Source organism: Mytilus galloprovincialis, chromosome 4 (genome assembly GCF_965363235.1).
Source record: "Mytilus galloprovincialis chromosome 4, xbMytGall1.hap1.1, whole genome shotgun sequence".
Classification (NCBI taxonomy): Eukaryota; Metazoa; Mollusca; class Bivalvia; order Mytilida; family Mytilidae; genus Mytilus; species Mytilus galloprovincialis.
The window spans coordinates 11,710,343-11,953,744 of NC_134841.1; the positions used below are offsets into that span (position 1 = coordinate 11,710,343).

The 243,402-nt window shown below is 32.3% G+C and overlaps 6 protein-coding genes across 12 annotated transcripts; 3 read left to right on the forward strand and 3 right to left on the reverse strand.

Moving 5' to 3' along the window:
• Positions 1-67,488: 67,488 nt before the first annotated feature.
• On the reverse strand, positions 67,489-125,093 carry LOC143071357 (ubiquitin-like modifier-activating enzyme 6). Of its 5 annotated transcripts, XM_076245603.1 has the most exons (36): positions 125,000-125,093; positions 120,150-120,202; positions 119,211-119,305; positions 118,889-118,917; positions 118,320-118,414; positions 116,438-116,549; positions 114,397-114,477; positions 113,576-113,698; positions 112,467-112,596; positions 111,606-111,718; positions 110,927-110,989; positions 109,310-109,386; positions 108,607-108,820; positions 108,239-108,306; positions 107,060-107,138; positions 104,382-104,453; positions 103,132-103,209; positions 102,834-102,882; positions 102,154-102,183; positions 101,284-101,389; positions 99,301-99,406; positions 85,340-85,429; positions 84,412-84,492; positions 83,854-83,982; positions 83,303-83,354; positions 82,573-82,636; positions 78,899-78,968; positions 75,919-75,990; positions 75,420-75,543; positions 74,693-74,722; positions 73,106-73,155; positions 72,282-72,395; positions 71,547-71,677; positions 70,585-70,672; positions 70,209-70,303; positions 67,489-69,747 (listed from the first exon to the last, which is right to left on the reverse strand). In XM_076245603.1, the coding sequence occupies exons 2-36, from the start codon at positions 120,185-120,187 to the stop codon at positions 69,627-69,629; spliced, it is 3,069 nt and encodes a 1,022-aa protein (XP_076101718.1). In that variant the 5' UTR covers positions 120,188-120,202; positions 125,000-125,093; the 3' UTR covers positions 67,489-69,626. The 5 variants fall into 5 exon arrangements, with proteins under 5 accessions (XP_076101718.1, XP_076101717.1, XP_076101721.1 ...); XM_076245602.1 differs by lacking the exon at positions 74,693-74,722 and having other exon boundaries at positions 67,491-69,747; positions 73,106-73,185; XM_076245606.1 differs by lacking the exons at positions 67,489-69,747; positions 70,209-70,303; positions 70,585-70,672; ... (2 more) ...; positions 73,106-73,155; positions 74,693-74,722 and adding an exon at positions 74,016-74,086.
• Positions 125,094-125,996: 903 nt separating this feature from the next.
• Positions 125,997-147,491, forward strand: LOC143071358 (uncharacterized). Of its 2 annotated transcripts, XM_076245607.1 has the most exons (9): positions 125,997-126,104; positions 132,855-132,900; positions 134,483-134,556; positions 135,492-135,542; positions 136,901-138,214; positions 138,870-138,905; positions 142,622-142,825; positions 143,377-143,478; positions 145,450-147,491. In XM_076245607.1, the coding sequence occupies exons 2-9, from the start codon at positions 132,864-132,866 to the stop codon at positions 145,573-145,575; spliced, it is 1,944 nt and encodes a 647-aa protein (XP_076101722.1). In that variant the 5' UTR covers positions 125,997-126,104; positions 132,855-132,863; the 3' UTR covers positions 145,576-147,491. The 2 variants fall into 2 exon arrangements, with proteins under 2 accessions (XP_076101722.1, XP_076101723.1); XM_076245608.1 differs by lacking the exon at positions 138,870-138,905.
• A 4,407-nt stretch (positions 147,492-151,898) lies between these two features.
• Positions 151,899-190,337, reverse strand: LOC143071359 (chitin synthase chs-2-like). Its single transcript, XM_076245610.1, has 28 exons — positions 190,179-190,337; positions 189,123-189,188; positions 185,905-186,241; positions 185,548-185,695; positions 182,443-182,545; positions 181,540-181,657; positions 178,565-178,636; positions 177,442-177,580; positions 176,861-177,080; positions 176,125-176,286; positions 172,083-172,201; positions 169,655-169,718; positions 169,249-169,304; positions 168,843-168,992; positions 166,676-166,787; positions 164,615-164,953; positions 164,070-164,128; positions 163,547-163,724; positions 162,580-162,729; positions 160,327-161,630; positions 159,632-159,868; positions 158,628-158,707; positions 158,194-158,296; positions 157,633-157,786; positions 156,777-156,983; positions 156,417-156,552; positions 154,987-155,187; positions 151,899-154,525 (listed from the first exon to the last, which is right to left on the reverse strand). The coding sequence occupies exons 1-28, from the start codon at positions 190,302-190,304 to the stop codon at positions 152,574-152,576; spliced, it is 7,092 nt and encodes a 2,363-aa protein (XP_076101725.1). The 5' UTR covers positions 190,305-190,337; the 3' UTR covers positions 151,899-152,573.
• Positions 190,338-198,796: 8,459 nt separating this feature from the next.
• On the forward strand, positions 198,797-207,932 carry LOC143071360 (ileal sodium/bile acid cotransporter-like). Its single transcript, XM_076245611.1, has 4 exons — positions 198,797-198,843; positions 199,465-199,872; positions 200,579-200,783; positions 207,483-207,932. Exons 2-4 carry the CDS (start codon positions 199,493-199,495, stop codon positions 207,918-207,920), a joined length of 1,023 nt encoding a protein of 340 aa, XP_076101726.1. The 5' UTR covers positions 198,797-198,843; positions 199,465-199,492; the 3' UTR covers positions 207,921-207,932.
• A 3,907-nt stretch (positions 207,933-211,839) lies between these two features.
• Positions 211,840-217,647, forward strand: LOC143071362 (purine nucleoside phosphorylase LACC1-like). 2 transcript variants are annotated; one of them, XM_076245613.1, is made up of 2 exons: positions 211,840-211,972; positions 216,286-217,647. In XM_076245613.1, exon 2 carries the CDS (start codon positions 216,305-216,307, stop codon positions 217,454-217,456), a length of 1,152 nt encoding a protein of 383 aa, XP_076101728.1. In that variant the 5' UTR covers positions 211,840-211,972; positions 216,286-216,304; the 3' UTR covers positions 217,457-217,647. The 2 variants fall into 2 exon arrangements, with proteins under 2 accessions (XP_076101728.1, XP_076101729.1); XM_076245614.1 differs by lacking the exon at positions 211,840-211,972 and adding an exon at positions 212,212-212,234.
• A 14-nt stretch (positions 217,648-217,661) lies between these two features.
• On the reverse strand, positions 217,662-223,787 carry LOC143071361 (uncharacterized). Its single transcript, XM_076245612.1, has 4 exons — positions 223,648-223,787; positions 219,257-219,862; positions 218,742-218,898; positions 217,662-217,982 (listed from the first exon to the last, which is right to left on the reverse strand). Exons 1-4 carry the CDS (start codon positions 223,778-223,780, stop codon positions 217,673-217,675), a joined length of 1,206 nt encoding a protein of 401 aa, XP_076101727.1. The 5' UTR covers positions 223,781-223,787; the 3' UTR covers positions 217,662-217,672.
• Between the last annotated feature and the right edge of the window lie 19,615 nt (positions 223,788-243,402).

Genomic DNA, 243,402 nt, shown 5'->3' on the forward strand with positions numbered 1-243,402 from the left:
CTCGTAGTGTGTGCTCCATGTTTAAGTTACAGATTGTTGTCTTATTCAGAACAAAAGTTGTATAGTGTCAGTTAAGTAACCACTTTTTGTGTTTAATGTCGAATAGCTGTGCATCCCGTATTTCTATATAATCAGTATGTTACTTAAAAAATATAATAACTTAACCCCTTCCTTGTATAGTTTTGTTTTATTCTTTGTATGTTTATCTTGGCATTACTTTTTTCTAAGATTATTACAAAAAATATTAGCTATTACAAGATCTGTGGAATAATCATATCAAAAACAGTTATACAACACAGTACCATATGGCTAAGGTTTTTATACGTGAAAAAGTATATTTAAGCGTGAAGGGATATCAAAAAGATTTGTTGTGGCTGAGCATATATATTATCTGTATTTATAGATCATATCATGAATATTCAGAGTTCACCTTTTTATTTTTCAACTGAATGGAGATCGCCATATGGGACGACTGCCTGTACATTTTTATGTCTAGTGACCTATATTTGACTCAACCAAACCGTTTCAGACATACTTCATTTTAAGACCTATTTAGTACAAATATCATAGTTAGGTATATTCCAATGGTAATAGACTCAACATCAAAGAATGTCGTCAATTTTACACATTTAATTCAAGCAATACATTCCATTTACATTCTGAATTATAATAAGACATCAAATATTGAATTAGTAACTAAACTGTATTTATAAAATCACAAATGTAGTTTAAGATTTAAAATTTTACACTAAATATAAGACTTTTCCAATCTTAACTGCTGTTTTTAAAAGCAAAATAGGAATATTTATTCGCCTATCGAGATCGGTGTATAGAATTTTCCAATACATTGAATGCGTCTCCGTCATATACTTTATAGAAGCAGCCCGGGAGTAAAAGCATATTCAAATACCATTAGATCGGAATTAAATGACTCGGAAATAGGAAATGTGTGAATGATGCTTCTATTTTGCGCAATGAAGTAATTTGCTAAAGTAACATGTTGATTCTGATGTATTTACTCTTCATTTGCTCTAAAACACATTTGTTTTCATTCTCTTTCCAGGGAAGACATTAAATACGGATTAACCAAACGAACCTACTACATAAGAATCTATATCAATTCCAATAGCATAAATACTTCGTCCAAAATCATTTTTCAAATGTCTATTTGATTAAGAATAAGGGTTGTCAAAGAAATCTAATACTATATTTGATCGTTTTAGTAATTTGATTTTAAGAGACACTAATTTCTTTTGAAATGCGTCAGACTGTTTTCAGCGGCCTAGGTAGTTTTCTGAGTCGAACTTTAGTTGATGAGAAGTTAAAAAAGAAACAATCTGCAACATAGAATATGTATCCACAGAATGCACAATTTTCCACAAGACAGCCTGTAATATAAGCTATTTTAAGAAATAAAAAGGGATTAGTGGTTAAAACCTCTTAAAATGGTGCCAGTCGGCTTTAAATTTAGAAATGTTACTTGTATAATTAGCATACATGGCTAAGCAAACTACGTGTGAATGCATAAGTGTGTCTTTTACCAAAACCACCACTATTTATTTATATCACAACGCAGACAAATTCATTTGTTTTGTATCTTTTATACATAGAATGCTCTTTATTTCTAGTTTTTTGATATTCCTATTTAAAAAAATTTTTTTTTTAGTTTGTGTTAATTATGGGTTTGAAATGTTGATGTCCAATTATTGGAACTAAGTTTCGATAAAAGTATTGGATTTGATGTTGCTCAGTCTAGGTTTCTATGTTGTGTTTTGTGTACTTTTATTTGTCTTTTGGTCTTTTGTCTTTTTAGCCATGGCGTTGTTAGTTTATTTTCGACTTATGAGATTGAATGTCCCTTTGGTATCTTTCATCAGTCTTTGAAATTTTAGAATTTTCAACATTTACATTACTTATTAAAAAAAATTGCACAGACAAAAGTCATGATCAACGCTTTTAATTACATACATCATAATAAGTCTGTAACTTTTGCAAAAACATATCATATAATGATCAGTTCCTATATCATTGCTTGGCATAACATTTGATTTTTCTTCAGGAGTCTGGTATGTGTTCATTTTCACTAAACTAGTACACATTTTTGTTTAGGAGCCAGTTGAAGCCTGCCTGCGGGTGCGAGATTTTATCGCCGTGTTGAAAATCAATTGATGGCTTTCGGCTGTTTTTACTCTTTAGTCGGGTTGTTGTCTATTTGACTCATTTCCCATTTCCATTCTTAATTCTATTTAATAATTTTTCACAGCTTGCCACGATGATTGTGACATATGGTATGTGAGACCATACTCAAACATCTAGAGGTCTCTTTAATTATAGTACATACGTATTGTAAACATGGTTTAATTGACGCAATTCCACATCTTTTATTTTTCATCAGACTCTTGAAAAATAACTGTGCGTATGTGTTACTATGTATGCGAGTTTCAGTGTGTGTAAAGGGGGTGTGCGGAAAACTGGATCCTACCATATTTTGTAATAAAGCTGGTTTTTTTTCAAAACGTCATTTGTGATATATATACAGTCGAACCTCGTTGTGTCGAAATCGAAGGGACCAGACGAAAATATTCGACTCATCCGAGGTTCGACTCATCAGCACTAGGCTATGATTTTGATCATGGGCTGATAATGGGTCTGATATGAAAGATGACATGTTTTTTTTTTTTTTATCATTTACTTCATCAGAAGACATACAGGCAAAAACTATTTTTAAAACTTTGGAAACATGCTTTTGTTGTAAATTTTTTTTTTTATATATAATATATTTTCCTGATTCCTAATTTGTTTTTTTAATCCAACTTTGTTATGTCCTAAACAAACGTACCAGTGAGGTATATTTTCCGGAATTTGTCTAATGACGTCGTAATGTCATATGATAACGTTACAGCAAAACATGCGATAATAACTGGAAGCAGTTGATATGAAACGGAAGCAGTTGATATAAACCGGAAGCAGTTGATAACAAAAGTCAAATCACACGGCTAAGGCAATCTTCTTATATAATGAATAAATATATGTAAAAATAAATTTTATCATGGGGTACAATTATGCCATTATTTTCTATAAGTATATGATAAATTTATTTATCGCCAATTTGTACTTTTTCCTTTTTATCTTACTACCCAATATCTTAAACATCACTACAAGTCTTGATGCCTAAAAATATTAGACATTGTTATGTATCTATGCAGCAACGTCGCGGACTCAAGTCTATCCGATGCGATTCATTCATACAACTGCAAAACTGTCCCAACGTTTTGTACGCAAAAAGTTGTTGTACTAACTATTTCATTTTACTTCATAATGTCAACATAAAAAAAAACCAGTTATGACAAATTGTCGATAAACAGTATAATGGCATTTCTGACATTTTTATACTGACTTCATCAGCTCGCATATCAGCTGGTCCTAGCGGGTTCGCTTGATATTCTTCCTGATAAAGTCAGTATCATAAACAAGAATGTGTCCCAAGTACACGGATGCCCCACTCTCACTATCATTTTCTATGTTCAGTGGACCGTGAAATTGGGGTAAAAACTCTGATTTGGCATTACAAGTAGAAAGATCATATCATAGGGAACATGTGTACTAAGTTTCAGGTTGATTGGACTTCAACTTTATCAAAAACTACCTTGACCAAAAACTTTAACCTGAAGAAGGAAGAACGGACGGACGGACGAACGAACGAACGGACCCACAGACCAGAAAACATAATGTCCCTCTACTATCGTAGGTGGGGCATACAACTGCCACTATTCTATATATGTATGCAGTTTATATGAACAACATTAGATATCTCGTGTGATCTCTGAAGTTTTATTGAAGTATAGTTAGTAGGATCATGTCATATCTGAAGCTTAGATATGACGTGACTCTGTACTTATGCATCCCGTTATTTTGTTATAGTTCTATGCTAAATTTCTGGATTCTTGTCCAAATAGATTTGCTAATATGTTTGGTCTACATGCCATTTTGTGCTTCTTTGTTACATATTTGTGTGGATTTTTAGTGATTAAGTTTATAAAACAATGTTGACTGCTGTATTTTTGACATTTTTTACCTATTATATATGTTTGTTTTGTTCACGCATCGTTGTCAATATAATGGAATTTGATGCGACTGTCATACAAGTGAGATGTTTAGCTAAATATAAAACCAGATTCAATTCACCATTTTCTACATGAAAAATTCTTGTACCAAGTCAGGAATATGATAGTTCCTATTCGTTTGATGTGTTTGAGCTTTTGAATTTGCCATTTGATTATGGACTTTCCGTTTTGAATTTTCCTTGAAGTTCAGTATTTTTGTGAATTTTGAAGCTTTCATAATGATATTTGGTCTTATGTGATATCTAAATTTTCTATGATTATAGTTGGTCGCATCAAGTAATTTTTTAAGCTTCTTATATCATTCATAGTTAGTCACATCATATGATATCTGATTTTTTTTTATATTAAAACTTGTCTTATCATGACTGTGAGTATTACGCTTCGTCGTATCTTGTGATATTTGAAGCTTCTATGATCATAACTGTAAATATCATGTGTTTTCTTAAGTTTCTTTTATCAAACTGGTCGTATCTTGACACTGATAAATGATGCTTTTGTGATCATATTGGTCATATCAATTATTATCTTAAGCTTCTATAGGCATAGCATGTCGTATACATGATATCTGAGGCATTCTATGATCATAGTTGGTTTAATCATGTGATACATTGTATCTGAATCTGAAAAGCTTTTTATTATTCGGTTTCAAGCTTAAAGCATTAAGGTGAATCCAGAAAAACCTTCCGGAATTCATAAAATGTTGTTTTTTCTATGATTATAGCTGGTTAAGGGTGTTCGCGGGTCTAAATCATTTATATAGGATTTCTCTATATTTTTCTATAAATGAACTTTATCTTATAGTTAATAGAAAATTAAAATAAAAAAGTGGGGTCACCGTTCATTTGCGCTCACAATCTGCCTTCGAAAGAAGCATACATTTTTGTAAAGGTGGTTGAAGTAATAGGAGAAATATAGGTAATATCGAAATAAAAAAAGAAATTTATTACAGAAATCGCTCAAATTTTACAAAAATTTAGTTTAAGTACAGCTTATATGAAAATTATATTAAAAAATATATATGTCACCGATGAGTTAAAAAAGATATTTCAATTTTAAAGCCAAAAAAGGGCATTTTTCCACCAAAGGGAGATAATTTGGAACTTTTTCAATGATGTACATATTTTATATGTTATCTGGGGCCACCACGAATTGATTGTTTTGAATGATTTTTGTACCATATGATAAAGTAACAACTACAAAAGGTAATAAATAAAATTTGTAGTGAAAAACAAATGTTTAATTTTTTCTGAAATTTTTATACCCTCGAGCCTCCTTAAATCTTCTTTGATCAAATTTGGTCGTTTCATTTGATATCGGTAATTTCTTTGATTGTAGTTGGTCACGTCTGGTCGTGACATTTTTTTTTCTCGTACCATGCAGGCCTTCAATGGACCTCTCAAAAAGGTGTTTAAAGGAGTCTTCAAAGTACAGAAAGCGTTGACACTACTGCGTATTCAAACATCCTGCTGAGTCGAACGGTCGTCTCTATGTATATTCAATTACATTAGTATATTGCTTTTTTTATAATCATGTTTCTATAACAAAGTTAAACAATGGTATTCAATAACCTGCTATTTCTAACTTATATATGCAGGCTCCTTTTGATACAATTTCAACTACTACTAACTAGTTCAGAGCACATGGCGTTGAATGTTATGTGGATTTAAAACGAGTGATTTGAATTGTATGCTGCTTTCTAACTTACCATTATCAATTATGTACGTAAAAAATAAATAAAGCAAAACACTTTTTAAGTAAGTTGCATCAAATTTAGAATGTACGTTACATAATTTGTATGTATTTTAATTACACAAATTGATGGGGGAGTGTAAGGCAATGGTCGCTACATGCTTATTTGTAAGTCTCTAATCTGTAATATGTTCCAGTGATATTGCCTTCCTTTGTTTTTTTCATTTGTGTTGTTTATGCTCGCCATTTTAATGCTGAATCCGAATTCTACGAATTATTACATGGCCCAAATGTGATTTAATTTTGAATTGCTATAGGCCTTTTGAGACCTCAGGATAACCGAGACTTTGAAGCCTCGATAAGGAATTTTCTTTTTAAAATGCAGTTGTTATCCATTCGTTTGGTGTGTTTTGGCTTTTGCATTTTCGTTTTGAATTTTCCTTGAAGTTCTGGGTTCTTGTTATTTTACTTTGATGTAGACATAAGATTAAAAGTGGTTAGTTTCCCTTAACAAATTACATGAAACGCACATATGGCGTATCAAATTATAAGCCTGGTACCTTTGGTAACTATTTAGAATAGAAACATGTCATTCATAATACGTTCTGCTACCGTTTTGTCAAAAAGGATCAATTGTAAAGCAGTAGCTCAGTTAAAACGATTACATATATAGACCAATATTAAAGTCATATCTAGATAACAACCAATCCGACTCACTTTAATGAAACACCTGACAGTGTTTAGTTAGGATATCGTCCTTTTGAACCACCTGAGTAAATTTGAGAAATTTTTCCTGACGTACGTACAATTATTTTACTGTAAATAAAGTAACTTCAGCGACATCTGATAGTTTTGAGTGAATTAATAGTTATCAAAGGTACCAGGATTATAATTTAGTACCCCAGACGCGCGTTTCGTCTACATAAGACTCATCAGTGACGCTCATATCAAAATATTTATAAAGCCAAACAAGTACAAAGTTGAAGAGCATTGAGGATCCGAAACAATGGAGTTATGTATCATAGAGTTATTTACACCTAATTAAATGTCTATTTAATTTCCGGATTCATGAATTGCTGTTTTATAGCAAAACATTGAAAAGTTTAAAAAGGTGATTTGTGAAATTTCTTATTATACTGCTAATATTGAAGTTCATTATATGTCAACAGTAAAGAAGTGTTTGTATATAATATTTAACAATACAAGATACAATTTAATTTCAAACCATAAGAAAGTTCTTATGAGATATTTCACAGATTAGATTATAATTCCACTAAGGTAATTATTGTTATTTTCTACGTTTGCAGTTTTAATTTCTTTTCGTAATACAATGTCTGATTCGTCTTAATGGAAATTGGTTGTCACCCCACGATACCATATCCGTCAAGTACGCCGCTAATCAAAATATGCATGAAAAGACATCTGATCAATTTGTTGTGAATGAATAATAAAAAGGTAGTTCAGGATATTATTTCTCAAATTCTGTCAATATTTGCAATGTTCGGAAACATTTTATTAGCAATTAACACAGTAGGAAATACGTTTCTATTGTGCTATATATATTGATATCCAAATCTTAAAACTGTGGTGAAGGAATATTCGATCTTTCACGAATGAGTGGCATTGATTGAAACAAGAAAAACGACTTTGAAAATTTCACTTTTCATGCAAATGAGACTATGTTTAATTGTTTTGTCGATTCTAAAGGGAAACAATTGGTTCATGAGAAACGCGGGAAGTCTTACAAACTAGTACTGTTTTTCTTATTCATCTATCAAAATATGTTAATTGCGTCGATATGGCATTCTAACAAAAAGTTCAAGTTGACAGATTAATTCTTTGTTTTAAGTATATGAAAAATTGACCAGAAATGTAGTGAATAATTATACATCAGCAAGAGAGCAAACTTGAAGGCGTTTGTTTTGTAAAATCGTTTCTGATTGGTTTAAAAGTACGGAGACGATCATAATGTTAACCTTCTAAATTCAAACCAGTTACAAAACAAGGTATTCAACGAAATATATTCGTGGCCTATATCACGAAGAAAGGTCATTTATCCGACATAATTTGCAGATATTCAGACCAGATTACATGATAAAAAACATAAAACAAGACTTGAAAGAAGACATGATATTATCAGCTGGTATAAACTACAAGAAAAAATTTGATTTAAATATAGTATTTTGGGGCTTATGCTTTTGACCCGAGCGTTTCCGATGTAGATTATTCCAGAGAGACGTATCCAAAATATGTATGGATTGTTGTGCCTATTTTGCTGTCCTCTAGTAAACACGGTTAATTTAAGTGATTTAAAAAATACTTGCCATTGTTTTCTCTGTCATTTACAAAATACATGTATGAAGGCAACAATAGTATACCGCTGTTCAAAAGTCATAAATCGATTGAGGGAACACAAATTTGAGTTACAAACTTAAACCGAGGGAACTATAAGAGGAAAACAACGAAATAATAGACACACTCAAATGCAACAAAAAAACAAACGACATACAACACACACAGAAACGAATATAATCAGTTTTATTTCTAAACGAAATTGCATGTGATCTGAACCTAAAAAATTTAACTTATGACGATATTAATGATTATTGGTGTCATATAAAAGATGACTTTTGATCCGGAAGTGAGCCTTTTGTTGATGCAAAACTGTAATCATTTACTTTCAAAGGAGTAAATCATAATATTTTGCTTTCAGTTTGAATTTAAAAAAAAGGTCATTTTAAGAAATCTGTTAAACAGTTTGGTCTGTTAAATCTATTTATCGTCTGCGGGCCCCATCCAGTGAACACATGGATAAAAATAACATTTACATCGATTTCGGTTTATACGCGACACCTGATGCGTGCGAATGAATAACCATTACTTTTAATGGTGTGTTGTTACTGTACATCGGTTATACGACAAAACTACACATTTTGTCATTTCATAATCACGGTACAGTTTAGTTTATTTAATTACCCAAATTCTTGCTATATTTCTCATGTAACTTCTACATATCATATAAAACATACCTTTATTTTAATTGAGCTATATTACGACAGTTATTAAAATATGTTTTGATGATACGTTGAACAATAAAAGTCTGGAAAATTTTGTTAAACCATTCAAAGCACCAAATCCCTTTCTGACCTGCCAATAAACAGTCTTATATCACGATCAGATTGAATAACACAGCACCAGTTCTTAAATAATTTGCAATTCATGCATAAAACAACATTGTGAAACATGCAATGCCATAACCTTGTGTCATTATCTCGTTTGGCCAACATTGACCTGACTTTTTGAGTTCGATGTCAAAACAACTTTTTTGTCAATCGCAATTATCATGGTGGGACGAGGTGATTTGCATATGATTAATAAGTTTGACATACGGAATATTTCTAAAAATCATAAACAAGTCATTCCCTACTTTTGTGACGATCACAAATGTAAGCCTTATTTAATAGAAAGATGTGAATCCAACATTCCATATATAATTGTGTACAATTTGGAGTTTAGTATGGTGTTCATTATCACTGAACCAGTATATATTTGTTTAGGGGTCAGCTGAAGGACGCCTCCGGGTGCGAGAATTTCTCGTTGCATTGAAGACCTGTTGGTGACCTTCTGCTGTTGTTTTTTATTTGGTCGGGTTGTTGTCTCTTTGGCACATTCCCCATTTCCATTTTCAATTTTATAAAACATCTGCAAGTATTTCTATACTTGTCTTCACTATAAACCGTTTGTTAAAACTAAAGAAAATATTCATATATTCAAAAAAAAAGTGTCAATTTTTACAGCTTGGACAATGAAACAATATTCATACATTTTTTGACCATTTAACCAAATAAGTATACTTCTATTAATAACACAAATTGATAATACAAATGGAAAAAAAGAAAGACAGAAGAAAGAAAGAAAGAAAGAAAGAAATAAGATGGCAATGATCGAAAGGGGAAAGAACAATGACAGCAACTAACACAATAGATTTGTTTTTTATAGAAATGTAAGATTATGTAGGTATCAATAATTGCAATCAAACATATGAATATATAGCACCAATGGGATGTATAAAAAAACGTCTGAGATTTGGTTTAATACAATATAAAATATAAAGCTACCTTTGATATGGATGATGGTTGCTGTCAATTTGACAGTTGAAGCTCGCAGTCATTGACAAAGCATTATGTTGAACAATCACAGTTATCGTTTACTGATTATATCCACTGTTTGTTTTATATCTTGAACTGTTAATATACTATTATGGAATTTTGTTTTACGTTTCTTTGGAATTTCAAACAAAAACAAAGAACATGATCTTTCTTCACTGTACTGTATATCTAAATATCGTATGTGTTTATACACACTATGTTACATTGCTGGATCTTCTAAGTGTTTACTTAACCTCTTCCCAAACTAGTAATATCAATGTTATCAGTAACCAAAGTCTGTCATCAGAGTTATTGTTGAACTACCTACTCAAGGAATGATGTAATTCAGATGTGGAAACTAACACATTACACCAATCTGTTAGGGAAGATATAATCTTAGTCTCCTTCCTCTTGCAATACTATCAAATCATTGGATTGTTACACTTAACACAATCATTTCATCAATCTTAACTTAGAAAGAAATTGAAGTTATCGAGGTGCTTGATTTACAACATATTTTTTATATTTTGAGAAAGTGTTTTTCAATAAACAATGGTGTTTCTCGTGGAAATAAACTGTCCTCCTCTTCTTGCTGACTAGTTTCTCTATTCACATGAGGCAGACTTCATACTGGAGTACCTATAGTTGTTAATGTCTGTGTCATTTTGGTCTCTTGTGGACAGTTGTCTCATTGGCAATCATACCACATGGGTTTTTTTTATATTTACATTGAGAATGAAAAGAAGCTAGCACTATCATTTAATTTCACGTTCTGCTTTAATTATAATGTCATCTTCACAAAACAAAACTCAACATAAAGTGACCTGGTGGAACGCATCTATTACATCGAGCTTGAATAAATGATATAAATAATGCAGTGCAGTCGGCCTTTTATCTGGAGACTTCGATCTAATAATTGACAATACAGGTCGTTTGAAAACAAAACTTTCCAGCAAGAGAGATGATTTTTGCGGCCCAATTACGAATTTTCCTTTTCTTTGCAAAAACATTCCAGTCGCGCTTATCTCAACGAATATTTTAACATTGCCATATACACAGGAGGTTTGGCTAGCCATAATACTAGGTTCAACCCACTATGTTTTATATTAATGTCCTGTTCAAAGACACGAATATGGCAGTTGTTATAAAAATAGTCATATGTGTGTTGAAGTTTGAGTTTTTAGCAGTTCTGTGTTTCTAGTTTCCCTTGTTTTCCTCTTATTGTTTATATGTGTCGCTCGTCTTTGGTTTGTGACCCGGATTTGTTTTTGTTTAATCGATTTATGACTATTTAACAGCGGTATACTACTGTTGCCTTTATTTATAGAAGACATCAGGAGTTTTTCATAGAAATGTTCCAATTGTCGTTACCACAAGCACGTCCTCTTTTACTCCAACTTGAGTTACACATTTTGTTTAGGATCTGCCTTTACTTGTCGGCGCACCTGAGATTAACCACAGAGTGAATATTTGTGGGCGCCGCTTCCGAAGACGCGTCATCAGTGTCTGAGCAGACAGTTGATTATCCAGGGGTATGTCAAAGAACGTCTCGTCCTTTTTCTAAAAAAGTTCATCGGAAATTAAGAAAACCTTGTTGATAAATATTCCATATCAACTTCACAAATAACACAAGATTGTCTTGATGTATAGATTCTGAGTACTGACGTTGTTTATCATCTTAACAACGTGTTATATTGTTCTTTCATTTATCTTTGTTCTATTATTAATATTACTTTTACTTTTGGATTGTTTTCTGTGATATCCATTTAACGTGGCTCGGTACTTATACATCCCGTCAATGTGTTTGTATTATCTTTCATTTGATGGTGTGTTTTGTATATGCGACTTTTTGTGTTTCTTTGGTTCTTATTACGTGACTCGAGCTCTGTACTTTAATAGATCCTGTCAGTATGTTATTGTTCTATAATATGTCATTATGTAATATTTGTATTATAAATTCGAAAATACGTTGAACCACAAACGTCAAAATTATTAGTGGAATGAACCATTTGTGGATTCTTATAAATTCTATAGAACTTTTGGACTATTTTAAATCTTGGTCTATTTCTGAAATTAATTCTTACATACTTTTGATTTTTTAACCCTGTATGCTGACATTGCTCATGTGAAATTTAATGATTGTTTGTATAAACATTGAACGACAAAAATATGTGACGTATAAAATTGTCTGACGTCAGACACGCTAAGCAATTGTTTCTTTTAAAATTGTAACACGATGATGACTGATGTACCCATATTTTGACTATTTTATTTATTATGTCGTTTAGTTCTCGCATCACTGTAAATATAACACAATTTGTTGAGACTGTCATACAAAGTGAGAGGTTTAGCGCTATAAAACCAGGTTTAATCCACCATTTTCTACATTTGAAAATGCCTGTACCAAGTCAGGAATATGACATTTGTTGTCCGTTAGATTTTGCCATGATTAGGGACTTTACGATTTGATTTTCCTCTGAGTTCAGTATTTTTGTGATTTTACTTTTTATTAAAGATACAATTGCGACTAGTGTTCAAAGGGATAAATTAAAGAACACGAACAAAATGATAAAAATCATATTAAAGTTAGTTTTGGGTTTATATATCTCTGGGTATCACAAATATAACATAAAGGCAACAGAAGTATATTTCAAAAGCCAGAAATTGATTTAGCGATAACAAATCCGGGTAGAAATCAAAACCGAGGAAACACATCAATTATTAGAGGAACAATAGAAACACTAGAAACACTTAACGGCTTCAAACGCCAACATAAGAAACGGACTATTTAATAACAAACGTCACATTCGAGACTTGGAACAGGATATTTTAAGACAAAATGGTGGATTGAACCTGGTTTGATGATTAGCCAAACCTCCCGTTAGTATAGCAATGTTAACAAAACAACGCTAAACTGACAACATAACGTGACAGGAATACAGTTCAATAAAACTCAATGATACTCGGGACAGAGATGTACTTAAATAAATAATATAATAATATAGTACATTACAACATGTAGATACCAGACTACACCTTTCATAAATTTACGACAGTACACTATGAGTGGCCGTTCGTGTCATTGGCGGTATGAACACACCGTATGAAATTTTCAACGCGTTGGTTTTTACTATCAACGCGTTGGTTTTTACTTTCAACGCTTTGGTTTTTACTTTCAACGCGTTGTTTTTTTCTTTCAACCTCGCACACCATAATAGAATAATAAAGTTTGCGTCATTTGAATGTATCAATGCCACAAAAAGTGACGTCACATTCATATTTCATAAAATAGACTATATAATATGGATTAAGGTTTTAATGCTGTTATTTTCTGTATTTTCTAACCAGTACAAGAATTTGATATAGAATTATATTTGTAAGAGTGTAATTATTTGTATTTGTCTTTCAAATCAAGACTGTGTAAAACAAATCAATCATGTGTATATAGCAATGGATAGTTACTTTAAACTTGCAATCATGTATACGAACTAGACCTACTTGATCAACTGAAAACAAATACTATATGCAATAATACAACTTCACTTCACATAGGAGAATTTACGTGTATGGTTGAATTGCATTCCGTGGTTTGAGATGAGAAAAATAGAACAAAAATAATTCGTCCAGTTTGATTCCATTAGGAAAAACCATAAAAAATACTCCAAGGCAAATTCATAAAGGGGAAGTCAAATAAAATACAAAATCTGCTGCCATGGAAGCTAATCGTGAGAAACATCAAGGTAGCAACTAAATAGAGGATGCATATATACATGCATGTACACAATGCAGAAAAATCTTATACCTAGTACCTTTGATAACTATTATATCAATTGGCTGACATCTACTTCAGGTGTTTTGCTCGATAGATAAATTTTCGAAAAATTTCATTTTGAGTTCTATTTCAATCTTGGGTCAATTTATTAGTAAAGGAAACCAAATGAAAGATGCACAACTGTATAAACTTAAATAAAAGAAGTAACATTAGCTGAAATAGGTAATTTTGAATGAGATGTTTTATCGTATGTTTAAAAAAATAATTATGTCACAAAATATATTTATATAACATTATATGTACCTGAAAAAAAAAGATAGTTTTCAACTACTTTAACACATAAATAAAATGTCATTTCTTTTGTATCTTAAACAATTGCATGAAACATACACATATTATTTTAATATTGTGTCGCTGAAGTACTGTTCAAACAAAATTTCAACAAATTATGTCTGTTGAAATTCATTTACATCTTTTGTACACTTGGTGGTTGAGACTGTATCATGATATGGACCCTTTAACTTCCAATGTTGCTCCTTGCATTGTTTGTAACATTGCGGATGTTGTGTCGTTGAAAATTTCCGTAGATCTACTTTTTTTCTGTGATTAATTGATTAACTTTGTAATTAGAAAATAACTGGATATTCACCTAACGCGCATTTACCTCAGTATAAGATAAGATAAATACGTTTATTGCAATAAGCACAATTATGCTATATCACATTTAAATAACAACATTATCATGTGTTAGCAACATGACATTTATATTAATACATAGGTATACAAATGCAGAGAACATAATTAACAATATGAACATTTTGTTAATGAAAAAGACAAGTAGATGCATATTAAAACTACGTTAATATGAAGGTTCTGAGTTTCCAACTTTCACGCAAAACATAGTAAGAGCGAACTATGTACTTTAATAAGTGTGAATAATTAGAGGTTCATTATTTAAACTATAACATGTAATAGGATCAAACTCTAATTATGTAGATAAACATCATCCAACTTATAGATCGATTTAGGCAGATGAAAGTTGTTGACATGAAATAGATATAATTATATACTTAAGTAATGGCAAATATGTTTGCGTCATAAACGTCATCAAAGCGTATATAAAAAAAGACGCATATTATATTTGATGATTATCTTGGTGATGTATGTAAAAGCGAACACTGTAGTTAATGTTACAGCAAGTCAGAGACAGAAATTTTTGAATATCGGATTTTCTTCATATTTTGTAACTTCGATACAAACAGTTAACAAACTTGAAAAAATTTATGGTATCAGCTTTTGTTAGTTGTTATTCCACCGATTCACAATAATAGCAATTTCTTATCATGCTTTGGGTTGTAATCTTAGTTATCTGTGTTGTGCTTTGTTGCATTCATATTATGGCAATAATAATCTTAGCGAAGACTAAAAAGCTATCGAAAAATAAGTTTGTGCGCTTGGCATTGTTTCTAAGCATAAGTGATGGAACCATGATGTTTGAACGAATACTTCTTGAATTCCTTATACAAATGTGTACACACTTTGACGAAGACATATTTCAACACTTTTGTGGACTAATGGTACATTTAATGGCGGGAACAATTGTGTTTTCATTGATGCAAACATTTTTAATCTGTTTAGAAAGATTAAATGCCACCTTTGCAAACCCGAACAAACTTTTGACAGTTATGACTAATAATATTTCCATTTGGATATGCTTTTTACTTGCGCATTTATGTCCAATATTAGTATTTGTTTTTTCCGAAGTGACTGCGGATGATCAATATAAACACAACGGATGTCATCCCAAATTCACTATGCAAAACACCACTTACTTGTTGTTTGATGTTCCGAATGGTATTTTAGTTTGTCTTATTACCATTTGCTATGTTAGGGTAATAGTAAGAATGAAGAAACATCTAAACCATCTGATTTCTGTTCCTACATTATCAGAAACACAGATCAAACAAAGAAGAAAGGCCATATTGAAAATGCGCAGGAATGTGATTACTCTGAGCATCATTATCGTGTTGACAATCTGTGGAATTTTACCCCGAACTATTTATGGACTGTACTCCCAAAGTATTAGAGAGCCATCGACCTATATAATAGATATAACAAACTCTCTTCTTCTACTTAATCCATTGTTTGATCCTTTTGTGTACGTTTTCAGAATACATGGATTTCGAAATCGACTCAAATGCAAATGCAAATGCTTCAAATCAAATAAGATTGGACACCATGCTACTGAAACTGCAAACCAGAATTAAATCAAAATTCAAGTACTCGACAATGATGGTAATATGTAACACGTCAAATGTGACAAAATACACTCATAAAATCTACTAAATTGGTGAGGTATGGATAAGGCACATAGAAAACTTTCGAGTTCGATGCATTTCCGTCAAAAACTTTGGTTTTCGTGAATGTCATTCGTGCGTTTATGAGCGTCGTCACTTCCATTCCAATATTGAGCGAGTGGTTAGAAAACTATAATGCTATACTGTATGAATTATTCGGCAAATTGAATTTCGCATAATTGACGATCAGCACTGCTGTCATTAGGCAATTGTGATTAAGTACCTACAGAACAAGGAGTATTTCTTGTTTATCCTGCACAATGACGATCACTAAGACGCTTGATGAACGTTAATAGTGCAGGAATACAGGCTATCCCCTCTATCTGGTAAATGACGACATAAATGCGCGCATAATGGACGAGACTTTTCCGGCGAAAGACAAACTCGAGAGTGGTCTATTGTAACTCTACATTTTGTGTATTTTTGTTAATGAATGAAAGATTAAAGAAAATGTATGCACAAACTGTCTGTCTTATATTGAAGTTGTACTTTTGATCACATTACAGAGCTTATGATCTTTTAAGATATTTTAAGAGCATCTTCCTTAATGCACAAGCTTTTAATGTCAATGTTTGTTTTACAAAGGAAATGTTATAAAAGCTATATTTTAGTATATTCTATAAGTACAAAGAAATAATACGTTCTTCGTCTTCTTTCGTTTGCTCTTTAATGAAATAAAACCTCAACAGGATGTCTAACATCGCTTGAATTATTATTGTATGTACCTCATTGAAAACAACTAGTAGTCTCTTGTCAGTGGCGTATTTAGGGTGGTGTAGATTTCGTACGCCTCCTTTTTTTATCTGAAATAATCATTCTTTTGAGCAGGGATAAAATCGCTTCGCTAAGTACGACGTAATTTTCACCGTTACTGGCAATTACACCATATTTTCTCGACCACTAGATGGTTTATTTTGTTATATTGTATTCCTTTCTTAGTAGGATACGATAATCGTGTATGATTATTTTCAACTTCGTGATGTATTTGGCCTATAACTTTTTGATTTGCGCGTACCTGATGGGTCTCCAAGGAAAATTGAAAACGGAAAGCCCTAATCAAATGGTAAAATCAAAAGCTCAAACACATCACACAAATGGTTAACAACTGTCATATTTTTGACTTGGTACAGACATTTTCTTATGTAGAAAATGGTTTAGTAAAACCTAATTTTATAGCTAGCTAAACTTCTCACTTGTATGACAGTCGAATCAATTACACGTCTTTTTTCGTAGTTTCTATTTCTTTGAAAAGAGGGGAAAGCACTCATGTAATATACAAAGGGTTGTTGGCGGAATTTTAGAAATGCATGTTAAGGATTACAAATTGTGAAAATATAATAATATTACCAAGTTTTGCAGCTTGTATATAGTTCTTTTCGAACCTCTGATTACACAGTCACGTACTATTCATGTTTTGTTTATTTTATTTCGACGCTTCTTGCAAGAATCTACGTCAATGGTCGTCATTTAAGTATTATAAGAAAACACGATTCCTATAGCAACATAGTTGATACTTTGAGTAAAATTTGGTAAAACTGTTTTCAAACAGCGGTATACTACTGTTGCCTTTATTTAGGAATTTTGGTCCGAAGTGATCTCCAACGTCGCATTTTATTTGGATTTTAAAACTTTTTATTCGAGCGTCACTGATGAGACTTTTAAAGGTGAAACAAGAGTCTGGTGCAATCCGGATATCTATGATTAGTTTATTTTTAATATTTGCGAGCATATCTAATACAACGTAGAAATTATTCTACTTTATAGACACAAATAGAGATAAGATAACAAGTCAAATGTTATTAAAGATTAAAAAAAACCATAACAAATGAATAATTTTATAGTATTGTTATTCTATTGTTAACTTAACAAAATGTATTAGTATGAAATTCAAAACAGTGGATGATTTTGATTGGTCAATCAATGGCCACAGCTACACTGTTTTGAATTTTATACTATAAGTCAATGAATTTAATCAGCTGATTTATCCCTTGAAAGTCAGTGGAGTGAAATAGGATACGTCAAGAGAAGCTTGGATTCATGCTAGTTTTTGTATTAAGCAATAGTTGATGAATAAGACTATAATATTATAAAAAAAAAAAAATATTTTACTTTTAATTGTGTTTTTTTTTCTATGAGATCGGAATCATACATTATATTCTTTTTCGTTACTTCCTAAATGAAAGAAAACTTTTTTTTTATATATATAAGACCGTTGGTTTTCCCGTTTGAATGGTTTTACACTAGTAATTTTGGGGCCCTTTATAGATTGTTATTTGATGTGAGCCAAGGCTCTGTGTTGAAGGCCGTACTTAAACCTATAATGGTTAACTTTTATAAATTGTTATTTGGATGGAGAGTTGTCTCATTGGCACTCACACCACATCTTCCTATATCTATTATTGCAAATTTTAATAGGGCACTTTCCAAATCATACAACTTCGTTAATACTATAGCTACATGTATAAAGCCAAAGGTCGAAACATGATCGTACTAGACTCAATGTCAAAAAAAAAAAGATCGAAAGTTTATGGAATAATTTTTTTTTAACAATTATCATATTTCCAAACTATGTGTTCTCATCTTTTTATACATGTATTTGCGTTAAAAAGATCATATGGTTGATAGCTGACATTAGCAACAAGAATATATAAATGTTTTCCAACTTTGTAAGCAAACATTTTTTTTTAAAGAAAAGATAAAATATTGGCTAGAAATATATTTTCACATATTTTGTCATGACAGTGTATCGTCCATGTTTTATTATCAATATTGTCAAATCGATATACTCATAAAAACTCAACTGTCTAGGAATATGACGGTTGTTATTAAATAGTTCGTTTCTATGTATGCTGGTTTTCATTTTTGTTGCTTTTCAGTTTTCCTCTTATAGTTTTAATCTGTTTCTCTCGGTTTTAGTTTGTTATCTATATTTGTTTTCTCTCAATCGAATTATAAATTTTGAACACTGGAATACTACTAGTGCCTTTATTTTTCCAACTTGGGTAAAACATGACGTATGCGAGTAGAGTCTATAGATAACATATATTAATTGATATACCAATCGAGCGTAACTGATGAGTCGGATGTAGACGAAACGTACGTCTAGCGAACACAATTAAAATCCTTGATGAGTTTTAACTTATATTGGGTTTCATGAAGCCGTAGTTGTCCTAAATACCGATTTCATGTAGTTAATTGTATTATAAGTTTGACTATTCTGCAATTCCATAAATTTGGACAAGACAATAAGCTGGGGTCACACATTCACGATTTGTAATGCCGTCCTTCACAGGACCATTCCGATTAAAATTTGTCAAAAGTCTGACAAGATCCTGTGAATCGTGGATGGAAATTCAAACTGCAATTAAAATTTGTAAAAAAATATTTAATCACGACAACAATCAGATATTGTTCAGGAAGCGTCGATTAATAACGGGACTGTTCCGGAACGGTTTCGGCAAAAACGGTTCGCAATCGACAAGATCTGAATGCAATCTGGACTCCATCGGCAGAAAAAACAGCAACGAAAAATTTCTCCAGATTATTCCCGTTCCACAGGACACCGTCCAGAATATACAGAACATTGTTAGGATTTTGATCTGATACAGCAGAATCTGTCACGACATAGTCACGCTTGTAATCCGACTAGACAAAATCGGCTGAGTTTCCCCGAATGTCACGGGACGCACCTAACTGTGGGGGTGCTTCGCAGAACTTACCGGACCATTCCCGACCCGTAGGAATCTGTTAAGAACTTAAACGACTTTGTGAACCCCGCATAAGATAGTGTTTTTAAAATACCCTAGACTTACTACGCGACTTTGCATTGTGTTTCTGCACGTTCCCATATTTGAACAAATGTGTAAAATGTTGGCCATACAACAGGGGATATCATTTGACAGTTATGTTTCCACCTGTCCTAAGTCAGGAATCTGAAGTACAGTAGTTGTCGTTTGTTTATGTAATTTATACGTGTTTCTCGTTTCTCGTTTTTTATATAGATTAGACCGTTGGTTTTCCCGTTTGAATGGTTGTACACTAGTAATTTTGGGGCCCTTTATAGCGTGTTGTTCGTTGTGAGCCAAGGCTCCGTGTTGAAGGCCGTACATTGACCTATAATGGTTTACTTTTATAGATTGTTATTTGGATTGAGAGTTGTCTCATTGGCACTCACACCACATCTTCCTAAATCTATGTGTTCTGTATACGTTTAATGAACACGGAAACGTGTGGACGATTCTCGCTGTTTGTATAAACGCCCTCGTGTAAAACAATAGACTATTATCCACATGTTAGATCATTATCCACATAAACGACTAGTAGTTAATGAATACCTTTTTAATAGCAATATACTATTAACAGGTGCGTGGTAACGGCTAATCACTTCATTTACCTGTTTCAGTGTGCAATAATTGTTTAACACTTATGTAATGAAGTTCAAATTGGTATTTTTCTATTTACTTACTTGACTTAGTTTCGTGAAACAGAATATGAACAAAACATGTGATTTCTTTTAGCTGTGTTATTCCATTGTAGGTTTTTGACATTTTTCTTTTGATAAATTGGAGAACAATCATATGTGTAACCAACTGCTAACAATATGCAGCTGCCTAATCTTTTGTTTCGTCCTTGTGTGTTCAAATAAGATTGCACGAACTTCGGAACCGATTAAAATTTAAATACATGTATTTGAATTAAAATGATATGAGGAGCTTTCAATGTTGAAACGCCTAACCAACCGGCAAGTCAGCACAAATGAAATATAAAAACAAGATATTGACAATGAGAGCTGTATAGCACAAGTGCAACAATGACAACAGTTATTTTCTATGCTTTCTTCATTAAAAATGTAGAGCTGCAGAACGTCTTTGTATCTAGGTGTTATATAAACTTCTTATAAATAAAGGCAACAGTAGTATACCGCAGTCTAATATTTGTAGTAATAAATTGATTACGCTCAAATCCGGGCTACAAGCTTAAACCGAGGAAAACACATCAACTATATTAAAGAGGAAAACGGAATAACAAAAATATTGAACTGCAACACAAACAAACGTCAACATACAGACAAACTGACTTAATGATAATAACTACCGTATTCCTCACTTGGGACATAATATGATAAAAAAAAAGTTGATTGCATCTGTTTTAATGGCTAGCCAAATCTACCGCTGATACGGCAATGTTACAGAAATCTAATTACACAATGTTACAGAAATATAATAACACTGCTGGTGAAACGTAAATCACTAATGTCCGAATATAAATTAAAGAATTTTCAAGAAAAATCTCATTGATTCAAAGTCCATCTTAGGTCAATTGGGCTTTAATTTTTATGTACCCCGTTGGTCATATAGCTCTTCATTGGTTTTAAACGTATAAATTGTTGGTTTCCAAATATTTAGCTTCGAGGGTAACTGATAAAGGTATAATCCAGAAAAGAACATCGGACACTTACAATTTATAAAGTGTTATATTTACTTCTTTTCGATACCTCTGCTAATGTGCTTTTAGTCTTCGGGTAACAGTGATCTCGGTAATTAGTGCTTCGTATTGACATCATTTATAACAAACATGTCCAAATTGTGAGTTTATGAATTTAAAAAATATAAAAACATATAAGGATTCCAATTCCTTCAGTCAATGTTGACTTTGATTTGATTTGGATATTATTTGTATTACTATTTTTTCATGAAATATACCCCTCTTTGTTCGTTTCGATATCTTTATATCCTTCGTTTAAAAAAAATACATTCTTGGTGAAGGAAAGCCCTTCAGAAGAATTACATTTCTTATAATTCATTAATTATATTATTTGTAGTCATGCAGCTCTTCAACGGTTCTGTTCTTCATTTAGTTTTGAACGTTTCTGATGTAGAATATCGATTCGGACGAATGAAGTTTATACGCATCTATCCCATCGAACTAGAGATAAAGGATACTACAGATACAGTTAAGTCGGTCTCATATCTTGACTTACATCTAGAAATTGACAATGAGGGTCGGTTGAAAACAAAACTTTACGACAAAAGAGATGATTTCAGCTTTCCAATTGTGAACTTTACATTTCAAAGTAGCAACATTCCAGCAGCACCTGCATACAGGGTAAATAGTCCCCAATTGATACGATATTCCCGTGCTTGCATTTCCTATCATAATTTTCTTGGTAGAGGGTTGCTGCTCACAAGGAAGCTATTAAACCAAGAGTTCCAAATGGTGAAGTTGAAATCATCCCTTCGTAAAATTTACGGACGCCATCACGAGTTGGTTGACTGTTATGGAATAACCGTTTCACAAATGATATCGGATATATTTCTCGCCTCGTAACTACAATCCCCTTCCCTTTCATGAATTTGATCTACCGAATTAGACTATTTACCGGATTTGTTATTACATAAGCAACACGACGGGTGTCACATGTTGAGCAGGATCGGCTAACCCTTCCGGAGCACCTGAGATCACCCCTAGTTTTTGGTGGGGTTCGTGTTGCTTATTCTGTAGTTTTCTATGTTGTGTCGTTTGTACTATTGTTTGTCTGTTTGTATTTTTCATTTTTAGTCATGGCGTTGTCAGTTTATTGTCGATTTATGAGATTGTCCCTCTGGTATCTTTCGTCCCTGTTGTTTTCATTTTTTAATAAAATAAATACATCCTCTATTGTTAAAAAAAATTAATTAATTAATGTATATCTATATTTAAACTGTCGTGTCTCTCATTGTACATTTAATTTCATGAGATGATTGGACTATTTTCTCAACTTGTGGTTTTTTGTTATAGGTCAGAATTTCAAATCATGTTAAACGTCATAGAACTATTCTATAATTACAATTATGATAATTAAAAGATGATTTATCAATTTGCGCATTACAACAAGTTTAACATAATAAAAGTTTGATCTAATATGCGCGTCATACAGCAGTCGATACTGTTACATGTGCAATTGTTTGATATGTGCGTGATTAGCACAAAAAAGGTGTCAACTGTTATCCTCATTTTAATAGGTGTTTGCTTTGTAAATAAATCCAAAACATCAGAATATATTCTCTACATACACAGACACGATTCTTAACTAGTGATAGCATATATAGCGTATTGTTATACTAAGGGATTGTGGGTTGCTCAGTCTTTTGTTGTCTATTTAGATTTTTGTGAACTATTGTTTGTCTATTCATCTATGTTTCTTTCCTTTCTGAAAAAAAAATATCAAGGGCCTGGAGTAATCACTTGTCCGTCCGACCGTTTGTGGGGTAATAAAACCCGATGGTTTCCGGACAATCATATGGATATTCCTTTCCTCACTTGATTAGAATGAATCTTATACAGATTGATGATTAAATGAGGATGTTTAATGAGCAAAGAACAAACCTAAACCTTGAAATTGAGACGACAGTAACCTATGATGTACAGCGTTATACATCAGAATTTAGAGTAGATTGATATTTCAAATCTGATATACAGATGCATTTTAGGTTTGAGTTACTGTCTGGCATGCGTCCGTCGTCATTGACCTTACTTATGGTTCAATCAGTGTTAAATAAAATACAAATTTCTTCATTGTTGAATTACCGTCTTTATGTAAATGTATTCCTGTAGCTCATGCATTTTTATTATGTATCTCCAGTTGGGACTAATATACAGGGCCTCCTATAAAATCAGGATTTTCTTGAGAGAGAGTTATGACTAAGAAGTAAACCATTGCAATAAGGGTTTGTAATTATAAAATTGCTGTTATCCCGTGAAAATTAAACGAATTCTGAAATAATTCCCTTACGTTGTAATCAATTTCAAGTTTTTTCTTACTGTCGAAGGAAATACAATACGATACCTTCCAAAGAAAAAAATTATCTTTTTGAAAAATTGTACATATGATTTTGACTATACAAATTTATAAGGGTTCCGCGGAACCCAGTGTCTCGCCTACTTTTCCGGTTAATCATACGCTCAACAAAAATGAGGGAAAAAAATTATTAAAATATTCCACTCAATATTATCTTTTGTTTGGAAGAAGCTTCTGTCCACATTTGGTAACAATCCAGGATAGTTAATGAATCTAATAATATTTTTTTTAAACTTTAACTGGAGACTGTATGTAATGCTTACTGCAAGAAAAACTAAGTCCATTTATAGGTTAAATACGGATAAACAAGCACAAAATTTTTTCTTGATACTAGCCTTTGATCATAAACAAGCTTCTGTCCAAGTTTGGTAGAAATCCAGATTAGTTTAAGAAAGTTTAAAAAAAAAAAAAAAAAAAAAAAAGTTATTTGAAAAACTTTAACCACAGAGTGAATATTTGTTGGCGCCGCCTCCGAAGGCGCGTCATCAGTGTCTGAGCAGAAAGTTTATGAACCAGGGGTTTGTCAAAGAACGTCTCGTCCTTTTTCTAAAAAAAGTTCAGCGGAAAATACCAAAACTTTGTTGATAAATATTCCGTATCAACTTCACAAATAATACATGATTGTCTTGATGTATAGATTCTGAGTATTGACGTTGTTTATCATCTTAACAACGTGTTATATTGTTCATTCATTTGTCTTTGTTCTATTATTAATATTACTTTTACTTTTGGATTGTTTTCTGTGATATCCATTTAACGTGGCTCGGTACTTATACATCCCGTCAATGTGTTTGTTTTATCTTTCATTTGCTGGTGTGTTTTGTATATGCGACTTTTTGTGTTTCTTTGATTCTTATTACGTGACTCTGTACTTTAATAGATCCTGTCAGTATGTTATTGTTCTATAATATGTCATTATGTAATATTTCTATTATAAATTAGAAAATACGTTGAACCACAAACGTCAAAATTATTTAATCACGTAGTGAAATGGTTTTCTGTTATAGGTCAGAATTTCAAATCATGTTAAACGTCATAGAACTATTCTATAATTACAATTATGATAATTAAAAGATGATTTATCAATTTGCGCATTACAACAAGTTTAACATAATAAAAGTTTGATCTAATATGCGCGTCATACAGCAGTCGATACTGTTACATGTGCAATTGTTTGATATGTGCGTGATTAGCACAAAAAAGGTGTCAACTGTTATCCTCATTTTAATAGATGTTTGCTTTGTAAATAAATCCAAAACATCAGAATATATTCTCTACATACACAGACACGATTCTTAACTAGTGATAGCATATATAGCATATATAGCGTATTGTTATACTAAGGGATTGTGGGTTGCTCAGTCTTTTGTTGTCTATTTAGATTTTTGTGAACTATTGTTTGTCTATTCATCTATGTTTCTTTCCTTTCTGAAAAAAAAAATATCAAGGGCCTGGAGTAATCACTTGTCCGTCCGACCGTTTGTGGGGTAATAAAACCCGATGGTTTCCGGACAATCATATGGATATTCCTTTCCTCACTTGATTAGAATGAATCTTATACAGATTGATGATTAAATGAGGATGTTTAATGAGCAAAGAACAAACCTAAACCTTGAAATCGAGACGACAGTAACCTATGGTGTACAGCGTTATACATCAGAATTTAGAGTAGATTGATATTTCAAATCTGATATACAGATGCATTTTAGGTTTGAGTTACTGTCTGGCATGCTTCCGTCGTCATTGACCTTACTTATGGTTCAATCAGTGTTAAATAAAATACAAATTTCTTCATTGTTGAATTACCGTCTTTATGTAAATGTATTCCTGTAGCTCATGCATTTTTATTATGTATCTCCAGTTGGGACTAATATACAGGGCCTCCTATAAAATCAGGATTTTCTTGAGAGAGAGTTATGACTAAGAAGTAAACCATTGCAATAAGGGTTCGTAATTATAAAATTGCTGTTATCCCGTGAAAATTAAACGAATTCTGAAATAATTCCCTTACGTTGTAATCAATTTCAAGTTTTTTCTTACTGTCGAAGGAAATACAATACGATACCTTCCAAAGAAAAAAGTTATCTTTTTGAAAAATTGTACATATGATTTTGACTATACAAATTTATAAGGGTTCCGCGGAACCCAGTGTCTCGCCTACTTTTCCGGTTAATCATACGCTCAACAAAAATGAGGGAAAAAAATTATTAAAATATTCCACTCAATATTATCTTTTGTTTGGAAGAAGCTTCTGTCCACATTTGGTAACAATCCAGGATAGTTAATGAATCTAATAATATTTTTTTTAAACTTTAACTGGAGACTGTATGTAATGCTTACTGCAAGAAAAACTAAGTCCATTTATAGGTTAAATACGGATAAACAAGCACAAATTGTTTCTTGATACTAGCCTTTGATCATAAACAAGCTTCTGTCCAAGTTTGGTAGAAATCCAGATTAGTTTAAGAAAGTTTAAAAAAAAAAAAAAAAAAAAAAAGTTATTTGAAAAACTTTAACCACAGAGTGAATATTTGTTGGCGCCGCCTCCGAAGGCGCGTCATCAGTGTCTGAGCAGAAAGTTGATGAACCAGGGGTTTGTCAAAGAACGTCTCGTCCTTTTTCTAAAAAAAGTTCAGCGGAAAATACCAAAACTTTGTTGATAAATATTCCGTATCAACTTCACAAATAATACATGATTGTCTTGATGTATAGATTCTGAGTATTGACGTTGTTTATCATCTTAACAACGTGTTATATTGTTCATTCATTTGTCTTTGTTCTATTATTAATATTACTTTTACTTTTGGATTGTTTTCTGTGATATCCATTTAACGTGGCTCGGTACTTATACATCCCGTCAATGTGTTTGTTTTATCTTTCATTTGCTGGTGTGTTTTGTATATGCGACTTTTTGTGTTTCTTTGATTCTTATTACGTGACTCTGTACTTTAATAGATCCTGTCAGTATGTTATTGTTCTATAATATGTCATTATGTAATATTTCTATTATAAATTAGAAAATACGTTGAACCACAAACGTCAAAATTATTTAATCACGTAGTGAAATGGTTTTCTGTTATAGGTCAGAATTTCAAATCATGTTAAACGTCATAGAACTATTCTATAATTACAATTATGATAATTAAAAGATGATTTATCAATTTGCGCATTACAACAAGTTTAACATAATAAAAGTTTGATCTAATATGCGCGTCATACAGCAGTCGATACTGTTACATGTGCAATTGTTTGATATGTGCGTGATTAGCACAAAAAAGGTGTCAACTGTTATCCTCATTTTAATAGATGTTTGCTTTGTAAATAAATCCAAAACATCAGAATATATTCTCTACATACACAGACACGATTCTTAACTAGTGATAGCATATATAGCATATATAGCGTATTGTTATACTAAGGGATTGTGGGTTGCTCAGTCTTTTGTTGTCTATTTAGATTTTTGTGAACTATTGTTTGTCTATTCATCTATGTTTCTTTCCTTTCTGAAAAAAAAAATATCAAGGGCCTGGAGTAATCACTTGTCCGTCCGACCGTTTGTGGGGTAATAAAACCCGATGGTTTCCGGACAATCATATGGATATTCCTTTCCTCACTTGATTAGAATGAATCTTATACAGATTGATGATTAAATGAGGATGTTTAATGAGCAAAGAACAAACCTAAACCTTGAAATCGAGACGACAGTAACCTATGGTGTACAGCGTTATACATCAGAATTTAGAGTAGATTGATATTTCAAATCTGATATACAGATGCATTTTAGGTTTGAGTTACTGTCTGGCATGCTTCCGTCGTCATTGACCTTACTTATGGTTCAATCAGTGTTAAATAAAATACAAATTTCTTCATTGTTGAATTACCGTCTTTATGTAAATGTATTCCTGTAGCTCATGCATTTTTATTATGTATCTCCAGTTGGGACTAATATACAGGGCCTCCTATAAAATCAGGATTTTCTTGAGAGAGAGTTATGACTAAGAAGTAAACCATTGCAATAAGGGTTCGTAATTATAAAATTGCTGTTATCCCGTGAAAATTAAACGAATTCTGAAATAATTCCCTTACGTTGTAATCAATTTCAAGTTTTTTCTTACTGTCGAAGGAAATACAATACGATACCTTCCAAAGAAAAAAGTTATCTTTTTGAAAAATTGTACATATGATTTTGACTATACAAATTTATAAGGGTTCCGCGGAACCCAGTGTCTCGCCTACTTTTCCGGTTAATCATACGCTCAACAAAAATGAGGGAAAAAAATTATTAAAATATTCCACTCAATATTATCTTTTGTTTGGAAGAAGCTTCTGTCCACATTTGGTAACAATCCAGGATAGTTAATGAATCTAATAATATTTTTTTTAAACTTTAACTGGAGACTGTATGTAATGCTTACTGCAAGAAAAACTAAGTCCATTTATAGGTTAAATACGGATAAACAAGCACAAATTGTTTCTTGATACTAGCCTTTGATCATAAACAAGCTTCTGTCCAAGTTTGGTAGAAATCCAGATTAGTTTAAGAAAGTTTAAAAAAAAAAAAAAAAAAAAAAAGTTATTTGAAAAACTTTAACCACAGAGTGAATATTTGTTGGCGCCGCCTCCGAAGGCGCGTCATCAGTGTCTGAGCAGAAAGTTGATGAACCAGGGGTTTGTCAAAGAACGTCTCGTCCTTTTTCTAAAAAAAGTTCAGCGGAAAATACCAAAACTTTGTTGATAAATATTCCGTATCAACTTCACAAATAATACATGATTGTCTTGATGTATAGATTCTGAGTATTGACGTTGTTTATCATCTTAACAACGTGTTATATTGTTCATTCATTTGTCTTTGTTCTATTATTAATATTACTTTTACTTTTGGATTGTTTTCTGTGATATCCATTTAACGTGGCTCGGTACTTATACATCCCGTCAATGTGTTTGTATTATCTTTCATTTGCTGGTGTGTTTTTTATATGCGACTTTTTGTGTTTCTTTGATTCTTATTACGTGACTCTGTACTTTAATAGATCCTGTCAGTATGTTATTGTTCTATAATATGTCATTATGTAATATTTGTATTATAAATTAGAAAATACGTTGAACCACAAACGTCAAAATTATTTAATCACGTAGTGAAATGAACCATTTGTGGATTCTTATAAATTCTATAGAACTTTGGGACTATTTTAAATCTCGGTCTATTTCTGAAATTAATTCTTACATACTTTTGATTTTTTAACCCTGTATGCTTACATTGCACATGTGACATTTTAAGATTGTGTGTATAAACATTGAACGACAAAATATGTGACGTATAAAATTTTCTGACGTCAGACACGCTAAGCAATTGTTTCTTTTAAAATTGTAACACGATGATGACTGCTGTACCCATATTTTGACTATTTTATTTTTTATGTCGTTTAGTTTACGCATCACTGTAAGTATAACGGAATTTGATGAGACTGTCATACAAAGTGAGAGGTTTAGCGCTATAAAACCAGGTTTAATCCACCAATTTCTACATTTGAAAATGCCTGTACCAAGTCAGGAATATGACATTTGTTGTCCATTAGTATTTGATTTTGTTTTGTCATTTGAATTTTGCCATGATTAAGGACTTCACGATTTGATTTTCCTCTGAGTTCAGTTTTTTTGTGATTTTATTTTTTATTAAAGATACAATTGCGACTACAGTGTTCAAAGGGATAAATTAAAGAACACGAACAAAATGATAAAAATCATATTAAAGTTGGTTTTCGGTTTATATATCTCTGGGTATCACAAATATAACATAAAGGCAACAGTAGTATATTTCAAAAGCCATAATCGATTAAGCGATAACAAATCCGGGTTACAAACCAAAACCGAGGAAACACATCAATTATTAGAGGAACAATAGAAACACTAGAAACACTAGAAACACTAAACGGTTTCAAACGTCAACATAAGAAACGGACTATTTAATAACAAATGTCACATTCGAGACTTGGTACAGGATATTGTAAGACAAAATGGTGGATTGAACATGGTTTGATGGTTAGCCAAACCTCCCGTTAGTATGGCAATGTTAACAAAACAACGCTAAACTGACAACAAAACGTGACAGGAATACAGATCAATAAAACGCAAGGATACTCGGGACAGAGATATACTTAAATAAATAATATAATAATATAGTACATTACAACATGTAGATATCAGACTGCACCTTTCATAAATTTACGACAGTACACTATGAGTGGCCGTTCATTGTCATTGGCGGTATGAACACACCGTATGAAATTTTCAACGCGTTGGTTTTTACTATCAACGCGTTGTTTTTTACTTTCAACGCGTTTGTTTTTACTTTCAACGCGTTGGTTTTTTCATTCAACCCCGCACACGATATAAGAATAATAAACTTTGCGTCATTCGAATGTATCAATGCCACAAAGAGTGACGTCACATTCATATTTCATAAAATAGACTAAATAATAAGGATTAAGGTTTTAATGCTGTTATTTTATGTATTTTCTAACCATTACAAGAATTTGATATAGAATTCTATTTGTAAGATTGTAATTATTTATATTTGTCTTCCCAATCAAGACTGTGTAAAACAAATAAATCATGTTTATATAGCAATGTATAGTTACTTTAAACTTGCAATCATGTATACGAACTAGACCTACTTGATCAACTGAAAACAAATACTATATGCAATAATACAACTTCACTTCACATAGGAGAATTTACGTGTGTGGCTGAATTGCATTCCGTGGTTTGAGATGAGGAAAACAGAACAAAAATAATTCATCCAGTTTGATTCCATTAGGAAAAAACATAAACAAATACTCCAAGGCAAATTCATAAAGGGGAAGTCAATTAAAATACAAAATCTGCTGCCATGGAAGCTAATCGTGAGAAACATCAAGGTAGCAACTAAAATAAGGAATGCATATATACATGCATGCACACAATGCAAAAAAATCTTATACCTGGTACCTTTGATAACTATTTTATCAATTGGCTGACATCTACTTCAGGTGCTTTGCTCGATAGATAAATTTTCAAAAAATTTCAGTTTGAGTTCTATTTCAATCTTGGGTCATTTTATTAGTAAAGGAAATCAAATGAAAGATGCACAACTGTATAAACTTAAATAAAAGAAGTTACATAAGCTGAAATATATAATTTTGTATGAGATGTTTTATCGTATGTTTTAAAAATAATTATGTCACAAAATATATTTATATAACATTATATGTACCTGAAAAAAAAAGATTTTAAATAATTAAAATATGTCTTGAATTTTGATAGTTTTCAACTACTTTGACACATAAATAAAATGTCATTTCTTTTGTATCTTAAACAATTACATGAAAGATACACATATTGTGCAAAAGATTTTATTTAATATTGTGTCGCTGAAGTACTGTTCAAACAAAATTTCAACACATAATGTCTGTTGAAATTCATTTACAACTTTTCTACACTTGGTGGTTGAGACTGTATCATGGTATGGACCCTTTAACTTCCAATGTTGCTCCTTTCATTGCCTGTAACATTGCGGATGTTGTGTCGTTGAAAATTTCCGTAGATCTACTTTTTTTCTGTGATTAATTGATTAACTTTGTAATTAGTTATTCACCTAACGCGCATTTACCTCAGTATGTGCGAACTATGTACGAAGTAAGTGTGAATAATTAGAGGTCCATTATATAAACTATAACATGTAATAGGATCAAACTCTAATTATGTAGATAAACATCATCCAACTTATAGATTGATTTAGGCAGATGAAAGTTGTTGACATGAAATAGATATAATTATATACATAAGTAATGGCAAATATGTTTGCGTCATAAACGTCATCAAAGCGTATATAAAAAAAGACACATATTATATTTAATGATTATCTTGGTGATGCATGTAAAAGCGAACACTGTGGTTAATGTTACAGTAAGTCAGAGACAGTAATTTTTGAATATCGGATTTTCTTCATATTTTGTAACTTCGATACAAACAGTTAACAAACTTGAAAAAAGTTATTGTATCGACTTTTGTTTGTTGTTATTCCACCGATTCACAATAATAGCAATTTCTTATCATGCTTTGGGTTGTAATCTTAGTTATCTGTGTTGTGCTTTGTTGCATTCATATTTTGGCAATAACAATCTTAGCTAAGACTAAAAAGCTATCCAAAAATAAGTTTGTGCGCATGGCATTGTTTCTAAGCATAAATGATGGAACCATGATGTTTGAACGAATACTTATTGAATTCCTTATACAAATGTCTATAATCTTTGACGAAGACATATTTCAACACTTTTGTGGACTAATGATACATTTAGTGGCGGGAACAATTGTGTTTTCATTGATGCAAACATTTTTAATCTGTTTAGAAAGATTAAATGCCACCTTTGCAAATCCGAACAAACTTTTGACATTTATGACTAATAACATTTTCATTTGGATATGCTTTTTACTTGCGCATTTATGTCCAATATTAGTATTTGTTTTTTCCGAAGTGACTGCGGATGATCAACATAAACACAACGGATGTTATCCCCAATTCACAATGCAAAACACCACTTACTTGTTTTTTGATGTTCCGAATGGAATTTTAGTTTGTCTTATTACCATTTGCTATGTTAGGGTAATAGTAAGAATGAAGAAACATCTAAACCATCTGATTTCTGTTCCTACATTATCAGAAACACAGATCAAACAAAGAAGAAATAACATATTGAAAATGCGCAAGAATGTGATTACTCTGAGCATGATTATCGTGTTGACAGTTTGTGGAATTGTACCCCGAACTATTTATGGACTATACTCCCAAAGTATTAGAGAGCCATCGACCTCTATAATAGATATAACAAACTCTCTTCTTCTGCTTAATCCATTGTTTGATCCTTTTGTGTACGTTTTCAGAATACAGGGATTTCGAAATCGACTCAAATGCACATGGTTCAAATCAAATAAGATTGGACAACATGCTACTGAAACTGCAAACCAGAATAATATCAAAATTCAAGTACTCGACAACGATGGTAATAAGTAACACGTCAAATGTGACAAAATACACTCATAAAATCTACTACATTGGTGAGGTATGGATAAGGCACATACATTTTAATAGACAACTTTCGAGTTCGATGCATTTCCGTCAAAAACTTTGGTTTTAGTGAACGTCATTCGTGCGTTTAAGAGTGTCGTCACTTCCGTTCCAATGTTGAGCGAGTGGTTAGAAAACTATAATGCTATATTGTACGAATTTTTCGGCAAATTGAATTTCTCATAATTAATAATCAGCACTGCTGTCATTAGGCAATTGTGAGTAAGTACCTACAGAACAAGGATTATTTCTAGTTTATCCTGCACAACGACGATCACTAAGACGCTTGATGAACGTTAATAGTGCAGGAATACAAGCTATCCACTCTATCTGGTAAATGACGTCATACAGGCGCGCATAACGGACGAGCCTTTTCCGGCGATAGACAAACTTGAAAATGGTCTATTGTTACTCTACATTTTGTGTATCTTTGTTAATGAATGAAAGATTAAAGAAAATGTATGCAGAAACTGTCTGTCTTATATTGAAGTTATACTTTTGACCACATTACAGAGCTAATGATCTTTTACGACAATCTAAGATCATCTTTCTTAATGCACCAGCTTTCAATGTCAATGTTTGTTTTACAAAGGAAACGTTGTGAAAGCTATATTTTAGTATATTCCATACGTACAAAGAAATAATACGTTCTTCGTCTTCTTTCTTTTGCTCTTTATAGAAATTGAACCTTAACAGGATTTTTAATGTCGGTTGAATTGTTATTGTTCGATCCTTCATAAGGACTCATTGAAAAAAAACTAGAAGTCCTTTGTCAGTGGCATATTTAAGGTGGTGTAGATTTCGTACGTCTTCTTTTTTATCTGAAATAATCCTTCTTTAGTGGGAGGATAAAATCGATTCGCTAAGTACGACGTAGTTTTCACCAGTACAGGCAATTACACCATTTTTCCTCGACCACTAGATCTTTTACTTTGTTATGTTGTATTCCTTCCCTAGTAGGATATGATAATCGTGTATGATTATTTTCAACTTCGTAATGTATTTAGCCTGTAACTTTTTGATTTGCGCGTACCTGATGGGTCTCCAAGGAAAATTGAAAACGGAAAGCCCTAATCAAATGGTACAATCAAAAGCTCTTACACACCAAACAAATGGTTAACAACTGTCATATTTTTTACTTGGTACAGACATTTTCTTATGTAGAAAATGGGAAATAGTTCGTTTCTATGTATGCTGGCTTTCTTTTGTGTTGCTTTTCAGTTTTCCTCTTATAGTTAATGTGTTTCCCTCGGTTTTAGTTTGTTACCCATATTTGTTTTCTCTCAATCGAATTATGAATTTTGAACACTGGAATACTACGAGTGCCTTTATTTGTCCCTCTTGGGTAAAATATGACGTATGCGAGTAGAGTCTATAGATAACATTTATTAATTGATATACCAATCGAGCGTAACTGATGAGTCGGATTTAGACGAAACGTGCGTCTAGCGAACACAATTAAAATCCTTGATGAGTTTTAACTTATATTGGGTTTCATGTAGCCGTAGTTGTCCTAAATACCGATTTCATGTAGTTAATTGTGTTATAAGTTTGACTATTCTGCAATTCCATAGATTTGGACAAGACAATAAAGCTGGTGTCACACATTCACGATTTGTAATGCCGTCCTTCACAGCACCATTCCCGATTAAAATTTGCCAAAAGTCTGACAAGATACTGTGAATCGAAAATGGAAATTCAAACTTTAATTAAAATTTGTAAAAAAATATTTTATCACGACAACAATCAGATATTGTTCAGAAAGCGTCGATATTCAACCGTTTCCAAGCGATAATCCCGTTCTCAATCCGATTCTAATCCGATTTATATCTTTCGCATGGTAAAATTCGACCGAGTCTGTCACGACTGTGTCCCGATTCTACCAAATGTAATTTGACAGAGATCAGACAGTGACCAGACAGTGAACCGACGCTGACGAAAGTTATTTTTTTTGAAAACGGTCGGCATATTCGGGATGATCAGGTACTGTCGAAACGCAATCGTTTCACCCTCGTTTCACCCCGCTCTATCGCATTGCAAACGGCTTTGTCTGATCATTGACGATTTTTTTTTATTAATAACGGGACTGTTCCGGAACGGTTTCGGCAAAAACGGTTCGCAATCGACAAGATATGAATGCAATCTGGACTCCATCGGCAGAAAAACAGCAATTTCTCTAGATTATTCCCGTTCCACATGACGCCGTCCGGAATAAACAGACCATAATGATTGTTAGGATTTTGATCTGATACAGCAGAATCTGTCACGACATAATCACGCTTGTAATAAGACTAGTAAAAATTGGCTGAGTTTCCCCGAATTTCACGGGACGCACCTAACTGTGGTAGTAAGTTTGGGGGCCTTTATAGCTTGTTGTTCGGTGTGAGCCAAGGCTCCGTGTTGAAGGCCGTACATTGACCTATAATGGTTTACTTTTATAGATTGTTATTTGGATGGAGAGTTGTCTCATTGGCACTCACACCACATCTTCCTATATCTATGTGTTCTGTATACGTTTGGTGGACACGGAAACGTGTAGACGATTCTCGCTGGTTGTATAAATGCCCTCATGTAAAACAATAGGCTATTATCCACATGTTAGATCATTATCCACATAAACGACTAGTAGTTGATGAATACCTTTTTAATAGCAATATACTAGTAACACGTGCGTGGTTACGGCTAATCACTTCATTACCTGTTTCAGTGTGCAATAATTGTTTTACACTGATTTAATGAAGTTCAAATTGGTATTTTTCTATTTACTTACTTGACTTAGTTTCGTGAAACAGAATATGAACAAAACATGTGATTTCTTTTAGCTGTGTTATTCCATTGTAGGTTTTGGGCATTTTTCTTTTGATAAATTGGAGAACAATCATATGTGTAACCAACAGCTAACAATATGCAGCTGCCTAATCTTTTGTTTCGTCCTTGTGTGTTCAAATAAGATTACTCGAACTTCGAAACCGATTAAAATTTATGTATTTGAATACATGTATTTGAAATGAAATAATATTAGGAGCTTTCAATGTTGAAACGCCTAACCAACCGGCCAGTCAGCACAAATGAAATACAAAAACAAGATATTGACAACGAGAGCTGTATAGCACAAGTGCAACAATGACAACAGTTATTTTTACTATGCTTTCTTCATTAAAAATAATGAGCTGCAGAACGTCTTTGTATCTAGGTGTTATATAAACTTCTTATAAATAAAGGCAACAGTGGTATACCGCAGTCTAATATTTGTAGTCATAAATTGATTACGCTCAAATCCGGGTTACAAGCTTAAACCGAGGAAAACACATCAACTACATTAAAGAGGAAAACGGAATAACAAAAACACTGAACTGCAACACAAACAAACGCCAACATACAGAGAAACTGACTTAAACATGTACCGTATTCCTCACTTGGGACATGATATCATACAAAAAAAGTTGATTGCATCTGGTTTTATGGCTAGCCAAATCTACCGCTGATACGGTATGTTACAGAAATTTAATTACACATTGTTACAGAAATATTATAACAATGCTGGTGAAACGTAAATCACTAATGTCCGAATATAAATTTAAGAATTTTCAAGAAAAATCTCATTGATTCAAAGTTCATCTTAGGTCAATTGGGCTTTTATTTTTATATACCTGTTGGTCATATAGCTATTCATTGGTTTTAAACGTGTCAATTGTTGGTTTCCTAATATTTAGCTTCGAGGTAACTGATGAAGGTATATTCCAGAAAAGAACATCGGACAATTACAATTTATCAAGTGTTATATTTACTTTTTTAAAGTATTTTGTTCGATACCTCTGCTAATGTGCTTTTAGTCTTCGTGTAACAGTGATCTCAGTAATTAGTGCTTCGTATTGACATCATTTATAACAAACATGTCCAAATTGTGAGTTGATGAATTTAAAAACAATGATTCCAATTCCCTCAGTCAATATTGACATTGATTTGATTTGTATATTATTTGTATTACTATTTTTTTCATCAAATATACCCTCTTTGTTCGTTTCGATATCTTTATATCCTTCGTTTTAACAAAAATACATTCTTGGTACAGGAAAGCCCTTCAGAAGCATTAAATTTCTTATAATTCATTGATTATATTATTTGTAGTCATGCAGCTCTTCAACGGTTCGGTTCTTCATTTAGTTTTGAACGTTTCTGATGTAGAATACCGATTCGGACGAATGAAGTTTATACGCATTTATCCCATCGAACTTGAGATAAAGGATACTACAGATACAGTTAAGTCGGTCTCATATCTTGACTTACATTTAGAAATTGACAATGAGGGTCGGTTGAAAACAAAACTTTACGACAAAAGAGATGATTTCAGCTTTCCAATTGTGAACTTTCCATTTCTAAGTAGCAACATTTCAGCAGCACCTGCATACGGGATATATAGTTCCCAATGGATACGATATTCCCGTGCTTGCATTTCCTATCATAATTTTCTTGATAGAGGGTTGCTGCTCACGAGGAAGCTATTAAACCAAGAGTTCCAAATGGTGAAGATGAAATCATCCCTTCGTAAATTTTACGGACGCCATTACGAGTTGGTTTCCCGTTATGGAATAACCGTTTCACAAATGATATCGGATATGTTCCTTATATCGTAACTACAATCCCCTACCCTTTCATATACCGAATTAGACTATTTACCGGATTTGTTATTACATAAGCAACACGACGGGTGCCACATGTGGAGCAGGATCTGCTTACCCTTCCGGAGCACCTGAGATCACCCCTAGTTTTTGGTGGGGTTCGTGTTGCTTATTCTTTAGTTTTCTATGTTGTGTCGTGTGTACTATTGTTTGTCTGTTTGCATTTTTCATTTTTAGTCATGTCGTTGTCAGTTTATTTTCGATTTATGAGTTTGATTGTACCTCTGGTATCTTTTGTCCCTGTTGTTTTCATTTTTTTATAAAATAAATACATCCCTTATTGTTAAAAAAAATATTTATTAATGTATATCTATATTTGAACTGTCTTGTCTCTCACTGTACATTTAGTTGTTTGAGATGATTATTTTCTCAACTTGTGGTTTTCTGTTACAGATCAGAATTTCAAATCATGTTAAACGTCATAGAACTATTCTATAATTACAATTATGATAATTAAAAGATGATTTATCAATTTGCGCATTACCACAAGTTTAACATAATAAGAGTTTGGTCTAATATACACGTCATACAGCAGTCGATACTGTTACATGTGCAATTGTTTGATATGTACGTGATTAGCACAAAAAAGGTGTCAACTATTATCCTCATTTTAATAGGTGTTTGCTTTGTAAATAAATCCAAAACATCAGAATATATTCTCTACATACACAGACACGATTTAATTAGTGATAGCATACATAGCTAATTGTTATACTAAGGGATTGTGGGTTGATCAGTCTTTTGTTGTCTATTTAGATTTTTGTGAACTATTGTTTGTCTCTTCATTTATGTTTCTTTCCTTTCTGAAAAAAATATCAAGGGCATGGAGTAATCACTTGTCCATCCGACCGTTTGTGGGTAATAAAATCCGAGGGTTTCCGGCCAATGATATGGATATTCCGTCCCTGACTTGATTGGAATGAATCTTATACAGATTATTGATTAAATTAAGATGTGTAATGAACAGAGAACAAACAGAAACCTTGAAATCGAGACGACAGTAACATATGGTGTACAGCGTTATATATCAGAATTTAGAGTAGATTGATATTTCAAATCTGATATACAGATACATTTTAGGCTTGAGTTACTGTCTGGCATGCGTTCGTCGTCATTGACCATACTTATGGTTCAATCAGTGTTCAACAAAATACAAATTTCTCCATTGTTGAATTACCGTCGTTATGTAAATGTATATGCATTTTTATTATATATCGCCAGTTGGAACTAATTTACAAGGCCTTCTATAAAATCAGGATTTTCTTGAGATAGAGTTATGACTAAGAAGTACACCATTGTAATAAGGGTTTGTAATGGTAAAATTGCTGTTATCCCGTGAAAATTAAACGAATCCTGAAATAATTCTCTTACGTTGTAATCAATTTGAAGTTTTTTCTTACTGGCGAAGGAAATAAAACACGATACCTTCCATAGAAAAAAGTTACATTTTTGAAAAATTGTACAGATGAATTTGACTATACAAATTCATAAGGGTTCCGCGGAACCCAGTGTCTCGTCTACTTTTGAGGTTATTCGTAGGCTCAACAAAAATTAGGGAAACAATTATTGAAATATTCCACTCAATATTATCTTTTGTTTGTAAGAAGCTTCTGTCCAGATTTGGTAAAAATCCAGGATAGTAAATGAATCTAATAATTTTTTTAAAAACTTTAACTGCAGACTGTATGTAATGTTAACTGGAAGAAAAACTAAGTCCATTTATAGGTTAAATACTGATAAACAAGTTCAGAATTTTAACAAAATTTCCATACTAGCTTTTGATCATAAACAAGCTCTTGTCCAAGTTTGGTAGAAATCGAGATTAGTTTAAGAAAGTTATTTGAAAAAGTTTAACCACAGAGTGAATATTTGTGGCCGCCGCCGCCGAAGACGCGTCATCAGTGTCTGAGCAGAAAGTTGATGAACCAGGGGTATGTCAAAAAAAAAAGTAAAAACTCAAAAATACTGAACTCCGAGGAAAATTCAAAAAGGAAAATCAAAAATCAAAAGGCAAAATCAAAAGTCCAAACACATCAAACGAATGGATAACAACTGTCATATTCCTGACTTGGTACAGGCATTTTCGAATGTAGAAAATGGTGGATTGAACCTGGTTTTATAGCTAGCTAAACCTCTCACTTGTATGACGTCTCGTCCTTTTTCTAATAAAAGTTCATCGGAAGTTACCAAGACCTTGTTAATAAATATTCCGTATCAATTTCACAAATAATACAAAATGTCTTGATGTATAGATTCTGAGTACTGACGTTGTTTATCATCTTAACAACGTGTTATATTGTTGTTTCATTTGTCTTTCTTCTATTATTAATAATTTGTTTTACTTTTGGATTATTTTCTGTGATATCCATTTAACGTGGCTCGGTACTTATACATCCCGTCAATGTGTTTGTATTATGTTTCATTTGCTGGTGTGTTTTGTATATGCGACTTTTTGTGTTTCTTTTGTTCTTATTACGTGACTCTGTACTTTAATAGATCCTGTCAGTATGTTATTGTTCTATAATATGTCATTATGTAATATTTTTATTATAAATTAGAAAATACGTTGAACCATAAACGTCAAAATTATCTAATCCCGTAGTGGAATGAACCATTTGTGAATTCTTATAAATTCTATAGAACTATTGGACTATTTTAAATCTCGGTCTATTTCTGAAATTAACTCTTGCATACTTTTGATTTTTAACCCTGTATGCTTACATTGCCCATGTGAAATTTTAAGATTGTTTGTATAAACATTGAACGACAAAAATATGTGACGTATAAAATTTTCTGACGTCAGACACGCTAAGCAATTGTTTCTTTTAAAATTGTAACACGATGATGACTACTGTACCCATAGTTTGACTATTTTATTTATAATGTCGTTTAGTTCACGCATCACTATAAATATAACGGAATTTGATGAGACTGTCATACAAAGTGAGAGGTTTAGCACTATCAAACCAGGTTTAATCCACCATTTTCTACATTTGAAAATGCCTGTACCAAGTCAGGAATATGACATTTGTTGTCCATTAGTTTTTGATGTGTTTTGTCATTTGAATTTTGCCATGATTAGGGACTTTTCGATTTAATTTTCCTCTGAGTTCAGTATTTTAGTGATTTTACTTTTTATTAAAGATACAATTGCGACTACAGTGTTCAAAGGGATAAATTAAAGAACACGAACAAAATCATAAAAATCATATTAAAGTTAGTTTTGGGTTTATATATCTCTGGATATTACAAATATAACATAAAGGCAACAGTAGTATATTTCAAAAGCCATAAATCGATTAAGCGATAAAAAAAATCCGGGTTACAAACCAAAACCGAGGAAACACATCAATTATTAGAGGAACAATTGCTCAGGGGTAAAATATTTGTCATGAATTATTTCTTAATTAACTATACTATATATGTGTGCAGTTTGTTATGAATCCAACTTCAAACGTAAATTATTGTACAGATTATGTTGACCAAAATTAAATCTAACAAATGACGGCGGTGATTAATTTTTGTTTCCATAACACATAAATATAATAGAAAAGACGTCAACACATTTGACAAAATCCGATGAGTATTACAAATATAACATTAAACATTTAAACTAAATACATGAATTTGGGATAGACAAGTACCGTAACACGTCTTATAGTAATGCGAATTCACACTCAGCAAAACAGTCACAATCGGGAATAAGTCACGTTTGGTAATTAAAAGATTAGACGACATAATGACAAACCACAATCTACCATGTGGTAAAAATGTCCTCATATGCTTTTCAGATGGTTTTTGGTAAAAATGAAAGTGGCCGCATCCTTGTTCATCCTCAACCTTTATATATGTTATGTAATATCATAAAATACAACTTACATTTCAATATTAAGGATGAACACGAATGTCGCCACTTTCGTTTTACACGAAAACCGTCTAAAATTTAACTAAAATGCTAGAATTATGAGGATTTCAGTAATTTAGCATGACTTAATGGTGCTAGTACCGGATATATGTGCATTGTATTGTCAAAAACAGCCCATATTTATGTAACAGAAGCATTCTCTTTTCTCTTATTTTTTAGTGTAAATTGACATTGCGATAAGACGTGACACGGTACTTGTCTATCCCAAATTCATGTATTTGGTTTTGATGTTATATTTGTTATTCTCGTGGGATTTTGTCTAATGCTTGGTCCGTTTCTGTGTGTGTTAGTTACATTGTAGTGTTGTGTCATTGTTCTCCTCTTATATTTATACGTTTCCTTCAGTTTTAGTTTGTAACCCCGATTTTGTTTTTTGTCCATGGATTTATGAGTTTGAACAGCGGTATACTACTGTTGCCTTTATTTAGGTAGATTTTTCATATTTGAGCTTGAATCGGATCGTTTTTAATGACTAAATCTTTTAAAATCTTTCACATAAACTAATTAATTCAAATAAAATAGACACTTAAGTGTTTAAAAAGTGGTCAAAATCTTTCGTCAGATGAACCTGAAAGTTGAGGCCAAAATCGGTCCTTACCGGACCTACTCCTTTACGACAGTACACTTTGAGTGGCCGTTCGTGTCATTAGCGGTATGAACACACCGTATTAAATTTTCAACGCGTTGGGTTTTACTATCAACGCGTTGGTTTTTACTTTCAATGCGTTGGTTTTTACTTTCATCGTGTTGGTTTTTACTTTCAACCCCGCACACCATAATAGAATAATAAACTTTGCGTCATTCGAATGTATCAATGCCACAAAAAGTGACGTCACATTCATATTTCACAAAAAAAAAAGACTAAATAATATGGATTAAGGTTTTAATGCGGTTATTTTATGTATTTTCTAACCATTAAAAGAATTTGATATAGAATTATATTTGTAAGAGTGTAATTATTTGTTTTTGTCTTCCAACTCAATACTGTGTAAAACAAATGAATCATGTGTATATAGCAATGTATAGTTACTTTGAACTTGCATATACGAACTAGGCCTACTTGATCGACTGGAAACAAATAATATATGCAATAATACAACTTCACTTCACAGAGGAGAATTTACGTGTGTGGCTGAATTGCATTCCGTGGTTTGAGATGAGGAAAACAAAACAAAAATAATTCGTCCAGTTTGATTCCATTAGGAAAAACCATAAAAAAAAAACTCCAAGGCAAATTCATAAAGGGGAAGTTAATTAAAATACAAAATCTGCTGCCATGGAAGCTAATCGTGAGAAACATCAAGGTAGAAACTAAATAAAGGATGCATATATACATGCATGTACACAATGCAGAAAAATCTTATACCTGGTACCTTTGATAACTATTATCTCAATTGCTGACATCTACTTCAGGTGCTTTGCTCGATAGATAAATTTTCAAAAAATTTCAGTTTGAGTTCTATTTCAACCTTGGGTCATTTTATTAGTAAAGGAAATCAAATGTAAGATGCACAACTGTGTAAACTTAAATAAAAGAAGTTACATTAGCTGAAATAGGTAATTTTGTATGAGATGTTTTATCGTATGTTTTAAAAATAATTATGTCACAAAATATATTTATATAACATTATATGTACCTGAAAAAAGGATTTTAAATAATTAAAAAATGTTTTCAATTTTGATAGTTTTCAACTACTTTAACACATGAATAAAGTGTCATTTTTGGTATCGTTAACAATTGCACGAAACATACACATATTGTGCAAAAGATTTTATTTAATATTGTGTCACTGAAGTACTGTTCAAACAAAATTACAACAAATAATGTCTGTTGAAATTCATTTACAACTTTTCTACACTTTGGGGTTTAGACTGTATCATGGCATGGACCCTTTAACTTCCAATGTTGCTCCTTGCATTGTTTGTAACATTGCAGATGTTGTGCCTTTGAAAATTTCCGTAGATACTTTTTTTCTGTGATTAATTGATTAACTTTGTAATTAGAAAATGACTGGATATTCACGTAACGCGCATTTACCTCAGTATGTGCTAACTATGTACGAAGTAAGTGTGAATAATTAGAGGTCCATTTAATTAAAATATATCATATGCTATAGAGACAAAACCTAATTATATAGATATATATATGATACCAACTTCAAAATCGATAAAAGCAGATGGAAGTTGCCGTCATGAAACAGATAAAATTGAGAATGGAAATGGGGAATGTGCCAAAGAGACAACAACCCGACCATAGAAAAAAAAACAACAGCAGAGGGTCACCAACAGGTCTTCAATGTAGCGAGAAATTCCCGCACCCGGAGGCGTCCTTCAACTGGCCCCTAAACAAATATATGCTAGTTCAGTGATAATGAACGCCATACTAATTTCCAAATTGTACACAAGAAACTAAAATTAAAAATACAAGACTAACAAAGGCCAGAGGCTCCTGACTTGGGACAGGCGCAAAAATGCGGCGGGGTTAAACATGTTTGTGAGATATCAACCCTTCCACTATACCTCTAGCCAATGTAGAAAAGTAAACGCATAACAATATGTACATTAAAATTCAGTTCAAGAGAAGTCCGAGTCTGATGTCAGAAGATGTAACCAAAGAAAATAAACAAAATGACAATAATACATAAATAACAACAGACTACTAGCAGTTAACTGACATGCCAGCTCCAGGCTTCAATTAAACCGACTGAAAGATTATGATTTCATCATATGAACATCAGGCACAATCCTTCCCGTGAGGGGTTTAGTATCATACCATCATAACATATATGAGAAGAACATAACCCGTGTCATGCCAACAACTGGTTTTTGAATAAATGTGTTTAGTTCCGATGCAAAGACCCTATAAGTGAATCAATATTAACGCCAAAATATGCAATCTTTAATGACCTGACAACAACAGTTTCGTAACTATATCCCTTCTTAATAAGTCTATTCAAAGGTTTTGTTAGTTTTTGAGGTGAATACTGACACCTTTGTGCTTTATAAAGAATAATAAAAAATTGGATGTGAAATACCTGAACGTATAAGAAGTCTGCATGTTGAGCTATATTTACGAATGATGTCCTTATACCGATGATAAAATTTAGTAAATGTTTTGTCTAGTTTGTGATATCGAAAACCCTGGTGTAATAATTTTTCAGTAATACATAAATTTCTCTCGTTAAAATCTAAAACATTGTTACATACACGAGCGAATCGTACAAGTTGAGATATATAAACACCGTAAGATGGTGACAAGGGAACGTCACCATCTAAAAATGGATAATTAACGATAGGAAATGAAAAATCATCTCTTTTATCATAAATGTTAGTATTCAGCTTTCCGTTAATGATATAGATATCAAGATCGAGGAAAGGGCAGTGGTCATTGTTAGTATTAGCTTTATTTAAAGTAAGTTCAACAGGATGAATTTCTTTAATATACATACTGAAGTCGTCATTATTGAGAGCCAAAATGTCATCCAAATATCTAAAAGTATTATTAAATTTGTTTATCAGATGTTGTTTCGATGGGTCTTTGCTTATTTTTGTCATAAATATATATATACTAGTATATGCAACTCGTCAAACATCAACCCAACAATGTTAGATCTGTAAATTTGCTTTCGCAAATTTTTTATTCTTCCCTCGCCGGGATTCGAACCCATGCTACTGAGATATCGTGACACCAAATCGCATGCCCTTTAACCGTCCCGCTAGACCACACGACCACCTGGGCTTCATAAAAATGAAGCTTTCGGTGGCCGGGTGTTACCTTTCCACGTCAGTTTTAAGATAGCGTCGTACTACAGTACATGATATATATGGTATGGAGATGTTATTTTTACAGATCAGCTAAATTATCTATAGTAAAGGATCCTACAAATAAATGTAAGATACAGTCACAGAAAATAATTATATTTATAAGTACGTCTGGGCCAGTGAAAACTTTACAACAGATTTATCCATCGGATCACCAGCAGTAATGGTGATACATGGCTGTATACATTATGTATATACAACTCGTCTAAACATCAACCCAACAATCGTAGATCTGTAAATTTGCCTTCGCAAATGTTTTGTTCTTCCCTCGCCGGGATTCAAACCCATGCTACTGAGATATCGTGACACCAAATCGCCTGCACTGTAGCCGTCCCGCTAGACAATACGACCACCTGGGCTTCATAAAAATGAAGCTTTCGGTGGCTGGGTGTTACCTTTCCACGTCAGTTTTAATCTAACGTCGTACTACAGTACAATTTATATGGCATGAAGATGTTATTGTTACAGATCAGCTAAATTATCTATAGTAAAGGATCCTACAAATTAATGTAAGATACAGTCATAGAAAATAATTAAATTTATAAGTACGTCTGAGCCAGTGACAACTCTACAACAGAATTATTCATCGGATCACCAACAGTGATGGTGATATATGGCTGTGTACATTATGTATATACAACTCGTTTAAACATCAACTCAACAATGTTAGACTAATGGTACATTTAATGGCGGGAACAATTGTGTTTTCACTGATGCAAACATTTCTAACCTGTTTCGAAAGATTAAATGCCACCTTTGCAATTCCGAACAAATTTTTAACAATAATTACTAATAACATTCCCATTGGCGTATGCTTTTTACTTGCGCATTTATGTTCAACATCAGTATTTGTATTTTCCGAAGTGACTGCGGATGATCAACATCAACACAACGGATGTCATCCCCAATTCACTATGCAAAACACCACTAACTTGTTGTTTGATGTTCCGAATTGAATTATTAATGTATGTTAAAAAAAAACATCATCATAAGCTTGTCTGACATGGGTCTGACTCCCTCAGTTCTAAAGGCTGCTTAATGAAGACTCCAATATGACAAACAAGTTCAGGGATGGGGTTTAGAATGTGTTCTAGTTTATTGAATGCATCAAGTATAGTGACAGTGCAGTATATACTTTAAGTACTAGTACTGCTTAAGTCCACACTACGGACCATCTTCACCTTGTTTTACGGTATTGATGATTCTTTCAAAGTAGTGTTGAAGATCCTCCCGCAAATATCAAGATGGAGAGCAGGAACAAAAACTTTGATCATTTGTATTTTTTCTATGCATTGACTTTGTGTGCGATTAGGTCATTTTAATAACATGTACTCCATATTCCTTTATTTTCTGTTAAAGGGTCTCAACACGACTTAATGCATTAACCCTTCAATGTCAAAGGTCATATAAGGCAATACCTTGTGTGTTTTTTTTTTAATTATTTGATACCGGGAAATAGGTGACCTTAGTTTAATTCAGCCCATGTCAGCTATCTATTTTTATTTACAAAAACAAAAACTGTTTTGTATTCTTTGATATTATCAATTATACATGCAGAAAGGGCCATTTTTTGTGTCCAGTAGCATCGTATATTCTTAAAATATTTTCTCGCACGATGTCTGGACATCAGTGGACATGCAACATTGCAAAACCACGTTTACAAATGAAAATCAACACTCAGACTATAGTCATAAAGTTGGACAACAAATAAACCCGGGACACAGAATTACAAACAATAGACCATCAACTCTGAAAACTAAAAGGTAAATAGAAACATGGATAACTAAAAACATGCATGGGCGACACCAGAGAGTGAAGAGAACTTGCTTCTTGCAAGATACTTTCCGTGAAAACCATTTGATATGAAGACAATCTTTTGTTTCATATTTTTTGTTGTAGAAATTTCTAACATGAGGCATTGCCTCAATTGCCTCATTTGCCTCAATATAGTTACGGCCCTGGTTGGGATACAATGTTTTTGTTTTGTGGTCTCGTGACCACACAATACAATTTTTTTTTATATATTGCATAAATAATGAAGAGGGAGATATACTGAAATTTAATGACATCTTTACAGTTACTTCATATATTTTTGTTCCAACGAAAACAATTAAATTAAATGTAAAACCGTCCACACAGGACTTAGGTAAGTATGTGTTATGCGTATGGTTCAATAAATGGACTTTATAGTTACAAGAAACCCGTTTCATATTACTTTAAATTCAAAGTATGAAAATATGAACAAAGTCACGTATTATACCATACGTTAACGTCAAAGTTACCCAGACTGTACATGACTTTTATAGAGGTTTCTTTAAAAGATCTGCCATTTATGATAAACACTTTGAATATTCAAAATAAAAGGTGTCATATTTTGAAGTTATGATATAAATTCAAATTAATTATAATTACATTAGATGTATGTTTCATTATGATACTTTATTCTGATTGGCTTACTGCACATCACGTGTTATTCCGTAAGCAATTGCATTGCTCAATAAAACTTTTCAGTCATGTGGTCCCACAATAAAGTGCACAGGTAAATTAAATAAAACAATAATAAAATTCGTGTTTTCATAATCATTGCTTAAAAAATGTAATTATAAGTATTGAATGATTCTTTTTGTAACTTCATAGGGTTGTAAAAGCGTTGACCGTGCGCACATTTTTAGTATGAAGCGCTTCCGTTATACAATTAAATTTTTGCATAGGAATTAAACTTTTTTCGTTTGTGTTTCTACTTCATTTTTTTAGTTTATGACCTCTCAAATATTCTCCACTTGTAGTAGATAATGAAATGCTGTTACACGTATATACATGGATAAGATTCACTAAAGGAAAATTCGAGAAATTTCTGTACTTGATAAGTAACTTTTATTTTGATGCATCAAAAAATGTTATATATAATTATATTTGTATCGAATATATTTGTCTTCCCCAATTTTGCACTCACCAAAATCAGCTGCAGTTTGTACACGTGTCGGTATTGCACTTTTAATATCATATCCATCTTATGTTGAATATTTCAACACGCTTAAAAAGTCAAGTTATCAATATATTAAAAAAACATACAACTTCGGTTGATTACTTCCGGTATAGTGAAAATAGGAAATGCTTATGTCATTTTAAGTCTGTTACTGGCTGTTTTCAAAATAGAAACTCAATCATTTGAAAAAACTTCAAAAGAAAATCTCAGATTATTTCACGTTTTAACCCCCCAGACAAACAAAATACCATTAGATAATTTTCTCATTTTAATTAGGCATCCAATTTACATTTGATCAATTTAGTTATTTCGTATTTAAATTTAATCAATCACTTTTTTCGTTGCACACAGAATGGAATCAATTAAAGTCTGATCATCGTTTGCAAATGACATTTAATTGCTGTAATAATATTGAGATTAGTAGACATCTTAATGGAAGTCAGCTGTAATCACATGACCAAGCTTCCGCTCCAAATAAAGGCAATCAAAATATACTTGAAAAGGCATAGGAAGATATCATTGTAAATAAACACACGGAAGATCCCGTAACGCCTGATTGTTCAACTGTCTGTCAATATTTGTGTTGTTTAGAACAATTTTATTGTTCTCCTAACTCATTTGTGTTGATTGATAGCGGAAATACTGAAACAATGCTGATTTATGTTACCGATTGGAAATACAAGATTTATTGGCATTGATTTGAAATTAAGAAAGCGTTAATTTGAAAAGTAAAAACGTTGACATGACGAGAACAGAAATGGATATTGTGGCAAAAATAGTTAGTTGTTATTCCATTAAAACACCAGCAATACAGGAAATGGGTAATTTTGTTTAAAGAAATTAAGTGAAGGTTACTGTTTTAATGGATTGAAAAATAACATGATTTCAAACAATTTATTTAAATTTAACATTAATTTAACGGTTTTATAATTAATGTAAATCGCACGTTAAAAATATATATAAACATTTAAAACCGCAAGCAATGCTTCAGAGGCTGATAAGTCCCATTAAATTCGGGAAAATAAAATTTAATTGGTTTCTCTTATTTTTTTCTTCCGCAGTTTGGGTCATTTAAACCTTATTCTAATACACATTGCTGTTGTATCAAAAGCCTTCGCTCATGCCATCCATGTTATTTTAATGTATAAAAATCCTGGTTATGATTGTCTGTTATTACCAAAACTCCGTTTATAAACTTGCGATTAAACATATACATGATACTTTTAGGTTTATTAAACGAGACGGGGGAACCATTAAGCTACAAACAAGATGAGAAGAAGGCAAACAGCATCATGACCCAAATGAAGAACATTAAACAACTAAAGGGCCAACACAAGATAACACTAAAAGAAATAAGCTACCAGAACCAATTTGTGTGCTATTTAATGCGCATTTTACATATTATGCTGTAACGGAAGACGGGATGAATGTTGATAACTTACTAAGCAACGAAAGCGTATTACTTTATTGAACTTATAGGTCGAAAATTATTTGAGAATACAAAGAATAATCTGTTAAAACAGGGATATGTCTCGCTTTAAAATTGAGAAAAAGACAATTTGATGGACAGCATCATTGTTTGTTTAAGTAAAATTGCTGGATTATGATCTTTTGTGCAGCACCTATGAATGGACAAGCAACTAAACTGTACTGATAGAAATATATATGAATTGATAGTGATGCAACTTCATACAGATTAGAATTGATCTATTACAAGTATACCCTGTCAAACGAAGTCAGGTAGAAAACTTAACATTAAAAAGTGCTTAATAATCCAAAGACACGGAATCCTGTCTTAGGGGCCAGGGTCAGGGCATCAGAATAGTCATTATAATGATATGGTGTGATAGCAATGTGACTTCAAACAAAATATTGATCTATCACAATTAGATCATATCATATCAAACGAAGTTTAAAAAAAAACTTGACATTGAAAATTGCTTATGAATATAGTGCAAAAATAAAAAAATAAAAAAAGATAGTAATTCAACTTCGAATCATATATTAATGATCTATTACAAGAAGTTCCTATCAAACTAACTCAAGCAGAAAAATTAGCATTGATAATTGCTAGTTAATTCAATGATGCAGGGGCAGGACAGGGACAGAACCCCGAAATAGTGGTCAAACTGATATGTCCTGATAGTAATACATCTTTATTTTAAGTATCAACGATCAATCATAATTAGTTCATATCAAACTAAAATAAGCAGAAAAGGTAACAAGTGTTGACACCAGTGCCGTCGCCGTCGCAGGAAAGAGAAGACCTAATATGTCTCGGTTTTCGCAACTTTCGTCTCAGGCGGGACAAACACTGACCATTGAGAATCTTGTGGTTTGAAATTTATAGCCGTACAATTTTAAAAGAACAAAAAAAAAAAAACAGAAGATAAAACATAGAACAAACAGGGCAGACCATTTTTTCTTTAAAACTTTAATTAATACTTTATATATTGTTTGTTCAGAAGTGCTTTATAGATGTACCTTCTTTATGAACTTGCAAACCCAAATATTTAAAAGTCATTCGAAGCACAGATAGAACAATATTTCCAGCAGCGGTTTGAACCCAAAGATATAAGATATTAAAATAGCACTATAAAAATGTTATTCGTCGAAAGCTTATTCTGGATTTACCTTCATCTAGAACGACCAAGCAAACTACTTGAAACCTAAGTGTATATATGTATGGAAACACACAAAAGGCTATCCTATATGACCAAAAGGGACATAGCATATATATTAAGCAACTTACCCATGGTTAACTTTGCTTGAGAGAGTTTAAAGCTTGGTTTCATAATAATTCCTAAAATTAGTAACGAATAATTTTAGAGATGTATGTTATAATACATGTCACTACCGGCTAAAAACTGACAACTTAACTGATTAAACCCTTGGAGACTAATAGTCCATTTGCAACGGTTTCGACCTTTTGTTATAACGGAGATGAAAACACCTTTATAAATTTTAAAAGTTCGAAACGTTTTCCTGGATTTATGTTAACAAGGAATGCTCAAAACTAAGTATTTATAAGATGAGGATATATAAATTTTAAAACACGTGTTGAAAATTATGACCAAGGGATAGACTATTTCGCTTACAGTGATGCTTTCACCAAGAGTTCATGACAGTCAATGCAGGACTACCAAACGGACATGTTTCAGATATCCATGGATATTTTAAGCTTGACGGTATCGTCATCCTGTCTTATAAAAAATGCGACTTGCAACAATAATTTCAATCGCAAAGAATAACACGACGGGTTAAACTAAACCCGTCCATTCCATAATTTAAGTTTAACTCATGTTGCTAAATCTAAAGTTTTGTTGACCCTTGTTTGCATGTATTGTTTCTTATCTGTAGTCCATGGTTGTTTTACCTTCTTCAAAGTGAAAAAAAAAATGACAGCTTGATATTAACGTATGGTTGTTCACAACACAATTCAACATAATTCATCTCACTTTTGATACTACTAATTTAAAATATCACATAAATACTATCCAACAAAGAATCTATGACCCGGCTTATCAAATTATGAATTGCTCTATCAATAAATGTGAAAAATTAATTTTTTTTTGTCATACTAAAATAATTAGAAAAAGGCCCCCATATATTGATATATGTAAACTCAAAACTGATCGATTAGTTTTCAGTAAATTTAAACCAAGTGCCCATTCCCTAGCAATTAAAAGAGGGCGTTATACCAACATTGAAAGAAGTAAACGTATTTGCTTATCCTGTAACAGACAAGAAATTGAGGATGAATACCATTTCTTTTCAATCTATCCATACTATAAATCATTGAAGGATAACTATATACAAAATATTAATAAAAATCTTAATTTCAATTTTATTAAATTGCAGTCCGCTATAACACTGAAGCATTTGACTGCACTTTTAAATAGCAGTGAACCAGTCATAGTAAAAATCACTATAAAGTATATTAATGATTTTTTTTATTGATAACATCTGTATAGCTTGTATTTCTTTTAATATGCAACATAATTTTTGTTTGTGTTCTTTTTTAATTGTTCATGAACATTAATAATGTGATAACTGTTGATATTTATATTCTTTTTCTTCTTCGCTGTGAATACCACTGTCACTCTAATATAACTATAATCAATTCCACTATAGTCAATTTATTGTCTTAATTTTGTATGCCATAACCATTTAATGTAAATGTGTTTGTTATAATAACTATAGTCTATTGTCTATTGTCTATTGTCTATTAAAAGGTAAAAGCTTCGGTTTGTTGCATGAAATCGGCAAAATAACCTAATACAAACAAATGATTTCTTTTATTTGATTTTAAAACATCGGCCAGGAAAAGCGCAACCCCAGTATAATGATAATTAATTTAAGTATCCAGCCTGCAAACGATGAATAATCATCACCAGCTAACGCACAACTATGCCAGGTTCCAGACTGAATCCAAACTTCGTCTCCTACTGTTAAATTAATAACTGCAAAGCTTGTAGCAACAACATAATCTGTGTGATCATAAGCAATTTTCAACAACTCTGAATTCATTAAATTGTGATCTTTGTTAGGTGTCGTTCAGATAAAACACATGTTCCGGTGACAGGGATATAAAATATACCATCGAATTAATACTATGGCTGGCCGTTATTTGTAATAACACGGTCGAAAAGGATGGTGTTAATATATTTCCAACGCTTGACAAATCTTTAGATACATGAGCTTTCAACGATACTCTTGAGTGTTCATGAATCAGCAGAACCCAAAACAAACGAGTCTGACCTCTAGTTTAAATGACAAACTTGTTCTGTAAACTTATTAATTTTCTGCATCGAATTTAACATGTGAAAAAGGAAAACATTTTTCCTTTACAAAACTATCAAATAAAGATTCACCCGTCACTGACACTGAAGAGTTTGTTTAACCAAAACAAAAAACAAAATTTGATATTACGGTTATTGTAAGGCCGACAAACAATGAACTCGGCTTGTTTGTCCTCTACAATGTGTATGCAGTATAAATTGTTTGTCGACCGCGTCTGAATATAGCTATGAGGACAAGTAAATCTCGTAATATACTAACAATATTTGGGACGGGGTTATAAACATCAGGAACTCTTTCAGAATAAGGACGAAAGATACCAGAGCGACAGTCAATCTCATAGATTGTAAATAAACTGACAACACAATGGCTAAAAATAACAAAACAAATAGACAAATGATAGTACAGAAGACACAACGTAGAAAACTAAAGACTACGCAGATCCTGCTCTACATGCGGCACAAATCCGGGGAATAGTCTAATTAAGTAGGTCATATTCTTGAGAGGGGAAGGGTATTGTAGTTACTCCATAAGGAACATATTCGATATCATCTGTGAAACGGTTAGTCCATAACGGTCAACCAACTTGTTATGGCGTCCGTAGAATTTACGACGGGAACTCTTGGTTTGATAGCTTCCTTGTGAGCAGCAACCCTCTATCAAGGAAATCATGATAGGAAATACAAACCTGGGAATATCGTATCAATTGGTAGATATATCCCCGTAAACAGGCGCTGCTGGAATGTTGCTACATAGAAATTGAAAGTTCACAAATGGGAAGCTGAAATCATCTCTTTTGTCGTAAAGTTTTGTTTTCAACCGATCCTCATTGTCAATTTCTAGATGTAAGTCAAGATATGAGGCCGACTTATTATAGTTGGTAATTAATTGTATCTGTAGTATCCTTTATTTCTAGTTCTATAGGATAAATTCGTTTAACATAGTCACCAAATTTTGTATTATTTAGTGAGAGAACATCATCTATATAGCGAAACGTGAATTAAAAGATATTGCTTATCTATCTTCCTAAGACGGTCCTGTATGAACTCAGCCTCATAATAATAAATTAACAAGTCTGCAAGAAGAGGGACACAATTGGTTCCCATTAAAATTCCGACAGTCTGTAGAAAAACACGTCCTCCAAACGTAACAAATATATTGGCAATCAAAAAATCAAGCATCTTGATAATGCCAGTTTTAGAGAATATTTTGTTTGAATCAGAGTAATTATTTACAAAGTAGGATTTATCCCTCCCCAATACAAGATACTTGTATTTACGATCGCTATTCTTTTTTATTAAAACAACGTAAAATTTACCAACTATAATAATTTGTCTTGTAGTTTGGAATGGGGAATACTTGTGTAAAGTGTAGAAAAGTCAAATGTTCATTACTGTCGCAAGATGAGGGAGTCTTAGATTGTATGAACTCTAATAGACCTTCGGAATTTTTTAGAACCCATATCTGATTCACGACACCTCAAGAATAGGCAGTTTCACAGTAACTTTGGAGCCGGGCTTTAATTGCTGATAAATAGATGTTAGTAATTTAAAAAGAGGTTTCGTGGAGCAATATACCGTTGTTTGTAAGGACACATTTGTAGTTTAGGTATCCAATGCAGTGATGGAAGATCCAGTCCTTCATCTTTGGTTAAACTTCCGAAGGAACAAAGAACAGACCTATGATTATCCAGGATTTCCTCTTTGGTAAGTTTCGTAAGAGAATATCTTGAGTTTCCAAGTGAATTATCAGAATAGATTAACCATCATTCAAAAGAGGAATCAGAGTAATAACATAATCTCATACATGTATCTTTGACTCATTTGTTTACTACTTCTTCCTAGGCGTCGATACTTTGCTAGTATTTTAACTTTCTATTTCATAGCGTAATAACTGACAACACAACCTGATACAATCTATGTGTATTGCATTTAAACGATATCCCTCTTAAACATATCAAACACGTATTTTATGAGTCGTAACATATAATTTTAAAAGCCCTACCAAATGATGCTGGTATGTTCTAGGTACAGTGACTTCACCAATATAGAAAACAATTGTTTCATAATTAAAAAAAAATGTTTATTTTTATTTAAGAGTAACGGGAAATTATATAGTTTTTTTTTATTGAAGTTGAAAAAAAGTTATACCGAAATACCATTCAAAGTATCCAGCCTGCAAAAGATGTTAAATTGTCACCAGCTACCGCACCATTTTGCCAAACCCCAGACCGAATCCAAATTCTATCTCCCACTGCTAAATTGAGGACTGCAAAACTAGTAGCAACAGCAAAATCGGGAAGGTTATCAGCATCGGACGCAGCATACGATACAGAAACACCATTTTTCATCAACTCAGTACGCATAAAGGTTTTACCCCTGTTTAGTTGCCGTCCAGATGAAACAATAAGTTCCAGTAGCCGGGGTACGAAATATACCTTCCAGTGGGTTATACGCATGTCCATTGTTCGTAATCACACGGTCAAAATGTATGGTTTGATAAATTCCAACTCCTAACATATCGCTAGACAATTGAGCCGTAAATGATACGTTTGAATGTCCTCGAGTCGTATAATCCAACACAAATCATGTCTGACCTGAAAAATTAATGTACAGCGCTATCATTTTGTTGATCATAGTATGGTATGGAAGATGTATGATCGATGGAAAATGAGCAATTGTATCACTTTTTTTCCAGTGTAACCATGTTTTTTTTTTTCGAGTTGGAGTTTATATGATTCAAAAGGTAAAGAAACTAAAACGACGAGAAACCGAAGTTGACGGTAATTTAGGTGGTAATACGTTATTATACACCACACGTTTTATGAAGTTATACAAGTTGAACATTTTATTGGAATGATGTTTTCGAAATAAAGCCATTAAAAAACACTACACCAACGTACTAATGTACAGATCAAAGAATATGCATTCATAGACTCAACAAATCTTCAAATTTACAAACATTTTGTTTTTAGAAATACTTGCATTTCGATGTTTTGCGCGGTTATGGTAATTTATACTCACAGGAACTTGGTATTTCATTAGAAAAAGTGAAAATTGATGAACATTATAAATGTATGTCTAAAGGATTTCAATAAATATGCGTTCACTAAACAATAATGATGAAATAAAAAAAAAAGTCAGTTTTCAAAGTCCCGAATGACTTATTCTATAATCTTATTTTTTAAAAGACTGACCGGTTTTCAAACAAACACGGAAAATATGACTGTAGTGCTAGAAAAAAAAACGAAAAATGTAAACATGTATCGATGCCGCTATAACACTAGACCCATTTGTTCTTCGTGGGCCGTAATATGAATATGAGTTTAACTAACAAATGTTATAACACAGGATGTTGTTCTATAGCAAAGGTATTTATAGTAATATGATTGAGCCAAAACGAAAAAGTATGTAGGAACTTTACTCACGATTTTGCAACAACAGCGCGTTTTCTAAAAATTCTATCCTCTTTAGATCCTCCAGTCTCTGTTGCTGAAACTCATTCACGACTTTATCAATGCGATGAAGCTCCCTCGCGACATTTTCAAAGCGGTGAAGTTTATTGTCCTCAACAGGGATTACCGACAATGAATATTTGGATAGAAACAAAAATGAAATGAGAGTAGCAATGGAAAACATTATTGTGTCTAATGTCTGCGTTTTGTGTATTCAAGATAAGAAGTACTTTACATGTCAGTTGTAGATATATACCAAGGTCTGATACAACGATCGCAGATCTTCATGCAACATTACACGCTTTCTGAATTTCTTTGATTTGACATATTTTTCTTCAAACAAAATATTTGAAGTCAAGAAAAATTCTAACATCAATTTCAACCCTTTTCTTTTCAATGATAAACAAAATAAAAAGCAGGACTCATAATGCCAATAACCTCCAAATATTATGCAGAAAGAAAGAAACCAACAAATATAAATACAAAACAAAACAACCATAAGAAAGATCTAAAAAAAAAACGGAACAAAAATCACAACCAAAAGAACAAAAATCAAAACAAGAAGAAATATAAAAAAACCACACAAGATCACATAACAACAAATATGTCTTTGTTGATTGGTTAAGTAATTCAACTTCATATCATATATCAATGATCTGTCGCAAAAAGTTCCTGTCGATATCGCACTAACGTAAGCAGAAAACTTGACATTGAAAACTGCTAACTAATTGAAAGATGCTGGACCATGATATAGGAATAGGGCCTCATAATCAATCATATTAGTTAAATTTTTTTTACAAATGAGAAAATTGGTGAAATTACAAGGGCACATACGTCTTTTCTTTTTTTTATAAAAAGCATTATGAAATATTTATGACTGAGTGATATTAAGATTCCTCTAAATGACGTTACTGATATACGTCGGTAAGACAAAAAACGGACTCCAAAAACCAAATGACAACCAGATGTCAACATAGTTACGGTTAAGTTAAATAAATTATATGAACCACATTTACAGTATACGAATACCTTTTCCACGGACACAGTTGTGGCAGATGATTTATCCAGATTTTCCTGTTTTTGGATGATACTCACGATGTTGTAATGACAATTCATTTTCTAGCTATTCTATCCTCCTCACATCCTCTAGTTTCAGTTTCTGATATACATATATACATAAACGGCATGTTCAAGACGTTGAAGCTTACTGTCTTCCACAGCAACAGACAATGAATTTTGGAAAAGAACTAACAAAATGAAATTGATAAAGGAATTCATCGTTGTGTCTGATTTGTGCGTCTTATCTATTCGCGATGAGAAGCACTGCCGTTATTAGTGTCAGTTGTAGACTGATATATGGCGTATACTAGTAACTCATGTGAATTCGTTCATACTTGAGAATCTCAGACTACATTCGGCTGTTGATTATTTTTTTAAAACTCACGACCATTATGTCTTGAAACCGAATAAAGGTCATTACAAAAGTGTCAATCAAGTTAAAAATGTAAGAAACGCCAAGTAGCCCCTCCAACAAAAACTGCAAAACAAACTAACTAAAACAAGTGCACACATCTTTTCTTTAATTATGGAATACATCTTCAAATATAAAGGTGTATTCAACAAATATCATACAACCTGAACATAAGAAATGATTCTTATAAAAAAAGGTTATTGTCAGATGAGTCCTGCCAGAAGGTAATGTAAATTTAACCATCAGCTTATAGTTTCTACGAAAAAGACATTGCATGAAAACTTAGAAAAAATGAACAACGAAACTGACGTCAATGTTATATATGAACTCTGTTATATGGATATTTACACAATACAATTCATCCATACAATACATGCAGTTGACCTACCAATTTACATACCATAAAATAATAACATGCAGAAAAATAGTTGGCTTGTTGCTTATAGTATCTAAAATTGGCTTAAACTAATTTTTGATTACCTGTGTACATTATTCTATTTGGCTGCAAGGTCATCGTGAACTTTCTGAAATTATTTAACTTCCCCAGCGGTATACTACTGTTGCCTTTATTTATTCACCCCTTATTTTTTTTGATTGTGTATTTACATATGGTGACATACATCAAATTCATTAGTTCGGTGTTTGTTTACTTGTGTCAATATGTCTTTTGTTTGAGTAAAGATATTTCAACTGACATTTTATAGTGTGTCTTTCTATGTTGTTATGTTACACGTCTGTTTCGAGTAAGGGTGAAGGTTGGTACCTACTAAAAGGTTTAAACCCGCTGCATTTATTTGTACCCGTCCTAAGTCTTGAACCTGATGTTCAGTAGTTGTCGAGTGTTGATGTGGTTCATAAGTGTTTCTCGTTTCTCGTTTTTCATTTAGATAAAACCGTTGGTTTTGCTGTTTGAATGGTTTCACACTAGTATTTTGTGGATCTCTTTATAGCTTGCTGTTTGGTGTGAGCCAGGGCTCCGTGTTGTATATTGAACTATAATGGGTTTTTTTCTTTTACAAATTGTTACTTATTATTACTCGTCTCATTGGCACTCATATTACATATTCTTTTATCTTTTAACCACAAACACATAACCTTGATCACTGATCCTTGAAATGATGTCACCGTCAGGTCCCATTATTAATTTCTAGTGAGAGAGTTACGTGACAAAAACTAGGCATCAAATAAAAGCAGCCGCTGACAAATGACAGACTGAAATTCAAGCTTCAAAATATTGAGGTGCTCGGTTAATATTTTTAGTAAGAGGTTTAATTCTTATTTTCTCAGAGTGGTTTATATTTTGCGTGACTCAGTTCCATAAACACGCAAGAACAATATGAAGTGATTTTAATCAAGTAACCAGCCTGCAAAAGATGACAAATCGTCACCAGCTACCTGACCACTATGCCAAGTACCAGACTGAATCCAAACTTCATCTCCTACTGCTAAATTAATAACTGCAAAATTTGTGGCAACAGCATAATCTATGTGATCCATAGCATCGGACGCAGATCGCGAAACTCGAACTCCATTTTTTACCAACTCCGTACTCATGTAGCTCTGGTCTCTGTTAGTGGTCGTCCAGATGAAAACATAAGTTCCAGTCACAGGGGTACGAAATATACCATCCAGTGAATTGTACGCATGACCGTTGTTAGTTATCACGTGATCAAAATGAATGGTATGGTAATTCCCTACTCTTAACATATCTTTCGATAAGTGGGCCGTAAATGATACTCTTGAATATCCTTGAAAGGATCGTGTCTGACCTGGAAGACAAATGAAACAAGATAATGTGAGCTGAATGTTTGTTACATTTGGTTAAATGAGAATACGTTAACAGCCTTAATGATTAAAGATTCATCCGTCTCTAACACAGTTGAATATATATGTTTTCTCAGAAAAGAACAAATGCAACTCGCGAACGGATAATGTTAAACCCACAAACAATTGAATTACATTTAACCCCGTTCATAGCATAGTGTATACGTATTAATGGATTGCATCTAGTGGTTCTAAAACCACAAGTGTTAAGATTGGACAACACTTGAGGATCACGGTATGTCCTGATATTACCCCATTCAATCGAACGGATTCATATATAGCCATTAGCATGCGTTTATGTCAGAATACATAAAGTCACATTTATATCAGTACCCATAAAATATTTGATCATTACTCAAGGCATACAATGAGTTTTGCCATTGACTGATTCTACTCTCATAAATATCCATCCGATTTTCGTTGGACGGATTCGGAAACAGTTGTAAATATAATAAGAGAAATTGCAAGTGGATATTCTTATACTCTGTTCTTTAAAAGCATCGTGTTCTGTTGTCTCTTTCCGGCTACTGATTTCTGACCTATCATTTATGATTAGGGAAGGACCAATTAACTTCAAATGGGGTTATGATTTTTTCCTAAAAAGAAAATTCTGATCCCCAATGTGATAAAAAAAAATATTGTGGTCAAGCACGACAAAAAAAATGTTTTGAATCCAGATTTTCCTCATAGTGTTCATCTTTCTGACTCCGACAGAAAAACATAATCTCCCCCTTTTTTTTTTAGGTTAAATGGTTGCTCTTATACTTACGATTATGTAACGACAGTTCATTTTCAAGCGATTTTATCCTCTTCAGATCTTCCTGTCTCTGTTGTTGGTACTGTTGTTGGAACTCCTTCACTACATTTTCAACACGCTGAAGCTTATTGTCTTCCAAGGTAGCAGACAATGAATTTTTAATCAGAAAACAAATTAAAACGAGCGTAATGGAATTCATGATTAAGACTGATGTCTACCTCTTGTCTGTACAAGATAAGAATGGTCACGAGTTGGTTCTAGATATATATTTATTTCCTGTCTGGTCGTCTAACTAGATCACAGTTATGCATCTAATGTGGTGTTCTCACAGTTTCAATTATTGCTCTTGTTTGAGATCAGACATCGATAAGACTGACCCGAAAAGTGAAAAAGTTGGATTACTATCCTTAGTGATCCTAAATGTCCTATCATTGTCTGAACGCAGTCGTATACGTTAATCACAGATTCCTACGCCCTGGAAATGGTATGGAGAGCAAGGCCAAGCTCCACCGACAGATAGGTGCGCCCCGTAATGCAGCGTTCACATAGTGCCGATTATGACTCCCGTTTGACATCAGACAGCGCTAAGACATGAAAGTGACAACTATCCTCAACGATCTGGAAGATCATGTCACTGTCTGAACGCAGTCGTATGCCTTCGTAATAGATTAGAACGGATTGGAGAGGTCGGCCAAGCACCCCCGACAGTCAAGTCCATCCCGTAACATTCAGGGAAACTAAATTCATTTTGTCTTTTCGGATCGCAATCGTGACTATGTCGTAACTGATTTTGCTGTATGGGATTAAAATCGTAATAATGTCCTGTTTCTGGACGGTTTCCCGTGGAACTGACATGATCTGGAGAAAAAAGTTATTGCTGTATTTTGGCGATTGAATCCAGATTGCATCCAGATCTTGCCGAATCAGTCCCGTTATTGATACGAAATTCGGCAATAATAACCATGTCAGAGTCCCGTAAAAAGCTGTTTGTAATGCGATACAATACATGTGTTCCTGGTTGTTTTTGTTTTCTTTTTTGGCCATTTAAAGTAAATTTTGACTTGCAAGTTTGGTATAAATCGTCTCTCTTTAAATAATTAAGACAAAATCTTTTATCAAAAATATCTCATTACTTGAAAGATCCGTCTGTACCTCTTTTACCTACACCAAACCAATTGAAACTGAAATTTTCAATTAATACAAAGACGTGTTGCAGGATCTCAATACCTGTTTACCTGTACTGTCACTCCCTCCTATGTCAGTAGAACCACCAATCCTAGAATCGGTGTAATATCCCTCACACGGTTAAAATCCTCTGGATTATGTTTAAAAGATAAAACTTTTAAAACTATAAAAGAGATATTAATTATCTCCTCTGGGGGATTTGACCCTATCACCATTATTTACACTGTTCTGATATATACTAAAAGCTAGTCGTCCATCATTCAAATATAAAAGTTGCTTCTTTCATATTAAAACGGTAAAATGTAAATACACTACATACAAAAAATGTTCTATATTTTGGTACATGTCCCTTCTTTTCAGCTCGGTATTTCACGCTTTTGATTACTGTTCGAATAGTATTGCCCGTTGCTGGAATAGTTTGACACAAACCTCTCGATAATGTTTCTATTCTATTCTGTGCATTCTCATTTAAAAATCTAAACTTTGAGCAGTCGATAACTAGCTGACACAAATGTTCGTCATTGGTTACTAATTCTTGAATAAGATCCTGATCCTCTAGGTTTTCTGTCAATACCTCGCTTATCATATGTAGAAAGTCATCTCTAATATACTGTAGCTTAGAGCACTTTACTATGAAGTGAAGTATATCTTCATTTTCCTCTGCACATAGCTGGCAAATAGGCAACACATGTCCATTGCTTAATTTAGGTCGGTGATATTGCAGGTATATTGTCGAATTGAAGTCTTAACCTCGTGATTGTACCTTGGCTAGCTCCAAATTCATATATAATCCAGCAGTCCACGTTATCATTGTCGACCTGGTCATTGCAAATAACTCTTCTCTTCCAAATGTGTTATCCAAAGGCGCGATATATTGTGAGACTTTAATTTGAAGCACAACTTTAAAATATTGATGGATTCAGTCGACAATTATGCAAGATAATAGTCTAAATGTGAAAGAAGGATTTTTTTCTTTTTTTTAATATGTTGTTTTTCCCGCAGATAAAGCTCTAAACAACATAGTTTTTGTGTGTAAATCAAATTAAATAAACTTCTTGAAAAGGAAATAGGTATTGGCAATTAATTTGGAAAAACATCATACACTCCCCACGAGACACTACAGTCTTTGTCACAACGAACTCACGACACATCTACGCAGCGCCACGACAAGAAATTTGATCAAAGCGTGGGTCATCTGTAATTATCGTACGACAGTCGCACCATATTTTGACCATCGTGGTGCTGTCGTTTGTCGTGGAAAGAAAATTGATCATGCACCTTTTTTGCTCTACGATTTTTTATCGTGTCAATGTCTTTTGGCTGTCGTGAGAGTGTCTTACTACAATCGTGCGTCTGTCGTGCGATAAAAACATTGTCGTGGGTACGAACATAAACTATTTTAAGATTTTAAGAAAAAAACAATCGTATGACTGTCCTACAACAATCTCACGACTGTCGCAATACATTCGTGATACAGTCAAACGAATGTTTCACAAATACCAAATTTCGTACGATGCTCACACAACATTATTGTCTGTCGTACGACAGTGGTACGTTCCTCGTGCAACATATTTTCGTTTTATTTAGAAGAATACAATTCGGCGGGGATGAATGTTTGAAAAAACATACCGTCTGCCGTTTTAAGAGGATGGCTATTCCACCAGAACGATTATGTTTGGCCCTGCTGAAAATGCGCCTTGTCGGACTCCAACAAGAGCAAAATATCAGCCATTTTTTTTTTTCGGGGGCATCCTGGTTTAAATTCGCTGGACAATTAAAATATAAACTAATAAGAAAAAAACGTCATTTACTTACATGGACCGAACTTATAATGACACTGAACTATATTGAAAGCTGCTGCACGACCGACCCACGACAATACAATTACCCAATTTTTTCTGTCGTGAAGCCATCGTGGAACTATCGTTGACATGTCGTAGCTGATGTGACCACTCGAAATATTTTTTTGACATTTTTTACGACAATGCCACGACAACTATTTTATAGATCTTCCACAACAAAAAATCGTACGATCTGTCGTGACTGGGGCTTAAGGGTTAAAATGGGTTAAAACCTGAGTTATCACAGTTCTGTTCTACGTTTCTTTTTAATTTCAACCAAAGATGTGGAACTGGGTCTGCCTTCACTGTAATAGATACCTAAATTCATGTCATTTGTGATATTGCCAGGTTTTCCAAGAGCTTTACTAAACTTCTTTCTAACAATTACTAACATCAATTTTATAAGCAATCAAAGCTGGGCTTCAAAGTTATTTTGAAACTATCTACTACAGAGGCATTGTGAATCAGTTGTGAATACTTAAAAATTTGAAAAACCTTTTAAGAGTACATACAATCTATAAGAATCTCATTTCTATTGTGATAGTATTCAAACACAAGTATTCCTCATTCTAAACTAACAGACAAATTGATAGAAATGGTTTTGCTTTGTTTCATAAAAAAATGGCCATTGTAGATACAAAATTAAAAAGTTGAATTGGTTTGTGATTGCATTGTTAAGACCAGGCTTATGACGGGACTGAGGCTAAATTTTCCAACCGTACTACACTCTATGCCTATGATGTTCCCCTATTTCATCTCATCTCATTGTCTTTTCTTTTTCATACATTTTATATTCATCCACAATCCTGTTCACCCTTTTTAGTCTTTTTAGGCTGTGGAGTATAAAACACAAATAGTCAGTTATAAGACTTTAAAAATAAAAAAACAAACAACATGACATATTTGTGTGTATTTCAAATTCAATTTCTTTTCTTAAGATCATCTTTAAAAACTATGATAAGCACTAATAAATAATAATAACCAGTGAATATATTATGCAGCTGACATTCTATATTTCTAGTACAAAAAAAGATTCATTTACATTTATGCTAGATGGTTTTCAAAATGCACATTTATTCCAGACAAAAATTAAATAACTATAATTTGTATTGTATATGGTACTGTGGATTTGTTTATTTTTGGGGATACTATTTTAGGGAATTGAGGTAAAATTGTGTTATTATGGATATTTGATTTTGTGCCTTATACAAAAGTCTGGATCTGCATACAAGCCTAGAGAAAATTTATATTTTGTTGTTCACCTAAATTTGTGGTTTACATATACCGATGTAAATTGGTATTCAATAAATAAGAAAAAATGCACAGTAAATTTATGTCATTGATGAGTCAAACAATATTGTCAGTTGAAACCAAACAAGTTTATTTACAGGTGAATAAGACCTGTAAAAGTTTATGGTATTTTATCTGACAAAGTTTTAGCGCATTTTATTGGAGTTAGGACTAATTATGGTTACAAACTTAACAAACATCAGGGGTTGAAGTCATAAAACTTTGCTCAGTTCTCGGAGCACAAAAATCATGCTCGAAACATGAAATCTAGCATTTTGATTGGTTGATTTTCGAGTACAAGTACAAAAAACTGACTCGAAAGTTTTATGACCGCAAGGCCTGTTGGTGATCGTTAGTGCCTAATTATTGTATAAATAAACTTACTCTTTTATTACCAGGGACAATTACAAGAATTGTTAAGCTAATATTGAAGAATGACATTTTTGCAAATTGGAACAAACACTTAAATCTGTACTACATTCTTAAAATGAAGAATATGAAACTTCAGTATAAATTTTTATACAATAGGCAGACAGCCTATTGTAGAAATACAATGAAATCAACTTTAACAGACTGTATAATATGAAATGTTTGGAATTTCGTGCGCTTGATTTAAGAGTAAACTGAAATAATAAAATATTATGTAAAATACAAGTAAAATAAAATCTGAAAATGCCAATAAATCTTTATCTCTTCCTTTGTCCACACTTATGCTGACTAGTAAGGTTTAAATAGCCTGTACTACAGATGGTAAGACCTGCAAACAGGAGTTAAATCAAAGCCTTAAAGGCTGTAAAAGCAATTGCTGCCATGTTAATGTTTGGGGACTTTTATTTTTCATCCACATATATACAAGAATTAAACCTGACATGAGTGTTGTCTAGTTAAAAGTAAGAAGGTTTTAACTTTATATAAATAAAAGACTTTAGCAGAAAGTCATTTTTAATATGTTTTATATTTCACAAGGAGACAGCACGTTTACCAGGCTAAAGTTGGGGTCAAATATACATGTGCTGAAACATATAACTCAAAAAGAAATCATCATGGATTATCCCCTGGTAGTGTTTGTAACTGGGCAATAATTTCCTTTATTGACTTAATTTTAACAATTTTCATTATTAATTTATATTTAACCATTAACACAAATGATTAAGTTAAAACATTTCAACTTTCCAGACGCAAATGTTAAAAAACGGGAAAGAAATAAAATATCTTACAAGACATAAACATGTAAAGAATAAATGTATATTTCAGCTTAATAAAAATATTTTCATAATGTTACTTTGTCATCATTTTTAAAACTAAGTTCCAAACATTATTGCTCAGTTGATATGTGTCCTTCTGATGCGGTACGAGCACAGGCACTTGTTTCTATCCATAGGAAGGTCGATTATCCATATAAATAGTTTTATATGGATAGTCGACCTTCCTATGGATAGAAACAAGTGCATGTGGGTACGAGATAACTACAATTCTCATGCAATCCCGAAAAGGGGGGTCATCACAGACAAACATGACATTAAATCGTTATCACTGAACTAGTATATATATTGTATAGGGGCCAGCTGAAGGACGCCTCCGGGTGCGGGAATTTTTCGCTGCATTGAAGACCTGTTGGTGACCTTAATTCTGCTGTTGTATGTTTTTCTATGGTCGGGTTGTTGTCTCTTTGACAAATTCCCCATTTCCATTCTCAATTTTATTATATGAACAAGAACAAACAGCTCTACGTTGCTTTGATATTTATCAATTTTTAGGAAACATTGCGAAAAATGATCTTCAATATTTCGAAAACATGTGAAATAAAATTGCTAACACGGTGGACCGTCGAGTGTCAACAAACGTAGTAGACTTGTTCCCTGAAAAGACGAGGATAATGGTTTCATCTGACATTTGTTATGCAAACCCAGTTTTGATCATGATATTTAAAAAGACTTTTTTCAATCTATGTATTAATAAACTAGAAAATTCCAAATTGTAAATATCTCTTCATCTGGACCGACTTGGCATCTACTACGTTTGGACGGGTCCATTTCATTATTAAGGTGATCGATAAATATTACGGAGTTTTGACAGAAAAGGAAAACGAACTTATTGTTATGTGTTTTCAACAAGGGTTTCGTTCCGCTAAATTATTTGCGCAAATAAAGTTTGTCTATTTTTAGATTACAGGTAATAATTTGACACTACGCATTAACCTGTGTAGTGATTTTGATTTTACGATAAATGTATGAATGAACGATAATTTTATGAATGAACAAGAGCACCTGACCTCTTAAAGAAACACAAATTAAACATAAAAAAACGTATTTATTACGAGATAATTCAGTTAAATTTTCAATACTAAATCGACAACTGAAATGAATCCATATTTTGTTGAAACTTCGTACGAACGGCGGAAAACGGAATCGCATTTATAAAAATGTACTTTTTTTCACTCGGACTTCTATGTTATTTGATAGTCAAACGGTTGACCCTTTAAATACAAAAATACATCTACAAGAACATATTCTGAAACTTCTTAAATCCACTAACTTTTTTTTTAAGTTTCAAGCTATGTATTGCATTAGAAAACATACATAGGTGTTTAAGAATGACTGACCAGGAGCCTGTTTAACAAAATACTATGGCTTGATCTGGGCGGAGTCTCTGATCTGGGTCACAAAGATGGCCATACGCGACGGCATAAAAGCAATTGCTTTAAAAACAAAAGCTTTTACATGTAGTAGCATAATAAATTACTATAGCAACAAAAGACGATGCTTATGTAAATTGCTCCTATTTTGACATTGATTTTTTTGTCATCTACATTCATTAACAGGAACTGATTTAGTTATATATCCCAATGCAAGGAGCATACAAAATCAGAAAATCTTTCATCGCAAGATTTCTTTTAGCTTTTTTCAGATATATGATATATTGTATAAAATTCTTCAATCCATATAATGGTGTTAAGCAAACCACAATGATGCACTCTTTACAGTTAAAATATTAAAGCATGCAATCCAGGAGTTTAAATGCCTTGCTTGCCAACTTTGTTTGGTTATTTGCTCATACATTGTAATTAGGATTGACACCTTATTTCAATGGGTAGGTGAAGTATAACAGTCGGTTAACTATACACAATGGTTTATTGGTCAATGAATATTAAACTTGTTTCTAATATAATATCCATTGTCCAATCAACTCTTTTTTATATAGTAAACAAACGATTACTCCGCCTCTCCATTGAATTTAGGTGTCAATCTTAATTACAATGCACGAGTAAACAACCAAACAAAGTTGGCAAGCAAGGCATTTAAATTCTTGGATTGCATGCTTTAATATTTTAACTGTAAAAGTATTGCATTTACAGTCTTTTGAAGATATTCAACTACAACTAGATTCAATTAGCTGTTAGATTTTTTTGAAAGTTGAAGGAAAATTAGCAATACCTCTTCTAGCACTGTAATGTGTATATCATACTGATATTTGAAATGCTTATCTAACAGTGTAAATAATAATAAATAGCCAAATTATGGCATCATAAACGTGAAGATATATATACATATATATAAATGATTGATAATTAATGCTTGTTCAGTAACAGATGTTTTACAAATCAAAAATATTTAAAAAAACAACAAAAAAAAAACATTTCTTTCCTTTCCTGTCTTCAAAACTGTTTGTTTCTTACAAATGATTCAACTTACAATGCTAGTTTTTATTTGGCATTTTTTTTTTAAATTATGTGAAATTTCTTAATTGGAGCTATTATTTTATGAATTTTATACAAATTATTTCAACATGAAACTGATAATCAACAAAAGAAAACTATAATACTCCTGGAAACCTATCAACAAATGTTTCAAGAAATCAAGGGGTGAAAATCTGAGAAATAATTGTTTATAATAAGTAAAATAATGCCATATTTTGAATGAAAAAAATATTAAAATTTATAGTCCAACTTCAAGCGTTAGCCAGAAATCTTAGGCAATTCCCTTTTAAAGAAGTTTAGTTAGAAAATGGTGTGTGATAGTTTTGAAAAAACCTTTATGTATAAAAGCAAATTTCTATGAAATGAATTTAGATATTGAATAATTAGGATAGATTTTGGGGAATTATGTTTAACCATTTAACTTTTTGGTTGTTTAGGAATCAAAGAATCCATTTGCAGCTTCCTTAATCAATTTCATTGATTTCAGATGCTGAAAATTTGTTTACTACAAATGTACATACTTTGGGTGTACAACGATTAAAATAACGCAACTTAAATAATCATTGCCAATTTATAAATAAACCAGGCATTTTTTCTCAAGACATTCATTATACTAAGAAGAACATTTACTCTGTCATAAATAACAGCCATCCAAGCACTCATATAACAATGAAATAATTAGGGAACTACAAACTTTGCATCCATCAAATATTCTTAAAAAATAGCAAAAATTGTACATTTCACATCTTTCGTAAATGTAGATAAAAACATTCATACAATAAGGCAATAAAAGCCTGTTCACAAACAGACAGAAATACTCATACAATAAAAGTACTGTCACAATGAAAGACCATTGGTATATTTATCACAATCCAAAGTAATATCTAATGGGTGGACCTTCTATATCCTCTTCATTATCACCCTGTAGACATACAACCAGATCAGCATACTTCTGACCAGGGTGAGGCTTCAGTAACTTCTCCATGCTACAAACAAAATTTAGGCTTTTAATAATTGTTTTTTTAGTTCTGGGAAATATTGTATGAATTTTGTTTCTTTATTACAAGAAAACAGACGATATATTCAATTACAAAATATATACTGTAAGTTCTAAGAAAATTCATATGAGTTTGAAAAGCATTTATTGAACAGTTCATATACTATTTCACAGAAATAACATAAACTGCTATTTTCTAATCTATCAAGACCCATACCTCCTGTATGGCTAAAGTGATTATTTCAAATGTAGCATTTGACCTCTATTTTGTCATGACTAGTAACAACATATCAAAATTGCCAAAAAAAAAAAGATGATTGAACAGTTCATAAGATTTGACATACCCCTTGGCAGCCACACTCTTATGAAAATAAGGTCATGTTGTATCATAGCCCATACTAGTTTTGTTCTCTTTATAAATACAGCTTAGGCCATTGGCATTATACATACGTCTGATTTAGCCGTTTAGAATGTCCTGGCATAAATGGTACATACACCATTTTTACACCATGCCCAACCATTGTTGCTTCAAATCCATATACATCCTGAAATTTAACCAAAAAAAATATAAAGGAGTGTGTTCATAATTTTCAACATTACTTCATTCTTCCACGGAGGTATGGTGGTGACAAAAAAATACATCATGATATAGAAATACAGCATTTGAGATAAGCAATTTTTCTATCAACATGATCAATGAAATTAGGTAAATGTTTAACAGGTCAGGTCACTGAATTCACATAATTTCTTTTAAGGCAAAAAATAAAAAATTTGTGAAATAAATTTCAAATCATAAAAAAATCTGAAGGATTTATTATTAATTTACCTTGAAGTGTTGTAAGAATTGTTGTAACACAAATGTCTTGTTGCCTTTAACTTCCCATTTGTCCCACATTGTAACTGTTAGACCCTCTCTGAAAAAGTAAATCTTTTATAAACAAGGAAGATTTATTGGTATATAAAACAAATCTTTAATGATGTTGTGGAAAACAGCAAAATAAACAATGCAAGAAAAGCATACTGATAATCTAAAAAAATAAAATTAATCAATATTCACTATCTGGACAAACTGTATATATAGTTCTGTTCAAATCAAGTGTAAATAAACATCTTTTTCTCTGACTGTTTGTGACATCTTTACACTAAATCCATTGGATATTGGATGTGTGCTGATTGATAATTTAATCTCAGATACATAGTTTTTTTATTAGTGGTTATTGGCTTTGAACTGGCTGTCAGTAACTGCAAGTACTCTCAGATCAGTACTAAGTGCCTTTTCGTTTTTGAGATGTACAAGTACCTGTCCATGTCTTTTATTTGTATCTATCTATTGATCTCATTATTATTTCTGCTTTGATGTATCTGAGACCTTTTTCACAATATGTTTTTAATAGAAACCTTTTATAAGCCATAAACATTTGAGTTCATCCTTCTTTCAATTTTAATCATGAGAAATATTTTGTGAAAGAACCACTGTAGTTTGTATAATTTAAATTCACAACAACATTCATGACATTAGCAAATCCTTTTTTTATGTTTTTTTTGTTTTCAGCATATACAAAATCTTTGTAGAAATTTGAATGTCCAGTATACATCATTGTGAAATTATGTAGTTGTTATGGTAAGATGACATATTTCTACAGACTTTTTTAAATCAATATTTAGGTTCATTAAAAGGTGTGTAAATAGTTGATTAATTTCTCTAATTTCCACCAATTGTTTTTAATGCAAAAGTATTTGTTTTATGACTCCTCCTCCATTTGATTCAAAGTAATGTCTTTATCTTACTTAAGTACTGTCTTTTCTACTGGTCCTGGTTCTGATAACAGTAACACTGGTAATGCCAGATTCAGGAAACAGTTTTTATAAACCTCTATAGGTTGTTTCATATCAAGCACTTTCAGTAATTCCACAGACACCTATTAAATATCAAAACAGAGTTTTTATCTTATAAATATATTTTTTGTGTTCTTGACAGAACCTAATATTATATTAATACATATACTATTTTTTTGTCTATGTTCAAAAAATAAAGACTTCAAGTCAACAAAACTCACTGAGGTTGTCACTTAATTTTTTATTGTTTTTGTCCTTCGTTGATATTGATAAAATTTAAATGATGGTTAATCTTGCAGTTTGATTAGAAAGCAGGATAGTGTAATTCAGACTTAGTCCCCTTGGTAAGGACTGATTTATTGATTGTTTTATCTTAACTTCTAGTGGCAAATACATAATTGTTTGGTTCATAATGGACCACCAAGCAACTGATGTTGTACGATAACTAAACACTGAAAATGTGACAACCTATCTATAGCTATTGTAGTGATTTAAGAGTTTTCATAATCCAAAATATAGTTTGTGCTTATTTTGGCTGCAAACCTAGTTTATAAAGATAGAAATGAGCTTTATGTCAGAAGTTGGAGGTTATCATTGTTACTGCCTTTCCAGTGTCTTTTTAACTACTGTTAAATGCTATATCAGTAAATGTTCCAAAGCACACTTGTATATATAAATATATCTCACCAGACCAGCTACAGCAGCCGTGGTAGTAGCTATTGCAGGAACAATCCTACCAGCTATTCTCTTTACTTTTAATCTGTCTGAACATTCTATACCATACATACTGGCTCGTAAATTCTGTAATTAATCATTGTATAGCCTTGTAAAACTTGTGTAAATTGTTAAGTTAACTTGTTTTTCATTATTTACAGCATTTTGTGATACACAAAGCTGTCTTATATAAGGGGTGTAACAATCTATAAAATATACACACCTTCACTGGTTTTCTTGCAATTCACCAAAATATTTCGCAAGTTAAACTGGGTACTACAGGTGAATCCATTTTTTTTTTTTTTTTTACAAAAAATCCCTAAAAAGGAACAAAAACCTGGAAGGAATTTTATCAGCCTCCTTGATGTTGCCACCATGTTGTTGAGGGTCTTTTAACAATCCAAATCGACTCTTCACAATATATCAACAGCTTGTGTATTTTTAACTAAAAAATACTTATATTAGGTAATGTTTTGAACATGTGTACAGCAGAATGCATTGAGTGTGTAGGTCAAATTTATCTCTTTGGTAAGGTTTCTTGCAAGCTAAACCGTGAAGTCATTATTAGGTTAGGTAAACTACCCTCTTTTAAGAGTAGACTAGTCGATCAGATAACTACTCTATCTGTCCTTAGGACTAGACTTCTCTGAAAGGAGGGTAGAACACCAACCAGTAACCTAATAACGACTTCACGGTTCAGCTAACAAGCAACTTAACCAAGATGCTACATTTCCTCCACACTCAATGCATTCTGCTGTTATAAGGACTATCTCTATTGAATAACCCTTGCCACTTACAGCTGCTGCAGTGATAAAGTCTATGTGTCCATTGGTATCATCATCCTTCTCAAAATCTGCTACTGCCATCACTGATGTTACTGGAATACAGAAAATATATATACAAAGTCAGCTACCTTCATCACTGATGTTACTGGAATACAGAAAATATACATACAAAGTCAGCTACCTTCATCACTGATGTTACTGGAATACAGAAAATATACATACAAAGTCAGCTACCTTCATCACTGATGTTACTGGAATACATAAAATATACATACAAAGTCAGCTACCTTCATCACTGATGTTACTGGAATACAGAAAATATACATACAAAGTCAGCTACCTTCATCACTGATGTTACTGGAATACATAAAATATACATACAAAGTCAGCTACTGCCATCACTGATGTTAATGGAATACATAAAATATACATACAAAGTCAGCTACCTTCATCACTGATGTTACTGGAATACAGAAAATATACATACAAAGTCAGCTACCTTCATCACTGATGTTACTGGAATACAGAAAATATACATACAAAGTCAGCTCCCTTCATCACTGATGTTACTGGAATACAGAAAATATACATACAAAGTCAGCTACCTTCATCACTGATGTTACTGGAATACAGAAAATATACATACAAAGTCTGCTACCTTCATCACTGACGTTACTGGAATACAGAAAATATACATACAAAGTCAGCTACCTTCATCACTGATGTTACTGGAATACATAAAATATACATACAAAGTCAGCTACCTTCATCACTGATGTTACTGGAATAAATCAAATATACATACAAAGTCAGCTACCTTCATCACTGATGTTACTGGAATACAGAAAATATACATACAAAGTCAGCTACCTTCATCACTGATGTTACTGGAATACAGAAAATATATATACAAAGTCAGCTACCTTCATCACTGATGTTACTGGAATACAGAAAATATACATACAAAGTCTGCTACCTTCATCACTGATGTTACTGGAATACAGAAAATATACATACAAAGTCAGCTACCTTCATCACTGATGTTACTGGAATACATAAAATATACATACAAAGTCAGCTACCTTCATCACTGATGTTACTGGAATAAATCAAATATACATACAAAGTCAGCTACCTTCATCACTGACGTTACTGGAATACAGAAAATATACATACAAAGTCAGCTACCTTCATCACTGATGTTACTGGAATACATAAAATATACATACAAAGTCAGCTACCTTCATCACTGATGTTACTGGAATAAATCAAATATACATACAAAGTCAGCTACCTTCATCACTGATGTTACTGGAATACAGAAAATATACATACAAAGTCAGCTACCTTCATCACTGATGTTACTGGAATACAGAAAATATATATACAAAGTCAGCTACCTTCATCACTGATGTTACTGGAATACAGAAAATATACATACAAAGTCAGCTACCTTCATCACTGATGTTACTGGAATACAGAAAATATACATACAAAGTCAGCTACCTTCATCACTGATGTTACTGGAATACATAAAATATACATACAAAGTCAGCTACTGCCATCACTGATGTTACTGGATTACAGAAAATATATATACAAAGTCAGCTACCTTCATCACTGATGTTACTGGAATACAGAAAATATACATACAAAGTCAGCTACCTTCATCACTGATGTTACTGGAATACAGAAAATATATATACAGTTGGAATTGTCTCAATTCAAAGTTTTCAAACATAAATGTAACAATGTGTGATGCTTCAGCAAAAGACAAAATATCTTCTATTTATTAACCTTTAATTTTATTATCTAACTACCTGCATCTAATTTTACACCAATATCATGCTAAAGGAAGTATGTTTTCTTTTATTTGCACATAAATTTATTCAATGTCACCTTCAACATAGAACTCTAAAATGTCCAGAGTTCGAAAATATTTCAATAAATCTACCAAAACTGTTGACATTTTCAATGATCTTCCATTAATGTTAAAAACAATTCTCTGCATATTAAATAATTCTTGCAACAACTCTTCAAGGGCCTACTGCAAGTGAAGGCTAAATTTCTTTTTATATCCAACATAGTTTATGCTCATTTCAAGTAGCAGTCCACATGTCTGACCCTTCAGTCTGGTCAGTCCATCTTGTAGAACCTATATTTTTTTATTATTATTTGTTCTTTGTTTCTTGTTCTGAATATGCATGAAATAATTGTAACTGAATGTAAAGCAAGCAACAATCAATCAATTTTATCAATTATATAATATTCATAAAAACCTAATAATTGAATAATATCATTTCTCTGCAACATAAATAATATGAACCTTCATTAGGACTTTTTGATTGGTTGATGACACGTTGTATTCTATTGGCTGCATCTTGGTACTCATCCCCATCAGCTGGGCCTTCGTCCAATGGTTTAGATGCTGATTCATCTGTGACTATTCTCTGAAATCAGGTTCAAAAAGTACTTTATGCAACTATGAATACATGTAACTATTCAATTTTCTGAAAGGATTAACTCAAATCTATGACAATTGCTTTAATTTTCTACTTATTAACACCTAACTAAACCCTCAGTTTTTGGTTGGGTCGTGTTGCTTAGTCTTTATTTTTCTATTTTTTGGTCTTGTGTACTATTATTTGTCTGTTTGTCTTTATTCTTTTTTAGCCATGGAGTTGTCAGTTTATTTTCCATCTATGAGTTTGAATGTCCCTCTGGTATATTTCACACCTCTTTTACAAATACTTTTATGAATTTTCAATCATACCAGAACTATTTGTTCGTTTATCCTACTAGAGGCTATTGCTATTTAGACTAACCTTAGAAGATGGACGAAATGAAGGAACTACTACTGAGTGCAGAATCTTTATAACTGCTTCTGTTGATGTATCCTAAAATAAAGTTTGTATAAAATAACAATCTTTCAACAATGATTTTGCTTTTAACAAAACTCATTTTTTATACTATAAAATCAGAAATTATTGCGATGCTTTTATAATTACCAAATTGACACAAGGTTATAATTGCTATAATTTTAACTCGCATTTTAAAATGACTTTCTTTTATGAATTAAACAGGAAATTTCATAATATTACAAAAATAAACCAGGTGCTCCGCAGGGCGCAGCTTTATACGACCGCAGAGGTCGAACCCTGAACAGTTGGGGCAAGTATGGACAAAACATTCTAGCGTGATACAGCTCTGAATTTGGATTGTGATCAAATTTTTGACATTACATGGTTTTTTTTTTACACAAAACAAATGTCAAGATTTTACAAATTTTACAATTAAAGATTTCTTCTTCAAACTTTTTAAATCTAAAATTAAATAGTTGACACAGCATAGGTTTCTGACACAGAATGAATGTGGTCTAATGAACTTAAAAGTTTGTTTTTGCCTTTTAGCAATTCACTATGCTGTTGAATATTAATCCTCTCAAAAAAATGTTTGAAGAAATTTTCTTTTTATTTATGAAATCTGAAATGAGAAAAATTTAACCCCCCCCCTTTTTTCACATCCCCGTTTCCCTTTTTCCAAAACTGATATCAATTCAAATTTCTAATGGAGTTTGCAACAATAACTACTCTTTTAAATACATCATAAAATATTAAAATGTAAAATAAAGTGCTTGTTATCACTGAATGGTAAAGATTGGTTGGTAGTAAAAGTGAATATACATTGTTTATTGTATAAAACAATAAAAAAAACTTCATCAGCAACATTTTATATCGGCAAATTTCCAATGAAGTTATTTACATAAAGTTATTGGCAAATAAAAATAGAAAATGACATCATAGTCATGTCTGGCAAATGTCCAACATACATTATCTAAAAACATTTTAGATAAGATAAGGAAATAAGATGTAAAAAAACTGCTTGTTATCACTGAATGGTAAAGATTATTTTAATTTATCATTAAGTTGGTAGTAAAAAGTGAATATACATTGTATATTGTATATAACAAAGATTTAAGTTGATTCTGGACAAAGAAAGATAACTCCAATTAAAAAAAAATCTTGCTATTGCACAATATTTTGCAATTAGATATTTCTTGCTTACTATTCTGGACAAAGAACGATAACTCTAATTAAAAAAAAAATTTGCTATTTCACAATATTGTGCAATTAGATATTTCTTGCCATTGCGCAATACTGTGCAATTGAAAAGACTTGCTATTGCACAATACTTAATATAATAATTTTAGATCCTGATTTGGACCAACTTGAAAACTGGGCCCATAATAAAAAATCGAAGTACATTTTTGGATTCAGCATATCAAAGAACCCCAAGATTTCAATTTTTGTTAAAATCAGACTAAGTTTAATTTTGGACCCTTTGGACTTTAGTGTAGACCAATTTGAAAACAGGACCAAAAATGAAGAATCTACATACACAGTTAGATTTGGTATATCAAAGAACCCCATTTATTCAATTTTTGATGAAATCAAACAAAGTTTAATTTTGGACCCCGATTTGGACCAACTTGAAAACTGGGCCAATAATGAAGAATCTAAGTACATTTTTAGATTCAGCATATCAAAGAACCTAACTGATTCATTTTTTGTCAAAATCAAACTAAGTTTAATTTTGGACCCTTTGGACCTTAATGTAGACCAATTTGAAAACGAGACCAAAAGTTAAGAATCTACATACACAGTCATGACAGTTAGATTCGGCATATCAAAGAACCCCAATTATTCAATTTTGATGAAATCAAACAAAGTTTAATTTTGGACCCTTTGGGCCCCTTATTCTGTTGGGACCAAAACTCCCAAAATCAATACCAACCTTCCTTTTATGGTCATAAACCTAACATTATGGCGCGAAAACCAAGAAAAATGCTTATTTGGGTCCCTTTTTGGCCCCTAATTCCTAAACTGTTGGGACCTAAACTCCCAAAATCAATACCAACCTTCCTTTTGTAGTCATTAACATTGTGTTTAAATTTCATTGATTTCTATTTACTTAAACTAAAGTTATTGTGCGAAAACCAAGAATAATGCTTATTTGGGCCCTTTTTTGGCCCCTAATTCCTAAACTGTTGAAACCAAAACTCCCAAAATCAATCCCAACCGTTCTGTTGTGGTCATAAACCTTGTGTCAAAATTTCATAGATTTCTATTAACTTAAACTAAAGTTATAGTGCGAAAACCAAGAAAATGCTTATTTGGGCCCTTTTTGGCCCCTAATTCCTAAAATGTTGGGACCAAAACTCCCAAAATCAATACCAACCTTCCTTTTGTGGTCATAAACCTTGTGTTAAAATTTCATAGATTTCCATTCACTTTTACTAAAGTTAGAGTGCGAAAACTAAAAGTATTCGGACGACGACGACGCCGACGACGCCAACGTGATAGCAATATACGACGAAAAATTTTTCAAATTTTGCGGTCGTATAAAAATTGCATTTTCGTGTTAAATGACAAAATAGCAATATTAAATGCACGCAATAATTTCTTAATTTACAGTAGTTAAATAAAAAAATTACAATTAAATGTTCTACTAAGTTTTACATAAAAAACCAGGATTTTTTTAAAAACTGGATTAAACTGTTTTGTCACTTATATGAGAAACTGATGAAAGGGAGAAGATAATGACATTGGTAAGATTATATGACCTTAACATTTAAATACAGGGTCTATATAATCATGAATTTATTATAATTTCAGTTAATGCTTATGACTGCCACAAACTTGAATTGTTCTAAATAAATAAAAATAATAATTTGATTCAGTTAAAATCATTATAATCACCAGTAAGCCATCACGATTCAGTACTAAAACAGTATAATGTTTTTACCTGTGATGACTGAGCAATGTTTGCAGCATGGCCATAAAGTCTGGCTGTACTGATCACAAATGACATATGACTGAAAAAAATACAATTTCAATACAATGATATCCTACAATAGAGCTATTCAATGTTATATAAAAATCAACTAGAGGCTCTAAAGAGCCTGTGTCGCTCACCTTGGTCTATGTGAATACTAAACAAAGGACACAGATGGATTCAAGACAAAATTGTGGTTTGGTGATGGTGATGTGTTTGTAGATCTTACTTTACTGAACATTCTTGCTGCTTACAATTATCTCTATCTATAATGAACTTGACCCAGTAGTTACAGTGGAAAATGTTAGTAAAATTTTACAAATTTTGTGAAAATTGTTAAAAAAAAATGACTATATAAAGGGCAATAACTCCTTAGGGGTCAATTGACCATTTTGGTCATGTTGACTTCTTTTTAGGTCTTACTTTTCTGTACATTATTGCTGTTTACAGTTTATCTCTATCTATAATAATATTCAAGATAATAACCAAAAACAGCAAAATTTCCTTAAAATTACCAATTCAGGGGCAGCAACCCAACAACAGGTTGTCTGATTCATTTGAAAATTTCAGGGAAGATAGATCTTGACCTGATAAAATTTTTCACCCATGTCAGATTTGCTCTAAATGCTTTGGTTTTTGAGTTATAAGCCAAAAACTGCATTTTACCCCTATGTTCTATTTTTAGGCGTGGTGGCCATCTTGGACAGTTGGCTGGGTCACCGGACACATTTTTTAAACTAGATACCCCAATGATGATTGTGGCCAAGTCTGGATTAATTTAGCCCAGTAGATTCAGAGGAGAAGATTTTTGTAAAAGATTACTAAGATTTACAAAAAATGGTTAAAAATTGACTATAAAGGGCAATAACTCCTAAATTGGTCAACTGACCATTTTGGTCTTGTTGACTTATTTGTAAATCTTACTTTGCTGAACATTATTGCTGTTTACAGTTTATCTCTATCTATAATAATATTCAAGATAATAACCAAAAACAGCAAAATTTCCTTAAAATTACATATTCAGGGGCAGCAACCCAACAACGGGTTGTCTGATTCATCTGACAATTTCAGGGCAGATAGATCTTGACCTGATAAACAATTTAACCTCTGTCAGATTTGCTCTAAATGCTTTGGTTTTTGAGTTATAAGCCAAAAACTGCATTTTACCCCCTATGTTCTATTTTTAGCCATGGCGGCCATCTTCGTTGGTAGGCGGGGTCACGCCACACAATTTTTAAACTAAATATCCCAATGATGATTGTGGCCAAGTTTGGTTTAATTTGGCCCTGCAGTTTCAGAGGAGAAGATTTTTCTAAAAGATGACCAAGATTTACGAAAAATGGTTAAAAATTGACTATAAAGGGCAATAACTCCTAAAGGGGTCAATTGACCATTTCGGTCATGTTGACTTTTTTGTAAATCTTACTTTGCTGAACTTTATTGCTGTTTACAGTTTATCTTTATCTATAATAATATTCAAGATAATAACCAAAAACAGCAAAATTTCTTTAAAATTACATATTCAGGGGCAGCAACCCAACAACGGGTTGTCTGATTCATCTGAAAATTTCAGGACAGATAGATCTTGACCTGATAAACAATTTTACCCCTATGTCAGATTTGCTCTAAATGCTTTGGTTTTTGAGTTATAAGCCAAAAACTGCATTTTACCCCTATGTTCTATTTTTAGCCATGGCGGCCATCTTGGTTGGTAGGCGGGGTCACACCACACATTTTTTAAACTAGATACCCCAATGATGATTGTGGCCAAGTTTGGTTTAATTTGGCCCAGCAGTTTCAGAGGAGAAGATTTTTGTAAAAGTTAACGACGACGACGGACGACGACGCCGGACGCCGGACGCAAAGTGATGGGAAAAGCTCACTTGGCCCTTCGGGCCAGGTGAGCTAAAAAGGAAGGTACATGTTAAATTGGTTGTAGAAGTTGTAGTGTATGCAATAAACTTGCATTACTAAATTCTTGACGTCCAATGTTTTTTTATGTTAAACATTATCAATGCATTAAAATTCTAATTCAATATAAAAACAAGAATGTGTCAATAGTACATGGATGCCCAACTCACACAATCATTTTCTATGTTCTGTGGATCGTGAATATGGAGTCATAACTATTATTTGGCTTTGAAATTAAAAGATTCTATCATAGGAAGCATGTGTACTAAGTTTTCAGGTTGATTGGACTTGAACTTCATCAAAAACTAACCTTGACCAAAAGTTTTAACCTGAAGCAGGACAGACATACGGACTAACAAATGAACAGAGTCACAGACTGAAAAACATAATGCCCCGCCCCAAGGTGGAGCATAGTGAGATATGGTATGATTAAAACCGCTGAGACAAAAATTCATCCGAGACCATTAGACAAGGATGTTAACAACAGCACTGTACCTTCAAGACAGTATTACAGGATTATTTTTTGAAATAAGAAAGATAACTCTGCTTTGTCTATGTACAAATTATATCTTTTATGTCGCTTAATACGTACAATGTACTATAATCATATGTCAATTCTACTAAATAATGTATAACATATATTGTAATGTGGCTTGTGTGTTTTTGTTTTATAATATTTTCATGGAAATTAACATTTCTTTTTGTTCATTGGTTCATTTCAAAATTAGAATTCATAAAATCTTTAAGACTAAAAATATCTTGGTAATTTTCCTACATGTATATATCACACTACTTCGTTTAAGACTAAAAATGTTTTCTTCTGTAACTTGTCCTGAATGCCTTTTATTTGGAATAAGTTTTTTCTTAATATTTTGGACCTTAGAGAGATGTTCATGCTGATAATTTGATACATCACTCATGTTCCCCTATTTGATTATGTTATCATTTCATGATTTTTTTAATATTTTATTTTTTCCAAGAAACATACGCAAGGGAGATAACTGATTAAACTTGCACATTAAAATTGCCAATATCTTGTAATACAACTTAAATATAACGTAACGGTACCCAAATTGCACCGAGTACCCAAATTGCACCTATTTAGCAAAACTAGCAGCGAAAATCTTACAAAATTTCATAGACACTAAACAATTTGTATTTTTTTGATTTGATACTAAGCACATCTTTTAACATAGGTAAAACTATTTAGACATGCAAAAAACGTTCACAGTATTTATCAACAGATGAAGTATTTACTGAAAAAGCAAAATGTACTGAAACGTCGCCATGCGACGTCATCAAAACGTCATATTTTTAAAATGGGCAAGTACAACATGTTACAAGTATCCATTTATAAAATAATGAAGAGTAAGCATGGACTAATATCCAATTGTTCAAAATATTTGAAGAAATTAAACAAAAACTCTGTTCTTATACTTTTGACGATGTGAATTTAAGCATGGATGCAATTTGGGTACTCCTCATTTCAGAATCATTGATGGTTTGGAGGTCAGTTTAGACCAATTTATCTATGATTCCATATGGAATAAAAATCAAATTGGTGTACCTTTAAAATAATGAAGGATACGGCTACAAAATAAACACAGAATGGACATTTTTGTCTTTATCATAAAAAAACGTAGATGAAAAAACTGTCAAAATAGGTGCAATTTGGGTACAGTCACTTTAGGTATAAGAGCCTTACTTTATATTGTTGTAAAGGCAGTACTCACTTTTCATTGGCTACATCAAATTCCTGTGGCACAGGAGGTCTCTTTGGGGACTGCCAAAACAGTGCTGAAATAACACAAACAAAAATTAATGTAAGCAGCCAATACCTTTCATGCTGCCATTTTTTCAACAAAAAAAAGTTTGATTTGAAAGTTACTTATCCTTGGCTAAAAATGGCTAGGTTGTAATTTTAAAATTTCTCTATATAAGTAAAAAGAAACAGAAATCCTACAAGCTCTTGGGATATATCATGTAAAGCAGTTAATTTGCCTAAAAAGAGGGTACTCTACATGGATAACACTACTGAAAAACTGAAATTTCTGAAACAAAAAACCCTCTAAAAAACAATTAGTGCTAAAAAAAAGCTGCACATTTTCAATTTTTATATATGCTTGACCAATTCTTATTGATTTTGACCAACACTTATCACAATGCTTGATCAATGTTGATAAAGTTAAACCTCAACTTATCTCTTTTGATTAGTTTATATAAAAAAAAAATCTATTTTTCCTCTCAGGGCAAAAACACAAGTACAATCGTAATAATCTATTAACAAATATCTTCCTATTGGTAGTGTAAAATTACTGCTGTTCAACACAGCTAGTTCACTGTGATAACTTATCATAAAGCTTCATATTTAATTTGAACGTGATAATTAACAATTTGAATAAGTATGAAACCTGATTATTGATACATATATATGTCTCTTCTACAACTGATAGATTTACTTACATCCATCACTCTGTTTGGTGTCTAAAGGAAAATGATGAAGTAATTGCTTTGCCTGTAGAAATAAATTAAAAGTGATCACATTTTGCAATTGATTAAAAAATCAATAAAACTAGCAGTTTTTTTCTTATACATGTATAATAACAAAAAATATCTTTCTGACATGAAAGTCATACAGCTTAATTTTTAAAAGTTGATTGTTGAAAACATTTATGATGATTGAAACTGCTGATTCAGCTTAAAGTTGGAAGTTGCTTTTTTCAAATTCAATCTTCCTAAGATTATATAAATATGACCAATTGTTACTTGGTTGTGTAACTTTCACAGCAATAAACCTTATCGCTATTTGTCCGCCATTACTGGATATCACACAGGTTCCCGTAAATTTTTGACGTCACAAAACAAAATATCTGACGCCACAATGGAAAAGTGATTGTTGTATGCGTCAAAAGTTCAAGTGGCCGGGTCAGCCGGGATTAGCGATAAGGTGTATTAAAACAGACTCCCCTTTTTTTGCCAATTTAATAGAATTTGTTGTTACAAGTGTAACTTACCCGATGATTAAAATATTTTTCAAACTTAAGCCTCCCTAACTTGATACAATCTGACCAAGCTGCAGATCTATTGTGTAATATTTTACTGACTTGAACTCCACCATCTATACTTGATCCATCTAATAATTTCTGTAATATGCAAGAAAATGTTGACCAACTTTTAAAACAATCAACATTTTAACCATTCATGTAACTTTGGTTCCAAGGATATACCTTGAATTCCCATGCAGATAAAAATCATATTTCACTTGTGAAATAAATCCTTTTTTTTTCAATATTCTAATTCTTGGATTTTTTATTCTTTATTTGTAGAACATCTAAAAAGTCAATAAATTATGTAACATTCTATCTGTCATCATACTTATATTGTTTTAGATGGTTTATCGGCTTAATTACTTCCTATCTGTTACACAGTATATGATTTTTTTTCACTCTGGATTCTAATTCTTTACAGTATTTTTTTTTATATGCCCTTATAAACTCTTGTATACAAAGTGTTATGTTGTATTTCACTATATTAGAAATATTTTTTCCATGTGAAACTTATATAATATTTACCTCTATCACATCTTGTGCGTCTTTATTTTTGGACCAGAATTTGTTAAACATACTGGGTTTCTGTACAAATGAACTCTCAAACTGTAATATATTAAATCATTATCAATGAAGAATTATACTTTGTGTAATTGTTTGTTGCACCAGTGTAACATTAGACATCAGATGCTCATTAGATTGAAGATTGTATGTAATATTTAATTGTTTATAAAGGAGCATTACTCATAGACACTTGTCTAATAGAAAAAAGGATGCATTTAAAAATATGGTAAATACATCTAAAAATTGATATTATCAGTAGAGGATTAACTCTGGCAAAGTTATATCTTTTAACTTCTGAAAAGGACACACAGGTTTGTTAAAGCATTAATAATTGTCATTATTGTATAGCAATATAATATTTCCCACAGAAAGAAAACCAAAAGTTGGCGTGCAATAAATTTCAATATTGCACTAGTGCAATAAATCTTCAAAATTCATGACATCATCAACGATTTTTTTTTAGTTTAAACCAATTTTTACTATCAAATATTATAGTGCTATACAGTAAAAGGGTTATTGCATGAATATTGGGGAATATGGCCTCCTAGAACATATATTGCAGTCGCAAGCTCGTGCAATATAAAATTCTACTCTGGACAATATTCCCCAATATTCATGCAATAAACCTATATTATGTTCATTAGTATTAAACAATTACAGGCAAATTTTCTTCAACCCATCAATTTTGCTTATTTTTGAATCCTAAGGGCATAATTCCTGAACTCATTCAAATAGATATAGGAAGATGTGGTATAAGTGCCAATGAGACAACTCTCCATCCATGTCACAATTTATAAAAGTAAACCATTATAGTCAAGGTACTGTCTTCAACACAGAGGCATATTTGAGTTATCAATCAAAAGCACCAATTGTTTTTATAGTAACCTACCTTATCTCTAGCCCACTGTATACAATGTTCAATAGTTGCTGGAAAAGACTTCAGTGTACAATAAGGTACATCTTCATCTACTGGATCTCTCTGTTTCAATAAAATAATGTTAAATCATCATACTACAAAATCAACATTCTGTATATGCCTGTCTCAAGTCAAGAGCCTGTTATTCAGTAGTTGTCGTTTATTGTTGTGTAACATATTTGTTTTTATTTAAGGCGAAGTGTACGTAATTAAACTACACAATGGATTTTTTTAAAATTTTACATGTAGATTCTGCTTGTAAAAATAAATCGGAAAATAAAATAAAAAAAGGGGGTAACCGTTTTCGTTTTTGAGATACGAGCTGTTGAAGTTAACAGTATCATACACCAAAATTACAAAGGATATATAGGAAAAATCGTGAAATTCGGCAGGAATTGTTACATTTCAAAGATTTTCTATTATATTAGACAATCGATTTTTTTTTAAATTTATGAGACGATTCTAAAATGTCTGAGGAATCGATTGGTGCAAAGAAAGTCCTTAGCAACCGTGCTACTTTTCAAGCTATACACTGTTAAAGTTGAATCTTGAGTGTGAAAAAACAAAAAACAACGACAACGTTATTGACGTCGCAGCAACAGTTACGACGCTTCATATAGTTCTATACTTGTATGAAATATATACCGTTTTGTTGGAGTTCATGTTGCTCGGTCTTTAGTTCTTTATGTTACGTTTTGTGTATTATTGTATTGTATTTGTCTATTATATTCAGGTGCGTGCGGAGATCGCCAAGCTAGAAAACGGTTGACATTTTTCCATTATAAACTAGAACTATTTTCTACCTTAATTGGTGCCTTATTTTTGTTAAAATCTAAACACTGCGACGTGTTTTCAAAATCTTTGTTCCCATAAAACTTCATTTTATCAAGGTCTCTTCTCAGAATATCAGCCATCTGTCTGGCACAGGATAACAAATCAATATTTAAGTAAATTTAAGTTTTGTGGTAATTCTTAGTACATTTGGGTAAATTAATCATATATTTGTGCCGCATAAGCATCTCTATAATTCAACACATCCCTGAGCCACGACATTATATATTTTATGCATCACATGCGCTTCTTTTTATCACAATCCAGACTGGCTAGTAACCGTTGTATAACTTTACACGTCTGAAGACGAATATTTGAGTGAAACATTTTTGTATGATTTTTATTTCTGGAAATCAATCTGAAATCTACAACAGTCCTTTTCCGAAAGTTGGGCTGGACCTTTACTTTTATGTGCATTCGGGATTTACACAAATTGTAACCCGAATAATTCAGTCGTATTATTCAGCTGATGTACGCATGCTACATTTCTCGTGTGGGAGAAAATCGGACATGGAAAGGGCTTGAATTATTCGAGTTACTCAAATTGAAACTCGGGAATATATTTCTAGCTGTTCGGAATTCGCGGAAACAAATGATTTTTTTCGGCATTACGGTATTGAATCAATATGAGTCAGGGGCGTAGCTAGGTATTCAGTCAACTGTGTACACATGACATTCGATAATTATAGAGTTTTGACAACTTCACCGGCTTTCATCTACAGATAACATTGTTTATTAATTTATTTTTAATAAAACAAAAAAATGTGAAAAAATTATGTGTAGGCACGTGCCTAAAGTGCCTAACGGCAGCTACGCCCCTGTCCAGAGATACAAATTATTTCTTTTAACAAATTCGAATACCAGTCAGTTTATAGGACTTCAGTTTGAAATAGGGGCGGCAATCTATTCATTTTATCCAATCAATTGGGGGAGGGGTCAACATTGATAGTCAAAAAGCCTTGAAATATTCGATAAAAAACGTTGAATATAAATTATATGAACTCCAAAGTCTCATATTATAAGACTAGCAAACCACAGGCTTCTCAATTCTTGTATGATCATGAACTAGGTGAAAACCTAGAGCTGACCGAGTGCGAGATCCTCATGGATAATCATCGAGGTCGTTAAACACCCCTTGCAGTAAACTTGGGTTAAATTTTTAAAAAAAATCGAAATGTAATAGTCTGAACACATTTCACCTCTCATTCCACTAAATATAATATTAAATTGCAGTTACAAGTTTCACAAAACTTCCCTGACCTCTTTTCTTTAACCATAATAGAGGGAGGAGGGAAGGAGGGATCCAGATCCCGAAATCCCGGGCTTAAAAACACAAAATCCCGAGGTCCCGAATTTACAAAAATTTAAATCCCGACTACCCGAAATTCGGAAATAGAATTCCCGGATCCCGAAAAGGTCAATCCCGAAACCCCGAGCTTAAAATTCACCCGATCCCGGAGTTCCGATAAAGGTCCTAACCCCCCCCCCTGTAATTCTATATTCTATTCATTCATAATCTTGAATTGAGACTTGATACTTCAAAATTACATTCTCTAATTTTGAATGATGCACACAGGCACAATAAAAGAAAACAGATTTCGCTATATCTCTCTTCGAAATTGGAATTTGTGAAAGAAGAAATAAATGACATGTTATATTTTATCTTACATGTGTACTTTCAATTTCAATATGGTTCTAAATTTAGATTTAGTTTTCCCATAAATTGCGGACGGAATAGAAGACACCTGTTTATTTTCTGCACATGCATGTAGAAAAAGTTGAAAACTGGGAGTTGAATGACATAATTTTTACTTATTTTAAGATAAATATTAGAGTGAGACAACTTTTAAGTTACTGAGTAATTTTAGGGCCTAATTTGTTTATTTTTTGTTTGTTTTCCGTCTTTGTTCTTTCTAATGGTAAGTTTTGCACTAGTGGTCAAATTATTCTCTTGGTATAGTCTGATTTCTTATATGAATATAAATCATGTCGTTAAATTTTCAATTACACAAAATACGAACTTTTCAACGTCTTTTTAATTAAACAATTAAATCCACACGTCTTTCATTAATTATTTGTAACAGGCTATCATAAAACTTTACGTTGAGTACTGTGTTTTTCGTTCAAGACTACGGTTTTTTTAAAACGATATTGTTGGGTCAATTCAGGTTTCATTTTAATTAATTTGATATCAATAGAAGAAAAATTGTTACATGTTTATTTGTTTATTTGTTTATAATTTTGTTGTGAGGCGTTTTTTTCTTTCTGTTGATATCATAAACACGAAATGCCTTCTCCTACGCTTCTAAAACAAAAACAAAACCAGTGTTTTTAAGTCAGGCTCCACACAGAACAACGTACAGAATGCTGTGATTTCTAATTGGAGTTATTTAGATAATTTCTATGAGGTTTAAGACAGCACAGGCGTGCTTGTTGGATTCATTATAGACCGCAGAAAGTAGTTTCTCTTTCGTGTGTCCTTTCTTGGAGTAAGGGAGATAACTTGCGTAACTAACGACGAACGTTTTTAATCCCGTATTCCGCTAGAGGCGTGCAATTACGTACACTTCGCCTTAACCATTCTGTACATAAATTAGGGTGTTAAGTTCACTAGTAGCACGATTTCAGTCTGAAACGGTCATTTTGGTCTGATCACATCTTGATTGACTGAATTTACTGCTAGAAAAATTCGTCAAGATATTTAAGATCGTTTAGTCGCCGTTCAGATCGATAGCCTCATCAGGTAAATCAGTTCGTTAAGACATGTCAAGACGGAAAAGACTGAATCGTCTAGCGGGTTGTTTGGACCCGTTAAGACCGTGTCAGACCAAAACAGACCATGGATACAAAATTACGTTCAAAATGTTCAGACCCTGTTTAGATCCGTTCAGTATACCGGTTTGATAACACGAGTTGCGCCCCTTCTACTCGATAATGCATTTTAGATTAATATGTATATATGTTTTTTAATATTAGGATTTGTTTGAAGTATATTTTGATTAATTAAAAAAAAAAAAAAAAATCTTCTGTTGATTCTTTATTTCTTTTCTTGTTTTGTCGAGGAACTAATAAATTATTCGTCTATATATGTTGTTTATTTTTTTAATAAATGTTAGTTTATATAAATATATATTGGTAATTAAATGCAAGGTCGTATGTTAATTGTATACACACCAGAATGTATGCCATAAACCTTAAAATGTTGTGAAGACCGGTGAAAATATTTTTCGTATTTGAAGATTAGTAACGGAAAATCCTTAACGTAACCTAAAAAAGTTAAGGATGCATGTTTAATTTTTTTAGTGCGATTTACTCTATTTAAGTTGGAAAAAAATATTCCCGACATCCGGAAATTCGAAAAAAGACTTCTCGGATCCCGAAACCCGATCATCATACTGCATTCATTCAGTCTCTGTCGGGACGGTGTTAAAGTATCACCGTATAGAAATTTTCATTCAAACAATGTATCCTTATAATATTTATTTTCTAATCCATATGATAGGTATATTGTACTTAGTATATATATACATATGGCGTTAATTCAAACAAAATCTGTTTTAGTTAAAATGGTCGGGTTCGATGGCACGTGCTAGTAATCAACCGGGTCAACAGGTAACAAAATCAATGATCCGTAACGTAAGAAAGTACATGCCTATTATATATATTACAATTACTCCCATCATCATTCTTAATAGAAAGGTGCCGTAGGGCTAAATGTTAATAAAGAATTAATGCATTTGTGTATACACGTATTAGTGATGTCTGGTCGTCAGTTTTTAATATACATGCTTATGTTTTCAAGTTTTTATATTGAACAAAAAACATCAACTGTTCGGAAACCGTTTGTCAGTGTATGTAAAGTGCGGATCCTAAAATATCATTTTTACTGTATATGCCATAAATGTCTAATGTAGAATGATAAATAAACAAACGAACTTTTTTTAATTTTTGAAGAAAATGAAGAAAATTAGTTAAAATGTATATGTTCAGAAATACAAAATACTAATAAAACAAAGTTAGAGATGCGAGCGGGGTTTTATCGCGCCTAAAGCCATCCAGCTGTGAAATATATACCAAAATAGGTGAATATTCATGACATTTCACGAACAGATCGTGCAGGTGCTTTATAACTAACAGGTGAGATGTTGTTGCAGTAAAAAATATTCATTTTAATACAATTATTAAAGTTGTATAACGTAGAATATTATTTGTCTTTCAGTTTCTTCATATTTAACTAAATTCCACTATGATGATTTCGTAATGCTAGTCATGTTTACTGTCGAATAATGATACTATTCTTTCATTTTCACTGTGGAGCGAATCATTAGTATTGTATATGCGGTGCATTTTCACTGTATAATTAATTTTTTTTCTATTACAGCTCATTTCTTTAAGCATGTAGAGCAAGACTTTAGTTGATTTGCTTGCTTTTTTTAGTGGATAATCATTATGATAACACCCAATTTAATTCAAATATTAAAAATACAGATTAAACAGCCTATTCATATTGTTTAAAAATGTCAATCTTATTTACAAAGTTTATATAAACAATTATACAAACAAAGCAAGCAAGCCAACCAAAGTTTTGCTTTACATGCATTAGGAAATTAGCTGTAAAGCCTTAATTTAGCCGACTTGCTCAAACAATAGATAAAGTAAGAGAAAGATTTGATAAAATTTAACTTACGGAGGAAAGTTTGGTTTTAAAACACTCTCATAAAAGAAATAAAGAAGAAAAGGGAGAAAAAAAAAAAGAAGAATAGAGAAAAGAAGAAAGAAAAAGAGAGAGAATATACTATAAGCTGTTTTGCTTTCGAATAAAGATTATTATTATTATTATAAATTCAATAGAAATAACATTTATTTCAAATGTATTCCATTTAGTTTCTTATAAAGCGTATAGGGATCTTTATCCTTATTTTTTTATCCATTTCCATGACACTTCACCACTAATTACGTACATTTTGATATAGATTGAACCTTTGTTTTCCCGTTTAAATGGTTTTACACTGGAGCCGTTTATAACTTGCTGTTCGGTGTGAGCCAAGACTCCATGTTGAAGACCATATTTTGACGTATAATGGTCTACTTTTATAAATTGTGACTCGGATGGAGAGTTGTCTCATTGTCACATACGACATCTATATATGGCTCAAAAACGAAACGAGACGGGATAAAAAGGGATAAAAAAAATCTACGCTACTTTTTTAATATATTTATGATGGGCTTAATATGAGTCAAAATAGAGTAAAATAGTGGGTCGCATTTGGGTATAAGCGTCACGCCGGACTGCCGATTTTTTGCAAGCGTGACAGGTGAAAGTCAAATGAATGTGTAGTAAAAAACGGGAAATGAAGTCTAGCGGTACTCGGATAATTACAAAATATTAGAACTGCATAGTATAAGCGGGATACGGGAATATATATACTATAAGTTGTAGTGTGATTGATTGTTGGTTGTTTAAAGTCCAGTGGCAAATATTTCATGCATTTTCAGGACCAGCTGTAAGTTAAAGACATATATGGAACTCACCGGTGTATTTTTCACGTGTTAAAATAGATAAAAGAATAATTAATTTCTAAAATATCGAAACATAAAGGAGGCAAGGCGCATGGCTTACCCGCACTTATCAGTTCTTTTCTCTGTTTTGTCTTTAAAAAATAATGCTAATTTTTGTTATATGTTTATATAATTTACGATAACTGCGGTGTGTACGTGCTGTCAGACGAAAGATAAATGTGTGCCCTTTGATATTCGTCACCAATTTGTCAATTTTTACATAGATGACAAACACGGTTTTCTCTCAGTACATTTTGCCATCTTCTTGTTTCAATAGGCAATTTGTTATTGGTCGTTCGAAATCGGCAAAGAACAACGGCGTCTTTAAAGTTCAAAATGTTAAAATATTCCTCAAATTCCCAGTTTTTCTTAAAAATTTTGTAGTTAATATCTTTTGGCGAATTTGAATTCATGAATTTGAATTCTGAAGAAACTGGTCTAACAGTCTTTGCTTTATTACAGTTTTTAACAAATCTTTATCTATAAAATTTTGTAGAGAATGAAGGATGCAAGTCCAAGCTTTGAATTAAAATGGTCATTAAATAGACACACAAATAAAAGAACAAGTGTAAGTGTTGGAATGACATATACAATATATCACAATGTGCATTGTCGAAGAAGTTAAATTTGATTTTACTTTGGTAACTGGACAAAATTGAAGAGAGGCAGCCCAATCTTTTCTCCTTTTTATTACGAGTACAAATAAACTGTTCTTAGTTATTTCGTAAAGCATTTCCTTAAAATAATAAAATCGCGCGTGATCTAACAAATACTCACATTGCAGTGTACTATACTGCTTTCGATACAAATTATATCAAATTATAGAGCAGTCTAACGGCTCCAACTCAAAATTTGAACCCTTCTATGTTGGGGGTTGGGTCTACCATTTAGTTTGAAAGCTCCAATCATACAAGCTGTTTCACTCTTTTTATCGGTGCATTACGTTTGCGCGCATTACCATTACATTTGCGCGCAAAAATCATTACGTTTGCGCGCAGCTTTCGATTACAGTTGCGCGCATTTTTTTGACAGGTAAACTCGGGTAAAATACAGGTAATAATACTTATTTATTTATAATTTGTTGAATTATTTACAAGTATAAGTACTCATTACGTTAGTCTTAGTCCCCTTCTCACCAACGATGAGTTGGAAGTGGGATTTCGAGCAAGATAAATCCGTTTTATGATGAAAACGTTAAAACATAGCTATTATCTTTAATAAAGGTAAAAGTATTGATAAATTCATTACGTTACATGTCGGTACGTGCCGAAACTCCATGTTTGTACCTTGGTGTAAATTGCAACTATCTATAGTTCCGTAACTATCAAGGCGTATAAAAGCGTGGTCGTTAAGTGCGTATATTTTTGTTAAATTAATTTGTCTTGTATGTTTCAAACTGTCCTTCACTTTTGACAACGAGTACTTACATTTCCCCAAATTTACCATTGGAAAAAATGTGTAAGCACATTTTGATTTTATCAAATCTCTTTTTTGGAATTATTTAAATTTTTATGAATAATATTCTTTACACCAGAAATGTTATTTATTAACAGTAATGACTAGTGTATCACGTGCGGACACGCAGGACAGAGATGTATATTGTCAAATGATTGCATATGCACCTGAAAGTTTAAAATGGAAAGATTCAAGTTTTCGGTCGTGTACACTGACAAAAGTGAAATGATGCATGAACTTGCAAGTCCGACAGGAAATCGCTTGAATACCTGGAGGTGTCACCTGCCAATACACCTGGGAGTAATACCCTTAGCCATGCTGGTGATCAGACAAGGGAAGGTCTGAATTTATTTAAATAAGTTTATTACATAAAAGAATTAGAAATTAGATTTTTGAAAACAATTTTCACGGAACGTCAGGGGTAATACTTGTACAAGACATTAGTTAATTTTATTTACTTTACATTAAAGTAAATAAACCCAATTCAGGAGCCTGTTATTCAGTGATTGTCGTTTGTATATGTGTTACATATTTGTTTTTGTTCATTTATTTTCATAAATAAGGCCGTCAGTTTTCTCGTTTGAATCGTTTTACTTTGTCCTATCGGGGCCTTTTATAGCTGACTAGGCGGTATGGGCTTTGCTCATTGTTGAAAGCTGTACGGTGACCTATAATTGTTAATGTTTGTGTCATTTTGGTCTTTTGTGGATAGTTGTCTCATTGGCAATCATACCACATCTTCTTTTTTATATTTAAATAGTCTCCCCTTAATTTTTTGTCTGAAGTGTTTTTGTTGATTGCTGTTTATCACATATTTGATTGTTTGTAGCTCATGTATACTAGTATAAATCAAGTTGTCATCACTGTTGGGTTTCTCGTCTGAATTTTGTACATTAACTCTGTTAGATGCCTAGCTCTTTCTAAGCAGAGCCATTTATAGGGTGCTCATTATGAAGTTTAAGTTTTTGGTCATTGCTGAAGGGTGTACAGTCCCTATTATATAGTGACTAAAAAGAAAATCACTTGGTCTACATGGTTTATGGTTTATAGTTTAAGTTATGAAAGTCGTCTCATCAAAATTCATACCCAGTGGTGGATCCAGGGGGAGGGTTCGGATGTTGGAACCCCCCTTTTTTGGACGATCATGGAATGGGGACATATAGTTGGAACCACCCCTTTTGTCCTGGGTTAGGAACCCACCTTTTTTAAATGGCTGGATTCACCCCTGATACCATATCTCCTTAGGCAAAAATAAAAATTATGTTTGTTTCCAACAAGTACAATGTAGCTTACAGCTTCTTAGAAACAATTCAAACATTGATGACCTTCTGCTGTTGTCTGCTCTGTAGTCGGGTTGTTGTCTTGTTGGCACATTCCCAATTTCCAGTCTCTAATTTTATTACGAAGTATCTGAGAAACAAACTTGCACCTGTCCTAAGTCAGGAATCTGATGTACAGTAGTTGTTGTTTGTTTATGTAATATATACGTGTTTCTCGTTTCTCGTTTTGTTTATATAAATTAGACCGTTGGTTTTCCCGTTTGAATGGTTTTACACTAGTTATTTTGGGGCCCTTTATAGCTTGTTGTTCGGTGTGAGCCAAGGCTCCGTGTTGAAGGCCGTACTTTAACCTATAATGGTTTAATTTTTGAATTGTTGTTTGGATGGAGAGTTGTCTCATTGACACTCACACCACATCTTCCTATATCTACTAACCATGTTAACATTGTATTAAACTGAAATAACCTAAATCACTTAAATTATCCTGGGATGAAATAAGATTAAGGTCAGGTCAACCTAACCTGATAGACAAGTAGACCTTGCAAGGTACTCATATACAATACAATGTATCCAATTTCATGTAATAAAATGTAACGGTATATTTTACACTCAGTCACTGAACCACACATCCAGCTCTTTTAGCTTTTATAAATGTAAAGCTCTATTAATTATAGCTTACATCATCACCCCAAGACTGCAATACACATTTCTTGCATATATACAACCAACTTTCATAACTTTCATGTAAGGCGAGACAAAATAAAATGATACTTTGAAGTACATGTATTGTTTAATATGTTCGACTACTACATGTACAAGTATAAAATGCCAGTTTCAGAATGAACAGTAATTTAGAAGATTGTCAAAATACATGTAGACTACGGTATTTGAACTACAAATGTATACAGCAAGCTGTCATTTGACTCTAAGTCCAACCAACAACTGTGCCAGGGCTGTAAAGCTTGTCTAGGTTGGTGAAACTTCCATCATCATGCATATATGACACTAACCAATAGTGACGGACCGTGCCAGACCCTCATGAAAGGTCAAAAAGGTTTAACACTCCCTGGTGGTACATGAAGCCAACAGTAGCAACGCCAGCATAGAAATTCTTATAATATCCAAATTCTTATTTTAAATGAATAATTATCCAAGGTGAATTCAGATATATATGATCATGATGATGCACTTGTAGTATTGACAATGATCATGATGATTGTAAGGTAATCACTGAAACTATGAATTTTCATTATTCCAATTTCCTACTTTTTTTCCTATGAATTGTAAGTTTGCTTTTTGTTCAATTCACAATTTCTTTTTTGTCCAATCAGAACATCCCATCAACATCATGGCATAATGCTGTTAGCTTTATCAACATTATTTCCAATTGCAATAAGTAACTCAAAATTATGAATGAATCCATCGTTTCACAATTTACAGCTACAGGTACAAATGAGGTACCGTATGAGAGTAATTTGGTGACACTATATATTTCCTATGTATATATATATGATATATATGCCCCTTCATAATCTTGGTGGGAATCATGCTCAAACCAATGTGATATCTTATCTACAAAAATATATATTCATTAAGAATTAAGTATTTATAACAGGTATAACATGCGACTTCTATAACATGTATAAAATTAAATAAGTCAATAGCATTAATACTATTTTCTAATTCAGAAATTAATGTGAGGTTTTTATTATTGCGAAAAATGGGACTGAGTTGTAAACGCAATAGTTTTAACGCGCATTTTGTGATATTTTATATGAATTTAACAGGATTTTTCACAAAATTGTAAAAATTAAAATCGCATTTAAGTCTAAAATGACAAATTCGCAATAATAAATGCAAGCAATAATTTCTGAATTTACAGTAACTACATGTATTTGATTTGTCATATGTGTAGTAATAATAATTCAACAAATTCTTTTAATAATACTTTTTTATTTCAAAATAGAATTTGTAGAATAATACTACATACATGACAAAGCAATGGTATGTATAGATTATAACATGTTATAATATATGTATATATTTAAGTTCTACAAAATTTAGAGCAAAACATTTAAATCATTGATAACAATTCAGGAGCGGGTCCAGCCATTTTGAAAACCAGGACAAAGGGGGGTTCCAATTACATGTCCCCATTCAAATGCATTGATCCTCAAAAAGAGAAAGGGTTCCAACCCCTGGAACTCCCCTCTGGATCCGCGCCTGCAATTTTAATGAAACATGCCTGGAAAATTATCTTAAATTTCTTATCACAAAAGTGTAAAAAATTGTCGTTAAGGATGCAATGCTGTCACATCATTTGGAATCAGGGCACAATATCAATATACTCTTTTTTTTTGCCCCAGGCAATTTTGAGGTTATTGCATATGCTAACCCAAGCCTTGAAGGTATTCATAACAAACATGTGATAAATTATAATTATTGTACATCACCCACCAGTGGCTATATAAATAGGTACATCATCATTGTAACATACATGTGAAGATTGGTTGGTTATGAGTTATAAAAAATCCAGTGACAAATATTTCATGCAAATTTTAGGACGTGACAGTTATCAATACATTATTAAACATACAATACATATGAAATTCAGAATATTTAGGGTTACTCCATCAGGGGGTTAGGTCTGGTGATAGGCCACCCCCACAACCAAACCATTGTGAATTCACACAATGGTTTAGGCAATAAACAGGTGTGTATCCAGCCCTTTTTAAAAGGGGAGATTTAATCCATAGATTATATGTACCTTTTTCAAATCATGCATTGATCTTCCAAAAAAAGGGGGGGTCCAATCACAGGAACAATTATTTTACAAGCCCAAATTCTTACTTTGCCTTTGAACAAGTTACTGTGTAAGAAGAACGTCGATTCATACCTGTATGCACAAATGTAACAAATGTAAACATTTTTCCTTCAAACTCTTGGCCGGATCAATGATTATTCTCATTTCTGATAGGCATGTTTTAAAATATTATTCATTTCTACTCACCAATTGTAATTTCCAGCTCAGCTTATATTGTGCTGTAGTGTCCATCTACCATGTCAACGATTTTGTGTAAAATAAATTTGCCATTTGAAGATGCCGAACATGCGACAAGTAAAGAGGGTACGGTAACGTTAAATCGTTTACGGGCGTATTTTCCGTTTTTAATCAAACTTGTCAGATTTGATTAATTATCGTCTGAAAATGTCCCTAATAGATATAGTAATTCAAATTAAACCAGCTTTACTATGCTGTATGCATGTAATATATATAACCTGGTCTTTAAATGTACTTCAGGTACACTGGCCTTTTTCTGCTATAATATTCAAACTTTATCTTTTAACGAAGTCTTCTGGTATGTAATATTTTTTTTTATAAAAGGCTCTCGAATTATAGACTAATTAAAAAATAAAGATGGAAAGTTAAACGCATGAGTCTGGCAAAAATGAACGGACAATGGCATGACAGTAAACGGAAAACGAGAAAAGACATAGATTCTAGTTATATATATTTTTTTCCCTGCCTCAAATTTATTCAAATGCAATTTATATAGCCAACATTAAAAGTTAAATGATAATGCATTCATTTACAATATTAGAAAAATGTTACATCTTAAATTTAATTAAACATAATTATTAAGATCACGCGTTTTCAAGTGTTCACGGCCGACATCCGTAATTATTTAATAAGGGTGTAGAAATAATCTATTGCGTTAACATGACAATTTTTTCACCACTTACGACAGTCTGTAATTGCAAAAACATGTAGTGTTATCACTTGTAAACCTTTAATATAAAGGTTCAGGTGCTTACATTCAATGAATAAATGTTATTTCGGCAATCTGTTGAATTTTATTTAGTCAATTCGCGGCGGTTTGTTCAGCAGTATGACTTTGAGCTACTTTTTAAAATATACAAAACATGTTAAATAAGATGAAGTAAGAATTCAAATTGAATATTTCTTTTATTTAATTAACATGATTAAAGGGACGTGGTAGACTTTCAGTTAACATAAACCGTCTTCTTTCAAATTTTTATTTTATTTTTAAAAGGGGAGCAACCCCTGATAAACAATGGGAAAGTTTCACTCGTTTTGTGTCCATATGATTAAAATCTGAACACGACTGGACACGGTCTGACAACATCTTGACGTAACTTTGTATCCATGGTCTGTTTTGGTCTGACATGGTCTTAACGGGTCCAAACAACCCGCTAGACGATTCAGTCTTTTCCGTCTTGACACGCCTTAACGAACTGATTTACCTGATGAGGCTATCGATCTGAACGGCGACTTAACGATATTAAATATCTTGACGAATTTCTCTAGCGGTAAATTCAGTCAATCAAGATGTGATCAGACCAAAATGACCGTTTCAGACTGAAATCGGGCTACTAGTGGTTTTTTTGAATGCTTGGCTGAAAATACAGCATGGGCTTTGCTCATTGTTGAAGGCTGTGCAGTGACCTATAATTATTAATTTATGTGTCATTTGGTCTCTTGTGGAGAGTTGTCTCATTGTCAATCATACCACATCTTCTTTTTACAATCCTTCACTTATATATCTTGATTTGATTTTCTGATGGTTTTAAAACCCATTTCCAATTATAAAGGATAGCAACTTCTATATATGGTAAAATTAAGGTCAATAACAAACAGAATGAGTTCATAGGTGTCAGTGATGATTTTATACCACTCATACTTTTTGTGACCTTATGATTCCAAAATTTTCAAAAAATATCTATTTCATCATGATATAAATACTAGTACAGTCTTGTATCTTGTCCATTTTCTTAATCAAATTTTACCTGACTGCCATATGATTCTGTGATATGTGGTACTATAACCTGGACATGACCTTTAGTTCCCATGGTACCTGACTCTAATAATGGTCTCTGATTGGTTACACATCGACTAGGAATGAAAATGAAAACCTGCTTTTAAATATCATTTTATTTAAATGAATATAAAGTCACTGATAAAAAGCCTGTGAAACTCCAGGATTAAATCCAGCATTGTACACACATGAATTTATGTAACCATCAAGTCATTATTTATAAAAGATTCTTTTTTACCTTACTGTTATCAAAATCATTTATTTATCTTCATGCAAAACTTATCATAAACATTCAAACAATATCTAAAAATAAATGGGGAATAAAGGCAACAGTAGTATACCCCTGTAAACTCGTAAATCGATGGGAAAAAAAAACAAAATCGGGGTAACAAACTAAAACTGAGGGAAACGCATTAAGTATTAGAGGAGAACAACGACACAACATAAAAATGTATCACATACAGAAACAAACTAAGCATTAGACAAAATCTGATGAGAATAACAAATATAACATCAAAACCAAATACATGAATTTGGGATAGAAAAGTACCGTGACACGTCTTAAAGTAATGTGAATTTACACTAAAATATAAGAGAAAACAAAGACACAACGGAAACACAACGTTTAAATGTAACACACACAGAAACGAACTATAATATAACTTTGGCCATATTCCTAAATTGGTACAGGACATTTTTTAAAAGAAAAAAAAAATGGTGGGTTGAACCTGGTTTTGTGGCATGACAAAACTCCTGCTTTAATGGCAACGTCAAACACAACACCAAAACGACAACATAACATTACAGAACTACAATACAAATAAATAGGAGAACATACTAGACAAAGAAACACATGAATAACAGCCAACAAAAGGCACCAGGTCTAAAACTCAATACGCCAGAAGCACACATCGTCCACACAAGATTTACCAGTGACGCCCAGATACAAAAGCTTGAAAGTCAAAACAAGTACAAAGTTGTACATCATTGAGGACCAATAGTTCAAAAAGGTTGTGCCAAATACGGCTAGGGTTTTCTGCCTTTGATAAGGACATCCTTATTATCCAGAACAATTTATGCCTCTGCAAACAGTAAATTTTATCAAATGAATATAAAAGATATACATGTACATGATAAAACTGAAGTATTAACTAATTACAGAGAACAAAACCCGGATAGGTTACATAAACCAACACAAAAAATAGACACACCTGACATAGTCAAGGCCTCAATGCAAAAAGTGAAAAAAAGTGACGTCAAATACGAAGTGGAAAAAAGGCACAAAAAATGATGTCACATTTGAAATTCTAAAACAGCACATAAAAAATGACGTCACATTTGAACACAGCTGATGCCTAAGCTTGCATAAAACGTTAAAAAGGGAATTTACTCAAGAACTGTAAAAGTGACACTACCCAAATTTGTACTTGATCTGAGTTTTGTGGTGATAAGAATTGTGTATAGGTTTTATAACCTTTAATAGAGGCAAATTAAAGTTAGAGAACAGAAACAAAAAAATCTATTTTTTTTCCATTTGTAAACGGGCATAACTCTTGAACTGTAAAAGTAACGCCACCAAAATTCAAACTTGATTTGTGGTAATGAGCATTGTGTATGAGTTTCATAATAATTGGTTGAGGCAAAATAAAGTGAAAGAAAAGGAACAAAAAAATCAGCAATTTTTCCAATTGTAAAGGGGCATAACTCTAGAACTGTATCCGTGACACCTCCAAAATTCAGAATTGATCTATTTTTTTGTGGTAATAAGCATTGTGTTTAAGTTTCAGAACATTTGGTTGAGGCAAACTTAAGTTAGAGAATGGAAAGCATTTTTGTGATGTATGGATGTACGGACAGACAGAGGGAAAGACATAAATATGTATAGACGTACAGACAGACAAGGGTAAAACTTAATAGTCCCTCCACTATGACGGGGACATGAAAACTAACTTACCTATCAACATATCTCCTAGCCTCTACATTATCCAATGCATTGACTATAAGATCTTGATATTCAAAGAAAGAATCAGGATAGTTAGATTCTTCTGTCTGTGGACAAACTGGAAATATATAATTCATATATAAATATCTGTTAGATAACTTTTACCATACTATGTTTACGTGCTTATAGTATTGAAACCTTTAAAATTAATTTAAAAGATTCAATCTTTATTTTATTAGAAACATCCGATATCACTCTAAATTTTCAACAGAGATTACTTCGCCTATGCCTTAGCAGAATTTTTTTGATGGCATGTAGATGTATCCACTGTTTTGATCAGTATAGTATTTTCCTTCATCTGGTCTGGTCTGTTTTCAGTTGCCCAATTCATGTATCTTCTTCTTCTGTTTCATTTTCTATCTATCAACTTATTCACATTCAATGCATTGGTGTATTATTCAAAAATAAGGTTGTTTTCATTGAATTTTGAAATGAACAAATGGGGATAAAAATTCTAATCATCCGTACAGTGACCTATAGTTGTTAATTTCTGTGTCATTTGGCCTCTTGTAACATGTGTAAAGAGTTGTCTAACTGGAATTTATACATCATATTTTTGTAATAATAATGAGCAACCATATCATTTCTGTTAGCATCAACAAAATATAACACAGAATATAAAAGGACATTCTAAAATTGGAAATTCCAAAGAAATAATTCCTAAAAAAATGCTCTTAACCATTAGTTTATACCTGATTATATTAAGTAGGTCTAGTTGGCTACATATTGACTAGAAATTTTAACTGTTTCTCAGCATCATCCCCATTCATAGGAATAAAGTTTTTTTTTAATATTTACAAGACAATACAAGAGATAACCTACCTTTGTACTGTTGAGGTTCTATCTTCAAATCTAAAAAAAAAAAAAAATGTAGACAAAAATGACTTGCCCTGTATTATTACTAGTCAATAATCTCTAATAAATAAAAATGTGGTACATATTTCGTACAAAGAATTTATTAGAATTACTGTAATTACATCCAATAAATGAATTAGTGTTGACAACTTTAAATGTAGAACACTTTAATTTCTCTACATATCATTTGCCATTTCTATCTTTTAAATTATTTGTTCTGTTTTTCCATATCCCATTTCAATAATGTATCATTTGCCAACAATGCAAAAGTGCATCAAATTCTTAATAATTTGTGAAATGAGTAACTTAATTAATTTGCAATATATGTAAAATTGTCTTGTAAAAACAGTTGTACCCTCCTCTTTCCTTCAATGTAGTAAAACTTTATTACGGTAATAACTGACAATCATGTACCTCAGTTTGTTCCACATTTTGAGGAAGGAGGACAATATAATTGTTAAAACTTGATTTTGTGGTTTTTAACAAATTCTGCAAAAATTAACAAAAGAAAATTTGTATTTTGTTGAAAACTTTTTTTTTTTTTATAACTTTTATCCACAAAATCTTTAAGTTGTTAAAATATTTAATCCATAGTACTTAAATATGAATTAAAAATGCAGGAAAAGTTTTTATAGACATCAACAAACCTGGATTTATCTCTAGTACTGACTGTGCTGCTGTTGTACTTTTGGGTTGCTGTAAATGTTAAAATAAAGTATCATACATGTATATTCAATTTAATTCAACAATTTCTTATGATGTCTTGCAACAATTTAAAAATGTTTTTAAGGAAAAAATATTACAGTAAACCATCGAGGTCAAAATTAAATATTGCAATATCCTATTGTATGAAACATAAATATACCACTAGCTACATTGTTAAATTAATATGTCATCTTACAGTACTTCAATGAAACATGTACAGAACATTATAGTAATACTTACTCTTATATGATGGGGTCTGAAGAGAAACTGTCTGTTCAGATTGGACTTCTCAATCAAATCATTGTCTGTTATAGTTATCTATCAACAAAAAAGTTCTAAATAATAGATTTGGTCCATTTCTTTAATTTATTTAAAAATTAATTTAAATATTTAAGGGAATTTTTAATGAAAACTTTGTGAATACTAAAAAAATAATTATGTTGCACAGTTTAAAAAAATTTAATTTTGACAAACAGTTTTAAAAGAAAATCTTATGTATGTTACATCAATTATGAATCACTTTACTTTGTACAAATATATCAAAAAGTATCATTTTTGATTTATTTTGAATTTTCATCGAAATTTATTATCATTTACAACTGTAATACTAAATATAGACAGAGAAGCGGTTTGCTTTTGCGCCAATTGGCATTTCATTTGCGCCAAAAAAATCTTTCATTTGCGCCACACACAGTATTTCATTTGCGACAATACTGAAACCTTTCATTTGCACCAACATTATAGGTAAATGGTATACAAAACCCTTTTCTTTCAAAAAAGAATAAAGGCAGGTTTTTTTTCCCATAACAAATTCCTCAGAAATCAGTCATCATAAAACCATTCAAGTTATGTTAAAAAAAACTTTTATAAAATCAACGTGATCATAAAACCTAATATAAAAAATAAAAGAAAGCACTATAAACTGAAGTAAAATTATGAGACAATTCTAAGCAATATACACTATAGTTAAGTTATTAGTCTGTGCTGTCACAAAAACTTATAAGGGACGGTCCTGATGTATTAAACTGTCTAGAAATTTCCACTTTTATGTGCATATCATAATTTCTCAAAAAGATAGTTTTTTCTTTCTTTCTCCAATCGTCGACCTGCAGTCCATTTTGCAATATATGTTTTGTGTACACCTAAACGACGACTTGTCTTCATTTTTCAGAACATATGATAACCTATATGTGTGGCGATCACAAATACAGACTTATTTCTCTGTTTGTTCCTAATTTGACAAATTCTATCTACACATAATTCAGTTTAAACATTTGTGACCCTCAGTTTTGTAATACTGTAGAGACAAACCTTTTAGAGCAATGAATATTTAACTTTTCTGTTATATATTACCTGTAAAATGGCGCAAATGAAGTTTTTAATTTTTTGGCGCAAATGAAATACAACCTTGTGGCGCAAATGAAAGATTGGATTTTTTAATAATTAGTGCAAATGCAATGCGCCCAGACAGAGATAACCTAGTTACCTACCTTTCCATCAGAACCCACACCTAATAATGCATAATTCTTTAACATTTCACAGCCTATAGCACCACAACCCACCTAAAATATAGAAAATGTGTGTAAGTCTAACACAACTAACACTATTTGAAGTTCACTGGAATAAGACAATGTCTGGAAATTGTTCTAAACATTATTTTACACAGTACTGTGGATTCATTTATTTTCGTGGGTATCAATTTTCGTGGATTGCTGAAAACTTGCATTTTCGTCGATATTTGTTTTCGTGGTTTTGCCAATCACTGTATACAGAGCTTATGGAAATATGTTATTCGTTGAACATTTGAATTTGTGGTTCACCTCTACCCACAAAACCCACGAAAATTGGTATCCAACGAATAATAATGAATCCACAGTAAATCATATGTTCACATTTTAACAAATTTACTTGTAAGGCCACACCAATTTAATTCCTTGTTCAATGGACCCGCCCGCACCTATTTTTTTCAAAAACGTTTTTTTTTTTTTTTTTATTTTATTCCCGCTTCCCGCATCCGGAAATGTAATCATGTCCATTTCTTGCACCGTTTTTTTGTAAATATTATAAAAAGATACCAACATTTGTTTTTAAAATCACAGTCTAACCTGTATATAACGATTTTAAACCTAGAAGCACCTCACCACACTGTGTAAATATCTGTGAGAATATTTGTTTCAGCATGAAATACAAATATATAACAGCGGAAATACCTGTACAGAACAAAACACTGGTTTCTTTCCCCGTTACTCATATTCCCTATTAAAACATGTTAGTTGTTCGAATAAAGTACAAAGAACTTCTGAAGGATTTGCCATCAACTGCATTTATATGTATGACAGTGAAACAAATCTATCCGTAGCCGCTGCATGTTTATGCACCTCTCCTGATTGATTAACGGGCCTGTCGTTCAGCAGTTATCGTTTGTTTATGTGGTTCACTGATATTTTCTCGTTTGGATATATTATATAAATAAGATTGTTGGTTTTCCTGTTTTGAATTGTATACACTTATAATTTGGGGCCCCTTTTAGCTAGCTGTTTGGTATGGATCAAACCCTGTGTAAAAGGCTGTACTTTGACCTGTGTTATTATCTGATTGGGAACAACCCTCCCTCAGACAAGGGGTCATTTTACTGTTGTAGAAAAGGAAATAGAAATACCAAGGGTTTGTATAATGCGACAGTAAAACTACCGATGGACGTCCAAAAAGAAAGCTTTAAATACAATACAGTTATCTCTATTCTAATGCAAAACAAGTTCATAATTGAATTTCAATCATTATATCAGTGTAAAATCTTCATTGAAGAAAATTCCGCGAAAAGATGTTATCTTCTTTGTTCCCTACACTAGGTGACGTCAAAGGTATGCTTCCGGCATCAAACATAAACACCGGGCGTTTTCTGGCTTCTGTGCCACTTCAGAATGAATTAAAATTTGATAAAAAGAAGATTTTTAGTTGCAACATGTGAGTTTTTTGGCTTATTATTGTAGAAATTACATGTCAATACATTCAGCAATTCAAAATGTTGGCTTCCTTAGTTACAGACAAGGAGATAGAGAATTTTACGCTAACTGTCATCCAATCAGAACCATTGATTGATACAAAACAATTGCATTAGAATTTTTTACTCAAAAAGAGGAGAAATACATCATATTTTAAACAACTTTTCTTAAAGAGGGGTCCACTTATTTTGAATGATATTAAACTGTTAAAGTTAATGTGTTAACAATAACATGGTAAAAGTTAAGGAATATTACAAAATTCTTGGGCATGTTTTGACCATTTAATACCAGATAGATATATAGTTCTTTGAGAAAATATGAGCCCTTTTGTACTTCAAAGTGTTTTTTTTTTACAAAAAAAATATATTATAACTTATATTGACCCCTCATAAAAGGGATATTTATAACATTAAAGGGTTGTTCCCAACCTGAATATGACTTTGATGGAGAATTGACTTATTGTCAGTCACACAAACATAGACCAGATTTAATTATTCAATTATTTCTTGGTGAACAGGGAAAAAATACTTCATAAATTTATTAAAGAAATATCTAAAGTACAAGTGATAAATCAAGTTTTAATATTGACAAAACATACTATTTTTTAATCACAATGAAAAATTATAATCGCTCGCCTTTACTTTTAAAGCTTCGCCTCAAAAATTTGCAAATTAAATATTTTTTATTAAAATTTTCAAATCGCTCGCTCCAATTTTTGGAGTACAAAATTCTGTAGAACAAGAAATTAAATGGGTGTGGCCTAAGCGGTCCATTTTATATTTGATTCATTAAGTGCATTAACAATAATATGTCATGTCATAGCTACTCGGGTGATACTGATGTAAATCTTGGTTAAAATCACACTTAACAAGCTGCATCACCTGAACAATTCTAATATATACCTTTTAATAAAATTTAATTGAACTAGTCTACTGCTTAATAATTGGTCTACATCAATGATATCATATAGAGTATAAAGGAAACATTGATGTTCCTGTTGTTCATTCCTAATTTTTCATCTTTGCAAAAAAACAAAATTTTATTATATTTTTAGTTCAATATATATTATGTATTTTTAGTTCAATATATATTATATATTTTTATTTCAATATATATTATATATTTTAAGTTCAATATATACTATATATTTTCATTTCAGTACCTACCATAAATAATTTAACTTGAGACAGTTTTCTACAGCCATTTTCCCCAATACATATTCTTAATAAATCATATCTGTCGTTTCTGTAAAATACAAAGTATAATTATTTCAAACAACATTTATACTGGCAAGAGAAGTAATGAAACTTATAATGAAAATTATTACATTGGTTGCAATGAATTACATTGATTTCCCAGTTAAATAAAAACCGATAATTTCACATGTGAAATAAACGTGGTTATTTCACTGTCTGACGTCATACAACAATAGGCGTTGTCAAGACGTCGATAACGTCGGATCAAAACAAATTGTCAATGCGTAGGAAAAAGATATAGTTCCTTACATTTTCTACATTAATTTCATGAAAAAAAGCCATTTGCCAATGTAATAAAAAGAATAACTAATCGCCGTATTTGAATATAAAAAATAAGACAACTTGTGACCGAATGCCGCTATGGATTAAACTCGTGCTGCGCACTCGTTTAATCCATGCGTCGTTCGGTCACGCGTTGTCTTATTTTTGATATTCAAATACGGCGATTAGTTATACTATAACTCGTTTCAACAACTGAAATACTGTTTGGAAGATACACCCCTCAAATAAGTTCCTTTCAAATGTAATTTATGGAATTGTTTCTGGAATATTGATCGGCACTAAAAAAGCTTAAGTAAGGTGGAACTGTTACTAGGACAGGTCTGTTCTATGAATAGTTATTTTTCCATTTGAGAAATGAATGTTTAAATGGAATAGTATAAGGATGAATTATATGAATATGGGGAACAATTATGGTTTGCTAAAGTTAACAATCTAGGAAGCACCTGCTGAATTTTCTTGCCTAATTTTCATGGATTGAGGAAAACATTATGTTTCTTTGTTTTGCCGAAGTCTGCCTTCAAGACTATAGAAAATATGTACTTCATTAAACATTGAAATTCGTAGTTCATCTTTACCCACAAAATCAACAAAAAATGGTATCCCACAAAAACTTATGTATCAACAGTATCGTTTTTCTATATTTTTGTTAGGTATGTCAGTCTGTTTGTTTGATGGTTTTACTTTAAAGAATAGTATTAAAACCTAAGAAACATTTCATCATCATCCATGTATAAAGAAAATTATTGAATAAATGGAAGATTTCACATAATTTCCATATGGACTTGATAAAGAATCTTAATGACTTACTTTGATTGAAATAATAAAGGATTTAATCTATCTTCTTTAGTTATAACATCTATAGAGTCTAAATATATCTGTAATAAAAAATAGTACTTGTTTATATAAGACTTCTTAATATAAAATGCATGTTTATCTTTTAGCTGTATTCAGAGAAGGATAGATTTTTTGTATTGTTTTCTTCATTGGAAAAAAAAAGTTTTTCTTTTTTTTAATATCATTTTCTTCACCATATAAATCGTTATTGAAAAAGAAGGTACAGGAATTGCTAAATTTGAAAAATTAACAAACATACATGTTTGAGTTTGCAAAAAATAGCCTGATATTAATTTGATTTCTTTTCTTTTGGAGTGTATCAATTGTGATGATCATATTACCATTTGATTAAGAGGTGTAAATTTTCCAGTTAATGCTTTTAGTCCTTCCTGGGCAACAAATCCACCAATAGCAGCACAGAGAGGGGCAAAACATCCACGGCATGTGTACGAAATCATACGTATCAAATCTTCATCAAGGGAGTCAACTCTTGTCACCATTTGTTCATTTAACTGTTTAGCTAATGATAAGACAACTTCTGCATCTGTTTTACACCTGAAAATATAACATTATCACCTCATAACTATTTTGAGAATAGCAGTGAGTTTGCTAAAGATATTGGGAGGTATATACATGTCTTAACAATCTTTAAAACAGTAAAGTACAAACATTAAACTAGGAGCAGTATATTTTTTATGTTTGAAATATCAATTATGTTGAACTAGTACATTTGAATCTAATTTTATTGTGTGCCCTTTGTCCATGAACTAATCATGATAAAAAGCAGTACTCACAACTTCTTTAACAAGTTTATCCGTACCATTTGTGCCTGTCATAAGACAGCAAACTAGTCAGTCCTTCTAAGCATTTTCCATTGAATAAGGAAATTGGCATTGTTGGCAAATGTTGCCACTTTCAGTTTTCATAATTACTTTAAAATTGTACTTGAGATTCTTAGAGATTTACATAAGGTGTGAGAAATTCTTATGTCTGTATGTGACTGTCCTTACCTAACGTTTGATAATTTCAATAATATTTACTTACCAAATATTTGGCAATCTGTTGTTTTCTTTCCTAAATTTATGAAGTGCCATAAATCCCAAGTGAATAGAACTAGGGGCCTGTAAAACAAAACAAATGTAAACAAAAGCTGTAACTTCATCACAAAAAAATAAACATTTTAATTTCTTATTGAACAGAAAATGTTTTTTTTTTATCTTTTTATGTGATATTTTTCATATCGTGCTTCTTGCTTGAGATGGAAAATTATCCCAAGAAACTAAGGACGCACGTGGCGTTGCTAATGAAATTCACATGAAATTGACATCGTCATCATAGGTAAAAAAGAAATAAACAGATTATTATTGGTCATCTCAACTCGATTGCTTTTCTCGCTTTCGCCATACTGGCTCAAGCGAAACCAGGTGCTCCACAGGGCCCAGTTTTATACGAACTCAGAGGTTGAACCCTGAACAGTTGGGGCAAGTATGGAGACCACATTCAAGCTTGATAAAGCTCTGAATTTGGGTTGTGATCACATTTTTGACATAATATGAGTTTCTCACACAAAACAAATGTCAAGATCTTACAAATCTATTGCGCAAGATTTCTTCTTTAAACTATTCAAAAATTTGGAATTTGAGAAAATTGAAAAAAAAAAACTACTACCATGACTACCACCTCCCCCCTTTTTTTTTTTTGCAATTAGTCCAAAACCTGACATTTCTTTACACATAATTTACAAGTAGCGTAAGGGAAGTAAATCTTAACAGACCCAACATTGTATGTTAGATGTTTTTGAATTACCTCCATTACACTGCTTTTAAATTGTCTTAATTGTCCATTGACCAGAAAAACCTAGTTTTTCTCCTTTATTGGCCCTTTTACCCCTAATTCCAAAACTTTTTGAGCAATAACCCTCGAAAAGTCAATACTAACCATCCCTTCATGGTATGGAAACTTGTGGTATAATTTCAGAGAGATTCATACACTTAAAAGTTATTGTTTGAAAACTACAAAAATGCTTATTTTGGGCCCCCCTTTTGGCCCCCAATCCTTAACTATTGGGACCATAACCCCCAAAATGTATCCCAACCTTCCTTTAGTGGTATTGAACCTTCTGGTAAAAATGTATAGAGATCAACCCACATAAACAAAAGTTATTGTTCGGAAACTAAATGCGTCTTGGACGACGACAACATGATATCATTATATGACATTTTTGCGGTCATATAAAAATCTATCTTGTTGATATGATCAACGATAATCTATTAATCTCTCTTTATTTAAAGTCATAAGAAACCTCAATTCCAAAAAAATAATGCATACATTTTTTTATAACTCAATGGATAGTTTTCATTATAAAACTTATGTACATATACTTTTTTCTGAAGAAAATTCTTTGATTTATTCATATTCAGAAGAAGTTTACTTTATTTTCATTGCTTCCTTCCAGCAAGCAATTCCCCGACATATTTTCCGTATGCAAAGTGCCCTCAGCGTGACCCATCTCGTAAAAATCCGGTGATCACAATACGCATGGATGTCCTTAAAATAAACTATTATCTAATTTACATGTTAAACATGTAACACTTTATGTATAAAAATATAATAAAAAATATGTATAAAATATAATAAAAAAAATTGCTACATAAATCATACCTCAAATTTACTAAGATCACAGATTAAGATTTTTGGATCATATAACTGTTTTTCAAGGCTTTCCTAAAAAAATAACAATAGAATATACAAGTTAGTAGTTGAAGTTTTTTATACTAACATTTCAAAACTTTGTAGTTTAAGGCTATAATAATACCTGAATCTACTACTTCTAGCAGTGAGGTAAACTAGGAGACTAAAATTCATAACACATCCTAGGTTTTTTTAGCCAAAGTAATATCATTGAGTGCAGAAAACAGATTTCATTGTTTGTTAATGATTTCATGGATTATTTGGATTTTATTGACTGGTCATACAAAAGTCATAATTCATCTTACAAAGATAATCAACCAGATCCTTTAAAACTGTTAATACAATAGACGAATATGTGTGAAATCCATACTTCTATGCTAATAAAATGAAATGGTGAGTCCAATATAAACCATTGGTACCAAAGAAATGTCAAAATGTTTTCATATATTTTTTCCTAAGGTCATGCTACAAGCATATCTATAAAACATGTTGAAGGCCTTATGGTGAGCTATGTTTGTTAATTTCTGTGTCATTTGGTTTCTTGTGGAGAGTTGTCTCATTGAATATCATACCACATCTTCTTTTTTATAGTTGTTGCTTAATGAAATAGTCAGATTTTGATGTAGAAATAACCATACACTTTACTTACATATTTTAATGTGACTTGACCTTTGATCTGAACGGCTCTGCCACCATGTGTATATGGTGAAAACTCATCACTACTTGTATCACAGTTTATTGTAAATGATTCTGGAGATTTTACTGAAAATAAACAAACAATTATTGTTTTAATTATTACAATAACTCTGATTTGTTGTAATAGATATATTTAAAAATATTACTAATGAAAACAAAATGCTTGAAACAGGTAATTTCATTAGCTACTGTGGGATATTTTTTCTCTACCTTAAACCATGGGAGACCTCAGGTTAGTCATCATGGCAACTTAGTGTATTGCAGCAGGTGATCTTACAATACAAAACACCTTTGATAATACCATTGTAACCAACATTTCAGTTAGTTTTCTCTTTCCTTTGAAAACCAGACAAGTAAACAATAGTAAAACCTATTTTGATAAGTAATATTTATGAACTTAAAAACCTGAAATCACTTAACATGTTTACTGTGTCCATGTAACATATGTAATGTGTCCATGGAAATAGTTTCACCAAATTTAAAGTTGCTTGATGGTAAATGTGATAACATAACCAACTGAGAGCCTTTACTAAACACAAGACTAATTTTGCTATGATTGAAAACACATGAATGATAGCATGCAAACGTTTAACCCAGTAAAACTTTTTTTTTAAAAGATTAACTTTATGTGGATACTGTAAAGAGGTTGAAAAAGAAGCATCAATATTATTAACTTCAGTGTACATTGCATAGAAATTCAATGGTAATTTCCTGACAGCTTACAATCAGTCTTTAAATATTCTGATATCTGTGCGATCAAAGTATGTTTCCCTGTAATTTTTCATGATGTAAGGACACTCATTGTTATTCTTACCTGATATTTTAAATTGTTTCTCATTAATTTCTGTCATTCCATTAACTTCCCTAAACGTAACAACATCGCCATCTTCTAAACCATGTGTTTTCTCTCGTACTTGTAAAATTGTGACTAGAGCAGGATTATCCTATAACAAAATATTCAAACATAATGAGACAAATCTGTTATATTTTATTCATTTTTTATCTTGCTTCTTCTGTATACAAATTAGAAATAAAGTGACATGAATAAAATTCCTAAGAGGTAACTATTTACTATAAAAATTAAGTGTAATAAAAATTCATTTCGATTCAATTCTGTTTTCAGAGTAAGTAACTAAAAGTATGAAAGTCTGATGAATATTGAGTATTTATCTTTTCATCAATTTAACAGCCCTACTTTTTATGAGATATTTAAATAAACTACATGGCGATTGCATTGACTTCAATTCTCAGTGGTTTGTAAAAATATTCAATTTTCTTTTTATTGACAATTTTTAAACATGGCTACACATACAGCATTCCGATTCTCAATTTTAACCATTTAAGCAGACAGTGAGTATTTAAGTTTGTTTGCATTTAAAATTAATTTGTGTTTAATTTGTAGATATATGGTCCCAACGTTAGAACAGAGATGATGTATGGAATGCCACACTCTTTTTCTGTTCAGATTTAATCTGGATTTTAAAGAGTTGTCTCCCATGTGAAAATCAATTTAAATATACAGAATTGAATCAATCTGTACCTATTTTTGATATTCCTAGAAGACAAAACAAGACTGTGTCCATAGTACAATGATGCCTCACTCACACTATCATTTTCTATGTTCAGTGGAGTGCGACTTGGAGTAAAACTCTTATTTGGCAATATAATTAGAAAGATCATATCATAGGGAACATGTCTACTAAGTTTCAAGTTTGTTGGACTACCTTGACCAAAAACTTTATCCTGAAGCAGGACAGATGGAAGAACGAGCAGACTCACAGACCAGAAAACATAATGCCCCAAGGTGGGGCATAAAATAATTGTAATCAATGCATTAATGCATATCAAATGTTGTCTGAGGACCAGATAATTCATACCATGCGTCTAAAGAAGATGGATTTTCGTAAAGTTCATATACCATACCTTAGATATACTCTCTATAAATATATCTCTTGGTTCTTCTCCATTAATATCTGTTACCTCAAAACTATCACCAAAATCACAGAATGCTGAACAAAACACACCATATACATCACAACTTATAAACTGTAAACATAAAACAATGCACATTACTCATTATAAACTGTCCATTTAAATAATAAATACATAATATAATATCGATTTACAATGTATTTCATAACTTTACTCTACATGTATATGGTTTATGCATTTGTGTCAAACACACTTCGTGGAATCAGTCAATTTATCATACAATTACATCTTTTAACCAGTAGTAAGATATGTTATTTTTCAGCAAAGTATCATGTGTCTTATATGCCTTAACACCAAATTCTGTAATTCTGCATGATTTTGTGATTTTTTTTGTATGAAATCTTAAAGTTTTTGCTATAAACTTTTAATAGGCTTAACCAATAACATTTCAACTGTATAGTTGTATTAAAATTTCATGATTAAAATTATCAGGTGTAAAACCAGACTTGCTAAAGTTGATCTCAAATGCAAGTATATCATAGCCTACGTCGCCTATCTAAGCAAGCTGTCTCAGCTAAAGAATTATTAAATTCAATAGCTAACATCTGTTTCAAAATTAAAACAATCAGTACTAATTCTTGCTGTTTAGCGTGAGTCTAGGCTCTTGTGTTGAGCAGTACTTTGAACTTTTTTTATACATTGTGACCTGGATGGAGAGTTGTATAATTGGCACTCATACCACATCTTCTAATTTATATTGTACAGGTTTAGGTGAAACAAGGGTAAAAACTTGATTCCACGTGATTACTTACTGTTATTTGTGGAGATTGTTCTCTACAAAATTTGTTAATCTTCAGTTGTAAAGTGAGTGGTAACTCTGTTAATACGATACACTGAAACAAAGTAACAACATTAACACACACATGCATCTGAAATTATTAAATATAATTAAACTAAGAGATATCAAGTAATCTGCATAAACCAAGCATTAAACTTATCTAAACAGAACTCTTTTTTTTTTTAAAGGTAAATCATGTTTTATTAATAGTTTTTCACATTTGTTAGTGGATACATCAAATACCGGTACCTTATCCCAGCCTCTTTAACCGTAAACAGAACTCTTAGAACCCTTACTTTTCATTTAAGAACATTGACAGTAACACATTGATTGATTGATATTCATGACCAGCGGGTTATCTACCATTTCATTCACAAAACTAACAGTTAATTATCATAAATGACTCTGTTTATTACAAATTATTTGTAATAATGTTATTGTGAAGGTCTAAATGCTAAAGTGATTAGCATATATATATCCTATTCTAAGCCCATTACACAATAGCATAATATCCTATATATCAGCAAACAATCTCATTCAGCTCCAGCTAAACTTTAAAAATTAGTTCCTAAGGTCAATTCTTTCTTCTATCAGAATACTTGCTGTTTCATTCCAATATTATATTTGTGCCCATATTATAAGTTTGGAAACATTTCTTAGAATTATACCTCGAATTTGACATACACAGTCATCTTAGTACCAGAATCTATGACAAACGAGACGATTTTGATTTTGAAATTATCAATTTCCCCCACCTTAGTAGCAATATACCAACTTCACTTGCATATGGAATATACATTTCCCAACTTATTCGGTATTCAAGAGCTTGCAGCTCCTACTCGATCAGACTTTGTAAAATGTCACCAATGTCTGAGCAGAAAGTTGATGAACCAGGGGTATGTCAAAGAACGTCTCGTCCTTTTTCTGAAAAAGTTCATCGGAAGGTACCCAGAACTTGTTGTTAAATATTCCGTATCAACTTTACAAATAATACACGATGGTCTTGAAGTATAGATTTTGCGTACTGACGTTGTTTATCATCTTAATAACGTGTTATATTATTCTTTTATTTGTCTTTATTAATATTACTTTTACTGTTAAGTCTGTTTTTTTTTTTTTTAGATACCCTTTTGACTTAACTCTGTGCTTATGTATCCCATCATACTTTGAACGACAAAATTATTTTATGATGTGACTCTGTACCTATGTATCTTGTCATACTTTGAATGACAAAATTATTTTATTTATTAATAGTACTTTTACTGTTAACCCACTTTTTTGTGATATACATTTGACGTGACTCTGTACTTATGTATCCTGTCATACTTTGAACCACACTATTATTTTATTTATTATTACTTTATACTGTTTAGTCAGTTTTTGTTATATCTATTTTGCGTGACTGTATTTATGCATCCCGTCATACTTTGAACTACAAAATTATTTCATGTCTACCTGTGCGAATTTCAAACGCGCAATTTTACACTAGTACTCAAAACCCTCCTTCCTTGATGGGTGCATTTTACATAGACAAATAAAATCGTATAATATAATCAAAAGGAGGATGTTAATTTGATGTGTGCTTCTTCGTTACATTTGTTGTTTTTATAATGATTAATATGATAACACAATGTTGACTGCTGTACCCCTATTTTTGACATTTTTAACTATTGTGTCTGTTTGTTTTGTTCAAGCATCGGTGACAATATAATGGAATGTGATGCGACTGTCATACAAGTGAGAGGTTTAGCTAGCTATAAAACCAGGTTCAATCCACCATTTTCTACATTTGAAAATGCCTGTACCAAGTCAGGAATATGACAGTTCTAGTCCATTCGTTTTTGATGCGTTTTGTTATTTGATTTTGCCATGTGATTATGGACTTTCCGAATTGATTTTCCTCTGAGTTCAGTATTTTTGTGATTTTACTTTTTACACTCAATTGTCAAAAAATAATTAATTGAAATTTTACGTAATGTGAACTATCAAGAAACTAGAGGTCAAGGACAGTTTACCTGGTATTGTTTAAGGTAATCTAAGTCTGTGGAATCTTCTAAACTGTATGTTAAAATATTCATACTGACATAAGGGTTTAGTTCACTGAGTCTGTTCACACTAGCTTCTGCCCTGTAAGATACAAATCATACATGGTTTACTTTAAAATTTGGAATGTTATTTGGTTATTGTTTTATACATCATAAGAATTGTTTTCCACATTTGATTGATAATATTGAATAAATTAGACTATAATCAAAAGCTTTTACACTATAAAGATTTCTTTCTTATTTATAACTTGTCTATACCTGGGACAATTCAGACCAGGCATATGATATAACACTTGTCTAATGTTGAAGACCATTCATTGCCAAAAGAAGTCTTTTTTTAATTTATTTGGTTTGAGGGGTTGCTGTCAAAGAACATCTCAGGTCATTGGTAATTTATTGGTCTAAGTAGTCCAACTTCTGTATCACTAGCCTATCAACACCTAGATTGTGAGTTTGAGTCCTGCACATGGAAGAAGAGTTTGACTCCATCTTGGATCCAAATGTATTGCAAATTTTCCTAATAAAGGTGGTGGTTTTTCAAAAAAATCTGACTTCCTCCAACACAAAAACTGACTGCCATGAAATAATAAAATAGGGCAGTGGTGTTTAACACAAACACAATAAGTGACATCATTTTTATTAATATGCAGAAGAAACAAACAAAATTATTGTTGTAATATGGATTGTTGTTTATCTGTTCCCTTAGTATATGAATCAAACAATGAATGTCTTTAGATTTGGCAAATAAATAAAATAATTAACCTCAATGAACATTATTTTTTAGAGGATATTCAACTTTACATTTACATATCACAAGGCAATAATGATACAAGACAAACAATTACATAATAAATTATATGTACAGTCGACTCTCGTTATGTCGAAGTCAGCCGGACCAGAGAAATATTTCGAGATACACGTAGTTCGACTCAAACGAACACCGGAAGTTCGACAATCTAAGGGACACAACTGTTGCTTAGCTTGGTAAAGCTAAAATAAATCCGGGTGAATATGGCAAGGGAATCGATATTCTAGTATCAGATCGATGTATTTGTTTGTCACAGTCTTTCATTATTATGATGACATTATTTTTATTTATTCAATTCTTTCAATTAAAAAAAAAATCCTATGGCTTTTCCAAGAGTCTCAGAGTAATTTCCAATTGATAGTTTCGTTATTCAGGTCGGTTATAGCTGACAAAATTGTTTATTCTCGGAAACAAGAGATTTAAAAAAAAATTGATTTCTATTCATTTTGTTTTATCTCACTCTTTCTTTTCAAAAGAAAATATAACAAGATTAAAGACGCCATTTGAGTAGTTTTTAGGTGATCATCAACGGAAGCCATAATTCTCACTTTATACACACCCAAGCTCATTAGTGTAAATCACAAATTAATTGTTTTGTAAACATTTTAAATACTTTTTCATGAACATTAACAATGTATCACTAATTATTTGTCAAAATTCTATAAAAGATAATCTTAGGTAAACTCTCATGGAAAAAGCATGTCATAAATCAATACAGTGGTCAGTGACCACAAATTTAATTACACGTGTATTGTCAGATTAACTATTCAATCCATTTAAATCCCGGAGGTCATGTTTTGACATATGTGTATTAGTTCGAGATAAAAAATGAATTTTGAATGCTTTTGTTAACCTTGGGACCGTAAATTTAGTTCGACTCAACCGAAATTTCGACTCATCCAATTTCGACTCATCAGGAGTCGAATTACATACTTTTGTATGGAATAAAGTTCGGGACCATGTGAAAACTTCGACTCATCCGAAATTTCGAGTCAACCGAGTTCGAGACAACGAGAGTTAACTGTATATATATTTTTTTATTACCTATTTCTTTGTTGTTTTACATCATCCTCCCTTAAGAAAAACTGTGTCCCCAAATCCTGTATAGTACTGACATTTCCATCCTGAACAGTCAGAGCCTGTAGTATATAGAAACAGAAATTCAAATTCACAAATAAAACTATCAAAGCTTTGCAATAAAATGGCTTTGTATTACAATTTTTTTTTACATTTAAGAAAGATAAGCAACCTAATCATATATATATAATCTACTAGTACAAATATGTGCTGCTATAAACAAATTATACCTATTGTTGAAGACTACAATAAATTCATGCAATTCTGAATTTACAGTTTATGTTGCTCTCTAGGTGTCTTTATTGTTATTTTGATTTTCTGTCTCAATGTGTATACCCATCTTGTTCTTGTTATCAATCGTTTCATTTCCTTCCTTGATTGAATTTGTGCATACTTATATATTATAATAATAATATTAATCATGAAATAAGATGTCTGAAGGTGGATGTAAGTTATAAAAATAATTTTAAAGAAGTAAAAGAACTTTCTTTTATATAATTATATGGATGAAACGATTGAACAAAAAATCAACTCACCTTAACTCCTGCTAGAACAATATTCTTAGCTGAAATATACAATTTCATAAATAAAAATTTTAATATCAGTAATTAATTTGATATAGATATAAATATATTATTTTTAATATCTTTTAAATGTTATAATTACAATACAATAATTTTATCAACAAAGACTGTCAATGAAAATTTATGACATTGTTAAGGTAAATATACCAGTAAGGTTTGAATATTATTAATTAATCTAATCATGTTGATGTATAATTCTCTGATACAGAGATATAAATTTGATGACAATGTGAAAGCCCTAGTTTGACTAGCTAAATTTACAAAGACATCTTACCAATTTCTATTCCTACTCCACCCATTCCATAGACTAGGACTGATGAAGAAGCCATCTTCTTCATAGCATGGTCACCCAGAACATATCTCTGACGACTGAAAATTGTATTGAATATCATCAATATATATATGGTATTCAAATATAATAATTCTTAGCAATTCTTAGAAATTTCAGAGATTTAATGTAAAAAATATTTCAGAACCACTTTCTTTATTATTTTTTTTATTTTTTTATAATTCAGAACAAATGTCTATTATCTATATATATATATTTCTTATCTTATCTGAATCATATAAATTTTATTCCTGGCATGACAAGAACCATAGAATAAATGTATTTACACTTTTGGTATTTAGCTGTATTTTGTTGACCTTAGATCTGCTCTGAATAACCTTCTGATGTCAAGCAACCATCACTTTTAAATTGTGACGTCAAATGTTTTGAATTATGATGTCAAAGTTTACAGGTACGTGTGTGATTTTAAGTAATGGCGGACATATTTGCACACAAAAGGTGTAAATAAGTCGATAATCTATTCTAGGGAGTGTGTATTACTCTTGGTAATTAAGTAAACACTTGCAGCATCTCTAGATGGTCTGTTGCAATTACAATTTCTCCTTTTTATGATGGCAGTTTTAATTACCCATCCTTCATCCCAGGTCACTTTTTTCTAAAAATCAATCTGTTATTTTTCAAATTTACTCTTGTCCTGAACATGCATGATCAATTTGGCATCAGGAATTATCGGTTACTAAACAATAATCTATCAACCATTTCCATAACCTGTCTATTTCACTACAACCATTTCCATAACCTGTCTATTTCACTACAACCATTTCCATAACCTGTCTATTTCACTACAATTGTATTTCCATTACCTTACATATCCTCAACAAATAAATAAAATTAATCATGTCCTACAGAAGAAATTATCCATACCTGTAGAGGGAATCGTCAATTTCCATTTCTGTTGCCATCTTTTCTGTTTATTTCTGAAAAAAAAATCATTGAATAAGACATTTTTTCAAGATAAAGTCATTAAAAGTAACATTTATAATATAATTAAAGAAGACAGGTCTAACATATAATCTGTAGGAACTGAGTGAATAATATTTTTTTTCTTTTAAATAGAATTCTTGCATCACTATATACATATACATGATATATAGATGTAACTAAAGTGAAGTGAATTTAGGGATCATAGATACCTCAGCTTCATATAAATAATCAGTTTATTTTAAGCAAAGTAAGAAGAATTGAAACTTTTAATATACATATATATTTATGTACAATTAAATATAAGTAATCAAACATAATGAATTCAAAATAGATTTTTTGACAATGATTTATTAATGATTTTGTAAATTTTAAGCACCTTACCTTTATCATGTGTCTGAGCAATTTAAAAGGTCTACGTATATCATAAATATTTATTTTGCAGATTATAAATCATTATTATTCGCTGAACTACATGTATTTTTTTTCATTCCATTAAATATCCTTCCTAATGTCAGCAATTCCCAGGTAAATTGTTTGAAATTAATCTTCAAACGTAATCATTAGAGAATGTCATAAAATATTCATTTGTTTCTTCATTAACTCACCAAATGTGACAATCAAATCTATTGTATATTGATTTGAACATACAGTTTGTTACTATTCAGGGTGTTATAACATCTACTGTGAAAAAAAAAAAACTAATATCTTCCAGTATACACAATGGTATAGTTACATTACTACAGCTACAATCTTTTAACGTGTTTACTAAAGAAATATAATAACTGTCTTTACAGTTTTTTCTTTTACATGTTTTAACAACAATCTCTACAGTACATTTAGGAGATAAAATAACAACTTTCAAACAAGAAAACAATACATGTATATACCTTAAACTAAGGGCGTATATCATGTATATGTGTAAGCTTGTTGGAAAGCAAGAGCAATTGATTGGATGTACAGGTCATAAAGAGACCATTGAAACAAATCACTGAATAATTATTTAGACTATTGCTGCTCCTCATCTTTATAGTTATTGGATTGGAAATTAATACACTACCGAAGAGTCTTGAATGATGATTAATATGCTACTGAAGAGTCTTGAATGATGATTCTAGCAATTTTTACTCAATCCCTGGATATAAGTATGCACTTACATGTATATAAATGAATTCAATGACCTTAATATAAATGTATATTGCCCTTGTGTGTTATTTAGTCATGTTAGTACAAATGTTAGTAATTAAGTGCACTTGTGTGTTATTTAGTCATGTTAGTACAAATTTTAGTAATCCAGTGCACTTGCGTGTTATTTAGTCAAGTTAGTACAAATGTTAGTAATCAAGTGCACTTGCGTGTTATTAAGTCATGTTAGTACAAATGTTAGTAATCAAGTTCACTTGCGTGTTATTTAGTCATGTTAGTACAAATGTTAGTAATTAAGTCATGTTAGTACAAATGTTAGTAATCAAGTTCACTTGTGTGTTATTTAGTCATGTTAGTACAAATGTTAGTAATCAAGTGAACTTGCATGTTATTTAGTCAAGTTAGTACAAATGTTAGTAATCAAGTGCACTTGCGTGTTATTTAGTCATGTTACTACAAATGTTAGTAATCAAGTGCACTTGCGTGTTATTTAGTCATGTTAGTACAAATGTTAGTAATCAAGTGCACTTGCGTGTTATTTAGTTTCAACAGGAAAACTTCCAGAGCTGCATTAATTCGTCTTTGTATAATATTTATATTCGCACAATGATTGTAAATTAGTGTATTTTAAACAGTGACATTAAAAGATTCATAAAAAATTATTTACGGTGCGAAGACAATTCCACGATACACATGTCAGTTATCAACAGTTTGGGTTGAACTAGAACTTGACTTACTTAACAATGTTAAATGCTAACCAGATGCTCCGCAGGGCGTAGCTTTATACGACCGCAGAGGTTGAACCCTGAACGGTTGGGGCAAGTATGGACACAACATTCAAGCTGGATTCAGCTCTAAATTTGGATTGTGATTAAATAGTTGACACAGCATAGGTTTCTGACACAGAATGAATGTGGTCTAATGAACTTAAAAAAAAAATTTTTTGCCTTTGAGCAATTCACTATGCTGTTGAATATTAATCCTCTCAAAAAAATGTTTGAAGAAATTTTCTTTATATTTATGAAATCTGAAATGAGAAAAATTGACCCCCCCCCCCCCCCTCAATTTTTGTTTCACATCCCCGTTTCCCTTATTCCAAAGTTGATCCCAATTCAAATTTCTAATAAAGTTTGCAACAATAACTACTCATTTAAATACATCATAAAATATTAAAATGTAAAAAAGTGCTTGTAATCACTAAATGATGAAGATTGTTTTAATTTATTAGTTGGTAGTAAAAGTGAATATACATTGTATATTGTATAAAACAATGATCTAAGATGATTCAACTACTATTCTGGACAAATTTCAAAGAATATTTCATAAAAACTGTGCAATTGAAAATTTCTTGCCATTGCGCAATATTGTGCAATTAGATATTTCTTGCTATTGCGCAATACTGTGCAGTTGAAGATTTCTTGCTATTGCACAATACTGTGCAATTGTAGTATTGTGCAATTGTGCAATTGAAGATTTCTTACTATTGTGCAATTGTGCAATTGAAGATTTCTTACTATTGTGCAATACTGTGCAATTGAAAATTTCTTGCTATTGCACAATACTGTGCAATTGTAGATTTCTTGCTATTGCAGAATACTGTGCAATTGAAAATTTCTTGCTATTGCACAATACTTAATATAACAATTGTGGACCCCGAATTGGACCAACTTGAAAACTGGGCCCATGATCAAAAATCTAAGTACATGCATGTTTAGATTCAGCATATCAAAGAACCCCAAGAAATCAAGCTAAGTTTAATTTTGGACCTTTTGGACCTTAATGTAGACCAATTTGAAAACAGGACCAAAAATTAAGAGTCTGAATACATGGTTAGATTTGGCATATCAAAGAACCCCAAAAATTCATTTTTTGATGAAATCAAACAAAGTTTAATTTTGGACCCTTTTGGCCCCAAATTCGTTAGAGTGTGAAAACCAAATGTCTTCAGACGACGCCAACATGATACCAATATACGACCAAAAAATTTTCAATTTTTGCGGTCGTATAAAAATAGTTAACATTGATTTTACATGTATCTACAACACAAGATTTTTAAAGGGCAGGAAATAATAATCACCTACCAGTAAACTCAGGAGACTTTTCTGGACGACCATGGGAAAATTCATTCAGGTTTAAAAGTTGCAGAACGACATTTTTGTGCGTTTGTATTGAGGCTCCACAAGGTCCTTTTACAATTGATTAACCAGAATCTAATATATAATTCTTTTCCGAATAAACGAGAACACATCTTCTTTAGCTATTTAATAAACCTGTGCAATCAAGATCGATTAAATGTACATAGGTAAATTATCTGGCTAATCCAATTATGTTGTCACACGTCGTTAATTTTTATGACATCCGATGGGCAATAAACCAATTAACAGCCACGCGGAGTTGGGAGAGAATTTTTTGAGGAATTAGGGAGTGAAATCTGCGGTACTTGGTGTGGCTCTGAAAAACTTGGAAATCGGAAAAAACGATATCGAATCGATCCGTTTGAATGTTACTGTATGTATGTAGATCCCTCGGTTTAAGGAGCACCCCTTGAGAGCTGCATACATGTAGGTACAGTGGAATCTGTGTTCACTCCCTATCAGGATAAATGAAGATGTGTCACTAACATCATGTTTACAACAATATTTACAAAGACAATTCCCACCCAAACATGAGGGAAAGTTTGGACACAGGGCAGAATCTGTTATTATGGTGGAGAAAGCCAAGGAACTCTGTGAGTACCACCGGGCTGCACGGCAGAAAACCGTACCGAAAAGATATCCGCAGATTGATCTCCAGATCAAATTCTAGAGCAACTTTGACCAACTAAAGCCCCTAATTACCCTTGAAACTTGAAACTTTTTATTTCACTAAAGGCCTCACATGAGGCATAATAGTACAATAAATTTAACAAACAATAATAATGTATGAACTACCATATAAACATATGAAGTAGGTGTATGCAGATGAAAGAGTAATATCCATATATTATCATTTAAATACAGACATAACAATTTTGCCAACCCAACAAGTACATACTTATCTTGACTATTCATTAAATTTGACAGGCTTACAGTATTTTTGTTTTTATATGTATGATCAGGTATAAACTTGAGTCTTTCTTGAGTAAAAAAGTTACAATTAAATATATAATGAAATTCATCACCCAGTTCTTGCTTATTACAAAGATCACAAATTCTTTCAGCTCTATTGATACTAAAAAATCTACCAGCTTCAATTGGCAATTTATGGCTACCGCATCTAAATTTAATAAGATTATACATCAAGTCAGGTGGAAGCACCCATTCTAGATTTGACTACGTACGGTCTTGGTACCAGAGACAGAGATGTGTGTCAGAGGGTTAAAATCACCATTCTGTTGTACTGATATTTTAACACCCGCAATGACCTCAGGACCTTCAGCACTGTACACATCAGTCTAAACAACTAGACCACAAACTTACATATATAATAGGAGATGATAACAAAAAATAGTTGTTTTTAAAATTTAGACCCAAAAAGCTAGACTTTTAATCATGTTAATAGCACAAACTAAATATTTTGAATATATCAATAGTCATGAAAAAGGGACTTAACCTTCATCCTCATTACAAAAATACTTGATTAAAGTGTATAACTGTCAATATGCTTACATTATGCAGCTTGTATTAGTAACAAAGAGCTAGAAAATGCAAAATAAAAAAAAAACATTTCCAAAGGGAAATCACTCCAGATTAACCGGAAGTTGTGAAAGCCCGGAAAATTAAAAAAAAAAATATTGTCATCCCGAACTTGGCTCTGATATCTCGTAAAAAAAACTCATAATTATTTCAAAGGCCCTATTCACAGGGGCTTGTTTAGTGGGTCAGACGAGGTTTTACTTTTTATATAGGATAGCGATTCGCCATTGACAGTAAAACCTCGTCTGACCCACTAAACAAGCCCCTGTGCCCTATTTCAAATTTCTTGAATAGTTTAACGAAAGAAAAAAATAATTTAAAAACTATGTTAAATAGTTGGCGACATATAGTAAAATTGTATAGACAAGATTTGAACATATCTCACAAATCTCAGATCCGGACATCCTGGCATTTAAATTTTTCAAGGGGTGATGCAGATAGGATTCCTCTAGATTTTTCATCTATTTGAAGGTGATAACTGATTATTTATATTGCTGATTATTTTTTAACCAGAGGATATAGTATACATTATATTGTGTCTTTAAAAATATTAAGTGGGTAAAATTACTAGATTCAACTGTTGTCGATATATATCAATTAAATTAATTTGCATTGAAGTCTATGGAAAATCTAGAGGATTCTTATCCGCATCACCTCTCAACATTGTTTACACAACACAAATGCTAATCATTGATTGGTCAGTTACATGTTGTGATGTCACTGCAGATCTGAGAAAAGCCAGAATTAAAAAAAAAATCCTCTGCCTCAGGTATTAGTAAATTGTATAAACGATTTTTATTATTATTTCCTTATTATTTATGTAACAGATAATAAACCCAATGAACATTTATAACAGAGTTACTCTTATTCATAAAAGGTTATTCGACATGAAATACTTCAACTTAATACCTGGTAATGGATCAAATAATAACCCTTCTTGAGCCTCTCAATGTTAAACCGGAAGTTGACATTATAAATCAATAATAGATTATCTTCTCTTGAATTGTCATTTCGCTGCTGACCATGACATCATCGAGAATAAAAGGACAATAATAACAGAAAATATAGCATGAAAATGGTAATTACAATTAATTATTTGTGGATTCTTGTTTTAAAGCACCAGAGCTGCAACACTGAGGTCAAAACGAAGTTGAAGGAATCCGGGTCTGTTCGCGCCCAATCACGTTCGCACCCTTCCACATTCGCCCCCATTCACTTTCGCACCCCACATGTTCGCACCCAAATTTTGCGAAAAGTTCGTTCGCACCCCACACGTTCGCACCCAATTTTACCAATTTTTTGGAGATGTATTGGTATAAATATATATGCCATTGTTTCTAAATAATTCGAGATACTGACAAGTTTTTTTGTGTCATGACAAGTTTATAAAAAAAAGTCCTTGTTTTTAAGTCAGATTATATTATTCTGACAACAACTATTTCATTTGTGTGTTGAATAATTCTTAATCGTGTTTTGGTTAGTGTATTGAAATAATTTGTTTTTCACTGTTTCTAGTCAATTAAGTGCGAATCTGACAACATGTTGAACAACTGGTATGCATGGTAAGTGTATTGCTATAATTAATATTTATTTTATTAGTATTTACATCAAAGCAATTTAAAACAACAATCATGATTTATAAACAACAGTAAACAATAACACTAAGTTAGGCTGTTTATAAATACCAATTAGCAATAATCATACATAATCAACATTTAATAATAAATCATCAGATTGATAAAAAAAAAAATCTATTCAATAAATTCTCAAATTTTATTAAAAAAGAATACAATTATTTGTTATATTCATATGAATAATTTCTAACAATTAACTTAAATTTTATTAAAAATTGGGCGCGAACATGTAGGGTGCGAACGGACGTGGGGGGCGAAAATGTGAGGTGCGAACGTGTAGGGTGCGAAACTATATTGGGCGCGAACGGACCTGATACCAAGTTGAAGTACTGTAAAAATCAGACTGTCACAAATTATAAACATAAAAACGACTGAAACAGAAAAGAAATTATGCATGTACATCCGTTTGGTTTTCATTGACATGTTTACAAATAGGCATGCCTTACAAATACACTATATTAATTATACGGTTTAGTTTGAACACAGATATTGTGCGACTTTTCTGAAAGGTCCTTCAGTTTTACTGTGCATCATGACTCATGTGCATTGATACCCAATAGCTACACCTTTATACCATTATTTTCGGGTCCTTAAATAAGCCAAAGTCTTCTACTGACCCCTCATCTTGGATTGTCGTAATTCAATCTCAAAATAATCACATAAAAATATATTTACACACACACACACACACAAATGATTTATATATATGATACTTATAAAAATAGAACTTATTTAGGTGCGCTCAGCTTAACAATTAACATGAATATATAGATTTATATGGGTTCTAATTCTCGCCATTTAACACTGACTTTAAATTATTCAAAGTCTTTGCTGTCACGGTTAAATCTGAAGGCTATTCCACTGATCCAATTGAAAAAAGTATTTAGTCTACATGTACAGTCAGGGGTACTACTTGTACAAGTAATGTTTATTTACTTGAAGAAGTAAAAAAAAATATACACATATAAGTTAATTATAATGTTTGAATAATCTCCCCTTAATTTTCTCAAAAATTCACTTACAACTCAAGACATATTAGTAAATTTTTCTTACAATCCCACAAAAATTGTTTAGTTTTGATATGTAAAATCATGCCTTAAACATGTTAAATGATTTTTCCCAGGTTAACTCATAATTTTTTATTAGAGTTCAATGTATCCTCATTAATTCAACAAAGAAAATGATTGCGCAAAGATCTTAGCCCTTACCATGCTGAATTCTTTTCAGAAAATGTCTAGTTTTCATTTATTTGCAAATTACATGCAAATGAGCTTAGCCCTGTTGCTGTAGCATATTGATTTCTTTAAATCTAATGTAGGTGATCACAGGGCTGGGTTGTCAGCGTTAGGAGACTGGGGTGGGTGGGTGGTAATTTGCCCAAAAGTTGGTCATCAGGTGCAAAAAGCATCAATTTTGACGATTTTTGGTCCTTTTTCTTGACCCTGAAGACCCAGGGATGCTGTTAATGGTATCCATCTACACAAATTGACCCCAACAGTTGTTAGGTGGGAGTGAATCTGATCTTGGTTCAGCAGTCAACAAAAGGTCATTTGGACCAAAAATATGGAATTTCGCGATTTTTTCCAATTTTTGACTTCAGATGGACCCGAAACAAAAAATAATCGTTTTCTATGCATATTTCAATAATAATGACGATTAGTAGTTATATGCCCGTGGGTTTGCACTATTTTTGCAAATTTTATGCCTCTGAACTTCCTTTTACAGATGTGAAACCCACCCCTCCAGAAAACCGAGTTTCACTCTGTTTCAGCCGATTTCAATTTTCCAAGTCCATATTTGTGCTCAAAATGCAATTTATTTACATGTATGAGAAACATGAATATGGATAGCCTCAGGTTGACTGAACATGCATAACTTTTAAAATAAGTATCATAAAACAGACTTCTAAAAGTATTTTGGAGCCAAATAACAGTGGTCTGGGTTAGCCCGTCATATGACAGTCACCGCATGGTAAGGGTTAAGTATTTGTGCAAGGCCTTCAAAAATTGCTCCTTGGGGGCTTTTAAATAAGCAGTGTGCTGAAGATAACAGACAAATGGGATTTTCATTGTCCATCAAATTACACTTAAATGATTAGTAAAGACATCTGCAAAGGGCAAACCATTTAAAATTCTATTAGAGCAAAGAAATCCAAAAAATTCAAGAAAAGAAGATAGAATGACTTTTTTACTTATACAAGTAAAAAAATCTGAATGTCTAAGGGACATAACTAAGTATTTTTGGGGAAAGACGGCTTCAAGCCGTCAATCCCCTATGGGTTGACCAGAGTGACATTCCCTCACATCATTCATTTTGTTTTTATAGTGTGGAAAACCCCCTAACAAATCTTACTGAGATTGATGAGAAGGAAACACACAAATGAATAGATTGACTTTAAACACTTTTCTAGACATTTCCCTTCTGTTTCTAACGAAATTATTGTATTTTGAGCTATCTTTTACACTATTAACGTTTCTTTTACAATCCGGAAGAATCAGTATGACGAGATATTCTAAATATATCCAACCTACATTGTATTTATAATGACGTCATTGTTGGAATGCCACACTATGCAGAAGCAGGGATATCCTTCACTGTTTATTTAAATCATTCTCAGAGTTCGTGCACTAATTATAAATTGTTATTTGTTAAATTTAAACATAATTATGTTTGCTGTAGATGATTCAAACATCAACATGCAATACTTTAATTTGTAGGTCAATAACTTTCAAAGTAAACAAAGTTCGTGGAGATACATGAGATTGGGGAGAGAAACGATTTTTTTTCATTTTTTCTGTAAAATTCTGTTTTGTGAATCTTCCTCCAAATCAGGAGCACCTCAACTGATGAGTAATTATCCACTAAAATAAAACTTGAAAATGTGACATTTAGTATATGATTAGTGTCTTCCATTAAAAAAACTAAATTGTGTGTAACAAGTAATAAATCATTGTAATGGTAAAAAAAAAAAAAAAAAAAGTTGCATTTTATAGTTTAATACCTATTTATTATTGAAATTTACAAATATTTCAAAATGTAGGATCTGGAAACAAGCTTAAGTTGACATCAATCATATTATTTTTTATTAGTACCTGTATCCCTGTGATGAGATGGATAGAGTTGTAACTGGGAACTTTATCAATGGAAATTTAAAATTAAATGGATTTTTCCGTCCTAACTTTCTTAAGAAGAAAATTAAAAATCTTTGAGTACTGTCACAAAAAATGGAAAATGGCCTGTATCCCTGTGATGAGATCGATAGAGTTGTAACTGGGAACTTTACCAATGGAAATTTAAAATCAAATGGATTTTTCCATCCTAACTTTCTTAAGAAAAAAATTTAAAATCTTTGAGTACTGTCACAAAAAATGGAAAATGGCCTGTATCCCTGTGATAAGATCGATAGAGTTGTAACTGGGAACTTTATCAATGGAAATTTAAAATTAAATGGATTTTTTAGTCCTAACTTTCTTAAGAAAAAAAATTAAAAATCTTTGAGTACTGTCACAAAAAATGGAAAATGGCCTAGCCTGCAGTTCAGTGGTACACAATTAAGATTTTAGAAAACATTTTAGTTGTTGTTAAATGACAAAAATCAGTTGAATTTTACATAACTAACTATCAACTTTAATGGAATGTTTAATTTAGAAGATGCAGATCTCTTGGTCCAATCCTAAACTAAGGAAAAAAAATTAGATTAAACAACAACAATTGACTTCAATATTGTCAACCTTTCTACATGTTCTAGCTGTTCTTTTTTGTTCATTCTTTATATGAAGACTATCAAAAGATACCCACCCCCTTCCAAAATAAAAAGAGACAAGGGCCGTCTTTCCCCTCGGAGCTATTCAGCTCTTTGATTTTTTTTACCTACATGTATACAAGTAAATAAAAATTAATTGTATAAGTAGTACCCCTGACTGATGTATGTGTCTTCTTACACTGTTTCTAAAAGAGGTTTAAGGAGTGACATTTAGTATTATTAGTTGGTGCTAAAGTAAATAGGCTCATCCAATTGATATCATCTATACTACGCAACACTACAAATATGAATATGGGGTTAGTGAAACTAGCCCCGAATTTTGACAATGATATTTTTATGTTGATATTATAGTACGATGATACCTTTGACTTTGGACATCCTTCATGTAGCAATGAGTCCAAATACCTCTAACAATATCTGCAATTTACAGGTTGATTGAGCCAATTATATATATATATTTTCAAAATCATGTCCTGCTCTTAAAAGGTGTCTTGTAATTGGGCAGTTCCTTTCTTTTGTATAAAATGACCGATTGTTATTTAGTCGGATGTTAAATGGTGTTTCTGTTTCACCAACATATATTGTAATTTGCAAGTTCCACACGTCGGAACATAAACATGATAAATGCAATTTTGCGTTTTGCAATTTGATGTTATAAATGTGTTGTATTTTTTCTTTGTGACTGTGCTGACAAATTGGGTTTCGATGTTGGCGACTTTGCAGCACTTACAATTGCCCCTTCCCCATGGTTTATAACCTCCGATTGTTGATATAACTCCTGTTTAGATACTTTGGATGTTACTAGAATATCTTTGAGGTTTTTGGGTCTGCGGTAAGCCATAACGGGAGGTGATGGAAAAATCTCTTTTAAGGAAGGATCATTTTCAATAAGACGCCAGTGTTTGTGGACAATTGATGCAAGATTTGTCAGGTGAGGATGAAAGCTAACAACAAACGGGATTTTATTTGTCTGGGCCGTCTTTTCTTTGTATTCAAGTAGGTTTGTTCGATCTTTTTCTTTTGCTTTACCGAAAGCTTCTGAAATATATAACCTCTTGATTTGAGTTGCTGTCTGAGTTGCCCCAAACGATGGTTTAATTTTGATACTGATGATCAAATCTGTTTTAGCCTGATGGCTTGGCTGTACGGAATGCTCCGGGAGCAGTGTTTCGGGTGACAGCTCTTCGGAGAGAGAAATTGGTGTTTATCAGTTTTTTTGGTGTGAAGGTCGGTTGTCATGACTCTGTTTTCTAAAGTTATGGTGGTGTCGAGAAACGCAATTTTCTCATTTGAAACTTCAGATGTGAACTTTATCGTTTGATGAAAGTTGTTACAGAAATCGAGAAATTCTTGCAGACGTTCTGCAGTTTCGTTCCATTTGATGTCGATGTCATCAATATAATGGAGCCAAGACAAGGGTTTGTATGGTACATTGGAAAGGATGGGTTCTTCGAGACTCCCCATGAAAATGTTGGCAAAAGAAGGTGCCATTTTGGTTCCCATACTGGTACCGTTAATCTACAAGTAGTGTTGGTCGTTGAATACAAAATTGTTGTTTTCAAGCACTAGTCTCAGCAACTGAACCAGACAGTCTGTTGGAGGATGTTTATCCTTACGATTGTTCCATACTTGTTCACAAGCGACTATTCCTTCATTTTTGGGAATATTTGTGTATAAAGAAGACACATCCATCGATACCAAAATTGTGTTGTTTGGTAAGGGATTTAATCATGTTAATGAATCCATTATCTTCAAAAAATCTGTAGTATCTTGAATGTAAGATGGCATTGTTCTAACGTGTGAACTAAGATGGTAATCCACGAATTCAGATATTTTTTCGGTTGGATGGCCATTTGCAGATACTATCGGTCTTCCCGGAATCCCTTCTTTTTGAAGTTTTGGGAGCAAGTAAAATCGATCGGCTGTGCAAGTTTCATCAGGGCATAGATAGTCGTACGTGTCGTCATCTATGTGTTTTTTGCTGTTCATGTCTGAAAGGACCTCATTAATTTGTTTACTTATTTCTTTTGTAGGATCACTTTCTAAATGTTTGTAAAATTTTGTATTTGAAAGCTGACAATTCCCTTCTTCAATGTAGTCGGTTTTGTTGATCACTACAACTGCACTTCCTATGGCGTATTTCTATTTAAAATCTAATAGAACTTTTAATGTATAAATTAGCGAGTTTAAGTTATATTCTTAGACATTATATATATATATATATATATATATATATATATATATATATATATATATATATATATATACATGTACATAGGTCTGTCTATTACTTAAACACTGTAACATGGCTTACGCAGATCATATTTTTCCCTAACTTGCTAAGTAGGTATGTGATATTTGCTACTGAAAACTGTCCTTGTCAATCAATTTTAAATGAATTTATTCCAATAAAGTTGTATTTTTATTTCAGAGTTGAGACATGGCTTACAGAACAGTGGAACGGGAAGCAAGTTTTGGTATGGTTACAATAGAGGAATAAAATAATAAAATAGATATATGCTTTATTATAGTGATATTCAAAATGTAGTGTGTATATAAATTATGCAATTAATATATAAATATGTTTTTTTTATGTCAATGTAATGAGATATCATTCACAGCAATCAAACAACAATATACAAAAAAGTGACCAATGCATTCTGTATACAATGTATCTCTTCAAGATATATGTCATGCTTCAAATCACCCTATAACATGCATAATAATATTGAGAATGGAATTCTATGTCTAGGTTTATACATTAAGGGAGATAACTACCAAACATCACAATAATCGAGAGATTATCATTCAGTTTTCAATAATAGAAAAGTGGGTATACCATGTATACTAGTCTACTATACAATGAAACATATCAAATTCTACAATACATGAAGCATGTCATGCATGTGAAGTCTATACGAGTTGTAAATATCCAAATAACACAAAAACTTATCTGATGGAGAGTGATTCAGATACGTCTATTAAGTTATTTGCCTAAACATTTGCTAAAAGGGAATCCATTTTTGTCAGCATGCTTTCACATATTCAAACTAGATTTATCTCCTGAACAGACAATAGGAATAGTCTAGAATTGAAACACAATACACCTGTTTAGACTGAATCATTTCATGTCTAAAGATTTTGTTCTGATAAGACAGGTCACCAATGAGTCTGTTTACAAATAATAATTAAAAAATGAATTTCTTCTGTTTGTTTTGTGTTTTGATACAAAAGGTAAATTTGCACAGGTTTCTGTTTATGTAAAGTTCACTGTAACTTTTATAAGTGTTGATTTCTCAAACCATTTAACTTAATTTCAATATACATGTACCTACATAGTAAAGAATAAAAGAATTTTCACAGTTTTACTGTTGTGTCATTGTATATAACATTGAAACCTACATTGTACCTACACCAATTCTTTTGGACAAGATTTATTGTATATAACATTGAAACCTACATTGTACCTACACCAATTCTTTTGGACAAGATTTATTGTATATAACATTGAAACCTACATTGTACCTACACCAATTCTTTTGGACAAGATTTATTGTATATAACATTGAAACCTACATTGTACCTACACCAATTCTTTTGGACAAGATTTATTGTATATAACATTGAAACCTACATTGTACCTACACCAATTCTTTTGGACAAGATTTATTGTATATAACATTGAAACTTACATTGTACCTACACCAATTCTTTTGGACAAGATTTATTGTATATAACATTGAAACCTACATTGTACCTACACCAATTCTTTTGGACAAGATTTATTGTATATAACATTGAAACCTACATTGTACCTACACGAATTCTTTAAGATTTATTTAGGATAAGACCATGTAGACAGGTGCTTGCTTTAATTTACAGAAGTTAATTGCTAAAGAATTTTAACTGTATATCCAGACCAAAGGCATGATATGTGTACCATATTTATAGGAATAAAAATATACAAATCATGGCTGATATATAAAAATTTTGCAAATTGTAGCTTACATTACCAGATTAAACTGAGAGTTTACTTCATTGGATGTTATTTTCTTGTAGCCTTTGGATCCACCTCCTCCTGTCTTGATGGTGTTCCGTTTACCATAAGTTCTCAGTTTCAGGTACCAAATAAGGTAAGTATTTGATCACTAGAAGTAGATACACAGAGATAAGTTATCTCTGGTTAAATTTGCATACTAAGAAGGACTAATCTATAAAATGGCTCGAGTAAGGAAACATTATTTTGACAGTTTGTGGGACATTTATTGTTACATGTATGTTAAGAAAATGAGGGGTTAATATGATGTACAATGTGCAAAATGTATGCGAAATTACATGTATATATCTGTTGTTTGGGGATTTTTAAGTTCCATCCTTCCTTCCCACATTGATTTTTATGGATCCCAAATAGCCCAAATTGCCATAAACCATATAATTTTAGTATAAATTTTTTAAACATATCTGATCAGGGCACAGCAAATAAAATTCTATAAAACTACTCCTATCCAATTAGACAATATTAGAAATATAGCAAAATCTGATGCAGAATTCCCAAAAATATCAAATATTTCCTTTAATTTTGATTCCTATAAAGATCAGAATTATAAATAAAAGTACTCCAAAAGCATCTTAAAGGAACCATACAACCACAAACATTTTAAAGGAAAAATGTCTTAAATGCAATATGTTAAGCAGTAAAAAGTCTCTAAAAGTTTAATTTTGGGCAATTAAACAGAAACTATAAAACAATTAAAAGTGATTAACTTCAATTTTATATCAAATTTGTATTCTTTCACCAATTCTGATGTCAGAAAACAACAAATACAAAACAGAAGAAAAAACTAGCAGATTGTTACTATCTACCATTAACAAAATTATCAATGCTTATTTTCTTACAACATCACGATTTCTATAAGTAACTGGTTTTGGAGTAACAAGAATATATACGGTCAACTTCATGAATGTCTTTATATTGAACAAGCATGACATATCATAGATAAGTTTGGAACAAGCCTCTTTTTTATTCAAAATGAAAATAGTTTTTAGAAAGATTTTTTTTTTTTTTCAGGTCAGGTTACAGGCAGATTTTTTGAGAAGTCCAAAGCATGCCAGGGAAGAGGTAAGTCAATATATAAAAGACAGCAGAATACAAGCTCATTGATTTACTAACAAACATTGTTTGACAGACATGACACATGGAGAAAGTTCTTTCTTTGATTCATGCATCAATAACGGTACATGTATTATATATGCATTTAATTTTGTAGTTGAATGTTCTACTTTGGTAAAAGAACTTACAATTTTTTTTCACAGAGAACAAAATTTTAAGCTATTGATTTATACAGAAATATGAAATCATCACAACGTTTTTAGTTTCTTATGATCTCAATGTATTATTTTCTTAAAAAATCATTCAAGAACAAATATTTTTATTTCCCAACTATTTTTAAATTAAAAAATAATTCATGGCAGCCGTAGATTTGTTTTCATTTAACCATGGGTTGGGCATTTATATTCGCCGTAGATTTGTTTTCATTTAACCATGGGTTGGGCATTTATATTCGCCGTAGATTTGTTTTCATTTAACCATGGGTTGGGCATTTATATTCGATTCTTTTACCCTGAGCGTTAGCGATTATACTGGTTGACGATAATAGGTCGTCATATTAGAATATTTATAAATTTCAATAAAAGAAAACTTTCCTCAATCATTTTCACTCTCATCTACATTGCATTTTGTTGTTTTCGTTGAAATAGATGATTTAGGTTAGAACAAACATCAACATGATCAATAAAATCATCACACAAGACAACACTGTATTAACAACTGCTTTTGATGTGTATATTTTAAGGTGCATAAGCTACGAAGTTGACAAAAATTAAAAAATGCATTTTTTTTTGTTTCAAACATTATAAAAGTACAATTGTGAATTAATATTTTGCTATTAGGACTCAATTTGTTCCAATTGTCAAAATGAGCTCCAAAAATTGCTGATGTTCATGTATTATTGCATTGCAAGTCATAAATTCAACTCACCAGAATCTGTATTCATACCAACTTAAATTTGGGATGGAGTACACATGATCTAAGCAAGATTAATTAGTTATTTAAAAAGGAAGGAATATCAACATTGAAAAGAAAAACCTGGCAGTCACTGGATAGAACTCTTTCATTGATTTATTCTGCCCACAAAAAATATTCAAAACATCTGAAACAGTGATTTACATATTCTTTTAATCGATGAAATTAAACAGACCTAGAAAAATATACGGTTGAATGTGTTTGTATGTGTATTTATATTTATCCTTAAGCTTATCTATGATAACATAAGGTTATATAACTATTGGGAATTTTTCTGACGTAGAATATCACCGTCACCATTAGTCATTATATGATTTATTGCATGTGATTGTATAAATGTATGTGTATTTATATTTATTTACTTTTTATGTTATAAACCATCTTTTTTTTTTCAGTATAACTTTGAGATTGAAGAAGGTGTTATGAAATGGGCAGAAGAAAGGGAAAGAGCAATCGAGAGAGAACGTCAAATACAAGCACAAAAAAGACTTGAGGAAGAGATCCAAGCTGGTAAAGTTAACAGTGGCCCTATAAGAATAACTCAGGAGGAATCAGATTCTGAACCAGAAGATGAATGGCTGAAAAGTAAATCTCAGAATTCTAATATCCCAGGAGGTCCACAAAATATTGCACGTGAAAAACCCAAACCTCCACCTCGTCCTCCTCAACCAAGAGGTCCTGTGATAAGTAATGGTATTCTGACACCAATTCCTATCTCCTCAGCAAACAATGATAAAACAGTGTCAGGACCTAGCAAACCTGTAGATGTCACCCTGTTTGAAACAGAGGATAATCCTTTTGATATGTTTGAAAGACAGACTTTGAATGATTTAGAGGAGTTGAAAAATGTGTTCCAATGTACGAATCAAACCACTAGTGTAACTAGTACCGAACCAGTTAATAATACACAGCAAACCTTGGGAAATACAAGCTCACAATTCAGTGGCAATGGACAAACTACTGTGACAGGGAATTCACAAATGCCTGGAGATAATTACGAAAATGTTCATTTTAGTAACGGTCAAGGTCCCAGTGGAACATGTGTTTCAAGAGGTGCTAATATAAACAATGCATTTAGCAGTAGTCCTGAACCTACTGATAATAATGGAGATTATGTTACACTGAAAACGGAATCTGATCAGCCAAATAATTCATCCCAAATGGACTTTAATAAACTACCCCCAGTTCCCCCTCGGAGATTTTTAGTCAGCAACGATCCCCTCCCACCTATAAATTATCAAAGTGATAGAAGTGCAATAGCTAATCAACCTGTACAACAAATGACTGCCAATGGTACAAATTATGGAAATTTTAATTCTGTGGAACCTAATCCATTTGCATTAGACACATTTACAAACGCTCAAGCTACTGAATATGAAAACACAAATAGACCTTACTTCAAACCATTAGATACTGATATTCCTAGTTATGAAAATATAGACATTCAAAGTGAAAGAGTTGTGTTTAGTAAGAAAAGTGAATCATCTCTTTCACATGAGTCGTTATTAAAGACTGCATCAAAAACAAACACATCTAGTTATGTTAATGTTACTCCTGCGGCGCCATTTAATGACAGTTCTATACGAAATGCCAAAAGTACACCAGATATTGTCAAAACTGTGAATGGTGTTGAAAATTCTAGTGAAGTGTTTGATAGGGCGCCATTTCCACTGTCAAAATCTCCACCATACAGACCCTCATCACAACAGGTTGGTACTACATATATCATGTCATTTGTATACAAAAATTATCCTTTCCAATAAATGTGTTTTTCTTTTCTTTTGTAGAACTGATTAGCTTACTATCTCATGAATCATGCATAGATTTGATACTATATATAACATGTATAAAGTTCAATATTAAAGAATTTCTTCTTTTTTTATCACCTACCTACGATAGTAGAGGGGCATTATGTTTTCTGGTCTGTGTGTCCGTTCGTTTGTTCGTCCATCTGTCTTTCCCGCTTCAGGTTAAAGTTTTTGGTCAAGGCAGTTGTTGATGAAAGTGGAGTCCAATCAACTTGAAACATAGTACACATGTTCCTTATGCTATGATCTTTCTAATTTTAAAGCAAATTTAGACTTTTGACCCCAATTTCACGGTACACTGAACATAGAAAATGAAAGTGTGAGTTTCAGGTTAAATTTTTTGGTCAAGGTAGTTTTTTTATGAAAGTGGAGTCCAATCTACTTGAAACTTAGTACACATGTTAACGTTCCCTTTTGTATGATCTTTCTACTTTTGATGCCAAATTAGATTTTTACCCAATTTCATGGTCCATTGAACATGGAAAATGATAATGCGAGTGGGGTATCCGTGTACTTTGGACACATTCTTGTTTTAAGTAAAACACTATTTTTTTAGGATCTTATAAAACAAAATTTATATGTGGACTTGCCAGTAAGTACTTGTACATTTATGTCATTTGTATGTTGAATTGGATCTCCATGTATCTGACTGTAGGATTGTTTTCTACTCTGAAGCCTCAAAGATTTAATTTATTTCAAGTTCTAAACCATTGAAAAAAGGAACCCCAAGTGGGTACAGTCAATGGAAAATGAATGTTCAATAAAGATTATTATGAATCACCTTTGTTTTAAAGGGAAGTCATGTTGTGCTACATTATGCATAAGAACGAGATAAATAGAATTTCATTATGCATCTCCATCATGCATGTCATGTTCATGGTTAGTTTTTACTTTAGAATAAGGATAAATGGTATGCAGACTAGACATGCTAGATGTAAATATAGAAATTGTTATGGCTGCTTTTCATGTTTAGTAAAGATCTTACATGTATAACATGTATAAACAACAGATGAATTCAAGTAGATCATTAAAATTAGCACAAAATCAATGAAGGAGTAGAAAACTTTCTGTTTAATTAGAATCCTTCTATATCATTGTATATCATGTATGTTATATTCTAGAATAGTTCTGTACTAATATTTACATTATCTATCCCTAACTTATACTGTATCAATTGATGTCCTCATCATGCTCATTGCACTTTACATGAAGTATATATTACTTGGACTATTTTCATAGATACTTTCTAATAGACACGGTCACACCTACCATCATGACCATCACATCTAACTTTTGCAGGAATAGTTTTACATTTCTTTAACATGTGAACCTGGATATTTTGAAACCATACTGGCATACATGATACATGTGATAAGTGACTTTCAATGATGCATGCATGCATACATGTAGGTGAAAGTTGTCATTTTAAAATTACATAGATTATGCATGTAGACAAACAGTGGACTGGTAATGTAATGATTACATGTATGTGAACATTTCCAAGTTAGAAACCAATGTTGACATTCAGCATATTCATGATGTAATCAAAAGAAGCCTTTTATCAAAAATGATTTAAAAAGATAGTTACAGGCCTGCATCATTAAAATCATGTTTATATTCATAACATACATTTGACATAGTCATGATAGTGTTTACAAATAGAACGCATGTATAAAAAAGCATATTGATGCGAAAATAATTTTGTATGTACATACATTCAGATTGTACATTTGTAGTTTGTACTCTAGAAAAAAGTTTATATCCTAGCTTTTTTTTTGTACATTGAACATGCTGTACAATTTCCTATGTTTTTAAAAAAATATATATTCACATCATTTTTAAAGTAGTTGTAAAATTTAAAATGAGCATTGTGGTTGATTGAAAAAGATTGTTGTATTGTATTTTAAAAGATGTCAGGACAGGTATAGAGTAAATGTGGATTTACATTTAGCAATGTTTAGCATGTTAGGCATTACTAAAATTTTACTTTACATGCTTAATACATGCCATATATATTCTGTGAAGCTTTGATATGTATGGTGAAGGATGTAAATGTTTTGTATACTATGTATACATGTACTAGTCATTAAGTTTAGTTCACAAAATAATATTATAACTTAATCAAGACATATGTCACATCCATACAGGTTTTTATTTACATGTAGAGTACCAGTATTTATTCACGTATACATCATTGTGCATGCATGTTTTTTTGGTATTTTGATATTCAGCTTAAATTTTTTTCTTGGATATCTTGTTGTATATAGTTCTCTGGTTATCTTGACAATATTACAAACATGTGTATATGTACAAGACATATGATAATATAAATATATTTAGAAAATCATTTTAAGGACTGAACCAACTATCATGAATATGCCATGGTCAAAGATTCTAAAGAATGATGATATGGATTTTTAAATTGTTACAAGCTTTTTCACCCAAATCAATATGACTTCTAACTGTCCTTATTTTCCAAATACACATTTAATTATCTAGCTCGCATGGCTGGGTAATTCTCTTTAAACCTGGGATTTTGCCAACTTTGATTTGATAAAGCCAAATTAGTCTTGAAATATTCAAATAGAAATGTGGAACACTTTATTTGGATGAGGCACTCTTTTTAGCTCACATGGCCCGAAGGGCCAAGTGAGCTTATGCCATCACTTGGCGTCCGTCGTCGCCCGTCGTCTGTCGTCGTCCGTCGTCGTCATAAACTATTTCAAGAATCTTCTCCTCTGAAACTACTAGACCAAATACTTCCAAACTTTAACTGAATGTTCTTAGGGTATCTAGTTTATAAATTGTATCTGAAGTTTTGATCTATCAACAAACATGGTCGCCATTGCTAAAAATAGAACATAGGGGTCAAATGCAGTTTTTGGCTTATAACTCAAAAACCGAAGCATTTAGAGCAAATCTGACACGGGGGTAAAATTGATTATCAGGTCAAGATCTATCTGCCCTGAAATTTTCAGATGAATCGGACAACCCGTTGTTGGGTTGCTGCCCCTGAATTGGAAATTTTAAGGAAATTTTGCTGTTTTTGGTTATTATCATGAATATTATTATAGGTAGAGATAAACTGTAAACAGCAAAAATGTTCAGCAAAGTAAGACCTAAAAATAAGTCAACATGACTGAAATGGTCAGTTGACCCCTTTAGGAGTTATTGCCCTCTATAGTCAATTTTTAACCATTTTTCATAAATCTTAGTTATCTTTTACAAAAATCTTCTCCTCTGAAACTACTGGGTTAAATTGAACTAAACTTGGCCACAAACATCATTGGGGTATCTAGTTTGAAAATTGTGTCCGGTGACCTGGCCAACCAACCAAAATGGCCGCCATTACTTAAAATAGAACATAGGGGTCAAATGCAGTTTTTGGCTTATATCTCAAAAACTAAAGCATTTAAAGCAAATCTGACATGGGGGTAAAAATGTTCATTAGGTCAAGATCTATCAGCCCTGAAATTTTCAGATGAATCAAACAACCCTTTGTTGGCTTGCTGCCACTTAATTGGTAATTTTAAGGAAATTTTGCAGTTTTTGGTCATTATCTTGAATATTATTATAGATAAAGATAAACTGTAAACAGCAAAAATGATCAGCAAAGTAAGATCTACAAATAAGTTAATATGACCAAAATTGTCAATTGACCCCTTAAGGGGTCCTTTAATGACAATTTTTCACAATTTGTTCATCATATTTGCTAACTTTAAAAAATCTTCTCCTCTAAAACTACTCAACCAAATTCAACCAAACTTCATTTGAATGATCAGTAGGGTGTATAAAATAAAGTTTGTGTTTTATTTTCTATTTCGTCAAAAAGCATGGCCGAAGGCATTGTTTACCAGGTGAGGGATTCAGGCTCTTGAGAGCCTCTTGTTTTACTTCCCATCTTTTGTTTTTGTAGCATACATATAAAAGTTCCTAGCATGACCTAAGATTCCAGACCATTTGTATATCAAGTGACCCAAGATTCCAGACCATTTGTATATCAAGCATGAACTAAGATTCCAGACCATTTGTATATCAAGCATGACCTAAGATTCCAGACCATTTGTATATCAAGCATGCCATGACCTAAGATTCCAGACCATTTGTATATCAAGCGTGACCTAAGATTCCAGACCATTTGTATATCAAGCGTGACCTAAGATTCCAGACCATTTGTATATCAAGCGTGACCTAAGATTCCAGACCATTTGTATATCAAGCGTGACCTAAGATTCCAGACCATTTGTATATCAAGCATGAAGTATGATTTACAATAAATATGTTTAATAATTTCTCTATATATTTCAGTCATGGAACAAATACTCTCCCCTTCCTTCCCCGTCAGGAGCATCAAACAACAGTAGTAGTGACTTTGCTAGTCTATCCGAGGTTGATCCATATCTTAAACTCACCCCTGACCTTCAGGGGGTTGTCAATAATCTAGTCGGTATGGGATTCTCTCGACCAAGAGTTGCTCGCGCTGTTGAACACTTTGGCTGTGATGAAAAAGAGGTAAGGAAAGTGTACTTAAAATTTGGTACTGTAATTATACAATTACATGAATATTTTTAATGTTGCATACATTTGTACATATAAATCAATTTGCATTATAAATATTGTAAGTATTAAAAAGACACATCTAAAGTTTAGGCAGTAACAAAATTGTTTTGCAAAAAATCAAATTGATGGATGTATGCCTATGTAACAAGAGCCAGACATGAGAGAAAAGTTCAATTTGTTTGCATTAAAAAGTATTTTCTTTTGAAATAATCTTTGAATAGTCTATAGTCAATATTTTCACTTTGTTTCTTGATGTCTTTCATCAACTTAATAAATATTAAAAATTAGGGTGACATAAGCAACTGTTTGAACACCTGGGCAACAAGATAACTAATTTGGTGAAAATCAAAGGGATGTAGGACCAGTGGAATTGAAGACCTCAACATTATTGCCCTAAATTTTGAGCCCTGTTTAGATTTAGAAAATATAGAATACAATAGATTATTAATAGTAGATCTGTTTTGAGAATTCAATATATATATATAATAACTATGTTTTTGTAGATTGTAGATCATTTATTCAATGTAGACAAGATGACAGAAGCTGGTTATGATACATACCAAAGTGAATTAGCATTGGTTCTGCATAAAAATGATAAACAAAAGGTTTGTTCATTGATACTCATATCATAATACATAAATGTTTAAAATTGTTTTACATTGTCATTTCAGAGCCGTTTATAGCTGACTAAGCGGTATGGGCTTTGCTCATTGTTAAAGCTGTACGGTGACCTAAAGTTGTTAATTGCTGTGTTATTTGGTCTCTTGTGGAGAGTTGTCTCATTGGCAATCATACCACATTTTCTTTTTTATACAAATAGTTAATTTGTAGTTTTGATGTACTTGCAGGAGAATTATTATGACAATCTCTTAGTACTGGGAATTCATTTATTTTCGTGGGTTGCGAAAACCTTGCATTTTCATGGATATGTGATTTCTTGGTTCTGTCAAAGTCTGGATACGTCTTTATAGATAATTTGTACTTCGTTGAAATTTGTACTTGGTTGAACGTTTAAATTCGTTGTTCATCTGTACCCACGAAACCCATGAAAATTGGTATCCAAAGAATAATATAATAAATCCACAGTATATCATATAGATCACAGACTGAGACAATATCCTACAATCTTTCATTACCTTAAATCCTGTATCTAATTATTGCCAAATCCCAATAAAATATTGATCCCATAAACAAACAAATTCATTGATACATTCTCATTTAACTGTAAAATGAACCAGAGCCCTGAAGTACTAGGGTTTGAACTTAAGTTTAAGAATACTCAGTTATAATACAAACCCAGAAACAGTACTAGTCAAATAAGAATACAAAACTGATTACAATTTACAATAAAATTACATTCTTTCAGATGAAGAACAGCAATACAAGCTCTGTTCCTTTGCTTTTGGATTTTTTTGCTGCGCATGTACTGATTATTTGTTTGAAGGATACCCCATGTCCTTTGTTTTTTCTATTTAATATAAAGAATTAAATCTCGTTAAAATTTCAAACCATAATTGATCCGACTTAGCTTACACTTTTGTATGTTTTATTTATTTATACAAACAAATCTACCTACATAGTATGTGTCATGATAAATAAATTATTGATAGAACTGATTCCAAGCTAAGTAGTCTATTTTTAAACCATATTTTTTATTCCCCCGCTTTAAAAAAGGGGGGGTATACTGTTTAACCTCTGTCTGTCAGCCCGTCCGTCAGTCCGTCCGTCCGTCAGTCAGTCCGTCCCATGAAACTTTCGTTACATTTTTCTCAGGAACTACACATCCACCCTTTCTGCAATTTGGTATCAACATTTATATATGTCAGCCATACCATGTGATGCGTTTTCAGATTCATCACTTGACAACTTCCTGTTTACCGAACACTTGTCTGATTTTACACATGATAGCCAAGTTGAAAATTTTCGTCACATTTTTCTCAGGAACTACAATACAAGGATTTCTGAAATTTGGTTTCAGGATTTATATAAGTCAGCTATACCGTGTGATGCGTTTTCAGATTCATCACTCAACAACTTCCTGTTTACCGAACACTTGCATATTTTTACACTATTAATATTATCCACTTGCGGCGGGGGTATCATCAGTGAGCAGTAGCTCGCAGTTTCACTTGTTTTTACCAAGTTTATTATTTCATAGTACAGGAAGCCTGCTATAAAGGTCTTCTCAATTAAGTGATAATCTGTCTTGTTGGGTCACAAACTTGTCATGCTGTAGTCTATTCAAAAGTCACCTCAGTTATAAGATCAGTTTTGTTTGGTTCAGACTCCTGAGGCTTATTTCTATATACATATTTGACTTTTTTTCTTTTCATGCCCCAATTGCAACAGAAGTACATCGAATGTAACCCTCAACCTAATGATATGAAACTTATATACACAGTGCTTATTACCACAAAACTCAGATCAATTTCTAATTTGGCTGGCATTACTTTTACCAAATCTGTCCCTTAATAACATTATATGCATGCAGGGGCACCATCTTTGGCTTTTGGACACATTCTTCATTTATTTTTAGATAAATTAACTTCACTTTTTGCTATTTTTTCTTATTTTAGGCAGAAGCATACTTAAAGATGTTCAAACAGTTCCAGGAGTTGGGATTTAGTGGTGACAGAATCAAAGAAGCATTGGTCAAGTTTGAGAATGATGGTGACAAGGCTTTGGACTATCTTACCACTTAAATATTGTTGTGAAACAAATTACATATGTGATAGAAACTGAGACATAATTGATATTTTTGACAGTATTTGTAAATCGGTAAAAGCATACAAACATGTGAAAGAATGAATTGAAATCTAGAATTGTACTCACAACCAGATGAAGCTGAAATAGTGTCCGTATTTAAAACTTTTTTGAAAAAGTTTCAATATATAGAACCTTGTTGGGTAACTGTTTATGGTATTTGGTTTTCAACACAAACCATGCATTAAAAAGGGGTATTTCATAAATTAAAACCTTATATTTTTATACTATTTCACTCATTTCATAGAAACAATATCTAAAAATTTGTATAAATTAATGATTGATTTGTAATCTGATTAATTTTTTATCTGTTTAACATTTGCTATAAATTCTGGGTATAAGACTTCTCCAAAATGAAGATAAACTTATGACATGTTTTGTGGATATTCTTTCCTAATCAAAACATTACTTTTGCTGCAGATCAGTACTATCTATTTTCCAGCCAGGTAAACAGCTTACTGTAGAATTTGATTTCATAGATAGATTCAATGATATGAATTTAGTTTTTAAAAAGGCTATATTTTTGGAATAGCCCAGTCACCAGTGACAAAAAACATTTAGATTAGCTACATAACTGTGATCTTAATTTATTCCATTTGTATGTATTGTTTTATTTGTTGAAGAATCCATTTACATTTTGTATAACTATGTTTTAATGTTATGTATATGAAAATTGAAACAGGATGGGGTACCTGCTGTGAAATTTGCCTTTTGCATTTAGACATCATGTTATAAATCAACCACATTGTTATAGTATAGATTAAGCTAATGTGCTAAGGGGATTAATAATTTTATTGTGTAACAGCTTTAGTATTTTTTTTAAAACTGGTAATTTAAAAAGCATTAAGTTTATAAAATCTGATTTAGTCATTTGCCTACCATCAAATTGTAATGTCAACCAAATTTTCAGAATTTTGATTGTTGTTATACTTCCCAGTGCATTTGATACTGATGTTGTGAAATGGAAATGTCTTTTGGAAAGAAAGCAGAAATATGGCTTCTTTTATAAATTTCCCCAAATATATCTCCACCCTTTTATAGTAATATACTTTGAAACTTTGAAAAAATACATATTATAATACCAAATTTTTGGATTATTCCGTATTGCTAGATTTTTTTTTAGCAAGGATGTCTTGTAACATGTTGAAATTACAGAAACTAAATATTAATATTGTCTAAATTAAATTCTTTGTGAGACCAACATTTCCAAATTTTTCAAATATCACTTTTTAAAAAAGTACATGTATATGGAGTTATTGATATGGTACTGTTGTCATTTTTAAAGTTTCACCATATGATAAAAGTGCTTTCAAACAGATACTAGTATACAGTATTTCGTATTCATTTTAATTCAAAAGCTTATGCTGTATAATACATGTATTCTATTTTGGACAATATTGCAATAGTCGTATATAATGTTCATGTGGGCTTTTTATTTAACAGAAATTTATATAACAACAAGTAAAAGTAGTAGAATGATACTTATAGATACAATGCAATTTGAATTTTTACATATCCAAACGAAATAACTATATAATATTTCATTATAAAACCTTGCTTCTTTTATGATATTGTGTTCATATTTTTTTATTTGAGTGTCAGCTTATTTTTTTTTTACCAATTTTGTTAAAATTGTTAAAAGCGTAGACTGGTGAAGTATATGGTGTGAAAGTTTCATGTATGTAATTGTCAAATCATCTAATGATGTTGTTGTTCCTGGAAACCAATGAATATATTTGACAATAGGTCCTAACGTATTAAGCCAGGACATGTTACAAATAAACTTGTATGTATGACAATTAATATAACTGTTATCTGTTTCCTTTTAATCAGAGTAAAAAATCTGATATACATAGATTTGTTATCTTGCAATCATTTTATACAGGGTACTGTCGATTCATTTATTTTCTTTAGTATAAATTTTTCATGGATTGATGAAAACTTATTTTCGTGGATATTTGATTTCGTAGTTTTGATAATATCTGCATACAAAGTCCAAAAAAATTAAAATAAATGTATATAAAATAGGGAATATGTCAAAAAGACAACTGCCCGACCAAAGAGCAGATAACAGTCGAAGGCCACCAATGGGTCTGAAATGAATCCCACACCTAAAGGTAGGCCTTTGCTGGCCCCTAAATAAAAATGTGTAAGAGTTCAGTAAAAATGGATGTCATTTTAACTCTAAAATATACAAGACTTTCAAAGGCCAGAGGCTCCTGACTTGGGACAGGCAAAAAAGTGGCGGGGTTAAACATGATAAGTGAAATCTTAACACTCCCCATATACCTCTAGTCAATGTAGAATAAACAAACACACAGTATACACACAGTAAAACTATGTATAGCAAACTCATATATATTGTAACTGAAAATCCATTAGATATCTTGCAATACAGGTAGTAAAAAAGAGATTTTTAAGGGACAAGTTAATTCCAAAAAAACATTGTTCATATAGCAAGATACCTGTAAATAAGAAAAGAAAGAGGATAGCATCAGTGAATTTAAACTATATTGAAGGCCAGACATACCAAGAAACAAATAACATTCAAGTGAACTTGAATCTGTGACCTAATAGCAACTTACACATTTAAAAAACCCCATTAAAATGAATAATTGAACAACACGGCCAAAGTTATGAAGATCTTATGATATTGTATCTTGACATGCCTTCTTTAATTGCAGATTTTGATGAATTTGATGGAGTAATTGGGTGATAGGGATCTTTTAGCAATTCCCTTTAAGGGTATGGGTGGCTGAGTGGTCTAAGTACATGTATTTCAATTGATGTGTCACAGCTTTTCAACACTGAGTTAACTATTTGTATAAAGTTTTATATTTCAGAATGTATAAAATCCATTGTGCTTGAAAACTTGTGTGCAGATACCTAATATGAAGATTCTGTGTGTTATATGACTATTGTTCTTTGTCCTATGTTTATGGTCTTATTTTCAAGGTTCAGCGACTGCTTGAAACGTATTTGGTGATTTTAAGTCATGGGAAATACCCATTTACATCGACCTAATTTATAGGTCAGTGATCAAAGTTAAAGTTTCGTGGTCAGATACTATAAGAAACAGGTGCAATTCATTTGGTATGTTGAATGTTCGTAAGATGTACATGTCAGACTAGCAGGTTCCAGAGTACCTGAAAAAACCTTGTTTTTGTTGGGGTTCGGGTTGCTCAGTCTAGATTTTTATACTGTTGGTTTTTTTTAGCCATAACGTTGTCAGTTTATTTTATGACTTACTAAATTTCTCCGTTAGTATTTTCACACGGTACTTATTATCTTTCGTCTCTTTCACGGTTCAGTATTCATTGTTAAGTTTGGTCTGTTTTTGGCATGTTTCTCGGATGCTATAAGAAATACGAAGAAGAAAAAACGAGTAGTGAGCGTGTTTGTGTTGTCACAAATTCAAAACAAATTGAATACAAAACCATTACCGGCTGCTTACAAGACGAAGACGATAAGGAACCTGCTACATTGCTTTATTTGTGGTTTAATTATTTTAAAAGCTACCCTGATTATAGCAATTACTATTATTAATTATTAACTTATAAAGTATATTACACACACAATTTAGTATAATATAATAGTTCAGTAAAATCACACAAATACTGAACTCAGAGGAAAATCAAATAGGAAAATCCATAATCACATGGAAAAATCAAATGACAAAACACATAAAAAACGAATGGACAAGAACTGTCATATTCCTGACTTGGTACAGGCATTTTCAAATGTAGAAAATGGTGGATTAACCTTGGTTTTATAGCGCTAAACCTCTCACTATGTTGACAGTCTTATCAACTTCCGTTATATTTACAATGATGTGTGAACTATACAGACATAATACAAGGGGTACAATCAAAATCACGTGATGGATATACACACACCGGAAGTTACAGTCGAACTCGGCGCTTGAAAGGTTAGTAGTTGCATTTTCTTGTTTATATCAATTAAATTTTGATTAATAAGTTGGCACACCGAATGTCGGATAGTATGTAGTTTTAAAATACACAATTGTTTTTGCTAGAAAGCGTGCAGTTATTGCAAACACTTCGACGGTGAAATTTTGGAACTGTGTCGAAGTGTTAGCATTAACTGCACGCTTTCCAGCAAGGATAATTGTGTATTTCAAAACTAGATAGTATCCTACATTCGGTGCACTACGTTATGTATTAAATTTTATTGATATGAACAAGTAAATACGACTACTTACCTTTCAAGCGGTCTGCTCGACTGTTACTTCCGGTGTGTGTATATCCATCACGTGATTTTGATTGTACCCATTGTAATAAATAAAATAGTCAAAATATGGGTACAGCCGTCATCATCGTGTAACAATTTTAAAATGACCATTTAACAGAACACAAAAACATCTACAAACACATTCATTGATTCGACATTCAGACGATAGTTCCACGGAGACAAACCGGCTCAAGAAAGTTGGTCTCAAAATTTTATAGTATAAGATATTATCTTTAATTGGTTATAGAAATGATTGAAAGTGGTGATCTTGACTTTTTCCGTTGTTCATTTGTCATTGATACACTTTTCACGTTTGATCTTCAATTTCTTTGTTATTTCAAACATTAGGGCCACTGTATTTATTGAATGGAATGATTGCAAGGCGGACATGTTTGTTCGTACGATTTCATTTGACATTGGCCTCTTTATAATGGTTTATTGGTCAAACTTGGAAACTTCAAAAAAATTTTGGTGTATGGAATCATTGCTATGTTAAGTTAACTTGTCTGTCTGACAGAATTCTTCTGACCTTTACTTCATTGTTATGGTTCGTAAAAAAACTCATCATAGATACGGCAATGTCAAATTTTTATTGTTTTGAATGTTTCTCATATACTTTTAGCAATAGGTCAACCTATTTTGTGTATGAAATGAATGCATGGTGTTAGACAGGGTTCGTCTTACCTTAACATAGATAAAGGCAACAGTAGTATACCGCTGTTAAAAACTCATAAATCCATGGACAAAAAACAAAATCGGGGTAACAAACCAAAACCGAGCGAAACGCATTAAATATAAGAGGAGAACAACGACACAACATCGAAACGCAACACACACAGAAACAGACCAATCATCAGACAAAACACCACGAGAATAACAAATGTAACATGAAAACCAAATACATGAATTTGGGATAGACATAGTTGTTATGGTTCATTGGTCAATAATCAAGTATATGATATATAAATAACTCGACTTATATTATCGTTTAATTAGTGCTGATCTCTAAATCTTCTGTGTAAGAGTATGAAGAGTGACGTTGATCGTGACTGATGTCAGCGTGTATCCTGTATACATTGTCATAAAATAACAATTTTACTTGCATCAAATGATTCATTAACTCCTAGACTAAAATTAATCTGCAGGGACTCAGTAGTGCACATCAAATTGGATGTCTGTGGTGTCATCATACTGTTGCAGTCAACATTCTTGTTGGTACGTGTATTTATGAGGGTTTGGATGTGTTTTACAGAAGTGTATAGTGAAGAAAAGTGCAAACAATGGCTAAAATATAAAGAATATCAACACATATAATGGGGTGCTGATATATAAGAGGATCATATAAAGAATAGAAAATAAAGGGGGAAAAATTTAATGAATAGAGAAAAATGGCTTAGAAAAAAAACACACAAGTGAATTTTCCCTTTATCATTTTCAAAGAAACGATACAGTGGAAGGTAAAATTTGTTATACTATTGACGATACCAATTTAATGATTCCAGATACGTATTTCGACAATACTATCATTTCAGTGATGCTCGAGGACAAAATATTTGAAATTAACTAAGTTAACTAAACAATAGTTAAGGAGAAACTTCTTACCATTTCCGGTTTATCTGAGTCCATCTGGGTGTTTTGATGGGTATACATGTTTCTCAATTAACTATATTTCTGTTTAGTGTCTTTTTCTTTTGACTATGTTTGGTCTGTTTTTTATTTGGTTTGTAGTTTCAATTTCCTCTACGGTATTTCTTTGGTACATTAGATTATGAAGACGTAAAGTCCCATAAATCTGTGATGGATGGTTTGAACTTGTTTCTGATATAATGAAAACACGTTTACAAAGAATAAGCTTCCAAAATGGGTCTTTCTAAAAGTAAAATTTTTATATTTTGCACATCTATTCATGTCCTTATCAGTTTATGTAGAAATGTTTCTCAGCACAAAATAACATAATGATTTTGAATTTGCTATACTATAAAGGTTAGTGTAATTGAATTTATCAACTAAATGGAATTGAGATGGGTCTTTATTGAGTTTGGCCATACATTGTACTTCACATCAATTCATGAACAATTCTACTTTTAAATGGGGCGCACTTGATGCCCATGAAAATACCTGCAACTTGTCGATAAGCTTACATAGATGTTTTCAGAAATTTTACAGCTTTAATCAGCTGATCACACTTCCAATAAGTTTATCTACTTATTTTACTTTACAGAAGACGGCTATATAGAAATTGAAGCAGATACATTTACAATCGCATTTTTCAAAGGACTATTTCATTAAACAATTTCTGTTTGCTTGATTATGTGCAATAAAAAAATAAACGTACAATCCATTTTAATTTTATATTCAGCGAATGCTTTTTTTTTTATCTCATCAAAATTTGCTTCATTTGATTAGCGTTACACGTTCTAAGTGTATGTTACAACTATTGAAAACATTTCTTTTGTAACACACACACATAGTTGGTACAATCAAACAATTCATATATAGAAGATATGAGAATAAGCATTAGATATGTGGATATTAAAAAATGTCATATACGTGTTTTGCATTTCCCAAACCAAAAACTCATTTACGATACCCAATAAAATAAAATGAATTTTCATCACAGATACAGTTGGAATCACAAATCATTTTTGATAAGCTCTATGCCATTAAAAAAATAATATGCAAGCGTTCACAAGGAAGCAGTCCTGATAATATTGTTTCCAGCACCCTCTGGGGCAGCTGTGTCGTTCTCAGAATCGCCACTAGTAGTCCTTTGTAATTCATTTCTATAGCGTCTCTCAAAGGCGTGACGTAAGGTACGCCCTGTAGCATGGCCTCGTCTGTTAAATATAGCACTAGGTCGACGGCGTATACATTTCTTCCCATTTGTTATATCATGTGAATGATAAGATGGTGGAGGACGTGATATACTAAAAGACGAACTTGATGTGTCTGTATAGAAACAAGAAGAAATATCATCTTCATCGTCGAAATCTTCACCGTCAAAGTCTGTTAATCCATCGTCGTAATCCGGTTCGGGTTCATTTTCTATGTTAATTACACGTTGTAATTCCATTGTTCTAGTTATAATTTCCTGTATTTTATGTTTCTCCGTGAATTGTTGAGTACAGGAAATATCAGTTATTGACAAAACATGTAAAATTGTTCCCCATCTATGAGAGAGCATTCCAATAAATTGAAAAAATAAAATTGTAGTGAACAAAGCAAGAAAAAGCATTCCTAATGGTTCAAACGTAAGATCTTTTCTAGAAGAGTCGAAATACGGAATCTTGATAAATAAAACTGTATCCTTAAATTCATCTTGTAACAACTGAAGTTGCATGGTCAGAGCTACCCACAATGCACTCGTCATAAAGAAACCAAATACAACGTTATTTCGTAGATTTTTTAGATCAGCTGCTACCTTTTCCTGGTGCATTTTATCTTCATTTATAGGAAACAAATATTTTTTGATAAGTTGTTTCCAAAATATACGTTCTTTCTCTGTCAATCTTTTAATCGGACCTTCACCACACGTGGAACTGGTTAACCACCCTGGATTTTCCGGGTCTTCGTTTCTCAGCCAAGCCGGAGTTGAGTCTGTTCTAATCAATGACATATTACCGGGAATCGGTTCTATCCTTTTCTCCTGTACAATTGGAGTCTCGCCTTTATCAGTCATGGTAGACGACGATCTTTGTCTTGGAGGAAGTGTCTTATTTTCCCTACTCTGGCGAAGTTCTAAAATGAGTTCTTCAAGTAGTTCATCGGTTTTGGGCTTTGTGTCAGTTTTATTAGCACTGGCAGCTTGTCGGAACTGCTTGAACATCTCAACTGTCTCATTCATGACAGTATCGAGGCCAAGCCAGCCTAAGAATCCTTTCCTTTCCTCTCTCTTTTTTCGCTTTTCTTCCTCAGCCCTCTTTTCAGCTTCTATCTCTTCTCGAGATTTTCTTTGTGGCACTTCGCGAGTACCCCACGATACAACGTGCAAATTGCATAAATAGTAAATCGTTAAAAGAAGATAGCCAATTGGTATGCAAATGAAGTATAGTGCTCCTGAAATCAAACACGCGAACTCCTCTGGATGAAGCAAAGCCGATATAAAGAATATGATTACCAATAGCATAAGAAATATGACATTCGGACTGGTTATACCTCCTTCAATGCCTGTACCAATGGTTCCTACTAAAACAATAGTCATAAAGATCGTATAACAAGCACTCATTATAGTTGCTACGGTGATCTGAGTGGTCGGCTTGGTAAAGATGCAAACCACAATAAAGAATATTGCTGGAAGCAACGATATTGCATATGACTCTACAATTGTCGTCTTGAATACGACAGTAAATGCACCAGCCATCATAAGTAATACTGTTGCAGGACCAAGTACGGTAGACACAAGCAACAGAAACTGATACAAAACGTAAAGGGTACTGATGTTATCGTTTAGACGAACAGTGTTTTTCCAATCTCCCAATAAATCGCAAATGTTGGCGAGTGTAGAAGGTCCCCATCGACGTCTCTGATTAAAGAATTCTGAAAACGTTTCTGGTGCATGTGTCAAAGCATCTGCAGCTGCGCAGTAATCTATTCTATATCCTTGTTGTAAAAGGAGAGTGCTTAGCCATCTGTCTTCACCTAAAATAGAACTGACTTATTATCGGATGTACTACTTGATAAATGTTGATTACGGGATACTGATATACGAAGATAAGAAAAAGATTGTAAGAACCTGCTACGATTAGTTTGATTATTGCAAAACATTGCAATGTCAAAGCTTTTCTTATGTAATTTCTGATAACTTTGTGATAAATTATGTTACTATAGTTACCCTTAGTACATTTAGTTACAGTATATTAGGGATTTTATCTCAAGTTCAGATCACCCATACCTTTACAATTTGATTGTTCTAAATTTTAAACATAAAACTCAATTCTAAAATCTTAAAGATAAAATAACATTCAGGATGACACACAAAAGTATATAAGCATATTCTAATCCTTACAGGTAAAAAAGTCACATATTTTGTTCTCACACGACATAGTTATCTTAAGTTAAAGGAGACATTACATGAGTATGTAACTTATTTTATAACACACCTTGATCATATTGTACATATTGTCCTGCCTCGGTTGTTCGTATTGCATAACTCCTTGCAACATTGTCATCCATTATTGCAGATCCCCGAAATAGACTGAAACACCCAGGAGCACAAAGAACACAACCAAATACATGTTCGGTAGCTTTCTGTAACCAGTGACCAATGGCATACTCAAACTCTTGATACCACAAAATTGGACCTGCATAAAAATAAATAGCTTATGGAGACTTGTTCTTCTGCATATTTAGCTGCTTTCTTCTTTAATTAATTAATTAACTATTAGTTTATATATTGTGTGGACAAGGCGCGTTTTTGGCGTATTGAATTTTAAACCTGATGCTTTTTGTTATCTATTAATCATGTTTTTCTTTGTCTAATATGTTCTATTAATTTGTATTGTAGTCCTGTAATATTATGTTGTCATTTCAATGTTATATTTAACTTTGCCATTAAAGTGCGAGGTTTGGCATGCCACAAAACCAGGTTCAACCCACCACTTTTATTCCCCTTTAAAAGTGTCCTGTACCAAGTCAGGAAGATGGCCATTGTTATATTATTGTTCGTTTCTGTGTGTGTTGCATTTTAACGTTGAGTCGTTTGTGTTTTCTCTTATTTTTGAGAAATTGAGATAAGACGTGGCACGGTACTTGTCTATCCCAAATTCATGTATTTGGTTTTCATGTTATATTTGTTATTCTCGTGGTGTTTTGTCTGATGCTTGGTCCGTTTCTGTGTGTGTTACGTTTCGGTGTTATGTCGTTGTTCTCCTCTTATATTTAATGCGTTTCCCTCGGTTTTAGTTTGTTACCCCGATTTTGTTTTTTGTCCATGGATTTATGAGTTTTGAACAGCGGTATACTACTGTTGCCTTTATTTACCAGGACAATATATTGTCAAATCAATGGAATTTGATGCGACTGTCACCCAAGTGAGAGGTTTAGCTAGCTTTAAAACCAGGTTTAATGTACTTTTTTCTACATAAAAAAATGTCTGTACCAAGTCAGGAATATGACAGTTGTTATCCATTCGTGTAATGTGTTTGAGCTTTTGAATTTGCTATTGATTAGGAACTTTCCGTTTTGGATTTTTCTCGGAGTTCAGTATTTTTTTATTTTTCCTTTTACTAAGAAAGAAAGAAATCTTATATAAGGATGAAATAATATAAATTGTGTTTCAGTAAGATTTACTGTAAGAATTTTATTGTAACAGATGCACAGTTCAACCATAACATAAATGTTGGGTTATTAATGCTCGAAGCAAAAAGAACTATTCAAAAATTTAAGAGCGGATAAAACAAAAAAAAGGACAAATTGTAAATAAATACAACATAAGTAAACTACTGTCATACATTTATCGACAAAACAAATCCGTGTTACTAACTAAAACCAAATCTGAGTAAGACTTTCTAGAAAGATGCATAATAATTACCTGAACCAATCGGATGAATACGTCCACATGCGGCTCCAACTTTTTTGTTCTTCTTAAGTCGATCGACTAACAATCTGACTGCATCAGGTTTAAAGTCTACGTCACCATCCAAACTCAAAATAAATGTATTCTCTGCCTGTATGAAAGATATTGTGACTTATGATAAAACTTGAAATAAACAAAAAAATGGAATTTTTTATACCTTGCTAATGTGTATTATATATCTCACTATCAAAATATTTTATATAAAGGATAAATTATGTCTTATTTATCAATTCACAGGTTAAATTGTGTACGATTAAACAGTTTTCAATAAATATTTCAGAACATGAAAAAAAACAAAAAACAATAGTCAATTACCTGTGTATGAACTTCTTCACTGGTATAGTTAAAAATGACACTGCGAGTAAAATGGGAGGCCTGTCGCCTACGTCGTAATTGAGTTTCTGTGAGACGAACTCTGGAAGTATCCGAGTCCGGAGTTTCGGTTCTATCACCGTCTTTACGTAGGAGATTTTCTGGCTGAGCTAAGATTCTATAACCAAGCAGGTAGTACATATACATCACCTAAAAAGATCAACAAAAGTTTACATTTGAGTGATATGCAGAAGTACATTTGAAACGAAACGAAATGCAGAAATTAGTCTGCATCGGAGGTGGAAAGATTTAAAGAAGCTTTGCTGTAAAAGAGTATGGTCAGGATTTTTTTTTTACCAAAGATTTAATTAACTGTAAAAAAAGATGACTGCATTGGAACATAGTTTTACATAAAACCTTATAAAGAAGACTTTGAAATAGACTAGGAAACATATGGTGCTGCACAACAAATACTTAAACTCGGTTAAGAAATAAAGGCAACAGTAGTATACCGCTATTAAAAAAATCATAAATTGATTCCAAGAGAGAGACTGTAAAAATACTGACGCAGATAAAACAATTATTATCCACACCGTGTTGTTTGAACATTTGTTGACTCTAAAAAGGCAAATAACAGGAATACAGAATTCGGAGGAAAATTCAAAACGGAAAGTCACTATCAAATAGAAAAAAGCTCAAATACATCAAAAGAATTGATAACAACTGTCATATTCCTGACTTGGTACAGGCATTTTCGTATGTATAAAATGGTGGGTTAAACCTAGTTTTATGAGAAAATTATATAATGTGTTAATGTGTTAAATGCGCAAGAGAATCAACACTTTTTTCTATAATTTACCTGTGACCAACGTTTCTTGTGACGAGTTTTATGTTTGTCCTTCAGATGTGCAATAAGTTTTGTACCACCCGGTAATCGCCATATCAGACGTCCTCCGTAAGGAGTAGGTGTTCTCACTGGAGAGCTAATATACATTTGTCTCTCATGTACTGAGCTGAAATATTAAGTACATACGTATACTTATATTATGATAATACTATTGATGGTTTGGGTTATATTTCACTCTAATAATACATGTAAGACTGTGTCATATAAAAAAAAAATAACAAATAATACTAGTAAACCTTTTACAAAATGACATTCGATATTCATTAGTGTTTCGAAATGTAAACAAACTGTTTGCATAATACAAAATATTCGTCATTCTTAAAATGTGTCAATGTTTAAAATTTAGGTAAAACAATAATATATAACACTGATTTCAACGCCATGTGAAGTTGGAAAATAGTAGAGTGTAAAGAGATGTGTACTTTTAGAATTAGCTTTAGAATATCATTTTTGACAGAAAGAAGAAAGAAAATACAGAACAATATCGGAAATTGAATAAACTATAAATTCTACCTCAATGCATCCTCTATACAGTCTATCAAATCAGCAACGAAACTATTGGGCACAAGTATATCATCATCTGATAGCTCCATAGCATCGTCAAAGAAAATATGTGCTGAAGAAAAAGTGGAGTATTTACATCTTAATCTATATCAACAGAACACAAAATAATAGAGTGTGAAGGTGTATGCATCTGATAATTTCATATCATAAGTCTTAAGCTTACATTCGTCTAAATTTAAGAGTCATTTACTGCTTGAAAATTCTAGAATGTACATGATGCAAATCATAACAATGTCTTTAAATAACACGAATGCACACGCTGAAATGTCACCTAACCATAATTGATTTTGTGTTGAAACTCTTAAAGATAAGTGTATGACTACAAGTATCACATACACTTAAATCAATGACAACATGGTTCAAATTTTGTAGAAATAATTTACCTTCAAATTCATAATAGTCTGGATCCTTGATATCATAAAATTTCTGAGCAAGAAATCGAGCGCTATGGTCTATATCCATTCTACAAAATACGAATGACATATGAATAGATAATGTTAGTATATAATGTCAAGCAAGGGCATAAGGAAAAGGCTATTTAAAATAATGAAAACAGTAGCATACCGCTTTCAAAAGTTATAAATGGATTGAGAGAAAACAAATCCGTTTTACAATCTAAGACAGAGAGAAACACATCAACTATACGAGTAAATCAACAGAACAACAGAAACACTGACGTGCAACAAAAATGTACGCGAACATACATGGAACCGAACTATTTGATAACAACTGCCATATTCCTAACTATTTAAGTTATAGAAAATTGTTTTATTTATCGTAAAATTTTCCAAGATTTTTTTGTGGGGAAAAAACTAAATATACTACATGAAATGTTTTTGTATGAACATTAAGACTACCTAGAGAGAGTATGTATAAGATTATACTACCTAAAGAGTGTATGTATAAGATTATACTACCTAAAGAGTGTATGTATAAGATTATACTACCTAAAGAGTGTATTTATAAGATTGTACGACCTAAAGAGTGTATGTATAATAAGATTATACTACCTAAAAATTGATTTCAAAAGTTGTGTCATAATATTTTTGGTTTCATGCCACTCTACCTCGTGTGTATGAATAAAGGCAACAGTATTATACCACTGTTCAATAGTAAATCGATTAAGCGAAAACATATCCTGTTTTCAAACTAAAACCGAGGGGAGCACATCAACTATAAAATTAAAAGATAAGACCAAAGAAATGCTCTTTACTTCAACACAAAACAAACGCCAGCGTACATAAAAACGTACTATAAGATAACAATTTTCATATTCCGGACTTGGTACAGGACATTTAACGAAAACATCGTGGGTAGAAAATGGTTTTATAGCTAGCCAAACCTCCCGTTTATATGGAAATGTTAAAAAAATACCATAATATTCTACCTGAAAATTGATTTTAAAAGTTGCGTCATCTCATTTCTGGTTTCATGCCACATTGTTGCGCATGCGTATATTTGAGGCACAACATCGTCTGCTTTATGAATCTCCTCGTCGTCGTCAAACATAAACGAATCATCTTCGTCGGCGTTAAACAAAGAGCAATCACGATCATTAGTCCTTCGACGAAGCATCATACTATGATCGAGAAGAACTCCACATCGAATGGGCAGTACAAATAATCTGAAAAGAATTTAAAATGAACACTCAAATATATATTGAATATAGGATTAATTGACTTTTGTATGCTTGTAAAAAAACAATTCTATGCATGAGAGTAATAGCAGACAAAAAGTTTACACGTGTATCTACCCGTTTTCGACGTTATAAGTATGAATGATTACTACATATGTGAAGTAGTTTATGTGTTGATTGATTGTTTACCATGACATTTAATTTCACTCTAATAGTTCTTAAGGTTATTTTTACAGAGTTCATTTATTTGTGTGTCATTCCAAAACTTCGGACAACTTTATAGTTGACGATACCTTAAACATGTCTTGTTTCCCCGAAATCAGTACTGGTTGCTATGAAAATTTTACAGAAATATGTGATAATTATTTGTCATAAATATACTTTAACCATTTGTATATCTGTATATCAATCAATAAATCACTTAACCAACCGTCATTAATCCTTACCTATCTATTTTGGCCATACGTCCATTTTTAGGTGACCATATATGTGCTGTCACAATAACCTGGGATATCCAGAGGACTCCAAACCATAGCAAATGGTAAAGTCTAATGTTACCTTCCATTTCTGGGCATATCCAGACGTAAAAATATGATGGTATAAACTGGGTATATGATTGTGCAAGAATTAAACCAAGTGTTGCTGGTGTTGCCAAAAACAATGGTATAGTAAATCCAAATGTTTGCATACACAACTTGCAAGCCAGGCTACCAAAGTACGACATCAAAGTGCTGGCAATAAGATGTAAGTATAATGGTCCATATTGAATAAAGTTAATCTTCAGTGCTTCGGGAATTGAAAAAGAAAATTCGTTGTTATTGGAGGTCTTCGATTTCGCTGTGGGGTTTGTGGAATTGTTGGCTGTATTTGATTTGGTTATGGAAGATACTGTACTTGACATTAGCTTCTGATACTTTTGATTTAGTGTGTCACTGGTAAGATTAGTTACAGCATTTATACCATGTGTGTTAATATCATCAGCAATTGATCGTCTTACCCTTATATTACGTCCAGAGCCATCATAAATTGAAGGAGTTGTCGTTTCCTTAGTTGGAAGACTCGAGATAGATTTCAGGGTTGGACTTTCTGTAATGTACGAAAGTGTTGTTGTTAGCAGTTGGGGTAAAACAGTATTAGCACTTTTCACGACCTGAGGTTTATCACTAAAATGAATGTTGAAATTAAATCCTGGAAACAACAAAACAGCAAACACCATTGTCCAGCCTATCTTCCAGATTCCAGCGAATATGTATAGGCGTTGGCGCACGGAGTGCATCTGTTTCTTCCATTCTAACAACGGAATGTGAAAAGAATGTATACTGAAATTACCGTAGACAAAATTTTCCCAGTATGAAATACTGATGAAAAGTAAAGCAACTGGTATCTCCCACATAATTCTATCTTCAAATGTTAATGGTGGTCTCGAAACCGTGTGAACTATTTCATCATTGTTTAAAACCGTAGCTTTAAGAGTATTCTTTTCAGTTTCAGTCAATGGTGTACTGAACAAAGTTGATGCTGCTAGATTTGCTAGCTGTATTATAAATGCTAGGCTATTGATAAGTCCTTGAGCACATCGTTTCACTGGGGGAATACTTGAATCACAAGCTAGGCCTATTGTTTTGAAAAATGCTGGTATCGTAGATACTCCACAAAATGTTAGTAAACTTCTTGCCATGTCCATTCTTGGTAAAATATGGAAAACTAATAATGATAATCCGAAAGTATGTAAAAGTTCCACAAACAGCGTCTAGAAATACAAAAAAAAAAAGATATGTATATCAGAATGTCATGAACACATTCAAAAGCATATTTATACTCAAGAGAAAATTCATTTTATTTTTCTTCTGTTTACCTCGTTTCCTCCTGAACTGAAATTAAATAAGCTACAATTTTAGATTATAGCTAGTTTTATCATCAACCATTTATTGCAGGCTTTTAAACTCAAAATGACAGTACAATACTTGATTTTACTTCGATAAACGCACATGCATGTGCATGATGTGAGATGTTTGCTTGTTTCGGATAAATTTATCAAAAACTTGTCTTGACAAACAACGATTTAGAAATATACTAACAATATTGGCAGTCCTGTCTATTACTGAAGACCGCATATCGATATTTATTAGAATTTTCTGATTTATTGTGTTGCTCCCGTCGTAGGATTAACGGAATCCATCTCCAAATGGTTGACCGTTATAGAATATTTTAACACCGATGATCATTAAAAGTCCCAATGGTCGTATCCACAATCCCGTCCTCTTTTCCATCGTCACTGATTTTGTACTTATTACTATGATGAACATAAAGGTTGCTAGAAGTGGAGTATGATGTATACTAGTACTCTTCTCAAGCATATGAGATTACCGATTTTCTTTAGTTTGGTTCGTATTGCCTAGGGTTTCTATGTAGTGTATTGAAGACTTTTCTTAACATTTTGTTTTTTTTTTATCATGACGTTGTCAGTATATCTATGCTTTTTTTTGTTCCCTTTGTATCTTGACTCCACACATTTTGTTCATGATCTTTATATAATAGGTACACAAGTATGTTTATAAAATAGTAACTGACGCTCACATTGTAGAAATGTATTTTGTATCGCCGAAAGGTTTTTTATATGGACGCGTCTGGTGTGCTTTAATGTTTTCCTTCAATATTATATACCAGCATTTTGGCGTCGTCACAAAAAAGCAACTTACAACGATTACCATCCGGAATGATGGCCAAGCACTACTTCCAAATAAGGACTTTGCAGAGTAACTAAATATCCAACAGATATATGGCGAACACATGACAATAACTAACATAGTATACGCAGGAGAGTCTGCATCATTCTTTGTCACCGGATCCTAAACAATTAAAAAACATCATGTGTCAATGTTATTGTTATATACATATTCCATTAGAATACTGTAGAATGTGCGACGTTTTAAAGACTATTGCTTTTTGTTTAATCCACATTTGTAATAGCACAAAAAATAGAGTAGAATGTGTCATATATATGAATATATGTATTTAAAGTTATTAATAAAGCATTCGTTAACATAGATTACTGGTCGAATTTCAAATCAAATTTGAAAGAAAAATAAAAGATACCAATGGGCATCAAAAGTAGTAGTCAAACAAGAATGTGTCCAAAGTACACGGATGCCCCACTCCCACTATCATTTTCCATGTTCAATGGACCATGAAATTGGATAAAAAATATAATTAGGCATTAAAATTAGAAAGATAATATCATAAGGAACATGTGTACTAAGTTTCAAGTTGATTGGACTTCAACTTCATCAAAAACTACCTTGACCAAAAACTTTAACCTGAAACATGCACTTTCATTTTCTATGTTCAGTGGACCGTGAAATTGGGGTCAAAAGATTAATTTGGCTTTATAATTAGAAAGATCATATCATAAGGAACATGTGTACTAAGTTTCAAGTTGATTGGACTTCAACTTCATCAAAAACTACCTTGACCAAAAACTTTAACCTGAAGCGGGACAGACGGACGAACAGACGGACGAACGAACGGACAGACGGACGAACGAACAGACGGACAGACAGACGGACGAACGAACGCACAGACCAGAAAACATAATGCCCCTCTACTATCGTAGGTGGGGCATAAAAAGGTTAATAAAAAACAAAGATTACCCGTTATAATACTTACTTTTATAATACTGGTTGCCAATAAAAGAACACACATCTTACTAACAACAGCTGACGTTAAAACAAGGCAAAACAATAGGACATAACAGATAAATTTAAACACTTTAACAAACGGTCGAATTGTATCACTGGTAGAGATTCGTTCACGTGGTATCATCTGAAATCTATCCCATAAACGCCTAAAAAATAATGTAAAAATATATTGAAGTTATACTGCTAGTATTTCATTCTTGCCTTGGATTAAGTGTTTGTTTTGGTATTTGAATTGTAGTTATATGAAAGTATCTAAAAACGATAGTTTATCCGTCAAATAAGAAAAATTGCAATATGAATAAAAGTCCTTCAATTTACTCATAACAAATGAAAGTCACAATGGTAATCAAATCTTAAATTTTAAATGGTATTCTTATCTTGTTAGATAACTCTAATTGCTCGACTGAACTTTTTATCTGAATTGAACAAGCAGTTATTTAATGTTAAGTGATAGGTGACGTGTTGGTATACTGTAACTTCAGTGAACTTACTCATCAAAGACTTTTCTTTCAGAATACTCTGGAATACTTATTCTGACATGTTGATCTCTCTGTAAAAAGAATGGGTTTCATTAAATAACATGCCAACTTAAAGAGTGTATTAATTCAAATGCAACTTTAAATTCTTGTCATATTTAAAAAAACCATTTGAGTCTTGGATTATGATTGAATTTTTTTTTATTCTGACATGTTGATCCCTCTAAAAAAAGAACAATTGTGTATGGTTTCGTAAAATAACATGTACACTAGCAAATTTTACTGATGTAATTTTTTCACTTGAATAGAACCATTTGGATCTTGGATTATCATTCAAATTTTTATAAATTTTATTTCTTAAAAAAATATACTGGTAGCGCCTTTTGATTAACATTTTGTTTTTCAATTTTAGAGATAACCTTTCTGTACAGTTGTTCAAAATTATTAAATAATATTAGATTTAAGAAACAAAAAATTACATTTGTATTAAGGGTACATTGCTGAGGGTCAATTGAACACCAACAATATGTATGACAATATGTGTATGACATTTTGTGTACCTGAGGTTTAGGAAATACCGGAGGAGGTCCGGGTTCAAACATTGGTAGACTAACATCTTCTGATATATTATCATTTTGCTGCATCCATTCAGCTACACGTTGTTGTGATGACGTAGAAGTACATGAGTTAGAACGTTTTGGTGTTGTTTTAGATGTGCTGTTTTCGTCACACGTATCTTCGTGTACTGTGTCATCTCCATCTGTGTTTGAGCATGCGATATACTCGGTTTCTGCTATCGCAGTGTCGTTAATGACACCACCAGTTGCTTCTATCATTTTCGTTCTTGCTTCTGATACAAGATCTTGTAAAATTCGACCATGCCAATGGCGAAGAAATATCTAAAAGATATGAAAATGTTGAAATATAAAAGCATATTAATTTTCCATGCCAACGGGGGACAAAAATAAAAGAATGCGATTTTTGTTCTTAAAAATAAAGATTATGATATAGTTTTCTTTAACATAAAAAAAGATAATAACATAAATGTTTGATTTTTTTAATCGTTTTTCGCTAGTTTAACTTTATTTATTCAGACAAATCATAACAAAACGATATAATACAATGGAAGCGCTTTTCTGGTTGAACATCATCAGGAACACCCAAAGCTGAATATTTCAAAGCCAAGCAGGTATAAGAAACATTATTTTTATTTATTCTTTTTGAACACATTTGTTTCTTGTTATAATAGATAAACGAACAATTTAACCGCTACACTATATAATGTAACGAAAACCACGTACATAAATAGCATGATATTGAGTATATTTGACTGTTTGTGACTTAAATGTAATTAGATTATGACGAATTTGTAACTTTATGTAATAGAGTTAAAAAAAAACATTGAAGCTTTATTTGATATAATTTTATAATATTTTTTTCACAATTTGTGGCTTAGTACATGTTTTGGCTGTCGAACTTTTTTCATCTGAGCGCTACTGGTTAGTCTTGTGTGGACATAACGCACGTCTGGCGTATTAAATTTTAAACCTGGTACCTTTTGTTAGCTATTACTCGTGTGTTTCTCTGTCCTATATGTTCTCTCATTTATTTGTATTGTAGTCCTGTCATGTTGTCATTTTAATGTTATATTTAACATTGCCATAAAAGCGGGAGGTTTTTGGCCATCATTTATTTTTTCTAAAAATGTCCTGTACCAAGTCAGGAAAATGGTCATTGTTATATCATAGTTCGTTTCTGTGTGTGTTACATTTTTTAAATGTTGTGTTTCTGTTGTGTCGTTATTATCCTATTGTATTTGACGGGTTCCCCTCAGTTTTAGTTTGTAACCCGGATTTGATTTTCTCAATCAATTTATGAATTTCGAACAGCGGTATACTACTGTTGCCTTTATTTATCAGTATGATAAGGATATACTCAAACCTTTGTCTGTATATTTAATATAACAATTTTGTGACTTAGTAAAACCTGTGTAAGTTTATGTTAGGTTTTATAAGATCATGACCTAATATAATATTATCATCATATTTGTGACTTATCATTATTACAACTATGATCATTGTGGTAATAGTTATCAAAGGTACCAGGATTATAATTTAGTACGCCAGACGCGCGTTTCGTCTACATAAGACTCATCAGTGACGCTCATATCAAAATATTTATAAAGCCAAATAAGTACGAAGTTGAAGAGCATTGAGGGTCCAAAATTCCAAAACGTTGTGCCAAATACGGCTAAGGTAATGTATTCCTTGGATAAGAAAATCCTTAGTTTTTCAATAAATTCATGGTTTTGTAAACAGGAAATTTATAAAAATGACCACATAATTGATATTCATATCAACACCGAAGTGCTGACTACTGTGCTGGTGATACCATCGGGGACGAAACGTCCACCAGCAGTAGCATCGACCCAGTGGTGTAAATAGTTAACAAAGGTACCAGGATTATAATTTAGTACGCCAGACGCGCGTTTCGTCTATATAAGACTCATCAGTGGTAAGTGATTAAGTTTATATGAACTTATATCATATTGAAGATATTTTCTCTCCACTCTTTACAAAACCACTGTTCTCTGAAACATAAATAAAACCACCCAGACGAACCTTTTGTTTTCCAAAGGCATAGCCAGTAACTTTGGCGTCAAGTAGAACTTTTTCACAGTTGTCAAACGTAGATTGTATTATCTCCTTCCTTTCAAATGATATGTCTCTATATCTATAAAAAGTATTGTTGACAAACCAATAACATATAAAAGCACTTGAGGGTGTGATGTTACAGCTATAATTAGTAAGTATTGGACAAGATAACAACATAAAACAAGTACATTGCAAGTTATATTAGAGGTACATACAAGTTGTATTACATTATGTTTAACATTATGACAATTGACATTTGGAACACTTAAAAAACCTGTGAACCTTGTAAATGAAATAAAAGTTGGAATCAAGATAAAAATATGTTGGGTGAGAAAGGATGTAACGTTAGTATCAAATATTCAAGTAAAATATTACATAACAGAAAATTAGTGATGATATTCTTCACGCATCATATCACCAAGATCACATTATTTCTGAATTTTGCTCAATTTTTTGGTCTTCTTTTTATTTGCAGTTTGTTTGTTTATATTACCGAAATACATTGATAAGTTTTATTAACAAGAAGACAATTTACTGAGATGGAATAAAACATTGGCTTTTACATTTAAGAGACCCTTTCAGAATTTCATAAACATATGTGAAATTGCATGAATCTCATAAAATGAAAACTTAATTGGTACCGTTAATTTTATTACTACCACTGGGACGATGCCTCTGCTGGTGGACTATAAGTCCCCGAGGGTATCACCAGCCCAGTAGCCAGTACTTCGGTACTGGCATGAACATACGGATTTATATGTTATTAAAATTTGCTGTTACAAAATGATGGAAATTATCATAAATTAAGGAATGTATCTCCCTCATGCAAAGCTCTGATTCCTTTCACGGATTTGACTATACTTTTTGAACCTTTTGGATTATAGCTCTTCATCTTTTATATAAGCTTTGGATTTCAAATATTTTGGCCAAGAGCATCACTGAAGAGACATGTATTGTCGAAATGCGGATCTGGTGCAAGAAAATTGGTACCGTTAATTTTATTAGCAGCCAAACAATTGAGATTTTAATACAGTATAAAGTTTCAAATCGAGGAAAATGGTGTTGTTTTATATGTTAATATTGGATTTGATTGGTTATAATGGCATGTTTTTATAATGATACTTATAATGATGCTCATACAAAGCATAATTATATGTTTTTAACTCGAAAACCAAACATTATCTTTTCTTCCTTTTTAATAGATGTATCATTATCTAACAATGAAACATCAATCTAAAATTCAACCAAAGGAACACCTCACTTCCAGTAATAATCAAGATGTATAAATTAAATGACTGATATATTGATGACAATTTACTTATCATACATCTGATCTGTACCCGTGTGGTCTAATGAACCATATAATTACCGTATATGAGATATAACTTTAGTGACTGTCACGTCATAATAAATGATTATAATCTTATGATTCATTGGTTTACACAGATTATTGTGCAATACTAGAAGATAAAAAAGGAGAAACAGTCAATAACATTTCTTTCTCATAACGAATAGATGTTTAACCACTATTTGAACATCATATCTACAAAAATCTATCGTAAATATATATATATATATATTCGTGAATTCATTCTGACTGGTCAAAGCTTACATCCAAACAAAGTACATTCTTTTCAATATAGCACACGTTTCAGCGTACAACAAAATTCTTACCAAAATAGCTAATTGAGTTATGAATTTTAAGATCGTTCAGAACATTCGTGTGCCTAAGTTGTAATAAATTGTCTTGTATTGTCTTGGAAATACCTGCAGCTGGATAATACGCAAACAATAATAAAACTTATAAAAAATGTAACGGAAAATCAATTGATGCGTATGCGTACGTACATTTTATAAATAAAATTAGTTTTTTGAAAATGGAGCTCGATACGAAATGGAAGAAGTTCGAAAATCTTTCACGTTGAAAATATTTATTCCTTATATTAATGCCATAACAAGAATGGTGCAGTCAGCTAATGTGATTGAATAAATCAAGAACTTTGTTGGGTAGTTGTCTCATTTGCATTAAAGAGTACAGAAACCCGCCTTTACAGTTTGATAAAAAAAATATGATGGCTATAAATGAAGAGTACGCAATACAAAAAAAGCAAGAATTATTATTAAATATACAAACCTTTGTAAAAATTCTTCTGCAGTTAATCGAAGTGCATATCCATTTTTACGAATTCTTGCAATTTCAAGTAATCCATTACACTTCAGCTGGTCCACTATAAGATCAGTTTGTAACTTATCTGGAACTTGCTTTTCGTTGGGCTTAATACATCTATAAAAAAATAATCATACTCAACATCTATTTGACGAAAGTGACAAATTAAATAAAATCCGTGAAAAATTATATCATTGGTTCGAAATGATTTTACAAAATGTAATTTTTATTATAGGAAATATGACTAGCCAGAAAGGGTGGAAGAGATTTTCAGATAATGTAATTTACTAGTGAGTATTAGAGATAACATTACCCCCCTTGAGGCTTTGTTTTGTCCTTAAGTCAAACTGGTAACTGGACCATATTTACATACCTGACAAACCAAGGCTTTGCATCAGACATTTTGTTCATTAAATCTGATAATGATCTCTGTAAAAGTAAATATTAATTTTATAATTCTATTAAACGTATATGCACTGCAGGCATTTATGATGAATCTTATATAAACAAGTGCATAATGATTAATCATTTTTTTATTTTATTAATATCTTTATATAAATGTATTTCATTTCTGTTAAAAAATGAAACCACTTATGCTAATAGAAAATTTAAAAATATATCTCCGCTGCAATTCACTTATTGTTTTTTGGTTCAAATGGCGTTTGGTTTACGAAAATTGTATTAATGATTATAATATAGATATCATCAATTCAATTTATAAATTAGATACCAAGAAGTGTACCGGTTTTGCTACGAAGGGAAAATAGAAAAAGTCTTACCCGAAAATGTCTGGAAACAAAGTTAGATTTTCGAGACCCCGAGCCACTACTTCCAGGACTTTTTCTAAAATGAATTTGAAAAAAAATTAAATAAAAGCAAATAATAATGATAATAATAAATATAAATTTAACTGAACACCATTCTATGAAAAATCGGATTTACGAAACTGAATGCAAGCAGCGATACTGGTCAACTAAACTGCAAGGACGTTTCCTTTCAGGTGAGTCCTGATTTTGAAAAAAAGGGGCTCCCTTTCAAACCAATGTTTGAAGTGATACTCATAAAAAGTCTCTATGTATTTATAATATATGTAGCTCCATTCGCCTCTGCCTTTTTCTTGAATAAAATCTTTCAAATGCAGTGTGTAATTAACAAATATTTATTTAGCATGCAAACTAAAACATTGTCATTCTGATATCTTGAAGTCATCTAAGGTGTACATGTTGTCCATCTATAACATACTTAAATAATGGACAATGACTAAATTTATCCCGTGGCTAAATATTTTGTACATTTCATTGAAACTTAGGAATGCTAAATCACGATTTGAAATACATTAACCATGTGTGATTTCAATCACTTACGTTTTGATATATGTATTTATTATTCAAATGTAGAAAATAGTTCAGGCAAAACCAAATTGGCATAATAAAAAAAGGTACCAAAAAATGTTATATAAATAAGTGAATCTGACGGTTATTTTTCTGTTATATCATCGTTTTTTGTGATATATATTACAAAAGAATTGGTATAAATAAAGTACAATATATTTGAGACAGCACACTATAATATGTCTCAATTAAATATGTTAAAGATTTATAACTCTCTGTTTTTTGATAAAACATTTGTTCTCTGGACATTTTTATTGAAATTTCCAGCTTTTTTTATCGTCATTTTTATAGGGTATGCTGTATCATCCTGGTTATGCATGAAATATTGGTCACTGGACTGTAAACAAACAAAATTCAATCAATCGATATTTGTTCACTTTTTGATGAGTTTAATTGATGAAAAATTATGAATTATCAAACAAAAATGAATTATCAAACAAAAATAAATTATCAAACAAAAATGAATTATCGCAAAAATATTAAACAAAATAATTTAGATTCGCATCTATTTTACTCATGAGCATTTTGAAGGGAAAAAAAACACCAAATATATAGGTATATAATACACGGTTACTCCCCACGCTAGTGAAGATTGCTAGTTTGCAAAGCTTCATAAACATCAATAACAAGAATGAAATTGAGAATGGAAATTGGGAATGTGTCAAAGAGACAACAACCTGATCAAAGAGCAGAAAACAGCCGAAGGCCACCTACGGGGCTTCAGAATGTGGACATGCGCAAAAATGCGGCGGAGTTAAACATGTTTTGTGAGATCTCAACGCTCTCCCTATACCTGTCGCCAATGTAAAATAATCAAACACACATCAATATGCACAGCAATACACACAATAAAACTCTGTTTTAAAAAAATCCAAGTCCGATGTCAGAATGTAAGAATGGCAAAAAACAAACGGAAGTTTCCCACACCTCTTTCTATTCTCACAATATAAAATGTTATGTTATTTTACAGCATAAATGTAAATGATGCATTACGTGCAGTTTATCTAAACAAACAAAGCAGGTTCCAGTACTTGTTGATTATTTCTACCTTCTACATTACCTTTTCTCCTTTGAATGTGTCTTCCTATCGTAACTACTGATAGATATATCACTGTGTGACCGAGGCTTTACCTTTTCTTCTTTGAACGTGTCTTCCTATCGTAACTACTGATAGATATATCACTGTGTGACCGAGGCTTTACCTTTTCTCCTTTGAATGTGTATTCCTATCGTAACTACTGATAGATATATCACTGTGTGACCGAGGCTTTACCTTTTCTCCTTTGAATGTGTCTTCCTATCGTAACTACTGATAGATATATCACTGACTGTACCTTCACTCTTTGTAAGTGATTGTTGGGATTTCCATTTCGTTGATAAGTTGCTGCAATAATTGTACAAATGAAAAATATTTTTTTGGATTTGAAAATGTAAAAACATAAAAATTAAGTGTTAATTTTGATAAGTTTTTATATGAACGTAAATGAACACATGGTGCCTAATTTTGCAAAGATACGAAAAGGGGAAAATGAGCGAAAAAAAGCATAAAAGGCGGAAATCCTTCGCTGGATTGTTGCAGCCAAAGTTATACGATATTCGTGTGCACAGAAAAATTAACATTTCTCAATTCAGGAATTATTTAGTGAAACTAAGTATTTGGCCTTTCTAAACTTATTGCATTGCAATTATTCGGCGATAAAATTACAGAATCCTAATTTGTTTAAAAATTTACTTAATTTAAATACATTGTGAAAATAACACTTAAAAAAATGATGGAGCCGTGGAATCAATTGCGATTTCTTATGCTAAAATTTACCTTGAAAAATCTGTTAGGTTCCGAACAAATTGATTCTGGCTCTCAGACAAACAGCTGACAAAATCTTGACTCAATTTATCCTTGTTTCTGTCCAACATACCATCAACCTGGTACTCGACCTATTCATGATATGGAATAGAAAATTTGGTTCTTGCTTTACTTTTGATAAGTGGAAAGCAGATATAAAGATGAATACGAGAGTATGGAGACAAAAGATCTATTTTCCTTTAACGTTTCACATCTGTGACCAGCCACGCCATTTCAATGCTCATGGAGGCAACAGTGTCAAATGATTTTGTAGTATTTTTATGAAGTACTAGAACACACCCGTGATATCACGGGTCCGTGACTGAATTAAAGTATATAACTATGTGCAAGCCTTATTTTAGTATTAGTATTGCCATCTGATAAAGTCATGCCGATTATAAGATACACAGTTTTTCTCTGCTTTCAAGTCTTTCTGTTTGAACCCGTCGAACTGAAACAATAATATTAATTATTTGGAAAACAAAAGGTCCTGGAATGAAGTATTTTTTAATCAACAGCATTGTCCTATATAAGTTATAAATAAAGTTGAATTCTTTGCTTCGCTGTTTTACGTCATGCCCACTAACAAATTGAAAACTGTACCTATATACGCCTTATTTTAAGTCCAGATTTTTAGTATTCGTATTGTTATCATAGAAAGTCTTACTGATTAAAATACTTCAATAGGTAACAATTTGACAATTTAGTAGTGTCAACCCTGTGGTTATGACCCGTGTATATAGCATATTAATCCTGAATACAACGTTTGGTGGTGCGCCTGTCAGATGCGGAACGTACAGATAAGGTAATAGGTAACAGGTGAATATACTATTGGTATCGGTAGCGGACTCGACCCGGAACTTCTTAATTATTGGCAATATTAATTACGTGGAAAACAAAAGGGCCTGGAGTGGTGTAATTTTTAATCTACACCTTTGTACTATATTAGTTATATATAAAGTTGAATTCTGTGATTCGTCGTTTTTACGTGATGACGGCTGACAAATTGGACCTCGTAATTTTAGTATTATAGATACATATATTCAAAACACTCTGACAAGTTACTTTGGTAGATACTTCACAATAGTAAAAATATGGTAACTTTTGTTAGCTTTTATGCATTTAATACATAATATGTTATACCAATGATATCCTTGAAAGTCAAAATATAAGTTTGTGCCACATCAAAAAGAAGTGTATCTTGTCAAAGTATTCTCAAATTTGCCATGTTTATGCATAGAAAATATGCTCGGCCCATTTAAAGCGATAAGCGGCATCAATTGTGATATAAATAAAATTCAACATATTCCAAGCAAATTTATTTATGTTTTGAATAAAGTCTCAATATCATTTTACATTCATTGCATATTTAAAAATTTGAAACTAAAATAAATTAAAGTTGACATATGTTTTATATATGAAATCATGTTTACTGCACTTATTTCAGTGGAAATTATTACTAAATGGTAAACAATACAATACAAATATGCCTACCACAAGCAGTCCATTTTTGCTTTATCGTCCAATTAAACAAACATAAACGTAAATAAATGAAGGCCAAGTAGTAAACAGTTTTATATATGACAAAAAATCAACCTTTTTAGGACTGGACAATGAGAAAATTAATTGATATATCCCATGTACATGACATATTATTGTGACATCTTATTTTACGCGGTCGTGTACTAAAACACTGGTACTATTTGCAGAATTCGTGTTTTCATTGGAAAATAAATGATATTTCTGTGTTAAAATATATACAAGGTTTGAGGACAACGAACAAGCACATTGCGTGTTAAAGAATAAAAAAAAATCTTATCCCTTACTGCACACGATGATACAACATTAATAAATAATTAATCTACATAACACGTTATGATAGAGAAATTGAAGTGTAATCTATTTATAAAACTGCTTTTTACAGGGTAAGAAAAAAAAAACTGAATAAAAATGAACCTTTCTTCGATTTAAATAAAAAAAATAATAATAAACCAGTAAAGAGGTGGCATTGACAACCAATGCTGTTTATAATTCAGAAATTGTTTCGATGTAATTGTTAATGCAAAACAATGGACAGTATCATTGTTTCCTTATAATACGTTATTTTGATTAACTACACTGCAATCTCCACTTATTCCTTAATAAATTTCATTACACAATATTTAGCATTCATTCAATAAAGTACACAGGTAAATTAAATAAAAACCGTGCTCACATTTTTAGAATGAAGCGCGAAACAAAATGTACTTCGGTCAACGCTTTTACACCCCAATGACATGCGGCGCGTAGCTACGTTTACGTCAAAACGCCCGGGCGTACACTTGAATTTGGTAAAAAAAAATATTTTCATATAAATAGAAATAAAGGAATTGGTTAACAGTACATCAACATTCTAATTCTTTCTTCAATGGATTGTAATTGCGAATAAAAGTGACGAAAATTAGTTTCATATTATTTCTGTCAAATTCTAAATCTACTGTTAATTCTTTACTCTCTCTCCTTAATTTTTTTTAAGCAATTCATTATGAGCTAAGATTCGATTCAGTGGCGGATCCGGAACTTTCCCTAAAAAGGGGGGGGGGGGCGCTGACTGACCTAAAAGGGGGGGGGGGCGCTCCAGTCATGCTTCAATGATTCCCTATATAATCAACCAAATTTTTCCCACGAAAGGGGTCCCGGGTCCCCCAGGCCCCCCTGGATCCGCCTATGGATATGTGACTTTCATTTTTTGTCGAGCCATTGACATTTATGTCGCGAAAGCGAGCTATTTTGATCGTAAATTTCGTCGGCAGTGCCAATATTATAACTATGTACATGCAGGTTCATTACGTTGTTTTAGTTTTAAGATATAAATAACTTTGTCAAACATTTGTGAAATTTTACGGTAGCTGGACAAAAACTGTTGATGCTGAAACGAGTATCCAGAGCATAATGACGAAATTATGTATATATGATGAGTTTTCCCGTATTTTTTTTTTTTTTTTTTTTTCAGAAGCCATTTTTTTTCCGTTTCTATTTTAGTTTTAGCGCGATTTAAGTTAGACGATCTGGTCACCGTTTAGTAACATATTGCAAGCTTTCAAATACTTGTAAGATCTAGTTACGTTGTTAATCAGATCGACAGATGCAGAAGCCATCGCTTTGCTAGGTTCAATTTCAGATGAAAACATTTTACGAAAGAAGTCGAGAACACTTTTCTGCGATTGATCCATCTTGTTTTCATAAAGTAAAATAATTCTAAATGAAAGACCACGCATACTGCTTCGGTAATGATTGAAGGTTATCCACGGCTCCCTTTAATCATAGTTTAAGGTAACTGGTTTGGACGTTTACTCCAAATTAAACCAATGACCGTCATTAGATTCATTCTAAATAGATTTTAAACACAAAAATAGATTAAACATAAAAAATAAATTATATTGAATCTAAAAAATGTTGTTATTGGTGAGTTTTCAATGACAGGAATTTTATGACATTCTCTATTACTCTAAAACTTCCGGAGGCTTGTCCCTGCTTATCAACTTCCAGTATTTATTTTTTTGGCCTGGAACCGTTTGGGCATTCAGGCCCCTTACCGAGGTTCGGGCGTACACGTAAAAATGACCTAGCTACGCCACTGAATGAAGTTACAAAAAGAAGCATTCAACTCTTATAGTGACCACGACCACGACTCCAAAATCGATAGGTTCCTCCCTTTTAACTATGATTCCAACTGTATAAGTTTAATTCCAACTCAGCAAGGGACACTCACACATCCGGAAACCAATTGTTTTGGACACATGGACGGAAGAAAGATGGACGGACAAAGCGTTAATTGAAATTTGAATGAAATTAGATGTAGCGTATATATATCAATCAGACGGCAACTTAGCGACACAAATACCCATAAAAGATATCAAGAGGATAACATGCAGACTGGTGTCTATGCATGTCAGGCTCTCAATCGTCTCAGTCTGAAAAGGTAAAAATAATTATACAGAAACTACCAAAGAACTGACATCTATATCATACTTACTTTTCCTGCATAATGAGATATAGAAAACTTTTCATCATCGGCTGTTGATGAATAGAAAGGTGAAGTTGAACAAACTTGATCCAATTTCTGTTTTAAGGTCGCATCTGTCGATTTTGGAAATGTTGTTTCTTCGTCTATTATATTAAATATTCCTATTGGCTTCTTAAAATAAAGGAAACACAAATTAAATTATAGATATAAGAAGATGTGGTATGAGTGCCAATGAGACACCCAAGTCACAATTATAAAAGAAAACCATTATAGCTCAAAGTACGGTCTTCAACACGGAGCCTTGGCTCACATCGAACAGCAAGCTATAAATGGCCCCAAAAATTTACTTGTGTAAAACCATTCAAACGGGAAAACCAACGGTTTAATCTATATAAAAAAAAGAGAAACGAGAAACTTAGTGAAATGATCAATAAAAAACGTAATATCCTAGAATTAGTATTTAAAATTATAGAGTTGAATTGAACCCGAACATTTTATCATTTGCACTTTACAAAACAACTTTAATATTTGTTTTGTTTTTATGAAAAGACAATGTTTAAGTTATAAAAAATCTGAATGTTGCATGAATGTTTTTAAAATAGCAAATAATACATTTTTTCAAAGCAAATAATACATTTTTACAAGCAAATAATACATTTTTACAATGCACTTATCTTCATCGTATATTCAATTCAGAATATCAAATTAATGAAAAGTATGGTAACTTTCATTATAAAATACTCACCTCAAACAGGAAATCTACAGTCTCATCATTATTTTGGAACTCCGCAGGGGAGACCATTATGCCCTCTGATATATAGTCAGTTTCTTCTTGAACAAACATTGCCTCGGTAAGGAACATTTGCATTCTTTCATTTGCTGAATTTATACAAAGTTGTTCAAATCCATTTCTAGGTAAGTTTTCAAATCCTGACATGTCTAGAATACTTATAGCTTTAACAGTCCTGTGAAAGTTAAAAACCAAAAGTTTAGAACACTTCTTTTTTTTATTAGTTGGAAAATCTTTACTTTATTTTAAATATCAAATTAAAAATAAAGATGTTTATTATATATGACCTGTCTAGAATACTTATATCTTTATAACAGTCCTATAAAAAGAGCTAAAAAGGCACCTATATGACTAAATGTAAAACAAAAGCGAAAAGTACCTACTCACTTGCTTTCGTTGATTTATGTTAGTATATTAGTATTTTCTCATTTGCAAAATTAAAGATAGAAGTATTATTGTTTTGTGTATCATTGTGAAATTTACATAGTTTCTTTTAATATGATTTATTAAACAGCTATTTGGAATTTTAAACTTACGACGAAATACATTTACTACTCAAATGTGAGTTTATCTGTTCTACAATCCAGTCGAACAGTTTGGAATAAAGAGCTTTCGCTAGTGCATCTCTTTCTGTACAAGCTTTGGTTACAGTTTTCTTTATTTGTACAATTTCCCCTAAATACCATAAATAATAAAATGTAAACATGTATATCTATGTTATATTTATGTTATTTCACTATTTCACTACTATTTATAAAATGAAATATAGAAGCATATGGTTATTTAAAATAAAGTCAAATGTAGCACACGTATGAAGAACGAATAGTGAAATTATCAAAAAACAGTAACATATGATTTACAAAAAACAATTAAAAAATGTAAACAAAACTTTTTCACACGTGCTAGGCGCCAGTTGAAATAACCGTCATCAGTAACTTTCAATGCCGAGTTTTTGAAAGCATTGGATGTACAAGAACTGAAACAACTGTACAGCTATAAGACCAAAGAGTGCATAAACAAAAAGCCAAGACATTTGTGCACAAGCATATTTTATCTCTGCATTAAAAATGCATCTAATTTGACCCGTAATTGAATAAATCTAATTGCGTTTTCAGCAATTTCCCTCTTAAATTTAAGTTAAGATTTTAGAATCTATATCCTTCGGCATATATTTTTGGATTTGTTGATTTTTTTACTGCCTATATCAATTGCCACACAAGTGAAAATCGATCTGGAGCTTGCAATACTAAGAAGTTACGCAAGAGACATATACAGAAAAAATATCGTAGGTAAGAGTCGTTCCTATATTCATGGTAGTAGCGCTGGTTCGCTGCCATGACGACAGTTATTAAACGTTCTTAAATTTCACATAATTTATAATTTGGATAAAAGTGATGTGTTACCTCTTCATGCGTAGTTTGTTTGTTTTTCAGTTTCAAAGTTCTATAAAGCTTAGCTGATAATACATGTAGCAATATATAGTTGAAGCAGCTTTGTGTTGTTCTGCGGAGTTACTCACTTTAAAACATAGGTTTAAAGTCTTATTTTAGATACATGTTACTGCGCTAATGAATAGATTTTATTTACATTTCAGTAACACTAATTTACGATCACTGGCAACGAATACTGAGTAATAATAGCCATAAGACACATGCCTACCTCTTATACAGACAGTGTTCATCAAAAGAGCATTTCCGAAATCTTCTGTTTTTAATTGTAACAGGTCACAAACTACAATTATTAAAAAATATTATGTAAGACCTTGATTTAACTGATTTTGTGTTCTCGCAGGGCTGACATTAAACTAGTTGACCATTTTACTGACACTTGTATGTTATTTATATTTCTGGAGTGTGTTTGAATCGTTTAGGGAACGATCTTTTAACTTCATTTAACTTTCTAAAACATTCTTATCCCCAATTTGATGAAAAATAAATAATGTGGTCTAGCAGATGACAAAAGAATAGTCTATATCCAGATTTTCCTCATACCTTGTAGTGTTAAATCTAAAAAAAAAAAAAAAATGATTGATAGCATCGAAAAACAATAAAAAATGTTCGCGCTTTGCGCCAAATTTTTTTTTAGACTCATACTAAAAAACCTCCATACTTTTTTAAGTTAATGGTTGCTCTCTTACATTTTATGATCAGCATATGGATCAAAGATGAATTCAGTTTATATTGGAAAAATACCAAAATGATGCTTTATTTATATTGCACATGCAAACTTTTACAAATACTTTTATTCATTTACTGTATGCAAAGTAAATGCAAATGTTTTTATATACTGCATGCGCTTGTTTTTATTAACCAAATTATTGTACAAACATGATAAATAGGGAAAGGAAGATGCGTCAGACAGAATAAAAAGACAATCAAAGTAAAACATGGTCATTTGTGACAGATTTATGTTCACTCAATTTCACACTTATTTGCGAATAAAACTACTACATGAAAAAATATTTAATTCTAACATCTATGAATATTTGTTTAGATACTAAATGTTAAAGGTGTATATGAATGGCCAATTCACCCTCAAAGGCTCAAAGTAAGAACAATATACATATTTGCATATACAATCTTCGTGAAACTAACTGAATAAGTTATTTGTACAATAAGATCAGTGGCGTAGCTAGGTCATTTTTACGTGTACGCCCGAACCTCGGTAAGGGGCCTGAATGCCCAAACGGTTCCAGGCCAAAAAAATAAATACTGGAAGTTGATAAGCAGGGACAAGCCTCCGGAAGTTTTAGAGTAATAGAGAATGTCATAAAATTCCTGTCATTGAAAACTCACCAATAACAACATTTTTTAGATTCAATATAATTTATTTTTTATGTTTAATCTATTTTTGTGTTTAAAATCTATTTAGAATGAATCTAATGACGGTCATTGGTTTAATTTGGAGTAAACGTCCAAACCAGTTACCTTAAACTATGATTAAAGGGAGCCGTGGATAACCTTCAATCATTACCGAAGCAGTATGCGTGGTCTTTCATTTAGAATTATTTTACTTTATGAAAACAAGATGGATCAATCGCAGAAAAGTGTTCTCGACTTCTTTCGTAAAATGTTTTCATCTGAAATTGAACCTAGCAAAGCGATGGCTTCTGCATCTGTCGATCTGATTAACAACGTAACTAGATCTTACAAGTATTTGAAAGCTTGCAATATGTTTCTAAACGGTGACCAGATCGTCTAACTTAAATCGCGCTAAAACTAAAATAGAAACGGGAAAAAAATGGCTTCTGAAAAAAAAAAAAAAAAAATACGGGAAAACTCATCATATATATATAATTTCGTCATTATGCTCTGGATACTCGTTTCAGCATCAACAGTTTTTGTCCAGCTACCGTAAAATTTCACAAATGTTTGACAAAGTTATTTATATCTTAAAACTAAAACAACGTAATGAACCTGCATGTACATAGTTATAATATTGGCACTGCCGACGAAATTTACGATCAAAATAGCTCGCTTTCGCGACATAACTGTCAATGGCTCAACAAAAAATGAAAGTCACATATCCATAGGCGGATCCAGGGGGGCCTGGGGGACCCGGGACCCCTTTCGTGGAAAAAATTTGGTTGATTATATAGGGAATCATTGAAGCATGACTGGAGCGGCCCCCCCTTAGGTCAGTCAGCGCCCCCCCCCCCCTTTAGGGAAAGTTCCGGATCCGCCACTGAATCGAATCTTAGCTTATAATGAATTGCTTAAAAAAAATTAAGGAGAGAGATTAAAGAATTAACAGTAGATTTAGAATTTGACAGAAATAATATGAAACTAATTTTCGTCACTTTTATTCGCAATTACAATCCATTGAAGAAAGAATTAGAATGTTGATGTACTGTTAACCAATTCCTTTATTTCTATTTATATGAAAATATTTTTTTTTTACCAAATTCAAGTGTACGCCCGGGCGTTTTGACGTAAACGTAGCTACGCGCATGAAGATTAATTAGACATAGACTTTTTAAGTCGTTTGCATATAGATGTCCGTAGCCATATTTAGAATAGCTGTTTATTTTGCGTGTTTTCAAAGCTTGTTAGTCTTAGATGCATTGAACTACTTGTCAGTAGCTGTGAGCAGTCTCAGATCTGTAATGAGTGTTTTTTTTTTGTTGTTGATGGGATGTACAAGTACCCAGCCACGTCCACTCTGTGTTTCTGTTAGATGTATTTCTATTTGTATCCAACTGATAAGTTAAGCCCTTTTCAACTGATTTTAATAGTTCGTTCTTATGTTAAAGGCCGCACGGTCACTAATATCCGTAAATTTCTGTGTCATTTTCAACTTTTCAGCTGTTTGATTCAAACCCATTGATGTTCTTATGTAGGTAATACGTGAGTCTGACTACTAAATTATACAAGTCAATTTACTTGGGCTTACATTAAATCAGAATGCTCTATTTATCAGGTATATATATATAGTCTACACTTGCAAAGTATTCATAAGCTAGAGTCAAGTTCAGATAAACGATACAAGCAATGTTGTCAGAACCACAACAGTAAAATTTGAAGCATAAAGTAGAACTGAATCTGTGATATTGCAAAATTGGCCTTAGTGTGAAACAAATTAAACGAAACGTTGCTCTTCCTCCAAAACTTAAAGTAGCAGAATAATAGTTATACCTATTTTGAGAGTATGAATGTTTGATATGCTAATAATTTCCTTCTGTTGGTCATCTTCGAATGCGATCTCGGTGATATGGAGCACGACTACCAGCAGCATCAATATAAAGGATATTTCCTGTAACATACTTCGAAGATATACATGCCATATGAAGACATACCAGTTACAATTTATGTGGTGCATCTACTCTTAATATGTATGCCAAATTACTGATACTATTGTTTATCTACATACAGGTATACCACGTGAGTCTAAATAGTATCTTTACTTTGCCATGTATCACTGTACTTTCATTGGTGGCTTTTGCTGTAAGTCACATTTCAAATGATTTATCATTTTATTGAGAGCAATATTTTAAGTTGGTGTGTGTCTGAGAATGAGGTACCATACTGTAGTTTATATATAATATATAATTTTTTTTGTATTTCTACATGGTTACTGCATGCATGCGTTTTGTGGTTGCCTAAAATAATGTCTTATATTGTAACATGCTCTTTGTGAGCCCATTCTTTTCCTTCTGCACAAGCTGTAGTTAACCTGATATGAAAACGGACTTCACAAATACAGATGTACTAAGGGGAATAACTCTGATATGAAAACGGACTTCACAAATACAGATGTACTAAGGGGAATAACTCTGATATGAAAACGGACTTCACAAATACAGATATACTAAGGGGAATAACTAAATGATTACAAGAAAAAAAATATAAGGCACATTGTTAATTTTGTCCAGATCTTCATTGTTAAAATTCCACTTAGCTATAGGTTAAGCTTCTTTTTAGATACTACAAATTTTCGTTGTAAATTTGAAAATATGTTGTGTGATTGCCAATGAGACAACTTCCTACCAGAGACCAAAGGACATTTTCATAACTGCTAAATGGCAGTAGTTGACCAACCTGAACAGTAAAGCCGATTATTTTCATGATTCCGATCTGTTCTTCCAGTTTGTTCATATTACAATTACTCATGTCGTGTTGTATAGATTCTGTACCTAATATTCTTTGAATGAAAATACAATTGTATTATAATAAATCACAAGCTATTAAGGAAAACATATATACCATCACTTTTGGTCACTTTGAAATTTTTTTTTCAAACTTCCATCACTACAGGGTAGTCGTACCTCTACGTTTAACAATTACAATTGGCACACAAAAATATCATAAAAGTCCATTTATATACAAAAATACTGAAAAATTGAAAGTAAGAAGAGTTAAACAGACCAAAACTGTATATAAAAAAGAATTTATTTCGTGAATACAATTTTTCGTAGATTGAGGAAAACATTGTACGTCTTTGAAATTATTAAATTACTGATTTGTCCTTATTTGCGAAATCCACAAAAACTGGTTTCTTACAACAATAATGAATCAACAGGTAGGCTCGATGCAAGTGATAACTTTAAGTTAGAAATAATGTTTATTGGCACAAAACCGTTAACGTCGTTCCTTTATGAACAAACCCAGCAAAATTTTTATCCCTTTGGAAAATATTTTCCAGTTAGAACTAACATAATACAGGGGCCTGGTTTTCGAAAGTATCTTATGACTAAGACATGTCTTATGATGGTCTTAGGACATGTCATAGTCGTAAGATATGTTTTCGAAAGTGTCCTAAGTTACGATTTGTCATAACTTTTGTCGTAAGCTTAAGACCCCTCGCGACATGACTTATGATGGTCTTATGATTGTCAACTAAAATTTTAATTATTTTTCAAGACATTTTTGCATAATTTCATATCAATTGCAATAAAAATATTTGTTGTGTTTCTCGGTTAGCTAAATAGTAAAGATTTTATTACTACGTGAATTAAAATTTGAATATCCTGTGACATACAATTTTGAATTCTTTTCTAACTTATGGTTTAGTACAACAGATATACATATTATTTCGTTCCTAGTATATTTAATAGTACTATATTTTGTATGTGCACGGGCATTTCGTCAAGCGGGTACTCAATGTACCGAATTTAAAAAGTATTCACAGTTAAATAAAAAATGCATTTATGCTGATACACGAAAGCGAAGTTCAAGATTGATAATATATTACAAACTAAATTTAAACAAATTATCAACTCATATTTCAATTCTTTTTTGTATAAAATTTCATGTTCATTATAATGAAAAAAATAAAATATTCGTAAATATTAAGAAAAGTAATAATAAGTATGTTCATACTTTTCATTTTCATTCTTATATCTTATACTTTTTAAACAATATTTAAAATAATAGAAAATAATGTTCACTTATGTCAGTCATAAGATTATCATAGCTACGACTCTCTTAAGACAGCTTTGATTTACATCCTATGACATATCATATGATAGTCATATTAAGATCATCATAAAATATGTCCCAAGATATATCTTATGACATATCTTATAATACTTTCGAAAACCAGACCCAGAAGCACAATTTTATGTTAACAGAATATTTATTGTGTCCGGTCGATGATTTTATCGTGAAGAGCTTTCAGTTACTATTTGCATGTATCGTCGGCAGTTGGGTACAATAAAAGGCTGAAATGATAAACTGATATTAGTAACATGGAAGTTCTATAAATCTGGTATTACGTAAGGGGTCATCCATAATTATCAACCATTTTCCAAAGTGTACAAAACGTACACTTGGGGGGAGGGGGTTAAAAATCAACATTTTTACCGTACGCTTTTTTTTAATTTCCAGAATTTATTTCGTTTCCGTAGGGAAGGTCGATGTATAAAATGGAGAATTGGCTTGGGTGTGTTTCTCTTCTTATTTCTTCTTTATTATTTTCACTTTATGATATTTATTTCGATATCATAATTCTCCTCAATCCGGATTGAACGATTAAAAGATCAAATCATATGAAAACTAAATCTTTCAAAAATGTAAACTTGTAAAACAAAAAGTTTGCAAGCATTTCTCAGTACCCCCGATTGTCAATTTCACCTGCTTTAAATCGTTATCGTTTCACTCTATTAATTAACAAAACTGATGGAAACACTAAATTCTTGGAATGTTTTGATTTTGACAAGACGCCATTTTGTGAAAAGATTTTAAACTGGCCCTTCGATTAATTTCCTTGTAATCTGAGACTACTATAACTGTGTTATAGTAGTCTCAGTTGTAATGTATTCCAAAACAGTAAACCAATAACACGGAAGTAAACTTATTTTTCTTAGTATAAGCCTCCTTTAATTAGGAGCACCTCCATATGAAGTTTAACCTTAACCTTAAAAATTATCCAATATATGTACACGTTACAGTATATATACATAAACGATAATAGTGCCATGAATGGCATATTTACAGGGACCTTTTAAACAGAAATACAGGCAGGAAATTTAAAAACTTAAAATATTTTTAAACATTACACTTTTATTGATTGCTGTTTTGAGCTCTGATTCCATCAACAACTGTCAGTCCATACCTTACCAATGCAATATAACCATGCATTTCCCTTTCTTTGATTCTTAGCATAGTTTATGTGACCTTTTGTTAATCTTTTGCATGCTCTAGTTGCCCTTTTTCATTGTAGTTCCCACTGTGTGATAGGGGAAACACTAATCTTTGAACTCTTTATTCTAACAAAACACAAGCATCACGGATAGGTGTCACAGTCAGATATATTTTAGTTTATTTTGAATGCAAATTTCTATTAAACTAAAATATAATAAACAGGATCTCCTTTTTATTAAGAATGATTGATTCCTCTCTTGAAATCTGAAAATGGTTGATGTACACTTTTTGAGGGAGGGTGGGGGGTCTGAAAAAGTGTACGTTTTGTACACTTTGGAAAATGGTTGACAATTATGGATGACCCCTAAATATGCATACACTCGTCTTAAAACGGTTGATAACATATTGTCTTGAATAATAAACTACTTAGATCAGAGATATGGTTGAAAAGTGACGACCCCCCCCCCCTCCCCAATAAAAAAATTAACATAAATAAATAACAAATTGATAACTACATCGAGAAAAAAAAATCAATTTCGACTACATCAAAGTTTATACTACCTATATTTAGTAGCTTTTGATAAAGCGTATTCTTGTATTTGATGTTCTGGTAGTCCGGACAGAAGATAATAAAACATGTGAAAATTCCGTTCTCCTGCCAAACCGGAAACCACACGTGTCTTTTCAAAGAGGTAGTGTTGTATGGATGCTGAAAAAGACCAATTAAAATCCATTATAGCAATTTATAACATAATAACTTTCCAGTATACAAATATCGTAAACTCCAAGACATAAAAATTTGCAACATTTTGACTTTGGTTTTTAAATTTTAATTGATGACAACCATATCAAAAGTATAAGATTGAAACTGTCGATAACAATAAACATTATTATGTGAATCTTATCTGATGATACTACCTGAATGTAAGGCCCCGGTTACATCAAACTTCAAACTGATGTATTTTCCGAATCGGCTTGAATTTTTGTTTATGCAAGTTTGTGCATTTCCAAACGATTCTAGCAATGGGTTGATCTGTACTATTTTTTCGTGTAAACTATTTTTCCTTGTAGATGAGATATGAGCGAGATGGCGAACAATGAGTTTTGTGTTTTCTGTTTTTCCTGATCCAGATTCTCCGCTGACTAAAATGCACTGGTGTCTTTTGGTCTCTATCAGTTCTGTATAAGCTTGCTTTGCAATCCAGAAAATATGAGGCTTCTTTGAGATTGGCAATACTTTGTAATGTTCATGGAACTGAAAAGTAAATAAAATATAGGCCATAATTGTTCATATAATAGTATGTATTCAAAACCTAATGTCCCCCTAAACATTGTTACTTTTCTGTTTGTTTAAAGGTAGATAAACGGCAATAAAGCGGAGAAGCAAAAGATAACAAGGACCAATCAAAACACTTAAATCAAATAAGAATTAGACACCACCATGACTAAAAAGAAATACGAGGACCAGTCAAACGAGTCTACAACACTTTACCGACCAGACAAACGAGTCTACAGCACTTTACCGACCAGACAAACGAGTCTGCAACACTTTTCAGACCAGACAAACGAGTCTACAACACTTTACAGACCAGACAAACGAGTCTACAACACTTTACAGACCAGACAAACGAGTCTACAACACTTTACAGACCAGACAAACGAGTCTACAGCACTTTTCCTACCAGACAAACGAGTCTACAACACTTTACAGAAAAAAAAAGACTGAGTAAAACACCATTAGAAATGGAATTTTTGAAACGACCATTACAAATCTGAAACCAAAATAACCTTGATCAACACAAGGCCTTGTATCTACACGTACTACATTTCTCATTTCCTATCGTTAATTATCCATTTTTAGATGGTGACGTTCCCTTGTCACCATCTTACGGTGTTTATATATCTCAACTTGTACGATTCGCTCGTGTATGTAACAATGTTTTAGATTTTAAAGAGAGAAATTTATGTATTACTGAAAAATTATTACACCAGGGTTTTCGATATCACAAACTAGTCAAAACATTTACTAAATTTTATCATCGGTATAATGACATCATTCGTAAATATAGCTCAACATGCAGACTTCTTATACGTTCAGGTATTTCACATCCAATATTTTATGGAAATATTCTTTATAAAGCACAAAAATGTCAGTATTCACCTCAGAAGCTAACAAAACCTTTAAATAGACTTATTAAGAAGGGTTATAGTTACGATACTGTTGTCAGGTCATTAAAGATTGCATATGTTGGCGTTAATATTGATTCACTTATAGGGTCTTTGCATCGGAACTAAACACAATTATTATTAATAAACCAAGTGTTGGCATGACACGGGTTATGTTCTTCTCATATATGTTATGATTGTATGATACTAAACCCCTCACGGGGAGGATTGTGCCTGATATTCATATGATGAAGACATAATTTTTCAATCAGTTTAATTGAAGTCCGGAGCTGGCATGTCAGTTAACTGCTAGTAGTCTGATGTTATTTATGTATTTTTGTCATTTTGTTTATTTTCTTTGGTTACATCTTCTGACATCAGACTCGGACTTCTCTTGAACTGAATTTTAATGTGCGTATTGTTATGCGTCTGCATTGGCTAGAGGTACAGGAGGAGGGTTGAGATCTCACAAACATGTTTAACCCCGCCACATTTTTGCGCCTGTCCCAAGTCAGGAGCCTCTGGCCTTTGTTAGTCTTGTATTATTTTAACTTTTAGTTTCTTGTGTACAATTTGGAGTTTAGTATGGTGTTCATTATCACTGAACCAGTATGTATTTGTTTAGGGGCCAGCTGAAGGACGCCTCCGGGTGCGAGAATTTCTCGTTGCATTGAAGACCTGTTGGAGACCTTCTGCTGTTGTCTGCTCTATGGTCGGGTTGTAGTCTCTTTGGCACATTCCCCATTTCCATTCTCAATTTTACACTTCACAGATAACAAAAGTTAGACTCAAATACCTTATATGGCATGCTAGTTGCATATTTATGAAAGTGAAAACTTAAATTTATATGTATTAGTTTCATTCTATTTTCACGGACTAAAAAGTTGTTTAATATTAATATAGATCGACGAACATAACATAATATAACAATATCTTAATTGAATTTTACAGATTGAAGTTTAACTCCAATAAAATTTCCACGTCCGTCTATAAGCAATGCAAACTATATAAGTCTGATCGTACTAAATGTTGACACTAAGTTATTTTACTTGTGTAAGTTATTATGTAAAATGAAACTAAAACAGACACACTACTTGACTCAGATTTACTAGTGATCTTTATTATACACCTACCTGATCATTATATATCATCAATGGTTTATTATACACCTATCAGATCATTATATATCATCAATGGTTTATTATACACCTTCCTGATCATTATATATCATCAATGGTTTATTATACACCTACCTGATCATTATATATCATCAATGGTTTATTATACACCTACCTGATCATTATATATCATCAATGGTTTATTATACACCTACCTGATCATTATATATCATCAATGGTTTATTATACACCTACCTGATCATTATATATCATCAATGGTTTATTATACACCTACCAGATCATTATATATCATCAATGGTTTATTATACACCTACCTGATCATTATATATAATCAATGGTTTTTTATACACTTACCTGATCATTATATATCATCAATGCTTATAATACACCTACCTGATCATTATATATCATCAATGGTTTATTATACACCTACCTGATCATTATATATCATCAATTGTTTATTATACACCTACCTGATCACTATATATCATAAGTGGTTTATTATACACCTACCTGATCATTATATATCATCAATGCTTATTATACACCTACCTGATCATTATATATCATCAATGGTTTATTATACACCTACCAGATCATTATATATCATCAATGGTTTATTATACATCTACCTGATCATTATATATCATCAATGGTTATTATACACCTACCTGATCATTATATATCATCAATGGTTTATTATACACCTACCTGATCATTATATATCATTAATGGTTTATTATACACCTACCTGATCATTATATATCATCAATGGTTTATTATACACCTACCTGATCATTATATATCATCAATGGTTTATTATACACCTACCTGATCATTATATATCATCAATGGTTTATTTGGATTCATTGATACCAATACATCGCCTAAAAATGTCTGAAGAAGATAATAAAACAAAAATGGTAATGAGTTCAATAAAATTGAGTTTTCGATAAAATGGGTTCTTTTCCATTCGTTTTTGATGCGTTTTGTTATTTGATTTTGCCATGTGATTATGGACTTTCCGAATTGATTTTCCTCTAAGTTCAGTATATTTGTGATTTTACTTTTTTTCAACTTTATCTGCTCTAGTCTTTACATTATATTTTTAAAAAGTACATTAATTAAACACGCAAAGAAACGACTGAAGTCAGTACTTTTTTATTTGATAATGTGTTAAGTAGAAAACAAAGGACATGGGGTATCCATCCAAGTCATAAAACCAGTACATGCACAGGAAAAACACACAAAAAACCAAGGAACAGAGCTTGTATTGCTGTTCTTCATCTGAAAGTCACAATGAGACTTTCAACACAGAGCAAAACAAAATCCTCTCACCTTACTAGAGGTTTGGGATGGCCTCTAGAACCGATTTGAGCTCTCCTGATTGGTTAATCCTCAAAGGAAGAGTAAACAGTTTTACTACTTCCTGTCAGTCCATCCGTCCGTCCATACGTCAAAATAAAACAGCATGTTTTACTGCGTGAAGCAGTTTTAAGTTCATCGAAGATCAAATTCATGTATACAGAATATTTATCATTCTAATTCATATTGGCCATATATAAAATTTTCGTCAGATATTTCTTACTTATTTTAACGTTGACAGTGGTTACTATCTATTTTGAACTTGTTTTCGGATGTTCCTTCCTGCATATAAACAGAAAATATTTTACAGAACATAGTTCAATTCATTGCTTATTTCTTTTTTTCAAATGTTTTAATTGTAAAAAAAAAATGGTTTTTAGGGCGAGGGGGTAGTGTTGTTCATACTTTAGTTTTCTGTGTTTTATTTTATCTTTTTATTTGTTTTGTCATGGTTTTGTCAGTTTATTTTTTACTTATGAGTTACAGTATCCCCTTTGGTATTCTCTATGTTGTTAAACTTACATAATATTTATCATGTTGAAAACGTTTCTTTAATGTTTGTAGGATGACGCTCTCGTCAAGGTAACCAAGTTTGGATATATCATCATCTGATTCATCATCATCAGAATCGCTGTAATCTGTCTCCATTTTCTGTGATGTTATATAATTTGCTGATGTTTTCTTCTTTGAATAAAATGATATTTCAACAATAAATGAAATACATAAATGTTTACGTGAAAGCAATTCAAAATAAAACTGGCGCCATGTTTTTCAGTGGATCAAATCCCCAAATACAATTTATAAATTAGATACTATAAGGAACATTCAATTAAAGTTTTAGAGTATTTGGCTAAGTAGTTTAAGAGAAGAAGATTTTTGAAAAAGTAATTGAACTTTCACAAAAAATGGAAGAAACAAAAGTTGTCAATTCACTATTTTGATCATATTGCCTAATTTTAGTTACTACTTAGGTGAACATTTTATTGCCATTTATACTTTATCTCGATCTATTAAGATATTAGAGAATATCATAAAAAAAACCAGTAAAACTTAATAAAAATAAACTATTACCAACAGTAACAATGGGTTGTCGTCTGAAAATGTCACAACAGATAGATCAAGACCTATTTATCACTTTAACTCCCATTCACTTTTTCTCTAACTGCTTTAGTGTATGAGATATCAGCCAACAACTGTTTTTGTCCCCTATTTTCTATTTTTAGCCATGGCAGCCATGTTTGTTAATGGATCAAAACTTTTAATTCATGTTATAAATAAGTATCATAAGAAACATTCAGTAAAAGTTTGGAAGTATTTGGCTCAGTAGTTCTAGAGGAGGAGAAGATTTTTAAATGTTAGCAAGCATGATGAACAAATTGTGTAAAATTGTCTTGAAAGGCCAATTACTCCTTAAAGAGATAATTGACAATTTTTGTCATATTATTTTTATGCCCCACCTTCGATAGTAGAGGGGCATTATGTTTTCTCGTCTGTGCCTCCGTTCGTCTGTCCGGTTAAAGTTTTTGGTCGAGGTAGTTTTTGATGAAGCTGAAGTCCAATCAACTTGAAACTTAATACACATGTTCCCCATGATATGATCTTTCTAATTTTAATGCCAAATTATAGTTTTGACCCCAATTTCATGGTCCACTGAACATAGAAAATGATAGTGCAAAGTTCAAGTTAAAGTTTTTGGTCAAGGTAGTTTTTGATGAAGTTAAAGTTACATCAACTTGAAACTTAGTACACATGTTCCCTATGATATGATCTTTCTAATTTTAATTCCAAATTAAAGTTTTGACCCCAATTTCACGGTCCACTGAACATGAAAAAGATAGTGGGAGTGGGGCATCCGTGTACTATGGACACATTCTTGTTTTTCTTACTTTGCTGAACATTTTTGTTGTTTACACTTCATCTAAAAATATCTTCAAGACCATTACCAAAAAACTACAAAATTTCTTTAAAATTACCAATTTAGTGGCAGAAATCCAACATTTGGTTTTTCGATTCGTCTGAAAATCCTGAAAATTCCTTAGTTTTTCTTTTAAATATAAGCCAAAAACTGCATTTGATCCCTATGTTCTATTTTAGCCATGGCGGCCATGTGTGTCGATGGATCAAAACTTCGTATACAATGTATAAACGAGATATCCCAATCAGTCGGAAATCTGTATCTACGTAGGTTAACAATGGATTAATTGATTTATGGTTAATTGTCAACGTCCAGTGGAAAATATTACATGCAGGCTCGTGACTGAGAACAAATAAATAATAAACACAAAAGGTATATCATACAATACAGGTCCTCCAGGATAAAGGTCATAGGAAAGTTTTCAGCCTATGGAAAGTGAGGATGTTTTGGAAAGTGTCAAACATTTGCCTTATAAGTTTTATAACCGACAATAATAAACTTGAACGAACTCTTAAAGCAGACTTTATAAGAGTAGTTCAAATGATCACTTTGAAATTTGATTCCAATTGTGTCCAATTGTTTTGAAATTTAAGTTTTTCAAAATGTGAAAGGACGATGACTGTCGACAACTGATATGGAAAACTCGTATTTCCCTTTAGGTCAGGTGAGCTATATAAAAACCTACACTTGTCAAACACGAAACAAAAGTTAATCGCCTGTGAAAGTATGTCATGGAAAAACATGGTTTAAATGAACCTTAGCTTTAGTCTCAAATCGTAGTATCCATGTCAATCTGATAATCTTTGCCCTGAAACATTCACTTTTAATCGTAAATCATAGAGATAATGAGACATAATCTATTTCCCCCCAGGGCAAGAATGATATGTACATAAATAGTTAAATGTTATTGATTCTATAAACATACTTATTTCTTCATTTTAAAGTTTCTGTTCTTGTTCTTTTTATTCCCCACTAAAGGGCATAATTTTTTCGGTCTGGGTTCAGTCATTCGTCCGTCCGTCCCGCTTCAGTTTAAAGTTTTTGGTCAAGGTATTTTTTTTATGAAGTTGAAGTCCAATAAACTTGAAACTTAGTATGATATGATCTTCCAAACTGAGCCTTGACCCAATTTTCATGGTTCACTGAACAATGAATAAAATTATAATGCGTGTGGGGCAACCGTGTACTATGAACGTATTCTTGTTTAATTATAAAATCTCACTTTGTACATGTATACGTACCAATTTTCATGGGGTTTATTCAAAGTCGATAATTTTTGGGGTTCATTACCTGTATGAATAAAACTGTGTATTTAGTTCTTGGATGTTGAGTCCCGGGGCGTATGACACCCGATTTTGAAAATTTTCATTCTCTCATTTGCGCTGATTTCATTTTTTTATTTGCGCCGATTTTATATTTGCTCCTAATTAGATTAGGTAAGTTAATACTTGTACATATACTGTACTAAACCATTGATAAAATCTGGTTATAATTGTTGTTCATTTATGTTTAAATTACTTTTGATTCATATTGTTCTGGAACTTCGTTGTAACATGATGGGCATATTACACACTGAAAGGAACCGAGGAGTCAAGGCTCCGTGTTGAAGGCCGTACATTGACCTATAATGGTTTACTTTTATAAATTGTTATTTGGATTGAGAGTTGTCTCATCGGCACTCACACCACATCTTCCTATATCTATGTTATGATTGACAATTCATTACATTTATACAAATGGCTAATGGAAGAGGTTTAAAATGATAAAATAAAAATAACATGACATAGATGGAGAGTTCTCTGATACCACATCTTCTTATATCTATTCACCTGTAATTTACCTGTAAAAAAATCGGCGCAAATAAAAAAAAAAATCGGCGCAAATGAAAAAAATAATCGGCGAAAATGAAAGAAAAAATCGGCGCAAATTAAATGCAGACCGGCGCAAATGCAAAACGCCGGAGTCCCGTTTCGAAATTGGTCCGCATTAAGGTCCGAAGGCCCCAAAATTAAACTTTGTTGGATTTCAATAAAAAAAAAAAATGAATTCTTTGGGTTCTTTGATATGCTGAATCTAATCGTGTAACAGTATTATGATTTATGATATAATTGCACTTTGCATTTATCTTTTATTACTATATTTTGCGGATATAGATTTCTATTTCTACAGTTTGGTTATTTAAAGTAACTTATTTAGATGACAACATGTGTTTCTTTCCATTTTTCATAAAAAATTATATTGACTTTTCTCCACATGAACTCGGTTAGCAGATAAACAAAGATAATCAATGTTTTTTTTAATTTATTTTCATATTTTCTATCTATTTTATAGATATTACGTTATTGACGTATTAAAAGTTAACATCAATATTTGTTTGTTTTCTACCAATGTGCAGTTTACTATCCAGATCTGAAAACTCCAAGGAGTAATTATTTTTCTGCTCTGCTTTTAGTCTATGTGCTTATTTAAAGGTAGGTGTAGGTGTTAAGCAAAAGTAATTTTACAATGTAAATCAACTGCATATCTAAAAGGAATACATTTTACTGGGTTAATACTTATTTTGATCCCGATGGCCATTCTCTTATGTATCATACCAACGTAACAGTTTGGATTAGAAATTATAAAAAAAGACATGTATTTATCTAAATATTTCACTCTTCAATGATGCATACCATGACATGATGTAAATACAGATGTAGGTCAACACTTATCGATTCAATCAACAATTGGAAGTCTGGGATGTCACCGAACACTGCTGTTATTTTCCCTTAGCACATTCTGGTGCAAAGGTTTTAAAAGTATATAAGAAAGTAACGAGTACACATGGTCTTTTATTTTTTCTCCGACATTTGTTAATTCAACTACACAAGTAGATATTAACTGTACTATATGTAGAAATATTGAATATTTTCACGTGTGACGAATAAAGGAAACACATATGTATTTGTAGTATTTGTAGCATCTCACAATTACTGATGAATGCATCTTGAGAAAAGTTTCTAGAAATGTGGGTATAATTGTATTGTAAACTACTACTTTTTCAACATTGTTCAGTGTTCAATAGAAAAGAGAATTGAAACTTGAAACAGACCAAGACCACTAATTCGTCTTCATCAACGCACCAAGAAAATCCAACAAAGACCAGCTTCAGCTGCTCAAAAACAATAATGTATACGTCTAGTTCTATAAAATGAACGCCACACTAAACTCCAAAACATACAAATGAACCAAAATTTAAATTTAAAACACACTAGACTATACATTTAAAAAAGAAATCATTTTGTTTTCAAATTTCAGCATGATCTGAATTCTACGGAATGTTAACTTAAACTTTACTCAAACACAATCTTAAATTATGTTTAAGCAAACCTACAAATATTATTTTAAAATAACATAAATATTATTTACCTTTTTTTTATGTAAATAATACAAAAAAATTCTAGCTGTCTAAAATTCCATAAAACATCACGAAATATCAAAGTAGACTTTATAATGGTGTCACTGAAGCAGGACAAACAACAATATAAAATTAATAAAAATTATCATATTAGTATCATTGTAATATGGATTAAGGCAATACACATTTATTGTGATTTTAGACTTGAAGAAAACATCGTATATCAACCTGAAATGTTAATCAATCTGGATAAATGTACTTCATTATCATATGATGTCAAGAATGTGCAACGTTTTTTGTTGTTATTAAAGGTGCATATTTGATCATTTTTACATTGAAACATATACTGACAGATTTTTTTTCAAGAAAAAACAGTGTATAAATAATACTACATGCAATTACAATTTGGACATTAGAAAACATGAATGCTAAGGAGTAAATTTTTATATTATGAATGAAGTGGACTATTAGAACCATCAAACCATCCCAGTCATTCAGAAAACAATGAATTATAATTTCAAGAAAATTAGTTACCTAGTTTTGTGTATAGACATTTTATTTATAATCAAAGTCACTGTCATCGTCAAGATTTAAAAAAGTAAGCAAATGCACAGATATTACAAAAAAACATTTAACACAATATTTTAAATTATTATCAATAAGGAGTTTATCTATGATTGCCAACTATCCATCACAGTTCAAATAATGTAATACATTTTCTTCGTTCTTATAAACACAAAACAGAAACAGCCCAAAGCCACATATGGGTTTTCGACAAAGCCAGGAGAGGCGGACTCCAGCTAGCCCCTAAATAAACATTTCAAGTAACATTATAACGGGCGTATGACATTTGCGCCGATTTTTAAAATTTTCATTCTTGCATTCATGCCGATTTCATTTTTTCATTTGCGCCGATTTTATATTTGCTCCTAATTGCATTTACAGTTTAACACAGGAGAATAAATACTTGTACATGTACTATACTTCTGAAGGTATATTGGTAAAATCTTAAGTTAAGAAAATCAAGGCCGTTACGTATGTTAAAATGATCTCAGAATGCCCGCATCAGTACGTTAGCCAGAGAAAGAAAAGAATGACGGACGTTGTTATTGACAATTACGACACATATAGAAGAGACGAAATCACAAGAAAGGAATATTTTAGATTGTCGTGCTTGACTTTTATTGCCTATAAATACTCGGCAAGAACAGATTTATGATTTTCATGTATTACGTTTTTATGGATTTGAATGTTGTTAATAGATTTTTAATTCGTCATTCTAGTATAAACAGACTGAGTATAAACAGAGTGCTTTTATCTTAGGTTTTTACTTCTTGATTTTAAAGTATGTGTACATAGTGCTTTTACATTGCTCGAAATCCATCTGCTTGAAAACAAAAATCGGCGCAAATGAAATGCAGATCGGCGCAAATGCAAAACGCCGATTATAACGTCAACACATGGAAATTAAAAAAAAAATATCACGGTGGGCTGACGCTAATACACAATTTAAACTAAAAGAATTAAAACAGTATGAGTAAACGTACTTCCTGACTGATCATATAGACAGAAATGTAGAAGTTTAACAAAAACAAGAGGCTCTCAAGAGCCTGAATCGCTCACCTGGTAAGCAATGCCTTATTGAACATATTGAACCATGCCAGGCAAACATGTACAGCTAACAATTCTTCAATATTACAAATATATATGACTTACTGTTTATAAATAAAGAAAATGAGTTTATTTTTATTACATTATAGTTACAATAAAAGAATTTTAACAATAAAATTGTTATTGTTACATTATTAAATTGTTATTCGTTCGAATTTCTTCATTCATGATTTGGATTTATTCCACTGCTGAGAAGGGGCAAGGGGCTCCAATAACAGCAAAACAGTTAAATGATTTCATTAATAACAGTTAGGCATGGACCATTTAACTTGTAGGGGGACATGGTTTTTTTTCTGGTCAGAATATTTTCTATTTTTTGGAAGTAGCACAACAAATTACTTTTTTTGCAAATTGCAAATTGAAAATTTCAGGACAGGTAGACCTTGACCTAATAAATATTTTAACTTCTAGTCTTATTTGCTCTAAATGCTGGAGTTTTTTAGATATAAGCCAAAAACTGCATTTTACCCTGTGTTCTATTTTTAGCCATGACGGCCATGTTTTTAGACAAAATAGAAAATAAAACACAAACTTTATTTTATACACCCTACTGATCATTCAGTTGAAGTTTGGTTGAATTTGGTTGAGTAGTTTTAGAGGAGAAGATTTTTTAAAGTTAGCAAATATGATGAACAAATTGTGAAAAAATTGTCATTAAAGGACAATAACCCCTTAAGGGGTCAATTGACAATTTTGGTCATATGTAACACATTTGTAGATCTTACTTTGCTGATCATTTTTGCTGTTTACAGTTTATCTTTATCTATAATGATATTCAAGATAATGACCAAAAACTGCAAAATTTCCTTAAAATTACCAATTAAGTGGCAGCAACCCAACAATGGTTTGTTTGATTCGTCTGAAAATTTCAGGGCTGATAGATCTTGACCTAATGAACATTTTTACCCCCTGTCAGATTTGCTCTAAATGCTTTCGTTTTTGAGATATAAGCCAAAAACTGCATTTGACCCCTATGTTCTATTTAAAGTAAGGGCGGCCATGTTTTTTGACGGATCAAAAATCGAAGCACACACTTTGTGCAGGATAATCTAAGGAACTATCATGCTAAGTTTCATCCAAATCCATTCAGTAGTTTCAGAGGAGAAGATTTTTTAAAGTTAGCAAATATGATGAACAAATTGTGAAAAATTGTCATTAAAGGACATTTACCCCTTAAGGGATCAATTGACAATTTTGGTCATATTAACCTATTTGTAGATCTTACTTTGCTGATCATTTTTGCTGTTTACAGTTTATCTTTATCTATAATGATATTCAAGATAATGACCAAAAACTGCAAAATGTCCTTAAAATTACCAATTAAGTGGCAGCAACCCAACAATGGTTTGTTTGATTCGTCTGAAAATTTCAGGGCTGATAGATCTTGACCTAATGAACATTTTTACCCCGTCAGATTTGCTCTAAATGCTTCCGTTTTTGAGATATAAGCCAAAAACTGCATTTGACCCCTATGTTCTATTTTAAGTAACGGCGGCCATGTTTTTTGACGGATCAAAAATAGAAGCACACACTTTGTGCAGGATAATCTAAGGAACAATCATTTTAAGTTTCATTCAAATCCATTCAGTAGTTTCAGAGGAGAAGATGTTTGAAAAATTGTTAACGACGACAGACGACGACGACGACGGACGCCAAGTGATGAGAAAAGCTCACATGGCCTTTTAGGCCAGGTGAGCTAAAAATATGAATAAATCAATCATGGACGACTTCGCCGGCCAGGAACAACCAAACAAAATCCAATGTTACTGAGGGTCAATTTGAAACACGTGTACGAACCCAATGCGACGACAAGTCGCTTCAAGAGATATACATGGACGTAAAGAATCAAAATTTAAAAGAGTAATATTACAATGCTGTATGTCAACAATTTAACGTCTATTCTGTTTTTACAAAATTTAATGTGTTTCCGTTGACGTTATGAACATTTGGCGTGGATCAACATACAGACATTGTTATCAACAATAACAATAAGTTGTCCATTCAGTTTATAGATTTCTATTTGGAAGCGTTAGTTTACATTTACTATAAAACTGTAAAGCACCATCTATCTTGACCTTTGTCTTAAGATATGTGCCTTCACTTTGATAAGATCTTTAAGCTAAAGATATTTAAAAGATAAGACAATGTTATTACATATATTATGTAAATGTTTCCAAAATATCTTGGACGGAGTAAAAATAGCGGTAAGGTGTTTCAAATATTTTGATAATCATGTAAGCTAGTAGTTATATAATTTGCCAGCCTCTTATATATGAATAGGAGAGCTATTGTGATGTTTAGATACAATAATAGTTAAACAATATACTTTAGAACAATTTAATAACTGTTATTGTAAACATGGTCACATAATGATTGATCTGTTCCTATATGAACGTATACACAGATGCGCCACTGGTATGGGTCCCATAATTTGATAATGTTATGTCATATACATCAGTTGGTTGCTATTTTACCTAGGGAAAATGGCAATGGGTCAGTAATATTCATTGTTTGATTAGATATCTGCATACATATGCTGTTTTATCTTTGTAAATTAAATTAAGATGTAAACAATTCTATATGACAAACTATAAAAATATAAGATTTTATAATGAAATAAATCTATGGGTCGTAGTTTTCACAAGACTTTAAAATATGAATGGGGGTGTTTTTGAAATCACATCCACCCGTATGTATCCAAAATTCCCCTCATCATGGGTCACGTGGAAATCAAAGGAGACACAATTAAATAAAATGTAAATAACGTTTACTTATTCTGTTGAGTTAAATAGGTTTTATGCTAATGATTGCATAATTTATTTCAGATATCAACTAAAACGTGTCTTTTTCACTATGACTGCACATTTTAACTTTACGTCTGGAATTGACATACAAATGAATAATACTCTAAATAATAGAACATCGCATTCGTCATCTTCTGCGCTTAAAACAGCATCAGATATAAGTATTACTGCTTCTCTTGTTGTTATCATGCTTGGAATGGGATGTACAATAGAAATCAAAAGTCTGATGAAGCACATTCGGAGACCAGTAGGAATATGCATAGGAATGTTGTCTCAGTTTGTTGTTCTTCCGGTTGTTACATTTGGTCTTGCGCATGCGTTACAGCTTCCCCCGTTAGCTGCCATTGGAATGTTGGTTGTTGGATGCTGTCCTGGTGGTTCGACAACTAACATATTTAGTTACTGGACAGATGGTGACGTTTCTTTGAGGTAATTGGTGTAGTTATGAATTATTTTATTTTGCTCACATAATATGCTTTTGTATTTTCCTGTTATAAAATCTTTGTCAAACAGTTGAGCAATTTCCAATTTTAACACAAAGGTCATACCAGTTTGAAGAAAAATAGGGAGATCAATATTGATATACTAGGACAGACAACATTTTCGCCATTGAAAGGACAAACAATATGGTTTTGTTGGATACTGTTTGTCCTTTCAATGGCGAAAATGTTGTCTGTCCTAGTATATCAATATTGATCTCTATATATATATATATATATAAGATGTGGTATGAGTGCCAATGAGAAAACTCTACATCTAAGTCACAATTTGTAAAAGTAAACCAGTAAAGGTTAAAAGAACGGTACCCATGAAATAAGTGAATCCACAGTAGTTTAAACTTTATTCTCTTGCTTTGAAAAACTGATCAAATTGCAAATTTCCAACACTCAATATTGTCCTCTCTGTAAACTTATTTCCACTTTTTAAAACTTATTGTAGGAAATACAAATATGTTATCTTCTCACTGATTGATATCTAAATAAATATATCGGTAAGTATTAAAAAGTATATGGAACTCATAAATTTGTTTATGCAATGCATTTTTAGTTGTATATTTTTTAATGCAGATTCAATTACCTATTCTTATATACTTTTGAAGATCACTACATGCATATATTCAATTGACATTTTTCAGTATATCTATGACAGCTGTATCTACACTAATGGCCATAGGAATGATGCCTCTGAATTTACTGATCTATAGCCGTAGTTGGACAGATACGGCTTTGGTCATACCATACATCAATATTCTAAAATCTTTCGGCATGACTATAGGTCCTGCTGTCGTTGGTATATTAGTAAGATGGAAGATACAGAAACTGGCAGACATCCTTGTTAAAGTGAGCAAGTATGAAAAATACACGAAGAAGTTTAGAAATGAAAAAAAGACATATAAAATCAAAATATTACAAAATTAAAAATTATGATGTCAATGTAAAAAAGAAGATGTGGTATGAAACAGAAATAAACAACTATAGGTCGTCGTACAGCCTTCAATAATTAGCAAAGCCTATACCGCATAGTCAGCTATAAAAGGCCCCGAAATAACAAATGTAAACCAATTCAAACGAAAAAACTAACGGCCTAATTTTATTTTCTACTTATTACCTTGTAAACATCAAAGGAATGCTAATCCAATTCCATCATCAGGTGGGGTCCTCCTTCCTTGGCTGTTTCGGCGCTATTCCACAACAACCTCCAGAGGTGCGCCGGCTCAGGTGATCAATCTGAACCTGGAACTGGATGGCCTACACGGCTCCGATGTCTCAGCTGATGTCATTGCTGTTCTTCTGTAACTGAATGCTGTTCTGTATATCTAAATCTGACCATTATCTACACAATAAATGTTCATTGTTCTAACACTTTGTACTTTTCCACACTTCGTCTCTTTTCCTCCAAATCCACTGTGATGCCACTTCTGCTTCTCTACACACTTCTGTAATCAGTTTCTTCCTCTCTGCTCCTACTACTCCCAAGGTCCTAAGTGCCCGCCACATTGACTGTCCTGCAAAGCCCCTGCATCCGACTTCTATTGCCAAACACCACGTCCTCCATCCCCGCTGTTTGCAATCCTCTACTAGCTGCTGGTATTTTGCCATCTTTCTTTCATAAGCTTCCTCTATTCTGTCTTCCCATGGGACTGTCAGTTCCAGCAAGACCGCCTGCCTAGTTCCCTGTGACCAAATGACTATATCTGGTCTTAGCGATATTGCTGCTATTTCTGCTGGGAAACTCATGCGTTGATGTATGTCTGCTGTCATCTGCCAGTCTGATGCTGTTCCAAGTATCCCTAAACCTTCTGCCTGGTTATCTTTCTTTTCTCCAGCCCTCACAAAATTTACAAATGTGATGTTCTTCTGCATCTTTCTCTTCTTTCTCCTGGTGGTATCCAACTTTGCTGCTATTGTTTTCAATACACTGTCATGCCTCCATGTATATCTTCCATCTTTCAATGCGACTGGACATGCTGACAACACATGCTGTAGAGATGCTGGTTTGTCTTTGCATAATGTGCACGTTGGGTCTTCTATCAACCCCCAGGTATAGAGGTTTGATGGGCTTGGTAAAACATCATACACTGATCTTAGTAGAAAACTCAATCTGTATCCCTCCATACTCCAAATCTCGCTCCAGGTCAAAGCCCTGCTTCTCGCTCCTTGCCAATTCAACCAACTACCCTGCTGTTTCATTCCTACTGCCTTAACATTCCTACTCTCTTCTTCCATCTGTCGTATTTCCTGTTGTACCAGTTCCCTCCGTCCCTTCTCATTTGCTGTATCCCACCTTGGTTTTGTTGTCATACCAAATCCCTGTCTACCAACTGCTGTTACACCAACGATGACACTGTGCTTTAGTCTAGTCTCAGCTTCCTTAACTGCTTCCTCTGCTTTCCATTTTCTTCCTGTCCTGATCTTTACTTTGGCTCCTCTCACTTTAGCATCTTTGCTGTCTCTCAACGTCATAACCTGTCTTGTCTTTGTAACTTTATACTCTTCTGTCAATGCCTTCATTGGTAATTGTAGCTTTGTTCCTGTGCTGTACAATCCAATGCTGCTGAAACTTCTTGGCACACCCAACCATCTTCTTAGGCATGCACTGATCTTTCTCTCTAAGGCCTCAACTTTGGACAATGGGAACTCGTAAACTAGTAATGGCCACAATATCCTTGGTAAGACCCCATGTTGATATATCCAGGCCTTATATCTTCCTGGGAGCCCACTTTTGTCTATCTTCGTCAGCCATTCTACCAATTGCATTTGAACTTCACCCATGTTTACCATATCTGCTAGTGTTGCATCAAACTTTTTACCTAGGCATTTCACTGGTTTCTCTCCAACTGTTGGTATCTTTTCACCTGCTAACTCAAATGTCTCATCTTGCACTTTGCCTTTCCTCACTATCAAACTTCTAGATTTACTTGGTTTGAACTTCATCCTGGCCCACTTAATCATCCTTTCCAATTCCTCTAAAGTCCATCTTCCCTCTATGACTGTTTTTGCTGTCACTGTCATATCATCCATAAAAGCTCTTACTGGTGGTTGCCTGACCCCTGATGACAATAATGGTCCTCTACTTGGTTTTTCTACTGATTTTACAATCAAGTTCATTGCTGCTGCAAACAGGACTACTGATACTGTACACCCCGTTAGTATTCCAACCTCAAGTCTCTGCCAAGCTGTGGTGAAGTCTCCAGCTGTGAACCTCATTTCAATCTTGTCAAAATACTCTCGCAGCATAGTTCTGATAGTTGGTGGAACATGATACCTCTCCAATGTCAGGTCTACTAGTTTGTGAGGTATGGACCCATAAGCATTAGCCAGATCTAGCCAAAACACTGCTAAGTCACTTTTCTTCTCCTTTGCTTCTCTTAAAATCTGTGTAATAACGCTGGTGTGTTCGATGCAACCAGATACTTCAGGCATGCCTCCTTTCTGGACTGCGATGTCTATATATTCGTTGCCAAGCAGGTACCTCGTCGTTCTCCTTGCTAAAACTGCCAGGAATATCTTCCCCTCAATGTTCAATAGGGAGATGGTTCTAAACTGTTCAACTTTCCTGGAGTTCTCTTCTTTTGGTATAAAACATCCTTCTGCCTTGTACCATGACTCTGTCATCTTTCTCCTTCTCCAAATTACTTTTAATAGCTTCCACGACCTTCTGATCAGTCTGGGACAGTTCTTATATACCCTATATGAAATACCATTTGGTCCTGGTGCTGACCCTGCTCTTGCCTTTCTCACTACGTCCTGCACTTCTTGGAACTTCAGGTCTGACTCATCAAACTGTTCTTTTGGCTCCTCTGGTGTTAACAATTTCTCACATTCTTCCAGGTCTTCTCCTCGTCTCTCATCACTGTGGGTTTTCCTGAGATGTTCTTCCACTTCTTCCCTCGAGTTTTCCAGTTTGCCAGATCCTCTCGCTCCAAATAATCGCTTCATATACTGAAATGGGTTTGCTGTAAATGTTGTTCTCTCCTTTGCCTTTTTCTTTCTATCTCTTCTATGCGTTTCTGCTCTTGTAAGTGTTTTAAGTTTCTCCCTAGTTTCCTTTCTTAACTGCTGTAATGGTAACCTTTCATTCTCATTGGCGACTTTGTACCTCTTCTTTAACCTTCTCAGGTCTCCTCTCAATTCCTTGATCTTCTTCTGTCTCCGGTTACTATGGCCTAGTTTTGTTGGTTGTTTCCCTTGTGGTACCACTCCAAATCTGTCCTTTCCTACGCTGTAAATAATGGACGTCATTGCTGTTATCTTTCTGTCTACACTGCCTGCTAATGTTGCCTCTAAGATGTTTTCCAAATCTTCGTCAAGCGCTTTCCAAGCTGCTTTGTCTGCATTCGTTGGCCATTTGATCTTCTCTTTGCGTGGCTCATTCTCTTCTCTACGGGTTGTTGGTTCTATCCCGTCTTCTTTACGGACTGTTGTTTCTATCCCGTCTTCTCTATGGACTGTTGGTTCTATCCTCTCTATCTCTTCTGCCTCGTCAAGTTGTTCTACCTCTGTAGGCTGTTCCTCGTGCTCATCCTCACCCTGGGTCACAGGGAGGCTATCATCACTGTGGTTTGCTTCCTGGATGGTCTCCTCCTCCGTCTGACCAGATCTCTCTGTGCGTTGATTGCCAGAATGGGGTTGCACACATTTCATTCTACTTTGATGGATCTTCAAACCTCTAGAATTCTTACAGACTTTACCACAAAAACATTTACATCCGTTGTTCTGGTTCGTTGTCCTTGTCGGTTCCATAGTCGTTTCCTGGTCCTGTCCTATGGGCTGTTCATCCTCCCTCGCTCTCGCACAGCCCCGAGGGTGTCTTAGTATATATCGTTCCATAGCGTGTAAAATGGGTTCCCCTTCACAGGAGATGCACTTTGACTTGCCAAGCCTCATGCCCCGGTTACCAGTCTCTCCTGGCTGCCTCCTGTCTCTCCAGGTTGCCACTGTTCTCTTCACAGTCGTCAACCAGACTTTCCTGGTGGTCACTGGGTTTCCAGAAGTTGATTACCTTGTAAACATCAAAGGAATGCTAATCCAATTCCATCATCAGGTGGGGTCCTCCTTCCTTGGCTGTTTCGGCGCTATTCCACAACAACCTCCAGAGGTGCGCCGGCTCAGGTGATCAATCTGAACCTGGAACTGGATGGCCTACACGGCTCCGATGTCTCAGCTGATGTCATTGCTGTTCTTCTGTAACTGAATGCTGTTCTGTATATCTAAATCTGACCATTATCTACACAATAAATGTTCATTGTTCTAACACTTTGTACTTTTCCACACTTCGTCTCTTTTCCTCCAAATCCACTGTGATGCCACTTCTGCTTCTCTACACACTTCTGTAATCAGTTTCTTCCTCTCTGCTCCTACTACTCCCAAGGTCCTAAGTGCCCGCCACATTGACTGTCCTGCAAAGCCCCTGCATCCGACTTCTATTGCCAAACACCACGTCCTCCATCCCCGCTGTTTGCAATCCTCTACTAGCTGCTGGTATTTTGCCATCTTTCTTTCATAAGCTTCCTCTATTCTGTCTTCCCATGGGACTGTCAGTTCCAGCAAGACCGCCTGCCTAGTTCCCTGTGACCAAATGACTATATCTGGTCTTAGCGATGTTGCTGCTATTTCTGCTGGGAAACTCATGCGTTGATGTATGTCTGCTGTCATCTGCCAGTCTGATGCTGTTCCAAGTATCCCTAAACCTTCTGCCTGGTTATCTTTCTTTTCTCCAGCCCTCACAAAATTTACAAATGTGATGTTCTTCTGCATCTTTCTCTTCTTTCTCCTGGTGGTATCCAACTTTGCTGCTATTGTTTTCAATACACTGTCATGCCTCCATGTATATCTTCCATCTTTCAATGCGACTGGACATGCTGACAACACATGCTGTAGAGATGCTGGTTTGTCTTTGCATAATGTGCACGTTGGGTCTTCTATCAACCCCCAGGTATAGAGGTTTGATGGGCTTGGTAAAACATCATACACTGATCTTAGTAGAAAACTCAATCTGTATCCCTCCATACTCCAAATCTCGCTCCAGGTCAAAGCCCTGCTTCTCGCTCCTTGCCAATTCAACCAACTACCCTGCTGTTTCATTCCTACTGCCTTAACATTCCTACTCTCTTCTTCCATCTGTCGTATTTCCTGTTGTACCAGTTCCCTCCGTCCCTTCTCATTTGCTGTATCCCACCTTGGTTTTGTTGTCATACCAAATCCCTGTCTACCAACTGCTGTTACACCAACGATGACACTGTGCTTTAGTCTAGTCTCAGCTTCCTTAACTGCTTCCTCTGCTTTCCATTTTCTTCCTGTCCTGATCTTTACTTTGGCTCCTCTCACTTTAGCATCTTTGCTGTCTCTCAACGTCATAACCTGTCTTGTCTTTGTAACTTTATACTCTTCTGTCAATGCTTTCATTGGTAATTGTAGCTTTGTTCCTGTGCTGTACAATCCAATGCTGCTGAAACTTCTTGGCACACCCAACCATCTTCTTAGGCATGCACTGATCTTTCTCTCTAAGGCCTCAACTTTGGACAATGGGAACTCGTAAACTAGTAATGGCCACAATATCCTTGGTAAGACCCCATGTTGATATATCCAGGCCTTATATCTTCCTGGGAGCCCACTTTTGTCTATCTTCGTCAGCCATTCTACCAATTGCATTTGAACTTCACCCATGTTTACCATATCTGCTAGTGTTGCATCAAACTTTTTACCTAGGCATTTCACTGGTTTCTCTCCAACTGTTGGTATCTTTTCACCTGCTAACTCAAATGTCTCATCTTGCACTTTGCAAAGTTTAGGAGTAACACAATTTAACTTATTCGGAAATACGCAATGATGGATTAAGCTTATGAATCATTAATATCATGCACATAATACAAGTTTATTTAAAAGATATGTTGTCAGTTTGTTTTCGACTTACCGGTTTGAATATCTTTTTGGTATCTTTGCCTTTACTTTATGCTATGATCATTAGGTTCAAGATAAATTTTTATTGAACACAAAAACATCTAATATGTAATTCAATATGGTAGTTCTCATTTTAAGGTAGCACAATACAAAGATTTTTCATCCCCAATCAGACATCTTTAAACTGATGTAATTCCACTCATCTTTCTTTAAATTTAATAAATGAGGTACCAGAAGAAAGAAGAAGGATTAATCTTTCAAATTGTGAAACACAGTTTTGGAGGTCAAGCTGTGTTATTCAAGACTCTATAAAATATTTTGGGATGCTATGAAGAACAAAGACGCTAAATTCATTCAAGTGTGGACATCACAATATAGCGACTAATTACATAATAATTAATTATGTAATAATTAATTATGTAATAATTATGTCATAATGAAATTATCACAATCTGAAAGATAAATCTTTCTTCTTTCTTTTGGTACCTCATTTATAAAATATAAAGAAGGATGAAATGAATTACATCAGTTTAAAGTTGTCCGATTGGGAGTGAAAAAATCTTTGTATTGTGCTACCTTAAGTGAATTCATTTGTATATGACCCTGCAAATTAATAAAAACATATGTTTTCTTTTCCAGTGTGGATCATTTGCTGGAGCGATCAGCGTAGTTCTTGTATTAACATTAATGAGTATCAGATTCCCATACATGTACTTAGCATCGTGGAAAATATATATCGCAGCCCTTATACTTCCTTTTGCTGGTTTCCTGTTTGGTTACGTTGTTGCCATGATTTGTCGGCAGGATCCAGTCAGATGTAGAACAATTGCGTTAGAGACAGGGATACAAAACTTTCCTCTTTGCATGACATTACTACTACTGACATTCTCAAAGGAAATATTTGCACAGATTTCTTTGTTTCCATTATTATATGGTGTCACGTGTATTGTATGCAGTCTTGCATTTTTAGGCATTTACAAAATTGTGAAAAAGGTAAATTCTACACGAGAGAAGAAAGAAGAATTTACCAGAGTGTCAACTATCGAAGACGACAAATTTGTATATGGTAATAAATAGGATCAATGTGTACTGAAACAAATCTAACAAAGTCTTTTTATGCCCCACCTACTATCCACCAACGATAATAGAGGGGCATTATGTTTTCTAGCCTCTGCGTCAATTCGTTCGCCCGTTTGTCCGTCTGTCCCGCTGCAGTCTAAAGTTTTTGGTCAAGGTAGTTTGTTGTTGTGGTTAATGGTTTTGGTAAGCGGCTTACTGATGTAGTAATTGCGCCTTAAATTCATATAACATGAATATTATGTATATATACTGTCAGTCCTTAATTTATTTTTAGCATTACGTTTTAGCGAGTAATTATATGAAACTTTGAAGAACATGTTAAACTGGGTTACTAAGAAGTATTTATATGTAGAGAGAAAAAAACAAAAACAAACACATAACAGAAGGTACATGTGATAGGAAAATGAAAAAAAAAGCAAATGATAGTTCCTAATGAAATGTACATTATTAATTGATAGGTATCATAAAATTGTTTAAAAATTTTATCTGGTTGTTCACCTTTGTGTCGTCTGTGATATACTTATTTAAAAAAAGTATATTTAGAAACATGTAACAAGACATGTGTAGTTAAATGCTACCAATGTAAGGACGTCTCCCACGATTGATGTAGCAAATAAAGAATCCTTAAGTAAGGACTGGTTGTAGTTTTTACTTTTCCATAACGGCAAGTTGCGATAATTTTTCTGAATAAATTAATCGACCCTCCGAATTCTAAACCTTTTTAGAGGTAGCACTTATTTTTTTTTTTTAAATCATTTTGTCTTTTTGCTTTAACCCAATTTCATCTGATTTGTTATGATAATTAATATTAAGTACCCAAAACGAAATAATCTAGCCACACAAGCAATACCCGTTATAGCATTAGTATTAATTTTTCAAACAGCTTGTAAGAAGTGCCATATTCAAAAGCCTTCAAGTGTCGTTCAGTCGCCAAACCGTTATAAGGAAATGCATTTTTGAAATTTACGAGTTGGAAAATGTAAAATCCTTAGTGTATACATGTTCCGGACCATATGAGTATTTGGACCATATAGGTATTTTTTTTTTCAAATATGCATTACAAACGTTTCAATTATACAATAAACTTTATCTAAAAAACAATGATGGTTACATGACAATGTATTAATTTAAAGGCTACGTTAAAATTAAATATTGATGCCAAAGTTTATTTTCATCGCTTATTACATTCTTTCATCGAGGCTTATGGTGACATTTACTACCACACGGTTTCGAATTTGCACGTCATGTTTGTGCACAATCCTTTTCAGTTACACCTTTTGTTTGCAAGAGAAAAGATAACCTTCTTTGCAGCTGCGTGCAGTGATGCCGAGGTTGTGGGTTATTAATTCCGATATGTCTTCGGTGTTTATAAAGCTTTAGATTTCAAATATCGTAATATGACTACAGTACACCATGTGCACGAAACAACTTAAATAAAATATGTTCCTTGCCAATGACTTCTTGTGTAACAGTTTATTGAGAAATTTTTGGAAGTTATCTTTTCAAGTCGACATATTGCTATTCACTCGTAATAACAAATCGGTAATGGACATCGGTATAAAATGTGTTTATTATAGTTTTGACTAGATAGTAAAATTAACTATGTGAAACATCTTATTTTTATTAATAATAATATTATAATATGATAATAAAATGATTTATATGATAGCGTATTTTTAAGGAACGGTCATACCATATGAAGAGATTGGAAATATTCAAAGTCAACTGTAACAGAGTGTTAATTAGCCCGACCATACGCGTACTGTCGGACCGTATGAGTATATACCCATATGGTCATGGCCATACGCGTATGGTTCAAATACTCACATGGTCTGGAACATACACAAAACAATGAAAACAACACTTTATGAATTTCCTGTGTCCGAAGAGCTTTTCTGGATTTACCCATTCACCAGGAACGTTCAAAATGAACTATTTGAAAGTCAATAATGTATAATAACATTAACAGTTGAGGAGCTATACGACGAAAAAATGACATAAAATAGCCAAATTTATCTAAGGTCAACCCTGCTTTGAGAGACTCGAACTCTTTGTAGTTTCTTAGTAGATCGAGCATAGCCAAACATATAATTATGTTTTCTCCTCTCAGCAGGGATTTTACTTAAAGAGGGGAAGTTGTGGTTGGTCAAATTTATAAACGCAGCTCCACTCTTGTGGTAATTTGTATGCAGAATAATGACAATTAATACTACATCTTATCAAAATAAGAATAACACATTTTAGCAGAAACATTTTAACTTTTCATAAATTGTAACAAATCATAGTTGAAATCATCATCAGATACACGACTTTATTTTTCTAGTGTCGTGTTGTTGTTTTTTTTTTTGGGGGGGGGGGGGGTGAAGGAGGGGGTTAAACCGGGACACTGAGTTCTTATTGATTATTGAAAATAATCTCCAGATTTGAGGAATATTATATGTCAAGGCTGGATTAAAGATAGTCATCCAATAAATTAAGATAAAGTCAAGTATAATATAACCTAACAGTCTCAATCTTTGAATGATCGTCTCTTATTATTTCTTTGTACAGATTCGGTGATTTTACCTTTCTAACACAAACGATACAAACGGTTCAGCGAGCTCAAGTTGAGATCATTTGTTTCTAACATAGTTACGTTTGCAAAGTTTGCATAAACTTTGAAAAACTATACACTCGCTGAAAATGCGTATACAGTTTGTCATTCGTCGTTTGTTAGTAGAAACGCTACATTTCTTTCTAACTTTAACTCTACACATATTTTTTCCACTACAAAAGATTGATTCTGACGAAAGAAAAAGATGTAAAACCCTTATTGTTACAGTTACAACTCAAAACAATGTCACAAATTACTCAAATTTAGGAATTGCCCTCTTTTTCTTTTATTCTGCTATTTTAATAATAAAAAAAAAAAGGTTTTATCATAACTTTTCATACATTCATCTGATGAAGACGATGAACGTAATATATGAACAGATGAGCGATGTCCTGTACGTCTACAACATCTTCTACGGAAGCTATTTTATCGCGGTTTATGTTTGATTACAACATGTGCATGCATTTTTGGCAGTTCAAACATGGTTAGTTAAAACTGATTAAACAATGAATTTATTTTTACTCTTGTAACTTTTAACCAACTATAATAAACGACACACAACGTATTATTATATTTAATGTATGCTATATAATACACGTTTATTTAATCCCACTTTAAATAAACTCCTCTGGTTTTTTTCTTTGTAGGAAACTGAAGTTAGGCAGCTGCCTGAATGATGCCACTGTTTAGTTCTGAACACTCTTGCTAATTAGAACAACAAAATTATATATAAAACAAAGTAACAATGCAAACTGGTTTACACAATACTTGTACATGTACTTACTAACCCAAACCAAATAGAGGATAATAACGACAACCTTATATTAAATGATACTGATATTGCTAGAGGTATAGGGGGAGGGTTTTGATCTTACAAAACATGTTTTACCCGTCGCATTTTGTGCCTGTCCCAACCCTTGTATTTTTTTTTATTTTTTTTTTTGGTCATTTTTGTGTTTATTTTAATTTTTGGTTTACTATATAAGTCTCAAAGTTTATTTTGACGTCGATTTGTGGAAGACCCATGGTTGGTTGCCTTTGGCTGTTTTCTGCTAATTGGTGGGATTGTCTCTTCGATACATTCCCCATTTCCATTCTATAGTTTATGTTTATCAAAAGGATGTTCCAACCCACTGAAAGCAAGCTGAAAACACATTTCCATTTGATATCTATAGGATATTTTTTTTTTTGGAACAAATCACGGTTATATAAGATGTTTTCACAATCGGTATCTATGTCAGGGACTCGATAAGAAAGAGGACAAAGGTCAACAAAGTTTTTTTTATCATTAAATGTGTATTTATCAGTCTTTCCAACTTCCTGTAACACTTAATTTGTCAAATATTTTATTTATTACTGTTTTAAATAGGCTAATCGCAACACTTCGTAGTACTTGGATTTTACTTCCGCATTGTTCGTTCTATTTGTTTACATTTTAATTTTGACAGCTGAACAGGTAAGATGAGTCTTTTAAACTATCGTTTTGTTCACTCGTTTACAGCATTCTTCCAGTGGTTTATAATTGATAATGTTAATTCAGGATAGTATAAAACGGTCTTCAAAAGTTAGCGCTGATTTTTATTTTTGAAATACTAGTAAAGTAAACTTTTAATCAATAGTTTTAATTTCATGGACATTTCAATTTCAAGGGGTACAATCAAAATCACGTGATGGATATACACACACCGGAAGTAACAGTCGAGCAGACCGCTTGAAAGGTAAGTAGTCGTATTTACTTGTTTATATTAATAAAATTTAATAAATAAGGTAGTGCACCGAATGTCGGATACTATCTAGTTTTGAAATACACAATTATCCTTGCTGGAAAGCGTGCAGTTAATGCCAACACTTCGACACAGTTCCAAAATTTCACCAGATAACACACACACCTCATATGTTTTTATAACAAAATTTCTGAAAAGTCAATATTACGGGTGTTTTTAGTGGAAAAAGAATGCATTTTTTAATTCATCATCTTTAATTTTGATTTAATCAATCAAATAATTACGATAAATGGTCGTTTGACAGGAGAATAGCCGATTTTCACAAATGATACCACACACACCCCATTAATTTAACGGATAACACACACACACACACACACACACACACACACACACACACACACACACACACACACACACACACACACACACACACACACACACACACACACACACACACACACACACACACACACACACACACACACACACACACACACACACACACACACACACACACACACACACACACACACACACACACACACACACACACACACACACACACACACACACACACACACACACACACACACACACACACACACACACACACACACACCCCGAAACTGAAGGTATGTACAAAGTTTCAAGCAAAGTCAAATGATGTATTTTACTATAGTCCGTTTGACTTCTATAAATCTTCAAAAAATAATTCTTAAAAATTCATTTTTAAAGATATATATTTTTCTTCTTCATGTATGTTAATGTATGATATATACGAACTCTGACTTTGAATATCATAATTTTAAACCTATAATCAAGAAAGTTACTCATTAGGTCTCTATGTTATTTCAATTTATTTTAATATAAAATACTGAATGGAGTACGTATGAGTAGTGTAACAGCCTTCCATTCAAAACAAAAACATTAGACATGTGCTCTAAACCTGTTTTATTGTACCATGTGACTTTACTCATTTAAATAACTCTGGTCATGTGTGCATGCTTTTATATTTCTCATTGACTACAGAAAGCTCAGTAATCACATGACCAGAGTTATTTAAATGAGTAAAGTCACATGGTACAATAAAACAGGTTTAGAGCACATGTCTAATGTTTTTGTTTTGAATGGAAGGCTGTTACACTACTCATACGTACTCCATTGAGTATTTTATATTAAAATAAATTGAAATAACATAGAGACCTAATGAGTAACTTTTTTGATTATAGGTTTAAAATTATGATATGCATAGTCAGAGTTCGTATATATCATACATCAACATACATGAAGAAGAAAAATATTTATCTTTAAAAATGAAATTTTAAGAATTATTTTTTGAAGATTTATAGAAGTCAAACGGACTATACATTATACTAAAAACATAAGAACAATTTAATATAAGCCTTAACCTATATAACATTTTAATTGAAAAGCAATCTCTCATCGCTTTAATTTTCTTATATGTCGCGTGGTGTATCTTACAAAACCTAGTTATAGAGGTCTTAAAAATTTATACAAGTGAATTCGGAATGGTGTTCTGTTCGACAAATTATTTTGCAGCTTTCACGACCTTGATTGTTAATCGAATGGACTTAACGCATTTGTATAACGAAGGGCGAACAGGTTTGATTAACATACAGAACCGAAATCATCTCATTTGCATATCAATATGAATACATAAATTTCAGTTTTCCTACCGTAAAAGGGCTTTATAGCCAGTCATAGTCGTTAACCTCTCCCGTAGTAGTAACTCACGCATGACACCAACATATCTTAAAACAGAAGCGATGAGAGATAAGTTTTTAAATAGATTATATCTATTGTTAGATTATTTTCCTTATATTCATTTTATAGAATATGTCACATTTGTGCAAGCACTGTGGAAAGAAATTTAAAGGTCGAAGTGGTTTACGACAACATGAGATGAGGCATGATGGACAGGGGCCATATTCATGTAATGAATGCAAGCTTGTTTTTTTTCAGCAAGTCAAGCTTTACTTCCCATTATGTCCTAAAATAAAAATAAAAAACATTTTACAGAATACGTAAAAGCATGGCATGATCCATTCACAAGTCGCACAAATGTTACCGCAAATACTAGCCAAAATTTCATTATTTATACGAGATAAACTTAAATAATGAATGGTTTAGACTATAAACTCATGAGGACAACCACTCAGTACGTGCGAACTGCATGTCATGATGATTGTTTGTTTTTACGTTCTTTGTGATTAGCTTAAATAATGTGTGTGTGTTATCCGTTGTTTTTTTCGGTGTGTGTGGTATCATTTTTGAAAATTGGATTTTCGACAATAAACCAAGCGTTTATCGTAAAAAAAATTATTGTATAAATCAATAGTAGCGGTGTTGAATTGAGACATGCATTTATTTTGCCAAACAAATCATAAAGAAAACAATTTTATCAAATTTTGATTGAAAATAATCAAAGTGTGTGGTTATCCGTTGAAAAAATATTGAGTGTGTGTGTTATCCGTCGAAAATTTGGAACTGTGTCGAAGTGTTTGCAATAACTGCACGCTTTCTAGCAAAACAAATTGTGTATTTTAAAACTACATACTATCCGACATTCGGTGTGCCAACTTATTAATCAAAATTTAATTGATATAAACAAGAAAATGCAACTACTAATCTTTCAAGCGGCGAATTCGACTGTAACTTCCGGTGTGTGTATATCCATCACGTGATTTTGATTGTACCCCTTGAATTTAGATACTGACTTTGTTAGAGTGTATTTCTTCCTTACCAAAGTTTTGTAAACGTTGTGTACCGTTTATTTATAATCATAGGTTGTTAAACGTTACAAAAATAGAAACAAATGCATCGTTTGATCAGTGTTTACTGACCCTACTTAAACTGCCAAAAATGTAAACAAACTTATTTCGCGTGAAAATGTAGTTTCTATAGAATATGTTTTAGACTTTTGTGCATATACAGATTTATTGTCAGTTCTCCGTCATTAGAAGAATGAAAAATAGCAGTGCTGAAAGAAAGGAGGGCATATACCTAATATGTATACATTTGAGTAATTGTTGACATTGTTTTGAGTTATGACAATCATGATTATACCTCTTTTTCTATTATCAAAATCAATCTTTTTTTAGCCAAGGTGGGAAAATATAAATAGATAATTGATTTAATGTTAAAATGTGAAAGAAATGCAGCGTTTGTACTAACAAACGACGAACGATAAACTGTGGACGCAATCTTAGCGAGAGTTAAGTTTGTCAAAATTATGCAAACTTTGAAAATGTATGTAAGAAACAAATGATCTAATCGTGTGCTCGCTAAACCGTTTGTATCGTTTGTGTTACAAGGAAATGCATTCTAAGTGTCGATAAGAAAATTACAGTAGAATTTAGCCCAATTCCTCATGATCATCTCACAACGTTTAGAGATTCTGGATGTATAAGAACATGGCATATCGTACACAATCTGTAGACATCTGTCTATTGTCAACACTTTTTATTGATTTCTCAATCTGTTTGGTTTGGGATGCAGTCCTAATGACTTATAACCAATATATTTAAAGTGCATTTCTTTCTTTCTAACACGAACGATGCAAACGACTTAGCGCGCACATGTTTAGTTAATTTCTTTCAAACATACGTTTGCAAAATTTACATTAACTTTGTCAAACTATGCAAAAGATAAAAGTGCGTCTGCATTTTGTCGTTTGTCGTTTGTTAGAACAAATGCTACCTGATTAAACGGAGTATTTGTTTTTACGTTTGTAAAAAGTCTGTTTATCAACACCATGTGTATGCATTATTGAAAGTCCAAACAGGGTCAGTATAAACGTATTAAACGATGTATTTGTTTCTACTTTTGTAGCGTTTAGAAAACAACAACAAACGCGACACAACGTTTTCAAAATTTTGGTTAAAAAGAAATGCGGCCATAGTCACATTAGTGACATTAGCTTCCTATAGCTGTCGACATATATATGTTTCTAGGTTAGACAAACAATTTTCGTGTTCAAGTAAGGCAAGATTGTTATACATGAATGACGTGTTTTTTCCAGATAATTGTCTTATCTCACCATGGACAAGAAAACTGTTTTGATTGATAGTTTTGATGGATACAAAATTGATAATGTTGATGAATTAATTGACAGCACTGATGACCTATTACTGATACAAATTTCGAAAGACAACAACACAGAACAAAATTCCAGATTGACTGTTATTAAAGACTCATCCAGATTAGGGGCATTCTACCGAGTTAAAATACGGATGGATTCAAACATGTATTCAGATATTACAATACTTTGTTCTAAAGCAAAAGCAAATTTGTGGTTTACTATTTGCAAGGAGATACTTTCAACAGCATACAAATGGGAAATTAAAACAGGAGATGAATATGTACCCATTTACGACGAAAGCTATTATACCGAAATTCAGGCTTTCGTATCCTCTTATCAAACAAAAGATGAAGTAGAAATTTTGAAGTCTAACATCATAGACGACAAATTTATCCACGGCTTCTCAACAAGGAAAGGTGGACTTTCAACGGCAAAAGGAGTTTCATCTTTGAATATGACAGCGGCTAACATCAAACGTGATACGGAAATGATCGGTAGAGAAAATATCCGCCGCCTTGGTACGAAAGCAGGATTCAATCCTAAAAGCTTTCTTCGCGCCCGTGCAGTTCATGGCAATACCGTGTATGTTGTTGGTAAAGAAGAACCCAAAGACGGGTATGACTGTATTATATCAAATCAGAAAGATATTACAGTTGCTGCACCAGGAGCCGACTGTGTAACTATGATATTTGCTGACCACGAAACTCCTGCATTTGGAGCATGCCATTCTGGTTGGAAAGGGACACTGGCAAAAGCTTGCATCGAAACAGTCAAGAAAATGCAAGATGAATATGGTTCAAAATTAGAGAACATACGAGTGGCACTTGGACCTAGTATTGGTCCATGCTGTTTAGAATTTGCGGAAGAGGATGCAGCTTTGTTCAAAAGCATAAACGAAAACAGCATCATAAGAAAGGAAGGTAAAGCCAAGCCGTTTATAGACTTGCATCTAGTGAACCGGACACTTCTAGAAACTCATGGTATTAAACCATCTAATATAGATGATAAAAGTGCAACACTGTGTACATCTTGTCATCCGGAGTTATTTTTCTCTTATAGAAGAGATGGTATTCCTTTTGGAAATCAAGTTGGATTTATTGCACTTAAGTGAACCAAAAGATGCTTTAAACAAACAATTGAAAGATGCATTATTATACATAGTTTCATTTTAATGCAAATTCGGTTTCATACTTAAATATACAAAAACATAACAAATTCAAGAAAATGTACAAACAAAACAGAATCAAACAACAAATACTAGTACGTAAATTGTAATAAACAAAGTAATAATGCTGGCTGAAATGATGTTTTGATTATACTTTTGTGGTTAACTCTTATCCATTTTTCCAAACGGTGCAAAAGACGACTTTAATTTCATTTGATTGTTCGAGGCGGATTTACTTGGTAGTATGCTCCTATACTCCTTGTAAAGGTCACACACCACAGCTTCCATTGGAGAAAGATCGATTCTAAAGAATCCATCAAAGGGGCTGTCAAGGTCACTGACTGTAAATACCAATAGTGTGATCGATATCACACTGATCAAACATATGGTTAATTCCATTCTGTACGACTGTGCCTTCACCATCAACATGCCAAGAAATGTAAAGCCACCCAAAGTTTCTAATAAGATCCATCTGTAAGAAGAATTGATATTTTATAAATACGCATTCGCAGTCAGATAAATAAGGGTAATATGTGATCGTTACTAAGATTTTTCAAATATGGTATAATAATAATAATAAGTCGGTTTATTTAGTATCTAATAAAAATAACTGTACTACATAACGGAATTTCAACACCACAGAGGTTTCATTCACTTAAAAAAGCACAAACTTATTTTAATCCCTTTTATTTGTTTCCTCAATTCTTAATTAACAGAAAAAGGGTTGTATTACGATGTTTCTGTTAATCGCCTTTCAAACAGACCAAATAAAAGTCAATTACGTTGGATATTAACCTATTTTTAAAAGCAAGATAGATAGATTTATGTCTCTTTTAGTTCAAATTAAAATGGCTAACAATGTAATATATACAACTACATTATGCCCGATCCTAACTAACCATTTTTATTACCAATGCGCTTCGTATTCCCGATCTTAACTATTTACGTGTATTATCCATGCGCTCTTACCCCGATTCCCGATCTTAACTTTTTACTTGTATTACCAATTCGCTTTTACCCCTTTAATAGTTATCAAAGGTACCAGGATTATAATTTAGTACGCCAGACGCGGGTTTCATCTACTACTAGTATGACATAAGACTCATCAGTGACGCTCATATCAAAATATTTATAAAGCCAAACAAGTACAAAGTCGAAGAGCATTGAGGATGAAAATTAAACCTGTGAAAGTATAAGTATTATAAATAATCATAAAATGATAAATACTAACTGCAGTGGGTTAATGTGTTCGTGCAATGGTCCGTTGTCTGGAATCAAAGAGAACAGGCGGTGTACATTTTCAAATACCACCCGTAAAAGTGCTTTTGTAGTTGCTGTCTGTTTCATGCTGCTATAATTTAGAATATCTGCTATTTCCCATACATTTACTGAAATTAAAGATTACTTGATAAGTTTTGTATGACTGAAATACTTTACTGATGACTTTAAGATATCATATAAAACGAATTCAACCATTGTTTCGTGATAGCAACCAAGGGAAAAAAGATAATAAATTTTCAAATTCCGTGTATAATCATTTAAATTATACTGTAAAAAGGATACTATAAATTAACAAACCTGTTTGACACTACAACAGACCGTACCAGTCTTTTATAGAACTGAATGACAAAATGTTTGACATAAATGGTCACTTTCACTATTTATTTCATGGTTATCATACAAAAATTAGACACACACGAGTATTATTAAAAATATGACATCATGCAAAAGTTAAGCCTGTCTTACCATTTTCGTCGACGCCGTCAAAATTGTTCTGAGCTTGCAATATCCTATTCATAATGTTAGTCTTCAATATGCGACAAAGCTTTTGGCGGGCTTTCAATGATATAGCTTCAATTTGATTGACCATGCAGATGATTTCTCTTGACAAAACAACTTCTTCCGACAATCTATCTCGTAATTCAAAATGCTTCTGTTGAACTTCTTCGATTGCATAGCCAAAAGTTATGGCATATACCATACCAGCAGGAACCAGAAAACACCCAAGGGCATCGTTTATGTTTGGAGTGGATGAATCACTTGGCCAGAAGTAGTTTGCCATCGGTGAATATATAAACAATGTCATAGGACAAAATATTAAGCCTAATAATGGCGGAACTGAAATAAATACAAGTTTTCTGACGCTGTTTTGGAAATGGGACATAAGCCCCAAAGCGTGAACTTCATATTCCGTGAAGAAAGGATCTTTTGGTATATCGTTCCTTTCGGATTCAAAGTCCTCGAGAAATAAGAATGTGTTGTCCACCTCTTGAAGTTTGTCGTTGCAGTGTATGCGTTTGTCTCGTCTGCAACATCTGATCTTTTTAGTAAGTATGTATAACGTCAGCAAAACTGAAAACAAAACAATAAACATAGATCATAAAAACATGAATATCATTAATAGTTACTAAAGGTACCAGGCTTATGATTTAAAACGCCAGACACGCGTTTCATTTGCATAAGATTTTTCAGTGACGCATTAACAGTATTTTGTACAATTGTTTATAGGCAGCAGTGGTTTATAGAATTAGTTTTCAATGTTATTTTTAGGTGGATTTTTTTTAAGATTCGGTAAATTCTTTGTGAATAAATATAGCATAGTCCAATAATAAGCCAATGCGTACTTATAAAATATAATAAATTTAATAGCAATTGCAGTCTTTACTGGCATTAATGGCAAAAAATTAATTATATCAATAGAGGAACTATTATATAATAAATTGTGACATTTTTTTCTAATATTGGTTGTTGATTACACTATGAAAACTAAAGAAAGCAGTTTATGAATTAGTTCAATCGAAAATACCCCCTTATTTCAAAGACCAGTCTGTACCAATAATTTCTTATACCTATACCAAATCTATTGCAACTAAAATTTTCAATTACAAACGCGTTTTGCAGAATCTCGATATTGACGACTTCAAGTCTAAACCTCCTGATTGCACTTGTGCTAGTTCCCAATTCAAATATAATCCTGCTGGCCACGTTATTACCGGTGACCTTAACATTGTTAATAACACTTCTCTACGAAATTTGTTATCGAAAGGTCCGAAATATCGTGAGCCTAAATCCATCAATTGGAAATACAACTTTAAAATTTTGATGGATTCAGTCGAGGATTATGCCAGGCATTGGGCTTAACGTGAAAAGGAAGACGTAGACACTCGATCCGAATGGATTAAGGCAGTGAGGTCGTTTATACAAATCAGAATTAAGAAACTAAATGGGTCCATCAATGCCCATGCTATGTCAATCTTTAAAGACCCAAATGTTGCTAAACACTTATCCGACCTCCATGATAAATATGTTGTTGTCCCCGCAGACAAAGCCCCAAATAACATCGTTTTTGTCTGTAAAAGTCACTACATTAATTGCTTGATAAACGAATTAGGTATAGACAATTCACTTGGAAACTCAACATATACCCTCACGACACTTACCAAAGAGGAAATCCTGGATAATCATAGGTCTGTTCTTTGTTCCTTTGGTATTTCAACCAAAGATGAAGAACTAGATCTTCCATCACTGTATTGGATACCTAAACTACATAAGTGTCCTTACAAACAACGGTATATTGCTGGGTCTTCCAAGTGCTCCACGAAACCTCTTTCTAAATTATTAACATCTATTTTATTAGCTATCAAAGACGGGCTTCAAAGTTATTGTGAAACTGCATATTCTAGAGGTGGCGTGAATCAGATGTGGATACTTAAAAATTCCAAAGATCTTTTAGAGTACATACAATCTAACTCCCTTTCATCTTGTAACAGTATTAAACCATTTGACTTTTCTACTCTTTACACAAGTATTCCACATTCCAAACTAAAAGACAAATTGCAAGAGTTGGTATTACTTTGCTTCATAAAAAATAATGGCCAACGTAGATACAAGTATCTTGTCTTAGGGAGGGATAAATCATACTTTGTAAAGAATCACTCTGATTCAAACAAAAAATTCTCTGAAACCGATATTATCAAGATGCTTGATTTCTTGATTGACAACACATTTGTAACGTTCGGAGGACGTGTTTTTCAACAGACTGTCGGCATCCCAATGGGAACAAACTGCACCCCTCTACTTGCCGACTTGTTTCTTTATTATTATGAGGCTGACTTCATGCAGGAACTTCTTAGGAAGAAAGATAAGAAGTTAGCAATATCCTTTAACTCTACTTTCCGCTAAATAGATGACGTTCTTTCACTAAACAATTCAAAATTTGGTGACTATGTGGAACGCATCTATCCCATCGAATTGGAGATAAAGGATACTACAGATACAGTTAAGTCGGCTTCATATCTTGACTAACATCTAGAAATTGACAATGAGGGTCGGTTGAAAACAAAACTTTACGACAAAAGAGATGATTTCAGCTTTCCAATTGTGAACTTTCCATTTCTAAGTAGCAACATTCCAGCAGCACCTGCATACGGGGTATATATCTCCCAATTGATACGATATTCCCGTGCTTGCATTTCCTATCATGATTTTCTTGATAGAGGGTTACTGCTCACAAGGAAGCTATTAAACCAAGAGTTCCAAGTGGTGAAGTTGAAATCATCCCTTCGTAAATTTTACGGACGCCATCACGAGTTGGTTGACCGTTATGGAATAACCGTTTCACAAATGATATCGGATATGTTCCTTACGTCGTAACTACAATCCCCTTCCCTTTCATGAATCTGACCTACCGAATTAGACTATTTACCGGATTTGTAATCACATAAGCAAGACGACGGGTGCCACATGTGGAGCAGGATCTGCTTACCCTTCCGGAGCACCTGAGATCACCCCTAGTTTTTGTTGGGGTTTGTGTTGTTTATTCTTTAGTTTTCTATGTTGTGTCATGTGTACTATTGTTTTTCTGTTTGTCTTTTTCATTTTTAGCCATGGCGTTGTCAGTTTGTTTTAGATTTATGAGTTTGACTGTCCCTTTGGTATCTTTCGTCCCTCTTTTATGAAGCGTATGGTAATTAGCTGGTACTTTCGCATTCACCATTAATTTTAAAATCAAGTCTTTTTTTCAATTTTAATTTGAAAACAAAGAACGATAAAGGAGGGGCGAAAGATATCAAAGTGACAGTCAAACTCATAGATCGAAAATAAACTGACAACGCCCTGGCTAAAAAATAAAAGACACAGGACACAACATAGACAACTAAAGACTAAGCAACACATTCTCAAAAAAAAGGGAAGGGGATTGTAGTTACGGCATAAGGAATATATGCTACAAATGTATACCATCTGTGGAACAATAATTCCATAACGGTCAACCAAATCGTGATGGAATTCCGTGAAATTTACGAAGGGATGATTTCGAATTCACCATTTGGAACTCCTTGTTTAATAGCTTCCTTGTGAACTGCAACCCTCTATCAAGGAAATCATAATAAGATACAGCGAAAGGTTGTACTTTAATCTCATTTTAATAGCGATATTATTTAAAGACTGTCGAAAACATCCCAAACTTAAATAAATAAAGGCGAAAGTAGTATACCGCTGTTCGAAAGTCATAAATCGACTGAGAGAAAACAAATCTAGGTTACAAACTTCAACCGAGGGAAACACATCAACTATAAGAGGAAAAACTATAAGAGGAAAACAACGACACAACAGAAACACTAAAATGCCAAAAAAAAACCGACTATGTAACACATACAGAAACGAACGCTGACTATGCGGTATGAGTTTTGCTCATTGTTCTATGACCTATAGTTGTTAATTTCTGTGCCATATTTGTCTCTTGTAGAGAGTATTCTCATTGGCAATCATACCACATCTTCTTATTTTTAAATAAGATACGAAATGCAATTTCCCGGACTTGGTACAGGATATTTTAAGAAAAAAATGAATGTTTCGAAATACTATATAGTCGTTATTTAAATAAAGAAAATATATTATGCTTAATGCAAATAATGCAAATAACACTCTATGAATTTCGAGCGTAAGTGCTTTTTGAGTGTAGCTTCATCAGGAAAGTAATGAGGTAAACAGCAATCTCGAAGGTTTTGTCATAAATAAGTTACACCATAGGCAATCGGCGTAAACATATTCACCGAACAAAGTACTTGAAAGTGCACGAATTCGAAAGTCGTCTAAATGACATATTCATTTGAGGTCAACTTAATACGTTATCTTACCCAGAATTCCACAGAATGCTAGTGCAACTGGTGGAACAATAATTTCTACTGCAGAAGCTTCCGGTTCTGTTTCTGGTTCTGTTTCTGGTTCAGCTCCAGGAGTAGATGACGTGTTTGCAGTGGTACTTGCCATTGTTTAATACTGAAAAACAAATTCGAAAAACTTACGCAGCTAATCAAAATTTAGAAAAATAAAGTTAAAATAACTCATAATAGTTATCAAAGGTACCAGGATTATAATTTAGTACGCCAGACGCTAGGCTTATTATTTGGCATACAGAACTCGTCCAATTAAAACTTCGCTCGAAAGAAATATGTTGGAAGGCGAATTCAATGATTAAATGTCCCCCATCTTAGTAGCAATATATTAAACTTCACCTGCATATGGGATATTATAAGTTATCTACGTTCATATCCGTAGATATGGATATTTTAACACCCTGAAGTACCCAAGTACACCATGAGGCGTAGCCGAAGGGTGTACAGGGTACTGAAGGGTGTTAAAATATCCATATCTACGGATATGAACGTAGATAACGAATTTATCCCCGGTCTTAGTCCGAATCGGACGAGTTTTGTGGAAATTCGGGTACAAAGTGTAACGTGAAAACAACGTTTTTTTTCATTATCTAAAAAAGTTTTATTGAAATTTGGAAATTTTACATAGTTTCTACGGGGTGTAGGGTACTACCTTTGGTAGAACCCTACAGGTAGTCAAATATAAGACGTTTTTAATACGGAGACAGAGAAACTTGATTGAGTCAAATTTGGCGCTCAATGTTGTGAGAGTTACGTCATAGATAGTGTGACGTCAACGTGGGTCATTTGCATAGCTAGGTCAGTAGTCCCATTCCTTGAAAATGTGGTAGTCAAGTGATGCATTTAATGAAATGAGTGTAAATGATCGGCATAATAGGAAAAAATTGTATTGAATTAAATATTTCATTACAAACACCATAGATAATCTACAGAATTCAATATTTCACAAGGAGCAATCATGGAACTAAGGAAAACTTGCGTGAAGTTCCCCGGGACAATGGTTAGCAACGTACTGGGATATGGGTTAGCAACACTCAGGGGCTATGGGTTTTGTAACGACGTGCGTTAACCAATCAAAATCCTAGATATATACTAAGCCGGGGATAAACATAGATATTCTAGAGCTTGCATCTGCTACTAATACTTTGTTATCAGTGTCTCAGCAGAAAGTTGATGAACCAGGTGTATGTCAAAGAACGTCAAAGTTCATCGGAAGGTACCAAGACCTTGTTGATAAATATTCCGTATCAACATCACAAATACTACATAATGGTCTTGGTGTATAGATTCTGCCTACGGACGTTATTTATCGTTATTTATCATCTTAATAACGTTTTATATTGTTCTTTTATTTATCTTTGTTCTATAATTAATATTACTTTTACTGTTTGGTCTGTTTTGTGATATCCTTTTGATGTGGCTCGGTACTTTTGCATTCCGTCAATGTGTTGTTTGTATTGTCTTTCATTTTTGCTAGTGAGTGTGCGTTGAATGTGTGAATATTTGTGTTTCTTTTGCACAAATGACGTGGCTCTGTACTTTTAAACATCCCGCTATTATGTTATTGTTCTATTATAATGCCATGGAAAACACTTTGAACGACAAAATTATTCTTGTATCTCTACCTGTGTGACGTTTACATTTTGACGTCAAACGCGCGATTCTGCACCATAATTGAAGTAAACGTAGCCATTCAGTCACAGGACTTCATATATTTCAATCCTATACGGGTTGATTTAAAATACAAAAATAACTAAGCAATGAACGTGGTTGTTAAACTTGATATATGCTTTTCTAGCTCACCTGGCCCGAAGTTCAAGTAAGCTTTTCTCATCACAAATCTTCTCCTCTGAAACTGCTGGGCCAAATTAAACCAAACTTGGCCACAATCATTATTGGGGTATCTAGTTTAAAAAATGTGTCCGGTGACCCGGCCAACCAACCAAGATGGCCGCCATGGCAAGAAACATAGGGGTGAAATGTAGATTTTGGCTTATATCTCTGAAACCAAAGCATTTGGAGCAAATCTGATATGGGGTAAAATTGTTTATCAGGTCAAGATATATCTGCCCTGAAATTTTCAGATGAATCGGAGAACCAGTTGTTGGGTTGCTATCCCTAAGTCTATTGGTAGGTTTAAGGACATTTTGCCGTTTTTGTTTATTATCTTGAATATTATCATAGATAGAAATAAACTGTAAACAGCAAAAATGTTCAGCAAAGTTAGATATACAAATAAGTCAAACATGCCCAAAATGGTCAGTAGACCTCTTAAGGGCATACGATACAGTTACAGGGGAGGTAATGACGTTGCTAACATAAACCGTTATTTTCGCGACGTCAAACGATGACTTATCGGGAAAAAATTCAGTTTTCGACTTATTTTTATCATTCAAACTTATTTAACTTGAAAACGAGTTCATGAACCCCTCTGTTTTAAAATGCCATTTGGTTTGAATACACGAGAAGATTATGTGTACCAATTTTCATGAAAACGTAAATAGTGCATTTTTAAAAAAAGTTGATAAATATACAGCAAAAAATTATGTTATTTTTCTACATTCGTAAACATTTGATAAATATGAGTTATTTCTGAATAAAAAATGTATATTTTTTAGGATGCTTATAAAATACAGAAATTACAAATTATTTAACAAAAATATCTTTTTAAACAAAAAAGATATGTCTTTCTTTCGAAAGGGGAAATACGGCCACAAATCCGAATTTTGAGCAAATATATCAAATTCAGACCTCATTTTACTCAAAAAGTAGCTCATGAAGGTATTTTTTTATTACATATTTGATTTAATCGGGTAAAAAATAGTCTATACGGAAATTTTTAACAAAATGTAAATACGGGATCAAAACTGTATCGTTTGCCCTTACGGAATAATTGCCCTTTATAGTCATTTTTTTTACAATTTTTTTTACAATTTTTGTTATCTTCTAAAAAAATCTTCTCCTCTGAAACTACTAAGACAAATTTATCCAAACTTGTCTACAATCATCATTTGGGTATCTAGTTTAAAAAATGTGTCCGATGACCCCGCCCGCAAACCAAGATGGTCAAGATCGCTTATATAGGGTAAAAAGCAGTAAACAAATAAATGATATCTCAAGTCAGCACAAATTAACTGTCGACTGCTAGGCTAATGATACATTCGGGTATGAAACGTCCACGAAAACTGAAATATGTCATTTGACCCAAAGCCGAATTGTTTTAAAACTTTTATAGAAGCAAAGTATTAATAATCTGAATTGCCATAAATTATAACTTGATGTAGTATATGTGTAGTGTTGGTTTACTTGTTACTCTGTCATTGTTGATGTTTGTGCATTCCTTTTATAAATCATCTATTGAGAGAGAGAAAATCCGAAAGTTCAGTTATTTCAAAGCCGATTTAGCACAGCAACACAAGTTAGTCTGTTGTAGCCGTAACTTTTGACTAAGCGTTTTTGTAATTTATAACTGTTTTATAGTTAACAGGTATATAGTAGTCATGACACCTAGACACGGCTTTATTGACTATCATATGATTAAATTCGTTTAAGAAACGTCTCTTTCAAGTTATAAAATTTTGAAACATTTAAGAAAGACAATTACGAATTTAAAACCAATTGTTAAGAAATTATGAATGAAAAGCTACTTTCGGTTTACTTAAAGTTACTTTTGTCGTCCAAGCATAGGTTTCTTACTATTGATTTCTATGGTTTCTATGTACTTTTGCTTGTAATATGGGAGATATTGGATACTTCCAGTTTAGTGAAATTCACTTCCGGTCTCAAAAAAAGTTATTGAGGATATAGTGAACAATTTACTAAAATAAAATCGTTCTTTTTTGGTAACGGAGGAGATTTCATAAGAAAGACAACAGTGTTTGGGGAGATAACTCATACAATTAAAAGTCTTCGACTAAACAGGGTCAGTCGTAAAAGCTTAATTACTGTTCAATATTTCACGTACATAAGAAGCCCATTTTTTGCCATTCTTGGCATCTTCAAGTAACAACTTATAACAATCATATACAAAATGTGTTTGGTTAGTTAAAATATTCAACAAGTATTTATAAAAAATCAAAATGTTCTCATAATATGCATAAGAAAATGGCCCAATTTTCCATATAAGAAACAATTGGGCACAGTTTTGCAAATTTTGATAAATTGCCGAAATCTTTATCTCAATTAAAACAGTTGGATAAAAGAATAGCACAATAATATGAACTCACCGTAGGCACCGAACAGTCACAATATTCTATGAAAAAATCAATAAGAACACTATAATTTTTTTCTTAATACAAATTCTATATTCTCAGACTACAGTATTTATATACGAGATGCATTATATATATTTTGTGGACAAAGCATTTACAATTGATTGGGTAGTTGAGACCATCAACTGTTATAGAAGTAATTAGTATTAATCGAAGAAAATTGCCTTATGTTTACATACGATGATAATCAATGCAGCATATTGTCAGATCCACCCAAATAACTCAAATTATCCTTTCAAATTAAAAGAAGTCAATAACGGATGAAATTATATTTTTTTCCGGACAACACTATTTACCAATTACCTTAATGTTTGCTTATTGATTCTGTTAAATATCATGTAATTAAATGAAAGTTCCTAAACAGGCATTGAATTTCAAAGCTATGAATATTGTTGTACCATTGTTTAAAGACGATTTTAAAACATCATGTAAGATTTTATGAAGATAATGTGGCCAGAAAAATGAAAAAAAATAAAGAAATAGTATTGTATAAAATCTGTCCAACAATTAATTTCGAGAAACAAAGAAAGATTCATTTAAAATTTTAACACTGGCTATATAGCGCTAAAAAAAACTTCTGCATACAATTGGCTCCTCTTACACTAAATTGTGCGAGTCATGTAATGTTGAAGAAACCATAGAGCATTTGTACTACACTGCAAACAATAAAACGCACACAGATCTACTTTATTGGACATTTTGAAAAAAATTACAATTACAGAACTTTTAGCTAAAAACTATTTTTACAGACTATATATTTTTACCAATAAACACATAGTACGTCAAAAAATACTCTAAACTTGTTACTTTATTGACATTTGTACAAACACCTTTTTCTTTTTTTTTAAATAAAATAAACAAGATATTCTTATATTAGGAATATTTCATAAAAATCTATCCCTCTCCAAAAAAAAAAACAAACCCAAAAAAACACCCCAAAAGACACAAACTTGTTAATGGTTAAAATGAGTGTTAAACCTAATTTAGATTTTAAAAATGAAAAAAACACATACTTTTCATTTTAAGTTATATACAAAGCCTCATTGGCATCAGGACACAAATATATGGGTCCATTACATATATGGAAATAGCAGTTCCAGAAGTCATGATGTCAATAAAAAGTTACAGTTAAAAAATACTGACCAGATTGTTTATTCGGGGGTCTCATGGTCAGTGAGGGCAGTGGAGGTCAATACATAGACTTCGACAATCCTCACTGAACAAGGAGACCACAACTTAAACTGATCTCTTGGTATCTATTGGAATTTCAGATATGATATTTTGCTAACCCCAAAGTAGTTGAAAGAAGTATGTGATAATTTTATTGTTTATTTCTTATTCTTTTTATTTCTTATTGTTTTATTTATTCGATTTAAACATATCTTTGGCAATTTTGCATTATATGATTGACACCGGGCTATCAGGAAATACTATCGAATCTCCATCTCCAGCGATTTACATTCAGATTAATAGATTCATTTATTTTATTAATTGGCTGCTATTACCACACAATTCAAAGCAATTATCTATTTAATTAGCTTATATTCATCCCGCAATGGCAACTCAAGTGTTTCAAAAATCTGTTGATTTTTACAAAAGTACAACTTCACAACACAGTAAGGACACAAAAACTCACAACTACAGAACGTATTTGAAAAAAAATCACAAAAATACTGAACTGAAGGACATTTAAATTCAAAAAGGAAAGTCTCTAATCATATGGTAAAGTCAAAAGCTCAAACACATCAAACGAATGGATAACAACTGTCATATTTTTCACTTGGTACTGGCATTTTCTTATGTAGGAAATGGTGGATTAAAGCTGTTTTTCATAAATAAGAAAAATAAAATACAACACGAAACACTAAGGGATTGTTCTTTATATTCAAAATGAGTGTTAAGAAGGGCACAAGTTCCTTATCAGGAAAGCCGCTTCCCAAATCACTAATATCAAAAAGGAAAGTTCATAAACTGACTCCACATGTACAGCATCTACATGAATAAATGAAATATGAAAACCTCTCAAAAATCGGGTTGGGTTGATTCTATTTTCATGATCAAAAGTTAATGCACTCGGCTTAAACTTAAAACCAGGTGAAACTTTGACATCACAAGGTATAATAAGGATTTTACCAATAGATTAACATGGTGATCCAGTCACAAAGAAGACTGATGAAATAATCATCTTGGTCTTTGAACATTCATGACAAAATATATAAAAAATCAAAAAGCACTATATTGTTTATGGTTGAATACTAACTACGTCGTTACAGTAACATTTGTGATTAAAAAATATATATAGAGTTTTGAACAGCGGTATACTACTGTTGCCTTTATTTAATGAAGTTTTGCTAGTATATTACTTTTTTCTTTTTCAAGAAATAGCTGGTACAATGAGCAAATTAAAAATTAATATATAGATTAAACGTAAATAGTTCTTTTCACCTTTACCTGACAACAGAACGTAAATCTCTGAATATCCCTATAATGTGGTATATAATTATTGGTATGCTACTTATGTTTAAATTAAAGGAAATTTAAATACAGGCTCAATTTAGCAATGGTGTTATTTTATTATCGTTAATGCCTGATAAATGATAGGTAGATCGAAATAGATCTAATAATTATTTAACCTATAAACATGTACAAATACATTAGTTAAAAAAACATTTACCTTTTATAACTTTTAAAAGCTTTTTAAATGTATATACACTTAAGCATAAATGCGACCACAATGTGAACAACATCATGCAGGGTATCAGAGAAAGATTAATAAGCACTCTCCAAAATAACTAAACGTGTTGTCATTTTAAACATTGATACATTAAAGATCATTTCAGAGAAGCGCTTGGTGAGACAAACCTACTTTTATATGCTACTTTGTGTGATTTGAATGGAAATAAAGTATATACAATTCACTTCATTATTCAATAAAAAAAACTTTATCTATATGAAGTGCATTTACAATCGAAAATTTATTTGTCAGCTATTGATTAAAACTTTCTAAAATTCACCCAAAGTCAGGTTTAATCATTAAATTCCATTCATATTCTAAAAAAGAAAACCTTCATAAGAAGATGGCGTTTGAGTATCTTTTTTATCATTGGGTTGAAGTCAGATCATATCACTAGACAACTGTAGTATGATGTCAGTTTAAATGCCATGGGATTTCAAATCAAGAGATATTTAATCAGTTAATAAAGTTCATAGTACAGGAGAATTGAAATACCATTATTGTATCTTATAAGTATTATTCCCATCTTGCCTTAGTACAATTTCTTTCGATTGTCTTCCACAAAAAGAGAACTTCTGTTACCATAAAACTTAATTCACGTAATGAAGATTATTGTGTTTAGCGCAAGTAGTACATTTATCAGTTTATATATTGTATCATATCATGTTTTTATATGTAGACTAATTCAAATATATAAAAGTATAAGAAGCAGATGTATTTACTAGTGTTTTAAAGTGAACATGTCAAATAAGCAATATTCACTTAAACAGACAAGAATCTGTTTACGAGTTTAAAAGTCCGTTTCTGTGTGTGTTACATTGTAGTGTTGTGTCGTTGTTCTCCTCTTATATTTATGCGTTTCCTTCAGTTTTAGTTTGTTACCCCGATTTTGTTTTTTGTCCATGGATTTATGAGTTTGAACAGCGGTATACTACTGTTGCCTTTATTTAAAACTGTTTTAAAATATTAAAAATATAAAATGGAGTCAGTACATGTATCGCGCGCCGTTAATATGTATTTACGATATATAAATACAACAGAAAAACACAAACGAAGCGGACTGAAGGACCTATAGGTTACAATACGCCATTCAAAAATGATCAAAACCAATAGCGTACATTGTCCAATTTACAAGCCATCGACAAGACAAAACATACAATTGGCATGTAAAGCATTCCATATTTGTTACTGCTATTTTTGGTTCGAGTGCCAATGGTTTGTCTTGCCTGAATGGTTTACATGGTCGAAATCTCTGCTGATGGAAATTTCGTTAACCGAGGGTACTACCTTTACATTAGTCAGCACTACTGTAATGTGCTGACATGATATGTTATGGATAAACGGGATAATACAACTGACATTTCCGTTGGTCGTTTCACAGTGTAATGCGTTGTGATACCTAGTTTTATCTGTAAATAATTCAAATTGATTTTAATTAAGATTATTCAATATGAGCACATGTGAAATACCTGTTTCGAAATAATTGCATTATTTGGTCACATGTTTCCGATGTGTCAAATTTGTTTTTGTCAATGCATGCATAAGAGAGGAACTTAGTTGTGTACTTTTAATTTAACTCAAAGTGTTTAAATCCTTGGTAGTGGTTGGTGGTCACAGATTGATGTTAAGCACAACTTATTTGAGGAGATTTAACGATTTGTTTTCCTCATAAAAGTGGGACTTTTACTGGAATTTGATATAAAACAACTATTAGTATTAAGGTCCTGTTATTTGTGTGTATGACAATTGTAATGGGTACCTTTATGAACTTGTTGTATATGCAAATTCAGTTTCCTGATTTTGAGATGACTTGCGAATTTTAAGCTTGGTCATTTATGTTGTTTTTGACAAATATTTAGTTAGGATGAAATATGAAAAGGTAGCATTTGTAAACATATCTGAACATGTAACGTTATTTATGTTAATAAATCATGGTTTACAAAAAATAACAAACTAAGAGGAAACACGGAAATGCTTGGTTGAATTTGAATATTTTATTCTTTCATATGCTATGATAAAGTTATGTTTGAAATGATTTTAAAACGCACGGAAAAGATTGATGATATATTTTTTATCTCATAATTTAATACTCTAAACAAATATAGAAAATTATATTTGCAAATATTTTCTTGATGTTGGTAGGGTTATTATCATAGACTACTATGTACAACTAATCAAAGATGACCTAGTATAACTCATAAAAGATGACCTTGTAAAACTCATCAAGGATGGCCTAGTCCAAACCATCAAAGCTTGCCTAGTACAACTTATCAAAGATTACCTAGTAAAATTCATGAAAGATTACCTAGAACAACTTATCAAAGATAAAATAGTACAACTCATCAAGTATCACTCAGTACAACTCATCGAAGATTAACACGAAAAACTTGAGAGGTTTACCTAGTACAACATATCAAAGATTACCAAGAAAACTTGAGAGGTTTAGTTAGTTATAAAACCAGGTTCAATCCACCATTTTCTACATAAAAAAATGCCTTTACTAAGTCATGAATATGACAGTTGTGATCCACTCGTTTGATGTGTTTTTAGCTTTTGATTAAAGGTTACCTAGTACAACTCGTGTAAGAAAATACAAATGACAATATTCAAAACTTTTAAAATGTATAATAAAAATATATGTACAGTATCATTTTTGTTAATGAACTTCTTGCAATGATATACATTTTCTGAATAAGGATATATATACCAGATGCGCGTTTTGTCTGTATAAGACTCATCAGTCGTGCTCAATTTTCAAATTAATAATGAAATTTAAAAGGATTATACCCACAACTTCCAAAAAGACTTGCCAACTACGACTGTGTCTATTTACACTTTGGAGTGGCCAGGATTAATTGAAATATTATGAACAGACATTTTACAGAATAAAAATACAAATTGATGTTATTTCATGCCAACACAGAAGTCATGAGTAGTGAACAGGTGTAAGCCGCGTGTAAAAAATGTTAACCAGCAATGGAATCGGCCAAATGGTTCTTAAAACATGTACACAATACAAGGCTTATATTTGAGTATTTAGGTGCGTATTTTCATGGTTTTCTGCATAAGACTAGTAAGTTAGGATTTATAAGTTTTTATTTACTTACCCGGTTGCATTCAACAGTCGCAAATTTTCTAAATAATCCGTTGGATAACAGTTTTGAGAGCTTATGTTGATCACACTGTGTGAGACAAACCTACAATCAATTCTTGACGATAACTAAACGAGATTGTGACTTGTCTTTTTGAAATCATACGCTACTTAAAATAAAGTAAATTATTAAAACAAAAGACTTGACAGTCTGTGTACATACGGTTAGTTGAAATCAATTGTTCTTAACTGTTTAAGTCGACAAAAGTGTACTAATTACGGCTAATTAAGATAACCTATCAAATAATATTTGACCCCTACTAAATTTTATTATTTGAAAACTTTAGGCACAATGAAGGAAATAACAGGCATACTTATAATGAGTACGTCACCATGTTAATGACATGATCAACAATAATAACAAAATTTAGTCTTTTTTCTTGAATGGCAATATATTATGACCTTTCAGTTTTTTAAAGCATGAATATTAAATTGTTTTGACTTCTTCCGAATAATTGAATTCGAGCAGATCTAATCAAATTCTTCAAAAACACCTTTTTTGAGTATATTTGAGGAAATTTAGGATGTTCGCTACTCTGTTTTAAAATAACAAGCCTTTTAAAAGACTGTTTTAGATTGAAAGCATATGAATAAAAGAGCTAAACACGCATATATAATTAAGGGTCTGTGTGCTTGCTTTCTAGATTTCAGCCATTGAAAAGTAGACAGGAAATGATCCTCTCTAAATTTTACATACATTAAACATTCACACCTTTTTTCATTCATAGCTTTGAATAAATATTAAGGATTTCATATGTTTAAAAAAAAACAACAGCGTGCAATAAAATTGTGAAAAGAAAAGAAGGAGTTATACCGAGGCACTAGATTTTAAATCCTGATTCCGACAGGTCATTGCTGCATATCTTAAACAGCAAAACAAAAACACATCTCAAGCATTAGTTTGAACTACCGGGAAGAGTAAGTTCAAATAAACAACACATCCTTTGAGTCTCCTTTTACAGTAATAAATCTGTTTTTACATTTAAGACATTCTTCGACATGGAATTGTTCCATGAAAACTTATTTGATCTTAAATTGAAATATGAAATTCAGAGGTCATTTTTTTTCAAAAGTATGCACAAAAAGGATAGAGTTAAAATCAAAGATCCTATTAACATTATTAAGTAGAAGAAAAATGGATTAATATAGGCAACAGTATTATACCGGTGTTCAAAAGTTTGAGAGAAAACAAATCCGTATTTACGAACTAAAACCAAGGAAAACACATCAAAGGAAAACAAAGGAACAACAGGAACACTTAGGTGCAACAAAAATTAAACTCCAACATACATAGAAATGAACTATGATGACGAATGCCATATTTCTGACTTGCTATTGCACATTTTCAGAAAAAAAGGTGGCTTGAACATGGTTCCATGGCTAGCCAAGCCTGCCACTTTATGACAAAGTTAAAAAATGTCTCGGAAATTACAACACTACGTGACAGAAATACAGCACACACACACGCAAGAACATTCATCACAGAGAAACACACAAACAAATAATATGATATTAGTAGTTGATTGAAACAGACGAATAAAAAACTCGAACGTCAACTACACAGAAAACCACAAATTGAGTAACATATTTCTTTAGGAGCCAGCTGAAGACGCCTCCGGTGCGGGTGCGGTATCGCTACATTGAAGACCCATTGGTGGCCCTCAGCTTTTGTCTGCTCTATGGTCGGGTTGTTGTCGCTTTGACACATTCTGCATTTCCATTCTCAATTTTATTAGGTATAGTCAATAGAAACCAGTCTACACTCTAGTTTTCTAGAACGGTCATTTAAATTTATTGTAGTTGTGGTACTTGTCTTTTAACTTATTGAAAGTACCTTTCAGTGTAATGCTGTTCTAGATGATATCATCATCGAGAAAAGAGGTCGGAGCGGTAGCTATAAAATGCTAAACATATTTTTTTTTAATAAAAAGGCATATGCATGTTTATGGTTTCGTTGAACTGTCTTTTTATCTCTGCAAAATATTAAGATACGATTGGATTTATACACGAACATATGCAGTCAGCTTTCACTTGATACAAATTGAAAGGAGGGACCCTTGTGAAATTTAAAGAGATACTGAGGGTTTAATGTTGTCCTTCTGATAAACCTGCTGTAGCCAAATTAATGTATCAATATGTGAGAAGTGTACAATTCATAGATATTAAATAAAAACATAAAAAGAGCACTGTATAATTCTAATACATTCGAAACTCTTTTCTGGATTCACCTTCATCAGAAACGACCAAAGCAGACCATTTGAAAACCTTGTGTGTAAAAAACAAAAACGGATTTACAGCTTAAACAGTAGAAAATCTAATTGACCATACCAAAGGACATAAAAAATAATCGTCAAATTGATTTATGGTCAACTTTATCTGAGGGAATAGAAAAAATTGAAATTCTTAATAATTTTGAAATTTATGGACAGACAGAACGGTATATATATTATGGACAGACAGAACGGCATATATATTATGGACAGATAGAACGGTATATATATTATTGACAAACAGAACGGTATATATATTATGGACAGACAGAACGGTATATATATTATGGACAGACAGAACGGTATATATATTGACTTATTCCGTTAATTGATAGCGATATTTTTCAGTTTTTATGGACTTCTCTGTTTTTAATTTGACTTAAAGGTCGCTATTTTTGCAAGTAAAAGTTTTTATGTAACGTAAACTGACAGTACCAATATTTACTACTGAGCTATTGCTACCCTTGGCGACTTGTTATAGTACGCCAGCAATGGTGTCAACCATACTGAGCTATTGCTACCCTTGGCGACTTATTATAGTATACCAGCAATGGTGTCAACCAATTATTATAATAATAGTTTAAGAAACGGAAAAAGCATAAACTCTACAGTTACACGAGTAATTTGGAGAAGAATAATTGAGGGTCATAAATACTAAAATTTAATAGCCCTTAAACCAGTTTGTATTACAATTCGTAATATAATATGAACAGCAAGACAGGTTTATGTTCTAGTGAGGCTTTGTATGAATAGGAAACCACAATAGACATATCTCAGAGGGGGTAAACAAACAAAGTTGAATACACTGTAATTAAAGTTAGTCTTTGTGGTTTGAAAAGTAAGGGATCTTTTGCTATGCATGTATCACACTTTATGCAACACCTTGAAGGTTAACAACAGTTTAGATCATATTTGGAGTTCAATGATATTGAAGACTATTATGTAAGAAATTAGAGTTTGGTCGATCCATTTTGCAAATTGAATTCATAACATCAATATTTTCTTCATATGTCTGGCATAGGAAGACGACAGTAAATAAAGTGCAGTATTGACCATTATGATTTTGAGTGGGCATTTCACGATGCCACAGGGACAGACAATGTTTAAATATAGATGGCTACAACTCAAACTAATAGGTAGAAGAAAAATTACAAACACTATGAAAAGACAAAACTAGAATATGTGCAACAGTAACTCCAACAATAACCAAGGGTGATCCCAGGTGTCACGGATTGTTTGAAAAATCCTGCTCCAAAACGACAAAAATAGATATTAGGTAATACATTGATGTAGGGAAGATAAATTATGATTTTTTTTTTTTTTTTTTTTTAAATTGCGCATTTTCCAATAAAATATTAGTGTGAATCAGATATTCTTCTTTGATTCTAGATGTTTTTGAAAGCAGAGTGTGCAGTAAAGATTTGAAAAGCACTACTGTTTGGTCAAACACGGTTGCAGAAAATATGTTTAAAAACGAGCTAATTTACTTTACGAGAAAGAGGATGTAAATAAGACTACTAATGCCTTTAACTACATCACTATTTGTATGTAAAGCTTACGATTTTTGGCTTTAAAGGCTGATTACAATTTAAACCTTGTAACCTACAAGTCATTCATAGTAGTTTTTTGTTGTGTTTATTAGTCATCGTTTTATTCCTCATCAAGATTTGTCTCAGATCTCAACCAATTATTGTCAAATTTCTAGACGTGAATCAACGTGTTGAACAATACAATCAAGATATTCAGCTGACTTTACTATTTATACTACTTCCTTCATTTAAAGTACATTATTTTCGACACCAAAATTTTATTTACCCAGTGACTTGACAAGTATATGATAACGGATTGTGATGACAGTTCATAATACTTGCTTCCTGTTATGCATTATGAGTTGGATTTTTTTTTATACAACAAATTAGCATCCGCGTTGGCTATGGTTTTCATTGAACCAAATTTATTTTATAAGTGTCCCATCCTTAAACAATATTATATGAAATACGATTTTTTTTTTGTAGAACGCAAGATTTAACTCAAAACGTTTTTGCTTATTTTAAATGTCTTAATTCCATCTTATTCTGTGTAAATAAAGACATTTGCATCCTAAACCTTTAATTAAAAATACATATAATTCCGACATGTATATTATCATACTGTTTCTGTCTACCTGTTGTGGCAGATACCAAATGACTTAATGTTTTGAGCGAACTAGTTGTTACAGTCTTTTAAAGAATTGGACCAATAGGTTCCATTTTAGACGAAAAATATGAAACTGCTTTGAAATTACAATACTTTATACGAGAAGTGGGCATCATACTTTTCCTTCTCAAAAATTATGAAAACGATGAAAAACCGGACAAATCGGGGAAATTTTCAAGTGGTGGTATTTTCAACAATTAAGTTTTGTCCCCCGCAACGCGGTTCAGAGACATAGAAACATCTGACCTTCGTACTTCCATCAATATGATTATTCTTGTTAGCGCTTTTACGTGTACAATTCTGCATGTTTTATGAAAAGGATGTCACAGGTTTATATCAAAAATATATCAGACAAGGTAAACAAAAATCGGTGCAACTAAAAAAAAAACAAAAAACGGAAACAAAAAAAAAACGTAAACACTCTCTAACTTTTTTTATTTCTTCAAAGATTAAAATAAAATTTATATCGAAAGTTTATATCAGCAATATCTGTATTTTAAGGAAGTTCGTGATTCCCCATTTCCAAACCTAAAACATTCTCCCTTCCAATTTATGATATATATACTAGTATCTAGCTGTTTACATAAGAACTAATTATCATATATGCACAAAAATAAATGTCATAAGACGTTGGAATTTTTTTGTGATTAATTCATCACCATAATTTCATCATATGCTACCAGATAGCCGATTTTAGTGTCAATATCAATGAAACACTTTCCAGTTACGATTATCTTCTTATTTTTTACTACCGGAATTACGGTTATCCCTTTTTCTGAATTACGATTATCATCCCAAATTTTTCGACGGCAATTTTCTTAGCGCGTAGACAATTATAGCGCACCGTTACGATTCAAATATGATGGAAATGGTATAGAGAACCTTGCATCTGAGCAACTCTTGACAACAACAGGCTACATTTGAGAAAAAGAACTAAAAAGATTATACCTATTTCTGCAGTCGCCATATTGGGATCGTCGTAATTCCAGTTACGATTATCAGTTTAACACCAGTGGTTTGATAGGAAGAGTTTAAACTACTTGTGATAGATCAATGAAGTTTTGTAAAAAGTTGCATAATTATCAGTATATATCAGTTTGGAGACTAATTCGAGGTCCTGCACTAGGTAAACGTTCAGCGACTTTCAATTAATAAGCAGTTTTCAATGTTAGGACTTCATCTGAAGTTAGTTTGATAAGAACTATTTGTGATACTAGATTTCTCTTCTTCTATAAAGTTGCATTAATGTTAGTACATATCAGTTTGACAACTACTTCAAGGCTCTACATGCCCCCTAGGTCATAGTCCAGCCAATATAATTAAAATATTGATCTCTGATTACGTTATACTAATTAGATTGTAGTCCAGCGACTTTGTACTTTGTCAACAGTTTATTTACCTCTCTTTTGTAATTTCCTTATGTCTAACAAAGTTAATTTTTCGATATCTTAGATGTTTCACCCTTTTACTTTTAATTATAATTAACCTCTTTTATCTTTTCATTTTTAAAGCTTCCAGTAGGATTGTAACATCAAAACTGCAAAGCCTTTCTTAGCTTAATACAAGGTGATGTTTTTGTGAAGTGCTTTATCTTGTTTGACTAATTATCATCGTACCCTTTGGTATCTAAATTATTAATCTGTCTAGGTTGTATTTTTAAAACTTCTTTTATGATTAAAGATTAAAGTGTTTGCATACATAATTTTATGCTGTATTCTACCTGCATATATCAATAATACAAATATAGTGTTTGACTTTCGTCATATATAGAAAAATCCCCTAGTTGTAATTAGTTCTTGCATAATTTGTATTTTCTTACATTTATCTAAATTATTCATAACACTCCATCCGTCTTATTGTACAGATATACCTCTCCTAAAAAGATAGCTCAATACAGGTCACATTGAATGTATAGTACACCAGCAATCGATGGTCTCAATGCCCCTTTCAATCGACGAATTTTATCACGGGTAGTAAGGTCGTCATATCGAGGGGCGTTTAGTACAGTGATTTTGTCATAGTTTTGGTTAAGTTAGACATGGTTGCGTTAAGAGTTTTTAGTGACAATCAATGACACAATATAAACATTCGGATTATTCGCGAAAGGAACCTCTGAATATAAATTCAAGCTGGTAAGTATCTTTGGTTATTGCTAAAATGTTAGTACATTAAAGTTTTCATCATATAGTTATAATTTGACACAGAATTATGCTTGCGTATATCAAAATTTATAAGTTGTTGTTCGTTTCTAATTCATAAAGTACAGTTATTTCTGTACTGTCTGTTACATCCCATTTTTCGTTATGGTATACATCTGCAGTTAATTATTCATAAAAAAAACCCTACATTTGCACACAATTTAAGATTACAGAACATTCGGTGTCATGGTTTGGTTCATTAGTGTCATGGTTTTATATAATTTAGTTCATGTACGACATGGTTCGGTTATGTGATTCCTGTCGTGAATGATGGAAGTGTTACGATCATAATAAACAGACATTATGTTCAACTATTAAAATACTGTTCAACAATATTTTCGCTTATTCTTTTCTTCGTTTCAAACCCATTCTATCCAATTTTGAGGCCATATAGTGTCGCTAGTGTCTTGTGTTGTTGTGTTGTTCCCAGACGAAAAGATCTGAGTTTTACATATTAGCGATGATATTCTACTCGCAAAAATACACCGCTCGAGAAAATAAGTCGTCTACAGTAAAGCTAAGATATTACCATTATAATTATCATAATTTTAGAACAAGCACGTATGGAGAGATCACTAGAGTAACATATTAATGCATTACAATTATAGCAAATTTCTTTAAAAGTTGTTGTATTCGGAATACACTATGATCTAAGAAAGCACAATCATTAAATACAACTTATGATTTACAATGATACAACTATCCACCGTAGACCAAATGACGTAAGTGTTAGGTCACCGTACGGCCTTCGACAATTAACAAAACTCATACCTCTTGGCAAGTAATTAAAGGCTCCGACAAAATTAAAGATAAAGCAATTCAAATAAGAAAACTTACAGCCTGACATATGTTCAAAACGATAAGCAAAAAAAAAAATGATATACAGGAATAAACGACAGCCAATCAACACACTGTAGACTTTATACAATGTCATACAGAATATGACGTGGTTTAAATGTTTGTGGGCTCCAAACCAACCCCTTGTCTTAATCTGGGCATACAGGTTACAGCACAACAAACTATAGAAAAAAGCTGAAAAGGACTTGACTGATTAGATCGATACAAAGAAAAGTAACAAAAACACCAAAGAAAGAACTGATCTGTGCGTATATTCCAAGCCAATAACAACTAAGACAAAAATATCTAAGAAAAAAAGTTTCTTTTATTTATTTCAGAATGGAATACTGCTACCAAAAAGTATCTTATTGTCTGTGATTTCTCGCCTTGTCGGGTCAGAAATAAGGCTATACATAGTTTAAATGTACTTGTACTAAGCACATTTTTCATTCTTAATACTAAACCGACAGCTAGAGGTTTTTCTGATATTATTTGAACGTTATGGCATACAAGAAAAATGGTTTAAAGAGTTAAGTGGTACTGCCTGCATAATACACTTATACAATTGCAATATTAAAAACACATAATCATTTTTATTTGTGCGTAAAAATAGACATTATGGACCTATTCATAATTCAAACTTGTGATTTTTTTTATATTAATTTCACATACAGTTTACTAAATAAGTAAGTTCAAACTGTTGTCCATGTTAACATTTTGTTTCGTAAATGTTTGAAGACTGCATGGTGACCTCGCGATGTTGTTTGTTTAATTTTATTGTTGAGTTATTGTATCATGGACGGTATCATTTCTAAGAAGATGGAATCTGCCGGGGATAAGTGTCGTGAGAAATGATTAATGACGTCTACTTAGAGTTGCAAAACGTTGAACAGTTACTAAATAGTAAAAAATAATCTTTCGGTACTAATTTTCAAATCAGTCCAAAACATTGCTGATATCAACCTCTGATTTAACTTTCATCAAAATCGGGTATGAATTGTATATATGAGAGCGTTTAAAATACAGTTCTCCATGTAGAATTATATTTCTAAAGCGCACAACTCTTTAAGAATTAATTGACCGGCACTATTTTTTTTAATTCGTCCAAGACATTGCTAATATAAACCTATGATGTAAGTTTCATAAAATTCTGGCTAGAATAGTACATTTGAGAGTGCTAACAATGCATTTTTTAATATAACTAATGTTTCAAAGGGGCATAACTATTTTAAAAATAAATGATCATGAGTAGCACTGATTTCTAAACAATTACTAAAAATCTTTGATATAAGTTTTATAAAACATCCGACAAGAATTGTAATATTAGACCGGACGGATGAACGGTACGACGGACAGACGGGCGGAAGGACGGACGCCCGATAATCCTATTGACTTCGCAATGCGTTACGCGGGGAACAAACATATATAAATGTACGAGTTGCCGTTTACGCCCATAAAATTCGGTCAAAAGGCTTTTTTTCCTCTTAGGCAATTAGCTAAATATGTATCTTTAATATTTTTCACAATCGCTTTCAAACAAAATATCAATATCAAGGTGCCACAAATATGAATTAATTTGAATCTAAACCATGACAAATGTAACCAAAACCATGACGAAGTTTTAGACTCTTAACTGAACCATGACAATCGCTTAACCAAACCATACCAATTTCGATATTTTGGTTCTTCTGCGTTAATTTCTTAAAAACAACAATTTCAATTTATGTAGTTTGTCTTACAATATAGATTCAAACATTTAATTTGCTTTTTATATGCTCATTTGAAAAGAACTGAGGCAATCGTTTTGGGAAGTAACATCACTTATCCATGACCAACTTAACCAAACTATGACAAAATCACTATACTATATGACGACCTTACTACCCGTGTTTATGGTAAGCTTTATGAGATCAGACACCTGAAGTTTGCTAAAATTATTTATAGAAAAAAACAATTCAGTTTTTTAAGATTAAATCTAGACATAAGTGATCACATATCGTTTGTTATTCTTATTGTCATTTAAAAAGATCTTGCAACATTCGAGTTTTCTTAACTGCCG

Bases quoted from the DNA above. Each gene is read 5' to 3' on its own strand.
- LOC143071357 (XM_076245603.1), bottom strand. From the start codon at position 120,187: ATGGCAACAGAAATGGAAATTGACGATTCCCTCTACAG. The intron at 75,991-78,898 runs GTAAAAACATTA...ACTTTATTTTAG, and splicing joins ACATTGCTCAGTCATCACAG to GATACATCAACAGAAGCAGT. The intron at 71,678-72,281 runs GTGAGATATATT...GATATTTAATAG, and splicing joins CGGCTGCTGTAGCTGGTCTG to GTGTCTGTGGAATTACTGAA.
- LOC143071358 (XM_076245607.1), top strand. From the start codon at position 132,864: ATGGCTTACAGAACAGTGGAACGGGAAGCAAGTTTTG. The intron at 138,215-138,869 runs GTTGGTACTACA...CTATTTTTTTAG, and splicing joins ACAGACCCTCATCACAACAG to GATCTTATAAAACAAAATTT. The intron at 138,906-142,621 runs GTAAGTACTTGT...TATATATTTCAG, and splicing joins ATTTATATGTGGACTTGCCA to TCATGGAACAAATACTCTCC.
- LOC143071359 (XM_076245610.1), bottom strand. From the start codon at position 190,304: ATGGAGACAGATTACAGCGATTCTGATGATGATGAATCAGATGATGAT. The intron at 186,242-189,122 runs GTAGGTGTATAA...TTTACTTTTCAG, and splicing joins TGATGATATATAATGATCAG to TTCCATGAACATTACAAAGT. The intron at 176,287-176,860 runs GTGAGTATTTTA...CTTTATTTTAAG, and splicing joins CTGTAGATTTCCTGTTTGAG to AAGCCAATAGGAATATTTAA.
- LOC143071360 (XM_076245611.1), top strand. From the start codon at position 199,493: ATGACTGCACATTTTAACTTTACGTCTGGAATTGACATACAAATGAAT. The intron at 199,873-200,578 runs GTAATTGGTGTA...GACATTTTTCAG, and splicing joins GATGGTGACGTTTCTTTGAG to TATATCTATGACAGCTGTAT. The intron at 200,784-207,482 runs GTGAGCAAGTAT...TTTCTTTTCCAG, and splicing joins TGGCAGACATCCTTGTTAAA to TGTGGATCATTTGCTGGAGC.
- LOC143071362 (XM_076245613.1), top strand. From the start codon at position 216,305: ATGGACAAGAAAACTGTTTTGATTGATAGTTTTGATGGATACAAAATT.
- LOC143071361 (XM_076245612.1), bottom strand. From the start codon at position 223,780: ATGGCAAGTACCACTGCAAACACGTCATCTACTCCTGGAGCTGAACCA. The intron at 219,863-223,647 runs GTAAGATAACGT...TTTTGTTTTCAG, and splicing joins AGCATTCTGTGGAATTCTGG to TTTTGCTGACGTTATACATA. The intron at 218,899-219,256 runs GTAAGACAGGCT...CTTTAATTTCAG, and splicing joins TGACGGCGTCGACGAAAATG to TAAATGTATGGGAAATAGCA.